At 40.1% G+C, this 288,358-nt stretch overlaps 1 protein-coding gene across 1 annotated transcript; it reads right to left on the reverse strand.

Moving 5' to 3' along the window:
- Window positions 1-12,734: 12,734 nt before the first annotated feature.
- LOC132080169 (protocadherin-9-like) lies at window positions 12,735-241,071 on the reverse strand. The gene is made up of 4 exons (XM_059483198.1): window positions 241,045-241,071; window positions 240,050-240,121; window positions 132,554-132,821; window positions 12,735-13,126 (listed from the first exon to the last, which is right to left on the reverse strand). The coding sequence occupies exons 1-4, from the start codon at window positions 241,069-241,071 to the stop codon at window positions 12,735-12,737; spliced, it is 759 nt and encodes a 252-aa protein (XP_059339181.1).
- Window positions 241,072-288,358: the final 47,287 nt, after the last annotated feature.

Genomic DNA, 288,358 nt, shown 5'->3' on the forward strand with positions numbered 1-288,358 from the left:
AGGAGCTGTTTTTAATTAATTGCCTGGGATCTCGTTGCTGCCTTGCCCTTGGTGCTGTCACTCCGTGGCTGGCAGTGCTGGCAGCCCAGCAGCGCTGCCTCTCTCCCGACAAGTGGTGGCATCTCCCCTGCTCTCTGCACAGCTGCTCAGGAGTGCCGGGCTGCAGCTGCAGTGAGGGAGGCGCAGCTGTGCTGCAAGGGAGCACAGCCCTGCCTGCCTCCCCTGGCACAGGCAACGCCTGCCCCAGCAGCTGCTCACAGGAATATTCCTGTAGCAGGCTGCTTACGGGTACAGAGTGCCAAAACCTACCCTGGTCCTTTTGCCTCTGCAAAGAAATAATAAATATCTATATTTTGTTTTGCGGAGAAAAGAAGAAACTTCGCAACTTTATAAAAGTTGTAAAGTTTGGTATGTTTATTTATGACGCGTGCTGGACGCAAGTTTCTTAATAAGGCATGCGTGCTTTTGGAGACTTCAGGTTTTTTTTTATTTCTTTTCTAAATGCATATGCATACAATTTTATAATAAATTCATACATATTCATTTTGTGTAACATTTAACACTAGTTTTTCTTTATTAAAGGAATTTCTAAGTCAGAGACAAATTAACTTTGTAGTCTTTTCTGTTTTTCTTTCTCTGTCTCTTTGCTGTCTCAGCATGCAAGTTTTTCTTTTAGCTTTAGTTTCACAAACTTTTTATTTCTCTTAGACACTTCACTTAATTCAGAATAGATCTTTACTCTGTCTCAATTTAAAAATATATATTCAAAAATCATATAGTTAATATATGCTGGGACAGGAATTTATTTATTTTTAAATAAAATTTAAATTTGTTTATTTTAAAATAAAAATATTTAAAAATAAAATTTTAAAAATATTTAAAAATAAAATTTTAAAATATTTAAAAATAAAATTTTAAAAATATATAAAATATAGGTAAAATATATAGAAATATCTATATTTTAAAATATAGATATTTATTATTATTAAAATATTATACTTTAACATAATATTTAAAGTGATTTAAAAAAGAATAAAAATCCCATTTCCCGTTATGAAAACGGGGAAGTTAATATGACTGGAAATTCTTTTTGTTACGTGGCGAATATTCTATTCACAATATTCAATTTGAGTACAAGTTGCACTCTTTGAGGGTCTTTGAATAATTCAGGTGCATTCATTTACTCTTGATTAGTGGATCAGCTTCTTCAAAAGGTAAGTATTTATTTTATTTTATGACATGTAGCATTAATAATGTATTACCTTTCTCACAAGCTGCTTTTAAAGGAAGCAATGAAAATTTGCAAGGAGACAAGAGTTCTGAGCAGATATTAAAGAACCATGGAGTCACTTAAGCTGTCATTTTGGAAATTGTTCCAGCTGCTGTTTCCCAGGGAGGAAAAACGCAATCTGGATAATGCAGAGGAGTGAATAACCTGGGCTGAGCAGATGAGGCAATGACAGAATTACAGAACTGCTTGCTGCACTAAATGACAGTGAGGCACTCAAATTCCCTGCTGTGGGATCTCAGCACCTCAGGATGGAGGTGCAGAGAGGCCGAGACCACCCTTGGGGGGCTCGGGAGTCCTGGAATGTTGCCAGAAGTGTCTGGTGGCTGGACTTTGATCCGACACAGGAGACGACGCCTGTATGAGGATGGGAGGAATTCACTGGGTGAATGGTGAAGGGATAAGTTAATTAGAGTGTAAAACACAGGGTTTAGGATTTTGGTACAGGGGGGTCTAAAGAAGTAAGATGGAGGAATTGGGGCGTGTCCTGTTCTTCTTCTTCTTCTTGGCCTCCATCTTCTGTGGTGGTGGTGGCACTTGGGGATTGGTTATTACTAAAAGTGCACCGGTTAATAAGGGTAGAAGGTATTGGGGAGAAATGATAAATATTGTACACGTAACTTCGGGTATAAAGATAAGTGACCGCCCCGGGGGCTCGCAGTGTGCCCATGGCTGACTTGCTGTGCAGACCTCTGTCGGGCTGAAAGAAAATCTTTTAGATAAACAATTAATAAACACCGAGACCGAGACAAGATCAGAAGTCTCTCCTCGTCCTTTGAAGCGCCGGGCTCTTCAAGGCCATCCCTGGGCCTTTCCAGGCCACCTAAACAGCACAGAAAACCTTACACCCTGCCTTGCCAGGGATGAGAGTCTCTTTGGAGAAAACCTTCAGCCATTCTTCTGCAGCAGCACAAGGAGTATCAAATACCCTTGGGAAACTGCAGTGGGAAAAGGCCAAATGAAATTACTGGGACAAGCAGCGATGTTAGTTATGGCAAATGAAAAATAAATCACGTCTGCAAAGTCTGAGGTCCTGAAAGCTTGCATTCAGAGGGGAGGAAAGCTCTGGCAGGGACAGCTGGGCAGTGTAACTTGACTATAAAAGTTATCACGTTAATATAAATTTTAATGCTAATTTCATTACATTATAGAATTCAACTCCTAAGACTTCATGGTAGGTTAGAAACCAGAATCTGCTTTGTTGACAGTTTCCCTATTGCCTTCATTTCCTTGAGCACTCAGCTTAACTGGCTTCTCTTAATTTCAGTTGTTGATAATTATATTAAAATTAGAAAGGCTCAATTACCTTTTCTATCCTAATTTCTAGCATCACATTAAAATTACTCTAGAATTCAAGCTCCCTTAAATAGAAATTGAGAGCTACATCTGTTTCCATTTTTGCTAAAATCATTTCATTTGTTGCTGAAATTGTGGTAGTTGCATGGAAAGGCCAGGAAGGAACAAACTGCCACAGTATTCAAAGATATTACCAAAAATTTATGATATTCTCCATCTTTTTTACCTCTGCTGCTTAAGGACAGAAGTGTGGGATGTAACACTGGTTTGTACAAATCACCTTTGTCAGTGTTATTTCAATACATGTAATTTCCCATAGTAACAATACTATTACAAATTAACACATTTCAGGAGTATAATGCAATTTTACTGCACAATTTTCTGCAATAAACACAGTTTCCTTTTTTTTAAAATTTAAATAAACAAGGTTACAGTAACCTTGATTAATTCAGCTCTTTTATTAAACAATATAGTTAAAATTTACTTATGTAAAACTTCTTAGAGTTATGCTGAACAACCAAAGCCTCTCTAGAGGGTCAGCATTCAATTGATCACTTAATTTTAAACTATGGTAACTGAAAGTTATGGAATGAATAGTCCCAAATTCAGCCTGTTTAAATTAGTGTTCATAAACTGAGCAAAAATTCCTGTGCAGAATAATCTGTGAGCCTTTAGTTATTACAGCTGCCACAGACTCCACTTAAGAAAATGCCAAATCAAGTTATAAAATCTGCATGAAATACAATATGAATATGGAACTTTATCAAGTACAGCACTTGCAGGTAAGAAGTGTAATGTAGCTGTATAAAAGAATAATCTTCCTACTCTGGATATGAACTTTCTGCACTAAAATCACAAGAAGTTCCTTGAATTTATATCTGTTTTTATGATATTTTCATGTCACACCTGGTCTGTGAAGGTAACTATGGCTGAGCAAATAAAGGATTGGGGAAAATTCCTTTAGAAGGTGAATAACTCACTGTAAGAAAATTTTGGGGTAGTTAAAAAGGTTTATGATACAAGGAGTAAAGTCGAGGGAAAATGATTTAGAGATATAAAAAAATACAGAGTGCACGTTTACTTTACTGTGCATATTTATGTCCAGCTGAGCTGAGAACCAGGTAAAGGCAACTCTGACATTATTTCCTTCATATCACACCCACACTTTTACTGTCTGTACATATTTCCCACCTTAAACTTGTTTCTCAGGTCTTTTATCCTTGAAGAATTGGCTACTAAAGATGTTTTTCAGACGAAAATCCTCACTGCATCTGGCACAAACTCCCCACCACTTGGTATTACTACAGCTGGAGTTACTTTAATTAAGTTTTTGCCAACTGCAGCCAAATATGACCTTATCTAATAGGTGTTCCTGGCAACCATGAGCTGAGATCCTTTCTGGGAAGCAGAAATTTGCCAAATCTGGCAGCAAATCCACGTGCTGCAGGATGTGAGACAACACGTTGGACAGGGCAGCTGCTCTGGAGCCACGGGCTTTGGCAGCTCATTCCTGGCCAGGTGGAGAACATGCAGGGTTGACACACTAAAAGAATAGAAGAAAAGGTTCTCATCAGGAGGCTGGCTAAGAGTAGAATAGCAAAGAATGATAACAAAGGCTTGTGTCTGGGGCAGAGAGTCTGAGCCAGCTGACTGTGATTGGCCATTAATTAGAAACAACCCCATGAGACCAATCCCAGATGCACCTGTTGCATCCCACAGCAGCAGATAACCATTGTTTGCATTTTGTTCCTGAGGCCTCCCAGCTTCTCAGGAGGAAAAATCCTAAGGAAAGGATTTTTCATAAAAGATGTCTGTGGCAGACTCATTAGTTTTAGCCATCTAAAAGGCAGACATCTTATTTTCCAGCCTCTCTCCTCTTATTTTACAGCTTCTCTGTTCTCTCAGGTGGACATGAGGAGGTTCTGAAATTCCCCAAATAAACAAATTACCCCTCCATGTTCCTTTTCCCCTTAGCTTAGAGATTCTTTAGACAATGAACTTGGACAAAAAAGCTCCCTAAAATTACAGATGATGTAGCAATCTTTGGCTATTGTGTCTAATTAAAAGTTCAAAAATTTTTCCTCCCAATATGTAATAGGCAAATGTGTATTTGTTTCTTTTTTTTGTTTGTATTCAGCCTGCTGGGTAGATTTCCTTTCATTGTAATTAGATTCAGGTACTCACATCAGCTGTTCTACATAGAGTAAACATTAAGATTCCTGAATTTTCATTACATCTCTTCTATTCAATGAATCATTTATATGCAAATTTACTCAAATTTTACAGCATAAATCTTCAATATTAGTGTTTTCTAGTCCTTTCTTTGAATTTTAGTGGCATATTTTGAGGGAATTTCAGACAAGCACTGCCAAAACAGTAATAGGCTTCAATAACTGCCTTTTGTAGACTGAAGTGACAGCTTTGAGGTTGGAAAATTTTATCTTTTCTTTAATATTCAGTAGTTTTACACTGACAAGAAACACATTTTTGAGTCAATAGGCTGAAATCTGATAAGAAGCATTTAAAAACCCAAGTAGATTGATTGTGTGCAATCATTGCAGGAGAGTGACTCCAGCTAACAAAAAGGCTCAATCTTCCCCTGCCTCACGGTGACAATTCTGCTTTATGGGGAAGGAGCTGTGCAGCACATTATCTGCAGCACATAAGCTGCAAATGTGACCCTTTAGATTCTTTTTTTTCCTGCCTTTAAAGCGCTTGTTTAGAATTTCACAGACTTGTTTTCTTTGCCAATTTCCCCGGCATCATTTTTACGAGTCAGCTCAGGCGGTTTTTACTTTTCAGATGTCAAGGCCCTGCATTGCATTTCCTACATTACCAGGCAGGCACGGTGCTAAATGTCTCTGCTGCAATTAAAACAAACAAACAAACAAACATCAGCTTGGATGTGCCAAGGCAGGAAGCTCTGACTCTGTGCACGCCTCCATAGGATGGAGAATATTTTTAGATTATGTGTAGTAACTAGCGTGGTACCCAGTGCTGACATTTGTCTCTCATTCAGAGATGAACTCTGAAAACAATGATAATTACATTTGGAGTGCTTACACTTATATGTATCTTTCTTTTTTTTTCATCAAATTTCAGTTTTTAAACCATTCTGGTCTCTCCACTTCCAATCACTTCAAAGCATTTGCTTTTGCACAGCAACAGCAAGAGTGCCTTTATATTTTCTAGAAATGAGCCTGTAAGATTTCCTGAGCCTTTTTAAAAAGGCCTCAAAGTATTCCAAGTAGGTCTCCTTTGTCATTACAGGTCTTGATTATATTGATTTTAACAGATATTTCTATGCACACCAAAAATTTTACATATCTATAAAATGTTAATGAATTAAATTAGCATTTCACTGCAGACAGCCCAGTGCATCTCAGTGTACCTGTTAGCTGGAAAAAATGTTCATTTTCTTGCTTTCCTGTGTCTTTTTTCCCCAAAAATATTCAAAGTATTCACCTTTCTTCCCATCTACTCACCCCTCTTATAATCACTTCATTTTTCAGACTGATTTTAACTTCCCTCTGTACACAGGAGCTTGATCTACACAGCAGAGAAGAAAAACTTCACATCTTTTCTAGAACAGAAATGTGGAAAGTTTAGACAAGATTTTGGGCACAGCCTTTTATCATGTCTGGTAACTAAACAACTCAAGCTAAGCACAGGTTAAAAGCAATTTCTCTTAGTTTAATCTCATTATGTTAATCAACTCTTTTACTACATGCATAACAGCTGTAGTGGCAATGAATAACTTCATTTCAGTACCTTATAAAATGTTCTTTTTTTCTTTGCACATCCTCCTCATCTGCTCTAGAACAACCACAGCTGGTGGCTTACAGCTATGGGTTAAAATCCAGCACAGAGCTCCCAGGCACCTCATTCATCTGTCTCTTGGATGGATGTGCTCAGTAACTTCCCTTTTATAAACACAGACTTAATCCCAGTGGAGAAAAGGAGTGAGAAATATTATATACTAGAAAATTTTAAAGTTTAGAATATAGTAATACATATAAAGATAGAAATTTTAAAACAGTAGTTAGTCCTTCTTCACCTTCTTCTTCATAGGTTGGAGTAGTATTGTATAATTAGACAAAAATGTCCACATTACGAGACATGAGTAATTAGTTATCAAGTTAAAAGTAAAAATAATTTAAGTTTCATTTCTTAATTAAATAGTTTTTCCTTAAAAGACCTTATAAAAATAGATAGGGAGCCATTTGTAGCTTATTGGTAGAATACTGTAAACTCACAGAAAGAGAGAAAAAGGTGGAGAGAAGAGGAGAAAAAGAGAAGCACCAATTCCATAGTGAAAAGCAGAATGCACGGAGGCACAGATTTTAATTTCTGCTCTGAATCAAATATGAAGACCAAGCTGTGACATCCTAAACACATCTACTGTTAGAGCTTTAGCTTTAAGCATTAAATTAGCACCAACAAAAGACATCTAAATCATGAAAATAATAAAAATAAAAGTGGAAATGCATTATTAGTGTCACTGCAGATATCAGACATGCCCTGTTTTCATACTGGAATAGGAATGCAAGGACCAGGACACAAAGGATACATCTTGGAGAAAGGCTTTTTTGGAAGCAGAGTCCACAAATACCTTCTTAAAATATGCCTTTCATGAGCACTCAAGGGAGGAGAGCTGTTTTCTGGCTCCTTTCCTCTTCTGATTTGTATGTGGCACTTCTGAGGAGGAGCAGACTCAGGCTCAGCCCTAGGGCCACACCTGGAAAAAACCGGGGAAAAGACAAAAATGCTAAAATTTCATATGGGCAGCACATCTCCAAAACTGCCCGCTGCTGGGAAACAAATGTTCTATCTTAAACAAATGTTCCACTTTAAACAAATCCATGTGCGTGCTCCAGCAAGACCTTACCTCAGCACCAATTACTTACCAGGAGTTGAAGCCCTTCCTACAGGCAAGAGATGTTTTTTGAGCACTTTGGTGAAAATATTGCAGTTTGTAGGGCTGGCCAGCAAATCCCTGGGATTCAGGAGTTTCCACCTTGCCAGAGCAGGGAGGACAGCAGGAAGATGAGAGCACAATTCTGCAATTCCCCTGCAGCTCTGCAGTGACAAAATTCTGCACTTCTTCAGGTGCTACACATTTCTGCCTTGCTCTGTTCTTGTTTGATCAGATCTCTGAAATTCCACACTTTCCTTGCCCCAAAATATTGCCAACTTCATCCAAACCAGGGAAACCCTTCATCTCCACACATTTTCATCCATTCTCTTAATTTGGAGGTTGAATATATTATCTAGACTAGCAACTGATGTGTCAGCAGTTATTGGCTCTAAGGGAATCTACACGTGCACAGTTCTGGTGCCAAAATAAATAATATTTTCCTGCTTGAAAGGGTCCTGCAGACATAAAAGCCATAACTGCATCAAAGAATAAGATATTACTGCCTTATTGTCAGGCCAGCAAGAGCTGCTCTTTAAATATGGACTAAAATAAGATAGAAAAATGCATAAAGTGTTGTTTCATTAGTTCCTCGTTTGATGGTTATTTCTTTATATCACATTCATGGTGAGAGGATAATCCCTTTAGCTCAACAACAACTCATTAACCATGTTGTCTCAATTAGAAATAGCTTCTTTTCTAACAAAGCAAAGACCATAAACACTCCTGCCTCCAGCTCATAATGATTTTCTATAAGTAAATGTATCAGAGGCATAGTGAAAAGGGGGAGCTTGGTACAAAGAGAAATGGCACAGAAATGGAAGATATTCCTGACCATATAAAGCTCAATTGCTGTACACATTGTGTGAATATTTTTATTGCTTACCAGAAGCCTTCTACTCAGGTGCTGAAGCAACTGCAAGCAGAGTTAAATTTTCTTGACTTTCTGACAGTTTGGGGATTCCTGGTAAAGGAACTTTGGAAAGTTCCCACTTGAAAATGGGAGAAAAGCATATCTGGGGGAATACTTTTAAAGAACTCATGTTTCAGAAACCCAAAGAGAACAGTTCAAAGGAGAAAACTGTTTTTGTGGATCTAGTTTATTAATAAGCATTGTAATTAACAAGACAACATGCTGTACAGAAACCTGAAATAGAACTACTGCAAATTGACTGGACTTCAAATGCTGCTGGACTGTAGTATATGGTGTCCAGCTGCATCATTTGTAGAGTGTGGTTAGGGCTGTTTCAATACACAGACATACACTGCTCACTCTCAGATCCTGTAGTATGCCACAGAGCAGGGAGATTTCCCAGAAATACAAACTCAAATATTTACAAGAAATCGTCAATCTCTTTCTTCACTAGGGATAACATAAGTTATACACAATTTTCCTATGTATACCAAATAAAATCTTTGCCTTCAACTTTACTTTGTGTCTGCACAAACCAATTCCTTCCCTTTTATTTACCCAGCTAAATCAGGGTAGTTAACTGCAGTGTGATCAATTAATTGCTTCTCATTGATTAAGGGTCGGTATTCAGCCTGCAAAAGGAAAACACGGGAAATCAAATAAAGCCAAGCTTAAATTTTCCAACTCTAAAACCTCAGCTTGACTCCAACAACCTTGAGCTAATCAAGCATTACCAGTGGAAATGTTCAGGCTCTGCCTTGGGCTGGCGTGCTGGGAGCAGGGGAATGGTGCTGGCTTTGTGTCCCCATGGATTGCAGCTTGCTCAGGGCACCACAGAGCCAAAATCCCTTTTCTGATGGAAATCCCACCAGATCCAGGCCCAGGGATGCCAAGGCTGGGCTCAGCACCACGGGGCTGATGCTGCTGGAGCTGCCATCCATGAAGCCCCAGGCCCCATTAGCACGGGCTCATTGCCATGCTAATTAGCTAAATTAGCATCCAGCCAGCTCCTCCCCCAGAGCAGGTGCTCTGCAGGCTCTGCCTGGCCAGGCACACTGCTCGATTATTTAGAGTTAAGTGACACTTCAGAATGCAGCACAGCTCAGGAAAACAAAGAAACAGCGTCTCTCGCTTCAAACTGTTTGACTCGGGTCTTTCTTTTAACATTTTTTTGTTGTTTGTTTGTTTTTTATTTTAGCACAGACTGCTTTACAAAATGGAAATAATCCTTTTTGCAATACTCAGGAGTGCAGCAAGCATGAGTTTGGAGGGGGAATAATCTAGGCTCGACTGTGTGACACATCACTTTGAAGGCAAAGGTTTTCCTTTATTGTTACACAGTATGGAACAAATCTAATCATGTAACTAGCATTGTACTGTATATTGTATATAGAATTGTTTTCTCCACAAATTCACACAAGTAAGATAAAATAAGTTAAATGACTAAAAAAGGAAAAAAAAATACACAAAAATATACAGTCTATGTACTAGATAAATTATTTATATATATGGCAAGATGTGTAATGAGTCTCTAGTAACATTGTTCCTCTGGATACTGACATGCTACTCAGAAAAGTTTATTTTTATATATTAGAGATATAAAAATGAGGGAACAGTTTATCTCCTGATAGAATGTGTATTTACAATTAATTGTTCTGTAACTTGTTGACTGAATTTTAAAATATCAAACACATTTCCATGGACATAATGTTTAATATTTATAATCAGACTCATTGTCACTAAGCTTTTTATTTTTTTATTGTTGTTTGGTTTGGGTGTTTCATTGGGTTTTTGTTTGGTCGTTTTCAGAGGAAGGGGCAAGGTTAAGTGCTCCTCTATCTTAGGGAAAAAAGCAAAATAACCCCAAATATTAAAATTAAGTTTGTTGTTTTTTTTCCCCTATCAATGAAAAAACCCCACTAATTCTGGGCTCTTCACCTTTTCTTATAAAAATCTTAAAATTTTAGAAATAAATTCCTTGCCAAGAAATTTCAGTTACAATTTTCATCCCCAAAAGAACAGTTGCAGGTGAAAAAACAAGAAAAAAAAAGAGTTTTCCAATGGAGCTGCCAATTCTGTAAATATTTGGTATAGCAGCATCTGTACTAAAAACTAAAAACCTCTGCTTGCAATAGCAGGAATTACTACCAGCATTATTCTAAATGTGCACAATTAGTGTGTTTGGTAAATCTGTGTAAACTCCAGATAAGCTCATTTTTTGCATATCCCTGAAAATAACTGCCGAATTCTCTCCTCCTGATGTCTCCAAAGCAAACAAAGGGCTTTGTATACATTAGGTATGAATTAATTTGTCAATTTTTTAATTGTCTCAGAACTGGAAATGAGATGTGTCAGTACCCAAAGGATTGTGATTTTTTTTTCCAGGATTTACATGCAACTGGAAGCCAGTGTGCCACATCATTTCTAAACATTATTGAAAACTATTAAAAAAAGAATAAAAGGAAAGCAAAGTACACCATTAGATAATCTGATGTCCACTAATTAAATCCTATCAGTAGGTTAAAAGTGAAGTTTTTCTTTTTTTATATTTTGCACATAAAATCTAAATGTGGTTTGAATAGATTTACAGTGGGGACAGCGATATATAAAGCTACTTATACCTGCTGGGCACATAAGAGAAGCTCTTTTAGCATTCATTGGAAACCCTCAACAACTTGAACTTCTGTAAATTTTACAAGCAGCTAATATTACAGCATTTTTACACACAGTTTTGTTTATAAATTACAGTTTTAAGTTACATTATGAAGCCTACATAGAGTTCTACCCATAGGAAATATTCACACACTGTTTTTCCCCTCCATACAGCTTCGATTGTCTCACTTAATGTAGCAATAAAACAAAAAAGTTATGCATTTTCTTAAAGGAAAAATTTCTTGGTATGTACATACTGCAAATGATGAAATGGCTAAAGACCAACAAAGTACTAGAAGGAAATACTAGAGAAAATATATATTTTTTTCATCTAAGAAAGGAAACTCCTTTTCATCCACTGTGGAATTTACCAAGAGAATATATTCTCCAGTACACAGAACACCGAAAAAAATCCTTCCTCTTTAAAGAGAATCACTTTGAGAATTTTTCAAATAATATGATTAGGCTTTGCTTATATTAATCCAACTTCCATTACCTAGTTCCTTCTTTCCTTGCTGAGCACTATCAGTCATTCTCTAACAACTAATCCACAATGACAAGTACTTCTCAATCTAACAGGTTTGTGATGAAGTAACTAATATGATAGTTAAACTTTCACTGGATACTTACAATAGGTGAACAGAGCTGTAAAAAAAGCCATACATATAACTATTAAATATTCTTTAAAACACCTGTAGCTTGCTGCCACGACATCACATCAGCCAAAAAAACTACCCCACTTCCTACTGTTTTCAGCAGTGCCCATGTAATTTTCAACTAACAGGAACAGTAGCCAAGCAAGCTCTGCAAGACAAAAAAAAAGACCAAAAAGAAAGAGAGGAATAGACTTATGGCTTAAAAAACATAATGAGTATAATATTGTTCCTTGAATTATTATAGAAAGGAAAATCTTGGAAATTAAAAAAAGTTGTTTGTTATTTGTTTCCATTTTTGATCTTGGATATCCTTTCATTGTCAGGTTGTTTATTTCACACAGAAAAGCCTAGTTGAGAGCTTTCTATTTCATCTATTGCATTCTTTCAGAGAATAAATACCTGTACATTGAGCCAATGAAAATTAAAATAAAAATCAGTTGTCACGTACATTCTCCTTCATAATTATATAAAAGATAAATTTTGGTGGGAAGATATACCATTCTTCTGAAAAATTAGATTTTAGGATCTTATTAATTCTATTATGTCAAGCAATCAAATGAGAAATTGCTCACTTGATCTCTAAAGCTAAGCAAATGGAAGATGAAATCTATGAATATGCTATAAATTATAACAACAAAGAAAAATTCGAGTAAGCTATTTTTAGACTGCAATATTCCCCAAACCGTACTAAGGAACTGCCTTCAAAGGGAGAAAGAATCGCTGGCAGATATTTGCACTACATGGCCCATGTAGGAAAATGAACAGGATTTTGTTCTTCTGATTGTTTCTGGGTTGTGGGTTCTCTTCCCCATTTCCTGGATTTCACCAAGAACTACAGTAAACACCTTTCAACCAGGTCCTAAGGATTTAGATTTTCTCTTTCAGCTTTAGGATTCTATATACACAAATATTCACAAGCCTAACGAGTTTGTACGCGCCCGAGGAGCGGCGCTAGGCCGTGACCATCCACAGTCACACTTAAAGCCTGAAATTGGGGATTCGTCACATCTGCGCTCACAGCTGGTGCTCATGCATGAACGTGGTGCTGCTGCCAGCCCCCGGCGCCGGGTGGGACGCGGCGAAGTTTGCCAGGGGGATGACCTTGACGGCGTCCTCGGCGGCGCAATGTCTTTCGCAGGTGTTGTAGAACTGGGGCCTGGGCCCTGCCTGGCCTTTGTCACTGTCGTCCTTTGGCAGGGGCCTCCCGAGAGTGTGGCGTCCCTCGGGCCTGGCGCCCCGGCCCCAGCCTGGCTGGAAGCCAAACGAGGGCAGGGAGGGGTTGGGCTGCTGGAACTGCGTCAGCGCCGGCGGCATCCAGCAGTTGTCGGAGTGGCCGAGGATGAGGCACTCCTGCGTGCAGTTCTCAGAGGCTTCGGCCAGAGCTTTCTGCAGGTTCACTTCGATGGCTGGGAGGGAGGAAAAACACAAGACGCTGTCAGGGGTGTGAGGGCACACACACGGAGGGAATCAAGGTCAGCAAAGCAATCCCCATCTTACAATGATGGCCACAGCTGGGGAGGAGGCCTCAACAAAGCAATTCTCATCCTACAATGATGGCAACAGTTGAGGAGGCCTCAACACAGCAATTCTCATCCTACAATGATGGCAACAGCTGAGGAGGCCTCAACAAAGCAATTCTCATCCTACAATGATGGCCACATTTTGGGAGGAAAAGGCCTCCTCAACAAAGCAATCCCCATCCTACAATGATGGCAACAGTTGAGGAGGAACCCTCAACAAAGTAATCCCCATCCTACAACAATAGGAATTCTATCCCATCCTCCCATTTTGAGAAGAAAGGCCTCCTCAGCAAAGCAATCCCCATCCTACAATGATGGCCATGGTTTGGGAGGAAAAGGCCTCCTCAACAAAGCAATTCCCATCCTAAAATTATGGCTCCATTTTGGGAGGAAAAGGCCTCCTCAACAAAGCAATTCCCATCCTAAAATTATGGCTCCATTTTGGGAGGAAAAGGCCTCCTCAACAAAGCAATCCCTGTCCTACAATGATGGCCATATTTTGGGAGGAAAAGGCCTCCAGGTGAAGAGCTTCAGTGAATGTTCAGATGTTGGGGCCCACGCTGTTGTCACAGTTACCACCATCATTAAATCTTTATAATACGACCTTGTACACTCGATTTTCTAGATCATACACCTGCTCAGGTTGGAAAACACTTCTCAGACCAGTGAGTTAAACTATTAACCAGCACCACCCCATTCACCACTAAAAAATCCCCAAGTGCCACATCCACCTGCTTTTTGACCACTCCCAGGATGGTGAATCCACCACCTCCCTGAGAAGCCTCTTCCAATGCTTTTTGATCCATTCAGTGAAGAAAATTTTCCTAATGTCCAAATTAAACCTCCTCTGGCACAACTTGACCACGTCCTCTGGACCAGTCACTTACCTAAAATAATATTTTTCACTCCTTGCAATTGTCATTTCTGTAATAAAGCTAAAAACTTTATAAAAATGTAATGCCATTACTTTAGATATTTGCATAGAACTACTTGAAAGAAAATAACTTTTTTAAAATATTCTCTTGAAACTGGATTTTTTTTATTGTTATTCTTTGCTGAAGGCAAAAAACCCCAAAACTGGGCACTGGCCAAGATGATCCATTGGCCTCAAAGAAGCACTCAAGAGTTATAAGAATGAAAGAGTGTAACAGCTATTTTAAAGAGAATTTATTTCTCCATGCATTCAATACTGGACACCTTGAAAAATCAAAGAGTACCAGCAAAAGAAGATGTAACCTCTATATTTGGCAAGTAATCAAAGCAGATTTCTTCAGTAGATGCAAGATTTGTGCCCTTGAAAAGGGATTATAGAAATTTTAATTTGTTCAAAGGCAAAGTAAACTACTAAATCTGAAAGATGTTCATATGTAATACATAAATATTCTTGATCTATTTCATTTAAATTGTGGCTTTAGCATGTAGGTAAATTAAAAATTAAAGCAATTAAATTTCTGCACATGATTCCTCAAAATAGTTTTAATATTGCAAGTGTTAATTTTATATTCTCTTCCTGTGTTAAATACACCAGAAGTACAGAAGAATATCTGATTGGGTATTTAATTCTGTTTTCTTTATAAAACTTCCCAGTGAATGATAAATACATATTTTTAATATCTGTCTTAATGAAAATAGCATTTAAAATCAGATTCTGGCTCATAAGCACTGGGGAAGGAATGCCACAAAAATTACTTATAGCAGTGAGAGTGCTGAGTAGGAGCCTCCCACCCTCTGAGCTTTATGTTTAAACAGATGCTGCATTTCTGTTTTAACAAATATTTTGCATGTTGGAGTCTGTGTAAAGCTGCAGAGCACAAACACTTATTTCCATGTTACATCTCAATACAAAGGAATTAAGCTTTTTTTCCTTCAGGCATTGAAATATATAATGCTGCTGTCCGAACCAGGATACATTTTTTAAAAAATCTACAATTTCTAAGAAGACAGCTGGTTGCTTGTTATAGCATGAATGCTCTATTCTTTGATTATTTCTCCTTCAGGATGCTGTATGTGTCAGCTAGAGGAGTGATTGTTTATAAATGTTATTTTGGTGTATTGCTGGCATTTCAACATGTCCTCAGTCATTTTGCCTAAGTATTTTTCAGTTTAATCCTGACAAAGCTTTGGCACCTTGCTGCTGCAATACTAATCCACTTTTGATGGGCAGTAGGAGACTTAAATATGGAAATAATTCAGTGGAGTCTATAGTTACTGCAAAAAAGAAAAGTTTCTAGTGGTAGATTAGTCTAATCTCTCTGTGTCCTACTATCTGCTATTAGAGACATAAATTTAAGTATATACAAGTCCTTTAAGCTCTTTAATTATCCAGGTTTGCTTCTATTCTGATGAAGGCAATCCACTGCAATCAGGTACAACCTTGACAAAGTGTGGAGTTATCCCCACTTTGTAGAGGAACTGAACTTTTTCTGCATTAATTAAAAAACCCTTAAAATGCTATAAATTCAGTTTATGTGAAACATACAATTATTTATTTGGAAATTATACTTATTTGTTTTAAGCTCTTCACAGCAAGTGGTTACAACCCTTCTACTGTCCCATTTTTCTCAAACTACAGGAAGAGAGTACACAAAGCTGAAACAGCAAAAGGAATCATTTGACAATAAAAATCTAACACTTAACATTGGCCAAGGCAACTGTGGAAGAAAAAAGGTCACAAATAAAACAGCCTCCACACCATTTCAAAGACCAGTACAGTAATTTTGTGCCACATGTTTTCAGACTACCTGGAGACTTGGAACACTTTGCCATGTTAAGAATAAGAGTATTCTTAGTTAGAGTCTTGCTTATTCTGTTAAGAAAGAGATATTTTAATCTGAGTTTTAGTTTATTAAAAAATAAAAAAATAAATTAAATAAACACAAGAAAGAAAATCCCAAAGCTTTGTAATAATCCTGGACACAATCCTAAAACATTAATTAAAATTATTTTGTTTTAATATGGGTTTTTTCTAATACAAAAGTCATTTGTATGCAGGATTGTTTAGAAGAAATATCTTTTGTAGAAGTCATAATCTTTCATTAATCTTGTTTCAATATTGTTGTCAGAGTATGCTTTCATCAGTGCTTATGGTTAATATCATGTAAAATATACAGTTCTACTTAACTTTGAAAAAAAAAAAAACCTTTTCTAAGTCAAACAAACAAACAACTTCCCACACCCACAAAGCAGTGACTCTTGGAAAATAACTCAAACTAGAGCAACCTGTAGGAAAATGAATATTCATGGGGCATGATCTAACTTTTGCCTGCTCTTCCAGGCCATGAAATAGCTCTCCTTTTTGTCAAACCCATTCTCTGTTTTCCTTCCATATCATTCCACGCCTGTGGGAGATGTGAAACTCACTGCTCAAGTGCTCATTTATCAGGAGCTCTGCAAATTGACCATGGCACCTTCTGGCTGCTGCTCTTTAAGCTTCCTTCTGTTTTGTTTCTTTGCAAGTGACAATCAAATATTCTCAAAGTTTCCCCCCCGTTCCAAAGCAGTAGCGCAGGTGATTATTCTGCATAGTCTGATAAGTAATCAGGGGAAGGAAACACCTCTGACACCTGCCTCTACCCATCAAGGAAGAGAAAGTTCCAGCTGTCTCTGAATATTTTCAGAAGAAATGATGGTTCTTGCAAGTGAAATTCAGTGTCTGGTACCATCTTCTCACACAAGACATGACAGGTTTATAAATGGAAATAGGAGTTTGCGTATTCCCCGCATATTATGAATAAAGAGTATATTCCATTGAACTCTTAGCAGTCTGACTAATTTCTTACTTCACTCAGTTATAAACCCTCAATTTTTGATATTCTTTCCATACTACATGGAGATTCTTCAAACATGACATGCAAATAATACAAAAGAGAATTTTTAATTCATATAATAGATCACACTCATGCACATGTGAGTTTACCACTTTGATTTGAACTCCACGTTGTTTTAGGAATGCTTTTTTTTTAATTGTCTGCAGATATAAGAACATTTTTAAAGAAAATGTCTGTCAGCTCTTAGGAAATGTTTAGATCAGAACTGTCAAATACAACTAAAAGCACAACAGTTAAAAGACTTTCTTCATTGTTCCACAGTCTCATCATTTATAATTCAAAACAATTTTCAAGAATATTTACCTTCACTCATGAAAATGTGGAATTTCAGCCTTGCCAGATAGCTATCCTTCAACACAAACAGATACAAAAAATACTTAAAAAAGGTTTGTTTGTTCATTTTGATCAGAGACTTCCTGTGGTTACAAGGTCTGAGTGGGATTTTAGAGGTACTAAATAAAAATATTAATTCTCCTCTTTGCTTTTTGGAGATCTCGACAGAGCTACTCTCCTTCTCAGTCTACAAAATGTGGGACAATTCTTTGGCATTTCCAGCTTAATATCATCTTCCAGCTTTAAGACTGTTTCTCCTGGAAAATTCACAAAGCAAGACAGGCTGTTGGTATGAGTCTGTTATCAGCAGCCTCAGAATGTTGAAAAGTTACAATTATGGAATCATTTTGTTTGGAAAATACCTGTAAAATCATTGAAGCACATACTTGGTGTACAGACAACACACTTTCTTTTCTACCCTTTCCCTCCAGCCTCAGAAGAGACATGTACTACTAAAAGAACATCAAGAGAGCTTTCTTCTCTCTGCCATCAAAGTCCTCACTTGGCCACAGAATCACAGGCTGGAAAGGACTTTTGGTCTAACCCTCTGCTCACATCTGCATATGTTGGTTGAAAAAGAAGAGAGCAGCTTTTCCAAAAGGCAAACTTTCAGAATTGTACAAATCCCTTAAAAGAAAACATCCAAATGTGCTGAAAGGAAGATGTGCTTCCCTAAGGAAGGACAATCCAGAGCATGAGCTCCTGGAGAACCCTTTAAAAATCTCCACCTTTACCCACATGTGTAGCTATGATCACAAGACATTGGTAAATTAATTCATTAACTAAGTACTCAGATTCATTAGAAGTTCAGAAACCACCAGACTGCACCATGCCAGTGCAGGTTGAGGGGCATTGAAACAGTGCCAAGAAAATTTCCAAACTAATTAAAAAAAAAAAAAAAAGAGAAAAACCTTAAACCACAGAATACAGAGTGCTTGAATCGTAAAGCCATGTAGCTGAAGCCTTAATGAAAAGCCAGTTTTGAATTTGACACATTTTGGATGCAAACCATCCAGTGTTACATTTAGAGCACTCTTGTTTCATAATAAAGCAAGCAACAATTAGCAAGCAATTAAGCAAATTGCCCATAATTATGCCATTGCTGAGCTATTTTTCATATTTTCACAACACAGCACATATATGAATACATGGCTTGCAGTGCCAGCACTGTTCTGTCAGCAGCCAGAAGCGCCTCTCGTTTGCTGAAGCGTTTCGCTTGAAGCAGCTCCCAGTGCAGCTCCAGCCCTCTCTGCTCAGCAGGAACCCCCAGAGTGATGGAGATGACAACCCCAACTCCTCCTCTCAGCCACTGGTTCCTAAGGAAGGGGTCAGGCTCCCCCAGCACGTTGTGCCCGTGTGTATTTACTAAATGTGGTAGTGAATCTAAGCAGGAACTCAAGCGTGGTGTGGGGAAATTATCGTCAGGAATTACCCTGGTGACCAAAAGTGGCCACTGGAGTAACATCAGTTAGAGGTCTCCACCATATGAGGAGAACAGAAATGTCATTAACAATAAAAAAGGGAGGGGGGAATAGTAGTTAGTGTAAACTGGGTTACTTTAATAAGGTCAGGAGGAAGAAGCTTGAATAGAGAAAACCTAAATGAGTGCTGCTATAATATACTCTAGCTTTTTGGTTTAATAATAAAATGCCTTTGGGAGGAGTTCCCTATGAATATTTTATTTCCTGTATACGTCTCAATAAATTAAAAACCTAAAAGAGTTACTTAAATTCTACCCTTGGAACCTTTTTATTCAAAGGACAAGTAGGACACACCACTCTGATTTTCAGCCGTGTGTAGAGAGTTTGCTTTGCTTGTGAGAAATCAGAGGAAGATTGATCCTCCAGATGTTCTGACTGAGGATGAGGGAAATCACATCTTTCTATGCTACCTAGACTTGCCAGATTGTGATGGGCAGCTTGCAAGAATCAGCTCTGCTTCCATTCCAGTGAACAGTTTATATCCTAACAGTCACAGTTTTAATTTGAATTTAATCAGAAAAAATACTTCTCATGAAATCCAAATGATGGGATGGGGTATGAGGATTTTGCACCTGAATTCAACAATCAAGCAAACATTGTTAAAGATGGCCAAGGAAAGTTGGTGAGAGAGAAAAGGGAGGAAAAGTGTCAGGGCAAGAGACTCAGCCTGTGGTAATTCCTGTCTCATTAACTACCCTTGTGAAGTGAATCTTTCCCTCACAAACAATAGCCCACAAATAAAGCACATTAATCTTTCATTTGGTTACCTCATTGCTATTCTGACTAGAACCTTAATCTTGTAATAATCATGGTCTAAAGGCAATGCCCCTGTAAAAAGTTCAGCTTCAATAATTACTGTTTTCCACAGAAAAAGATTTCACCCAAAAAGAAAAAAATAAAACAAACCAAAAGAAAAACATAACAAAGCCAAGCCCCAAACCTCCTGCAAACTCTTCTTTTCAGCCTAATGAACATGGGTGTGACAGAGCACATGGCAGTGACCCTTACTGCTCTAACAGTCCAATTGAATTCATCTTTTATGCCCATGTTTTGCTGATATTTATTGAAAAAAATATGGTCATTTACAAAGGCTGCATGTTTCTTGGCCTATAAAATCTATATTGAGTTTTCAATGAGAATTTTAACTATAACTAGTAAAGTATAATGACCATCTAAAATGGATAACCTAAAATCTAATATATTGATTACAATACTGGTTAATACAACGTGCTTTATTTAATATTTAATTAACTGCTTCCCATTTGTACTGAACCTTCTTAATTATTAATACATGGTTCATTATTTAACATGGAATATAAATTCAAATTCAAATCAATTAAACAAGGTGAAACTACATAGTGAGAAATGGTTTATACTCCAGCAATAACCTTCGACCTGGAAACATAGTAAAGAGTGAAATTTGCATTTTTTCCCCCATACCTGCAAAGATTATGCACTTTAAGTGATATATATTAAGCTCTGCTGCTGGTGTAAAATTCCTGTAATAAACACAACATCCTACAATAATGTGCTGAATAAAAAGGGACTTCTGCTGTCACTTTTCAGAGAATCTACACAGACTATAACACTATACCTAATTTTTCAGATTTAGGTTTCTAATAAAATTATGTGTGCCCATGAAGGAAAGGCAGCCTATTGATTTTACTGAAAGTCACTAAATATCCCAGAAGAGTGAGGATTCATAAAGAGAACTAAGAATCACTATGCAATCCACAGTAACTCACTTTGGTGTGGAAACAGAAGAAAATACATTTCCTAAGCTTAGGCTGCGTAATCAAAAAATCAGATGCATCAATCAAAATTCTGATACATCAGAACAAAGATCTGGGCTTGGAGATGGGATGAGTGTCAGAGAGAGACACAGGGAAGGGAATTTCTGGGTAGGACAGGGTCAGCAGCACTAACCCTTGATGAAGGATGCAGAGGAATATATCAATATTCCTTTATCCCAGCTCATCCCAGATTCCAACACCTGTGCCAAGGAGCAGAGTGGGGGCTCAGCAGAGCTCAGGGGCTGGGGATCAGCAGAAATTCCTGCTCAGTTCTGTTCACACACAGCAGCTCCTTCAAGAGAAAAACTCCTCAAAATCTGGGTTTACATTACACCCTCTGTACACCTCATTCTCTTGGTGCATCTCCATGCCAAATGGGGCTCTGCCTTCCTTTTTATTGACTTCACAGTAAAAACTAAGCAAAAGTTTGATGGAAAGTAGAATGCTAAAAAAATCTTTTAAATGAAGTAATTGAACAACTGTGGGGAATTGGTCACAGTTCAGACACTTAAATGAAACATTAATTTTCAAAAGGGAGTCATAAAATGCCCAAGTGCTCATTGAGCTAGTAAACAGATATCTCCTGTGGTAACTTAAGAGATAGCCAGTAAAAGTTGTTCTGAATTGTGTTTTCATCATCAGATATACACAAACAGAAATTTAAAGTCAAAGACCACTAGAGCAGCAACCAAAACACACCTACAACAGTCTAAAAATATTCTGTACCTTTTGTGGTGACTCCAATTGCATTTCAAGGGGAAAAAAACAAACAAACTATATTTCTTCATTAGAACATTAGCAAAACATTTTTTTACTATGAATACCCTATTTATTTTCAAATACTTTTAACATTTTTGCAATAATTACCTATGCTGATATCTAGGTAACACACTATGCTTTTTTGAGTGCTGATAGCCATCACATTTTATTGGACCATCAACACTACTAATTCATTACAGCTGAATATATAAATAAAGCTTGCTGAGGGTTTTTTGACAAAACAATTTTCCCATCAAAAATGCAGTTTCAAGATTCAAATGCTTTGTGACAGTGCTGATTCACATCACATTTGGGGTTATAAAGTGTGGTACCTGGTAGTTCCCATTTTCTCCATTCAATTCATTTTCACTGATTTCTTTAAAATATGAGGCTCCTTCATATTATGAAGAAATGGCATTATTGAATGGAAATGTTCTCATTTCCCCAAAGCTGTCCCTCAGATTTTACATTTCAAAATAAATATCAGTGCAGGTTATGATTGTGGGAAACAGCCCTGCTTATATTCCATGGTATCAGCAGCATGGCCTAACAACAATCACAGCTATGCCCTGTCACAGACATCTTTTATGAAAAATCCTTTCCTTAGGAGTTTTCCTCCTGAGAAGCTGGGAGGCCTCAGGAACAAAATGCAAACAATGGTTATCTGCTGCTGGGGGATGCAACAGGTGCATCTGGGATTGGTCTCAAGTGCTTGTTTCTAATTAATGGTCAGCCACAACCCAGCTGGCTCAGACTCTCTGTCCGAGCCACAAACTTTTGTTATCATTCCTTCTTTTTCTATTCTTAGCCAGCCTTCTGATGAAATCCTTTCTTCTATTCTTTTAGTATAGTTTTAATGTAATATTTATCATAAAATAATAAATCAAGCCTTGTGAAACATGGAGTCAGATCCTCGTCTTGTCCCTCATCCTGGGCCCCCTGTGAACACTGTCCCAGTTCCCCTTTCCTGAATTTCCTGCAACACCCTCTCCACCACAGACGGAGAATAAACCTTATGCTCCACCTCAAAACTTAAAAATCCCTAACTATGAGTGATGAGGATAAATATATCAGGGTAAGAGGCCACGGTTTTTAATCCCCTAAAGCAGCGCGCTGGCTCTGCTGTGTTTTTAGATCCCTCCATGACAACCAACAACCTTGAGGAAGGACAGACAGGCTGGAGGAGTGGAACTGCTCCGTTCCACCTCCCCAAGAGAACTCTCCTCCATATGGCTGCAGCTCAGGAGGGTTTTCCTCTTGGAGAGCCCTCTCCAGCACAGCTCCTTGATGGCTGCACAGCAGCCCCCATCCAATTTTTCACAGCAGTTTTCTGTCAAGGCCACTTTGTCAATCTGCCACCGAGTACCCTCAGTGGACCCACGGAGCTGCTCATCCCTTTGACAAAGGCTCCAAAAAGTGTGAGCACATGGAAAGGGCCATGTTTGATTAACAACCTTGTGATCGGCGTGAAAATGAAATTTGAAAGGTAATAATTACATTTGTAATTACTCAGGTCTAAATCTCTTATGTTTCCTACTCCCTGTATTTCTGGGCAGCTGGAGCAATGACTCATTAATAATAATAAAGTCATTTAACCCTGCAGGCACATTACAAGGAGAAAGATGTCATTTGTCACCAACACAAATAGAACAATCACTGAAGGATACAGCAAGACCACTATTTCATATTTATTGCAAATGATAAAAGGGACATTTTGCACTCATTCTCACCATGACATCCCAATCTGCTTTTTAATTATCAGCAAACATAAGGGGACAGCATACAACATATGAGGGCCTGCTAATAATGCATTGTCCTGCGGTGACATTTCCATAATCACTTTAAATCTGCCCTATACATATGTACTAGTTAAAGCTCTCAGCTCCTGAAATCATACCCCCTGGTAAGGCATGAATTATCCTCTGCAGACTGAGCACACAAAAACGGCCCTTCTGCAGACTTTGAGGGTCTGAGAGCTGACATGTGCCTTGCTATTACTTTAAGTGATAAGGTTTGGCATTCTGTTGCACTTACAGAATGGTCGAGCACAGTGTGACTTTAAAAATAAATGCAATTGTATTTTTAGGCCGAGAACTTTGCAGTTGTAAATCTCACTGGCAAGAGTTTACACAAGGACTTCTGCAAGTCATTTAATTTTCAAGTGCTTTTCAGCGTTGTTCTGTTCTTTGCTTGCTCAAGAACTCTTAGATGACACAAATGCCCTTTTTCATGGGGAACTCAAGTAAGTTACTCAGAATTTACTATATTTTTAAAAAGTGTTACTAATAATACTCCCTGTCTATGAAATAAACTTCTGAGGAAAAGACTATTCTTTCCCTATATGATTCTATCCAGAGACATTAAGCTGTGAGGAAAAATTCAGAGAAATGTCTCCTGTGGTATTACTATGAAAGCAAATGAAAGGAAGTTCCAGGTAAATAATCTGAGTTTCAACTCCATTAAGCTAGAGCTTCAATTTCTCCCTTGCTTTGCTCATGCATCAGCAGTTATCTAACCATCAGACATGTAAGAAGACCAGAGAACAAATTTAACAATGTGAAGTTATAAACTGTTACTGTGGGGGTCAGAAATGAGGTAAGCAAACCTCCTAAATCTGTTTGTATTTTCCCCAGGAATTACAACAATCTATAGAAAGACATGCTTTCAAAAACTTAAATAAGTAGTGTTAAGAAATAAGACACATCAGGAAAGAGTCAAGTGCACAGAGTAAAATTCATATTTTCACTGTTAAGATAGTGACAACACAGAAAAGCTTGTATGTGGAGTGAAATGTTTTGTCAAATCGAAAAATGGAAATAATATGAACACTACAATTTTCACATCAATTTGAGGTAAAATGTTTTGAATTATAGTCATTTTAATCTTGTTTTATAAAGAAAATGACTTCAAATGGGTGATAATTTAAAACAGCATAATCCAAACTTCATTGTGCTCCAGTCAGGCATTGGAGGGTGGCTCTGAGTGATTTGGAGCAATCTTTGCACATTAGCTCAGAGCCTCATTCCGAGCAGGCATTTGAACAAGAAAAAGGAAAATTTCAGATTCCTGAAATCCACAGTTTCCATCATTCACCTGAGAGTCCAAAATCACTGATTGAGATGGCTCCAAATTTCTAATTGGCCTTTTGTAGGCATTGTTGGCACCTCCAGAATATATATATGTATATATATATATATATTCTTCCAAGTAATTTCCAATTAAATCATAAAAATACTGGAATTTCAGCTAGAAGCATTACTAAATTTGTAAAGTTTTTTTTTTAAACAGATGATTCTATCAGCCCCTGAACAATTGACAAGTGATGGGAATAATTTAGGCCAGATCAACACTCAGCACAATTCTTTACAGAACATTTTCTCCTAGCATGGATAATTTTAAAAAGACATTGTTAGGAAACAGTGATAGCTGTGATTATTCTGGAAGATTTTAGTGTCAGTAAGATCAGCCAAGAGGGTGGAAGTGAGCAGTTGCTGACAGCATCTTGTCAGCCCATTGCAGCAGCTGTCAGGAAAGGTTTGTGCCTGCAACCATCAGGACTGCCTGAAAACAGGGTGGTATTATTATTATTATTATTATTATTATTATTATTATTATTATTATTATTATTATTATTATTATTATTATTATTTACTTGGAGCGTAAAAAGCATAAAACTGTGGAAGTATTAAGTTAAACTTCATGAGGTATCAAATTGTTCATGACATTAAACTTCATTACTTCAAAGATGGAAATATTTAAAGATGGAAAAATCAACACATTGGTTGATCTTTAAATTATGCTTTTATAAACTCAATGATATAAACACCTTCTTATAACCACACACTTTCTGTGTGTGTCTATGTGAGGATTCTGAGGAGAGATATAAATTTATTGACCTTCAAATTTCAGAGAGTAGGTGTCAAGTTTTGACTCAGCCCTCCTTACATTCATATTTTTATACATTGAACCATAGCTGTCTTTGCAAGAAATGTAATGTTCAGTCCTGTTTGATAAGCTTTGGCACGGATATGCCAAGGCTAATAAAAGCCTAACATATATTATTTAACAAGGTTAAAAACTAGCAATCAGACTTGTCAGGGAACTTGTCACCCCGTTCAGTGTATGAGCCTCAATCAGCCATTTCTCTGCTGCAGGACAGAGGCTCCCCTAGGATCAGACTGAAGAAAAATCAGTCCTTACAAAGTCACTCAACTCAGCATCCAGCTCTTTTGAAAGTCTGAGTTTCAAACCAGTTTTGAAATCCTGGTTGGGGCAGACACACATTGAAGGCAATTAAACAAATCCCACCAGTTCTTGCTGGGAGTGAAATCCTTGAACTAATATAATCCCTAGTTCATAAGAGCAAACCCACAAAATTCCACAATTTATGTTTATTTTTTTCTTAACTTCTACAGAAAGGATATTTGAGTCTGGGCTAGGTGCTGCTCTGGCAGATGCCATATAAAAAGCTGTCACCACTTCTGGCACAGATTTCTTTTTGAGAGGGTCCAAACCTGGATTTCTGAAGCTGATGTTCCCTGAGCTTCAGCAAACTGCATTTCACAAGCACCTTTCCTACAGTTCCTGTGGATGGCAGAGGAGCTGGAGCTCAGTCTGGGCTCCAAAGGGCTGCTTTAAATCTTTTAAGTTTTTTAATTAACCATAGGATATAAAAGGACCTAAATAAAAAGCTACCAGTCAATTGCTGACTAAGTGTTCACCAACCTGTTATTGAACCTATTTAATCTATTTATTCCTTAATTCACCCATAGTCTAGAGATGTCATTAATATGCTCAAAGTTAATTTATTATCCTCTATTGCTTCTATTCAAGCCCATGTTAACAGAATAAATTCATCACAAATGATCAGACTTGAAAAGGCAGATTTGGATTCTGACAGAGAATAATTTATCATGGCTGGGTAAAAGCCTCCCACTGCCTGGGCTGTTGGAATGCTGGGAGATGGGACTGGAATGGTGGCAGATGAAAATGGAATGATGGCAGAACTTCTGCAGAAAAGGACATGAAACTCTTGGGGGAGAAACAACAAACAAACAATAAACCCGACTCCAACTCCCCAAATAGGGAGGTTCTAACACTGAGTATTTTTCCCATTTTCACACTCACAGGTCCTTTTTCTTACCCTCTGTGCTGCCCTGAGGCAGAAATGATCATTAGGGCTCCAAACCTACTGTAATCATGGGGATAATGACAATAAATAGCAAATTAAATAAATTTAATTGAATTGCTGCAGCACTCAGTGAGGTTTGAGGTGATCTACTCCTTGGTTACACCACACTTGCTATGTGTCTGTACATCATCTGAATTACAGAAGCAACTGGATATAACAGCATTTATAATGTGTTAATTTCAGGGCTGTTACAATCGGAAAAATCAAACACATTTTGTAGTTTTAGGTCCATTATCCAGTGGAATTGGAAAGCACTGAGATGCTGTCGTGAGTGTGGCACCACTGTGATTGTAACAGGGGTTTGGAGATTTATTGTAAAGCCCAGAAACACTTGAAATGAACGATTGATCACAGCATCATAGTCAATGTTCTAACCATTATTATTTCAGCCAGTTATTGCTTTGTCCCCAGCCTCAGCACAGGGAGAATTCCCCCTCCTGGACACGGCCCCAGCTCTATCAGGCTGTGACTCCATTTATCCATCCTTTCATGGACTTGTCTCCTAACTCTGTACACACCAGAGCCCTCTCCCTGCTCCTGCTCCTGTTACACTGAGTAAATATGTCACTTCAGGCCTTGAATAGCCAAATTTCTCCCGGGAAAAAGAGGGGAAAAAAACAGTGAGTGCTCCAGACCTGTCCAGGAAATAAAAAACTCACTTGGCTCTGCCTAGATATCTTACAGAGGATCTTATATACTGATATAATAATAAATATTAGTCCTTAAGCTTGTGAATATGTAGCTTATCTGGATGGCTCCTTCAGAACATCCCAGTTCCCTTTCCCCCCTTTCTTTTATTCCAGAACCCAACTGAGTTGTGCTCCCAAATGGGCTGCTATCAATATTTGGGGTTTTTTCTGATTCAAATACTTTTTATTCTATGAATGCCTTGAATCTAAGGCCTTCAGTGAGGTGAATATACCAAGTGCCTGATCAGTAGCTGATGTCCCAGTGAGGAACCTCTGTCCTGAAAGGGATCCAGCATTTCCCAGGGAAGCACGGGAGAGTTAGAAGTGCAGACTCTGCAGTATTAACTCTGCTCCTTTGTGTAAATGTGTTTTGATGCAAACTTTAATTAAATCATCATATACTATTTTTCTCATAGCACCCTCGGGCCCAATTCAGAGAGTAAGTAGTTATTCAATATTTCTCTTTATCTACTCTAATCAGCATGTGGCCATACACCTTTTTAATTAATACTTTCAAAGCCTCATGTTGCATGCAGATTTATTCATTTCCTCATGTACTCTGTTGTTTTCACAGCACAATCAAAAGCTCCATGAACATGAACAATACCCCACCTGCATTATTTGCTTTATTGAGGCCATTTGCATCGGGGAAACTGAGGAATTAAAAAAACTGAGCAAAACTATACAGCCTCCATTATTTCATTATATCTGGGTGCCCAACTTGAGATAGCTTAGACCAGATTTTTACACTCTTGAACACTGGATATGATATGATATGATATGATGTGATATGATATGATGTGATATGATGTGATATGATATGATATGATATGATATGATATTATATTATATCATATTATATTATATTATATTATATTATATTATATTATATTATATTATATTATATTATATTATATTATATTATATTATATTATATTATATTATATCATTTTCAAAGCATACCTGTTGCAGAAGGGGATGATAGCCTTAGCACTCAAAGAAACCCAAACGACAAAACCTAATAGCAAAAATTCAGTTTTCTCCCTCCACCAGAGAGCTGTGTTGCCCATTTCAAAATGTACAGCAAAATATGGGAATATTAAAGAGCTGTCTTTCATTATCATTACTAAATCTAACCAAACAGAACATCAAAAAACCATGAATACACTTAAAATAGTCTTCCCATGATTAAGAGTTCATTATTTTAATAAACCGCTAAAAATCAGAGAATTTTATGTGCTTTGATGATTTCTTACGGTGCCAAAACTTTCCAAAAAATTTAGCACTAACTGTAATGCAATAAAACGTAACGATTCCATAAAATTTTACATGACAAACCAATTCTAGAAATTCCTCAAAAGCACTTCTCGGAATCAAACTTTAATTCATTTTTAAAACGGACTGGACTGTAGTTCCAACTGTTCCCACTGTAAAATCCCATTATTTTTATGTAAGTTAAAATAGATTGGCCCTGGTGCACCTCCATCAGTGTTGCTCAGAACTGTGCTGTTGTTACCCCTGGCTGATGTGTGGTTTGCTCTGTAGCCTTTTTTCCCTGTGTGTTCCTGCCTTGGGTTGTGCCCTTTTCTCCCTACAGACAGACAGACAGACAGACAGACAGACAGACAGACAGGCTCTACAGACAGGCTGCACCTTCCATTTCCTTTCCAAGTACAGAGAATGAAGAGAGGGGAAGGGCATTGGAACCCTGGTTGCTGAGAATTTGAGACTTTCTGTGCTGACCCCCAAGAGAACATTGCATTTGGCAACAAGGAGAACAGGACAAAAATCTGCTGTTGAGCTTGAATTTTTGGGTACTTTAAAGTGACATAATTGTTTAAAACTCTCACGAGTATATTCATCTTCATCAGAATGGCTTCATTCAACAATTCATCTTCAAGAATGGCTTTCCTAAATTGTAAATTACAAACAAATGTACCTGCTCCTCCTAAATGATGACTTTTGAAATATCTTGGCCACGTTACTCAAATTTCCCTGGACGAACTTGCACCCCTTTTCACAAGAAAGACCCTTCAGAGGAAGTAAGAAGCACATGAAAATGGGTTAGGGCTTGGCATTTCCTGAGAGCAGGGATTAGATCAATGCCATTATGGAGCAGAGTGTGTAAATGGGCTTGAGGACAGCTCCAAAGCAGGAGCAGGAGAGGGGGCGTCCAGCTCCCAACAAAAGAGCTTTGCACTTGGCCCCTGCACTTGTGACAGCTTGGAGAATAAGAGCTTTGAAGTGAATGGTCGTATTCTCATGTTCCAGAGAAAAAAGAGGGGGAAAAGAGCAGATATTAATATCTATCCTTTCATGAAAGAGAAAAGGGAAGAGGGGAAAGGCAGGTGCTCTCCAAAGGAGCTCTGGTCCATCAGGTTTTAATGCCAGACTTTTCATTACAAGGTTCCATCCTCACAGTAACAAGGTGCTGGGCCACCCCAGAAGGCAGCTCAGCAAGCTGCATTTTCTAATTTGGACTCCAAGTACCCACTAGAAAGGCCATTTGTCCAAAGATTTTTAGGTACAGTTACTTCAGAAGTTCCACAGCTCACAGTAAGCATCCTGAATGCAGGTTTCTCTCTCCAGCACAAAAAACCCAAAAAAACTCTCAGAAAACGTTCACAACTAAAACACAACTAAGTTAGAGCTTGTAACTTTTGCTGGTCCTGCCAACCTGCCTAAAATGGTAATTGAAAAATGAAAATAAGTATTACAATGATTGGCCAGAGCACACAGATTAGAGCACATATTAAAATCAAAGCTGGTAATTGCTGTATTCCAGTCAATTAATAGGGTGGTACAAAAAGCTCTTGAAAAAGAACACAAATATCCGATAGAGCTTAAGAGTACCAGTGACTGTGAAATGATGCACTAAAGGTAAATAAGCTGTTCCAATAATTACCTGTTAGAACATCCACTGGTCTGATAGCAGAGGGTGACAGTGACAATGTGACAATCCCATACTGCTCATTCTGGGATTCAGTGCTTTCTCCTCTGGCTTATATGGCAAATTCTCTCACTCACCAGACTTGCATTGTTCATCACAGATACTTATATTTTCTGACTTATTTTATGCACAGCTTATCATATTACCAAATACAGATGAAGGAAAACAAATGACTCTCTGAAGGGGCAGTACAGAAAAAAATTTGTACAAATTCAGATTTTTTTAAATAGCTATGATATTTTGAATGGAGTGTGTGAGCTCTCAAGAACACGTTACTTCTTGTAAATTATTGGTCCAGGGTTCTTTACTTTTTGAATAATATTTTCTTTTTTCATTTAAGTTGCTGTTTTATCTTTTCCAACAAAAAGAAATAAAGAAAGGAGCAAAAAAAGCCACAGGGGACCTAAAATATCATGAGGCAAAAAGTTTCAACAACCTCCTTTAAGCAATGACTTGATCTTCATGTTTTCTCCACTTCATAACAAAGCTGGATAATACATGCAGAAATGTTCATTAGATCCTCAAAAGACAACCTCTTATGAAGCTGATAATACTAAAATATTACCTTGCCAAATAGTTCACCATGACCATAACACCACATTAAATGCATTACATTGGCTTCTTATTGCCATGCTAAATGATCAATGGAAAATCACTGAACATGTTCTGTGGCTGGGGAAATAAATCTGCTCAGAGCACACTCTTGGTTTCCAGTCAGCCAAATCTGGAATCTGGCTGCCATCTGAAATATTAGGCAAAAAACAACAGTCATATTTATATTTCTATATATATTTATTTATAACAATTCAAACTACCCATGCTTTTCTAAAATTGGGTCAAAATCTCAAATCCTGAAACATATTTCAGTTCTGCTTCTGTACATGAATCCCAGTGACAGTTCCTGCCAATCACTGTGTGCATTTTCTGCCCTGAAACTTGGTGGATAAGCCACAAATTATACTGGAGAGGAAGAAACAGGTGACATGAAAATATCCCTTGAAGTCAGTGGTTTTAGTATGGCATGTGGGATTTTTTTTTTTTTTGTATAGAAAAATGAGATGATTAACAAAAAGTTGTCTTATTTATGTCAATTATCACTTTATCATAATTCTGAGAAGAGTAAGGATTGCTGGAGAGGCGCTGACAAGATGGAAGAAGAATGGATAAAGGATTAAAAATAAACCCAAGGGAAGTGATTGGGATATTTCCTTAGCTACAATTTACTGATATTTGTATGGAAAAAAAAAGAATGGACAAAGGAATTAAATTAAATCCATGGGAAGTGATTGGGATATTTCCTTAGCTACAATTTACTGATATTTTTATGAAAAATAAAAAGAAAATTCTTTTGCATTATGCAAAAGAATAATTTTTGAGTATTTAGGAGTCTATTTAAAGATAAGACTTTTCAGACTACTTTTCATAAACCCATCAGCACTGCTAAAGCACCATTTGAATTTCATTTTTACTTTTAAAAAAGACAAAATGTCATTTCACAAGGTGATTGATTACAGATACAAAACTATTAAGCTGTATGCAGAATGAAGAGATTTCAGGTCACACAATCTAATTGTCCAATTCACTGATTGCTTCTTCTTCTTTGCCTTTTCTCCCTGCTGCCTCTGCCCTCCTCTCCCCCTCCCAAGCCAGAGCAGGGCTGGGCCCTTCTGTTTAGTCAGCAGCCAATTACAGCTCCTCAGGAGCAGTTTTTCATCCCAAGGCAATTTGGTAATCTTACACTGATTAATTAAAGCCGGGTCTCCAAACAAACTGCTGGAGCTCCTGTATGCAGAGCTTGCATATCTAATCCAGATAACAGGATAAGCGACGTGACTGCCAAAGTTCACCCAGAAATGAAAACAAGAGCCCTGCGTTCATTCTGCCTTGTGCAGTCTCTGAACAAAGACCAAGTCGTACTTCTAGGTACAAAATCTAATCTGCATTTAAATAGAATTTCTCCAAATAATAAACAAAAGCCTGAAGCAACAGTTTTACAGCGAGTCTTGCTGCTATTGCGCAGTCTAATCCCTCTATCTGTGTCTGTAATCCCTTCTACCCTTGTATTTTAATTTCCTTGCCAGTTTATCAAGGCATCTTGGCAGAGTTCACACGTGCAGCAGCCACTCTGCACTGCCCCAACTTTCCTCAAAGCTGAGCCTAAAGCTGCTCAAGGAAACTCAGATTTATCCAAACAAGGGGAGGTTGTTTACCCCAAGAGAGAGGAGAAGGATGGCCAGTGGCAGCATGGAACTCCCCAAAAAAGAGGTTTAGGTTTAAAACACCAGCATGCCAAATGCTGGAGATTATTTTATTAAAATCTTCTGGCACAGAGAAGTTTTCAGATGCTACCTTGGTACTCAATATTTTATATTTTAAGGCATCAGATCTGATACTACCTGAAGCACCCACCTCTCCTACTGCTTTCCCTCAAAAGAACTCTATTTGAATATTTCAGTGTAGAAATTAAAAGGCATTCCCCACCCCACCAAAAAAAAAAGGGGGCTCTGTTCTAAATTTTAAAACAATGAAGGAACTCATTATTGAATGAAAAGATACCCCAGAGGAAAGGGCAGAAGGACAGAATTAGCATTCTAGATGAGATTTGCCAGATTCTCAGATATAAAGAAAGTTACTACCAGATGAGCAATGTCTAACTTAATTCAGGCAGCTCTGCTTTAATACAGGTCACTGCTAATTAGACAAATCCCCACTAGATTTGTCTACCTGATTCCCACTTCACTCCTGATGTTGACAGACCATCAGCACACCAGCCTGTAAAATATTTTCTCACTGCAAACCCAACAAATTTGACCTCTAACTCCATGGCATTATTAGATGTTGTTCTGAGCTGACTTGTTCTCCAAAGGGCCAAGGGGACCCGGCTGCCTTTGAACCAGCACAGTTCGCAGTCACAGGGATCATCTTGTTTACAGGACTCAACAATATAGATTTTCCCTTTTTTTCTTTTTTTTTCTGCTGAAAACAGAGTTATAACTCCCAATTTTTGAAAGCCATTTTTTGATTTGAAGAAAGAGAGATAAGTTAGGAGTCAGTTTTCCTCCAGACTGCAGCACTTATTCACATTCAAGGAGGAAAAACACCAATATTAAGGATTCTGTAAAAGAACATTATAAGCTCCTTTGGTAAGCAGGAAAAAAAAAAATCCCAAACCGATTATTTTCTCAAGGAAACATTCTCTTCATGAATCAAAGCTATGTGCCAATAAGTATTTCTTATTAAGTAGAAGACTCTTGTTCTTCAGGGTAGGAGATGGACACTGCATAAATTGAGTGTTAAACTGAATGAGAAAATGGTTGCAGGCAGACAAGAAATTGAATAAAAGGAATAAAAAAAATCAACAACCAACCTTTCCACTTCACAGCTAAAGACAGCAAGTTAAATTAGAAAAGGATATACAGTAATCTTTTATTATTGATGGATTAATAATATATTTATCAGAGACAAAATCAACTTTGCATCATTATAATGCCGTAGGGACAAAAACTGAGCAGCAAAAAATGAAATCCAAAGATCAAGCATGATGTCACACTTGGAGAACATTTTATAGAGCTGCATTCATGCTTTTTGCATCTTCAGGATTCATGTTTTGAGGCTTTTAATCTCAAGCTTCACAGGTAGAAGCCTCTTTTCAAAATGAAAGTCTTGCCAGATGGTCAGAAAACAGATCCTGATCAAATGGCACGGAAACAAAAGGGGAAAACTACAAACTAGAACTGAGAATCATCAACTTAGAAAAATTAGAAAATTGTGAGTACAAAAGCCTTTGGCCTACACATAAAAAAATTTGAAGTCCTCCACATTATAATCTCTTAGAAAAAAAAGTTTACCCACATAACAGCAAAGTTTCCTGTAGGTATTTTGCAATTTTTACTGGGAAAAAAATCCCAATATTACCAGTTTCTCCTTAAAGAGTCACACAATACAAATAAAGGCATTCATAAAGTCAATTAGAAGTCAAAAGTAAATAAGGGTTGAGGGGAAGTAATTAGACTGTGCAGGAGGGACGATTAATCCCTGAGAGTTCCCAGCACAGGCAAGGTGCTGATCTGGCATGTACAGTGGAGAATAGATCTAAAAACCCCCTAATTAGCTGGAATTAAGTGGTCACCTCCCTTAATCGGAAGGAAAAAGGGATGCAAACTTCAGGAGAAGAGGGAAAGTTTATGTTTAGGGCAAGGAGGCGGCTCCCTGTGCCTTTGGGCTTGGATTTCACCTGTCCCTGCTGGCGCACCCAGGCTGGCACACCCAGGCTGGCACACCCAGGCTGGCACACCCAGGCTGGCACACCCAGGGTGGCACATCCAGGGTGGCACATCCAGGCTGGCACATCCAGGCTGGCACATCCATTCTGGCACATCCAGGCTGGCACACCCAGGCTGGCACACCCAGGATGCCACATCCAGGGTGGCACATCCAGACTGGTAAATCCCAGGATGCCACATCCCAGGCTGGCACATCCATTCTGGCACATCCAGGCTGGCACACCCAGGCTGGCACATCCATTCTGGCACATCCAGGCTGGCACATCCAGGCTGGCACACCCAGGATGCCACATCCAGGGTGGCACATCCAGACTGGTAAATCCCAGGATGCCACATCCCAGGCTGGCACATCCCAGGCTGGCACATCCATTCTGGCACATCCAGGCTGGCACACCCAGGATGCCACATCCAGACTGGCACATCCAGGCTGGCACACCCAGGATGCCACATCCCAGGCTGGCACATCCAGGGTGGCACATCCAGACTGGTAAATCCCAGGCTGGCACACCCAGGCTGGCACATCCCAGGCTGGCACATCCAGGATGGCACATCCAGGGTGGCACATCCAGGCTGGCACATCCCAGGCTGGCACATCCAGGCTGGCACATCCATGCTGGCACACCCAGGATGCCACATCCCAGGCTGGCACACCCAGGCTGGCACACCCAGGATGCCACATCCAGGATGCCACATCCATACTGGCACACCCAGCAGGGAATGCCAGGGCTGGGGGCACTTCCAGCCCAGAAAGGGCAGAGCTGAGGATGAGGAGCTGGCTCTGCCCATCCGCTGCCATGAAATGAGCACCGACTCCCTCCAAACCACTCAGGTTCAGCCACACGGACAGGGTGGAAATCAAAATTTCTGATTTGGGACTGCTGGGCCAGTGGCCACACCAATAATTTGGTATTCTGTGAATTTCTGAGGAGAGCTGTTAGCAATGTTCCTTTATCCCTGGTGCAATTCAGTTTTACCTGGCATGACTGTGAGAGTGTCCTGGAGCAGGGAAAAGCTACAGCACCACCCCAGCACCATGCCCAAACGATTCCATCTCCTCATCAGCATTTATTTTTGGTGTGGAGAATTCACAACTTTGGCCTCACTCCAAAAAGGAAAAAAAAAAAAAAGACTTGATTTCTAAGGAACGCAGTTTAAAATGTACCACTCACCTTTGATCACTTTTTTTAAAATTCAGTTTGTTGTGAGCATAAATCAACTTTCCTGACAATCTTCCTGGTACACATGGGGGTGCCATGGCAACTATCACAGCCTCCAAAGCCTGTGCTCCTGAAACACACAGCTGGGTGATGAAAGGATTGCTATCTGCAAATCCACAGATCTGCAGTCACCCCTGAGCCATGGCGAAACACTATCAATAATTGTTGTATGGATTTTTATAGAGAGAATAGCAGCAATAACCACAGGAATTCAAATATTGCTTTTCCAGTTCAGCTCTATCAAGATATCCAGCCTTACAAGTCGCTTAAGAAACTGAGTAATTAATTACATTGCCTTCCATGTAGTGAGTAACTGCCAGGAAGCAGACTTAAAACTTGGATTCTGTTTTAATTTATTTTATTTATGGGCTCAAGCGAGGCTTTCAGGTAACTTAATACAAAATAAATTGGACTGTGAATGCTGAAAGAAAAGTAGATTTAAAACAGAGGTAGATTTAAGTAGAACAGGTACTTAAAACTAAAGAATTGCCTGGAAACAAAGCAACCACAAGCCAAGGGAAGAGAGCAGGAATATTCCATCCCTGATAGCCCACAGCTTGTGGTAGGTGGGATGAACCACGTGCTAAAATATCTCTTCATTCAAACTTTTTACACTCATCTCAGATCCTTTTAAAACCATCTGAATCCTCCAAAAACCCATACTTTAAAAGATTCTGCAATTAATATAAGTTTATTTTTAAAATTTACTTCTGGTTTAAGTCAGGTGAGAGGAAACACAGAACAAGTTCTGCTGAGAACTATTCTTGTTTTGCCTGAATTTGCTTTTTTCCCCTCCACCCAAAATAGTTTTAAAGCGTTCAAAACAATGAGATTTCCTCAGCTTTCTTACCATGGGCAGGGATTTATCTCTGGGCTACAGGATTGCAGAGGTATTATTCAGATCATAAAAAAAGAAGGCCAGAGCTTTGTAAACAATGGCAAAACAGCTCGACCATTTGATCCACACTTTTCTAATTGTCATCATTATAGGGCTTATTATGTTATTATACGCCATTCTTCCCAAAATATCCAGAAAAAAAAACACTTCAGCTTGCCCTTGAAATATTTTCATTTTAACAAAACTTAGGAGTTTCTGAACAATGCTTTGTATTCCATGGGGCTGCACATTTGCTGAGCAGCTGAAGCCCTGAAGGAGAATCCCTTGGCCATATATTCCCTTTATAAATCCCCAGCTGATGCAGTTTACAACACTCCCCTGAACTCCTGACTCTCATTTCCAACGCTCAGAAGGGAACTCATAGCCAGTGCCAGGCTCTTAGGAACACCAAAGGATATTTCTGTTTGATTGAGGCTCCTACTTTATTCTCCACATTTGAGCACAGAGAGCAGGAGTGGCTTTTTCTTCTTTTTCTCCTCAATATTGCCTTTTTTTTTGTTTTGTTTTCAGTGCAAGCTACTGGCATAAAATATTTAACTAGAAGTGGGAATCTATAGATTACATATGGAATAAATGGAAAGACTCAAAATTAATTCTCAAAGGGCTGGTAAAACTGCATCTGAACTCTCCAAAAGCACAGATCTGCTATGTATTCAAACACCACTGTGATTGCTGCTTTAAAAACCAGAGGAGTTCCCTAAACTTATCTTCTTCTGTTTGAAATTTTAAATTATTTTGCACGTGTTGCAGTTTACTTGTTTCACCCAGCTCACATAAACCCCAGGCACTGCCTGCCAATGCACATGTACAGTAAATCCACTGTGCACCCCCCTGCAAGCCAGGGACAATTAACAAGAAATAACTAAGGCAGCAGTGTTTTGTTATTGCAGGGCCAGACTCATGAAAATTATCAGGAATTTAATTAATGTTTTTGCTATCCTATGCATGACAACGGCCATTCATTAAAATATAATCAGCAGGAATACATGGGCACACGGTGGATCCCAATGATGGGAGGTGTGAGATGAGCCCTGAGCTCCTGTGATGCCTTTTTGGGGACTGCCTAAAGACAGAGGTCAGATAAAATTAAGAGAATAAAAAACAATTATGTTTATTGAATGGCCTTCAGGTATATTTGGGGCAGACAAAGCCACCCAGGGGCTACACCCAAAATGGACAACAGGTTTTCACACTTTTATAAGTTTGGTCCATTTCCATAGTGGGAATTAATGTTCCAATTACAGCCTCAGGTAATGAAGTCATTTACCCCAAATTTGCTCCCCCAAACTCACTTTTGTTTCCATCTCTCAGGCCTGAGGCCGTGAGGAGTCCTTGTTTCCCAGCCTGGAGAGGAATTGTTGTGTCTGCCCAAAATGGGAAATGCTTTCATTCAATAACACCTTATTATTTATTAAAAAGCATTTGGCTGTGTCAGAGTTTGCCAAATGTAATAATTAGGTGTCGTGCCCCCATAAAAATGTAAGCAATGCAACGGCCACTAATGGAGAAAGAATTGAAAGCTAAGTAAAAAAAATAATGAATCAATGGAACAGCCAGAGGTTCAACAGAGGAATCCCAATGTCTGCTCTAAATACACTTCTGGTGGAATTTGTCTAAGGTCTCAGATCACTTGTAGATGAGACTTTTGGTTTTCTGAATTGTAGATTGTGGACATTTGGCAAAGATCTGAGTCAGTGCTAATGGATCCTGCAGCACGAACAGCAAACCCCCGTGTTTGGCCTGAACTTTAAGACACTCGTTGCCATCTCCTTGCAGACATGACATTATGAAAACCCCTCACAAATTAGCTCACATAACAGAAAATAAAACTGAGTTTACCCTTTGGAAAGACAGAGTTCACGATCTTCAGGTGCTGGGAGTAGAAATTGGAGCTGAAAAGAGGCCAAATTGCTTTAACATTTAACCAATTTGGGTGACGCGGGCTGAAGTCCACGGTCACAATGAACTAAGTGAAATATAAAGGAAACTTAATTCTCCCATTTTGTTCCACTGAAAAATGGGTTTCTGGTAAAGCACAGTTAATCACAGTGAGGAAATGACATGTCATAGCCATGGCACAATTGTGACAGCGCCGCTGCTGCTAATTTATGAACTCTGGGACCGTTTGTGATCCTCTTCTTTGTACTAAATCAGAGGTTGGAGGCCAGAGTACTCCAGGTTTGTATGTGATTTTGCTTTGACAGGCACCTCATGCAGAATATCCTTATAAAATGAAGATATCTATTATCATTTTGGAAGTTTGGGAACAAAAACATTAGGATAATTGAACTACATATTATTGCATGCTAAAATGTGGTGGGGAGCCCTTTTGCTTTTTTTCTTTTTCTTTTCTGTTTCAAAAGTTTTTAGAAAGTGTCCTTCCTAGCAAAAAGCACACCAAGAAATACCACCTACATGACAAAGAATCATTTTTGATTGATCCAGGACACACTTTGCCCTAATAATGTTATTCTTTTACTTTCTAGGAAGCTGCTTAGTGAAGAGAGGAAAGGCACGCTTGAACAAAAAAGTTTCTTGCAAAGTTATTTCCCACAGATGAATCTGTGTAATGAAGACCTTTTTGCTACTTCATGTACTGGCTAATGAGAAAAAGACATCCCAGCTTTTAAATCCAATTGCACTTTAGGTGACCTACAGCTCTATTCATACAGAGGTAGAAGGGGAAAGGTAACAATTCCCACCTGACCCAAAATTTCAAGACAGTTATACATTTCAAAGTGTTTTTCTTCTGCAGGCTGAGTAGTATTTCTAAGAAAGTGAGCAATAAATGCATTTATGCTGATCTCTGCATTTCTTTCTGATGAAAATAAGTGCAGGAATACACATGGTCTATATGAGAATTCTGTGTTCTGGGAAGCACTGGATCCAAAAGGCTGAATTCCACATTTATTGACCAGGGTAAGTTCCCCACTTACTCTCCAAGCAGAACCACCCCATTTTCTGCTTGAAATAAACAAAACCCAGCCCTCAACCTGCTGACAAAAAATCACTCCAACAAAAGAGGTGTAGCAATGAGCACATAAAAATACCTCTGGCCTATAGCTAACATGCTGTGACTTAGACGATGTCTTAAAAAGGAAGAGGAAGAATAATCGTGTTTGTTGGAGATGTAACATAATTCTGAAGGAATTGAAATTGTTGCCTCTGTATGTGGTAGGCTTAAACAATATTTAAGCGGCCGTTATTCCACTTTGGAAATCTGTTCTGCTGTGTGTTCTGTTGAATTAGATCAAGAATAAATTTGGATGAAGATAAAGTGCCAGCTCCATCAGTGAGAGTGGAAGAGAGATCACACTCGAGTCAGAGGAATGAAAAGAATTATTAAATGAGGCCTACATGCTTTCTGTGAGACGTACGGCTGGAGGCTCTTTTATGTGAAATGACTTCAAAGCTACCTTGTGAGAGTACATTAAAAATAAAATAGCACCCAGAAAATATACAGGAGGGCAGAATTTTAACCCTGGAAGTTTCTGCTTTTCTTGCTAAATTACAGATAACACTCATCAGCTGCACTTAAGCCACTTCTCCTCCACGAGCTCGGCAGCGGCAGCCAGGAGTGTTGTGACAGTCCGGCTCTCTAAGTGGCACAGAGACAGCCTAGAGACAGCCTAGAAAAGTGACAGGGAGATTGTCTGAAAGGCACAACGATTGTAGGGACAAATCTCTACATGCAGCAGCCCCCTACCACCCACACTGTAATAAAGGTAACCCTTCAATGAACACCAGACACCAAACTGTGCTTTCTAATCTCTGCTGCTGGCTTTACAGAGTGATATTTGTGCATTTAAATGCTCCAGTGCCTCCTGTTGCTGCATCCAGGCTGTGTTACACGTGGGCATTGCTGGGAGAGAAGGTGCTCTGTCCTTGTTAAAGGACACAGCTGGTGTGCAAGCCTTGTTTTCATCCTGTCTGATTTTATCACGATGGCTGCACACTCAGGAAGCAAAAAAGAAAAAGTTCTGATGGGATCCCTTGCTGAGATTTTTCAGCCAAGATGCTGCATCTTTAGCAGACATTAATATTGATTTCATGCCAAACTATTTGCTCCACACCGTATCTGTGGTGGCTTAGGTGTTTCCTATCTTAGATGTCTCTTCACGAGTTGCTCTTTACAGAGCTATGACCTGCTCAGGGATGGATCTGGGGTCACTCTGGGTGAGGGGAGCCACCTTTCCTTTCCTTTCCTGCTCCCTCTTCCCTTTCCAGCCTCCCCTCCACGGTGCCCTTGGGGCTCCTTGGCTCTGTGCCCCTCTGATGGGCAGGGGAAGGTGCCTGGGGAAGGAGAGGGGACAGGGGCACCCCAGATCTGCTCTGTTTGCACTGCCGGGGCCTTGGGAGCCATGGCTCTGATGCCTTAGGATTGGAGCTTTTATTTTTTAAATTTATTTGTGATTCTGCAGCTCTTTAGTGTGTAACTCTGAACTCCATGTGCAGTGTGAGCTGCTGCTCTCCCATTTTGGGCAGACACAACCATTCCTCTCCAGGCTGGGCACCAAGGACACCTCACTGCCTCAGGCCCTGAGATGGGAACAAAAGTGAGCAGCAAACTTGGGGTCAATGATTTCATTATCTGAAGCTGTAATTGGAACATTAACCCCCAATATGCAAACGGACCAAACTTATAAAAGTGTGAAAAGCCATGACCTATTGTTCATTTTAGGTGTAGCCCCTTGGTGGCTTTGTCAGCCATAAATGCACCTGAAGGCTCTTGAATAAATAGAACTGCTTTTTATTCCCTTAATTGTGTCTGGCCCCTGTTTTTAGGTAGCCCCAAAAGGCATCAGCTCCCCTGTGTGCAGGGGGCACAGAGACACCTGAGCCTCCCCTCGGGGCTGGGCTGGAGGCTCCTGACAGGATCACACCCTGCTGAGCCTGTGCAAAACCGGGATTTACTGACAGCACTGATAAATTATTGCTCACCATCATCTACAGAGACAAACTCCAGCCTTCCAGAGTGAAGGCTTTGCTGTGCCTAACAGTTGGGAAACCCTTATATTTCATACTGACTTCTGCTGAAGTGGTGAAATAGAGATTTTGCTGGGTCAACAAATGCATAATACCATGCCTGTCCAGATTCCTTTTTTTTTTTTAGGCAGATGTTAACATCTGCTGATATACAGACAGGATAATTTTAAATTCATGAATTCTATAAAATTATATACATTATTTACTGATTTATATTTTTTAGGGAAAAAAAAAAGGTATTTCAGGATCCATTATTTATACCTTCTTCAGTGTTTCACTCAGCTATATATATGCCATGTATAAGTAAAGTGGGTACAGGTGGATTTATACAGGTAAATTTTTAGGAATTACAAAGCCTTGGTTATGGGTAAGATATTTTCAACAGCTCCTGCATGCTAAGTATGTTTTACTGACAAATGCACAGTCAGAGTGTTTATAAGTGAAACTGCAGTATCAACTAACACACTGACAGCTTCATTATTAGCATGACATTTTGGAGTCTATTTAGAATTCAAGCTCAGCTGAAATTAATAAAATATTTCACGTACTTACAAAGTGGCCTGAACTATCCTATCATGGCCACATTTAAAACTTTTGATGGACAATAAATTGTAAAGTTTCTTCAGTGAAAAAAAATAAATCTCTGTGTGCAATTACTTTACACAGATTTGTTACTTCATCTAAAAATGAAAGGTGAAGAGCGGTTAAAGCACAAGCAGCCTGAAATTTTTACAGTGACAATTCTGAATTTTCAGTGTCTGAGGCAATTCAAACTGAAAAGCAATTTTACTCCTACATTTACCTTCAAAAGGTATTTTACAATAGTAACTTTCAATTTGTAAGCCAATCTCAGCCCGTTATTGCTTATAGGGCACGGCAGCATTTTTGTTAACCCTTCGGTGCCATGAAGAATTGGTGACTATTGGATCTGAGGGGGGATGGCAGCATTGCTCATTTTGGAGAACCAAACCTGTGGAACAGCACCTGCCTAAATATTTTGCAGAGAAAAGGAGAGCAGGAAAAATTAAGAAGTTTTTCCTTCTGTGCTTTGGGTGCTGACATCAACTTGGGCAAGAGCTTCATGAAACAAAGATGGAAAAATATTTCCATGCATTGAGAAGAAATCTGGACCACCCCCTACCAATCCAAACTTTACCCATGTTCCTTACCAGCAGGAGAAAAACATAAGAAACTCTTTATTATTCTGCATTTTCCTCATCTGAATTCCATTTGTTAAAGACTGCACTTTTTTGGGCAGTGGTTTGTGAATTTTTGTGATTTTTTGTGAATTTTTCTCCCACCTCCTGATCTCCTACATGTAACAACCTCTGTGTTAAAAGACACCACATTTACAGAAATTAGGCTTCTGAACTCCTCCTAGATCTTCTGATGCATTTTTTTGGGTATCCATGTAAATCTGCACACTACATAAATACAGGAAATAAACCCCAAAATTAAGTTATTTACTCTTGAACTGTAATAAAACATCAAATTAGGCACCTGCAGTGTTTTTAGATCACTATTACTTATAATTTATTACTAACTATGGATTGGAGGGGAGTGGAGAGCACAGAAGAGCTGGAAGGGGAGGATTTACAAAACAATTCCATTTATCACTCTATTTTAAACTCCATGAACTTGAAGGAAATTTCCAAAAGAATTTTCTCCCTTACAAGTTAAATCCTTTTACTCCTCCTTCTGTTCCAGTGCTGTTAACAAAAAGCAGCTCATAAATCAAACTTTAATCAAGCTGAAAATCCCAGTTTTATTTCTTCACTTCCCTAGGGGGTCAGAGCATTTTGCAGAATCTTTTATTTTCTGAACTTCTCCTCTTCAGAACTTCTGTTTGCTGCTTGCTTTCTCCCCTAATAAAATTATTTTCATTTAGGATTACCACTCTCCTCTCCTCCCTGACATTGCACTTGCTTCTTCAGCCTCCTGTGATTGAAAGTATTTAAAGCCCTGCAACTTAATTGGAAGAAACATGATTGTAAGGGATTAGCAACCCCTCAATTCAATATACAAAATTATGTTTACACAGCCAAGGACAGATTAATCTGTTATTTCTCTAATTTTTTTTCTGGTGTTTTCCTGGCTTTTGACTTCAAATCTTTATAACCTAAGAGCACATTCAAGCAGGACAAGTGGTGGAAGCTCAGGACATGGTCAGTACCAGCTCACCCTGTGAATGGGGATTGTGCTGAATTCACTTCCAGTATTATTTATTGTGTACTATTCTTATTTATTTTCAATTCCATGCTCTCTATTTGGGGAAGTAACAGCCTGCTGTAAAGTTTAACTGACCCAGCTGATTTAACAAATCTTGAAACGACTCCTGGATTTATCTTGGAATGAAAAATGACTTTTTCCTTTTAATCTGCAGTTAACAAAACATTGATTTGGAACAAATAGGCACTGATTTAAAATTTGGACTAGATCATAAATTTTTTAACCCCCATTCTTTGTTACAATTTATAAATATATATAAAATGTTAGACCTGGGGCACTGCAGTCTCTTTGAGGTTTATTTAGGAGCCGAGCAGGGGCAGGAATGAATAAAACCAGCGAGCTGCCTTTGGATAGCACGATAAGAGGAACTCAACCAGGGTAAGCAAATGAAAGAACATTTCCTAGGAGACTGCCTTGTGAGATTTCCAGAATGACTAAGATTGTCTTTACGGTGATAAGCCAAGTTCCAGACTGCAGTTTAGTGAATCGCTTCCCAGGAATGAACAGAGTCACGCCGATGGCATTCAGCACAAATCAATGGTGAAGGACAGGAAAGCCCCCCAGCTAACACTTATCAAAATCTGCCTCTTGTGCTTCATCCTGTTACCCTGCTTGTTCTCTTTTATGGCATGATGGAGAGAGCTCTGAGCTGCCAGAGGTGAATAAAAGAGAAAACTTCTTCAAACAGTGAAACTTCCCAACTCAATCTGTGGTAAAGCCAGGCATTCCAGATACGGAATTTAATTTCTTTTAAACTTACTTCACTACTCAACAAAAAAGATAAAAGTCCTGGAAGAGAGTAAAGAGACAGTTTTACACAGGAGGCACCTTCCTTGTTTCTTTTAAACAAGGAGCTATTTTCCTCCAAAATAAAAGTTCTGAGTAAAGCAATCAAACTGATGTATCTGCAAAAACTTCCCTGAATCAAAGTGCCATTCCAAGTGGATGTTTTAACAGCACAAAATCCCAACACAAAGCTCAGGATTGGGTTTCCTGTAATGTGGAAGTGGAGGTGTCTGGGTGATAGGCAACTTTTGGGATGGAATGTTTTAAATGCTCTAACTGTATGGAGCATGCACACAAATATCAAAGCAGAATATAAGCAATCCATGTAAATTAGTGCTAAATTATAATGAAAGGCTGCTTGGCCTCTGCTCAGGGTTTAGCAGTGATGTATTGAAGGCTCCCTGCTATTCTGCTTCTAAAGGTCTGAAGTGTCCCCAGGCAGCTTCTGTGCTTTATTGATTATGATGAACAGTTTAATTTTTTTATTTTATTTTGCTGATTACTGCTTTTCTATTGACAATTAATATTTGGGGGCAATTTGAGCTACACTAACAGTAATAAACATTGATTGTCAAGCAATCCTTCAGTGTGCTGGGCCTTTGAAGTCCAGATCATCTTGCTTGGATAAGACAAGTGAAAACCCACAGCAAGGTCCCAGTCTCCAGAACTGATGCACCACAAGGTTCTGCTGCCTAAAAAATTTCTTTTGGTGCATAAAAGTCACTGCAATCAATTTGGATGAAAAGTCTTTACATTTGATTTAAGTAGGCTAAATTGCTGTGTTCAATCAGTAACACAAACAAGAAAATAAACAATACAGCCCCCCCTGAACTCATTACTCATGCATTTTCATTTTTTTTTTTTACTTTGTTTTTTGTCTCATTCTTCAAACAGACTTTCAGCGCAGCAACTTCAAGTGTGACAAATAAGGGATTAATTCTTTGAGGAAGTGCTGCTAATTCAGCATCGAACGTCACGAGTTTACCCTTCTCCAGAAGTTTCAGCTGCTTTATAAAATTCTGCTACGCCCTTAAAAATTAATTCCCGGAGCCATTGCCCACATGAGGAGCTGAATACCTCTGCTGGAAACGCTGAACACCTGGGTGGGTGCTGGATTTGGGTGCTCTGTGCAGGGCTGGGCTGCGTGCAGGAGGCTGCACAGCTCAGGGAGGGTTCAGGGGGCTGTGCAGGTGCTGCTCCCATCACTCACAGCTGGGAACAGGGATTTCCATGGGTGTGCCGTGCTCTGGAGCTGGGGGGGATCCTCTCATGTGTCCTTCACACGGCAGATGGCTCGTGAAATCTCTGTCATGCTTGGGGAGCTTTGGAAAGGCCTGGACAGATTTGTTGCCCGCTGCTTTAGCCACGGAATGAAGATATATGCCCACACCAAAAGCACCCAAAAACATCAATTGTAATAGCAATTGCTCATATATAATCTGGGTAATAATAATAATATAATCTGAGTTATATAATAATATGATCTGAGTTTGTCTGAAATTAAAGAAATAGTTGGTTTCAGTTAAATAATGAGGTTTGCTGTGGCATTAAGAAATTTTGCACTCAAATAACAAAACTGCGTCCGTGATCCTCTAAAACCTCGTTTTCCCACAGAAAATAAAACATAAAATGTAGCAACATGTATTTACAATCACAAGGAGTATTTCAAACACAGCTTTCCCCAATTCTTTATAGGCTGCACTGTGCACAAACAATTGGGATATCTGTAAGTACAGAAAGGTGAAACCAAAGTTTCTCAGCTGAGATCAAATCCTTGTAAATCCTGGGACCTCTCTGACATTTACTAATGTATTTTCTCATGGGCCATCAATCAGTTTGTAACTTTAAGCCATTTTTTTCTTTGTTATTATTGTACCAGAGTGGAACCTTGAGGCAACACTGTTTTAAATTGTTTACTTCTTCTTACCCTGCCTTTAGTTTCTTATCAAGTTTCTAATCCAAAGCAATAATTTAGCTGACAATTCATGACAACTCCTTTTCTATTAATCTCTCAGAGACTTTAATATTTTAATATTTCAAAGAATTATTTGAAAAAGGTGCAAGGTATCTGCTATTCAATCAACAAACAAGAAATCCTAAAGAAGCAGGATGGGGAAATATCCTAAGACAGAGGCCATGCAGGCATCATTTAGTTTTTTTTTTAGAATTCTTTCCTAAAAGAATTTTAGAAGGTTTTAGATTTTTTGAAACATTTTGCCAACATGTTTTGTCATTTTGAAATTATAATTTCCAGAATTTTGTAAAAACTTGATGCTGCAGCTGCCACCTTCTTCCTTCCACCATTTATTTAGATGCAAACATCTTTTGTTAACAGCTTGCTCGTGTTCATGTGTTCCTTCGAGATCTGTAAATTCTGTTCTTAAAGATTTTTTACACTCCTCTGACATGCTCTGGCACCTCCATTTTTGGCTCAGGTTCTAATGGCAGTGGAATAATGCGAGTAAATAATCAATTTTTCACCACCATATGATTCTCAACTCTGCTCTCTGCTTCCCAGTGTTCTGCCAGATTTGCTGATTCTTTTACAGCTTTCATATTTCTCATTAATCCAGCCCAGGATGTGTTTTCCACTGGTTTCTGGTACTCTCTCTTGTTGTTCCACTCTTTCTTACTTGGCTTGTACAATTTTTTTTTTTTACTTCAATAGGTGAAATTTCCATTTCCTCATGGAAAGAAACTTATTTCAGAACCTACTGCCAAGACCTTTGAACCAATTCAGAAAAAAAAAATTGCAGTGTTCCCTTTTTTTACCTTCTGATATTCCTCTTTTGCCAAGAAGGAAGGTCTAAGTAAAACATGCACATTTTACAGCCCCATCTAATAATGAAAATATTATGTTCACAGAACATTTAATAAAATACTCTGAATTTGAGTCTTTGCTGCAATTCATACCTGAACCTTCCACACCGAGTGGCTGCCAAGACCCACAAAGGGAAAGCTGAAGGGTGTAGATGCTGTGGTTGTGTTTTCACATTTGATTCATTGTCTGGCCCTCCCCAAGCCCTTTGAAAAGGCTCCAAAATGAGATTTTACACAACTAAACCACAGCTGCAACTGACTGGAAAATAGAGGGAAAGGTGGGTGCCCAGCTAATGGTCAGGAGGAGGCAGAGGAACAAAGCTGGCAGCACTAATGGCTTCTAAAGGTACTCAGAATTTCAGCCCAACATTGGGGTGTTTCTCTTGATGCCTTTGCAAGGTACTGGTCAAATAAGAACGTGATCTTTTAAATATTATGAATATTTTTCTAAAATGTAATACCCTTCAAGGTCCTTGAAGCCTTAGTAGGAGTTAGCATGCTGGCCATAGAAAATAATTCAAATTTGACTGCATCAATTATGTTAGCCAGCTAAGGATTTTAAAGTAGGTATCAATAGCCTGTTATTACACATATAAATAAGATACACTTATTAATCATACAATAATTCTGCTGAAGAAGTTCCTCTCCTGAGAACATGAAACATTTTGAAAGAGGATTTTTATCCACCGGTCCTACCATCACTACATAACATTAGCTATTCTCAATCACAGAGAGTCTAAATCACATTGAATAAACCCCACAAACTATTTCCATTAGTAATAACTTCTTCTCCCTATCCTGCCCCACACAATGGCAATGATCATCAGATTCAGCTCTTAAATAACCAAAATCCTGATACCACAGTTCTGTAAAAGTTTACTTTGAATTAAAATACTACAGAACCAGACAGTGTTATACACAATCTGCATTTCTCATTACTTTGTCTGACAAGAAGAAAAATAAATCTGAAACAAAACAACATTTAAAATGTTTTAAATATATATGTATGTATAAATAGTTTTTCTCTCATCAGTGACTTGTCTCCTCCTTGACCTTATTTTCCCAGAGAAGAGCTAGGATTTCTTTTTTAACTGTTTTGCCATACCAGATTTCTAAGAGCCACGTTCAGGAAATTGGGTTTGTGCATCATGGCAGGTCTGGCATGTGAGGAAATCTGCTACAGGCTGGATTTTCCCCCCTATGCCTGTCCAAAAATACACAGCACAATTTCCATCCCATCATTTCAGCTAAGAAGAAAATCTGACAATTTATTACAGTCCTCCTGTGCCAGATAATAGTCCAATTGATGGTATGTGACAGAGCAGCTTAACTTCAAGAGCCAGAGCTTCTTCATATAACTGCTGTCACTTTCGCTTTTCTCAACTTCACCTCAGCAACTGATTTTTCCTTGCTGCTGTTTTAATTTTGATATGTCTTGTTTCCTCAGGAGGTTGCCAAGAAAGTGAATAAAAAAGAGTCTGATGCAAAATAATCTGCATAAGGTGCCCCATCTCCCCTCTAATGCATCCTCAGATAAGAATGTGCAGATATTTGCCAGACATCTGATATAGAAAAACAAATGTCTATAAAGTATAAAAAACTTTTATTTTCCCTTGGAAAAGCGTCAACCTGCCTGCACATCTCCCCTGTAAAATCTGTTAATTAGTCCAGACCAAGGTCAGCTTGCTACTGCACCTAAATCTGCCTGTGCATGAGTTACTCTGCAGTCACAACCAAGATTTACAACAAAGAAATTTATCAGTGTAAATGAGGTGGAAATGATCAACAGAAGACCCAGAAGTTTTGAAACTTTTGGAGGAGATTGGTACAAGGTAAGCACTCCATTTCTGCACACTCTGTCCTGTCAGTTCAGGATTTTAGGAGTGTGCCCCATTGTTTAATTGATTTATAGCACTGAGATATCCCCATGTCAGAGGGATGGATCCCCGTGCCCAAAGACCATTGTTTAATGGATTTATAGCACTGAGATATCCCAATATCAGATGGATGGATCCCCATGCCCAAAGACCATTGTTTAATGGTTTTATAACACTGAGATATCCCAATATCAGATGGATGGTTCCCCATGCCCAAAGACCATTGTTTAATGCATTTATAACACTGATATATCCCAGTGTCAGAGGGATGGATCCCCATGCCCAAAGACCATTGTTTAATGGATTTATAGCACTGAGATATCCCAATATCAGATGGGTGTATCCCCGTGCCCAAAGACCATTGTTTAATGGTTTTATAACACTGAGATATCCCAATATCAGATGGATGTTTCCCCATGCCCAAAGACCATTGTTTAATGGTTTTATAACACTGAGATATCCCAATATCAGATGGATGGTTCCCCATGCCCAAAGACCATTGTTTAATGGTTTTATAGCACTGAGATATCCCAATATCAGATGGATGGTTCCCCATGCCCAAAGACCATTGTTTAATGGATTTATAGCACTGAGATATCCCAATATCAGATGGGTGTATCCCCGTGCCCAAAGACCATTGTTTAATTGATTTATAGCACTGAGATATCCCAATATCAGATGGATGGATCCCCGTGCCTAAAGACCATTGTTTAATGGTTTTATAACACTGAGATATCCCAATATCAGATGGATGGTTCCCCATGCCCAAAGACCATTGTTTAATGCATTTATAACACTGATATATCCCAGTGTCAGAGGGATGGATCCCCATGCCCAAAGACCATGGTTTAATGGATTTATAGCACTGAGATATCCCAATATCAGAGGGATGGATCCCCATGACCAAAGACCATTGTTTAATGGATTTATAACACTGATATATCCCAGTGTCAGAGGGATGGATCCCCATGCCCAAAGACCCTGAGCACTGTGGGGCTGGCAGAGACCAAGCAGGAGATTTCACTGCCCTGACTGGGAGCTCAGGAACTCTGTGAAATTGGAAATACCCTGAAAGTGACTGCTCTGCTCATCTCCTGTTCCTGTGGAATTCTCCACACACAGTGATTTAAATGCATGGTCACCAACACCCACAGGGTTTTCCCTCTGGTGAGAATTCCCCTTTTGGGATGCCTGCCTCAACTGTGAAAGGAATCAGTGAGAACAATGCAATTATGAGTAAAACAGAATTTTTAATTTACCTATTTGTAAAATAAATAGTGGCAATAGTAGAAATTAATTGTGGAATACCAAGCAGCTCAATCCTTTTCATATCAAAAATGAAGTTAACTGGAGATTCTGCAGATACTGAATGACTAAATCTGCACTATAAGTTAATGCACATACTTAGATTTGTATCATGTTTAAGATATTTACCCTCATAGGGACCCAAAAAGTAACATATAGTGGAACTGCACACATCAAATATTGGAGTATCTCAGATGCAAATAAAACAAAAGTTAATTAACCTCTTTTAAGGTTATACATGAACTTTTGTGATACTGAAATTAAGTTTTTTTGATTTTTTAATAGCACTTTGCTTTAAAAATTGTAAAGAACTTTTTTACAGCTTTATTTAAGAAACTTTTTAAGCAGAAAAAACCCCTACAATCCTTCACTGATGCTAGCTTTTCCCTCTGAAACAGTAGAACAGCCTGCAATTTGAATCTCATGTTACTGAATAATTTTGAAATCTATTATTACATTCAAGCCTTTAATGACAAAGCACTTTTGAAGAGATCCATGGACCATGCCACGTTCCCTGCATATTAGAAAGAAGTAACAAGAGCACTTCTTTGCAATACTTAAAAGTTCTTTTATTCTTTGTTTTTTTTTAGAACAAAAGAAAGGATTTTTCTTGTAGAATTATGTACTTCTTATAATGCTCCCTAGCTTCAGTTCTCCTCAACCCCAGGTGCATTTAAACAATCCAACTGTGATTTGCTAACACAAAATAAAGCCACGATCTGATTGTGCTTCAGAGATAGGGCTGGCATCCCCCCTTCCACTCCTATCTCTGCTCTGCCACTCCAAAATAGTCTGGGGCAGCTGCCAGGCCAGACAAAGCCAGGCAATGCTCAGCACCTATTCAGACTCTAGAAAAAAAAAAAAAATTAAAGTTGTACTTTCCAATTCTGTGTCTTTTATAACCACCCTCGATCAAAGGGGGGTTTAAATTATGTATTTATACACAACTTAAACAACATGGGAATAAAGCTTCACTGTTAAACATACAGAAGTGGGGATCATAATTCAATAGAGCCCTCATTAAATTAATGCATAATTTAATACAGTACAGAGATCAACAACAAAATTCAAAAGCACTGGTATTTTTATTAAATCTGAGCCCCTGAGTGTTTGGGAAGTAATATAAAATTAAAAGCTTTTTAACCTTAGCTCCTCTCCTAGTCACAATTATTTCACTGTTAGTCTGAGAATTCAATCCAAAAATCTGCTGAAAGTCAGTGGAAGTGCTTTGCTGAATTAAACAAAGAGAAAAGCACAAAACTTCCTGGATCAATTGAGTCACATTGCAATTTGTGTAAGGTTGAACCAGAGAAGAGCAGCTAATTCTGTCAGCAGGGTTCGCCCTTGGACCTTGCTCTGAGTTTCCACACATGCTAACTCATCTCCAAAATCCCTCTTGGACTGGAGACAAAAGATCTCCCACAGATGAAATCTGGGATTATTCCATGAGCAAACATGGCAGAGGATGCATCAGGCATCACTCCTCCCTGCTCAGCCTCTGAAATGGGCTTCCAGAACCACCCTCAAGCACCATCTGCATGCTTCACACACCCTACTGTCCTGCTATAAAAATACATCCACATTTCCCTCTGAATCTCTGGAAAGCAGTTACCAAATACCCACAGAAAAGGAATGTTTTGGGAGAACATCGGGTGAGTTGTGTCTCCTTGGGACAGCGGGCCTCAAAGCATCCCAAAGGACTCCTTGGCCACTCAGCTTTGTGTTTACTGCCTAGAGCCCTTAAAAACACTGGTTAAAACAAAAAAAATAAAAATCCAAAGCCTTGATTAAGGTTCTCTAATGAGAGCTGGAGAGGTCCCATGTGAGGCAAAGCAGGAAGGATTGGGGATTCTGCACTCATGGCGATGTGACCATTTATGGGACAACTGCTCAAGAAAGCCCAGCTGTGGGCTCAGAGGAATGAGGCTGGATTCTGCCCTGAACAGGCACAAGATCACGCCCACAACTGGATTAAAACAAAGAAACAACTTCTAAATAATCATAAAATAAATCACAAACCCCCTCAGTGTAGGCACAGCCACTGATGCACACACAAGACCACAGCTCAGTGGAATCTCTCATATGCAGCTAAGTGAACCAAGAATCAGCTTTTTCTACTCAATTCTTAAAATGTGAACCACTGACTTCATCATTCTCCTCTCCCCCATAAAAATTTTCTCTTGTCATCAATAATTGGAAGAGATACCTTTAGTAGGGCTGTAGTAGATACCTTTAGTAGATGCTGACACACCCAGGGTGTTCTGACATTAAAGGCAGTTTTAAAATGAGGTTCTGGTTCAACATCTCTTGATAGAGAATGTGTCCAAATATTTGTAGATCATCTTGCAGCTCTCTGGTTTCAAGGTAGGCTGTTCTTGTCTGCCATGTCCTGATCCATAATAACTCTGATCCATAATAACTCTGATCCAAACTTAACACTTCCCAAAAATCCAAAGTGTTTTTAATAAATTCAAGCAACCCATACTCCTTTAAGAGCTGACTTTTTGGGTTTAATTTTTCAAGTCAGCATTAAATAAACTAAATTTACACTGGAGGAGCTGTTTAAGCTCCAAATTCCGAGCCCTGAGCCAGGATGGCCACAGTTAGGATCTATTAACTCCCATACTGAATCACAGGGCTCCAAGGACTGGAGACTTCACACACCATATGTGCTGTGAAGGTGTCCTAAAAGAAGGGATTATGGAATGTTTTGAGTAAAAAGGAGTGTAAAAGAGAGTGTACAAGCATGTACTGTCAGTGTTTCCCCCGGTGAATTAAAATAAAATCTCACTTATAGTTCAGATAACACAATCCTATTGTTTCACTAATCTATTGTGCAATTCTTCAAGCATCCGCTAATTCAAGATAGCATTTTCACCAAAATTACTAGCCCAGTTTCCACCATTATCTACTTGTCAAAGGGGTGCTGACCTTCATTAACAATAATATTAACAATAATAGCAACTTTTTTGAATAGATGCAAAATGAGCATGCACTTGGGGAATAACTTCAGGCATCTCCTTATTCCTCCCTCAAACCTCCTCCAGTCTAAATAAGGGCACGTTCTGTGTAAGAGGGGGATAAAAAAGGTCCAAACTTTATTAGATTATAAAAAAAACCTTTGTAGATTTTCTGATTCCCTCCTGATTCCAGCAGCACAGGTTCCTCCAGCAGAGCTGAAGGCTCCTTAGCGTTGCCTTTGCTGTCACTGCTCCTGAGTGGGCGAAAATTTGTCACTAAACGTTGGCTGCTGCCTAAAGCTTGACGGGCAATCTCAGCACATCACAGCCCCCTGTCAGATCCTGGAGCAGCCCTCCATCTCCCAAGGCAGCCAGACGATCAAAAGTCTTCAAGACGACACATGTTCATCCTAGAACTCCTTGTCGAGGAGGAATGGCCAGCACAGATCAAAGCACTCATCCATCTAATCCCAAATCCTGTCTTCAGCAGTGATGTTTTAAGTAAAGAACCCAAACCTCTTCATTCAGGAGACAAATCTACGCTGTGAAAAGTGTCCTTCTCACTACGAGTGCCAAAAGACTGTTTATGCAAGGAAGCATAAAATCTGTAATCCTTTCAATACTCTGACATAATTTAAATACTAATCATTTCAAGTAGAGTGCTATTTTATTCTTATTAATGTTCAGATCAGGGTGCCATATGGCAATGAGTGATGCAGATTAATCATTAGTCCCAGGAAAAAAACAAGCTCTCTGTGCTGATTTTGAACTGGCCAGTTTTCCATTTCTCTGCTCTTCCTCCTTGAAGAGTTTAGAAAATACCCTGCCCACATCTCCCATGATCCCATGTCACAGCTTTACCACCTCCCAAAACCAAACCTTCCCCTTCCATTAGGAGATTTCAATGAACTAAAACAAAGACTGGGCTAGGGTGCTGAAAAATAAACTGGGGATTGTTTTATTGGGGTGTGTAATAGGCTAAAAGTCAGGTGAGAGTCAGCAGATTGCAGCTGGGAGATTATAGGGAGATAAGGTGAAAATATGGCAGGTGAGAAGTGGGAGAGCAGACCACCAGGTCCTACAGATGGGAACTACATCTGTCCCACACCTGGCATCCCCTCCAAGTCATTTCTTCCTTCTCTATGATTTTACTATTTGTTCTTTTCAGTCCTCCCCTGTCAGAAATTTCATCCTTTAATTTGTTCAGAGGGATTCTGAAATACTCAAATGCAGCATTAATGGGAAACATACAAGTGCAAATATGTGGATGAAAAAATTAGGCTTGAAGTGGTTTTGTGAGTGAGAGAAAAAGAAACTTAGAAAAGGTGAAAAGAACTGTAAAAGAAACTTAGAAAAGGTGAAAAGAAATGCAGGCAACTGACAGAGTTTTGGGGGTTTTTTTGCTTGTTTGGTTGGTCCTCTTTTGATTTTTTTAATGGGAGGAAGTTATATGATTGAAAGACAAAATTTCTAGTCACATCCTTGATTATCTACCTGTTTTGGGGTTTTTTTTGTGCAAGCCCTTTGGCATTACATGCAATGCTCCATTTCTGCACAGTGCCTGATACATCTTGGAGGCCATTATTAATAATAGATAATCCAGCTAGACTTGCAAATTATTTTTTTTCCATTTATTATACCTGCTCTGGCAAGCTTGGCAGACTAAAATATTCACTTAAATGATTCCTTGATTTACCAGAATGTAGCAGGTCAACATAGGCCAAAAACTTACATTCATATTTTAAACTGACCTCCCTAAACTAGGAAAGGTATTTAATTAAAACACCAAACCTCACTTTATTCCAGATAACTCATAAACATGCATTAGGAAGTTTATTCCTCACCCCCTGTTAGTGTGGGATTTTCTTCTTGGCTACTTTATGGCTCATTAAATTCCTGTTTTTCTCCTTGCTGGTGACAGGTGAGTTGGGCCATGCTGTAATTAAGGACAGTGTTAACAGCTGTACCAGAGACATATTTCAGTGAGGCTCAGTGGTGCTAAAACACCTGAATTAAGGTGTTCCATGAACTCAGTGGCTGCTACTCTTCAATAGATGGGACAAAGCAGACATCCAGCAGCTGCAATGTTACTGCTAGATAGCCAGTTGCTATCTATACTGCTGCTAGAGTGCCATTCAGCCAACGAATACTGGCCATTCTACATTTTAAATGGGAAAGTTATCATTCTTTATCATTCTTTAGTAAATCTTTAGGAGATTTACTCCTGAAACAGTACTGCACAAATTTGTACTCTAAATGGAGCCCTACAGATGAGAAATAAGTGTATATTTTTTCAGGTGTAGTTGTCAAACGTCCATAATGAAATTATTCTCTTTCTGTAGGAACACAAGAGAATGTCTGTGTATGTGTCAGAGAAGGGGCTATCCACTGGGAAAATACAGAGATGACAATCCTAAAATACAACCAAAAGGGCCAAAAACCCCCAGAAATTAGAAAAAAAGAGAGAAATTACAATCCAAATGTACTGTTAAACGCAGAGGAATTACTAAAAGAAAAAAACAAGGAACCTAAAAACACTAAGGTCAGGAGGGTTCTCATTACAAATCATTCATTAAATGGTCAATGTGAACCTTTTGTCTTAATGAAATAAAAAATGAAATAAATGAAATCTACGGAGATGCTTAGGGGTGAAAGTTTGCAATCACTCTTCATAACTATTTGTCAATTAAGTTCACAACAGATAAGAAAAAATGCATTGAACACAGCTGCTCTCAAGCAGTGTTTCCATTACAACCCACGCAGAGAAAATCCCGCTGCTTTACCCTCTTCCCCTTTAGAGTGTGACACTTTGCTGTGTTTGTAAATCATCTCAATAAAGAAAGAACACATTACTATAGTTTTGCTCTGCAAAAGTCACTGCAGAAAAAAATCTGACTACATATCATGTCAGTTTTTGCTTTGCAGACAGAAGTGATAGGTGCATTGCTTATACAAGGATCATGACAAGCACATCAAATAAACTTCATTTTTCATGGAGTAAACTGACAGTGACATTTCATATGGGGAACAGGGGACAGATTTTCAAATCTATGGAAATCTTTGACAGCTTAGATGCAAAAAACAGGCTAGGGTGCTGTAGACGTGTCAAGGAAGAATGAAATCAAACTTTTTCATAGACAATAGGAAAGATTTTACAATTTACATATTTATAGGCTTGTTCACTTACTCTATAGCAAAGGGAATAATCACTATATTTTCTCAAATCAATCAGTAATTCATTATATCTTCCACTCTGCTTTAAAAAGGAGTGTTGACTACCTTAGAAGTTCAGGTGAAAGATTTCTCATGTTTTGCCTTTAGAACTTCAAATAATAAATCCAATTAATTAAAGACAATCACCTTTAATTGAATAACAATTTATTTTCAGTTCTGTGGGGCAAAGAGAGGAGAGCTTTATAAAATCCATACAGGCAATTTCTGCAAGATGATATCAGTTTCTTTACCTCAGTCCCTGGAAAGTAATTGGAGTAATACACTGAACAAAGAGAAAGTTTAGATTTCCATTGCACTGTGTGGAAGCCAGATTACTCCAGAATCCTGAATACAAATTAATGCAAATAGTGCTGTTTCCCTATGGCACAACATTATTTGGGTGGTGTAAAGCAAAAAAGAAAGAAAATCAGCTTTTAATGGAAATGGAATTTGGAAGTGAAACAGTAATAGCAGTTTATGGATTTCAGAACTTCCTGTATGTTTTGCTTTATTAAGATTTTGAAAATTTTAATTTAAAAGGGTTCTATTTCTTCTGTTTTCAAAAATAAACTCTCTCTTGCACAAGGACTCGTGGCTGTCTTGTTTGTTCACAACCCAGGTGAAACAGCAAGACACCTCCCAAGGCATGAACAGCCCCTGTTCATCTGAATAGAATGTTAACATCCAAATGCAATTTTCACAGATTAAATATTAATAGGTGTATGGATAGTTTGCTCCAAACAAAAATTAGCTACTACTTTATTCTGTAAAGCTGCTAACTGAGGATACAGCACAGCCAGGGTCTCCAGGAGCTGGCAGCAGAAGATGGTGTGAGCAGTGGATATAAGCACTGACAGTGGGTGCTTATAAGAGATCACTATCAATAAAATAAACATGCTGAACGTTAAGAAAGATTTCACAGAATACCTCTGCACAGTTTGAGTTTAGCCCATTGCATGTGACAGCCCATTATCTTACAGTACCTTAGTCCTGTAATTATGTTAATTCCTGTAATGATAATGCCAATCAATATGGAAGATCTGCATATTGAAAAAACCCCAAGTATCCAGATCACACTCTATGTGTCATTCCAATATTTTATAAAATTTGCTTACACACAGACCCAGAGTTCAAGGCAGGAGAAATAATTCCTTATGATTAAATATATATGCAGGACTTGAATTGATTCTGTCATCATTCCAAAATTGCCAATGATGAAGTGGAAATTATTTCCCTACTCCATGCAGGGAATTCCACTTTAGACACTTGGACTGTTCTCATGAATCTGGGAATCAAAATGTTCCCTCCCCACACTCCCAGGCACACTGCAATATCTATTTTATTGTATTTGCATGTTGATGTCAGAGGCTTTTATTTTTTCCCCAAGGAAAGAAATTCAGATATAGTTTGAATTATTCAGAGAAACAAGTCAGAAAGGCAGCACTTGGTATAGTGCATAAAAACATGACTATTATAATTCCACCAAAAAAAAAAAAAAGCAATGCTTGAATTACTTCCTGTCTAAAATAAGCTTTGAACACGCAGAAATAAACTATCTTTTGTTGTTCAAGTCTTCTGTGATGATTTTCTCTTCCTCACAGAGAGAAGAAACCCAAAAGTCATCACTTTCCTGGTAAAGACATGGAGGTGGATGGTACAGGAGATGACACAGACCAAGTTCACCCACAGTTTTGGATATCAGACTGATAACTGGTTTTGTAGATAAAGGAGATGTGGTAGAACCAACCCATCTGCACCTTTACATAAAGTATTTGACGTGTATTGGAAACTACAAGTTAATCTGCAGAAAGTGGTAGTAAAAGAATTGCAAAAAGTGATAAAAAGCTGCTTAAATATTACAAAACAAACATTGCAAAAGGAAAAAAAATGAACAGGGGGGCAAGAGGCTTCTTCTCCAGTGCTAATGGCTTCCATAACAAAGGAGGTGCTGGTGGGAGGAAACTGAGAGCCACCAGCTCAAAGGGCACTGGGACACCAAACACGGAGAATGAGGTGACCTTGAGAAGGATGGCAAAATGAAATTGAACACTATTAAAATTGAAGTGTACTAATAACAGGGAATGGTAGCCCAGGGGGCAGTTCATGGGAGAAGTTACAAGATGAAAATATCTTTGGAATGCTAATTAACAGGATGACTGCATCCCCAAATTCTTCCACCCCAGCAACTTCCATTTCCTCCCACATGCTTCTTTTTAATGCCTCCATTTTCCCACCTCTTTTTCAGAGTATCCCCTTCTTCTTACAGTATATACATTTATAGAATTCCAGAGGGGTTTCTGACTGGGAGAGAATGGGTCTCCACAGAACCACCCCAGCTGCTCCTCTCTCTAAACAATCCCAGTTAAAATGATGATGAAAGATAAATGCATTTTCCTGTTCTATACAGTCATTTTTGGAATTTTTCTATAGATATCGGGGGGGATTCATGCTCTAATTCAATACAAGAGGGTCTTATCAAAGGGTTTGCACAATTCTTGTAAACAGCAATAAAAAAATGAACTTAGGTAGATATGGGTGTAGAAAATTACTAAAGCTGGCTGGTGAAAGTAAACTCTGCAACAAGCGGACTAAAGGATGCTTGCTCCTTTGCCTAACAAAATACATTGTTTTTTGAGTTTTTTAGATGAATCAGAAGAATAAAAATTAGCAAATTAAAAGAATAATGTTGGTACAAAACAAATGCCATGAATAAATTGGCACAAAAATTAGAAAACTTAAGAACCATTAAAGGAATTTGATAGCTCCAAGCAGTCATAAGAATCATTTTTAAGACAGAGCCTGACATAAAGGATATTATGTGATATGGTTGCCAGAAACAGAGGCTGATTTTGTTTACACAGAAGAGTTTTATGCTCATAACTCTGAATTTGGCAAACTGCTTGTGCCTAAAATACATGACACACTTTAATCACAGGCATCTTTCTTGGTATATAGGAGAACAGTCACATAAGACATTTACTTTAAAATATTTATATAAATATTATATAAAATATTTATATATTCAGGCAGGCTTTATCCAGAAAAAAAGCCACATTAGATCCTTACATCAATAATTTTACATAAAAAAACATTTGTGAGTTGAGTTGCTGTTGTTTTATGAAAGAAAATATGGCTATTATATATAAATACATATATATATATATATATGTGTGTGTGTGTGCAGGTTTTTGCACAAAACTGCATTTGAACAATGTGGATACTCGGAAAATAACCATAGACATTCTTTGGTCTTATTCTGCATCCAGCTCTGCAACCAACAGAACTATTTGTTATAAGTATGAACAAGAAAACTTCAGTGAGATATTAGCTGGTCTATTAATTGCACTGACACCACTTTGGAAAATAACCACAGACATTCTTTGGTCTTATTCTGCATCCAGCTTTGCAACCAAAAAAAAAACCTATTTGCTACAACTAGGAACACGAAAACTTCAGTGAGCTATTAGCTGTTCTATTAATTGCACTGACACCACTTATTCCAGGAGGGGCCAATTGTACCATTCCCACCGAAAAATTCCCTATTCCAATTGAAAATTCCCTCTTCCAACAAAACATAACCTTTATCGCAGCAGGGGTGGCTGGAAGTTCTGCAGAGAGGAGCGGGAGGAGGACACAGAGCTGCCCATCCCTGTCCCACCCAGCGAGCCCCCCATGCTCTACAGGGCCTTCAATGTGGGCTCTATTTCATCTCCAAGTTACAAAATAAACACAACAAAGCCTCTTGGGAATGCTGAAAGAAGATGTGATATGTGATGTAACCAATGCACACGGCCCTGAGATCCCAGGATGTGTTTGTTTCGCAAAGAGGCTTCTCCTGTGAGCACATTAATTCTGAGAATGGGTCTTACATTGCTGCAGATCAAACCAGAAAGAGACAAAAAAACTGAAGTTAAATATGTATGGCCCCAGAAAGAAAATATTTTATTTTAAACAAAGATTAGTTTTTAAGAAGATGGCTTCATGCTGTTCACGTATAGTTCAAGCCTTCCCTTATTATATAAAAATAAAAAATGTTGATTTCTTTGGATGGCTTGTCAGTGTGTGTCAGTTTAGGATGTTTATGATAAAATGTCAACACAAAGCTGCAGTATATCAGGCCCCTTGTGTTTTAGCCCATTTAGTGCTTATGGTTCTATCTCAGTAACTCTGTACATAAAAAAATGTATAACATTTTTCCCACTTGATAAGTCTACACTTAAGGGATCCTGGTGTATTGAAACAGTTATGCATGCCCTGCAGGTTACTTATTTCCTTTTTTCCCCCTCCTATTTCCAGATCCTCATTTATTTTTGTTTTTAACAGAATTTAAAATTAAGGTTTTTTAGAGCAGATAAAACAGCCAAGTGCTCACTGATGCTTTTAGGAAAATCCCTCTTTTGAATGCAAAAGCTGTTGCAGTTCCAGCAGATCACACAGGAAAGTCTAACAAGCTTCTGGAGAAGCACTGAGCTTTTTTTTTTTTTTATTATTATTATTCCAGTCAGTCAACTGACAACAGCTCCAACCCGGTTAGAAATCCTTTAAACTGCACTTCAGAAATCACCATCACAATTGCTACTAATTGGCAGTTTTGCTGGCAGGCTCAGGGAAAGAAAAGCAGCAGAGACTGAGGGGGCCATGGGGAGAGGGAGCCCCTCCTGCCCGTCAGGAACGCTGAGCAGAGCAGGGCTGAGCGTTCCTGAGGCTTCTGGAGAAAATAAAACACCTCATGCTCCATCCATACCTGTGGGTACAGAGCAGCATCCCCCTGGGCACAAAAGGTGCCACAGAGCCTGAGAATCATTTAGGAAAGATTGCTAAAATATGATTTTAAATGGTTACTCTTGAACCTTGCTGCTGCAGGTTGTCTTTTATTGCTTTTCTAGCTGACTGTGGGAAGGAAAACAATGCAGCCAGGGTGAAGGCAAGCCATGAGCTGCACAAATCTGAGCTGGGAGGGATTCAACCCCGGAATGATTTGTTTAAAAATTTAGAAGCCTTTGTCTGGGTCTCCATGAAACTCTTAAAATGTGCTGTGCTTTGATTGCAATCCATAGCCCAGCCCCAAGCCCAGCCTTCCTGGGTGCAAACCCATTCACACAGCTCCTGTGCTCTTCACTGAAAATGCAAAACCCATTTCCACAAACTGCTAATCCCAAGACTTTGTTTCATTCGTTTTTGATTCCTAATGGCACGTTAGGACCACAAAAACAGCATCCAGATTTTGTTAGGAGCTTTTTGTGAGCCATTTATCTTGAGAAAGAGCAGGCCTTGACTGGCGTTCAGGCAAAAGAATTTCCAGTGAGTGAAATCTGCAGAAAGGATGTAAATTACAGAAGCAATTGCTCTGCTGACTGTGTGATATAATGGATTTCCCACTGGGTGGCAATTAAAGGATTGTGGCATTCCTTTCTTGAAAAGCTCTGCTGCGAGACAGCCCAACACAGGGATGTAGGTGTGCACTGTGCTTGGAAGTCCCATCCCAGCTGGATACACACAATCTTCCCCATAACTGTGCGTTTGCTGGGGCTGTTGGGCTGCCTGGGCAGTTAAAGGGCACAAATCAAATCAACCAGTCCACCAAGCTCAAGGAACACCAAATAAATTATTGTACTTATTTCCCATATTAATGGACAAATCACATTTTCCCAATTTGAGAAGATTTTGTCCCTGCTGGAAGCTCTCAATGCCAGATGTGCAATAGCTGGAGGATATTCCTGCAGCAAGACCAAGAGCTGCACCCACTGCTCAGAATTCTTTACCATTTTCCCTAAAGGTGTCTTAGTGAGATTAAAGCCTGCAAAGTTCACCTTATGGTGAACAGGTGGAGAATTGGAGCTCCAGCTCCCCCTCAGTTCCTGCCTGTGAGCCCTGGAAAAATTCATCCTGAGGATCCAAAAAGCAGCTGGGTTTGTCAGAGGGCTGGCCCTGAGCTGGGTCACTGCACAGCAGAGGAAACATCTGGCACATCCCTCTCAGGAGCAGGAAAATGCAGCCTGCGATTTGGAATGTTCCTTGGATCCAGCTCACCTGGATGAAAATCCAAATTGCTTCACCATGGGGATAATGAATCAGTGAAAGGGAAAATCAGGTACCTAAGGCTCTGTTTCACCTACTGAAAAAAACTATTAAACCAGACCAACCTAAAATTTACTGTTAACGTAGATGTCAGAAGGGTTAAAAACAACAACAAAAAAAAGTAGTATCAAAACCCCACAACCAACCCAAAACCTCTTGGCATTTCTGGATAATTATGTAAAAATTGAACTCGTCTGACTATTAAAGGTTAATACGTTCTTGTCAATATACAATATATTTTGGGTAAATATTGTGAGATATGATGGTTTTGTGCTAGTCTAAGCCTGAAAAACTATTGTTTTTTAATATATTGGGGAAAAAAAAAATTAAACTGCTTATTTTTTCCTTACAGTTGCTGGCAGCAATAAATATGTTTTCTACTTACTGATTTATTTATTGTTCTGTCAAAATAAGAACATTTGAAGTATTTCCACACTAAATATATTCAACTTATCAAAAATCATGTACAGAATGAGAATTGTCAGAATAAAATTAGCAAGATTTTCTCTTAGTGCAAGTCATAACAAACAGAGCTTTGTATTTGGCACAATATAAATCTTGCTTTAAAATCAAAATTTAACCTTTAAATAAACTGCAGAAGAAAAAATTGGAATCCTGTTTTTCTGAAGAGGAATTTAGAAACAATATGTTGTTTTGCATATAATCTTAATTAATGGAAGTGACTGCGCAACCGTAATTACGAGACCCACATTTGATTGATACCTGATATTCAAGTGAAAAATGAGTAATCCTGTGTTTTTGGAAAAGGAAATGGTTTAATTTTTTTGTTCAGCATGTTAGTCAACAGCAGTAAGGACGTGCAGTATGAGAATTAACACCCACAAGGTTTTTTGTTTAAATAAATCTCTACACTTTCCACTGCCAAGTGGAAAACAGGAAATGAATTAATTACAAAATCTTAACAGAAATTTGCACCAAATTGAGCTCCTAAGGAAAAGTGACTTTAATCAGTCTTTTAGTTTGCTAGCAAAGACTTCTGCACATAAACTGGCCAAACTGAGAAATAATTAACAGAGGCAGGTGATTAAATGAGAGCAGTTTCCCTCTCTGGGAGTGATCAGTCAGCTCAGGAGAGCTGGGCTATACCTGATCTCCAGCACACCTGATTTTCATAAATGCCAGGTTACAAAATGCAGCTTTTCCTGTCTATCATCTGGAGTAAAAAGCAGTCCTAAATGCAGATTTAATTTTAGTTGCAGTTGCTGGTGGTTAATGGAACCTCTCACTGGTTTCCCAAATTCCTGCTGCACAGCCATGCCAGGTGGGCAAGAACCCAATATTGCTTGAAATGGTTAAAACCCCGGAATGGAAAACCCTGGATTTTCATTGTAGGGAATTCCTGAATCAGCTGAAGTTCAGATCATGTCACACCATCAGATGGACTCCAACCTGTGCAGGCAGCAGCCCTGATGCCAGATGGGTTTGGCAATAGTGCATAGAGCAGTAATACAAATTAGATGGAGAAATCTGACACTGAAATCTTTCTGTCTCCATGATTTGGTCCATTCTCCTCCTCCAATTAAACCAGCAGTGGAATGACTGGGGATGGTTAATTCTTGTTATCTCTAAAAAATGCTGTGTCCTTATCTCTTCCCTTATTTCACAGGTACAAGAACATTGCACTGACTCCATTTCAGCTCTGAATTATCGTGAAGCCATGAATTCCTGCCCATCATCCCCCCATGGTCTGAGTGACATCCTTCAATTTAAGACCCACACCCAGGGTAACACAGGAGTGGAAATCTCACTGGAATAACGAATCCTTCAGCTGGCAGAGTAACCCCATTTTTGGGAAATGAAGACGTTCTTACAGACACTTCAAGATGCATTTTAAGAAGGACAACACTGTACTTGAGTTGTATGCCTAATTTGCAGTGCAAAGATAAGAAATCAACTGCTTGTTCTCGACTCATATTTTCAATGAGCTTGTTATTTGCTCTGCTCAGTGTTTATGCAAGAAAAATTGCTCATTGAAAAGTAAAGTAGAAAAGAACAAAGAAAAAACATTTTTAGCTTAATTTTAATTTGTGCATGCTGGGCAAACAGCATGAATTTCCCCGTAAAAATTATGTTGAAATTGGAGCCATTGAGCTCGGGAGTGTTCAATCTCAGTTTTGCTTGTTTAACCAGTTCTTGTTTTCTGAGCAAGTGAATCTAATGCACCATGCTTGGGGATGTTTCTTACTGTATTTCATTACAGCTGCTGAGAATTTAAAGCAATTAGCTTTTCATGTTTTCCCTGTTTCTTTTTGTGTAGTGTTCCCTACCATGGGACTGCTCTTATTATCTTGTATGTTAAAGCTCATCAAATTTGTATCCTTGTTTGCCAGGCAGAAATTAGCTGTGAACTCTAGGAGCTGCTCTGGAGCTCTGCTCTGCACGTTCTGCCTGATTTCTGCAAATGCTACTGCTCAGGGACCAGCTCCTGGGTTCCTGCCTTGCCTCAGGGCGTCAGCAGATGTTCTCAGTTTTGGTAACTTCATGAATTTGGACACCAAACTCTGTGTCCTTGCTGCTGTCAAAGTTATCTGAAGGAGCTTCCACGCTCCAGAGCAGGACATGGGTTCTAACTAGTTACACCTCTGAAATGGTACAATATTAATTTTATTTTGCACTAATGGAGTGATATTTAAGCTTTGGATCAATCTATTCTCTGTCCCTGCCATCCCCATATTTTGTGACCTCTTTAGATAACAATTTAGATATAAGCTTACACAAAAATTACATGCAACTGTCAGAAACTGAGAGGGGCATTTAATGATCTTAAAACATTCTCCTAAATTCTTTAGCACCATTCCCAATCCTGTCTGTGGCATTCTGACATTGTGCACTTGGCATCACAGAACGCAAACAGAATATCTTCATCTCTGGATGGGAACAAGATAGCCTGCACAATCAGCATCATTTCACAGAGATAAATCTTGACAGACACTTCAGTAGTTCCCAGCATTGATGGTGATGAGCAGTAAGCTTGAACTTGAATGTCATTTTTGTTTTCTGCCACTTTCTGGATACACAAAAATATGTAGGCATTAAAACTAGCAGTTGATGAAAAAGTATGACTTTTCCAGTTGTAGGAATTTCCTATTTGACTCATGTTAAAGACATGAAAAGAGAAGCCTGAAAAATCTTTTCAGAATTCAAAACCCAATTTCTACCCTGCTCGATTTTTACTCCATCTCCAGCAGTTAACAATGAGCCAGCTCACTCCGGTGCTCTTTTTGTTACAGATGGTTTTTCTGTAGAAATGACCTGACTCTCCTCTAATCAGAATGTGCAGTAGACAAATGAAGCTGTGTAAGTGTAAGTACTTCTTCAAGGCTGCTGAATGCCAAAGGAATTTAATCTTTCTGCCATTTGTGTGAGCAGTCCTGGGCCGGATTTCCTGGCATTGGAAGTGTGGGGATGGCAAATTTTGGCCCTGCAGAGGCTGCCTGAGCCCTGATCCCTCCCAGCTCTCATAACCAGGGCAGTGCAGCCACCTCAGCTCCTGCCATTGTTCTACCAGTGATTTTTAGGAAATGGATTGAATTCTTCACACTCTTGAAGATTCAAACACCCCTCTTGAAAAAGTTGAGTATGGACATCCTTTACGTTTTATTTCACGTATCCTACATTTTATCCCACATATTACCCAAGTTTGAGGGCGGACTTAGGGTCCTTTTTTTCTTAAGACTGCCAGAAGGTTAAAACTTTAAAGCCCTTTTTTTGGTTTTTTTTTTTTTTTTTTTTGTGGAATACAGTGAGTGCTTTACATCTAAACCTCTGTTCTGACAGTAAGCTGAATCTGGTAATCTAACAGAGGCAAAAAGCAGTCTCAGCAGACATGCTCCAACCTTGTGTTCGACCATATTAAGAATTAATACTTAGTCTTGCCATACAACCCAGCTTTAATAAAGCCACCTAAATCCTCTTGGCTGCTGCTTTGACAGGGCAGCATCAATCGCAGCGCTCCACTTTTGTATTTGCTAATTCAATAGCAGCCAGACAAGGCTCTCAGAGCTGCCTTTATGGGATAATGAGGCTTTTTACATAGTTTCAGTTTTTGCCATGTTGACAGAAAAAAAAAAAAAGAAAAAAGAAAAAAAAAAGCATCTTTGAGAAGGATGGATTTTAAAAATATTTTCAGAATAAATGCTTCCTGCATATTAAATGCTTCTGATAGGAGCAGTTGTTTGAACTTTCTTTAGAACTATTTAGTGTATCCTCAGGAAAGGTAGGCTTGGGTTGTGCCTCCTTTTTGTATCTTCACTGGCCATTTTTGACAGAGGAGAAGCCTTAAAGTATCATCAGTTTAGAGTGAAGAGAAATCTAAGATTTCTAAAAGGCTTCTTGTGTCTCATATTCTTGCATTTTATATGATTTTCACATCTCTAAGACAATACTGCTACTTTTTGGCAGTCCCAATTACATTTTAATATTATAAAAGCATGAACCTACATATTTAGCTGAAGGTTTGTGCATCTGAGTGGAAATGCAGAAGATGGCTTGGTGCTGATCTGGTTAAACGTTGCCCCAGGAATTTGTCTCAAAAGCTCCTCTGCCTGCTGGCCTGCCCAGGCTCACTGGAAAGGAGCCCCACAGCTCCTCACTTGACTACCTTACCCTGTCTTTAATTATTAATTAGTTTGATTAAATAATTAGATCTGGTCAAACTATTTTTTTTCCCCCAAATACATTGGAAGTCTGTTTTTGTTTTTTCAAATCCTGACTCAAAGGGCCAAGAGCAAAATTCACACTGATCTGACAACGCCAAGATTATATTTATGATTGGGGAAGATAATTTACCAAATTTAACACTTTTAAGTAAGTTTTTTTTTCCCCCCCACCTTCAAGGGTCTACTCTGAGGCTGCTTCTTTAGATTCTTTGGAAGTTTTAGCACTGTTCCATCTTTATTTTTGTTCTCATTTATGAAGCTCTGTTCACTTCTTTTCCAGTGCATACTTAGTTATATTTGGATCTTGATTGGGAATTTTGACCTCTGAAGTATTTCAGCTTTAAAAATACCGGTAGTGATCAAAATAGTTCTGATTTGAAACTCATTAACATTTAATATTTAAAATCAAGAGTCTTTCAAGCCTGGCCTCAATCAGCAGTTCAGGGGCTATGGCAAAAGTGTAGATTTTGTTGGATTTATCCCTTAAATGAGTGCAAATACATCAGAATTTGCATTTTGTCCTGAATGCTGCAGCAAGTTCTGCCATGGTTATATGATACAGAAATATAGAATTTATGCAAATAATGGACAAAATAAGCCATGGTACTGGGATTTGCTTAATGAGCTGTTCTGGCTTAATCAGAAATGCTCACTAACAGGTAACACTGTCTCAGCAACACCACCTTTTGGTGTTTGAGTGCTTTTCTAGCATTCAGTGTTTTTAACATCAGAGCAGCTTCAGGTCCCACTGGCGTCCCCAGGGAAGTTCAGACCCAGCTTCCCCAGACTCTGCAGATTTCAGCTGTTTTGCTCACAGGGATGGTGACTTGCTTCCCCTCTGACTCTGTACTTTGACACTTAACACCTCCTAAATATTGTTATATATAGTTTTTTGATGAATCATCACTTCAGAGGCTTTACCTTTGTGACATTTCTGCAACTAGTTGATGTTTGGAACTGCACAGACAGCATTTATTAGGGAAAAAAAAAAAAAAAACAAAACAAAAAAAAAAAAAACCCAAAGATGAGTTAGGGACTCTAAAACACCAATGGAAATTGAGAGAGTAACGATCTAGAGCCTCCTGTCTCATTCTTGATTTTTTGCTCACCCTGCTGACACAGACCTTGTCTCTGTAACCTGATAATTTAGCCGTTTCAAGCTCTGCGTCTTTTGACATTTACTGAGGTCCTCAATTGATTTATCTCAGTTAAGTACATTTATACATTGACAGTTCTTAATCATTTTTTCTTATCTGCCCAGTCATGGCTGCACAACCCAATCTCTCTCAATCTTCCAAGAAAGGAATCACCACAAATCACAGCCCTTAGGTAATAAACCCCAAAACTTACTAAGAAAAACCTGATTCACTTGTTATTTTTTTTTTTTTAAGTTTTCCTCGCTTCTTGCCCAGTTTTGGAACCAACCTGAAGAGCCCCCTGAACAAATTTACTGTATAATAAAATTCAGCAGTGCTGCTAGCTCAATTTATGAGGTTAACTTGTGGGAAAACTTCCATAAACAGAATAATTTGACACTTTGCTCCTTAAGAGCCACCCTGCTTCTGGCTGCAGTCAGGGCTGACGGAGCTGAAGCTGTCAGGGAGTTTGTCTCCTCTAATACCCAGGTGAATGTCGATGTCTGTTCACATTAAAACACATTTCTCATGCAACACAGAGCTGCTCAAAATGCGAGTTTGTCCCCTGCTGCTGCTGCTGCTGCTGCTGCTGAGCCATCCCTTCACTTCACACACTTTTGCCCAGGGCCATGCTGGTTTCTATTCATAAAGGCTTCACATCAGGGTCCCACTGCTGCCTAATTGCAGCTGGGAACTCGAAAGAGCAGCACTGTGGCTTTTTCTAATGGGTTGTGCTTGGAAATTCCCATGCATAATATCCTGTGGCAGGATTTCAGATTCCTGTCACACGCCAGAACTCGAGTCAGCCATTCCTGCCGTAATTGTGTTAACAGCAAATTGCCTGTTGCCGGCTTCTTTTTGCCCAGTAACCATTTGTAAAGCTATCACAGAGTTTTCAAAGTAGAGGCATGACCATATTTTCACTAAATGTGGCTATATTTTTCCCTGCCCTGGTAGTACAGTGGGAATTGCCTTCCTCAGCCTCCTAATTGAGGGATTTAGTGACTCCTGCACCCAGCAGCACTGCAGGTCACAGGCAGGGTGGGTTTACAGTCTTGGAGAACATCCCTGACCTCTGAGTTCCTGTCATGGCAGCACATTGAGACAATTATCAGCATTTTTAACTCCATCACAGCGAGGTTTGTGACTTAGACATGAAAACAATCAGGCAGGGCTGAGTCCTGACATGAGAGCAACAACTCACAGAGCTCTGAGTGCTGGGCTGTGCACCCCAGAGAAGTCAGCAAAGCATTTCCCACTCCTGGTGCAGTGTCACAGACATCATTCATGAAAATCCTTGGGATTTTCCCTCCTGAGAAGCTGGGAGGCCTCAGGAACAAAATGCAAACAATGGTTATCTGCTGCTGTGGGATGCAATAGGTGCAGCTGGGATTGGTCTCATGGGGTTGTTTCTAATTAATGGCCAATCACAGTCAGCTGGCTCAGACTGTCTGTCCGAGCCACAAACCTTTGTTATCATTCCATTCCTTTTCTATTCTTAGCCAGCCTTCTGATGAAATCCTTTCTTCTATTCTTTTAGTATAATTTTAATATCATATATATAATAAAATAATAAATCAGCCTTGTGAACCATGGAGTCAAATCCTCATCTCTCCCCTCATCCTCAGACCCCTGTGAACACTGTCACAGGTGTAGGACAAAGAAACAATCAGTGTGAACTCTGCCATCATCCTTGCACCTGGTCCTGTTCCCAAAAAGGGTTCTGACAAGGTGAAACCCACTGTGACTGCTGCTAATTTCATCACGCGGCACTATTGCCTTGTTATCTACACCCATCTCCAAGCACAATGCGGCTGTGATTGTCCTTGTGTTACGCATCATCATTAAAGAAATTGAAAAATAGACTTTTTAAATACAAACATTGCACTCTGAACTTTGCTACTCAAGTGCTGGATGCACAAAATGACTGAAAAAAGCATAATATTGCTTTATGCCAGTCTAACTAGTGGCATAGTTTTGCTTTATAAACAGCAAATATGAGGAAAGGAATGGTGATAACATAAATTATCAAAAATATTTTATATTTTCTGTATTGTATTATCAACTCAATATCTGGTTAAACTAAATGAATTACTGCTAAGAGCTACAAGATTTTTTAATATCAATAAATGGAAGCTGTACCAGAATTGTCCCTTTTTAATGAGGTTAATATCATTAAATGAAAACCCCCTCATATAATAGGTAGACTTATTTGAGAATTTTACATTAAAATTATTTAAAGTTTAAAATTTAGACGATAAAAATAATGATTTTTATGTAATTCTAAAAGCACTCCCAAAAGTGCATGTGACAACAGAAGGCACATTTTTCATGTGCTGGAAAGCTTCTACTTAAAGAACTTATTTGTCTTCTGTCTCCAGCAACCTTTTACTTATGGCCAACAAGCTTTAGACACGTGATGTATAGCAGGAAAATCTAATACAATTAACATGCAGATATAATTCACTGAGAAAAAAAATTCTTGATAGATCTGGAGCACTTGAAGGTTATCTTGCTACACAATCACACATTAGAAATGCTAAACTGATTTTTTTTAAATTACAGTTTGCATTGTTCTTCTCTATTTGACTAGAAAATGTGTTTGTTCTCAGATTTCAATAGGGAAAAAGAACCACTTGTAATGCTGAGATTCATGTGTGACCCTCCTGATTCCTCTCTTTTAAAGTGAATGGGGGCTAGAAAATAAGATTTACTGATCAGCTGGTTGATACTATGGGGAACTCTATAGTGATTGTCACTGGGATGTGTAAATGAACATAACACAGTGCACTGAGGTTATGATAAAACATTGTTAATCACTCAGATGGAGCTGGCCTCACAGGAAAGTTAAGACAAAGGTAAAGCAACCAGAGCTGCTCCTTTAAATCTCCAATTGCCAGATTTATTGAATTGACAGCCTTATTCACTTGTGTGCTTATTTCCACATTTCAGTGCCTGACCCTGGGTGTGAATCTGTGCCCATCCTACACCACCACATCCACCTGGAGTGGGAATTGCCTTTATTTGATCAAGTCCAGAGCCTCACCACTGCAATCATGCACTTCTAAAAGGGGCCCTTATTGTTCAAATGAATCCCTTCCCTTTCTGCATTTTACCTGCTGAACTCAATATATATCAGCACATTCAGTCATTTCAAAGGAAGTAGTTCCCCATCAAAATGCAGGGTTAAGTGCGACCAATCAATATAAAATATACAGCAGGGATAGGGAAAAAAAGTTCAGGTCAGATACTTTGAGAGATATAAAATGTCACAGTTAATTTTTCACTCATCTAGACTGAAAAGAAACTGCTGAATTATCTATGAAAGTGAACTAACTTTGATACTTTGACATAAATGCTGCATAACATTATCCAAAAGAGCAGAGCCTCTCCATTATTCCATTATTTACTCACTCACATGCAATATTCGCTATCACAAACATAGATGTAGATGATATAGATATAGATATTTATATGTACAGAATCTCTGAGCCTCCCAAATGATAATATTATAGAACAGTGTTAATTTGGGGAAATAGAGAGGAAAATGTGTCCAGTGGAAGCAAAGTCTGTGTGTACAAAATGCTGCTCGGCTCTCTCTGCCAGGCCACCTCTGTAATGCTCCCACAAGTCATGCAAAACTGTTTCTGTGCCCAAAGTCTGGCCCACTGCAGAGCAAATCATTGTTTTCTACAATGCTAAACTTAATCAGCCAAATGAAATGAAATGAAATGAAATGAAATGAACTTCTGCCAGCAGCACTTCCTCTGAACTTTATTCGGCCGGCTCCGTTGCCAAATTGTTTTCCCAATCTTCAACTGTTCCAGTGACTGGTCTTTGAACAGCAAACAGCCCTCACTTGTTAAACTCCTTTGAAAGATTTTCTTTGGGTTTTGTTCCTCTCAAGTATTCACCTTCAGGCTTCTTGAAGCCAAATAAAAATAATTCCTGGCCCGTGGTGACGGCGACTCTCACACTGAACCTGCAAATGCTTTGGCAAATTCTCTGCCCATCAACTTTAAATCAGACATGTCCATCGCCTCAAAATACAAAAATCTGAACGCTGCCAACCATTTCTAATGGCCTGACAACCTTTTGCCATCCTAGACCCCACATCAGTGATATTTTCCCCTTTGTTTTTACTCAGACGTTTTCCTAACTTCTCCTGGTGGTAACTATGGTGACAGTGATGTGGATGAGGAATAAATCAAAATGTATCAGATAAGTCAGAGCCCCAGCAATGTACAGAGATTGTGTGGCTCATGCTACCTTAATTTGCATTTAATAATTAATTAATCACATTAGGATTTCTCATATAGAGACACAAAAATGCTGGGACCCAACTGGCAGCCACCAAGTTTCTGCAGCCTTGAAAATGAATTCAGGATTGAATTACACACACACACACATACAAAAAAAAGCATCAGTCATACTAAGCACCCATCTAGAAATTAAATGTCAAAGATAAATGCAAGAGAGGGGAAAAAATCAAATGAGAAAAAGTCAGTGTGCTTTCAGGAAGACACAGTCTGTTCTGAACAAAATTACCAAAGAAATGAGATATTTGCTGAATACCAAACACTTGCTCAGAATTTTCTTTTTTTCATATCATGACCACCTAAATGTCTGTAAAACACAATCTTTTTGTAAACTCTCAAAAAAAAAAAAAATATGACATCTTTCAGGGGAATTCAACTCAGGAAAAAAATCCCTACACTTCCATTTTACATCTTACAGATTTCACTATATTGATTGATTGATAAGGAAAACCTTAATCATTATCTGTATATGAATATGTACTTTTCCTTCTGTTTCTTGAGTGGATTTCTGCCCTCCATGCACATCTTGCAAACAACTGTCATTAGATAAGTGATCAAAAGGGCCACACTGAAAAATGCAAACTTCTATGTGGTTTTCCAAAATGCAGCAAATAGCCAGATTTATATGTGAAAAATTAAAAGCTAGCAAGCCCAGAGATGACAGATCTGAAGAAATGGCAAGGTAGAACCAGAACTCCAAGGAGGAGTTTTGAGGAAAAGTAAGGGCTCCTCTCTGTATCATTTATTCCAGTGGCTTACTTCAAGCTTTTTAAACTGCATCACTACTATTGACAATATCCAGAATTATCTCTGTGGGATATTCAAACTTCTGTGGGAAGGGGGAAACAACCACCATGAGCTGAGCACTGAGCAGGCCGAGAGAGCAGCTCTGGAGGGTCCTGCCAACCCCAGGAGCTCCCAGCTGCTCCTCTGGGTGATGTGGCACAGGCAAAGGAGCATCAGGGACAGCAAAGGAGCAGCAGGGACAGCAAAGGAGCAGCAGGGACAGCAAAGGAGCATCAGGGACAGCAAAGGAGCAGCAGGGACAGCAAAGGAGCAGCAGGGGCAGCAAAGGAGCAGCAGGGACAGCAAAGGAGCATCAGGGACAGCAAAGGAGCAGCAGGGACAGCAAAGGAGCAGCAGGGACAGCTGGCAGCTCCATGGGCTCAACCCCACTAAGGGAAGTGCCTGTGAGCATCTGCAGGGCTCCAGTGCAGAGCCTAAAGGCTGAACACCAGGCATCCTTGCAGTGGCATTTATCAGAGTTGTTTAACATTATTATTATTATTATTATTATTATTATTATTATTACTACTATCTTTACATCAATATATTATTATATGCTATTATTTTATTATTTTATAATTCATTGATTTTGATGATTTTATTTTATTATTTTTATTAATTTATTATTTATAATTTATTTTTATTTTTACTTTTATTTTTAATTTTATTATTATTTTTTATGGCTATTATTATTGCATCACCTGCTTGTGCTTTGGTGACCTGAGATCCCTGATCCCCTCCTCACAGAGCTGATGTGAGAAATGAAATTCTGCCTAAAATCTCCCAGACACATTCTATGGCTCAGCATCCACACACATTATCTTTGTTTGATGGAGTTTATCAGCTGTTAGGTCACTTCTCATTTATCTCTAATGTGAAGCTGTAAAACCTTGAAAAATTCACATCAAATTCAAGTTTGGGGACCTTAATCCCAGCTTGTGCTGGGTGCAGGGGTCAAGCCCCGCTTTTGTCAGCTCTTACATCAGAAGTGGAGAAGCACAAGCACAAAGTAATGAGAAATAAATAGTTATGGAGCCATGCCTATCCCTGAACAATTGTTTACTCCTGCTCCCCTCATTTCATTATGCACAAGCTGATGGCAGGATGAAGGGGCTGCTGCAATAAAATAACTTTCATGATCCCTTCCCCAATCTGCAAGTCTGAACAAGGTGAAGGCGTCATTGAGTGCTACACAGCAGCACCAGGGTGCCATGCTCTGCCTAGCCCCAGCCTCTCTTATTTACTCCAGGTGAGAATTAATGGCTGCTTCACACTTTATATGCCAGATTTGAACTTTTTGTTTCCCACAATTCTTTAATCTGCACTAAATTCCAGTATTTGAGCCTTTGGTGCCTCATTGGTTGGTCCCTCTGCATGGAGCTGTCACAGCTCCTTTTTGTTTCATACCTGAGAGAAAATTACTGCGATTCTCAATGCAGTTTTGATTTCTTGGAGGTACCTGAGGATCAAATGCAGATCAAATGCCTCGATCCAGCACAGCACTTTTTTTACATAGGGCAGAAAACCATCCTAACAAATGCACTTGGTGAAAAAGATTGGTAATTCCATTAATTTATTGGGAAAAAAAGCCCCAAACCGACAAAATTAAATATGTCTGACCTCATTTTGAGAAAGAGTAGGAAACACAAGAATATGCAATTTCCCTGAAACTTTAAGGAAACATTTATAGATCCCATACTACAAAGGTGAAGTTCAGATTGTTCTTACTTTTAGTAACAATTTAAGACAGAAAATAAATTTTCTACCTAATTAGCAGGAAATTTCCTGAGATAGCCATTAGGGGAAAAGGCCTATGAAAGCAGTACCATAATCAATTAGCAGGGATGCATTCTTAATTAAGTTCAAGCATTGGGAATGGTATATGGTGCAATGCTACTATTGAATTAATAATTTGTAAACAAGGCTGAGGGTAGAAACTACAGAGTACAATTCTTATGAAGAATCCACTCTAAAAGCAATTATATATTATATTTATTTTAAATTTGGTATTTTATGACCTTTAACCTAAACTAATTAAACTCAGTAATAAGATTAGAAAACACAGTGTCTGCCCACTATAGAAGCACTTAAAAAATTATCTTTGGTTCAGAAGTGACCAGCCAAAATCATTGACATGAGAGCATCACTAGAATGAAATATTTATTCAATTTCTGCTGAAGAAATGAAAGCAATTTTTAAATTATTTTGACCACATACAGGGAAGGAGTAGAAATATAAACATGTTTATTCTGCTGCTTCTTAAAGCACACAAAAATTCCAGCATTCCCTGACACCCCTGTGATGGGTCTACCTTCACCACAAGTACCCTTTTATTAACAAAAAAAACATTACTGGGACATTTTATTAAAGTTTCACCACTCTCAAAGCCTTTCTGCAGGAAAAATGTTGGAATCCTTAAGGTTAGAGGGTTTTTAGGAAGTGGTTAAAAAAGTATAGGCCTCAGACTGAAGTTTTGTTAGCATTGCAAATACAGCAGAAAAGTTTCCCATGCAAGCAGAAAAGTTTCCCAAGCAGTAGACGTGACAAACCACAATAGGTCTTTGAGGAATTGGCTTTAGGATGGCAACAAGTTTATTTAATGTATATCTTTAGAGGTTAGCATGAATAGAACTCTGTTCTTTGTCTCTTATGAACTAGTCTTTGTTTTAGCTACGATTACGTATGTTTTATAAGATTGGATGGAATGCTTGTCAATATGTGTTTTCTGTGTCTGATTGGCTGAATTCTAGTCTGAGATGATTTTATGTATTGCTGTACCAGCGCTGTTGGGGGAGACATTTTTTGGTGTGGATCAGTGAGCTGTCATGTCTCCATTTTGTATTTTGAGACTGATGTGCTGGAAATAAAAGCAAAAATCTCTTCACTGGTCTGGTTACCATGTTATCCATATTTGGATATTTTGCCGCGGCCTAGTGGGTTCCTTTTTTAAGGCGTGGGTTCCTGACACCATTGGACTTATACCTGCCCCGTCCCCCGCAGAAAAACACAATTTCTAATCTAAGAACCAGATTCTGTCTGGGGCTCTTTCCTGCAGGTACAGGAGAGCAGCCAAGAGCAGCAGTGACCTCCAGGCATTGTCTCCAACAGGATTGTGCCTCCGTCCCTGCTCTGCACAAAGCCCTGCACATCCCTGCCCTTTGCAGCTTGCAGGGATGTCAGTGGCACACAAAAGCACTTAATGCTTCCCTCATTCTGCTGGGAAGAGGAACAAGGTTTCTCTTGGCTTTCCTATATAAATAAAGATCAAGAATAAAATATTTACTTACAAAGAGCGTTGTGCTGCTTTTCCAGTGGCATTTCAATTTTCAGGCTGGGTGACCTTCAGAGGCTCTCTGCAACCTCTGTGTTTCTGTGGTTCCAGTATTTTATTTGCAATATTTCCTCCAATTTGGGGGAAGTTTAACATGCTGGCCATAAACTGTAACACCCTGATGGGAGAGAGGAGCTATGGAAAGCGGTGCTCACTGCTTAGTGTGCGAGCAGAAATGAAATCATATAAAGAATTTTCTACGTTTCTGACTGGTTTTTATTCATGTCATCTTGGAGAAGAGGGAAAATGAAATTTTAATGTTAGATTTGTAGCTATTATCACATATCCAATGACAGATATGTAGATGAGTTTTCATATTCTGAGGGCTGTTCAAGGAAGCCATTAGTCCATTCCACTTGCCTTTACTGGCACATCCTAAAATCAAAGGCTGGCTCCAGCCTTAGGGTTTATTTATATTGCAGTAGAACTGAAATTACTAAATAATCATACATTAATGTCTGCAGGGTCGTTATTTAGCCAAATCAAGGCATGAAAAATAAGATTCCCCAACTCTGCAACACCTTTGGCTGTCAGGAGCACAGAGTGTGACAAACACACCAGGAGTCAGCTGGAACCACAATTTGGGCCCACACCTCTCCTTGGCTCACCCCAAGCCTCCACATTTGCTGGGTGAGAAATTCCCAACATTGTTTCCTCTGTCTCTGAGAGGAAAAGCTCTTAAAATATGAATTGGTCTCCAGCTCTGTCAGCATGACAGAGCTCTGAGGCGTTTTCTGCATACAAATCCCTGGCTGTCATCACGTTTTGGCATAAAGCTGTTTGGGCGCCTGCTGTCCCAGCTCAGGCTGGGCTGTGTGTGACATGCAAACATCCTGTGCAAACACAATAAATCTGATGTGTCCAACCCCAGCTCTGCTTTGCATGCACAAAGGGTGGGAAATGTGACTCACCCTGGGAATCTGGGCTGGGGAACCTTGGTGATTCCTTCAAGCCCTGAGCAGGGACCACAGGAACACGGAGTATAAATAGCAGCAGAGATAATTTTCCCTGGGGTTTCATTATTAATCTTGGATTCCTTCATGTTAACCATGGATTAAGTGGGGGAAGAAAGAGACTACCCTGAGGCACCTGTAACTTCTGGATCAATGTTTTAGTTTAGCTACCAATGCAAACAAGAACGTGCATTTTCAGGAAAAAAGAACATAATTATCAATTCACTTATTTTTGGAAGCAGAGGCACCTTCAGCAGTAAATACTGAGCACTAGCTACAGCTCATTGCTGGATGCCTCATGGGGGATGCCAGAACAAGCAGATCCCAGGCTGGGTGCTTTTGGCAGGATCCTGCTGCTTTCCTCACTCAGCTCGTGAGGAGGCAGACTGGCAATTTGACAGGATTAGAACCTAATTTCATTTCAGCTTTTAGTCATCCATTCATTCTTTAGCATCTGATGAGCTGAAGAATGTGAAAAGTTACCAAAATAGCCCAAATACGTGGAGTATTTTTATTAATTTCAGCCTCAGAGCCATTGCTTTTCAGTGCACTCTGCATTCAGAAGTGTGTGCAGTAGTGGTCCTCACCAGTGAAGAAATGCATATTACATGTTAATTTGGAAGTCATTCATTCATATTCATGAAAAATTGCATACAAAATATTGGATGTACCCTAGCCAAAGGCATCTATCCACAGAATATGCCTTGTTAACTTTGCAAGGAAATGGGACCTGAAGATATTACCAGAGATGAAGCATCTGGTGATGGAGCCATTTTTCCAAACGCCTCTGATTGAACTGCACTGCTCCAGCAGGTATGCAGGAGTGCACGCTGAATGCATTCTCAAAGTGACCCTGTCAAGCTCAGAGTGACTGCATCTTCTCCCCCTGAACTTTTGATCAAATGCTCATGATTACTTGCTGATTTTGTCAGAAACTCCATCCAGGCATGAACACTGTAGCTGCTGCAGCAAGGTCGCGATATCACAAGTTTCCACCCCACAAAATAACCTGCCATTAAGAGCTCATTTTTGCCATTGGAATGCATCCACGGGTGTTTTCCTTTTTACCCACAGGTTAGCAGATGCTCTGGTTGCCAGTGAATGCTAAGAACCCATGGAAGTGCGAAGGAACATTCCCTATGCACAGCCTGGGGTGTGAAATGATCCAGGCAGCACATCCAGCTCTGGGACAGGGAGAGCTCCCATGCCCTGGTGGGGCTCAGTTTCTCACACCTCTAGCACTCTGAATATCCACTTCATCACTGCATTTATCCTACCAGAACACAAATTTAGGACAAAGCAACCCCCCGTATATTTTTACCTCCTGTGCTCATTGGTTTGTTGGGATGTATATACATTATATTAGCAGGGCATCTTATTCAAGGCTGATATTCCCTGTTAAACCTTCTTTTCAGATTGTTTTTTTGACTCTTTTCTATTGTTTTTGGAATAGGAGGAATGAGACAATTTAATTGTATTAAATAGACCTATGACAGTAGAGAGATATTTTTGAGACATCCCATATTTACTTCAATTGTTCCTTCTTAGAATCTTAAGGGCTTATTCTTACTCCACTTGCACACTTAAGTTTCTGTTTCCTTTCTCTTTGGAAAAAAGGAACAAAAGAAGTAAAACCAGACTTCTGTTTTATTCTAGTAGTGCTTCAAATTCATCAACAGAAGCTGCAAGAACAACTGGTCACTGCCTGCAAAATTTGCAGCAACTTCTAAATCAGAATACTGATAAATTAACTCTGAACAGATTTTAGGATGTTCCCCATAAAAATGTCAATAAATTTATTTCCTGGAAGAGGTTTGGTTTTGTTTTTCATAGTTTTTTTTTTTCCCCTAAAGCTGTAAATCCTCCCCTTCTGTTTCCTCACCACACTGCCCTAATCCATTACCTCATTCATTGCATTTTGTGAAGTGTAATTACCAAAGTGTAGCTGTTTCATAGAGGTATCAAGAAATAGATAATGTACTTTTCACAGAGCACTTTGTAGTCTAGAACTGTTTAAAACCAGCAGTAACAGCAAGAGGGGATGACAAAGAGTTCATTTCTCCACCTGAAGAGCCACACCACCACTGGCACCATAAACTTTTATGATCTTCAGTAGAAACTCGGCTTTACCTACTGAAGTACAGAACAAAACTGTTACTTGCATTATTTCCTAACTGCATGGTCCAGACTTTTTTGTCCTTAATGTGCCAAAACTATTGGCAGCTTCTGTTGAGTGCTGAAAGCCAGAATTTGCTCTTGAACCATCCCCCTCTAAGCTCAGTCACAGAGCTCTTGAGCTGCATTCCCTATTTCTCCACTGTAAGTCATAAGACCTCATATGAGAGAAAATGCAGAACCCTTGAATTAAAAAAAAATAAATAAAAAGACTGAAAGGAAACAACTTGTCGTCACATTTTCTATAAACTGCACTTTCCATCCTCTGTTACTGTTTGTTTCTTTTTTCTTTCCCTGAACTGAATATAATTCTGGCAGCCCTTTTTTGTCTGCAGTCTAAATAGGTCCTTTCTCCTTGACACAGGCAGTTGTACCTGGCAGAGCATTAGGGGGTAAATGCTTTTAATGAGGCTCCTTCACCTGTGCAGCATTTGAACTTTCTCCCCAGGGAGGAAGGAGTGGTGCACCCCACAGGGAGTATTTTGATTTACTATTGAGCCTCTTTTGCATAATAGAATACAGAAAGAGCAAAGTACTTATGCTGTTACTGAGATTTAATACTGCTTTTATGAAGAGTTCTGTGGCTATTTTAGGAGGAAGGCACAAAGGGTTTTTTTTAAAAATAGAACCAAAAATCATTAGGTAGTAAAGGCAGTGGCAGAATGCTTTGATCATTTCACGGAATCCCTCCCTCCTGAAGGGGCTGTGGATGAAGCACCTGGTGACAGAGTCTGAGGGCATTGCTGCAGGTTGGAAAGCGCTCAGTGTTTAGCTGGGCAGAGTCAGTAAACTCCTGACAGATGAGTTTCCTTGAGACAGCTTTCATGAAATGCTTAAGGAACCAGTTCTGCCCAAGCCACTGAGACATGAGGAATTATTTAATAAATGCTGAGCTTTCCTTAAAGTCTCCCTCCTTGGCCCCTCAGTCTCAGAGGAAAATACCTGCTTACAATTATTTACCCCATAACTTCACAATCCTGTCACATTTCCTTGTAGCCTGATTTCACTGCACCCCACAAACTGAGGGACAACTTTTGTGTATATTCTGATTATTACAGGTTGTCAGACCCATGTTACAAAGACATCTGTCATCACAGACCAGGTTTGACACCAGCATGAATCCTTGCCCAGCCTTGAGTGGAATGCCTGTTACTGAGTTAGAAATCTATTTTATGTAACAGAAGTGTTTGATGTACCAGAGGATGACACGGGTGACAACACCACTGATGGCACCAGCACAGAGTGTTGGAGCAGCTGCTCCTCAGCTCTGCAGAGTGCCCTGATGTGTCTGCAGCCAAGGACTTTCTCTGCCCCTCCCTGGCACATCCAGCCCCAGTTCCAGTGGCAAACTGAGCCCTGCTGCCCTGCCAGCCTCACTCTGCACCTTCCCCAGCATTGACTCTCCACGGGAAAAGCAGCTGAGCTCTAAATCACCTCTGGCTCATCACACACTGAGACTAACACAGAGCTTTGTTTCAAATCTCAGCTTACTCCTGTCACAACATGGCACTTGGGCTTGGAGGCTCTTCCAAGAGCTGTTCCCTTTTAATCCCTTGGCTGGGGTTGCTCCTGCCTCTGCTCCTCCAGATGTGTTCAAACTCTTTCTGTGGGATCCTTTAGCTGCATTTCCTGCCTCAGCTTACCACAGCTGTATCTATCTGATTCAGCTCCATATTGAATTTATTGCCCTATGGTAAATATAATCACACCGAACAAATTGAAATTTAATTCAACAACCAAGAATTTGTCTGAATGACAAACACCAAAACTGTTTCCTGGCAATGACAGGACTCACAGACCCTCCCTGTCAGGATTCAGAAGAGAACATGCTCTTGTCCAGATTTCTCCTATTACCAGCACAGCCTTTCTCACAATATCACACCAGACCTGAAGAACATTTTTAGGAGAAGTTTCCAGCAGTTGCCTTCCATGCTGGATTTGAGTTACAAGAGTCACAAATCTGCCAGAGATATAATTGTGAAAAAGTTTTATAACAACCAGAGTTTCAGGCAGAGTTAATGAGGAACAGCACTATCACATGGACTCACAAAATAGATATGAAACTATTTTCCATCCTATAATAATTTTTAATGCAGGACTTGCTAGAATAATTTCCTCATGCCATTATCAGAATAATAGGGCAAACATATCAGAATAAAAATAAATAGTTTGATAACACAGAATTGTAACCCCAAAAAAAAAAAAACAAAACTCTCTTTTTTTTCTTTTTAACTTAACATTTTCTCTTTTTCTGTAGCAATTGTTAAACACTCCAAAATTGTCACTTTAAGTTGTGTAGGGTTTTTTGGTAGGTAGGAACTGAATCTGGAGCATATGCCAAAGCACAGCAGGTTTTTGAATATTCACATAAGCTCAAGAAAAAATTTCTTTTGGTCACATTTTCCCTGCGCTTTTATTTTTGGCTGATTCTTGCCCATAAAAAGTTTCAAATTAAAGAGACACTTGTTTGACACATTGTCTGCAATAGTGCTTCTGAACACAGTGATTTGCTCAGTATTGACTTAAAGAGCAATTTATTCAATGAAAAGACTCTGAGGAAAACTAGGATGCTTCAGGAATAGCATGAAGTATTGACCTAATCCAAGCTTGCTTAGACAAACTGGCAATATCTAAATTGAAATAGTACGTCTGGAGGCAAGAAGAAAAAAACCTGGTGTCTCTACAATTTACATATCCTCCCAAGCAGCAGCATAAAATAAAGCCTGAGCTGCTGCTGCAGTGCAAACCTTCTGGCTGTGTGTAAATCTGCAAAAATCCAGGCAGCAGATCCTGGGCTGACACAGCCTTCAGAGAGAGGGATTTACAGCAGCACAGGAGCCAGCCCTGCTGGGGTTTTCTGGAAAGCTCTGGAAGCGCAGTTTGTGTGACCCCAGGATGGAATCACTGGGGCCAGGCTTGGGCTCACTGCCCCAAACCTCCACAGGCACAGAGGGAGCCACAGAGTGAAAGGCACTTCAAAAATGTGCTTTACTGTTGGGGAAGGTGAAACAGGAGAGCCTTATAAGTATGATTGCCTGGCAAAAGAGTTTGAGAATATGGAAACTATGAGAGAGATTGAAATGAAAGCAAGCTTTGAGATCCCTCAGTTACTGAGCAACTGGAAAAGAGTAAAGGTAATCCCCTTTTGATGAACAACACCCTCTGCTTGCAGACAGGCCCAAGGGTCAGAGCAGACCCTACAGCTTGGCAGAAGGGGCCCAAAGAGGAGTTTTTAGGGTTTAAAATGTAACACAGTGTGGTAATGTAATGATTCTTACAGGCTGTATGCAAATGCTATAGGATCTGTATGTTGTACTAGATTGGTTACTGAGAATCAGGATATTCAGCACAGAAGATGATTTATGGTATTGTGATGGGAACTTCACTCTCTCTCATCCTCTTTACCACGCTCTTGCCTTCTCTCCCTTTACTTCTCTCGGGCCTGCTCTGAGCTGTGGCTGCAGCTCCCAGCAGGGACCCAGGCCTTTGCAATAAACCACAAGTTCTAAGACCAGAAGAAGATTTATTGTATTGTAACGGGAACCTCGTCCTCTGATCCTCTCTTTTACTCTCCCATTCTCTCTTTACCACTCTCTTGCCTTCTCCCTCTTTACCTGTCTCTTCTCTCGGGCCTGTTCTGAGCTGTGGCTGCAGCTCCCAGCAGGGCCCTGCACTTGGCCCTCTGCAACAAACCCCAAATTCCAGGACCTGCCTTCAGAAATCTCTGTCACCATCCATCCCGACCATCCTACCCCCTGATGCTCCAACAGTTTGATTTACTGAATCACTGAATTCAGGGATTCAGTGATTCCTGAATTCCTGCCCAGCAAATCCCACCCCACCTTGCACATCCCCCTGTGCTCTGTGAAGGCTGCACATTGTTTTTTCATTACACCCTTTTCACCATGAGACATTGAAAATCTATTTGCCACCTGTATATAGTCTCTGTTTTGCCCCAAAACCAGCTCCACTCAGCGTTTCTCCAGTGAGTAGTTTTGAAGGAACAGAATGTAAAAAAAACCTCTGCTTACTGTGACTGCACTTGTAACAAACCAGTTTTTTCTTCATTGTTCTTGTTATTCTTCTAGATCACTGCAAATTTTTTTTTTCAGGCTTTTCTGCTTTCATTTCTAATTGAGTATTAGAATGTAATTGGTTTGTTTCTATTAAAAGCTAAAAAAATAAGTAAATTATTTACTGTTTTCTACCTAAGATCACATGGAAAACAGTATTTGAGATTGCAGATTCATGAGTTTAATCTTAGACTCTGTGTTAATATTATTGAATCATATATGAGCAACAATAATCAAGATTGTAGACATTATTATTTTATGTTTAAGGGCATTTTCATTGAAAAGTTGACTACTGTAATGCAATAATCCTACACTTTGGAGTGAGTTTTATGGGTCTAGCTTTATGAATTTGCATGGCAGAGCTGTTTTTCTTTTTCTAACTTTATCTAAAAAGTCTCATATGCTAATTCTCACTGCAGAGAATCTCTGATGAGCCCTGAATTTACTTATAAGTTTTACTCTCATTTATTACGGACTAACGTCAGAACACTTTTTCTCAATGTTCAAGAACAAAGTTTACTGTGCTCAAAGGCCAAAATCACATGGAAAAGTCCAAACAAAACCCAGACTATTTGGAATATGCGATGGCATAACTATCTAGAATATGTTTTTCCTGTAAACAACATTAATTTTAATAATATTTTCACACTAATATCTGGTGCAAAGTTAGTCAATCTTTCTTGATCTTTATTCTGGGTCATTCTGCTTACAAAACCCCCATGCAACAGCTTCTTCTAATCACACTGGTGGTTTCAACCAAAACTTTTACAGACTAGGTCAAATTACCAGCTGGATTTTCAGGAAATTCTTGTTTCAAACTCTCATCCTGAACCTGATCTCTCCTATTTTTGCCCATGTGGTGGAACATCATAAATTTTATAAGGAGATAATGTAGCGCTGTGAGTACTGGATAAAACACTCAGAGTTCCTCCAGGTAGGTTTGATTATTACCCCACACCTATCCCTAATTTACAATACTCTATGGGTTCTTTACTACTTGGAAATGATAACTAACTTTACACTTTTAGATAATATTCTAAAGTTGTTGATGTTAACACCTTGCTTAATTTTGGCCATTTTAGTTCTAGAAAGAATTTTGGTTGATGTTCTCAAATTTCCTTTCTCACCTCAACTTTACTGGCTTCTTTGGGTGAAGCAATAAAATTTCCTTATTAGTGTTATTACAAAAATAGGAGCCCTAATTACCAAATAAAAAAAATGCTCATAAAGAATAAAACACAGGCAAATGGAAGACAGATGCAGGTTCATTCCACAGTAGGATGAAATAAAACACATGAAGTGACAAGATCTCAAAAAAATCCCAAGCATGGATGACTTTTAAAGCATCTGATGGCTCAGGTAAGATGAGAATGGCTTCAAACTAAAAATGTGTGATTAAAAGTTTGGTAAAAAGAGTTTGAGTTGAGCTCAGGAGCTGGAGAGGGGTGAGACAGAGAAAGAGAGCTCCAGACAACCTTAATTAGAATATTGCATAAACCAACAGAAAACAAAGAACAGAAGCTGAGTTTTCAGGAGTTTGGTGATTTTAAAGGTTGAGAGGCTTAAGGCTTAATCATGTTTTTATTGTCAAGGGAAATGAAAGATAAAAACAGGGCAAGGCATATAAGGAAATGTGATGGGACAGGCAGAACAGGTAGCTGAGGAAGTAGATGAGAAACTTTTGTAATGAAGGATCCTTGTGATGGAGAAAGGATGTCAAACCAACAGGAAGGCGCAGATAAACACCTCATTTTGTCAGGTTTTTTTCCCAGAAGAAAGTGACAAGATATTATGCAGATTTTATGATATAAAAATAAACGGAAGCAAGGGAAAAATAAGAAGGAAGCACAGATTTGAGAGAATTTTAAAACAAATCCAAAAAATGTTGGGTGCCACAAGCAGGAAAAAGCTGATGGCAGCATTGAATAAGAAATCTGCAGAAAAGAAGAAACAACAATGTGCCTGAAAAGAAGAGTGTTCAATAAAATAGGAAAGAAAAGCTATTTTGGTGCAGAGAAGTTCTGTAGTAGGGCTGTAGATTAAATGAAAATGAGAACAAGGAAATAAGCAGCTCAAAAGAAATTGGCCATTAGCCTGTAAACTGAAGTATTATCCAGAATAAGTGCAGGACGTTGCAAGGAGGAAAACAAAGAACCGCGTGGAAATGCGCTGCTAATGGGAGAGCTGATTGAGGAGCAAATGTCAGGGAGTGGAGTGAGAGGGGGCAGAGAAGCTGTTTGCCATCATCCCACTCTGGGGAAGGAAACTGTGTGAAGAGAACAAACTTGCTCTCAAAAAAAAAAACAAAAACAAACCCAAACAGCTCTGATCCAGAACCTGAGCATGAAGCCAGGAGCTCTAAGGGTTTCCTTCTGTGTGTGCTCAGCAGGCACTCATTTAGGTCATGTCAGTACTGTGGAATGACCTGGGATTGGCATCACAAGTCACCCGTCCCCAAACCTCCCTGAAGGATGTAAATCCCATACAATTTACAGCCCATGCCTTGCTCTCTTTTCCATCAGAGCCCTCTCCCCTTGCAAGGAGGATCAGGGGAGCCAGGAGGGCTGAAATTCTTCCAGGAGCCTCACACAAAGGACAGAAGCATCTAGAAAGGGAAGAGACAGCTCTTCCTCACTGTTTTTAAAATAAACACACTGTTTATAAACACTGTTTTTAAACCAAACGCTCCTCACTGTTTTTAAAATAAACACTCAGTGTTTTTAAAATAAACCCAGCCATAACCAGAAGCCCCCAATGGGATATATCTGAACGTGTGCTAAGGAGTGTGACTCCGGGGATGGTGCTGTGACACAGGCAGCATAACATAAACATTAAAGAAGTCACATTAAAGAATTCATACATTAAAGGACTCATTTGTATGAATACAAGTGCTTGGAAGTCTAGAAAAATGTAAGATTGTTGATCTTTGGGATAATGCTTACAGTCTTTTGTCCTGCCCACGTGAGAATAGGAGTGTTTGGGACATTTTCTTCTTGCTGAGAAAAGTAAAAAGAATCCTGTAACACTCCTCAGGAAGTGTGTCTGGCCAGAAAAAGCAGAGTAACATATTCCAGAAGAAACATCTTAAGGAAGTTGTTCCCTGCTCTAATTCTGGAGAGAGATGCCAGAAGCTCTTCTGGTCCTCTGCATATCTTCATTAGAGACAGGCTGCTCCCAGGAATTTACCAACATGATGATACTCAAGAAGGTTAATTGGAATTAACTAAAATGTATGAACTTTGAAGTGGATTAATTACATTATCCCAAGTCCTTGTGTAGCTATTCTTATTTAAAATTAAAATGATCTTAATGTAGTTTATGTTATTTCACTCCTAAACGAACGATAAAATGAATTAAGATAATTTCAGAGCTCATTTGCATTAATTTTTCTGTGTACATGTGTGTAAACAAGCACTGAGATCCTAAAACTTAAAACCTCATTGAGTTTCATTAAGCTTATCAATAATGCATCAGAGCTGTGAGAGTGGATTGCAGACACAGCTCTTAATGATGACACCACAATACCCAGAGCCAGGGAGAGCAGAACTCTGCCAGCTCTGTAAAGTCTCCACATCCTTTGGAAACAGAAATTCCTTCAGCAGAAAAACTTCCTTATGTAATTGTATCAAAAAATGGGTCAGAGTAAATGGAATTTTACATTAAAATCCTGCTTCGCACATATTTCATCTTTGAAATAACAGCACCCTAAAACCAGAAGAAATTTGAAAAATCCTTCACCAGCCCCAATATTTGTTGGGATTATGATGCTTCTTTAAAAGACCAATGAGCACAAAACCCATGAGAAAACATAGAATTAATCAAACAAATTTTCCAGCAGTCGTGCTGGATGAAGGCTCATTATAGACGTTATTCAGCAAATGGGTGATGAAAAATGAGTAACTCCAAATAAAATGCTAGAAACAAGTCTGCAGCCAGTGTCATGGCCAGTTTCTCTCATGACTGGCAAAAAGCACAATTGCCTACCAGTTGTAATAAAGACAGCTCTACGTAGTACTTGTAAAGATATTTTTTTTTTCAGTGAAAATTTATTGCTGGTCTCTACCAAAACTGAGAAATGCAGCAAAAATATTTTCACCTGAGAGAATTCTTGGAATGTTTGTTGTGTGACAAAATATTCCAGTGAAAACAACAAGAGTCCATAATGATCCAATAGATAAATTAAATCTTGCTCAGTGAATAACACAGGAAAGGAGCTGTGCCCTCAGTGCCCAGAACCACTGTGCAATAATTAGGAGGCTTTTCACCAACAAAATAATTACAAATTGCATTTTATCTGCCTAGTGGCAGAATCTTACTAATTATGGATAAATAAATTGTCAGAGATGAGTTGTTTATTTAGTATGACTGCTAGACTGATTAAAAAAAAATTAAATATAAAGCTTTTGCTGTACTAATTTTTCCTGCGGAGAAGTTGGGACAAATGTGCTTTAAAGATGGGTTTTTTTCAGAATGGAATTCTCACTTCTATCTTGTGCAAGGACAAAACTTCCTGAATCTTATTATAAAGGAGGGATATAAAATACTGTAATGATATACATGAGGCAAATAACAGGAACCAGGAGAGGCATTTTCTGTTTCTAAACCTTAAACTGGCATCTTGTGTGACCTCAGGTATCTAAACATGTTCAGTTTCTCCAGCTTGTTTGTATATTTTATGATACATAAACCTAGAAGAGATTTAAGAGCATATAATTCAGCTGAATATTTTATTATTGCTAGGCTAGTTAGAACAAATATTTTGAAAGCTGCTCTGCTTAGCATTTGCTCTCAAAAAATGGGAGAATGCCTGAAAAGTAGATTTTTTCTGAAGAATGAACTTGTAAAAAACAGTGGATTAAAGAGTTGGATTAGAACAGTTGTACAAAGATCCAGAATGTAAAATTTTGCTTTAGCTCTTTCTGCTGTATTTCAAATCCTTTAACCACACACAATTTGTACTTTAATTTTGAACAACCACTCTCCTTCCTCGTCTCAGCCTGCTGCTCTGGCAGAGTATTTGCTGCTTTTTCCCCATAATCAGAGAATAAAAAACAACAGTTTTTGGCTATTGTTCTATTAAAGCAATTTTGTTAATGCTTTATTAAAGCAATAGTCCAGCTTGCTGCTGGCCCGAGTGCAATTTCAGAGCAGAGCAGAGCCTGGCTGGTGCTGCTGAGCAGGAAGGTCACAGGTAGCTTTGAACTGACACTCATCCTTTGTGTGCAAACACATTCTCTTTCATGTCCTCACCCTGCCTGCTTCACACTATCCAATGTGAATTCTTTGACACTTCTTAAAATGTTTTAAAGCCAACTTATTTAAAAATTGGAAAAGTCAACTCATTAAATAAAGTATTTGTAGTAGGAACCTTTTATCTTGCACTGAAGGCAATAACAAGTCTCTCTGAAAATTTTCAATAGACAACAAACAGGCTCTTTGAGTTTAGAGCTTTCTGAAGTGACTGATCCCGACTTTCTCAAAAAGGTATTTTCCATATGCACTAGATGTATGCAAACACTGAAAAAAGGGAAAACATTTTGAATTGCATTTACTAGAAGTCAGAATATTCAGAGTTGGAAGGGATCCACAAGGACTATAAAGCCCAAATTTAGGTGAATTCCCATATGTGGATTGACCCCTGGTGTTACTAACACCGTGCTCCAAACAACTGTAGAGACATCAGCAGTTCTAATAAATCCAGGAAACAAAGAATTACACTTATTAATACACTCTGCACAGAGAATGCTGGCAAAAATGGATTGTAATTGCTACTGTTGTCACTTATAATTATTTTTATTTATTGTGAGTTTAAAATAAAAACTTTAAAATTACAAATTATGGCATGCAGTTTCTGACGTGCTGTAGAAAAATTCAAGTTTGACCAGGCCTGGCAATCCTGTGTGAATGCATCCATTCCCTCACACACTGATTTCAGACAAAACACTGTTAAAAGTCCACAACACTGTGCCTTGTGTTTGCAGCCTGAAGCAGTAGTGCAGTTTGATGCAGTTTTTCACTATAAAAGCTTGGATGCAGAGTTTTTATTTAACACACAGTGATTGTTGGTTGGTGCGTCTTCATTAGTGTGTGAGTTGTTCAATTTATACTGCATGCTCTAACTCAGCTGTCAGGACAGACCTGTTCACCTCTTCATGGGAGAATTATTCATCTCCTTCTCACCATTTTGTAAATTCCTTACTGGGCCATCTGACTCTTTGATAATAATGAATCTACTTTCTAACAATGAATCTTCCAAGGCTTTTGAGGAGAAGCACATGATGGATAAGAACTGAAGGAATTAAAGTGCAGAGAAATTAAACTTGAGGTTTCTCCCAAAGTCTGGTGAGCAGTCTGGGCAATGAGGACCCAGCAGTTCAGAGCAGCTCCCAGCATTGCCAACAAAGCTTGTCAGAAAAATTGTGCAGGAAAGTTCCAGTTTGGAAGGTATCGATTTAACAAAAATTGGAGCACTCTGTGAAACACACAGTTTCACTGATGTAATTAGACCTGGTCTGGGTGTCATGTTTAATTAAAGAAATAATGGAAAATAAAATTGCAACCTGCTATCTATCCACCCTTATAAAAGATGACTTAAATCATCTTTATACCCAAATGCTATTAATCCTACTTGAGAATTGTTCAGTCTGCACCCTCCTCCCATTGATGGCTCATAGCTGCTGACACAACACTGCTGTTCAAGTTTGTCATTAGAAAAATCTCCACCTTGTAAAAATACTCAGCAATCAAGAACCACATAAATTAATCCAATGCTTTGCTAAACAAAAAGAAAAGCAAGTGCAGAATTGGTAATCAAATATTATTAGAATAATGAAAAAAATTGTGATCAGAGTGCACTCCTGCTCTCTGCTTGGCACAAAGTATATCCCACTTGAGCTCCTAAAAGAAAAGGAGTGGAAGAACATGGTTACACCAGGCAGGATTTAGTCTCACCAGAACTGAGGCCAGGCTTTCTGTCAGTTTTGGCTTTCTCATACTCCATTTTGTCTGCCACGCATGTGAAAATGCAATTCTGGTCATACCTCAGCAATAATTTCTATTTTTCTCCTTTCAGGGAAGAATGGCAGCTGCTCTGTCAGGAAGGGAGACACAAACCTGAGTCCCCCTGTGCTCACTCTGGGCCACGAGCAGGGCTTGCTGCAGATGCTCCACCCAGTTATCAGAAGGTCTGGGGAGCACAGTCCTTTTCTGGAACCAGAATTATTTCCCATTAAGCTGCCTAATGACCCTGGGATATTGGTGAGCCCCAACCATTTCTTAATAATGGATATTATGACTCATCCATCCATCCTGCCTTACTTCTCAATGCACCATTGAAAAGATAGGAAACCGTTTTACCAACACACCCTAATATATCATAGCAATTTAACTTCTAATAGATTTTATTATTGCTTTTAATTCTTTTTTCTTTCAAGGATATTGATTTTGAGAGTACACTATTCTTGCAATTAGATACAACTGTTTTTTCAGTATGTAATCATTTTTGCTTTGTAACTTTTGCAGGAGACAAACTGCCTTAATACAAGCCCTGATCCCTGTGAGTCATGTAGGGATGTTAAAACAACGAGGACATAAATATGATACACAAGTTAGTGAATACAAAACAACAGCCTACACTAAAGGAATGATTTTATTGTCTGACTTGTCAACGCAATAAAACCTGAAAATGCTACACCTGCAGCACCTGGAAAGCAGTCAGGGAAAGCAGCGTGAGGTGACACAAAATGCTCCTTTCCAAAGTTCTGTACCAGGAGCTGCAGCAGAAGCTCCAGTGCAGCCTCAGACCCCCATTCCTCAGCAAACACACCCTGCAGCCCCTGCACCAGCGTTCTGCAGAGAACATTTCATGGGCTGCCTCTCTCTGCAGGTTCCCATGAGCCCAGCCAGGTGCTCCATGAGGAGCTGGTGCTCTCCAGGAGCAGGAGCCTCTTTGTTCTATCAGCAGGACTTGTTTGAGCAGAGCACTGGGAGCTGCTTCTCCTCTATTAACAATTTTGCTGCTGTTCTGCACATGTTAAGCAGCTCCCCAAGTGATGCAGAAATGAAGCATTAAACCATAGCAAGAAACATCATTCTAGTATTATCACAAAAATTATATTTACTATTCACAGCATTGACAAATAAAGTGTTAAAAATCACATGGAATTTTGTCAGCACGTTTTTGCTCAATTTATGCTGATCACTATCCACTTTAAATTTCTGCTTTATTTTCCCAGTCTACGTCACCCAGTCACCCAGCACTTTTATTTTTGGTGCATTTAGAGCAAGAAATTGACATTTCCTTTAGATATCACCAGGGTGGTACCAGTTCTCTGTTCTATGATCTACATGAAAACACGGTCTTTGTTGTAATGGGGAGCTTGATTTGAGTACACAGAGAATTCCCCCCTTGGTGCCCTTCAAACTCTAACTTGAATTATCAATAGCAAATTCCTGCCAGAGAATGTAAAAAATTTAAGACAGCTTGTGTTTAGAGCCCCAGAGAAGATAAGAGTATTCTCTCATGATCCCATCAAAATGAAGCAGGACTTAAATGGCACAAAGATGTCGGGAACAATCTGGGGACCAAAACTGCCTTTTTCCAATACCTTCAATGTGCACATCAAGTCTGCAGCCAGAACTGCCTCAAAACCATTTGTAAGTAATAGCAGAAATCACCATAAAAACTTTCCTATCTTGAAGTGATCCTGGTGGTTTTTCTGTCTGTAACTATCTCAGTCTCAAAGAGCAATTCAAACCAACACAAACACCTTTGGAGCAATGCAGAAATGCAGAAATTCCTGTGCTCCAAACCCCCAGGAGCTGTCACTGTTCCTGCCTTAAAAACCAGTAAGGACAATTTCAGGAATTGCCCACTTGGTTTCTCTTTTTAGTCACAGAAACACACTGACATAATTTTTCTCCATGTACATCTTTTTTACTTCTAAGTGAAATTAGAGCTTGTGGTCTATGCAGCTTTTCAGGACCCCAAATGCACACTTTCTTTACTCAAGAAAAAAGAGCAAAAAACCAGCTCCTGCGTCAACACAGGTAACTGAAATATTTAAAACTATAAATCTGTCTGAGACCATTATTGATTTTACTGTGTGTGGAGCAGCTGAAGCATTAGACGGCAGCCATCCCTCGCCATAAACATCCCAAGGTTTCTCTGCAGCTCCAGCAAACCCAGAACTGTGCTGTTAACGCAGCAGATGATTCACTTTGGAGCCCTGGAGGCGTCCTTGATGCTTCCCCCTCTGCAGCTCAGCCCCAATGACAAGCAGAAGGGCAAGGCCACCAGGACTTATCACCATGTAATGCCATGTTAAGCACACACCTGAATGCTCATCTTGCTGGGGACTCAGCTCTGTAATTGCAGCTGCAAATCTGTCACATCTGGAAGCCTCTGGAACTTTTTTTGTGGCCTTATTAGATGTGAGAGGGCCCAGGCAGCTCAGTGGCACTGTGCTCATGAAAAGCAGCCCCAAACAACTTAACTGAGTGTGTCACCCACCTCACACTTATGGCTATCTTAATTCTAATTTAATAAGAAACAAAAAAACCCCCCAACCCACTCAAAGGTGTAATGGCCTTGTTTTATATCACACAATGCTCTGGGATTAGGAAATAATTATTATTCCTCTCTTAAAGTAAGCAGATTACCATGCTGCTAATTATTCTCAAAGGAATAGAAGAGATGAGAAAATAATCTAAAAATTTTCCTGATGGAACTTAACTCACGACTAGGCTTAATGGGCTCATTATAATTACCAACAACTTTTGCTTTGCTGGTTCCTGAAAGAATTGTGACTAGGATAACGCTTGGAGCTGACTTTCCACACACACAGGTTCTGTTGGCTGCCTATTGCACAAATAAGGATGGATATGTATAAAGAAATAAAGATGGGTATGTATATAGAAATAAAAATGGATATATATAAAATAAACATGGTATTTCAGAAAAAAATTTCATTAAAAAAAAATCATAGATTTAATGCCCCACTGAGGGAATTCTTTGCAGCTGGTGCTTCAGCAGCACAAAGCTTTGCATCTGCTATGCTGCCATCTAAAGGGTTTGGGAAAAGGGAGGAGAATCAGATTTTCCACGTGCTCTGTGGGAATTATGAACTAATTGGCATTTGATATCCAAATTCTAGGTTTTAATTAGAGAGGCACTCGAAACCTGAGGGATGTTGACTCAATGTATTGGACAGGATCACCACCAGCAGCAAAGGAAAACTTGTACTGTGAGAGATTCCCTGACATGGGAATGTCAGGAGTCAAATTATTTATGGACTGCAGGACAATTTACAGCTCAGAGAAATTAGCACAGAGAGCAGAGAGCTGTGCAAACAAGACCTTCAATGTACCCTTTCCCTGCTCTTTGGCTGAGCAAGCAGCCAAATCAAAGTCCTCTTTACTCATCCTCCTTAGGCTGCCTCCGCATCGACTTCAAAAGGAACTGGAGCCTGGCAATACAAATTAGTGAAGTACAAGATCATACTCACCAGGTGTGTTTAACCAAGAAATCTACAATGCCAATTAAAAAGCTTAATTAATAACGTTGTGATTTTTTGGTGGTTTATCACAGTTTTTTGTTTATTCGTTACTATCAGGTATTTTCATAATTTATTTCTATTTGTTGATACTACACTTTGTAAGTAAACAAACAAAAGTTATAAAATAATAGTTTAGGTCCTATTGATATTTTAATTTCACAAATAGAATATTGACATTTTTGTAGCTTATCTAGAATTATTCAATAATGGATCACAAAACAAAAAGTAGAAATGGTTAGAGAAGTGGTTTTCCAGTTTCTGTCCATGCACTTTGCTTTAGAATCTATTCTGTGTTTGTAAAGTGCTCCTAACATATGCTCACTCTGATGTTCACTTCTTGCCCACAAAAAATAGGTTTTTCCTCAAATTCTTGGTTTGCTAGATTATCCAGTCTGACATCAAAAAAACACAAAAAAACCCAACAAAAACCAAAGGAAGATGTAATAACTTCCAAAGCCATGTAAGTAATTAATACAGAAGAAAGCAATTAAATCAGAGCCTGGAATCAGACAATAACATTTGCAATTGATCCCAATTTCATGTTGAGAGTCACCACTCATGGCAATGGCTTGTGGCTACAGCACCAGCAATAAACATGAGGTGGTAACAGAAATGAAAAATAAAATGAAATAAAATGAAACAGATAAATTGAAATAAAATGAAACACATATAAGTAAATAAAAGAGCTTTTGTTAAAGAAGAAATATGAACTGAAGCAAAGGAAGGAACAGTAAATGAGGTGGAAAGTGCCTATTATCACATTATTTAAATTGTTTGTACAGCTCTGGAGAGTCACCAGAGTCATTTCAGTGTTTCAGTCCCAGCAGTGAGAGCACCCTGGTGACCACAGAAGGGGAATTCAGTTAAGGCCAAGCTCTGTCCAACATCCTCCTTCTGCTCAATTCCTCTCTGCCTGTTTTTCCAGTTTTACAGTTGAATATTATCACAATCCAGACATAAAACTTTGTGTAGATAAACTGAATAAATGTGATGAAGTGGTTGAATAATGTAGAGAAATAGGCTGAGAGGAAAACTGAGCAAGCCTTTTGTTGGAGAAGAATATTTTAACAATCAAACCACTGCATTATTAGAATAAAACACACTAATATGACATAACAAATATTTCTGTCTTCCTAAAATTCACTACCTCCATGGCTTGAAATTTGTCTTTCTAGAGATAGAAATTAAACATATCCATCTAGAAATAGCAGAAAAGTGCACCTAAAATTCAGATTGTATTAGCAAAGAGAAGAGGTGTTCCCAGCCCTTATGGACAGGACATGGAGCAGCAAATTCAGGAAATTTTGATGGTATTTTTACTCTTACTGTTACTTGGCCTGCAGCAAGGCCTTGGACAGCAAGTGTTAAAATACCATCAGAAAATCCTGAAAGCCATTTCAGGATTTCACCACAAAAAAACCTGAAAGCTGTTTCCCCACACATTCCAGAGCCAAGAGTGGGTGCTGACCCACAACAGCTTGAGCTCAGACCCCAAACCTCATCAGCTGCTTTCCGACTGTCAATTCTGCGCAGCCAAATTCCTGAGAATTAAAATATTTCACCAGGAACATCATAGGTAGTACAGGGCCAAAAATACTCTGCATTAACAGCAAAATATGCCAAAATTCACAATGATCATTTCATTCACACGTGGCTTCCATCCTGCAGCAGAAAGGAACTTTAAGTACACTGTAAGAATAGAATTGATTTCTGCCATACTGGTTGAGAGGTTTGTGTATGGAGGACAAGGGAATATGAAATAGTCAGGAGGATTCTGTGCTTGAAGAGTAATCACGGATGGCTTTAGTGCCCATCTCCAGTGCCACAGCAGGAACTGCCCAACTCCTTCCTCGGGAGTGAGCAGAACCAGTCAAAGCAGCCAAAAACAAAGTTTAATTTCTGCTTTCTGCTGCAGTCACTGGCGCTGCCAGGCACGGGGCTGGGTCCCTGCTGTGTGGCCTCCCTGAGAACAGACAGTTTGTTCCAAACAAAAATCATCCTTGGTCTTTTCCACTGGATTTAGAGGAGCTTTGGGGGTTTTTTCAAGCTGGAATTGTATTTACTCAAATTATGAAAAATGACAGCCATTTCATTGATTGCACAAAATTGTTTGTGAAAAACAAAGTTCCCTGAAAAGATTGAATACTTTGACATTTAAGGAAAAAAACATTTACCCCAAATAATTTCTAAATTTATCTTCATTATGCTTTCTGATTCAAAATTTTAATTTGAAAATGGTACAGCAAAATATGTGATTTTATCAGAAATTAGTGTTTTGATTTAACTTTACAGAGAAAAAAAAAATCCTGCCTATTTTAAGGCTCTTTTAGAATTTTTATTCATTATGAGCTATTTGAACACCTCAGATAATTTTTTTTGGCAGGTTTTAACTGAAATATAAAAATATGAGTTAATCTGGCAAATGAACAGCTCCTCAGAGTAGCTGACAGCACATGAATGAGGACTGATGCATGCTTCAGTTTGTACTATTAATTGAAAAGTAGGAATTGCAGGAGTTTTCAATACTGGGTTTGGTGAGGATAATTTTAAATGGATTCTTAATATATTAAAATGTGTCAAGCATGTAAAAAACAGAAATAACATTTCAGTACTTGTCTGCCATCAGTTCAGAGTAAAAAAACCCAATAAAATACTTTAGAACAAGAGCCAATTTGTAAGTTAAACTTCTTTGAACACAGCCAAGTTGCAAAGAATCACCTTATTTGTCTTCTGCAGAATCCAAGCAAACCTTGGTGAGTGGAAGCTCCGATTGCCAAGGCCAAACAAATCCTTCCAGACAACCACGTGCACCCCCTTGTACATGCACACATTTTGTCCATTTAAATCCACATTTGGAGGTCTTTTTCCACTGTAAATCCAGTGTTTATTTCACTGCATAAGAAGCAAAGCAACACTGGAGATTATCACACATCAGGAGAGCTGCAAGGGATCCAAAGTCAACAGAGCTCATTTGCCCAGGTTTTAGCAACATTCTACTTTGTGGCCAGCTGCTTTGTTCCTGTATTATTTTGTTTTGGAGGAATTTTCTCCTGCCTTCTTGCAGGCTTTTAAAACAAATGAGATATGCAAGACAAAAGTTTGGATACATTTACCCTAAAAACTGGGTCAAAAATAATTCTTTTAAGATTTTTTTTTTGTTGTTGTTAAGACCCTACATAAAAGCACAATGTGTTAACCAGGGCAAGGGGAAACGCAGATTGCCTTATTTTGTGTTAAATAAACTAAGCTGGTAGAGCAGCAACACACTGCAATTATTTATTAGGTGAAAAACATTGCCTGGTTGCAAAAAGAATGTACTTTAAATGATGTGAACTTTGTCAGAGGGAAGAAAACAGCCAAACTCAAAGATATGATGTTTCTGTTTATGTGAAGCTGATCACACTGATCTTAAAAATTTATTTCAAGTTCAAGATGGATTCCATATGAATTTCATACCTTCCTATTAAATAGTATAAAAAGATCAGTCTACATTCTTCTCAAAACACACTAAAAATTGCATCAAGGAATACAACTTGCATATGCTGGTCAGAAACTGAGAAAAGCTCATTTCAAACTTTTTGATAGATTCACAGCTATTTATATTAAAGGATGACTCCAAGGCATGAGCAAATAAAGAAACTCCAGCACATTTCTGGCACACCAGCTGTAAGCAGATGGGAGAGAATTAATTATCAAAAGGAGTTAAAAAGTGTAAGATGGATTTTTGTTCCTGCAAAGGAACATCACATAAATTACCAGGGCAACATGGGAAGATTTCTGGGCTAACATGAAGTTAAAATAGTGCAGCGTGTGGATAAAACCAGGCTGCCTCAGAGTTGCAAATGGTATTTTTGCAAGGTTTATGAGTAATCAGTGGAAGGATGTCGGTGAGTTCTGCTTGTCTCCAATTTCTTCTCAGCCTCTATGGATCAGTGCGCCTGAGCCTGTGTCTCCCTTGGGAGCTCATTACGCAGTAAATAAGGCTGGAAATTTGCAGGGGCCTGTGCACTTGCTGCACTTGTGGACACTGTTAATGTGCCGTGAGAACCCTCTGCAAAGTTCACTCTCCTTTTTCAAAAGTGGGCACAGAGGAGCCCCGGGAGGAATCAGGATGGATCACTGAAGGAAATGCGATTTCCCATCTGCATTTATTGCAGAAAGAACAGATCTGCACACCTCTGTGTGCCCGAGCACTGGGAAGTCACTCCCTACCCACCCTCAGGTGTCCAGCACCTGGATCCTCCTCCAGCACAGCTGCCAGACCATGGTCAGCCCTCACTTCACTGCAGACATCACAGCTCTGCCTCCTTGGTACAGAACCAGACCAATCAAAAAGCAAATCAAACCATAAATCACAGGAACTCCTGCCCTCAGAGCTGTGTTAAACACTGTGCTCTGTGCTTCAGAAAAGGCTGTGTGCCACCATCACATTTTTTGGAAAAATCCCTTCTCCAGGACTTCTTCTCCTGGGAAGCTGTGAAACCTCAGAGAAAAATGAAAACAATAATTATCTACTTGTTTCTCCTGTGTTTTGCTGCTTTGGAATGTGGTTGGAGATTGTTTATCCAACATGTGAATTGTTTTAACTTAATGACCAATCACAGTTAGGCTGTGCTGGGACACTGAAAGGTGTCACGAGTTTTTCATTAGTATCTTGTTAAGACTTCCTTAAGTATCCTTTCTCTATTCTTTAGTATAGTTTTAGTACAGCATTCTTTTAATAGAATATAATACCATAAAATAGTAACTTAGCCTTCTAAGAACATGGAGTCAGATTCATCATTTCCTTCCTGCCATGGGGGACCCTGAAAATACCACAAACTGCAGTGCCACAACTTGTGCATGATCTGAGCTGAGCATGAGCAGCAAGGCTGAGAAATGCACAGGCGGTTCAGGAGGTAAAACATGGCAGGGAAAGTTCTGCTGGAAACTCTTCCATGGGAACTGTTCCCATGTGTGCCAGGGGAGCTCCAGGCTGGACACGCAGAACAGTTTCCTCATGGAACAAAAGGCTTGTCCAGCACTGAAGGGGTTGAGTCCCCATCCTGGGGCTGTTCAAGCCATCCCTGGATGCTGGGATTCATCCTCCTGTCTGTCTGACAAGGTGGGCTTTGGCCACAGGTTGGACTCGGTGACTTTGGAGGTCTTTTCAACCTTAATGATTGGGAGATTCTGTAACTGTAAAGCCATGGAATCACAGAACAGTTTGGGGTAGAAGGGACCTTCAAGGGCCACCTGGCCCATGCCCATGGACATCTTCCAAGGCCAAGCTGTGAGAGCCCCACCCAACCTGGCCCTGAACATTTTCAGGGGTCCGTCCATCACCTGGGCAATCTGTGGTGCTTTACCACCACCATTGTAAAAACATTTTCCTTACATCTATAAAAACCAACCCTCTTCTAGCTTAAAGCCACACAGCTGAACTCTCTAAGTTCCAGTGGTGCTTGAAGCCCTCAGCAAAACATTTCATTTCTTTTCCAGCAGCAAGCTGAACATCTGCAAATGTCACACCTTAGAAGACTTCTGTGGTCTTATCTCAAAGCAAAAGCTCAAGCTACGAACCCAAAGATGATATTTATTAAAGTTAATTAAATTGGTTAAAAATTAAAATCAATTCTCACAAGCTAATATCTGCTTTTCTTCTGTTGCACTGAACAGAAAAGAAAAATTTTCTCAGTGTTCCCGTCAGAACTTCCTTAGGTATGCCATTTTACAGACCATAATAGCCTGGGTAAGTCTTTGCATTTTGCATTCCTTGTCCTTCTACAATTTCTTTTATTAAAGCATCAGCTTGCAAATGCATTATGAAATTCCATTTTCTGTGAAGAGGAAAAAAACCAAAAAACAAAGCAGCAGCAAGAGTTCCAGAAGCAACAGTGCTTCTATCATTTATGGCTGCAGAGAAAGAAAAAAAAACCAAACAAAAAAAAACCCAGAAAAGATAGCAAGATTCACACAACCAAATGGAATTTTTTCCAAAGACAGCCATCCTCAAAATACAATATTAATACAAAAAACCCTCCTGATTCTTTCCAGAGTGCCCTTCACTAAACTTGAGCACACGAGAATGACAGTGCTGACAGCACGTTCCTCCTCTACATCCATTGCAAGGGACCAAGTTGTGGAATCAGAGCCAGGAATCATTTTTACATTAATGCCTAGAAAAGTGGATTTTTCCAGGCTGTTAATGCTAAGGACTCAAGCTTATAGAGCAAAATAAAGAGCAGAAAAATGGAAAAAACCCCAAAGCAGTTCCAAGTCAGCACTACTCCATCTGTAGGACTTTATGGCTTCAATAGTGACACTCCACCTTAAATTAAAGGACTTTTTTCAATATTTCAGGGTGCTGTATCAGGCTGAAACCAGAAAATGATAAGCCTCTGCACAGTGAAATAGGTACACACACATCTACATGAGCTGAATTATTTGAGGATAATTCCACTCATCACATTATTTGTAGCATTTCTTAAAGCAAGATATGAATATATTCAGCTGAAGGCTTTCCAATACAATTTCCAAGGAGTTATGAGAATTGGATGTATTTTTTCCTTTTGTAATATACACTCCATCACTTCTCCAAAGCTACTGCCATTTCTGTAATGAATATTTCTGATTATTTATAGCAGAGTAAGGGTCAGGGAGCATTAGAAATTGGACTCCTGTGGAGCAGAGCTGCATCCCACAATCAAGGGCTAGCAGGCAAACTCCGAGACTTCCTTTTCTCGTGCTGTTTGTGACCTCAGCCCTGACCTGTCTGTAAATGGGAGAGGTGAACATCTCTGCCTGCAGCTCTGCCCAAGGTCCCTGACAACCAAATATCAGATAGCTGAACATGGCTGAGTGTGTCCAGCTACTGAGTCTGCCCTAAACCTCAATCCCTAACATCACATCAAACCTTCCATACTCCAGAAAACAGAATTATGAATTTAAGCCCTGAAATCACTAAGAATTACTCATTATTATTCCCAATATTGAGAAATCCAGATTTACAGTGGTCCCAGCTTTCTTTCCAGTCTAAACACTGACTGGAAAACTTCTAAATTTTTTGATTAAAAATCTCTTGGCAAAATTTGGAATCACTGCCAACTGCTCTCTGACCTACCCATTTTGGCACTTCCATAACCAGGAAAGGTTCTGTGTGTATGGATGTTTGGATGATAAACAGTTTTCCTGAGCATCATGCTTTGCAATTATTTGAATATTTCAAAATTAGTGAACGTGTTCTTATATATCTGCAAAAATCATAATTAATGCTACAAGCAAAGCACACAAGGAAAAGAAGAGGCTCAGAGGATGGGAATCTTTAGAGATTTATCAGAGTTATCAGATCTTGTGAGTTACAAAGTATCAGGAACTAAATCCATAAAAGACATGGGTTTTGCCCTGAGCAGTTTTAATGGGTTAAGAGACATCTCAGAGACAAAAGCAATTAGTGACTAAATTCAGGAATTGGTAACACCATCTTGATATGGAGCTGAAGATGCCAGGGGGTTCCATTTGAATCTTTTTGATGTTCTGAGTTTTAGTTAATGATAAATCCCTTTCTGCAGGAGTTCTGCATCTCACTGTACTCAGACAGCAAAATCCTGTTCTCTCCAAACATCCCCCACCCTTCATTCTAAGCATCATGGAGACTTGCTAAGATTCTGAAAGATAATTTTCAAAATGCTTATAATAAATATGACAGAAGATTATATCAATACTGTGTTAAGGTCCAGAGAATGAGCAGCCATAGAAAACTGTAAATATTTGTCCATTAATATGTATTTAAAATATTGAGAAGAAGTTTTGGAATGCAATTTTGTGCTAAAATCTTGCCTCATCATAGGTTAAGCCTACCCAGGTAGCTTTATTAGATTATAAAAAGCAGTCAGTTGTATTGAACAGAAGATAAACAGTGCAATATTTGTTCTTGGACTTTCCCATATTCCCTGAAAATTGATGACATTCTTAATGGTAGTTTAAAAATAGAAATGTATATATGTGTGCATGGAATATGTATTTTTATATTCCAAACCACTTTCTCTTAAAACATTTAATTAGTAAGAAAAAGTGGTGTAGAGCCATTTTTTCTATTTTGGGAGCCAGCAAAGCTGTTGCTACAGCTGAAATCAGCACTTCCAGCAAGATGGCAATTTACTATTGAAATATGGAGATAATTTATTTATTAAATCACAACGTGAGGAGAGTAAAATGCAATGAATGCAAGTCACCAGGAAGAGCAGGAACTCCATTCACCCCTCCTTGTATATGCAGATGTGTTTTTGTGTTTGTGTGCCTTGTCTCTCAAACTGCCCTGTAAATGGTGATCCAGGGGGAATCTGAAGGATCTTCTGGATCTTCCTATTCAGAAATAAATTCAGGATAGGAATCCACAGGGCCCAATCTCTGGCATGGCTTCCTCGAGGGAAGTTTTTCCTAAACTACAGGGCAGCAGCAGCAAGCACAGCTGTGGGAAGTGTGTCCATGTAGAGGAACCCACACACTGATAATTCTCTGTATGCTCCTTAATTGTGTGTATTTACCTAACTAAGCTGCTAAACCAGGAGTTTAGAATGAGGGATGGAGGGAACAGAAAATATTTGTGAAGACACCATGTCTGAAGACCTCATAAAAAGAGTTTGAAGAGACAAAATTTTCTTTTGCACAAAGAAAACACCAGCACCAGCCTCAGCCAAGCTTTTAAAATCATCTCTGCACATTGAAAGGCAAATAGCAGTTTTGTTTCTGTCTGTAAAAACCTAAATATAATAGAGTAAAAGGCAACCCAGTGTACTTCAGGGTGCTGTAGCAGCCTCCAGGGACTGTAATGAGAATCTTTGTAAAAAGGTTGGTGCCTGCAGTGATTACATCCTCTAGGCTGGTATGGGCACCTTTGAATATTCAATGGCTATTGTCTATTGGGCCATTCTTGCAAACAAGTTATTAATGAGTTATGACTGCAGGTGGATCAGGAAATGCCAGGCAGGACCTTGCTCTGCACGGGCTCTGCAGGTCCATCCACCAATGCCTTTCCACAGCACTGTCTTTAATGCTCAGATATACAAATATAATTCACCAAGCTATCATTTTTTTGTTAACTGCACTTTGCAGACAGTGCAGAGCAATTTGATGTCTCTCAAGGTGGATAATAGCATGAATAATTCATTAAGCTCACCGGAGTTAATGTTGTTGTACTCAAGGTTAAGTATTCCCCCATCCCCATATAAGGAATTACTTGATTGCTTACCCTAAAAATGAACTTTCTAAAGAGCCCCATTGTATAAATAATAGGATATGTCTGACTGCCATGATTTGTAAGCTGCTCCATCAAGGCACCAGCAAATAACTACATACTCAACAAGCTTACTTTGGTTTTTTTTTCAGATGTGTTACAATTCTTTATAACAAACACACCTGTTTAGTAAAAATATCCTGTCTATGAGGCAATTTTTACTCCTTCCTTTGAGAATGATGAAAGTGATTTTGTTTATTAAAGACTGTACTAAAAATAGAAAACAAAATCAAGGGACAATGTCCAGGTTGGCCACGAGCTTAATAAAGATTACTCAAACCACCAAGAGAAAAGCAATGTGCTCTTTAGTCAACATCACAAGTATGTTGTGATGTAGCACTCAGATTATCCTTGGACAAACTGGGGGCAGGGGGGCCCCTCTAAGAAAGGAGGCCATGGAATCAAGCCAGGTTGTTGGATGGTGGTGGATTTAATTAAAAGCAGCAGCCAGGCAGCTCCCCACGTTGAGCTGCAGCTCAGCAAACCCTCCCCGTGTCCTCTGCCTGTGAGTCCTTCTGCAGGGCAAGATCAGAAACTGCCAAGCAGAAAACATTTCCTGACAAGAGCAGCCTTCACCTCTCACCAATAACCTGCTGATCCGGCTCCTGTTGGGGCCAGGCAGGAACAAGGGCTGGGCCGAACCTCTCTGAGGGGCCTCAGCATCCTAAGGAGGCACCCTGGGCTCTCCAAGGGATAACTCCAAGGGATAATGCACTGCAGCTCACCTGAGAAATCCCCTTGCACAGGAATTCACTCCAGCGCTCATGGACAGCAGCCACCTCACACTTGCAGAGTGCTCAGGAGCTCCCAGGCACATGGTAAAAGATCATTTATGTTTGTGTTTAATTACCTGGCTGGCTACAGAGGCTTGTTCATGAAGAGACGATGAAACTCCTGCTGCAAGAAGAGTCTCGGTGCCCTACCCTGCAGCATGCTCAATCCCAGAGCAGGGATGTGACAGAACTTGATTGTTGCAATGCGACAATATTTTTATAGTTAGTGCAATAGTGTGCACCAGCCAGCCTGGTTCTAAGTTTGTTATTAAAACCTTAGGAATTCATCAAGGCTATTGAAACATAAATTGTGCTAAATTAAGAAAGAGGAGGCTGAGAAACTGAACACCAAGACCACGAGAGATGGAGAACAGAGGACTGTGAAACACCTGGACTGTAACAATCACACACTCTGAGAAATGCAGGCAGAAAACGAGTGAACAAGACAAAGGCACCAATCAAGAAGTGTGTACTTGTTAGTTTGTACAATCTATAAAAGTGTGTGTGATGTAAACCATAAACAGCTTCTGCTTGTTCATAGTGGTCAGTCGTACAGGAGTCCTGGATTTCCCAGTACTTGGGATTGCTGGCTGGGGGTTATGTACAAATAATGAGTGGGAGGGGACTGCTGGGGAACGTGCCTTGAGCTGTTGTATTTTCCATTATCAGCCTCATTCCATGATTATGACCATGGGAAGATGCCAGCAGCTCACATCTCAAACAGCAGACCCAGAACTTAATGTTACAACTCACTTTACAAGTTTTTTGACCAATCACAGAAAGCAAAAGCATATTGACAGTAGTTCTATTCAACCACTACAAGCAAGCACATGTACCTTTGGCTAAACAATGCTTGCTTATTTCAAATACAATACCTGCTTGTGAGGCTTAATGCACAGAGCTCCATTATTAAGCTTTAACCTTCCTAATATCTCTCTAAATAAACTTTTCTGCTTAGGGAGTTATTCTAGACAAGTGTTAATACACACACCATTGTTCTATTTGCCCTTACTTTTCTATTTCTTACACAAGTTTTCTGCTGACCAATCTCATGGCTGCTGCTTAGCTCCAATCCCAGTTCTGCTGTCTCTCAGGCCTGCCTTTTGCAGCTTTCTTAAAACCCTCTGATTTTAAGGATTGCCACAACCTGGCAGCACCTCTCAGTGTTTATCTCTTCATAATGCACTGAACATGGAAACAATGCAGAGTGTATTTCAGCTCCTCTGCATTCTGCCTGTACATTTTGAGGACAGACTCCAGGCACTGCTTCCTTAGTTCCTGCCACCACAGCAGCCCTGCCTGTTCAGCTGACTTCCACCTCTCTCATTTCTTGCTCCAGCAAATGATAACAAATTATTAATTTGTCTGCAGATGACATTTACTGCAGAAAGCAGAAAGCTACACCAAAGAGAATGGTGAGTACAATAGTTTAAACATGTCTAAGTGCCAGCTACCAGGCACTGTCATCATAAAACAAATTAGCAGGGTTTGTGCTCTGCTGATGAAATAATAGTGTGTGCTGTGAAACCTGTACTCACAGACCAGCCCTGAACTCCAAAGGAAGCCTCACTTAACAAGCCCAGGGAGCTGAAACACAACCAATCACCCCTTATCCATTATTCACATTTAACAAAGGGGAAATTTCTTGTGGGGAATTGCAGGCTGAGGGTATGATTTCCTAACATTAGCAAAGGCACAGGACACATGTCTAACTGTGGGTTTCACAGCATTCAGGTGAAAAACAAAAGTTATGTTAGAAATCGTTATTATGGGAGAAAGACAATGGCTTCTCTGAAAACTGTTAACCCACAAAGCCAAGAATTCTTCCTTTTCAAGGTGTGCATGCACAGATTTCCTTTTCTTTCTGACAAAACAGGCATGCAGCCTGAATATGATAGAAAGTTTGGAACACTGACTTGAAATTACAGATAACAACTGAAATTACAGGTTAACAACTCCAGCAAGCAGACTTGATCAGGCTACATGTTTGCCATTTGGAATCACAAAGTAATAACACAGATTAATTTAAATCCTTGTGTATGTACCCAACACACCAACAGTTGCAGGGACACAAAACCATTAGAAGACACAACAGGTTTGCATCTTCACTTCCTTTCAGGGACCTTACCCAGAATTTCTTACAGATAAAACTAATTACCCAAGTTTAATGACTGACAGCATTTCCTCGAGTGAGATGAATAAATATCTGTGGTGCCTGCACCATTTCTGGAGCAGTTTAATGAAGTAGAAGCAGAGAGGGTGCAGCATCACACAACCAGCCCTGGAGAAAACCTCGGGGTGCCTTCACGGGCAGGAGGTTCTCAATGCTGCAATGAACCCACACCAAAACCAAACCAGGCAAGCTGAGATTTCCAGACAGTGGCTGTGGATGCCTGGCAAGCCACGGAGCTCTGAGCTCCAATTCCCCATCACCTCCATGCCCACGCTGCACAGCAGATGATTTTGCCCTGCTGTGTCCATCCAACATTTGCTGTTGGACACCAACTTCAGGCCCATCACCACGGCCAAACCCCAGGAAATGTTCTCCACGGCTTTTCCAGAAAATTTCCAACTCACTGCAGCTGACTGGGCTTGATTACTTTTTTACTGACTTTTCATGAAATGCATTTTTCCACATATAAGTCTTACATATGCAACTTTTTCTTACAATTATTTTAGTCTCAGATGTTGGTGACAGCACACAGCAATCACACCAGGGAGTTCTTCAAGGCAGAGATGCTGTTGCTGGATTAATGTTTCAGAATAATGACAATAAGTGATGCCAAACAACAGATTGGCAAAATGAAAAATGTCAGCATAGCTTTGAAAAATACATGTGAAGAATTATTTCTTTATTCATTTCTATTCTTAGGACTACTCCTAGCTTTTATTTATGTTCTACTCTTGGAATTTCATGTTCAATCTTACTTCAAATCTCAATCTCTTCCATAATTTCATTTGAAAATGCAGTTATTGAGTGTACACTGGCAGGAATGTGGGGTGTTTATTGATAAATTAATATTAGCTTCTAAATAAAATGTGTCTTAAAAATATTTGCTTTTCATAGATGCTACTAAAATTCCACCTCTTTAATATGTCAACAACAGAAATTTAATAAAGCTCCTTAAAATTAAATAACTTTTTTTTTTCTATTATCTTCATATAAGCATCATTCAAAGTTGGCCAGTTAGGAAATAATATAATTAAAATTAACATTTATGATGAACACTTAAAAATATGAACACAAAGACAAGATTTGAGAAAAATGTCCATCTTGACCTCTCAAATTAATTTCTGAAAATCTCTGTCATCCACACAGCTTGACTGCCCTCCAATAAATAACTAGCTGACAATTCTCCGTTGATGCCACAGCACTTTTGTACTTTAGTTTTATCAGGTTTTGACTTGGCATTATCAGCTTTGATTATATTTTATGATATTCTACGAGTGTCTCATAAACCCAAATGAAAACGTATTAAACTCTCTCCAACTTCCTAAGCAAAACTTCCTCAAACAGCACCAAGGACGGAGCAACAACACGATTTTCTTTCTCACTTTACCCATCTTGAAAAAGAGTATTTTCCAGTACAACTTTCCAGGATTATTTTCCACTACAAATCCTAACACCTCTCTCTGTATTACAGGAAGACATATGGCTGAGTTGTTATAATAATTTATATGAAATTTATAATAAAGTAAAAAGAAAAAAACCAGCACTGAATTTCACAAAATGGGGAGAATTTTCATTTATCCTCTCATCATGTCCTTTTTTGCAGCTGTAGGTCAGATTTGAAGGACGTGGGCTGAATAAAGTCCTCAGAGATGCTGACAAGATGCCATCCTGCTCATTTTTGTAGTCTGCTTTATTTTCTGGAAAGAATAAATAATTTTGTGCTTCCTTGCCTAATCTGTCTGCAAACGATTTCATTGTCAAATTATGCAGGATTTATGAATATTTCTGATATGACAAGAGCACGCATTCTTTCCTTGCTGCTTTTTCCCTCTCTGGCAGGGCTGTCACAGCCTTGCCAGGTTTCAGGTGCTGCTCTTCAATTAACATGTGTGGCCCATTTATCATTTAACATTTGTTAAACTATTCTTGCTCTTTCTCTATTAGATCAATTGCCAGATAATACATATTTCCTTTTACTATTTTGAATGTCTCATTTTATCAATACCTCTCATATCTATCAACACCTTAATATTCCCTTTCATATAATAAAGATTATTTTCCACATCAAATAACCATCTTGTAGTTTGTGAGAGACAGGGTTAAATTTCCAATTCTCTCCAGATCAATAGTTATTCAACCAGTTTCATCCTGAAATAGTTTTATCTCTGGTTTTTCATACCTTCCCTCATTTGGTTTACAAGTACTTCCTAATCTCTGAGGAAAAACAAAACCGTCAGACAAAAAAAAAACAAACACCCAAAACTTTTCATAGTTTCAGAGGTAACAAATGAAAATGCAAAAAGCATAAAGAACAGAAAAAATCCCTTTCAGCTGCATGCATGAGAGATCCATATGGGAGCCACTGCACTGGCTGCACAACCCAGAGGAATAAAGGGAATTTCTGCAGTGATGACGTGTTATTCAAAAGCTCACCGTTTAGAATACTCTGCAGAGGTGCTGTGGAAGTTTTTCTCATTGAGGGTCTCTAATCTCAGCCTCCCTTTTCCCCCTAATTTCATGGATCTCACAGAAGCTCAAGGGGTGGCTTGGGAAATCATCCTTTTTCGGGGCCATTTGTGCTTTTTTGGGCTTTTTCAAAGTCAGACAACCCTGAGCTTGTTTTTGCCCAAAACACCAAAGTCTAGATATATAATGCAGATCTGCAAAATAATTATTTTTCAGGACCACTCAACCTCCATGTGTTCCTTAAAATATATCTACATAAACTTAAGCGTGTCTAGAAGAACTGATTTCAATTTCATCCATTAGGTTTAAACATTTTGAGAAGCTATTATACATTACTGAGTTGAATAAAGGCCAGCTAGAAGAGATGGAAAGATTTTGATTTTCTTATCTGGAATATGTCTGATATTCTCTGGCAGACAAGCACACTTGATCAAGGGTATTTCAACAAGAGTATTAAGATTTTTACAGGGAAAAATAAAACTCAATAGGTCCACACTCAAATGTCCTACACTGGGCTGGTAAGACAGCAGCTGAGTTTATAAATTAGAGAAAAATTTTACAAAACACCAAAACTTAAATTTTAACCTGGTATTTTTATCTTAATGTTGTTCCTGGTATTAATATTAGAATGTTGTTCCTTTTTTAACAAAATTTTCTACTTAAACCAGCGAAACAAACTTAATTTTTTGTGACTTTACACTTTCTACTTTGTGATATTTCCATTCTGCGCAAGTCCACTGCACAAATTAAACATGGTGGGGTTCAAAGATTTATCTCCAACACGAGCTTTTTAATTTTTTCATCAGTTGCTGAACTTGTTTCTGTTGTGCTGCAAGTGTAACTCTGCATGATCAGAGTGGCAGAGGAACAAGACATATGCATGAACGATATATAATGGATGTTTACAATATTCTCCTTTTCAGCTCTTCTATCTCGAGAGCAGCGCAGTCTCAAGTGAAAACGAGTGTCTTACAAGTGAAGTACTGAGATTCCATTTATTATTAAGCAACTTCTGCTCCAGCTTTTCAATCCTTTTATCAGACAAGTCTCATTGTTGCAATGCTTGATTGTTATTTTATGGCCGGACTTAAAAATAGAACAATTCAAATTTTTTTTTTGTCTTGTATTTTTAAATACAGCAGCACGAGTGGGGTTCTTTCCAGATGAAATTATTTATGTGGTGGCAGAGGTTGTTTGCCAGCATGATCAAAACCAAGGGGTGATGGATCCTGCCCTGCAGCCCCACACAGGAAAAATTACCTTAAATCCAATACAGTGAGGTGAGATTTGGGGTTGAGGTCACCCAGGCTGGTGTTTTCTCCCCTGTTTGAAAGGAGTCATGCAAAAAATCTCTGCTCCTGAGCTCCATCAATTTTTCATCAATTTTTCATCGTCACAGGTGTGGGCAGGGATGGCAGGAGCAGCAGCCACGTGGGACAGAGCCCAGCCACTCGGGGTGAGCAACCTCATTTATTAGGGAGAGAAAAGGGATTCCTGTGAAACAGATTCCAGATTGCTCATGAAAAACTTGTGTCACTTTTAGCCTTCCTTGTGGGCAGGGCTTGACAAGAACTAAAGAATCTGTTCCCTGAATGATGGAGGTTGTAAGTCTAAAACCCAAAGCCATTGTAACAGAAACGTCTCAAATGTTTTATCATAAAAAATAATATTATCTTGCTTACAGTTCTCTTCTGAGCTCTCCCTTCTCTCTACAAAACTAAATGGAAACTATAAAAGGAATAATCTGAAGAAAAATTAATCCAGTTCTTAGAAATTAAGCCCCAAATCAACAATTTGATTGATGAAAGACTGTTGGAAATCACCCCAGATCTAGGATGGTCACAGAGCTGCCAACATCTGGGGTCCTTAACAGTATCTGGTACAATAAAAGGAGGGAAAACTTTTAGCATGGTTTCTTCTCTGCAGCCTTTCTTCTGTCATAATAATTAAGGCAGAGACAATATTATGAGTACATTCTACCCATTTTAACCAGATTTACTGCAAAACAGTGTGTGCTATTCCATTAATGGAAATGAGATGTGCTCAGCTTTTGAGCTGCATCTCCACCTCCAAGTTCAGCAGAATTATTCACAGTAAATATTTTAATGGTTCTTACACAAAGCAGGGGGGAAGATAACAGAATTATAAAATGGTTTGGGTTTGAAGGGACCTTAAAGATAATTTATTTCCACTCCTATGCAATCAATGAGCAGGGACACCTTCCTCTGCCCCAGGCTGCTGCAAGCCCCAATGTCCAAAGTGGCCTTGGGCACTTCCAGGGATGCAGGGGCAGCCACAGGCCTGCCCACCCTTTTATCCTCAGATAAAAACTTACAGGACAACTTAATTTATTAAATTTATATTTATATATAATTCATATTTATGTTTCTATACTTATATATAATTTCAATACAATTCTATTTATATTTCTATACTATTTTATAGAATTTATATCTAGTATATATTCGTATATACGTATATATATACTAAATGTATATATACTATATATATACTATATGTGCTATATAGAGTATATATATAGTAATATGGTATTAGTATATAGTATATATATACTATATATAGTATACTATACTATATAATACTAATATAGCGTTATATTATATTATATAGTATTATATTATATAATAATATAATAATATAGTATAATATAGTATTATATAGTATTATATTAGTATTATATAGTATAGTATACTATATAATAGTACTATACTAATATAATATAGCATATATATACTATATATATAGTATAAATTCTAGTATAGAATTTATATCTAAACTAATCAGAACAGACTATGAAACTAAGCATTAAATATTTCATTGAATTTTGCTACAGATAAGGGGTTAGGAACACCTCAGCTTGAGGAAACACCCAGGTTAAAGTGCAATAATTACTTGGGAGAACTTCCAGGCAGTTCTGAGGATGGCCACAAAGGCAGAGGCTGCAGGTGTTGCCACCCCAGCCCCACTCAGAGCATCCAGAGCTCCTGGGCACAGACCTGGGCACTGCACAGTGGACACTCTGTACCCTCCTCAGCCTGACATTTCAGATAACTTCCCTGAATATTCACTCCATGCACTATGCAGAGTGCTATAATTATATTTTTATAGCTGCTGGATGGGCATGGGTCAGTGTTTCTGCAAGATTGCTTTTCCATTTGTACACAGGAAAATGTTGTCACGACTAGACTGTTAAAAATTGTTCAATTAAAAAAGATCTAGCAAAGAAAAATTGTTGGCTGAACATGTAAACAGGCGTTACACTTTAGTATAGTAGGGGCTGTTTAGAGAATTTATTAAAAAAAACGTGAAGGAATTAGGATTTCAGGTCAGTAAAAAAAGAAAGTATAAAACTACACTGAAATAGTTTCCTTTTTAAAATTTTTCTGACTGGATTTCAATCATCATTTCAAAGGAGTTCAGTGACTACATTCCTGCAAACAGCACCCACTTGTGTTTACCCCTTTTATGGCTGTTTATACTGGGAAAATTAAATCCCACAGAAGAAGCTGCCAGGTGACTCTGGTGTTTGCTCTGGCAGATGTTATCTGTGGACAAAGCTCTGCTTATCTCCAGGTCTCCTCTGCTCTTGGATTGCAATCGCATCTCCCTCGTCCTTGGGATCTCCTGCCTGCCACGACCTTCAGCTTGCTAAATATTCAGTGGGAAGTTTATGGACTTCCCTTTATGGACTTTCCCATAACCTTGATTAAAAGCCTATGGGGACCTGAATGCTGAAAAAAGCCCCTTGCTTGAAAAAAAAAGAAACCTGAGTTCACTGTGCTGATTTCTGTTTCACTAATGATATTTATAATCAGCAGTCACTGGCATGGAGTGGAGACCAGAGGAGATGATGATGATGAATCAAACTTATCTGGTTAATAATTATTGTGTCATCAGTACCTGATTTCACTAAGTGGGACTTTTGGGAGCAGTGCTGAGAGGGAGTGGAAAGCACATATAGGAAAAAAAAAAAATCAAAATAAAATATTTTATAAAAATATAAAATATTTTATAAAAATATAAAATATTTTATAAAAATATAAAATATTTTATAAACATTCCAAAATATTTTACAAAAATAAAATACTTTATAAAAATTAAAAAAAAAATCAAAGAAAACAGAGAAATACTCTTTACAGACCTGCAGATTGTTTATCTTTGACCCCTCTGAAGAGGAATCCTGTCACTACAGTGAAGATGGAGTTTCTGTGGGCTCAGGTTCCTCCATTCCCAAAGAATTGCTGCAGCCCTGCTCTGCCTGGAGCCTCCCAGAGCCTTGGATGTGTTTCCACACCTCAGGCATTCATTCTGGGTCCTCCACTTTTTTCCAGGGAAACATGCCAGAAAAACAAGCAGACAAGTAAATTGTCCAGGTGTTTTTCAGTATTTTTTCTGTCAGAGTGTTTTCTCTGAGTGTGTTAACACTCAGAGCCAGCTGAAAAGCAGCTCAGGGTGCTCAAGGAAATCTCTGAGTCACTGCTGAGCATCTTTCAAGTTTTTACACAGTACAGGAGGCTCCCACCCCCTCAATCATTTACTTTGTCATTGTCTCCTTTTCTATTCTTGGTCTTTGTTCATCTTTCAATAATGGACAGAGATCCTTTATTTTATAATTGTCAGGGTGATTAAAAACCCATCAGGTAATTTTGTGCCTAACTATTATATCCTTCCTGCTTTAGGCTTCAAAATAATTTGTTCTGAGTGATAGACCTATTTCTGATCAAGGCACACTAAATGGAAGATGTCAAATTTTATTGTGCCTTCACAACTATATCAGTGCAAGATGCAGTAATTTTCTTCATCAGCGTTTGGAAATTATCTCAATATGGGAGGAAAAGAGCATGAAAGACAAGCAATGTCAAGAATTTAAACTGTGCCTAAGCCTTAAGTAGAGCTGCTGCAGGGGATCCTATATTGCCCAACACAACCCTCAATCACACATCAAAATTTGCCACATGACACTCAGAGGGTTTTGTGGAGACAGAGTCATCTGTCTGCAGTCATCTTCATCACATCCCAAGTGCAGTGGGACAAAACCATTCAAACCAGCCTTGCACAATAAATCAGATATGCCATCATGTTTAACAATTCAATGTCTTTTTTTTTTTTTCATAAAAAACTATCAGTCAGTGTTTCACTTTTAACTCTTCCTCAAATATATAACAACAGAAGGATGAGCAAGATACAAATTCTAACTGTCCCAAGGCTCTTATTTCCAAGGAAATAAGAGAAATATTGCTAGCCTCAGGAAAAGCTCCCTCTTCATCATATTTGATTACCACAGATCACAGCCCTTGAAGAAATGATGATGAAAATGAAAACATATGTTTCTTTCATTATTACTGTCTTTTATTGAACTGTCCTTGAACTGAAGTGACTTTGTGTGCACTTGTGTTTGCTATATCCAATTCCAAAGATGTATATACAGATTACATTAAACTGTAATCATGCCTGCCTCTCTGAGTGGATTCCCCATGTGCTGCATTGATTGGGATCCCTGCATAAGATGCAAACCACTGGAGAGCTTTAAACAGCTATATTCTTTCTAAAGTACTCTTTAATTAATGTTGTCTGGAGCACTAATTATGAAAGCTTGTAAAGCCTAAAGCCTGGAAACACTTATGCACCTACTTAACTGTGCTCATTCAGGGTAGAGCCACTGCATCCCCTGCAAGTGCTCAGAGGAGATAATCGAAGTACAGAATGCAGTTCAAAGCTCTGCAGGGCTGTGTCCAGGCTGGCCCTGACAGCATTTTGCCCCCTGATTTTGCCAATTTTTTACCTTTCAGGGGCAGGTCTGGCTTTCCCCAGCAAAGCTCCCTGAGAGTGCCTTGGAGAAAACGTTGAATGAAGCAAGACAGAGCCATCAGTCAGAGGGAGATGAGATGCATGCATCTGCAGATACGTATGCTGAGATGCAAAAGTAATTTGTTCACATTATGGAGGCAGATAAATATGCAGAGATGTGCATATATGCAAGCAGATCTCCTCCACAGTGGAAAGTACTGACATTAGAATAAAAGCCAAATTACTGTTACTGTCAGTGGAAAACTCCTAAATCTTTTTTAAAATAGGATGCTCACATTTCTAATTCTTTGCCTTTAACATCAGAAACAATTTTTATTTTGCTATATAGATTCCTGTCTGTTTAACTAACAGAAAAAAAAAAAAGAAAAAAGAAAAAAAGAAGTTTTAACTGGATTACCAAACTTGCCATTTCTTAGTGGAAATAGAAGTTTTTGCTCAGGTAACTGTTCCTACAATTCCTACACCCCAGGCCAACAGAGGGATCACCAGATCCTGCAGGCAGAGAAGGGTGGCAGGAATTACAGCACACATCCACACACTCAGAGCTCGTTCTGCCTCCATTTATGCACTTAATTATCCCTGCAGTCCTCAGGAGCGGCGCTGCTCCTGACAGGACTGAGAACTCATTTTATACAAGGTGTGATTTCCTCGGGACAGCCTCCCCTGGAGCTGCCAGGTGTGGGGAGGAACTGTTTGCACCGTTTGAGGATTATTGAGCCTTTTCCCGTCTCACACAACACTGGTGCAGATTTGCAGTCCATTTCTGTAATGCAGGAGTGACTGGGGAACTGAGAGAATACAAATGAGACATTATCATTTGATCTACAGTATTTCCTTAAAATTCCAAATCTTGCTACAGGAGCTCTCATGCATGCTGAACACCATCATCATTAGATAATTACTCATTATAAATGAGCACAGGCTAAAGGCAGACATGCTGTTCAGCTTTCCAAGCACATGCAACTTTCAATGTTAAAATGAAAATATATTTCAAAACTTGGGGTTTTTTTTGATCAAAGGTGCTGAATTTACATACAGGTAGTTTGTTTTCCAGGTGACTGGGGAAAATGGGTCTCTGTATTATTCAGCCATTGGCAGAATCTCAGTGTTAAAGATTATTTCCAACTTAGATTTGAAACAAAGTTCTCCTTTTCTGCTGTACATTAAAGCTATTGGGGTGGCTGTACATTAAGAATGGTCTTTTATCTAGGTCTGTCATTGCTGAAAATCCAAGCACTCTCTTCAACCACCCAAAATGCCTTCATGTCCAATTTATTTGCATTTATTCATAGAAGATGCAATTTCTGAATATCACTTTATTTATTGCCCTTCATAGTAAAATTGGGCATAGCTGTGCTTACAGTGCTGCCCAGAGTTCCCTAATTTATGTCTTGGCTTTATAATTGCAGGCAGCAATTGTAGTGATTTATAGATTGATAGTTCTGGCTATTAACCACTCCACAGCTGCATTATATTTGCTGAAAGATTATTTTGGGGACTGATCCCAAATTGGCCAGACAGAGCCTGGGGAACTTCTGTCCCAGTATGGACCCCAAAGTTGAACTGGGAAAATGTCAATAGAGCAGGAGTACCCAAAACCCCCCTGGCACCAGGGCTCACTCACTGGTACATAGATTTTTAATAATTTTTAAGATCCTTGAGGGCAACAAGGACCCTGCTCAAAGGTAGAGCTAAGTTTGATTTCTTTTGGTAAAATAATATTACAAACCCATCATTCTGCTGCTGAATATGTGACCAAGCTGAAGCATAGGAAAGGAAAATGAGGATAAAATCTGTGCTGAGTGAACTGCTCTGTCCACAGCTTCAGAGCTCTTATTTTCCTCCTCAGAGCCATTCCTCTGTCTGCTCTATTTAATCAAAGCTGCAAATTGCCTTGTTCACTCAAGGTTGCTTGTATTTTTTTTTTTTTTTCCCAAACAAAGCAGCACAATCAATGCAACATTACTGGTGCAGTTTATATATCTTACACATGAAACCAGAATTATTTTCACATCAAACAAACCGGGTCTTCTAGCTTGAGATTCTCAAACAGTAATTTACAAATACATTTTACAGCTTCTTCTGGCACGAGCAGAAGTTACATAAATTACTGACACAAGGGGAGGGAACAGGCAAGATCCATCAAGGACTCCAGAGAAAGATGCCTTATTCCTACAAAACATGAAAGAAAAGTGGCACCTCACTTTTCAGCTGAACTTCTCTTCTGGAAAGTGAATATTTTTGGAATAGAACTAAAACACTGGGGTTTATCTCACTGATTTTACAGTTTTCTGTTTCAGAGCAGAATCTTAGCAGAAGCTCAGAGAAAACACTTAACATTCAAACATGTTCCAGCAATACCAATACTAGAGTAAGGAAAAAACCCAAAAAGCAAAAAACCACATTTGTCTTCAAAGGGATTTCGCTGAGAGAAAAATCTGCTTTATTTTTCTCTTTGTTACCATGGACATCTGAATAAAGATAGTATATTTTTACTGGAACCATCTTCCACTGCTGTGGGGAAAAAAAAAATAAAAACTGCCATCTGCCTTAAATATGTCCCTCTTCTAGCAAGAAGCTGCACTAGCCACAAAGACCATGATGATTTGAAACAGGTACATTTGGAGCAAACACCTGAGAAAGATCTTGTCTCTACAGAAATATTTTAACAATGGAAAACAAATATACCCTCATTATATATATATATACACACACACATATATATATATGTATGTATTAACATCAGATTTAAAAGCCTTTTTATGATGTGTCTTGAATATCTTGATGTAGTCACAGCTTCACTTTGGCAGAGTTTTTATTTTATTTATTATTTTTATTTCTTTCCTTTTTCTCTAATCTCTTTCTTCCCTTCTACCAGCTCAGATTGAATGAGAAATGCTATCTTTAACCTTGAGATCCCTGTTCTTGTCGGTTTGTATCATAATCTTATTATTTAGAAGCAAATCTTGCTATTTAACATCTCACCTCAGCATGGAAAGCGCTCATGGATTAGAGAATATTTCCTGGGGGGCAGAGGATGGAGGGAATGTGAATTAGGAATGCAGATGCCTGGCTGTGCCAGTCTCACAGAAAATAAATAAAAATATAAAATAAATCTCTGTGAGCCCCTGTTTACTCTTCTGTGCTTATTTGCAAATTGTGCATTACAGGTCAGGGACTGTTGAGTGCAGAACATCATTGCCACTTTCTCCCAGTGGCTGTAAATAGCAGGGTGCAGTTACAGCTTAAAGGAAAATCAATTTTCAAAGCATCAATGCAGCACAATTCTGTTCTGTATATCCCAGAGCCTCATCAGTGCTGCAGCTGGGAAGCTCTCCTGCATTCCAGGGGTGCAGGGCTGGTTCCTGAGCTCACCGAGTGGGTGAGCTGACACAGCTGCTGATCCTTGGCTAAAAAAAAAACCCAGAATTTTTCCTGATCCAGTGAAATGACAGAGAAATTAAAGATTGGCAATGCAGCCACAAAGGCCAAGGGAGATAAGATGTTTCTGAGCATGGAAAAGAAGAAAAACGTGAGCTGCTCAGGATACAGGAGCTCACCCTGGCACCTCCACTGGGAAATGGGGCAGTGCTGCAACATCACCCTGGGGAAAACTCCTGAAAACACCTACAAACACCTAAAAAACACCTAAAAATACCTACAAACACCTGAAAACACCTACAAACCATCTAAAAATACCTACAAACACCTGAAAACAACTACAAACACCTGAAAACACCTACAAACATCTACACACACCTGAAAACACCTACAAACACCTGAAAAACACCTAAAAATACCTACAAACACCTGAAAACACCTGAAAACACCTACAAACACCAAAAAAGACACCTAAAAATACCTACAAACACCTGAAAACACCTACAAACACCTGAAAACACCTACAAACACCTAAAAACCATCTAAAAATACCTACAAACACCTGAAAACACCTACAAACATCTACACACACCTGAAAACACCTACAAACACCTGAAAAATACCTACAAAAACCTAAATACACCTAAAAACACCTACAAACACCTGAAAACAACTAAAAACACCTACAAACACCTGAAAACACCTAAAAACACCTAAAAAACACCTAAAAACCTGCAAGCACCTGAAAACACCTACAAAAACCTACAAACACCTGAAAACACCTACAAAAAACCCAAAACCACGTTAAAACATGTAAAAACACCTACAAAAACCTACAAACACCAACAAACACCTAAAAACAGCTGAAAAAAAACTAAAAACACCTGGAAAAGTTTAAAAAACACCTGAAAACACCTAAAAATGCCTATAAAAACCTACAAACACCTGAAAACACCTAAAATCGCGTACAAAGATCTGCAAACACCTAAAAAAACCTACAAACACTTGAAAACACCTACAAAAATTTAAAACCGCCTGGAAACACCTAGAAAAACCCAAAAAAACCCCTGAAAACATCTACAAAAACCTACAAATACATGGTGGCAAGAGCATTTAGCAGCAGAGTCGCTGAGTGTCACCTGTCCCTGACACATCCTCAGGGAGCAGCAGGATGATGCTGCATTAAAAGCTGCACTGAAACTGCAGCATGGGGCACAGAGAAAGCTGCTGGGAGGGAAGGGAGAGCTCTGGCAGAGTTAAAAAATAAATTCCTTTTTCCCATGGTCATGAAACGAGGCTGAGCCAGCCCCATCCATTTCAGCCTTGTTAACCTTCTGTCTTGATGGAAATGAGCAGCCACAGTTCCTGCTAAATAAATTCTGTGAATTTTAGTGGATGAGGCATTCCTCTGTTCCTGTCAAAGAGTTGTGCTGCACAGCTGTTTTTTAACAAATCCCTATTTTCACTTGCTGACATTTGATTATCATTATGTGTATGAGGTTCTTCGGGCTGTGAAGCACGTTCTAACAAGAAATATTAATGTCCCCCCACATTTACCATCTTTTCCCCCCATTCAGCAAGAATAGGTGTCATACAAAGGAGAAAACATCTGCTTCCTGGTATTATGATTTCTCTTGAACTCTTTAGATGGGAGATACAGAGTTGATAGCAGAGGGTAGAGATGAATGTGCAAAGCAGAACTGTGTTCCTTTGTATCTGTGCTCCAAAGGGGAAACAAATCCTGAAACTCGGTATTATAGAAAGCATTAAAAAAGAATTATGAGGCAGATTTTGCACTTTTGAAATCTTTCTGTACTTTAGCAGATGTAAAATAAAAAAATAAAATAAAATGTAGGAGGAAGCATCTCGTCCTTTTTCCAAAAGTTAACATTTTTTAATTATAAATCCTTGAATGGAAAACTGCATAATTCAATATCCAAGCAGATTATTTAAGTGTTTACATGCTTTTAATCATACAAATCATGCTGTAATAATCTAAACTCCTAATTCTCACATGACCCTACACACAGACACAACAAATGTTATTCCATTCCCAGGACAGAGCAGCACAAGGAAAAGGATCTGCTTCATTTACAGAGGGACCCTTTTTTCTCAATACTCTGAATACATTCCAGGTTAGGGCAATCAGGGGGTGATGGAGAAAGATCCCTGTGATCTTCACAAAAAAGAGAAATGGGGAGCTAATTTTAGAGACAGAAGGATGAGAGGTCAGCCCCAGCAGAATCTGTAATCGGTGATGTTTGACCCTCTGTAAAAAAATGAGAATGTGTACAAAGAAAAGCTTTAATATCAGTTCTAATGAGATAAAAATAATTTTTGCCTTTATAGTTTTCAAAGTGCTTTCTCTCACTACTCCTATTTCTTTTCATTGCCACTGTTTTTCTTTATATGCACTACAACTAAGGAGGAGAGGCAAAGGTTGCCTTTCTATTCCTAAATAGTTCTTTGGTGTATGATTAGTGTGGGACAGGAATAAAGCCTTTCTTGGCAGAGAAAGGTTTGCTTTCTTTTAAAGTATTAGATGAGGGCCAGACTCTATAATATCTCACCCTATAGAGGACACATCTTCTGGGACACTGGGTTTGGAACATCACTCAGGTAAAAGAGCAACTATTGAAAGAGCATGATTGCTCTCGCTGGAGCTCCACAGACACAGGGTTATTTAGAATGAGAGGAACTGAAGTCCAGCAGGCCATAGAGCCATGCCTTTTCCTGGAAATAGCATTTTGGATGGATCAATTGGTGCTTCCTATGATGACATTATTATTATTATTATTAGTAGTAGTAGTAGTAGTAGTAGTAGTAGTAGTAGTATTTATTGCTATAAGGGCAGAACTTTAATTTGATGCCTCAAGGCTTTAGGCAGAGCTTTAGCCCCGTCAACAAGGATCACAACAGAGCTGTTTGGGACCAAGGCATGGCAGGGGCAGAGAGGATTCCAAAGGAGCCAGAAAAGCTGAGGGTTTATCCAGTTCTGCTCTACCTCACTCCTCCACATTCACACCAGCAGTGGGATTGACCCTGGGCAATCAGAAATCCCTGAGCTAACTGATTTGTACGGGTAAAATAAAAACAAGAGCTGACTTGCACATAGAAGAGCTGCTAGCATGCAATGTTTGTGGTACAGATCTGCTCCACTTGTGTTCTACAGGTATTTGTGATGGTTTTACTGCAACTGCACTGGGAGCAGAAAATCAGCCCCAATGTGCTCAGAGCCCACAAACACAGAGCCAAATTGTCTCTGTAATCCTGGGATTTCACCACCTAATTCCAACTGAAACACGGGAATGGATGTGTGCAAGCCGAGACAGCGCGAGGCCAGGCTGGCAACTGTGAGATGGGGACATGGGACTGGAGCTGCCTCTGAAAGCATTTAACACCAATTAGAATGTCACCTGAATTAATCAGAGCACTACTGACTCACACAGCACCGGAATAAAGCAGAATCCCTGCTAAACCCTGCCACTAACTAGGAACAGCAACATTATTTATGGGCGTTGAACACAAAGGTGAGAATCTCAACCTCTGGTGGAATATAAATCCAAAAGTATGATCATAAATATTTTGCCCAGGTCTCCTCAGCTCAAGGCAGGCAAATATATTTTATTTTGAGAATGGGTACATCACATCAGTGAGCTGCAGGGCTCACAAAGAGTGCCAGTGGCTGGAACAGCAGCAGGCACAGGGACACCAGCCCCTGTTCCTCTGGTGAGCAGCCTGCACAAGGCTTGCACAGCAACCAAAAATAAAAAATATCACAATGCCAATCATACAGCCTCAAAAAAAGACAGAAACAGCAGTTTATTAACAATATGCTGCTTTTCCAGATGGCTAAAAGTTATTTAAAGAGTAAAGGTAAAAACATCTCCCCTATTCAGGAATATATGGATACAAATGACCCTTTGGAACAATTCTAGTTGTTCCTAATGCGTGCTTCAAGATTGGATCAATCCTGTTTCCCTACCAAAAGTTAAATCAGATTAAAGGATGACCACATCTCTACACAAACACGAACAACAGTGACTGGGTTTATTGAGTTGATCAGCTTTGAGTCAGCAAATGCTGTGACTTGAAATGCACCATCACTTGGGAATCTGCTTTGTTCAACAAATACAATTTTTCTATTTAATTTCTAAGACAGACTGGTAGCTGCAGACAGTCTTTAAATATATTTCATTATATATATTTTTCATTAATCACAGTAGAAATCAAGTAATAAATTATGATGCTTCAAATCAAATTATAATTATGAAATTTTTCACATGGCTTAAATTATACAAAAGAGACAATTTTTTCCCCCCCATATTTCCATTTTTAAAACAGGAAGTCAACTCTAAAAAAATCTTAATATTTGATATTGCTAAAAGCTCCTCTTGCAGCGACTGATTAGCTTGATTTGGTAGAAAAAATAGAAATTGCATCATCTGTGTTTTTCTGCTCTCAGAAGAAGAAAGTAGAGAAAGTTTGAGACAAAGCAGAGAGACAGTCAGAGCTGAAAGAGTTTGGAAAACTGGAGGGAAGGAATTTGTTCTCTCTCCTTCTCTGCCCCACCAGCCTGCTCACCACAGCAATCTATTTTAAAACTTTCATAAACAGAACAAATAGGATTAGCCATTACCATGTCAGCTTAAGTGATAACATAAATTTATGTCACAGAACATCTGCCACTAAATCACTGTTTATAAATGTCAGATCTCATTTATTATTAAAAATGCCCCCACCAAAACAAATGCTTTAAAGGCTCCTCATTATTCCATGAGAAGTGAGTGAAGGTGGAGCTTCTCTTTCCAATCTCTTTAGAGAGTAACTCCTATTATAAACCTCAGTCAAGAATTTCATTCAGTTTAATTCACAAATATGTCAGCATTGCCTGAGTTACTCCATCCCACTGTGCAGTCCAGAAATTCCAGCATATTTTCCCCATTGATTTTCCTCATCAATCCCCATTGATTTCGCATGAAAGAATATGGTGCAGCTCAGAAAACTTGCTTTTACCTTCCTTTTCTTCAACGAGTAGATCAAGGTTTTATATTCTGGTATCAGCAATAAAATAGCTAAAATATACTTTAAAAATAATTTATAAAGAGTGCTCCTTATACACAGAAAGTATAAAATTTGAAAATTCAGTTCTGTGTTTATAGTGCTGTGTTTGACTGAGAGGCCAAGTGGGACAATCTTTTTGCTTTTGCATTTTTTAATTTAATTTGCTTTGTCCATCTTCCCCTCTTTGTGTCAGCTGCTTTAATAACTCTTAAGTCAGGTGCCCAGGGATCAAATTACCAAATCGTGGAATTATTTCTGAATATGCAATCTCTATCCTCTCAGGTACAAGTGAAAATCTGCTTGCAAAAGCCACTCATCTGTATCATTGCAAATTGACCTCTCCAGTCTGCCCTTTCAGCCACTCTGCAGGCACGAACAAATCCAGAATATCATCAGGCTTTTTTTTATAGGAGTTTCTCTTGGCTTGCTTCACTCCCCATAACTAATATTGTTTGAATAACTCGATAACTAAAATTATTTTTATCAAAAACGTATAACTTATAAAAGTATAATGAACATAATATAAGAACTATAATATATAACATTATAATTTTTATAATAGTTATAGAATTATATATAATATATAAAATGATTATAGTATAGTTATTATATATTATAATATTATATTATACATATTATATTATATTATAATATATATAATATATTATATATAATATATTATATATAATATATATTATAATATATAATAACTATACCATAATATAATAACTATAATAACTAACATTCTATTCTATATATTATATTATATTATATTATATTATATTATATTATATTATATTATATTATATTATATTATATTATATTATAGTATATTATAGTATATTATAGTATATTATCGTATATTATCGTATATTATCGTATATTATCGTATATTATCGTATATTATAGTATATATTATAATATTATAGTATATATTATAATATAATATGATAATATAACTATAGTATAACTATAATTTACTTTTATAAATAAAAATATTTTTAGAAACAAAGAGCTGAAACATCTGGAAAATCCACACAGCTTGCTGCCTCAGTGCCCTCAAACAGGTTCCAGGCAGACAGAACCTGCCCCCCTAAGGGAGACACACAATAAAACAGGAGTGGGGAGCTCATCCTGGTGGGGATCTCTCCCAGATTCCCAAGTTTTAAATCCCTCAGAGGTGTTTAAAGCCCTCAGAGGAGGCTCTGAGGCTCCCAGCTGTGATTCATGGCGCTCTCACTGGGCTGGCACTTCAGAGTGCTACAGAGCCCTGCCCAGCCTTTACATTCCCCCGCCTACGTGCAAGCTAATTTGATTAAAGGTGGAAGATCAATCAAACTCTATTGCCTCAGAAAGATTAATTACCTCGGCACTTTCTGACTTAATTATTAGTGCTCAGCCATGGGGTTAGAAAAGCCCAATGCAGCAGGAGTAAAGGGGCCCAATGGGCAGATGTGGGAGACTGGGAAGTGTTTTAGCCTGAGATTTGTTATCTTTAACTAATGACAGCTTCTTTCTTTTTTATTCAAGCTAGGCCTAAGTGTGTTTATAACTCAGCAGCAACCAAACTAAAATATTGCATCTCAACCTTTCTGGGGAAATAAAAAGTACAGAAGATGGGAAGGAAAAAAACCTGAAAGCATAGTTAAAAAATTCTATCTGTTTGCAGTCCAGTTTTTGGACAGGGAACAAGAAACTTCAGACTTTGTAGATTTACTTTTTCTTATGCCCCAGCATGAGGTCTGAAATCCAGCTGCCAGAGCATCTTATTGATGATGTTTAAAGAGTATATTTCAGCAACTGCAGAGTTTCTGATTATCAGACCAGTCAGCATGGCAGAGAACTCGGGCGTTTTTCCCAGGGACAATGAGCTCCCTGTCTGCAGCCCTGTGCTGACCCTTTCTTCTCCAGCAGGCAGAGGCACAGGATCCCTCCCCAGGCTGTCCCTGAGCTGCTGGCAGGGCTGGGGACAGCAGGGACAGCTCCTGTCACACCCTGGCTGGTGGTGGCACGGTGACACTGCCAGCCTGGTGGTGACCAGCCCTGTGTCCAGCTGGGGCCAATGGTGACATGGTCACCATCCCAGCCTGGTGGTGACCAGCCCTGTGTCCAGCTGGGGTCAGTGGTGGCATGGTCACCGTCCCAGCCTGGTGGTGACCAGCTCTGTGTCCAGCTGGAGCCCAGAGTAAACTGAGGCTCAGCAAACACTGAATTTCACCCCTGGATTTCACATCCCCAGCCTTGAAGAGTCACCTCCGGTGTGACACGCTGGGTTTGCTGCTCTCACAGAGAGAGAATTAATTTGCCCTCTCTCTCTCTCACAAGTTTATCCAGCTCCTGTTTACAGCCAGGTTGAATTATCATGCCCTCCTTCTGTATTTCCTCACTGGTCTCATCTGCAGCCCCAAATTTCCAGCCTTGTTTGGTTCACAGGCAGCACCAGCCCATTCCCTGGGACCAGCCCAGTGCTGCATTTTGGTTTCCCCTCCCTGCTGTGGTGTGAGAGCAGCCCCAGGCTCCAGGCAGCCTTTACCTTGCAGTCTGAACGAGCCAATATTAATTCCTTTCTCTGTATATGGGCATCCCATTCCCCTGTTATTAATAATATTTCTTCATGCCTGTTTCTCATGAGAATTCACCTCTCTTTAACGTGGGAAGCCAGCCCTATTCATAACAGGCCTGTTATGGTGTCAGCCACCTCCTGGGATTTTATTCTTTTCTTGTTTTTTTCCCTCTGCTAGGAGTAACCCAAGATTTCTTCACAGTCACATTAGGTATTGGTGATTTATAGTTTATCTTTGTAATACTCAGTTGGTTTTTTTTCTTTATGCCATTTTCAGCTGGTGATTTATATACTAGTTACATACAGCAGCTCCTATGAGAATGACTCTCAACTATTACATTTCATCCCACTGCTATTACTTCAAATCCTTAGCAAAATCCAATTCTCGTGTCATGCACACCTCCTCCCCTATTGTCAGTGATGCTTGGCTTTGAGCTACTGGAATATTTCATTGACACATTCCTCCTTTTTAATGCCAAACTCCTTAATGAAGATAATTGTGGAGATTTCTCCATTCTTGTATTATTCTACATCTTTTCGTTCTTAATTATTAATGCTCCACCCTATGTCATAATAACAGTTATTAGCCCTTAAATATATATATAGATTAGCTGTACATGTATTCCCCAGTGTTGAAAATACATATCATGGAAGTGAGATAACGGAGCTAATCTCATCCTACTCTAGGGAATCCCATGACACCATTTATTGCATTATAATTTTACATATATCACTTTCTTCTTTGTAAATGCTTTCCAGTAGTGGATCTTGACCAGAGATTTATTTTTTCTTGACACTTTGTGTGTCAGAATTACAGAAAAATAAGGAAAACACTATCAGTTTTGATATGCTGGGAGGAGGATTATCTCCTCTCATCCACACGAATGCACTGAACCTGCTCTGACTTTTAGTGCCATTATCATCATTCTCCATCAGCCTGCCTTTGTGCTCATCAACATCATCCTTATCAAATATTAAGTCAAGGTGAAAGTGTTCTTTTAATTTTGAGGAAGAAATATGTGCTGTCTTTAATCATGAGCAGATGTCTTGCTTGCTGCAAGCCTCCCTCTTACGTGGCTAAACTCCACAGATTGCACTCTCAATTCCTCCTGGGACTGATTCTCTGCACTCTGCTGATCACCCAAAGCCAGCAGAGCTTTGCCCCAGCTACTCCTCATTTCCCCATGTGCTGTCCCCAAGCTGTGCCTCGTGGGACAAATGGAACTGGGGAATCCATGGATTTAACATTTACCTTTCCCCTCCCCAGGGGTTGAACCCACAGGCATTCTGTCACCATGACATTTTCTGAAAAATCCTCTTTGCCCAGGATTTTCTTCCGAGAAGCTGAGAGGCCTCAGAAAATAATGAAAACAATAATTATCTCATTGCTTGGGAATGTGGTCTGGAGATTGTTTACCCACAGGTGCATCTTTGATTTGTTCCATGTGAATTGTTTTTAATTAATGACCAATCACAGCCAGCTGTGTCAGACTCTGAGGAGTCAGTCACGAGCTTTCATTATCATTCTTGTCAAGCCTGCTGATGTCTCCTTTCTCTTTCTCTATTATAGTCTTAGTATATAATTTCTTTTAATATAATACAATATCATTATATAATAAATCAGCCTCTGAGAACTTGGAGACAATTCTCATCTCTCACCTCGCCCTGGGGACCTCACAACACCACAGAATTCTTCAATCCAGTTCACCCAAACATCTCTCCAACAGTGTGAAGGTGTGACTGGGAGACAGAAATAATCAGCCACTAAATAACATCTGGCAGCACCAGCTTGGCATGGCCACAAGATTATGGTGTCTCCTGATTCCCCTCTTGCTCTACACTTGCTGATTTTCAATGCAACTTCCTTGGCTTATTAGTCACTAATTCATGCTAAATATTCTTCATGGAGACCCCCTCTCCTTAATACACCAGTTTGCTCCTATTTGAGACCCTGAAATCTCAGTGCGATTTGCATCATTAACTTCAATTTTCAGCTAGCTTTGTTTATACTTCCATTTTCTCCCTCCAAAATGATTGCTATTATTTAATTGCAGATTGCTTTCAGGTTTTCTGGCTTCCCCTGCACACTCCCTGTCCCCAAGCTGCAATCATTCCTCCTGCCTCTCCCCAATTTCTTGGCTGAACTAGTCATATTCTAGTTTTCCTCCAAACAAAAAGTAGAATGATTTTATTGTCTAGAGGAAGGAAAATGGATTCGATAAGGCCATAAAAACAGGTGAAGCATGAAAATTTGTCATTAATATCTTACACATGTATTAAATAACCCAACAGAACTGAGGTTTACGTGTACCTTTCAACCTCTTTGATCAACATCACTGCTTACAGCCACTGGGAGAGAATTTACCAGGGAAGTCCAGACACAGAGAATTTACTGGTCTTTGTCTATGCTTGAAGTGTTTTGTATTTAAACAGAGGAGAAAAATATGGTTTGGGTAAAATCCTTAGCATAGGGAGTTATTGGACCATCATTATTTGAGCAACTTATGAGGAGAAAATATCTGAATACCACGTACAAGAGTGCTGTTACTTAAGGATAAGGTTCTCTACAAACCTACATCCTTTTTTATTTTGCTATTTACTTAGTGTGACAGTTTATTGGCATCTCTTCCTTGTGATGCATCTACCACGTTGAACTTTACGTTTTTCTAAGGAGGGAACTAAAGTAGGAGAAGACAAATCATTTTAAATAGCCTATTTCTAATTTTAATTAGCACAGTCAATTAATTTTAAAGGTTTACGTATAAATTTCTCACAGTTTTCTAACCACTATAAACTTACAGTTATTTTTTCCCCTCCTTGCTTCAGACCTGTATTGGATGTGAATTTGTAAAGCTTCCTCTCACCAATATTTCTCAGGGTGCTTTTTTTCTTTATTTTATTTTGTTATGCTCATCTTTCCCAGTGTTTTGCAATAAATGCTTAGTTATTGCTGATAAATGGAAAGCTTCCAAATGCAACAATTTCCAGTATTAGAGAAACAAATAGCACTGAAGGACTGCAGTCAGGCAAAGCAAGAGGAAGAAAACACTTTTGAACATGGCCATGAGTGATGCCACAGCTGCCACCAGCTTTCATGGTTGGTTCTGGACATTCCTGACATCATTTCATCCCAAATTTCTCAACCTTGGCAGGCAAAGTTGAACTAAATCCCCTCCAGGTGACAAATCAGACACTGTTTCAGATTAAGAGAGGTCAGATACTAAAGATGTTGGGATGCAATGAGGGCCATGCTTGTTCTGCTGTATGAACTCAGATTACCTGACTGGATTTTCCGGTCTCTATTCACATTGTAGTCCATGAAGGAAGACAAGAAATGCTTTGACTGCATCAAGCCAAATTAGAATAAAGAAAAAAACACCAACCAAAAATCCAGCAGAAGATTGTAGAGGAAACCATCAATTCAGAGGTATTTTTACTGTTTCACTGTTGGCTAAATGTGTCCTGCATGCACAAATGAACCTCATGAACCTCAGGCTCATCAGATATTTTGGGTTTCTGTCATCTGCACCAAGTCACTTTGCAGCAGCACACTGGACACAAATATCCTGTGGGTCTTCCCATTTTTTCTCGTTTTTTGTTCTTGCCACTAGATGCTGCAATTAATATAATATATATTTATATATAAATATATATTCATTTTAATTTCTATTTATTTTTATTTCTATTTCTATTTATTTTTATTTTTATATTTATATATATTTATATTATATATAACATATATAACATATAAACATATAATATATAAAACTAATATATAATATGTAATATATAATATATAATATATAAATATATAATACATAAAATATATAATATAATAAATCACAAAAAAGGACCACAAAAGAAGCTTTCCCTGCTGTTACCATTGTGCTACTTCAATTAAACTGTTTCAATAAGACACAAGTTGGAAGGGAAGAAAAATCTTCACATAAAATAAACTCCAATTAAACTGTGACTTCAGGTTTAACACTGAACTGTCAGGTAATTAGACAGGTGATTAAACTTCCTTCAACTTCACACTTGGAAAGACATCTGATGCCTGCTTAGCCTGCTCACAGGGATGGGTGTCAGTGACATTCACATGGCAAAGCTGAGTTACTTGTAGAGCCACATTCTACAAGAGTCATGTTGCATATTTCTTCTGAAATTATAAAACAAAATAACAACAACCTGGGCACAAAAAGCACTGGCAAATCCCAAACCTGAGCCTCTTTGTAAATAGCACATGCCTGTTCTGGAACTCCTCTACACCAGCTCCTGTCCCATGCTCTCTGCAGGAAAGGCCCTGGACACTGATTTCATCTCATCATTCTCGCTCCAGTAAAATATAAATATCAGTTACAAGCAAAAAAAAAAAAGAACTGGAAATAAAGTTCAGACCATGAATATGCAAAGCAAAAGCAGCAAATAATATACAACTTGATATTTTCATTCCTTGGGGATATATGTGTAGCCCTTTAGAGCTCAACTCTGTGAAAAACCCAGTTTTGCTGCCTAGAATATTGTTAAGGGTATATTATTTATGCATCACATGCATAAACATAAAAGCAAATAATGATTGTTTCCAACACAAGATCAAAAAAGCTGATAGCTCTTGTCAGCTGTCTATCAACTTGGAAAACACAATATTCTGCCATTAATTCAGTAAACATATCACCTTACAAATTTTAAAGTTAAACTTAGGTAATAGTTTACAAATTAAAGAAAAAGAGGAGACACCTCACGTGTGCAAAAAGCCCCTGAGGCTCCAGTCCTGGGCAGCAAAGGCAAAGGCAGAGGTGATTTCCAAGAGCCAGGCTGAATGTGGCACAGCCAGCTCAGAGTGGCAGGGAATGCTCTCTGCTGGATGCTGGATTTGCCACTGCAGAGTGTAACTGCCTTCCACAGCCATTTCAAGTGCACAGCACTCACTAATTCATTCCTCCTGATACACTACAGCAGCTGAAATCCACCTTTTGGGCCAAGTTTTGCCCAGAACAGATGTATTTTCAAATCACTTATTAAGCCGCTAACAAGGCCTTGGAGGCTTGGAGACATTCAGGTGTCTCTTTATCAATGGCACGGTTCAATTTAATCCAGATAAGGAGCCTCTGGACAATTAACAGCTGACTAAAGTTCAGTGGAGTCGCCAACTGGCTATCACAGCTCAGCACAGCACAGAGAGCAGAGCCAGGGCCCACAGCTCCTGCTCCTGTTGATTTTCCTGTTTCTGACAGCACAAAGAGGCAGTGGCAATGGCAGAACATGACAAACTCTTCTGAGATTATTACTACACACCATTGCTGCTTTCAGAGGGCAAATCAAGAAACCCTTATTTCTGGGTATTGCAGTCTTTTCACAGAGCTGCTCATCACCCATGAGTTAAACTACAGCACACAGCAGTGTCAGAGAGGGAAACGTTAAAAAATGTGAATTCCCTCGGCGCAGTATTTATGACCATTAGGGCAGCAGCGTTAACCTCCTCAGAAAGCTGCTCTGTGCCCGGCACACCAGCTCCATAAAAACACCAGCCCATCCATAAACCCTTAACAGCTCCAAGTGTTTTATCCCCAACAGCCAGCCCGACCTCCCACTTCCAGAAGCAGAAGTGAGCGGTTAGCGCTTCTACAGCCGCGCTAAAACCAATGCTCACTTTTAATAATTACCCACAGGAGCAAAAAACCCTGTGACTGATTGATTGATTGGTTGATTGATTGATTGACTGATTGTGTTAGCATTCAAAAACACATAATCACATAAGTGATTATGTGCAGATGCTTTTTATTAAGAGCTCTGGGAATCAGGGGTACTTTCCACCCAAATCTGACTCCGACCATACATTCGAGATGATCGTGTTTTTATATTCTATCGTTATGTAACTTTCATGTTAATTATTAAACTTATATTGTTCTACTGTATGCATAGATCTCAGCCAAACATAACCCCCCTTAAATTTCCAACATAGTTTCTCATTATTCTTCTTATGATTATATAACAATTATATTAATTACTAAACAATCATCACATCTAACAAACATATCATTTATCACACTGCTTACGCGGGTGCAGCGATCCGAGAAAACACAAAGCCCAACATTTTCAGGGTCTACCTTTAACATTTCCCAGGGCCCCGTTATCAGTTGCAACGATGGCTGGGGTGAGCAGAGCTCGGCACTTACTGGACTCGGGGTCGGAGTTGCCGTCTCCCTCGGTGCGGCTGTTGGGCGACGCCTGCTCGTAGAACTCGTCCTGGGGGAAGCCCAGGGGCAGCGGGTGGGACGCGCTGGCCCCGCTCGAGGGCTCGTGGTCTCCGAGCCCGCTGTCACTGCAGCTCTCCTGGGAGCCGTCGGGCAGGTGGAAGGTGACGCGGCGCTGGGGCTGCAAGGAAGGAACAGAACGACAAACGGTTTCCACCACGGTCTGTCACTACGGGACACGAAAGAACGCAAGCTCACACCGCCGTTCTCAAGGTGAAGACAAAAGGGAAGTTTGTTTTCTGACTCCAACATTTATAGGTTTCCAAAAGTGATAGCAGATTGGAGGGTGACAGTGCCACCTCTCCAATGACACTGGTCAAACCAACAGTCTATCAACGTTCTCCTCCTCCATAAAGGACTGCAAAACAATGAGTTATTTACAAAAAGTGTGTGAAAAAGCTCACGACAAGAATGTCAACATCAGGAGGCTTAGGAAATCTTAAAAACCCAGGGTGACAACGGTCATAGCTCAAGGCGGCCAGTTTAGGCAATGTGTTGTTTTGGTTATCTGCCGGGGATGCGTTGCCCAGACTCGTGCACAATTTCAGCTTTCATGAGCTGCTTTCAAACCCGCTGCATCTGACAGCGCTGCTTGCTGCTGGTTTTTAAAAATGTAAGCCCTGATGCAAAATGAAAGACACTTCAAACTAAAGAGATTCTGTCAGACTTCACAAGTCTTTGGATACCTTTTGAATATTGACTTGGAGATTTCAATCACTTTTTGAGGCTCAATTTATTTCACCGCTGAGTTTTCTAGTTTTCAAAAAACATTTTCTTTCCCATTAAAAGCTGTTCCACACTTTTGGGCCTAAAAAATGTGACACATTTATAATGCTGTTGGATTCTTCTGAGGCAGAGAAAGAACAAACAACAACAAGTCTTCTGTATTGAAAACAATTTCAATGGATTTTGCACAGGCGTTAAGCTAATGAATGAAAGGCAGATTCCCCTGCTCTCCTTCAGATATTTCATTACAACTCCTTTGATTTTTGTTGTACCACAGACCTGTAACCAAAATGTAAAAGGCTGGAAGCTGGGAACCAGAGAGCTGAGGATGGAAAGCATCTCAGCCCCGACGTGGAAGGAAGGGCCAGATGAAACAAAGAACAAGACACAGGACAGAGTTTTCATTGCCTAAGTGACCCTGAATGATTTAGGAACTGAACAACTGAAATGTAAATCTCTCCCAGCATAAAAAGAAAATATGAACAAAAAAGAAGCAGCTCTCCTGCTCATTTTGATGTGTCTGATATCCATGTTTTGCAAACTTGAAACAGGAAGATTCAAAAAACCCCAGAAAACAAACTGTTCCAAATATTCTTAGGTTTCTGTTAAAATTCAAAATTCCATTTGAATTTCTGTTAAAAGTCAAAATTCCATTTGAAAGGCAACGCAAAACTTTCTGGATGCAGAACTGCTGGGATTAGCAAAATTGAAGACAAGACTTTTGACGCAATTATGCAAAAAAAGTATATAGTGTTTGTAACAGAGCAGATGTTGCCTGGGGTCCCTAGATATTTGGTTCCTATAGGGTGGCGGTGTTGAAGGCACTCAATTACACTGAGTTTTTGCTAATTACATTGAGTTTTCAGCTCCTCCACTTTTGCAAACCTCTTTTTGTCACAGTGACATTGTTCCACATGCCCGCAGACAGCTGCTGTGCAGCGTGTGCAGCCAGGAACCCGCAGCACCCACCTCAGCTGTGCCATCCCTGACAGATGAGAGTGACAGCCCTTCCTAGCAGCCACCAGCGAGGCACTCGGGGCTTTCCCAGAAAACCTGTCTGGGTGCCTCACCACCGCTAATGGAGAGCTCCTCTTCTGATGTGGAGCCTGCCTCTTTCTTGTTGCAAAATACATCACTCCTTCAGTCCCATCCATCACAGTCTGCTTATTCCCACTCATCTTCCTGGCATTTGGCACTTTGTTCTGCTTCAGAATAAACAGACCTTATTATTTCAATCTGTCAGGTGCTCCTGCTCTCTCTGGCTGTTTTCTCCATGCAGGAGCTTGCTCACAGCTCTGTGCTCTGCCCGAAACCCTGCACCCAGCCCAGCCAAGGTCCTGACAGCCCTGAGCAGGATCATTTCACACCTCCTGCCATGGCAGCACAGCACATTTGTGTCCTTGCCAACCATCATCATGCCCAGGTCCCATTTATTGATCCTCTCCTCCTTTTTGGTTATTGCCATCGATTGCTGCAGCCCGAGAGTGGCACTCTGCATTCATTGTTCTGCCATTCCCTTCTTCCGGATGATTTCATCCCTTGCCTTCCAGTCCTGCTTTCCTGTTTATCAAATTTGCAGATTTCAGACTCTCCCTCATTTGGCAGATCTTTGGGAAACATTGGAACAGATCAAGCCAAGGCACTGCAGCTGAGCTCTGAAGAGCTGAACACAGAACGGATCCCAGTTCCATGGGGTGGAAATGGGAGAAGAAAATCCCTCTGTGGATGCTGGGACAGCCTGGCAGCCAGCTGGGAAAGATTCAGGTGGTGAAAGGGGAACATCTGACACCCCCAAGTGCCCCCATTGCACTTTTGGGGCCCCCGGAATTGCTCACACAGAATTGCTCACCCAGGATTGCTGGGTGTGAAAATGCATGGAGTGTCTCTGCACAGCCCCAAAACCAGAGAAATTCCTGATGTGTCCTGCTGCACTGCACTCCAGCTGCCTCTCAGAGCCCCATCCACACCAGCAGGGTCAATCAGTGCTCTCCCCAAAGCCCAAAGAAGCGAAGTTTTGTTGAGCTGATCCAGTGAAATCATTCCTGCAATGTTCCTCATTCACTCCCTGCACTCAAAACTGCACCCAGCCTGCACAGATGTACAGCTGTGGCACGTGGAAAGGGAAAATGCTATTTTTTTTCATCTGAAATGAGTTTGGTATTCGCAGTATGAAAAAAAATCCACCTCCACTGCATGAGCTGTTTGTAAAAGCTGTATTTTGTGAGGTTTGCACTGCCTTTGTGTTGTGTTATATCCTCTCCTCTCCAAGCTACCACTGAATTTTAAGTACTCTTAAAACATTTTTAGCCCAAGTTTTAACATTAGCCACCAATGCTAGTTTTTGAAAATGACTGGGAACAAAATAGTCGTTGCTCTGTACAATTGATTATTGCTTTGTGCATCTGGGGTTCACTGAGTGTAAATAAAAGAACATTTATTTTCAGGGTTCATTGTCAAAATACAGCTGAAGCTTTAAACCAGCTGACAGTAGAGGAGACCAGAAAGTCATCAATGCTTTTTTAACAGCCTAGTCCAGTCAGAAAAAAAAAATCCCATACCCCAAAGCAAAATTAAAAATGTTTCTAACTAACCCTCACATTCAGTTAAAAATGGTAAATATTCAGCTGCATAAATTGAGATGCTATTCATGAGAAGGATCAGACCCATATGATTCAAAATCAACTGGCATAAGCTAAAGGCTCCTGATTTTAAATTTGATTGTGTCCCTGAGAGTGTCACACCTGATAACACTGATGACAGAGCACTTCCAGAAAAATTCATCAAGATGAAAATAAACCCATTCATTCCTCCACATGGCAGTGCTGCCATTTCCTTAATTCATGCAGGCATCAGACAACGATCTGGAACAAGTAATTCTTAATAAAATTTTGCCAAAAGCTGGGACTTATCTTCTGTCACAATTATTTTGGAAATTTCCTCCTTGAGGCATTTAAATTTCAATTTATAAGATTACAAAATATCCTCAGTCTCCAGCTGCTTTTCTATTTATCTCCGAAGGGAGCCAGCACCAATAGTAATGGAATAACAAGGATTATGGCTTGTTTTATTTATCTGGATGACAGTTGGTAGACTTTTTCAAAAAGAGAGAAATGCAAGCAAACCTATTATGTATTCTTGGAGGATTCTGATGTAGGAACTTGTAATACAGACAATTAAACTGATAGGGGACAATGAAGTGAAAATTTAAGGAAAAAAACGTGCAGCAGTTTAGAGTTTCTCTGCCACATTTAAAAATATTAAATTACTCTTTATTGGCATGAGAAAAGCATTTTGCTTGCAGAGATGTCACAGACCAGACGCAAATGCTGTCAGAGGTCTCAGATGGCATTCACTGCCTTTGGTAAAAGCTGAGTGTGTCTGGAGGGATCAAATTATCTCAGAAAACCGCAAACCTTTTACTCTCATTATTGAAATTTATATGAAGACTGATCACAGCCCCAAACTATTCTGTGTTCAATCTTTCACTACAATAATTAGACTGTGGCAGTGGGAATAATAAAAGATGAGTCTAAGTAAATAGCTTTGGATACACTGAAGGGATGATTTCTGGTATTATACACCAGGGGTTAGCCAATTTATAATCAAAAAGGAAAAAAAAGGTAATAGAAAAAGCAGCAGATATCAACTGAGGAACATTAAACTATTAACCTTATTATCTTCATTCATTGAAGCAAATTAATATCCATTTAAAAGGAGATCATAAAGAAAAAACATTACTTTTTAATTTATGCTGAATTAATTATTTTATTTAGATGATAATTCTGATTTAAAACAGACCTTATTTAGGAGATGCTGGGAGACAGTACAAAAGAACAGGACTACTTCAGCACCTCTCTCCACTATTAGCAGCCAGTAAATAAAGGAGTAGTCAAATAAATTTTTAATTTTCTCAGTCTCTTGTTTACTTCAAACGTTAGGAGGGCATGAAATACCTTAAATAACCAGAAAACAACTATCTTCAAGTGCAAGCAGAAAAGAAGATCCCTAATCAAACTACAATTTCCAGCTCCTACCTTTTTATCCTCAACTATCACCTTTTGTTCCAAAACAGCAATTTTTGTCGCAGAGGCTTTCATTGAGACAAACAGGACCCAGCAACTATCAGTGCAGAATTCTCAGAATAGCATTAAAACAAACAGCCTGAGAGGATCCAACCATAACCCCAGTGGGAAATATGTCTTTGTGTTGAAACTCTACAGAGACAAACCAGTATTTTCATTTTTCCTTTCCCCATACAGAGTAGAGCACAACAAATACAGCTCAAAGAGTTTCTCTAAACTCTTTCACAAGTCTGTATTTCCCACAAGTTTTGCAGCCTGGCACATTAAATCTAAGATCTTATTGCATTATTTTGATGGCTTTGTCATAGGCAAAGTATGTAACACAGATCATTATAATTTTTCACTCAAATTAAACTTCCCCATTTTTGCCAGCAGGGATCTGCATTTCTCTTGGATATCTACAAAGATGCCAAATTGCTCACCACTATCACACACAGATAGAAACACTTCATTAACAGCATATCACTGTTGCATTCACCTCTTCTAATTTAGCACTGATCTTTTATGAGTTATTTAGTGGCTCCTGCAGTGATCTTGCATAGGAGTGGGCTTGGGTTTTGGGTTTGAGTTTGGGTTTTGGGTTTGGGGTTTTGTTTTGTTGGGGTTTTTTCAAAAAGAAAAATGAAGGGTTCCGCTTTTGGGGGAAGGAAAGAAGAATTGTGCAAAGTGACAATCCCCAGCTGATTTCAGAAGTCCAAACCTAGCGGGCATTAAAATCAGGTTTTCCCTACCTCACATAAAAAGCACCACCCCCAGCTACTGCCAACACCAATAACCTGAATTATCATCTCACACAGGTGAACAAGGCCTTCTTTTCATTAACCAAGTTCAGGTGTTCCAGCCACTGCCCCAAATTTATTGCTTGCTCCCCTTTCAGCTCCTGATTGTCTACTTGTTTGTCAAATCAAACAGACCTGCTGTTTTCCCAATTTACCCTTTGAATTTTGGCAAGACTTTGCATTTTCAGCCCTTTAAAACTTCCAAAAGAAATCCAAGAGAATCCTTTTGACCTACTTGTTAGAAAGTTTGCTAGTCCTCCTAATTTAATCTCATTAACATTAGCGACTGGTATCTTACACCCTCACTAATTACTAAGGGAAAGTAGAGTATTTGGATGCCTTCTCAAGAAGAGGAATATTTGATAAATAATTTTGGTTTTTTCCTCACTGTGATTAAAAATCTAATATTCCACAGTAGTATAAGAGAAGTAAATAGTTTTAGGCTTTCATTTTTATTGATTTAAATAACCCCTCCCACTTTGTTCATTTATTTAGATGCAGGAAGCACAACCTATTAATTTCAAAAGGGCAAATAAAAGCTGGGTTGGCTGCCCAGACAAATAGAAATTCAACGTGGGTGATTCTCCCGGGCAGATTTGTACATTTTCAATGGAAGAATTACTCCCTCCACAGAAAACCAGCAGCACAGATGGTGCCCCTACACCTGCTCCAATGGAAACGACTTCAAATTGTCAGGCCCCAGGGCTGGGTTCTCTCACACAAAGCATTCTCTCAAGTGATGGGGAATGATCTTGCAGGGCTATCTCGTACCCCCAGCGCTCACCCACTCACGGCTGCCTTCCAGCAGTGACACCCTCAGGTCCCTGCGGGCTCCTCTCGCAGGCAGCCGGAGCTGCGCCGAGCTGATAAGGGAAATGTCAGATACTGCAGCTCCTGGCCACGGCAGGGGAGCTCTGCCAAACCCTTCCCATGCAGGCAGGGAGAGGAAAGGGGTTTGTAACCAACACTCGGCCTCAAGAAGCAAATTTTCCATTTTTTGCTGAAGGGGCTAAACCAACAGTGCCATCGTCCTCTCGCAGCGCTGAGGTCGTGGAACGAACCCATTCCCCAAATCATTGCTGAACAAACCCATTATGGACCTGGAGCTTCACAAATTTCTGATTAACGACTTCAAAGGGTATTTATTTCCAGACACTAATCCTCCTTGTACCAGAGTATCTCTCATAAGACTTTCCCCAGCAACATTTAGCAATTAAATTGTATTTTCTGGGCTTCTTGAAATAACAACAAAGACGTGAAACAAAAAGCAAATAAAACTGGAAATAACATTTAAAGCATGTCAAACATTTTATTTAGCTTTTGAAAGGCAGTTATTGTATGCTAGATGTCAAAATGATAGCTGAAAGCATGCTTTTTAAACTTTAATTCATCTAAGCCTTCAATTTGACGTGTGATTAAATTAAAATTACACATGAAAGTTGCACTATGGCTGTGCTGTTGCTAAGTTTGAAAAAGAGGAAAATACCAATTCTGATTTTTTTCTTTAATACATTTCTTCAATTTCCATCATCTTTGGTGTTATCATCTTGAATGCTTGATATCTGATAGGCAAAACCATTTTACAGTTAAAACAACACCATAATAAACAATAATACAGAAGCATTTCAGCAATATTTGACATCACTCCTGACTGCTGCCCCAACAGCATGAGACTTTCCAGCAGAAATATTGAATGGGTTTTATCAGAATTGTGAATTCTTTGTGTTAATATTGAAATGGAGGAGAATTTCTACTTTCATAAATGTACATGGGGCTCTAGCTCTAATTTGATTGTGCTAATTATACATTTCAGGTAAATAAATCTCATGTTTCTTCATGAGCAAGGCACGGACTCATGGAACCATAAATGTTCCAGTGAATTACTCACAGGCCTCCAGTGAGGTCCTTTTGTGTCGTAACCAAGGTTAAGCCTTAAATCCAACCCTGAGGAGGTCATTAGGGCTGGAGAGACCTGGCAGAAGCCTCAAGCACCTGATCCTATTTCCCTCTGCCTCTTTTTTTTCCCGTTCAGTTTTTCCTGTAAAGGTCAAATCCTTCTGAAGCAACACTGGCGTGTGCAACCCCAGGAGCTGAACCAGCGCTCACTTGAAGCAGCCTGGAAATGTGCTTTCATCATTTTGAGGCAGGAAATGGAGCTGTTCTTATTAATGCTTCCCAGAAAAAGGGAATTCTAGCTAATTTTGGTTCTTTGGCTTGCAAGCGTGCCAAAGTCAGAAGCAAAATAAGATTTGTGCAAGGATTGTTCTTAACTTCTCCAGTTCAGCTGCATTTCACCCTATAAAATAAAATAAAATCTTTCCTCCCAGTGTGGATGATTATAAAGCAGTTCATGTAATACAGACCAGCAGTAACTTTATGTTTGATTTGCACTCATGGAGCTGTTGAATTGACCTCATTCTATTGTGGTTAAAAAAACCCCAAACAAACACCAAAAAAGCCAAAAGGAGCCTTTTAAAATGAGTAACAAGGCAGCTCTTTGGCATGTCACTGTCCCACTCCATTTGTCATGACAGCACACCTTTATTATAACAGCATTTTATCTGTTAGAGCAGGAAATCTATAATGTTTGATATCAACTGTTTGATTAGCTGGAATGGGAATTGTTGAGAGATAAAATGCAAGGATAAAATGAATGTATTTCATGCAGCTGTCAACAAAAGCATTGTGCTCTTTCTGGAGAAGAGAAAGAATAGACAAAAAGTTTCCCCTTGCCCCAAATAGACTCTGAGGAAACTCAAGACCTTCTTAGGGAGCAGTGAAAGCATTCTCTATTCTGCTCTCTGTATCAGAGAGTTATCCTTGCAACAGACACCCTTGTGACCTTGAGAAAATATCTTTTAACCACCTTGATTACCCATCCTAAATTTTAAATTCACAGTGTGCTGGCCACCAAGGTCACCTCTCTTACTCAGCAATACCTATTCTACCTTTTGGTGAAATGGTTAAGGAAGAAGTAAGCGTTACCAAGAAAACTTGCTGGCATATATAAAATAAAGCTCTAGGCCAAAATTTGCAAGCAGTGAGGCAGTTCATGCTGCATTTGATTTGCACAAAGTGAATTCCAGCATTCTAGGATGGACACTTTTACCAGCAGGACACGTTCTAGTGGACTCCAGTAGTCCAGGAAAATTTCTCTGGATCAAGAAAGCTTCCACTAAAAGTTTTGTCCTGAAATTCCCTTTCCAATTGCAATCATCTTACGATTTTGCTCTCAATAAGAGAAGTCATTCCACTTACTGAAATAAAGGAATTTTTCACTGGTACACTTTGCATTCTATCAATCTTCTCTTATTGTAAATAGGAAAGATTCTGAGTGATAAATGCTATGGTGAACAATGCTTTGGTTTTGTTTTAAACATCTGAAAGATGTATTTGTCTCTCCAAGCTGTTTTAAGAAAAAGGGTTGTGTTTTATTTGATTAAAGTCAGAAATTTCCCATTTGCATCACTATTTTCACAGCTTATATTATCAGGATGATAATGAATAAGATTTAGCTGTTATTTACGGTAGCATACATGAAATATTCAACGTTACTAGAGTCTAACTACATGCTAATAATGCATTCTTAAATGGATGTCTGAAATATCTATTTGCAAATGGGAAGAATTTTGCAAATTCAAGTGCTGCATTGTATCCCTGAGCTCATCCCTCGCTCCTCCAGAGCGGTGTCTCTGCAATTGCCCTTTCAGATAATCAGAATATATAACTGCCTTCCACAATTCACCACTTGTGTCATTTCAGCAAAGCAAAATATAAAGCCATTAGCCTTCCCTTGTTCCTTAAATCTTCCCAGCTTATTTCCACATTCAGTGCAGCCATTCCTCAGCGCTGCTGGGATTGCTCACTCATCTCGGAGCAAAACACAGCGGCACAAATTGCTGAGGAGATGCAGCACGCGGTAGCTCGCAGGAAGGAACGATGCAGTTCTGGGTGAGAGACAGGGAGAGGATCCAGCTGAAGGCTGGGGAAGGTTTTTTGTGCTCACAGCCAGCCCAGAGCTGCTGTTTGAGCTGGGCAGGGACAGCTGTCCTTGTCCCATGTCACCTTGTCCCATGTCACCACCCAGACGCGGGGCTCGCGCTCTGCAGCCCCACTGAGAGCTCTGGACTGGGCTCTGTCGCTTCTGCCACCAGGACCTGGCACCTGGGCAGCTCCCCTGGCAAACAGGGCAAGGAACAGGAACCAAAAATCCTGGAAGAATTTGGTAACTGCAGCAGCCAAGAGAAAGGTGATAATGCAAAAATACACAAAGCACCAAGAGGAGGTGGGAGAGAAGTCCTAAAAGCGAGGATTGGGCATCTCTGGAAGCAGCTCCTCCCCATGGGGCTGCTGACTGCACAGCCCAGACACCCGAGCCCCTGGCACAGAGGATCTGCTTAAAACCAGCTTGGTCCCAAGACATTTACTGCATACACCCCAAAAGTGCACTGCTGTGTGAGTAGCACAACCCTCAGTCTGAGTCCCTGCACCCTTGGAAAGTTCCCAAGTGCCCCAAAGAGCTGAGGAAGCCCAGGGGCTGGGGAGGGAAGACCAAGAGCACTGCCAATGATGCTCCTGCAGCTCCCTGAGTGCTCTCAGAGCCACCCCTGGCTCCTCACCTCACACACACCAGGTTAACACCCCTACAATTGTTACTTCAGGACTATTCAAACTTCATGTACGGCTCGGTTAAATCAGAGGTGAATATTATTCTCCATAAAAACCACATTAAACTTGCAATAAATCTGAAGCACTTTTGCAAGGCTGACACCAAGGTCAGGATCAGGAAAGGCAACTGCTTTCCCTGCTTGATCCAGAAAGGCAGAAATCCCTGTAAATGCAGCCATGGAGGAGCAAATGCAAGGCTTTAGGTGTGCTCTGTGTTCCTACAGCTCAGGGGAAGGCAAATTGCTGTAGATGCTTGAGAACCAGGGAGGATTTTGGAATAAAGGAGTAGAAAAAGGCAATAACATTAATGAGGGCAAAGCTGGCACAAGTCATGTGGGTAACTATGGGCATGGGCACCTTCCTCACACAGCCACAAACCTGCACCCCTGCATCAACTACACTGCCCAAAACCCACGCTGAGTGCCCTGGCTGCTCACCCTGAAATCAGCATCATGCAGAAATCTTCCTGAGTGAAGAACTCCATTTAATTCTACTCTTTAAAATATTTCTTATTTTTGTTGGCATACAGCATCTGGGCTTTGCACACAACAAAATGCACCTCGCACATTTTTCAGGCAAGAATATGTAAATACAAACTTGCAGCATTAAGCTTGTGCTCTTTCTCCTACTGTTTTTAATTAATTTGACCTTTGGGCCTATTTTTGTCAATTCAGAAGGCATATTGCAATCAGAAAAAAAGCTATGGTGCAAATATTCCATTCTGCAAGTCACTTGCTAAACAAGTAAGCAATAGAGGAAAATCTATAGCACACAATTAGCATTATGCTTTCCAATTATTTTCTTTACTTCACAAAACTCATTAATAACTTTTAGTAGGTAAAATTGCAGCTAGGAACCCTCCTACACCTCAAGTGTATTATATTCTACCTTTGCCCAATAGAAATTCTTTTGATGTACTGGAAATCTTATTAATAGATTCACCAGAAAACAAGCATGTAAAGCTGGCAGAGGCAATTGCAAGAGGTAAAATGAATGTAAATGACAGATGAAAGCAAACTTCCACGCCGTTCAGATCAATACAAACAAAAGTGCTGCAGCAGCCACAGCACAGAGATGAAGGGAATTCATCAAACTTGTGTTTCAGATTATTTGTCCTGCTCTAAATGCACCCTCTGTGTTACCCAATTAATACCACATTAAGATTCACTCCCACAGGGGCTTTTTCCTTCTGGTGCTGAAGTTTCTCAGTGCACTCAGATCTGGGGGGAATGTAGAGGCAGCTTCTTGCTCCCAAAGATCGTCATTTGGAAAGTCTGTAATTGCAGCACTCAATAATTTCCCAAATACTTAAGCCAGAATTAATTATCCCTGCTATTATTGCAGGAGTATGGATCTTAGGCTGGGTATGATGAAGGGAATGTGTGATGGAACATTTTATTGTGCTCAGAGCATGCAGTGGGTGTGCAAGGCACTTAAACCATCAGAAGCAACCAGCTCCTCTCCTTCAATTACATCTCGGTGTGATCTGCAGAATCAGCTTTGCTCATTTCATGATCTTTGTTGTTCAATTATCAAACACACTCAGGACCCTTCTTTACACCAGAGACTAACCATAATTTTTTTAAGAATCCTATTTTGTTTAAAATCATACTGGTTCTTAGTGAAAAATTAGAAGAAAGCAATCACTTATTGTTGAACACCCTGTGTTTGAACAGAGTTTGAAATGCATTTTCGTTAGGAGTCAGAAATCAAGGCACGTCATGAACTTCAGCAATTCCCTTTAATGGAGTGAAATTTAGAGTTTTCTGGCAGTTTCATATAACGTTGAGGAATCAAAAATTTTGGTAGTTACTGTTATAGCTAATTGCCCAAGCTTCTTAAAAATGTCCTTATTCAGAAATGGGGGAATGCCAGAGGTGAGCCAGGAAGGGGAGGAAGAGCTGCACAATGGTTAGAGGTGCAGAAATACAAACTGTGATTTATTTTGAGTTCCACAGCAGAGAAGGCACACAACCATGGTATTTGCAATGGGGAAATCAGAACCACAAGGAGATGAAGCTCCAAACTCAGACCCTTGCACAGAACATAAACAAAAGGAACTTTGATCTCTTTGAGCACCCCATCAGCAGAACTGTGCAAAGTTCCTTATTAGTGAAGTACTCTCACACTTTCCAGGTAGGCATTAAGTATTTTCACATCCTGTGGGCTTTGCATTGCAGTAAATTTCATTCTCCCAGCAATACAAATGTACAACAACTGTCCCAGACTGACAACAGATGTTAGAAATGTGAAAAACAGCCTATAGCATCATAGTATTTTACACATGCACATCATTCTTTACTTGAATGGGCTTTAAAAATATGAACTCCATTTCAGAACAAAATGGAAAAGACAGTTGTTAAAACAACTCACAAAACAACAAACCAAAGCACAAATGGCTATGCCCTCTTGATTCTCACGACTGAGGGTTAGGCTGTGTCACTGGCAAAATCCAAAAGTGAAATCAGGAGTCCTGGGCAGAAGGGACACTCTTTGGCAAGTTGTAATCTCATCTCACATTCTCCATCTAGCATGCTTCCCCAGAGAAAAAGCTGTTCTCTCTCAAGATAGACCAAAGTAAATTATTTACACTTCAATAAACTATCACAGAGTGCCCCAAACTGGGAATGATCACAGAGATAATGCACATAAATACCAGCACATACAACATCACCTAAAACAGGACCAACCCTGAAAGAAAGTGGCTCAATCAAATGTTTTCTGAGTAATTTGGCTGATAGCAGTGAGTATCCAGCGAGGGGTAACAGAGCCCGTTTTGATGGAGCCAGATGGATTAAAAACCTCCATGAGAACATCACCCAACACTGAAGCTCTGTGAGCTACGTGATAGAACAATAATGATCTTATCTGCTCCAACCAGACTGAAATCCTGGTGGCTGCAGAAGATGTGTTCTGCAGTGCATTCCATCTGTGAGGAACAGACATCTTCATTAGTGAAAATCTTCAAATCAGAGCTGAGAAACCCGTGGCTAAGGAAGAGATGCCTTGACAAGCGAAGTTCCTGCTGAACTGCTCTGCAGGCCCACGAAGCTGAAGATTGAGCCATAACAATTATCTGCTCTGCCCTGTAAATGTGTCTTTTCCCTGCTCTGCAGCTGCACTGACAGCACTGCTCCCACCAGAGCCTGCCCCTCATTCCACAGGAGCAGCCTGAGCTCTGGGAGAGCCTGAAACCTGTCCTGTCCAACACCTTATCAGCTCTGCCACAGAGTGCAGCACTGTCATTAGAAGCATGGATGCTCCTGTCAGACAATCAATCTCGAATCTGCTCAGACTTTTAAAATGTTCCAAAGCAGCACCACCATTCCCTGGCAGGTGCCTTACCTGCATATGGGAACCTCCTTGCCCCACCTTACCCCACCCCTGCCTCCTCCAAAAAACTTTTGGGTGAAATGAGTGGTAAAAGCCCCAATAAAATCCAAATTCATAATCTAAAAAGGGTAACAGCCTGGAGTTACAAAAAACAGGACTACAGCTTGACTCCCAATAAACTGCCACTGGCAAAACCAGATCAGGGAAAAAGGGGAAATTATTTAAATTTTAAAGTCTCCCTGCACAAAGAAAACATTAGTAGAGAAGCCGTGATTTTCCTATATCAGTCCTGCAATTCAGCATTAACACAACTTGTATCAAATCAGGAAAACAGAGAGCACTCTATAGAGAATGACCAAAGCATTTTCCAAAAGAGCATTCAACAGTTTCCTCAGGAATGCTGTCACAGAAGCTCCATGAAGTTTTGTGACATTAAAAGAATGCTGAAATATTTTACTGCCATTTATTTATTTATAAAACCAGAGCAGCAGGGCTGTGCCCACCCCACATTTTCCCCAGTGATTTCTGCAGTGGCAGAGGCAGAAGGGAGAGGAACTCACCCAGCCTGGGGCAGGGATCTATAGGACAGGCAGGGAAGAGCCTAATGGGGGATCAAACAGAAAATCCCACATTCCCAGCACCAGCCTGGAGGCAATCAAACAGCAACACAGGCAAATCAATGCAAATCCACATCAGCCACCAGGCAGCACATCCTCCTGGAGAGGCTGGCTTTGTCCGAGCCTGCATCCCCGGCAGCTCCAGACACAAACACTCCCTCATGAGCAGCTGAACATTGAAAACAGCAGCCCTGAAGGAGGGAACAGCACATTTATCCCAGCGGATCCTACGTTTAGTTTGAATTACTGCACAGGTAACCAAACATTCTGCCTAATCTTTAACGCCAACCCGTGCAAAGCCATCTCTGAGCCCTTCCCGTCCCACAGCAACAGGCCAAGGGTCCTCGGTGCCTCATGGATAAGAGGAGGGTGGCAAAGAATTAATTCCCCTCCCAGCGCTTGCAGGAAGCTGCTGTGGAGTCCCCACTGCTGGGGATGATTTTCTCAACAGGCTCCTGAAAACCACATTAGCTCTCACACCAGCCTTTCTTCAATTATGTCATGTTCTTTTTCATCTCGCCACAAGCAGCACATGGATTAACCAAGTTCTTCAGCCACTTTAAAGCCTTTAAAGGACCAAAAGTAATCCCCCCAAGAGAGAAGACTGAACAAAACTAAGCAAAAAAGCCACAAAACAAACAAAGCAAAAAGAAAACTTAAACCAAACTCCTTTTTAATTTGCTTGTTTGTTTGTTCTGAGATAACTTCTGGGAATATTTAGTGATATCATAATTAAGTCCAAAACAGGATGCAGAATAAATCAGGCTAATCCCAGGCAGCTGAAAACATTGTGCCCTCAGACTTTTTACTGTTTTGTTCATCCAAAATAATTATATAATTAGATAGTTTGACTTCTAAAATATTTGAAGAAGACTCTTGATAATACCCATAAAAAAGAACAAGCTAATTTGGTTTTCTCATAGGTTCAGTGAATGAAGAATACTGAAACCTAATGTGATTTTGGACATATTTTCCATTGCAGTTGGTGGAGATCTCGAACATTAATGCAAATCAGCAAACAGATTTTTTTTTCCTTTTCTTTACATATAAGGGCTATTTGCGAAATGCTGAGCTGATTAAAAGTAACACAATAAAACTGAAAAGATCAAATTCTGCTGTTTAAGCTGAATGATCACCCCCTCCAGGCTGTTCCTGTCCCACAGGACAAGGCAGGGACACCCATGAAGGGACAATGAGCATCAACCTGGTCCCTTTGCCTTCCCTCAGGGAGTGCCCCTGAAATGGGAGACGCAACTGAAATTTCTCCTTGCCAAGGCAGTCCAAGGCAGATCTTCCCCCTCTCGGGTCAGTTCTGAAGCTCAGAAATCCAGCACAGCCCCTGCCACGTGCTGCCCCAGCTCCCACCTGCCCTCCAGGGGAGAGTGTTTGCAGAAAAAGCTGAGAGCAGATCAATGTGGAGAGGGGAGAGAGGGGCAGACAATTAACTCCAGCATGGAAAGTTGTGCAGTCAATGTCCCCTCGGTGCCAGCTCACACCTGACAAAGGGTTCCCACTGAGATGCCCCCACCAAAGGCAGAAAGTTCAATTTTTTGCAGTTTACAGCTTAAAGTGTAATGATTTGTGTCATCTCAGCCGGCTCAAAACTTGAGCCCAACAATCAATGGCAGTTTTCCCATCCAGGAAAATAAAGCAATGGACATCCAGGGCGGTTTGGGGTGGGTGGCTGTTTCTTTGCTTGGTTTGTGGGTTTGTTTTATTGGTTTTTAAAGTTTGTCAGAATGGAAATTCTGGAGGGCACTGAATTTCTAGGGAGCCCCAGGTTCCTTTGTTCACAACACCTGGGTTACACCTGGATGTATTTTTAAGTTGTTCCATCAAAGCCAAGTGTATTCCCTGGATTTTCCCAGGAGCAGAAAGGGGGTGAAAGAAGGTGAGTGCACACCCAGGATGACTGTAGGAACAACTAAACACCCAAACCATGTGTGGGTATTCACCTCTGAGCAATCAGATGATTTTTGTTAAGCAGAAAAAATTTAAAAAAGAGATTTAGACATGATTTTGGTTAAGGAGAAAAATTTTAAAAAAGAGATTTAGACATGAGGGTGTGGCACAACATAACCTCCATTTATACCCATAAACTGTTTATGTTCAACGAGACATTTATCCCCGCTGATTGGGTGACACTGGTCCATGCCTATGAATAAAATATCTGGTAGACATTCTATTTTTTAGATGTATTTCTACTGTGTTTACACTTTTGACATTCCTATATAATTTGCTTGTCAGAACCACAAAGCTCAGAGCAACAAAATCTGCCTGTGTGGAGGGAATTGCTGCAGGTTTTACCATATGAAATGAAAATTTAGGGATTAGTTGTGCAATATCTTCCTGCATTATTATACAAAGTCCTACTTTAAAAAAATTATCATATGGCAAAATTTCTTTATTTCAAAGCTTTTAAGGAAGAAATGAAGGAAAGAATGAGCTGCTTCTTAATACAAAGAGTAGCAAAATAATAATAATAATAAAATAATACTCAGAAGTTGCCCAAAGTAGTTCAGCTGCTTTTCACTCCTCAGCTATGCAAAGGTTGCTCACACTCTGATCCAGTCCCAAAATCAACGTGATGACCAGTATATTGGCCAGCCATGCATCTTAACAAATGAATCTTCATTAAGCAATCTCCTAACCCCTCCAAGAGCTGGTCTGGCACTCACAAGTGCTAACGAGAAGCCAGCAGCAATTCCATAAATAATAATTTGTGACTGAACTGCAACCTCTCCTTTGCATTCATTACTCATTGCAGGCTGTGACTCAAATCAGCCCGCTGTCAGCAGAAGACAACTCATTCCAGGCAGTGTTTAAATAGAAAATTTGCCTTGGTGCAGCCCCAGAAAGCAGACTCCAAAGTTAAGCAGGAACCTTCATGGCCTGACCTTTGGCAAAGCACACGGGTGACAAGCAGGGGACAAAGGCAGCTGGTGTCGCATCTCCAGGAGCACAGAAATAGCACCTGCTGATCCTCAGGAGCTACAGCCAGCTCAATAAGGAAAACAGGAATATTTTAGGGCCAGGCTGGCAGTTTAGCTCCAGAAAGGTCTGTAATTCACTTGGGTCTGAGGCTGCCGCCACGGGCCCTGCAGCCACAGCTGGGTTTTGTCTCCTGCTCTGCCCACATGTGCTCCTCGTTATTGCCTCAAATCTTGCTTTTACAGAATCACTGACCCATTCTAGAGAGCTTGGACAAACACATGAAAGCCTACAACTTCTGACAAAAGAAAGGAAAATGCCTCAGAAATATAGGGAGAATTATTATCATTATTATCTTCTCACTTCTCCCTTTTTTTTCTTTCTCCCCCAGTAAAAGCAAATAACCACAATCACAAAACCAAGGGACAACTGGACACAGTGCTCCAGATGTGGCCTCAGCAGGGCAGGGAACAGGGGGAGCATCTCACCCATGAGCTGCTGGCCACCTTCCTCCTCCTCCTCATGCATCCCAGGAGCTCCTCATCCTCCCTGGCTACCCAGGAGAATATTTCCAAAGGTGAAAATCAAACCAGAGAAGCCTGTGGCAGCACACAGTTTATGAAATGGGATACTGTGATTATTTAAATTGTACTTAAAACTATCAAATCAGCATTCCATTTATTTCCTTAGACTTGGGGGGCGAGTCCACTTAGCAGACTCTGGGATATTTAGCCTTTGGCACAGAGGGGAACACTTTCAAGCTTCTGCAGAGATGAATTCTATTATGTAGACACAGTGATCAAATTACATGTTTTGGTGTTGAAGCACATATGAGAGACTGCCCATAGACTCAGACTCATCAGGGAAACATTCCTGTATTCAATTTGATTAGCAATCAAGGAAGAGACAGAAAAAAATGGGTGCAGAAAATCACCCAGGGGGAGAGAGCACTGCTACACTTAATACCTGGAACTACTCACAAATGCTCATTGCAAATTCCTCAGAGTCCAGACTTCCCTCCTTGTGTGTTCTGTGCTCAACATCATCACCACACACAGGCCTGGGGCCTCTGCCCAAAAATGAACATTTAAGGATGCAGAGAAAGCACAAATACACATAAATTCATCTCTGTGATTCATTAGTAAGAATTAACCATTGTTCTTCAGCATCAGATCTCTCACTGCTGGGCACCTTTCAGGACCCATCCTCTTAAGGAAATTCCACAGGTAAGGAACATGAGCACAGCAAAACTGTAAAAACACCTGAACAGCTGAGAGAGGGGCAGATAAAAGAAAAACTGGCATTTATTAATTTTATCTGCATATAATTGGAATTATAAGTGCAAGCATCATTATAACCAGGCGAATAAAAATTCTTTAGCCCACTAAGACCTCAGTTAGACTAACAAAAATCCTTTGTTTTCACAGCAAGAGGATTTTGACTGCAAAATGCTGGAGGAGTCAAGCAACCACCTCTGTAATTTGGATGCTACAAACCAGCAGTGGCAGTGTACAAGAGCACGTTTGTGGAAGCACTTGGGAGAGATGCTTACTCACTTGAGTGACCTTGAAAACTGTCCCATTAAACCCCTGCCCACACCCTGCATCAGCTCTCCTTTTAGAAACTGGAACAGAGAAACTAAATTGGGGTAACTGGAAAAGAACAATATTGATCTCATCCCTTACAAAGGTAATTAATGTTGTTCCTCCTTCCTAAATATCTGGGTTTAGTATGTTTCCCAGATTAACTAAATTATGTAATTTAGGATGATTTAGAATGCATTTAGAAATATCTATTTAGCTTCAGAAAGAAAAGAAATTGTCGCAGAACGACAAGAGAACTTCAGCATCTCACCACAATGAACACTCCAGAACCATGTAAACACTATTAAAAAAAAAAAAAAGGAAAAAAATAATTAGCTCTACTGATGCTCATATAAATGTAATAAAATGTAATAAAATTTAATTAGTACAATAGGACCTTTGCCCCTGGTTAATTGTCCATCTCTCATTCTCAAAGGTGTGTTCCTATCATCTCTCTCAGAAGCACAACTGCTGCCTCAGAGCCAATTCTGCAGCAAATTTGTGTGTTCAGTGCTCAAAGCCCCTCCCAAATTTTCACAAGCAGCAATGAGAGTAAGGGAAGATGAGAGGCAGCCATGTACCCACGATGGAAATAAGATCTGAATTCTTAACAGGTATCTCAAAAGACTGGAAATTTTTCCTTCTCAAACTCCTTATGAATACTAATTTTGATAGCTAATACTCAGAACCTGTAGCAAACAGTTCACTCAAGTTATAATCACCCCTCCAGGTTGCTGCAAACCCAGTGTCTTGAAATCTAGCACCCATCAGAAAAAAATATAATTAGCTGTGATAAAAAGTGAGTTAGGCCCTTAATCAATAGCCTTTCAAGCTGTCAGGACAGACTGCAGCTAAAAGAGGTGGTGAAATTAATGAGCTGGAGAGTTCCACCACCAAAGCATTGCAGGAGCCAAGGGGAACCATCCCAACCTTTGGAATTCCAAGAGGGACCAGAGCAGAGCAATCCTGAGCATCTCCCTTTGTTCCTGCAGCCAGTCCACGGCTGTGGTGCCTGGGGTTTTCATTATTCACCTTCTCCACCACGGAAAAGAAGTTGAAAACCTACTTGAAAACTTAATTTTCTCTGTGAAGAGCGGCAGTGTTTGCAGAAAAGCAGCGGGAGGGTGCAGGGAGGACGACGGGGTGTCGCAGAAGGACGAGCAGAAATGCGCTGCTCTCCCAGTCAATACCCTCACACCACGTTTGCCACTCCAGCTCAGCAGGGCTCACACCTTCCCTGCAGCACTGAGAAATGGATTGGGATGTGACAGACAACTGTGCATGACACAGCTCCTAACCCTCAGCATGCGCTGATACCCAGCACAAGACAGTTATCTTTGCAAATCCACCGACTTCCTTACAGTGACCGTTTAGAAACAGCATGGAGAGATTATTTCTGAGCAAAAGTAAAAAGAAAATACATGTCACTGGACCTGTCATAGGCTATAATGAAAGGTGATAGAAAGCCGAAAAGCAGAAATATAATTGGACATCCATTCATGACCTATTATTTCTTTTAACAGCAACACAAACAATGGAGCATCATCAGAGATGGGGCTTTTCTGACATTGTGGCCACTTTCTCAGGACTAACCAGGACAGCTCTCTCCACATGTTCCCCTTTTATTCCCCACTTTTCACTAATTACCTTTATAAGAGGAAATGAATAGAAACTGAATCCCTGTAAATTTTCCCATAAATAGCAGGACTGAAATACAACAAAAAGGGATAACATCCCATCATGCCAGGACTGCACCCTAATAAGAACCAAATGCCTGGGGGGAAATTCAGTAATACTGTGAATGAAACATCTGCATCTCTTAACATGATATGAACACAAGTCTGTGTAACATCAGATCAAATCAGGATCAGCCTGGGAAGGAGCCACCACTGTGCCATCGCTTCCTTAATTCCTTCACTCAGAGGCAAACCCGAGTGCCAGCATTCTGGACAAGGCATTTCATTTCTCTGTGCAAAGAGAAGTGAGGATTCTGGATCAAACTTAATTCTGGCATGGGGTCTTTGGCTCTTTGCAGGTAAATTTTCCTGGCAGCACAAAACTTGGAGCATTTAGCTCAGTGGGCAGCCAGGCAGAGCTGGTAATGAGGAGAGCTGAGCATCCCAGCAGCTGCCATCAGACTGCAGGAAATCCGGCACAGGTGATTCAGGAGAGGGAATTCACAGCCATGAGAACTCGCGGATGAGCAGAGAGGGAGGGGAAATTTGTCAAGTGGACCTGTTTGTTAAGGCTGGCCCTGCCAGGGGTGCTCTGGAATGTTCTCCCCTCAATTCATGCCAAGGCACGGCCGGCCGCTTTTCAGCTCTTTGGTGTCTGCCTAATTTCACATTATTTACTGTGTGTGTGGGGGCGGTGGCAAAGCAACAAAGTGCCTTTAGGGGGATGGTGTGATGGGCGTGCAGGATGCCTGCAGGACCCAGCAGGGTCTGTCCTGCAGAAGGGCTCAGTCCTGAGATTCCCCTCTCACCATCCCAGACAGGGCTCCAGTGCCTCTACAGGAATTACACAGAATTCAGCCCACATCATTCTAATAAAGCACATTGAACAAAAGGGGACAGATTCTGGCAGGATAAAGCATTCTGAAAATATTTATACAAAACCTGAACCACACATATGCTCTGTTTCCGCACGACCTGATCCAAAGGTTTTCTGACCTCAGCCAGTTCTGATCAGGGGACAGAAACAACACAAACACATCCTAGGGACTGCTCATTACAAGTCAGGGATCCTCCTTTCCTTCTAGAGCAGTACTCTGATTCCTTTTCTTAAATTATGGCAGCAAATACTCTGTTAAAATGCTCTGGAGTAGAAAAACTACGCTTTTTTTTTTTTTTTTTTCAGCTACTTGGCATACAGCATAAGAAAGGAACAAAATTAGCTTGGAACATTCAGTTCAGCCTCAACATAATTGCCAGAATTTGTGGAATGTTATTTTGAAAAAAAAAGTTTTAGGTAATAGAAAATTTTTATTAAAAATTAAATGCATGAGATGGAGAAATTTATTGCTATTATTTTCTTTATTATATGTTACTGTGAGGGGTTTTAAATGCTTAAATTTAATGCTCCCTTAGAAGCAATTTACTTCCTGGAATTATTTCCAAAGACTTCATCAGAATGTTCCTTCCTGAAGAGAAATCAGTGTTATCCTCACTGAACCTGAAGCACAGCAACAACAGGGGACTTAAAATACCAGAGCCTGAACCAAGGCAGAAATCTTCCGGAGACTTCTACAAACCCAACTCCTTAACACAGCCCTGGACACACAGTAAAACCTTTCTGAAAACAATGCTATTTATGAATTCCGAAGTGTAATGTGATAATGAAGAGGAATGTCTTTCCTCTTCTCATCAGGAATGGGGTTTATCTAAGAGAAAATTATATTCCTGGGACTGTTCTCATTAGACACATTCTGAGAAAGGTGGTCACATATGTCTGGCCAAAATGTCCTGCAGTTAAGTCATACAATTTATTAATAGATCCAGGTAACCTATTTTATTTTTATTTTTTAATTAAAATGCAACAACTATATCCTCTGCCCAAATATAAACAACAGAAGACATAATTCAATCCATGCTAAATGTCATTCAAAAACCTCAGAGAATAACAGAGCCTCCCCTATAAGAAAGGCAATCCTAACACTAAGAAATCAAAAAATCACCAATTTACTTTCCAGTTTTTAGCTGAGCAGACTCCCACTGCAGTTCCAACTCACTGGAGCTCGTTAGCATCCCTGTTCAACAGGAAATTAATTTGAGCCATGACAACAGCACCTATAATGGCAATTTCAGTCACAGGGAAGTGTTGAATCCTGAGCAGACAATGCTCAGCACGAGGGGCATCAAAAGCATTCAGTGCATAACCTCACTCCAAGAGTCAGATAATTTGGCTTGGATGAGAAATGAACACTGGAAAACAAGACAAGATCTCCATTGTGGCTGAATTAAAAAGCACAATCAGAGCACTGGGAGCATTAATTTCTTCAGTGATTCAAATTCCTTATGGTCATGGGCCATCACATTCTGCAGGGGCATTACAGCCACAGAAGGGTTTTGCCACAAGCCACTGCACAAAGAGGCCACTGGATGCATCTAATGGCCAATAAACAACTCTGCTGCTGCTGCAATTAAAAAAAGGGGGAAAAAAAGGTAAAATAGTGTCCAAAAACATCAATCTGTGACGTATTGGAGGAAAATAAGGAAGAGATCACAGACATCAAGGCAAAAAGAGAATCTTGCCTCATGTCACTTTGGAGTGATGCTGATATGGATAGGGATGGGTGGAACCTGGATTTCCAAACTTTTTGACAAGTCAGACAGGTATCTGATCAGGAAAAGAGTTATCTGCACTAAATTCATGGCTGCTTCTTCAGTAATTAATGATTTATTAGACATTAAGTCACATGGAAGCATTTGGCAGTGCCAATCACCAGGCCAGTGATGATATGAATAAATTTGCACATGTAAAAGCCTCAGGGACATTGTGAAATGAGGGCAGGGGGACAATCAGAATCAACACAGAAAGGGAAACCTTTTCCCAGTAACACAAAGAAACAAGAGAGGGAGACACAAGCCCCTGCTGCAGGTTATGGTCATGGATGTAGAACCAACTTTCTTATAATTCATTTTCTTTTCTTGGTCATTCTTGTCACTGATCTGCCCAGATAAATTCTGACTTTGCTAGCTACCTGACTGTTAGAAAATCAGGAAATACTATGCCAAATGCAATCCAAATTACTCCTGTGTCCAGCATCAGCTGAAGAGAGCGCTCAAGTGCAGCGTTTTAGCATGACTTACAACTTAGCTAACTGAGCTAACAGCATTTATAGGAAAGAGCAAACGTACGAAAATCCTCCTAAATTACACCCATCCGAGGTCAATGATGCTTGAACTGTCTGAAATCTGAAACTTTCCCAGGCACTGTGGAAAACTACTGATGGTTTGTTTCAATAGTTGGGATGCCAGCGCACATCCTTGCGGAGTGGCAGCTGCAGGGGCAGCAGAGGATTCATGGCTGCGCTCCCAGGGGAGAGCCACTGATAAGGGCACGCACACAGCAGGAAATTTCCCGTGCGCCTGAGGCATCCAGCTGACTCATCACACTCTATTCTCTCTTACTGCAGGGGAAAATCCACCAAGAAATGTCCAGAGCAGTGAAATACACGGGATCTGCTCGATAAAACCAACAGCACTCCTGAGGCACAAGGTTCTCTCCAGCCTTGCACAAGACAGAAACTGTAGAGAGGGGACATTTTAAAGCCAATTAATGTAAGAATTTCAGTCTGGGAGCTGAATATTCAGCTTTCAGATACACCCTAAATGGATATTAGTTAAAGACTGACTGCTGTGTTTATATATATACATATATATATGTGTGTGTGTATACATATACATATACATATACATACATACCTATATATATATGTATATATATGTGTATATATATGTATATATATGCATATATATTATATGTATATACATATATATGTATATATATGCACATATATACATATGTATATGTCTATATATGTGTGTATATATATTATATGTATATACATATATATATACTTATAATAATACATGTATAAATTATCAGTGGACCCTCTTTAATATGAGTTTCACAATATTAGTAAAACTCTGGTATCCAAGTCTCTACTTTTAAAGACTGAGGATTGGGATAACCACACTAACACAGTAGCTTTGATAAATAAAAATTGATATATAAAAACTACAGTAGCTTTGATAAATAAAAACTGATATCGCACTTGGCTGAGATAGTCCCACATTCCAACACACAGTGGCAAAAAATAAATACAATTTTACAGGGGGTCCTGGTGAAAAAAATAAACAGTTTAGGGTGCTTTATTAAAATATTTTTGCTTCTCTGCAAATCTACAAACAAATCTGGTGGATATAGTTTGGAAAAAAATAAGCTATTATAAAAGAGCAAATTAAATGAAGAGAAAAATAGCATTTCTTGCCCTAGGCATGAAACAGTGCCCTTGAATTATGTGTTACAATCAATTCCAAAGCTTACACTATAGATAACATCTTTCAGTGATGTCTCATCAAGCAAATTAGATCTGACCAGTGAAATACTCTAAGCTAGCTGGAATTGATGAAAATATTAATGCACTTGCTTTAGTGAGCCCCCACTGGCCAAAGTATTAACTCCTTTAGAGACCAATCACTGCTCTAAACTCTGACCCACAGACAACAGAATTTAACAAAGTCTGGGGGGATTTACACTTAAGACAGAATAGAATTCTGCATTAATCAAGTGCTCTAATTAAAACTTGGAGTAGTAGAAAGTGGCTGCTCCTTATTAGACAACAGCATTTAAGGAAAAGAGAAGAATCCCAGCACAGACACGAGGCAGCTTTAGGCAGAGTGAAAACTCAATGGGCAGCTGCTCCTGGGCATCCCATAATTCTGCCAGCTAGCACACAGAAAATGTGCACAAACCTACAGGAGCCAGCTTCAAAAGTTTTACTTGAACATAGTTTTTAGGTAGAAATATTCTTTGTTTAAGAATAAAACCCTCACTATTGATGCCACTCCACCAGACTTACTAAGTAAGTTTTAATGAAAGAGCACTCAACAGATTGCAAATGAGAACAGAGGATCACAGAGCGGTTTGGGTTGGAAAGGGCTTTACAGATCATTTATTTCCAATCCTGTGCCATGGCAGGGACACTTCCACTGTCCCAAAGTGCTCCCAGCCCCATCCAGCCTGGCCTTGGGCACTGCCAGGGATCAGGGGCAGCCACAGCTGCTCTGGGCACCTGTGCCAGGGCTGCCCTCCCTCAAAATAAAGAATTTCTTCATGATATCTAATCTAAATATCAGAGATTCAAGCCCAGTTCCAGGATTTAAAATGTTTACCTTGCTTTATTTCCAGAATGAGGTGTTCAAAGCTCCACTCCCACATATATTTTTAGGAAACCCACCTGTCATGGTGAGGCAGATAGAATCAGCAAGTGACTGACACTAAAAAAATCAGGTCAGAAATTACTTGGGAACCTAAATCTTGTGATTTAATTTGTACACCTAATTTGATGTACCTGCTTTTATATACTCTGGCTTTCACTTAGAAGTCAGAGCTCCCACTGATCAATCACAGAAATATCACTGCTGCTCAACCAATTTGGGATGGCTTAATGGAGTACAAAGAGGGGTTTTGAACTAAGCTGTGCTTTGCCTAGGACATGCCTGTTGTGTCTCTGCCTTGCAAAAACAAGAGAGCATTAACAAGCATTAACATCTACCTGCAGAATGGAATAAGCCATATTTATATTACCCAAAGAATAACTTGACAAATAAAATGTTTGCAATTAATTTTTAACTTCAGTGACTCCAAACTAAACAAGTCATAAGTCCATGCTTCAGCCTGATTGAAAAAAAAAAAAATAAAAGGGACAACAAGTAATCTACAGCCTGTTTGAATAGGCATGAAACACTTTAATATTGATAATGGGATTTCTGTAAATGAAAAAAAAAAAAAGAAGAAGCAGCAATCCAAATAGCACCTCGCCTCCAGGTGAAGTTAAAGCAGTCCTATGCATAAAGTAAATTAAGTTACAGTGCATCAAAGACGCACAGAAAGAGCAGTTTGATTTCTGCTTTGCTTTGCTTTTCAGATTATTTCCCAGGGACCATTTCCCCCCAGATCAAAGGGTGGGAGCTGTGGGAGCACTGACGTGGAGAAATCTCCCTGCAGTTTTTGCAGCCCTGAGAGCCCCGTGCAGGCTCTGCCAGGCCAGAGCAGGGCACACTGCCCCAGCTGCTCCATCATCCATCCCCAGGCACAAAATCCTGCAGGGACCCCTGTGCTGCTGGGCCAGGATGCTGGAGAGGGGCAGCAGAACCAGGGGGGCTTTGCTTGGGCTCCGGAGATTTGGGCTGTCCTGAGGACTGAGCAGAAAACAACAAGGGACGGTTGGGTTTGTGCCACAGACATATTTTATGAAAAATCCTTTTGTTAGCGTCTTTTCTCCTGAGAAAACATTGTTTAAATTCAGAAATCAAAAGATTTCTGAATTTTAACAAAAATCTCTGTTTTGTTTAAATCCAGAAATCTTTTGATATAGTTCCATTTGGGCCCCAAAGTTCACGTCCAAACATTCCTTCTAGCCTTTTTTCATCATTTACATCCCGAGCAGGGCTCCCCAATTGCTTGTGCTGCAGCTGCCCCCGATCACAGCTGTGCCCCAGTGCAATTCCTGTGGCCCCGGAGCACAGCAGCAGCAGGGATTTGCTGCTGCAGTGATGGGGGTGACCACAGAGCTCCCCCCAGCTCAGGGCACTCAGGCAGAGCTGCTCCCTGTTCTAGGAGTGCTAATAGGGGAATAAACCCCAAACCTGGGGCTCCAGCATCCCTGGCTGGAGGGAGCTGTTCAATCAGCACTGCAGGAACACGTTGTGTGCCGTGCTGAAACACAGGATGACGTTTCAAAAAGCCTCAGTCCCAAATTCTGCACTGCATCTGTTTACAAGCACAGATGCCCAGGTCCTCACCTAAATGCAGATTAATAGCACGTGCATCTGCTGGAAAATGTGAACACAAAGGGCAGAGAGAGGGAAAAGAGAAAAGAATGATTTGTGGTGCCTGTTGTTTGTTTATGAGACTGGACTGGCTATGGGACAGGATGGTTTTCCTGTCCGTGATTATGCAAAATTAACTCCCATTCCTGCATTTTAGCATCCAAACTTTATTTTCTCTCCCTGGATATGTATTTTCCTGGATATCATTTTGCAGGAAACTTTGTACTATCTGCATTTGAAGACGGTTATTCTAATGCTGAATGAGAAAGTGACTCTGTTACATGGTACCAAGTAAAAAAATGGAAAAATTACTACAATGTGCTTTGAACTTTCAATACCAGCCTTGTGATGCTGCTCTATACATCAAATGCCTCAAAAATAGTCAGAATTTGCATTGGTCTCCCTAAAAATGAAAAATCAAATCCTAAAGACATGAGATACTCAGAGAAGCTAAACCTGCACTGCAATTCCATCTGACCCAGAGAAGCCAAAGTTCATCTATGGGATCCATCTGAGATCAGCACAAACAGGATTCAAAGCACAGCACACTGAGGGACTCAGACTGAGACACATTTATGGCCTGACCTGTCCAACATGCCAAGAAATGGCACTTTATCTGCAGTACCCACAGAAATCCCAGAAAAAGGTTTCCAAGATCAGTATTTAGGGGAAAAATCAGAAAAATGCATTTCAAAACAGTGTAATTTATACCAAATCAAATTATTCCTTCTGTAAATCAAGCTTTTAAAAGCATTTTGTGTGAACAAAATAGGTTAAAATGAAGGTATATGTCAATTAAGCTAAAATACTTGTTTGCTTTTCTAACTTAAAAAATAAGTTAATTTATACAATAAATCCTAAACACACTTCCACAACAAAAAGAGAAAACTTTTACCTCTTCTATTTCAGTGTTCTCAAAAGTTTAAAAAACACAATTTCTAAAACATTTATTCCATCTTGATATATCCCTCTGGGAAAAACTTGATACAAAGATACCAAATTTATTCCCTGAAATTTCCACATCATAGAGCTTGATCATATACAGTATATTCACCGTAGGTCCAGCATCCCCAAACCATCAAATCTGCAAACCTCCAAGGCACAGGCAGGGGCTGCTCAGCAATTTGGAAACATTCAGGGCCTCATGGATTTCCTGTAAAAGCTCAGATTCCTGCCCAGCACACCCAGAGCTGCTCCTCTCATTTACATTGGTTGTTTTTTTCCTGAAACACTATCAGGGGCTGCCATGTGTCAGACAATTATTCAGAGAGAAATAAATCTGGCCCACCCGTGGCAAAAAAAGGGCTCAGAATAATTGAAGGCTGTTTGTAAAGCACCCCACGACATGGCAGGACCTGGGAACACAAAACCCAGTTATTGGCATTAGCTAATTTTCATTTGAATGGCTGCAAATAAAATACAGGACCAGATACAAAAGGTCCTGTCCTGATGTTAACTTTTGGTTATGCAGAAATTTAAACAAAGCAAAAGCAAACAATCCTTCCCTATCTTTGGCTAAATTGTGGACCTGGATCAGAGGTGGCTACAAAGGAGAAATTGTCCCCACCCATGGTTGAGGTTGGAATGAGAGGATCTTCCATGTCCCTTCCATGATTCTGTATTAAATTGTCTTTACTCAAAACCCCTGAGGGGGCTACAGAGGGACTGAGACCTTCCAGTTCCAACTGTGCCATCCCAATTCCAGTTCCAACTGTGCCATCCCAATTCCAGTTCCAACTGTGCCATCCCAATTCCAGTTCCAACTGTGCCATCCCAATTCCAGTTATAACCTCTCCATCCCAATTCCAGTTATAACCTCTCCATCCCAATTCCAGTTCCAACCCGTCCATCCCAATTCCAGTTCCAACTGTGCCATCCCAATTCCAGTTCAAACCTCTCCATCCCAATTCCAGTTCCAACTGTGCCATCCCAATTCCAGTTCCAACCCATCCATCCCAATTCCAGTTCCAACCCGTCCATCCCAATTCCAGTTCCAACTGTGCCATCCCAATTCCATCTCCAGCCTGTGCCGTCCCCACATCAGACACTGCTTCTTCTTCTAGTAAATTCCCTGCAGTTGCTGAATTCTGGGAAAAATAGCAGATGGTTCAGAAGTAACCTCATGTGAAAAATGAACTTTTTGATAAATATTGCTAATATCTAGCATAGGGTTGATAGATATTCTCATTAACTCCAGTCAGACAGATTGGCAATAAAACCTTCCACGCTGCAGTCAGAAAAATGCAAAAGTGTCTTCATTTTTACCCTGACATTAAAAATCTGAGGAAAACAGGAGAAAAGAATCTGCAAGATAAAGGTTAAAGCCAATCTTGTAGGAGCCGAGATAATTTTAGGTTCTGAATTGCAGGAGTATCTGATTAGGCATTATTATTTCCTACAGTCTGCAGAACAATGGAACTATGATCACTGTAAATAAATATTTTGCTCTGCATGGTGGTTAAAAGCTGGAAATCAACTGCCAGGCTTACTTTTCCCCTCTGAATTGTGAAATGCTGTGTATGGGTTCAAAGCTCCTCACAATCAAAGGCAGAAACACGGAGATGACTGCCAAGTTCCTGTGCCTGTTACTAAGCAAATATTTTACGACAAAACAGAAAATAATCAAGGTGGTTGTAGGGAAGAAGGGAACATGTTTAATAACAAGGGGAAAGGATGGGATGGAAAGCATGTCAGAAAAGTCCCACGCCTCCAGACATTTGGGATTGTCGGTGGAAGCCTCTACAAGATTATCTGGCATGAAGCAAAAGCCAGGCATGTCTGGGTTCTTTATGGAGCTGATGGGATAAAGAGCACAGGGTGAGGGTGGGGAGATGCTGGATGCACAGCCCAGCCTGGCTCTGTGGGATTTTTATTGATGCTAAAATTAAATAGATCTGCCAATCAAAAAGTAGCATGCATTTCCCATTTCCATTGGAGATTCATAATATTCCCATTTCAAATAATATTCATAATATTTTGGTGTTTCTCCCAAAGAGCAATGACAGCTCTCCTCACCTCCTCTGCTTCCCAGCACAGTGATGGGCCATTTTCACTTTCCCACCCCCTACAGGAAATAAAGGATGAAAAAAGGCTAGAAAGAATGTTTGGACATGAACTTTGGGGCCCAAATGGAAGTATATCAAAAGATTTCTGAATTTAAATAAAACAGAGATTTTTCAGTGTGTCATGAGCCTTAGGAAAAAAAAAACCAAAACCAACAAATAATTCAAAAATACATGGATTTCAAATAATGACTCAATTATACATAATATTTTAAAGCTTTCAATTTCCAAACACTACACTAACAGCAAGAGCACCCATCCATTAGAGAGGCAGAATTAGAAACAAAATCAAAGCAAAAAAAAACCCCAAAAAACTAATAGCAATATTAACCTATGCAAGCTTTTCTTTTAAAATTTTAAACAAAAATCTTGGACATGAGGTGGATATAATCTCATCCAAGAATAGCTTTTACAATCCATCACATGCTTGCCTGTCACAGGTAAAATTTTAGGTAAGACAAATAGAATTTAACTACAACTAAACTTTCTCATGAGCTGAATGTTTAGCATACTTAAAACTGCAAAGTAACAGAGCAGAGCTGATATTATGAGAAGAGCACAAAATTCCAAAGTCGAATTCACTGGAAGGAAGAGGACAAGGAGAGGGTCCAATCTTTCCAATATTTCCCAGCTTGACAAACTGGGATGCAAAATTATTTGGGGGTTGAAAAGCGCTCAGTTAATGATGTTGAGAGTAAGAAATATATTTTTTTTGTTTGCTGTTTAAATGCTGTCTGAGCTTTTAATGAATATAAAATTATGAATATTGTTATTGTTTGCTTTCCCTTTATTTCAACATTCTGAAGCGTTTCTGGAGGAAATCTCCAAGCTGTAAGCAAACCTTTAATGGACATGTTAATACAAATTATACAGATGGGCAAACTAAGGATTTATTAGGAACTCCAACCGCTAAATTTCCTTTGAAGTGCTCAGATTCTGCTCATCCCCACTACAAACCCAGAGGTGAAGTGATAAATTTTGTAAATTGAAAACAGAGCCACACTAAGCCCGCAGTTATTTAAATGGTTGCTCCAGGGATTCAGGGCAGGAATTGATGAGTTTATGGAAGAAAGTTCTTGTCCTGGGGATCTCAGGGAATGGAGCCACACTCCAAATGCTGCAGCTGGGACACACCTTGGCCCTGCCAGTGACCAGCACAGCTGCCCAGAGCCATCCTTCCCTCAAACCCAACTGCTTCTTTTCAACACAAACCATTTCTGCTTTCAGTTTCTGTCACGGCTTTAACTCCACTATTATTTTGATTTCTCCTTGAGGCTCAGAATCACGTGCTTTGTGGGTTGTAAATAGCAAACATGAAAGAATAATTATTAATGCAATTATCAAACTTATCAAGAATGTCAAAAAAAAACCCAAAAAAACAAACAACAACTCTTCAATAAAACTTACTTTAGGAGATTAAAGCTTTCCAAGAGACCCAGAGACATTTACATGTTTTGATCTGGGAAGGAATGTAAAATCCCACTAATGACAGCAAATCACACCAGGTATGAACAACTCCTAACAGGGGAGTATTGGGAGGAAGCAAAATTCCAGAGTGGCAAAGAGAAGGAACTCCAGGAATCTGTGCCAGAACCCTGAAAGGTGCCTGTCTATATAAAATTGACTCTGCTGCAGTGACCACCTGTGCTCCACAGACGTGACCATCTCTGGGTTTGGCTCGTGGGGACCATGGGTTGATTTATGCCCTCTCTTTCTGTAAAAACCCTCCAAGGGTTTATGAGAATGCACGAAAAATCAGGCCAAACACTGAGTATGAGAAATGAAACGCAGGTACTGAAGGTAGAGGGAAAGGACTAAAAGGAGAATCAATCCTTAAAAGTAAAGGAACACGAAATGACCACAGGCAGAAGGATGAGCAAGGAGTGATGTGGAGGGACCATAGAAAAGCAGCAGAAATAGAAGGAAATTAAGGGGAAGGTGCAGGTGAAGAAAAATTGAAGAGAGTAACAGAACATAAACTAATTACTTATGTTTATTTTTCCTCGGATCTCAGCTGCCAAAACATTGCCTCCACTTGCTTTATTCTATCAAAGTCCAGAAGACATGTAATTAAATCCCTGCTTGACTAAATAACCCAAAATTCCTTCTTTTCAATTGGTTTGCCAACATACCTAATATTAACAAAGACATTGACTGATTGAAGTGTTTGGCCAGGTCATTATTCCTGATATTACAGTATTTTAAAAACTGCATCTAGAGTATAAAAAACTATTTACAAGCAATTAATGTCATATTTCACATTAAATATAGTATTAAATTAAACTGCATGAATATGCAATGAAATATAATTTTCTACCAGTTCTGTAATAGGTAATTTTAGTGAAAGAGTTATTTCAATCATTACTTATTAAATAATATTCACCAATTATTGTCAGAAATAACGTGAAAGCCTTAGCTGTTAAAAAGTGAATCTTTCTTTGAAGGATATTCCTTATGTAGAAGGGCACAGTGAGGAAGGATGTGGTTAATTAAAAACCCCTGCACATGCCCATAGACACAAAAAAATACACTTGTCTGCTAAAATGAGTTTAGTTTCTGGTAATATCAAAGCTTCCTTCAGGCATATTCACCTGCAGGTGGTTCAGTTTTGCCCAGTTTTACACCAGGCACCCATGTAATGTATACAACCACTCAAATGCACATTCACACCTTTAACCTCAAGGTTAAATCCTTAAATCCTGCACTTAAATCCTTTTTATTCTAAGGTGGGGAGAAGTAACAGCTCAGAACTCCACAGAGTAATGAAGTAAAAGCTGTTGCTCTTATTACTCTCATTAAACTATCATGACTGCCCACAATAATTTTTTCTCCCCATTTCCATATAGCCTGCGAAGTTTAAGAAGAACAGAATCTTTTTTATTTTGCCATTGAAGAAAAGCTTTCAAGAAATGCATTTTTGAAATAAATCATTAAGGTAAGCAAATACATGCTAGAAGTAGATTTGTAAGATAGAAGAGGAGAACAAAACAAAAGGCAATACAGAAATAAAGTTGCTCCTTCTAGAGAGATCAAAGGACTGATGAAGTCAAACTTGCTGTGGGTAATGTTTTCATTTCCCATGTCTCCCTTTGTGGCACTCTTGATAACTCTGAGCAATGATTTTTGAGCTCCTCTCTCTGTAAATTCAGCCAGGAAGCAAAGAGGACTTGCAAGAGTCACCCTGAGCAAAGCCCATGAAATGTTTTAATGCAGTAATTGAGCCTGAGCTCCTCTGTTCCTTCAGACTGCAGGTGCCTGGTACAAGGATTTGTCAGGAATGCAGAGGGGCTGAGTTTGGAGGAGAAAAGGAAAGAAAATGGGCAGCTGTGGAGAATCATGGTGTAATGATAGAAGAATCCCATCAGAAAATGACTCAGGATTCTGTTATCACAAGGTTTAAGGAGTGTAAACTTTGAGGTATGAGATAAAGTATGGATGTTTTGCTCCAACATGAATCTCCATCTGGGCTGTTCACTGACATTAAACAGACATTTCTATTTTACAGGAGACCATGACTGCCTGATAAGAGAGACATGACCTTTCCTTTCCCTCTCTCTTTCCCTCAACAAAAATGGTCTACTTCAAAATGTCATGGAAGTATAAGAACTTAATCTCAAATCTGTCACAGGACCAATAGATTCATTGCCAATGCATTCTTTTTTTTTTTTTTCCTTGCCTATTCTTAATGTGTGGTAAGCAGCAAGTCAGGCTTTGCTTTCCTAACCAACAATCAAAATAAATTCACCATCCATGACAATCCTTCCCTCACATGCATACAATAAACTGCTTGCTTTGAAGAACTATGTGAGATCATGTTTTGGATGAGGTGATTGAATCTGTAAAATTTTTTATTTTTTTTTTTTTTTTACTTTAGAACACATCAAAAATTTTATATGAATAATTAAATACTTTTCAGGAATGGTCCTGAAACCCTTCAAAATTTAGCAGAATCTCTAGTTTAAACTTCACAAGCAGGTGGGGCTGGAAGGTCTGAAAAATCACTGTCCACTCACCATCTCTCAATGAGAACCAGCATTTTGCTGAGGTCTTATTTATAGAGCAAAATGTAACTAATTACATCTGAATTTTCCAAGTGAATATTCTAGAAAGATACATCTCCTTTTTTTCATGATTTTTAAATACCTTTTTTCTCTTAGTATAGAAACAATTTAAATTCATTTTACAAAGCAAGTGAACATATAAAGAGCATAATAAAGAAGAGATAATTAATTTGATTTTCCAGTCAGCTTTTCTTTTTGCCAATGGTACTATTAAGGCAAGCAGAATTCTTCACTTCCATTTCCCCCAGTAAGTCTTGATTAAAATATAGCTACAATACACGTCTTTTAATTGACTTTGGGTGATGTAGAAATGTGGCATTATTACAGATATTAGCTGTTCAAGAGAGATCAATGGATTATCTAAAATGTTAGGGGCATGAGTTACAGTGAAGACTCAATCTCACAATGAGCTTGGTGTCCTCTGCTTCAACCCAGGTGGCCTTGCCTTCCATTGACTTTAAAAAAAAGCTGAAAAACCTCAGTACTTGGTCAAATTGCATCTCTAATGCACAGACCGCAGCCCAGCCCTGTGAGGTAGCAGTGAGTTCAAGGGCACAGCTGTTGAAGTTATTGTCATCATGGCAATTTTTTAACACCATTTTACTCAGTTCCTTGCAAAATCTGGTTTAATTACTAAATGTAAGTGCTTCGGTAAAGTCAGAAGACATTAAAAACAATATCATGTCATTTTTGACATAATTTAATAGCGTTAGAAATTCTGTTGGAATTTTGTTTCAGAAAACAAAAAGAAAAAACAACCCTTCACAGCTCAGGCTTGGAATCAAAGCTGTTAAAAACTGCTCTGACTTAGCAGAGCATGCAGTCACAGGACAAGGGAGAATGGCTTCAAATTGAAAGAAAACAATTTTAGGTCACATATCAAGAAGAAATTCTTTATTTTGGGGGTGGGCAGGCCCTGGCACAGGTGCCCAGAGCAGCTGTGGCTGCCCCTGCATCCCTGGCAGTGCCCAGGGCCAGGCTGGACACTGGGGTTTGGAGAAACCTGGGACAGTGGAAGTGCCCCTGCCATGGCAGGGGTGAAATAAAATGAGTTTTAAGGTCCCTTCCTGCCCAAATCATTCTGTGATTTTAGTGGGAGCAAAACACAAAGCCATGCAAAAGCCTTTAAGAGAAGAGTTCTGCACCTCAGCTCAACAAATCAGAAGGGACCAGCACTGAGATCTGAGTGCTGCAGCACATTACAAATTAACAGCTGCTAATTAGCAGGCTGTGGATGATTTGTATGCATTTCTGAAGGCTCCTGACACAATCCTGAGCAGGCTGCAGCGTGTCTGGAGGTTTGGACACGCAGCATTGCGATGGAGCTGCAGAGTGCATGGGGAAACCCAGGGGGAAGCATTATGAGGCAGTAAAACATTGTTATGCAGTGCAGAGCACCCAACTTTTTAAAAAGCCCAGCTTTATTTATGTGCTATCCTGCAAATTCAATTACAGGATTGAAAATTAGCTACAGGTTTTCTGCCTAAAAGTGCTTGTACTCATTTTAGTGGAGATTTCTTTCTGTCTCCATGCCTAAATTATTCCATTAAGCACAGGAACATGGTGACAATCTCCTGCAGCTGCAAATTCTGCTCGGTGCTCTCCTAATGTGGGCTGGCCAAATTAATCCAGCACGTAACTCATCTCGTCTGCAACACCAGTATTTCATTTAGCATTAACTTTATGGAGAAAAAGTCCAAGCAAGGAGAGGCAGCTCCCTGTGGAAAGGTGCCTGGGAGGGCTCAGCAGGCAGAGCTCAGCTGCAATGGGACCATGCAAGAGCATCAGCATTGCCTGGAAAGGCTCTGAAGGAACGCCCAGAGGCATTCTCTCTGAATAGTGTCACATATTTCCATTTAAAAGTTCAAAACCGGCATTTTTCACCGGTTTCTTCTTTCTCCTTCATGGTGTGCCTTGAAAACGGTCACAATTTCACCTCAACAGCAATGTAAAATTAGCAAGAGAGGAATTTTACAATTGCACTACTTGAAAAATCCACATTGGAACAACAAAATAAGGCAAACAATGAAGAGGATGAAATGTCTATTTTCTATAATTTGCAGGTGGACATTCGGAGCTAAATCGTCATATTTTGGGAAACCTCTGGCACATTTTTATAAATTACCAATATCCCATATTCTGTTAACAATATCTCAAACTCTGCAGCCAGTTTCCTCAACCAGATTTATCCACTTTCCCTGGTCTAACTCTCTGTGCCACCCCAGAAGAGATTTTGCTGCAAATACTTATTATTCAAAAAAATAAAAGCCCCAAACCAACAAGATAAACATGCTAACAGAGCTGTCATTGTATGTATTATAAACTAAGCTTGTAATGGGATTATTCTTTGGAAAATTTGTTAAAGAAATGAAGTTTGTGGTGCAGCAAGCTTAGAGAAAAAATAATGAATTCACAGATGTTCACCTTAATGAACAACAGATTGAGAATATATTATTAAATTCAAAAGGATAAGTTTGCATATGTTGTCAAAATTAGGTTTTGATCCTTACAAGCATTGTGCTAATGTGAACAATCAATTAATAATTGATTAAAGGCTTCCCCCAAATTGATCACTTTGGAATATTTTATTATTTATTTAATTTCTCCTGAGAACGCAATAGATCAATGCGTGAATAGGTTACTCCTGGACATGTTAATAACATTAATATATAGTATCCATCTCTGATGGAACAGTCCCATTAGGTGATGGAGAAGTTGTCATGTTGTTAAGGCTGAACACCACCAACCTTCCTGGCACAGGCATCCTCCTCCTGCAGGGTTTCCCCACCTTGCCTGGGTTTGGGCTGTGCTGCAGCAGCTCTAGGAATGAGATCTCAGCATGGGAGGATGGATTTGCATGGCAGCTGCTGCAGGAGCCACTTCAGGAGCCAAAGGGGGGAAGGCAGGGAGGGAACCATGGACAGCACAGAAGGAACCATGGACAGCACCATGGGATCCATGGACAGCACAGAGGGAACCATGGACAGCACAGAGGGAACCATGGACAGCTCCGTGGGAACCATGGACAGCACAGAGGGAACCATGGACAGCACCGAGGGAACCATGGACAGCACCATGGGAACCATGGACAGCACCGTGGGAACCATGGACAGCTCCGTGGGAACCATGGACAGCTCCGTGGGAACCATGGACAGCACCGTGGGAACCATGGACAGCACCGTGGGAACCATGGACAGCTCCCAGCCCTTCCACAAACCCCCGTGTCACAGACATCTTTTCATTAAAAATCCTTCCTTAGGATTTTTCCCTCCTGAGAAGCTGGGAGGCCTCAGGAACAAAATGCAAACAATGGTTATCTGCTGCTGGGGAATGCAACAGGTGCATCTGGGATTGGTCTCATGGGGTTGTTTCTAATTAATGGCCAATCACAGCAGAGCTGACTCAGACTCTCTGTCCAAGCCACAGACCTTTGTTGATTCATTCTTTTCTATTCTTAGCTAGCCCTCTGATGAAACCATTTCTCCTATTCCTTTTAGTATAGTTTTAATGTAATATATATATCATAAAATAATGAATCAAGCCTTCTGAAATATGGAGTCAAATTCTCATCTCTTCCATCATCCAAAGACCCCTTTGACCACTGTCACACCCCAGCCCTGGGAAAAGCATCCAGCCCAAAGGATTTCCATTCAGGAGATGAGAACAGTGTCACACAGAACTGCAGGTTGTGGTTTCTCATGGCAGGAACTAAAGCTCACTACAGATCTGTTCCTGCAGAGCTGCTCTGCACCGAGTGCTGGTACAATTTAAAATCAGGGCTGGGATAAAACCTCTGCCAAACAAGGGAAGAATTTTATCATTTCCACCACAGTGCACTGCAGTGTGGACTTTGGGCCAGTCCTTCATGCACTGCCACATCAAATTAACAGCAACAAACATCACGGAGCTTAACGAGCCCCCTGCGGATGGGAGAGACACTGCTGGATGCTGCCTGCTGACAGGGAAAATGCCTTGGACAGGAGAAACTTGTGTCATTGCAGTGCATTACAAAGCAAGCTGCACTTCGAAAGCTGTGAAAAGTCACAAGAAATCTTGCTTTGAAATGTTCTTCCACTACCCACTTCTGTTGGCAGCCACAATATGGAACATTCCTCATTTATTCCCAAGAGCTCAAGTCCCAGACTTGAGCAGGGAGAGTGGAGCAAAGCAAAAAGGGAAGAGCTGCTGGGGTCCCACTTAGTTTACAAATAGATGGACACCCTCCTCAACAAAGTAGAAGATAAAAATTCCAGACAAACCCCCCCTGCAGTGCTTCAGCATCTTTAAGTGACCAGCAGAGGCTTAAATCAAACTGCGAAATGGGAATGGGACAGTCAGGAATGGCTCTCCAGAGCCTCCTGCACAAACCCTCTCCTGGGGGAAGCTCCTCTGCACCCCCAGTCAGATCATCCAACACCTCTCTCTCAGTTTTTGTGTTCTTCACCAAATTTAGTCTGTGGAGAGATGTTTCAGGAGTGCCTGCAGCCCTCTGCAGCCTTTGCTGGGCAGGTGAACAACTCCATCACTGCAGCTCAGTGCAAATCACAAACCAGCACCCAAAGGGTTTAGTCCGATTCCAACTGGGCACATGGCTTCTTAAAAGCCCTTCTTCTAGGGCCATCTAAATTGGTTTTCTTTTTAATTTTTTTTTGGCAAAAAAAAAATGAAGTGAAATCAATTTCACACACACACACACTTGCAAATACATGGAATATACAAATAATATACTGGGTAGGAAGTGAGTGTCTCTTCAATGCAAACACAACCTGTCCCTACAGGAATGTTAGCAGAATGTAAACAGTATTTTGGGAGAAGTTACCTCACCACTGCTACCTCAATAGCTCTCAAAAGCTGTGAAAGGATGTTTGTGATCTATAGCAAGCTATAGCATAAAGTGAATTTATGACACCATAATACCAGCCAAAATCTCCCCACAAAATCAACACCACCTTGCCAGGATTTACGTAAGTAGCAGAGCTTATTTTCCAAGAAACATGAATTAATTTTTATATCTGTTCTCTTTCACTGAAGTTCCAGATTTTTCAAATGACAATATAAGCCTAAAATAATTCCCAGGTTTACATTAGATGAGCTGTTTTTGTTTTTTTTTTTTTGTTTTTTTGTTTTTTTTGTTTTTGTTTTTTTGTTTTTTTTTTATGCCAATCATTTGACTTGGACCAGTAGAGGCTCATCCAGAACATTTCACAAAGCCATTCCTCACATTTAAAAAAAAATAATAAAATCCAGGTAAAGGCATAATTTGACAAACCTTTCATATCTAAAATAATTTCAAACTCACAAAAAAAAAAAAAGTGCTTTCTTGTTCAGTTGCAGAATATTCTGAAACCTAGACAAGACAGACAAAGAGAAAATGAAATACTGTACTTTGAGAGGCTGATAACAGAGCTTGTAACAAAGCACTCTTTTCCACCTGGCTTTTGTAGACCCCAGAAAATACATTCAGCAAATTCAAATGCAGATGAGCTCAGGATGGAAAATGCCCAGCTACTCCTCAAGATTCAGCCAAAACAGGGCAGAGAAACCCTTCTCACTGCCTGCCTTTGGAAATGCTTCTGAAGAGCTGCAATCCGTACGGAAAGTGGTCATCAGAGACATTTGCTTAATAGCTTTATTAATTCTGTTTGTTTATTGAAAGCCCTTAACCAAATTGAATATTAATGTTATTTTCTGCAAGACATCCCAACAAGCCTAATCCTCAGATGTGCAGCAACTAATTAAAAAGTTGTGTGGATGAGAATTGGGTTACCCTTCACTTTGTCAGCAGACTTGCACACTGAAGCATGGATTTCCTGTACTTACTTAGACTGAAAGTGATTTAATTATGAAACAGTGCAAGTGCAGTGTAAATGCAATTTATTGAAATAAACGATGCAAATGGAGCCCTGAAAAGTGCAAATTTACAAATGACATAAATATAATATTTTACTGCAGAAGCAAATGTTTTTTTTTAAATACCATAAATCCAGCAGTGAAATGCTGAAGATCTGCTGTAAAACAAAGTAAAAGAAAATTAAAACTTTATAACAAGAGCAGATCTTTTCTACAGAATTGGTCACATTTGCCAGAGATGCTGCTCTCACACACTTATTCCCATTATCTCTGCTCATTCTGAAATTACTTTGAGGCATAAGAATAAGAAGAATAAGGATGATGAGTATTGAACAGCTGAGTCTAGACAATGGGCACGGGCTGCCCTTTGTCTTCTCCTGAGAAACCTTCTGAGATTGTGGTGCTGCACCTTTTTCTTTTTCTCTCTGAGAAATGGATGACTGAAGTCAGCAAATAATTTAGACAAAGCCCATCTTTCACAAGTCTAGGCAGAAGAATACTCCTCTGATGTTTTATTTTCTTTATAAGAATGGTTCTATTCATTTAATGCATTTAAATACATTAAAAAAAGAACTAAAATAAGAGAGTGCTTTCCTTTGCTCCCAAGAACTTCAAAAGAACCAAACTATTATATAACATCAAAATCAGACAATATTTTCTGGCTTAGAATTCTTGGTCTTTTTTTTCCTAAACCTGAAGAACAGATGAATTATGACTGTTCATACCACCATTTCTATAAATTAGTACTTCTTTGCCACCCAGAGTATCATCACTAGGGTCCAGAAATTAATATAGAGACGCAGAGACATGAAAGTGCTTGATGTGTTTGCCAAGACTAAAATTTGTTGCACACTCAACATCCCAGACTAGAAATGCAGTGTGCTTGCAAATACTGTTTTTCTTTTAAAAAATGACTGCTGGTATTCATAACCCTGGGAGACAGCTTTCACCTGCTAAGAAAGAATCTATATTTTTTTCAGAATAATTTAAGTAAAAGTAATTTTTTGAGGAAAAAACCCCAGTGCAGAGCAGAAATGGAAGACAAATTGTCTGCTAATAAAAACAACAACAAAAAAAAGAGTTTATTTCTCTTTTTTGAGATTAAAACCATGTAAACAACACAGATTTTTGACTTGGTAGGAAATATGGAGTAGATTCCCATATTGAACAGACTGTGAGTGAGGCAGCCTGACCTTGCCATTGTCCTGTTGGGCCTCAGTTTAACAGCAGAGCCTGAATCCCTGCTGGAGCAGTGCCTTGGTGCTGCTTGAGGAGGAATTTATCTCCTACAGCACCCCAGAAATGAACCCCCAATGCAGCAAGATGTCAGTGCAAGGATGCAATTAAAGTTCTACTAACTGCAAGAAAAATCTCCTTACTCAATCAAGCGTCTCTTGCCCTGACTTTTAAGACAAAGTGTGCAACCTGTCTGAGCCACAGGCAGGAGTTTGTCTGTGAACTCACAAGCACAAGGTTGGAAGCTGAAGCAAACCAACATTGTTTTTACATTTCCAGCTCTGTACTTCCTGCCACATCCCATTCAAAAGCAGAGTTCTCTTGTAAAATTCATATTTGAATTTTCTTCGCTGTTAAGGGATTTTTAGTACACTTGACAGCTTAACTGAGGCTGGGAACATCATAGGATCACAATGATTATATGGTCATTTTCCTCCACACAATCTCCTCACCAGTCTGTCAGTCCCACCAGGCTCTCTGGTACCATGGATATTCCACTGCCTGGGGGAATCCTCAGCTATTGCAGCACACCAAGGGCTGCCCAAGAGCTCTCTGAATTTCACCATCCTCTGGTCCAGAGCAGGCATTGCTTTCCCTCACAGCTGAGTGAGAGGCTGATTTGCACAGGCTTTTATAAGGAGTCAGACAATACAGTAAATTAAAGGACAAATAAACCAGATTAAAAGTCAGCCATAAATGTTCCTTTTTAAAACTGAAAAAAAACCCCAATCCTCCCTGTAAGTCTTGTTTTAAGGAGATGTCAAAAAAAACCAAAAAAACCCAACAATCATTTTGACTCAACTTCTTGCCATGCATGCTGAAAGTTATTTATGCCACCTGATCATTTGGGTTTATTTTTTTTTTTTTCCTTTTCCTCCTAAACTGAATAGAACTGAGCTGATGAGAGAGTGGGTTTGACTCTTCTGAATCAAAGGTATGATTAAAAATTAAAGCCAAGCTCCATTTTCCACATCTCCTGTACGTGTGACGTGTGACACACTTGAGCCTTTGTGTGTGCACAACCCAACATCAGCTCCATGAAATCTGTGAAAGCCTCGCAGCTCCAAGCCCTTGCCACAGATCTGCTCAGGTTTTGGGGAGCACAGAGAAGCGTGGCAGGAAATAAAAATAAAACAAAAATCCTTTCCAGGCCCTCTGGAGCCGGGTGCCCGCACCGTGGGCTGCTGTGCACTCAGCAAACTGCAGCAGCGCACATGAGAAATGAGAAATTTTGAGGGCAATTGAGCACAATGAATTTTCACAGTGGATCAACACAAAGTCATTTACAATGGGTATTTCTGAAGCACTGATACAATGAACACATTTATAGTGTTCAATGGCCCTAAAAAAATCACCTTTTCACCTGTGGCAAAGCTGCTGCTGAGAGTGACTGCTCAGATGTTGGGTTTTAATGTCCATTTATGTGCTGTGTCAAAAAAAATCCCCTAACAATCATTTTATGACTCAACTTCTTGCCATGCATGCTGAAAGTTATTTATGCCACCTGATAATTTGGGTTTGTTTTTTTTTCCTTTTCCTCCTAAATTGAATAGAACTGATATATCTATTTTGCATAGATATACATGTCAGCTCACACACATGCATACCTTCAGTGTAGCAATCAGCTTTTTTGGCATATTATGAAAAAAAAAAATCTAAAAATTCTATTGAAAGAAAAGCTTCACTAAGATTTAAAACCCTTCATGCTTTTTGACTCTTACTGGTTGCAAAGTAACTTCATGGTAAAGGCAAATCTCATGTCAGGAATGCAAAAAAAAAATATAAAGCTGGTGGGCTACAGAAATCTGGTTATCTTACAGAGCAGCAATAACATCCCCTCATCCTCTCCAGTTCCTCTCTTTCCTATAAAATGCTGAATTGAGGAGCTCACTGTGCCCAGCTCTGGTACAAGGGAGTTACTAAATTGTCTTTCAGCTTCATTCAGTTTTCCTGCTGGAGTTTATAGGAGGGTACACATACTCACTGATAGATTCTGATTTTTCTTTTGTGTTTTTATGCTTAATCTGGGTTGTTAAAAAGATCAGAGCTGTACTTTTACTGTTGAGCCACTCCAGCAGCCCCAGTAACTCTTTAGTCCATTCTGGGCATTTCAAGTGAGCCTGTGTTTGCATCAAAGCCTTGCCTTGGCCCATGGCTAGTTATTATATCTGCAGGCATGGCAGCTAACAACAGGCACCTCCATCCCAATTTATTCTGCACTGTCTCCATGCTTCCCTTCCCAGGGATTAAGCACCTTGAAGCACCATCTTGTTGCTATTTCAGTGCCCAATGCTGGTTATTTCTGAAATAACAATACATGCTTCAGTAATAACAAGTCATTTCCCCTTCCCCTGACTGACGAATGCATTTGCCACATTTTTCTCTCAGTGCTTCCCAGAGCAGTCAAATTAACCTTGTGCCTGTCTAACAGCCCGTTTCAGAGCTCTGTGCCCTCAGCACAAGCTGTCAAAGCAGTAAAATACAGCAGAACTGGGAGACTCCGAGCCACCACTTAGGGGTTGCACTCAATTCTGGCACTTGTCTGTTCTGCTCTTTGGAGGAAAGAACTCGCAGCTCTTCTCTTGCTCGGGGGCTCACACCCACCACAGGAGCCTCCCCTCACAGGTAAAGCACTGAAGAACACATTGTAGTGTCAATAAAGCTGTTCTGAGCAAAGGCAGAACAGTTTTATCCTTTGCTACTACACTGTGAGGCTGTGGATGATCATCATGTCATCATTTTAACAGCAGCGACTCCTCCTTCCCTTTTTGACTTCTCCTGCCATCAGAAGGCTGCTGATACATCAAGTACTACTGGCATGGGTGTGCGACACCAAAAGAAAATATCTGCTAAACTGGTAAGACACTTTCTAACTGAAGGAGCTGGAGTACCTTGACACCTGCAAGGTTCCAAGGCCGCTCCTCCCTTTATGACACCCATCTCTAGGTTAGCATTGCAGGTGGAGAGCTATTCACAAAACATCCTGTTTGTGTCTGGCATCTTTTGAGAAAGCATGGTGCTCCCAATGGTAGGAACAGTGGCAGAAAATAATCCTTTAGCGGCAACTAATTCTCTGCAGTAATTTCTGAGAGTGCTGGATCCAACCCTCTCCTATTAAAGAACTTTTTTTCCCCTTAGTAGAAGTTTTCAGATACTCTGACAAAATTCTGAGATCTGAACAATCTTTATGAGGGGGCTTCTGTTTGTTTTTTTTTTTTTTTTACTTTGTTTTCATTTTTATTTCTGTTTTGTTTCTTTTCCCTATCTTCTTAGACCCTGCATCCCCTCACAATAGCAAATATCTGGGTTTTTTGTACTAGTTTCTCTGCTTGAACAAACAGTAAAATGAATCCTCAAATACAAAGTCTTTCCTTTCTTTATCCCCTTAGTTACTTGTGTAGATGATGAATATATTTTTGATAAGGTTGATGCAATGAAAAAAAATTAGAGAGGACGAGAATAATAATTTTGACTGCAATTAATCTCTGGAACTCATCTAGTCCAACCCCTGCTCAGAGAACATCCACCTGGAAAATGCTGCCCTGAGCCAAGTCTAAATTTCTGCAAGTATGGAGATTCCAGAGGATTTCTGGGGCATTTTTTTCCAGTGGTAGGTGCTCATAGTGTCTCCATTTTCTCTGTGGCACCTCCAGACTGTGATGGGATCTTCCCTTCACCTCTTTTTCTCCAGGAGGGACAAACCCAAGTCCCAGCCTTTCCTCACAGGACAGGCACCAGCTCATGGTGGCCCCTGCCTGACTTTTTCCAGTTTATCTTGTTTATCTTGGAGCAGGGAGCCCAAGCCCAGACTCCAGGCAGGGGCTCACAAGAGCACAACAATCATTTCCTTGCACCTACAAAGTGCCTGCACTTGGCTAATGCAGCACTGGCTGTGTTTGGATTATTACATGTAAAGTGTTTTGCAATTGAAAATCTCTTTCCCATCTAAAGCATCCTCCAAGTCAAAGAAAAAAAAATAAAACATAAAAACAGAACTCTGCAAGTCCAAAAGATATTAAGGTCCCAGAGATCAAGCTTTGGAAATTTGTGCTGTGAAGGTTTTTGTGTCAGAGTGTCCTCCCAGGAGGGCTGACAGAATAAGAAAATATCTGAATATGACAGAACACACTGTACAACACTTCTCCCAGCTCAATCCAATCAGCAGCCAAGGACACAACCTCAATAAATTCTTAATAAGTTTACCAATCCTTACAGTACAGATACTCACAGACCATTAATATCTAGCTGCCAGGATATTGCATCTGCTAGTATATGAACTTGGTAGAGTCAAATAGAATTTCTTTTCTATATTCAACACAATCAGAAGCAGCAACTATTTCAGGTGCTGTCAAAAAATCAGAAAAATACAGATTAGTTAACTGTCAACATTTCAGCAACCCAGACTGTGCTTATTTTAATATTTAATTATTTTCTGGATCTATGTCAGAGATGCTCCTGTGAAACTGGTACCATCCTCTACTTTAAATTACTGCCCCGATTCTGAAGTTACAAATGCACTTTGTTGCAGTTGCCCAGCCGAAAAAATAAAGGCGAGTTCTGTAAATCCTCTCCCCATACAATGAGAATCTGGGGCAGACAAGCAGATCCTCCATCATCCCTGACAGGCAATAAATGTAATCGAAGGTATGGCTTGTGCTTCTCTGCAGAAACATCCCTTATTCCAAAAAGTGAATCACCAGAGAGAATGGAGTACAAAAGTGCCTTTGATCACCCTCAGGATGTTCTCTGTACTTCTCAACCACAGCACAAGAACTCCTTAATTGTCCACTATTGTCTTTTTTTATTTGTTCTGCTGTTTTCCTCTCAAGTGACTGAGTAATTTTTGCAATTGGATTGAAAAACTCGTGTTATCAGATAATGGCGACTTGAAAAGAATTGCTACAATTTCTGTGGTGTTTATAAAGGTAGTTTATAAGCAAATACAAACATCCATTCCTTGGCTGCTTCAGCACTTATATTTGCCTATTACTTGCTCAGGTGTTTCTGGTTTGATCTCCTTTTTAGTAGCTCTCCTAATAAACTGCTTTAAAGACTGCAATCCATAACTTCCTACAGTGAAATCGCATGAATAAATTAAATAGAAAATAAAGTTGTACTACATTATGGTAGAGTAAGGTTCCCTTTTTTCACAGCAAATGCAGTCAAACCACACTGGGCACCTAAAGCCAGCTGTGACTGTGTTTTCTGTTGCTGATTTGTCTCCAATATCTCAATAAAGTCCCAAAAACTTCAGCTACAAACTGCAGCAGCACAGGTTGTTACAGCGGACTGGGGTCCATGGAAAGCAAGTCAATTCCAGGAGAAAAAGCACAGCAACACTGCAGTTAGCAGCTTGCTCTATTTATGGGTTTAGCAGCACTCCTGCCCTGTTTCAGGGAGCAGAAATGGTGCCCACCTGTCCTTCTCCCTGGGTATTATGTGCTGCAGGCAGGGAAATGGGAAAGCTCAGAGAGGCAGCGACTCCCAGAGCCCAAACCATTTTTTATCCTGCTATAAAACCACAAGACAGCATAAAGGCAGTGCAATGCCAGCTAAACTGGTGTAGCTGACAGGTATATGCCCTGGAAATATGCTGGCAATTAGGAGCCTTGGCTAAAAGAAAGCAAACATCCACAAGTTTGATACCACCAGCCCTGCTCCTGCCCACACACAGCACAGGGCTGGCACACAGGGAGGAGGAAAGGAATCCTTGGTGGTTCCTCTCCAATCCAGCACTCAGCACTGCCAGAGAACAAATTCCTTCTGCTTCCAGGAGCTGGTCCTGAGCTGGGGCACCAAAGGAGGGGATTAGGAACTCTGGTAGCCAAGGCAGAACATGGACGAAGCTGAGTCTCTCAAAGGAGCTTTCATGAGAGAGGTGCCACACATGGGCAAAGAACTCAGCATCACCTGGCACCTCCTGCTGCTCTGCCAGCTCTGTCCCATAGAGAGGAGCAGCACAGCACTGATCTGCCCACAGCTGCAGAAACCTGGAGCTGCTGCTTCACGCTGTCCCCAGCATCTGCCCACAGAAGCTCTGATGCAGAACATTGAAAGACATTTCCAAAAATTCTTCCATTTTCCTTTTTTTTTTTTTTTTTTTTTTTTTTTCAGTAGACTGAATGGAGGAGTTTGGAGGCTTCCAAGGGCAGGAAAGCAGGTGATTCAGCCAGGACATGGGGGCACGCTGTACATTGTGAGGCTGAAGTTCTATTTCCTCCTCCAATTTGTCAAACAGAATTGTTATAAAGAGTTTACAGAACCAAGAAATGTCAGACAAAATACAGAAAAAAGCTTTGAAACCTTTTATGATAAAGCAAAATTAACAAGTATAGTTACAACAGCTGCATGAACAACTGTGTTTCCAAGGCAACAACTCACAATTCTTACAGCTATAAAAAATCCTGGGCACCACGGGGGAGTTGTGAAATTAGGGAGACTCCAGCTAAAATAGAATATAGAAAAATGGACTAAAGCAGGGAAAGCTGAAATTATGAAACTCACACTGCTTTTAACAGCTGCAGCCCGGGCACACCTTGGTGCTGGCTTGGAGGAGTGCTGGCCCTCAGGTGTGTCCCACCAGCGTCCCTTTGTCCCCCAGGTGCCACAGGAAAACAACCATTAGCCTCAAATTGGCAGAGCAATTACTGCCCCTTCTCCTGCAGGGTAATGGCACAAAGCTGTGCTGCTTGCTGGCCTGAGCAATGTGTGCCCTCCCAGCAGAGCTGTGCACTGGGATAAAATCAGAATCACCCCATGGGAAGGAGGCAGAAAGCTCAGGGCTTTTCTTTTAACACTATTGTCGTGCATATGTGACAAAAAAATGTTAAACCCCACCATTTGAAAAGCAACATTTTTTTCAAACAAACTCACAAACATAATTAATTCCTCAGAAACAACTTGAAGATTCACATGGATCTGTAAGCAGCACCTCTTAGGCACACTGGATTTTGTGTGGTGTGACTGGATGTGTGTGTGTGCAAACCAAAGAGATAAAAGCAAACTTCTGGAGTTAAAACCACATAATTACACCATGTATGGGCACTTGGTAAGGACTGCTAATTTAAAAAGCCCACAGGTGTCACAGACATCTTTTTATGAGAAATCCTTTCCTTAGGGTTTTTCCTCCTGAGAAGCTGGGAGGCCTCAGGAACAAAATGCAAACAATGGTTATCTGCTGCTGGGGGATGCAACAGGTGCATCTGGGATTGGTCTCATGTGGTCGTTTCTCATTAATGGCCAATCACAGTCAGCTGGCTCGGACAGAGTCCGAGACCCAAGCCTTTGTTATGATTCCTTTCTATTCTTAGCTTAGCCAGCCTTCTGATGAGAACCTTTTCTTGTATCCTTTTAGTAGATTTTTAATGTAACATATATCATAAAATAATAAATCAGCCCTCTGAAACATGGAGTCAGATCCTCATCTCTTCCCTCACCCTCAGACCCATGTGAACTCCATCACACACAGGCATCCATCTTTCCTCCAAAGCATTGGAGTTTGCAGTGTGAGGCTTAGGAAGGTCCAACATCCAGTTATGGAGCTGAACAGGTATTTCATTAGCAGCACTGGTAATTGGCTCCCAGATGGAAATGTCATGGGCAGGTGAACAGGCCCTGAGCAGCTCAGCCCTGGGATGCAGGAGTCTCCTCTGCAGGGTGTGAGTGCAGGGCAGTGGCGCTGGGATGGTTATTTCACATTCAGGGGGGAACAGAAATGCAATTTATTCAATCTCCTGACAGCCACCGGCCATGCTTCCCTGCCAGGGGTCAGCTCTGTGCCCAGCCCCTCCACAGAATCCCTAAGGCTGCAAAAGCCCTCCAAGACCAAGTCCAGACTGGTTAACCCAGCACTGCAGTGCTCACCACCAAACCCATTCCCAGGTGCCACAGCCACTCCTTTTCTGAGCACTTCCATGGATGTGATTCCAGCACAGCCTTGGGCAGCCTGCTCCAATGCTTGATCACCCTTCCAGTGAAGAATCTTGTCCTGATATCTGATTTTAACCTCCCCTGCCCTAACTCGAGGACATTTTGTCTCATCCTGTCAGTTAGGACAAGAGATCAACCCCACCTCACTGCAAACTCTTCCATTCTTCTCATCTGAATTCAAGATCCCAGCTCTCTCATGCCCTGCTGATAAATGAAGGATTACAAATCTTTGATTTTCATCATTTGCACTTTTTGCAGGTAGCGAAATTCCCAGTTAAATCCCTACAGCCCCTCCCGTTCACAGCTGTGGCTCGCAGACACCTCACAGTGTGATCCTGGAGCTCATCCCTCCTGCCTCAGTGACATTTCCTGCATGGTCCCGATCAAAGAATAGGTGACAGACTGTCTGTCCTGCTCCTATTCCCTTCTTTCATCAAGTGACTAAAAATAAGGGATAACTACAAACATCTCACAGACATTCCTGCAGAATTTTTACATCAAGATCTTTGTTAGTTTTTTTTTTCCTTTGATATTTACACGAATAAAACCAGATTTTGATTGGGAGGGAGCAGTCTCCAAAGAGAGTTTTAGACTGACTGTGGTCTCTCCCATAGCTGTTCTCTGCTCACATCCATTTCCACTCCAGCAGAGATATCTGAGGCACGGGGGCTGATTCAGGAGCTGTGGCAGTGGCAGAAGCCAGGCCAGTGCTCCCTGCCTGCTCCACACTCATATTTGGATGCTTAAAATCCTTCAGTGCTCCCCGCCTGCTCCATTCTCATATTTGGATGCTTAAAAGCCTCCAAAGGTACAGTCACTGCTGTATATTTTATACAGACTTACTCTGGAGCAAAGGACAATGTACATCCTCTGTAGAAAACAGCTAATTTTCACGAGCTAATGAAGTGACCAGTGAATTTTATTGCTTTGTGACATATTCATCACTTGTTTCTATTAAAATATTGAAGTTATTACACAGTATATCATAGCCCCTACAAATTCAGTGATACAAAACCTTATGAAGAGAAATTTGAATACAGACCTAATGGAATGTGTGAGTTTTTCATGGTCTTTGATGCACCATTTTCTTTCATGGTCTTTAAAAACCAGACCAAACTGTGGTTTGGAGGTTGAGTTTCTTCTCCAGCTCACAGTTGGGTCAGCCTTGCTGCATTTCCCCAAACCCAGAACTCAGTCTGGTGGTGAGGTAGCTGAAGCAATGATCCCACAGCCCCAGTGGCAGAGGGCTTGGTCCCATTCTTTACAGGGGATATTGTAATTTAAGAAAATCCAAATGGAATGTGCAGCCCCACTGACCCCCGGTGAAAACAGACTCTGCCTTTTGTGCTGAAGGTGTTGTTAGCAGCCCAATGCCAGGGGAAATATCAAGAGGCTCTTGGAGGATCAAAGCAACCTGTATATAGCCATGCTTTTGTCTTTGATGATATAGCCAATTGCTCTTTACTTGCTGAAATGCCTCTGCGTCTCCTATAGATTTTCCATACGTTATTTTTCAGCCTCTTCTACCAAGCAATGCAAAGCTTTCTTAGCACTGCAGTCAATAAATGAAAATATAAAAGTCTTTATTTACACAGCCAGACAGGGGCCCTAGTGCAGCCCTTGTAGGGCAATACATCACAGCTCTATGGCTTTCCTTAGGGTTTATTCTCTCTCTGACACAGCCACAAATGCATCTAAATCAAACCAAACACCTGGAGACTTTCCAGTCATATTTTCCTACCCTAAATGAGTCCCTCTGCCTGTCATACACCCAATCACACAGCAGCAAGGAACAGTTTCAAAGCAGTGGGGAGAAAATGAGGCAGCCACGCTCCCATTTGTGTGACACAACAATTTGTGCTGGCATTGGTTCTTCTGCATGTACAAAGGGGAAAAGAAAGAGCCCGTTTTTAATTCCCTGCATCCTTCAAGTGGAAGGAGCCCAACATTTTTCTGGATGAATAAATACAAGTAACAGTAACTACTCGCAAAATTTTTAGGATGGAATAGCCCTGAGCCTTTCCAGCAGTATCTGCACAGATTGACTCAGATTAGATGCTAAATCATTTTCACAATTCAGATGCTTGATATTTTATCTGTTTAATAGGTTCCCCATTTCTTTTCTCTTTACAACTGCAACAGCAATTACAATTGCCATGAATATTGATACACCATAAAAACAAGCCACTTTTGCCTCACACTGCTTTTATATACGTAATAGATATTTAGATACTACTGGTGGTGTGAATGATACATTTCACCAACATAAATGATAAGAGTGTGGACAAGAGCTGGCTAAAACCTCCAGCATAACCCCTCAGCAATAAGGACAGACTCCTCAGGTAAAAAAGACAGATGTGCATGAAAAAGAGAGATTACAGGGAGAAGATGATGAAAATTTGTTCTTTCAGCATCTTAAACTACTCCAAAGCTACTCTTGTACCCGATTTCTTTAAGAAAAGATTCAGACATACCCACAAGGGCAAACACCAGGAGATCCTTCACAGATACAAGGGCACTGCAATATTTTCAGCCCCACACCAGCTCTGAAGGCATTTCTCATCTGAGGCTGCTAAGAACAACTTGCAGCACAAGGACTGGGAGCCTTTGTTTTTTCACTCATTGCATACCTATTCATGTGCAGCTTTTGCTAATTTCTGCTAATAATTAGTGTTCTGAGATGCATTAGGGATGAAATCAGTTGGGATGTTTGATTTACGTCTGTTGTTCCAGGGTAATTAATACAGTCTAGCAGGTACACACTCTAAGAGAAAGAAAGAAAGAAAGAAAGAAAGAAAGAAAGAAAGAAAGAAAGAAAGAAAGAAAGAAAGAAAGAAAGAAAGAAAGAAAGAAAGAAAGAAAGAAAGAAAGAAAGAAAGAAAGAAAGAAAGAAAGAAAGAAAGAAAGAAAGAAAGAAAGAAAGAAAGAAAGAAAGAAAGAAAGAAAGAAAGAAAGAAAGAAAGAAAGAAAGAAAGAAAGAAAGAAAGAAAGAAAGAGAAAGAAAGAAAGAAAGAAAGAAAGAAAGAAAGAAAGAAAGAAAGAAAGAAAGAAAGAAAGAAAGAAAGAAAGAAAGAAAGAAAGAAAGAAAGAAAGAAAGAAAGAAAGAAAGAAAGAAAGAAAGAAAGAAAGAAAGAAAGAAAGAAAGAAATATTAAAAATAAGGAGGAATTTGAGTGAATTTAATGAGCCTGATGTGCCCCTTTGCACTAAAGGAAAGCTGAGTATCTTCTGAATTCCAACTCATGTCAACCAGTGATCTGACCTCCCCAGAGGAACACCAAATTGTGAGGCATGCTTTCATATGGAATATTTACAGCAGCATCCCAGGTCATTTCACAAGGGAAATGCACTTTAAAATATGATGTAACCTAATTCAACCTTCTCATTGCTACTGATAAATCATGCACCTAATTTATTTATTATGACTGGATATGAAGGCAGAAACCAAGAGCCTGATTTGCTCTACCACTCCATGCAAAATAAATGTTTGTTTTTTTTCTCTTTTTTCCCCACTTGTTTTGATTTTCTCAATGTTGAAATGTACCTGATCATATTACGAATGCAGGATCATTTTACAGAAAAATGATCATTTTACAGAAAAATATTTAAGTCATCAGACAAAGAGCAAAACATGAAGAGGGAAGAATATCAGATAAAGCATAAAGCAGATGCCCTTATAAACTCAGCAATAACAAAGAAAAAATACTTAAAAAAAACCAGCTAACAAATAACATAAAAATCAGAGAAGTGTTAATGGAAGCAGACAAGGAATACGTTTGTTTTTTCTCATTGTGGAGAAGGATGTCTATCACCATAAGGAAATGTCACCATCAGTCATGCAGGGTCACACGTAGAGAATGTGTGTCTCATAAAGCTCCATTCTAAGGTGCATCCATCAGAGGTTGTGGGGTTTTTAAAACTCAACCCCAAGCTCTGAGAGCAGCCTGGAACAGGGGTGATGCCTGTGCAGCTCAGCAGCCATTAACCTCACCATTGTACCTTTTGTCAAACGTGGAGGAGGAGCCATTCCTCTTCCACAAGTAGCATAATGATATCATCAGGTTTGCAGTGTTAAAATAAACACAAGGAAAGCCATTAAAAAAAAAAAAACAAACCACCCTAAACAAAACAAACCAAACTCATTTGCTGCCTCCATACAACAGTTTTAGAAGCTGTCTCAAGTGACTGATAGCTGTGAGCATCAGGATCCAACCCCCCAGAATATCTTTTATCCCTGTGACCATGGCTGTCCTCTATTACGATGACCTTCAGCACTGCTTTCATTTAATTGTATCTTTTAGATAATGATCATTCCGATGGCTGTCATGAGCAAACACATAAATTTGCTGCAAGCCTTTGTCTACTTTTCTGAAATTTTGCCAGCACTGCACCTCAAAGATTTCAATTTTCTTCCTGTCAGCAGCGCTTCTTTCTCATGATTCATATTTTGGCTGCTGCAAAAAATGTGCTTTTTACCAGTCGTGTCTTGTACAATTCAAGTTTCCAATTGTTTTACTTGGGAATTTTAAAACTCCCTATAAGTGATGTGTTTAACTGACAAGGAGCAGGAACTAGTAAATAGTGTAGAAGAGCTGAGGTTGAATCCTAAATAGCTGCATTTAGTGTCTCTCCAGCTGAATGACTGAGATGTTTTGCATCTCATTTTGATTAATGAAATCTAGATTTTTGACATATTCACAGAGAGCCCTCATTCTTTGCAATATTTTTGCTTCCAATTTGGTGGTTGTGGGAAGATGCTGTTTTCTTTTTACAGCTGAAATCTGTTCAAAGATCTAAAGGAATGCTAAATCACTTTCGCTATGTAAGGTCCTCCCTTAGCCCAATTTAATTCTCCTGCTGCACAAAGGAAAGGCTGCAAACTGAACAAATTCTTCTCTCATACCCTCCCACAACCCATTCACTTGCTGTCAGGGCAGACATAATTTGTGTTATCATAAATAATTCTTTAAAAAAAAAAAAAAAAAAAACACACCATCAACATGTCTACACACAGCTGAAAAAAGAGGAAATAACATTTTTAAGTAGGCACTGAAGAAATCTCCTGTTGGCCCTGCTATTCCATGTATCTTTCAACAATTTGATGGGGCAATATCGTGGTACATGAACCAACTATTTGCAATGGCTAAAGACAATTTCCTCTCATCAATCTATTGCAGCTTCCAGCCTATAAATCTTGTCACCTCCTGTGACTTCTGGACCATCTTGTCTTTGATACTTTGACCAAAGTGCAATTACTCTCTCCCTGCTGCATTCCCTCCCATTTGGGGCTGCTGCTGGTTAAGTATTCCACACAAATTCCACTTTTCTCAAGGTATTTCCTGTATTAGGAGTCCAAATCATCCCAGGAATAACAGCAGCCACAGCTCTTTGGGAGGTTTCAAAGCTACAGCTCAGTCAATGACAAATGCAATTGCTGAGTATTATGATTTTTGTAGCTGGACCCAACAAGGCCAATAAGATTTGCATGATGGTTTAAATTTCTGAATCTGTGCTGAAAATGTGTTTCCATAATCAAAACGAGTTTTTCTGAATACCTAACAGGGTTTACATCAGGCAGAGTTGTAACATTCATCTTCTAATTGTTTTGCAGACAAGAATAAAAAGTGGGAAAAAAAGTGCATTGGAACAAAATTCCTGGAAATATACCAAGAACTGCAGCAAAGCTGTCATTCATCTTTGCATCTACAAGGAGAGAAAAAAGTAAAGCTTTGAACCTCCTCCAGCCACCAAATGAATCTCATTGACAATCTCCCTGCATCCTCCACACAGCTCTCTGCAGCTCCCATCTCCACATGAACATTCCCTTGGTTATTTTCATTTCAGCTCTGCCTTGGCTCTGGGACTGCTCAGCTCAAAAGGCTGAACTTAAGTGTGGGAGGTTCTTTTTCAAAGAATTATGGCTACATCTTCTGCTTTTAAAAAAAAAGAACAAAATTCCCCAATCCAAACCTTATTAGGGCTCTGAATTACGCATAGGGGATGTTCCAAGGTGATGTTCCACCTGTATTTTCTCTCCACCAATCCCATTCTCAATTACAGGCAGCAGTACAATCCAGCTCCTTAACAGCTCTATAATTTGCATCTTCCAGTTGAAAATATTCCAAGTTCTGTTCCTTCAAGCACATAATTTCAAAGTTATGTTCTTCAGAAGAAAAACAATTTCACATCAGGTCCAAAATAGCTTCTGATAATCTCACGTAGCACATATTTACCTTCCTCTAGCACCAACCCAATTCTTCCCACAGCCAAACTGACTCTCCATTTCGAGACACAACTTCTCCACTGCTGATTCCTCTTCACTCTGTTATTGCCAGTAACATTGCTGTATAATTAAACCCTGCCTTGCGCACCGAGGTCTGGAAGCTCACTGCTAATTGCTGCATTATTAATTGCTAAGTCAACTGGTGGCAACGGGGAGCCCAACTGCTGTCTCTGGAGGGCCAAGGGGATTGTCAGAGAAGGAGCTGTTTATATCAGCAGCTCTGTTTTCCCTTTCTGGCTGTTTTGCTTCCCTGCAAACACTCCAGCAGCGATGGAGCACCCCAGGAATGGGCAGGGCGAGCTCAGAGAGCCGTGCTCTAATGAGATTGTGCCACCACATTCGCTCAGTAATGACTACTGAAGGCACAGAAGAATGCTGCAAGTATAATTATAGTGCCTGGCAGAGCAACAAATGAAGTGGGAGATGCCTCCAAACCCAGCAGGCTTGCAATATTTAGGATGCTCCACACAGATCCATGCATGTGCAGCATGACAAGTGATTGGCATGAGGTGATTTGTTCGGCCGAGCGGTGCCAGCGTGATCCTCACCCCCAGCCTTTTATTGATCCTTGAAACAAATATCCCCCTGTACTGGTTTCATTAGACAGGCTCTGTCTTGTTAATTACCGCTCTCTCAAATCTTTTGGTGTTTCATTAAAGGGAACAAATTGAAAGAATTAAATAAACAATCCATGTCAGCTGCCACCGTCCTAGTGGTCTTTAATTCCCCTGAATACCAATAAAGAAAGTTCTCCCCCCACCCCTTTATATTTATTTTTTTAGTATTATTTCTGACATCAAGTCACAACAAAGTGGTGTAATGCACCATCAGAATTTATCGAGTCAAGTTGGAAAATAGTCTGAAAGTCTTGGCTGACTACATCCCAAATCCTTTTGGACTTTAGGGAGGGGTCTCCTACCTTGCTTCTGATACAGAGTTTCACCAGCTTCTCTGCAATAGATCAAAAGGAGTTGTTTTCCCCTATTCACAGGAGAGACAGTGAAGGACTAAACAGCAGAAATAATTTGTATGGAGATTTCCAAAATGAGTCATATTAAATTGCACTGATAAAAAACATTTGAAAATTGCTTTTGCTGGGGGAAAAAAAATTACTTTTGTTCCTTTAAAAAGAAAATAGTCATTTTTTTCCTCCTGATAGGTAAAATTTGGAAATCTGAATAAAGGGAAAAATAATAATAAAAAAAAAAAACTTATTCTCTACACTAGATATAATTGATTTTGGAAGGCTGTACAACACTAGAAATTTGAATTAGGGAACATTATCTATAGTCAGGAACACCTAATAAAAACTCAAGATTCAAGATGATTAAGAACAGCCAGGGCACTTTTTTATTAATGAATCCTTTATTCTCTGTGTTCTCAGGCTTTTGGAAATGTCTACATCTCCCTGAGCATATTTAGCAGCTTTATCAGTATTAAGGTAATGATTCCCTCACCTCTTTTCTCTTTGCTGTCATCCAGTCTCTAACAGGTTCCCTTGCAATCTGCAGTGAGCCATTAAAAAAATGGAAAGCAGCAGAATTCAGAGGAAGCTGCTATTTTTCCCAATTTTCCTAAACCCAGAAACATCTGAAAATAATTCAGCTGCTACTTAAGCACCTTTTTCTCCTGTTCTATTCACTTCTTTACCAGCCTGCCTTCCCCAGGGCAGAAGCTTTGCTAGAGAAACCCCCAAGCCCCACAGAGCTAAGCTTCAATAAATAATGGACCAGGAGGAGATCTGCCCAAATTCCACTTTCTTTTTTCAACAAAACCACACTCAATGTCATATTTACACTAAAGTGAGAGACTGGAGTCTTAAGATGGAAACCAGGCAGATTTTTGCCATCTTGAAGCAGATCCCCACTGTCTTGAACCTGCACTTTTTGGGCTCGGGGACTTGGGGAGAGGCGCTGCTTTCCAGCAAACACCTGTCCATTTTCAAAAGGATAAAGCACAAACACAGGAATTACACCAATGAGCAGCTCTGTGAGCTGGAAACTGCAGGAATTAACAGCAATACAAACACACATGCAAATGAACTGGGGACCAGAGGAGCACAGCCACCAGGTGAGGCTGAAACCACTGAATCGTCACCTTCCCTTCCTCCTCTATCCTCCTATCCATCTCCTGCTCGTCTCTGTCTGAAAGGGCCCCATCAGCCTTTGTGTGGCAGTGATGGGGCTGCCAAAATGCGACAGCCTTATCTGCAGCCCAGCCCTGCAAATTGCCAAGCATTGATCCAGCAGCCCGGGCCAGCGGATCGCTGCACAGCTGCTTTGATTTCTTTTCTTCTGGGAAAAAAATGAACTTCTCTGCCAGCCAGCAGCTCCCATCCTGCCAGGGCTATTCCCCAGCCAAACAAAGGGCCTGGAAATTAGAATTTTGTTAGATGAATTAACAAGGCATCCCTTTCTCCTCACTTGAATTTTTTTTTTTTTTTTTTTTTTTTTTTTGCTGGGTTCTGGATGCTGGGTTGCATCCTGAAATGTGAGGGGAAAACAATACAATTGATTATTGTAATTTCTCTTCAGGCTTCATGTACGTAAATGTCTTCCAGGTACATTGCTGAGGGTTGCCAGATCCCCATAAACTTATATCCCAGCAGCTTTTCAAAGCATTCTTCCTCTATTATTGTTACAATCAGATTTCACAACCAAAAAAAAAAAAAAATTAGCTAGTTATACCCCACTGTGAGGAGGAATAATATTTTACTTAGATTTTTTTCTCCTGTAATGATGTTCCTTGTGGGATCATTTGAAAATCTCTATTTGCCTCTTGAAAAGGAAAGCACAAATGATAAAAAGGCAACTTCCCAGCTCTGGTTTTACACCTACATTCTATAGCTTGTGTACAGTCATGTCTCAGTCTGCAACAGCTTTGCAGAAATAATGTGTGTGCTCTGACACAGAGCAGGTTAAATATAACAAAGAAAAGTCAGGAATATCACTTTCTTGGCTAATTTATTCAAAATGGGGCTTTTCCTAGTTTCTCTCTTTCTAACTCTCATTTTACATCACCATTTCCTTTGCTAAGTATTTCTCAGTTTAGCTGAACTTCCTGCAGAGCTGTGCTTCCACGGGCTGTGTTTGCACCTCTGCAGATGCTTTCAGATCATTTTGTATTTTATTCTGAATTCCTGAAATACTTCCTGCAACTTTTGATGGGCTTTATTACCTCACTTTGTTAAGCCAGGCTATTTATCAACCCACAACACTGTGTTGCAAAATTACCCAAGTTGGGCCCTTTCTTCACAAACTGGGCTTTAAGTGCACCAGGACACCCAGCCCTCCTCTCCAGCTGCAAAAGATTTGTTGCTGCTTCACCCAAAATAAACCATTTCACACTGATGGCCATCTCCTGGCTCCAGGCAAGGCTCGATCTGTGTAGCCGGCTCCAAAACGCAGCATCAGAAAGGAGTTTGTGCCTCTCGTGGCATCAGAGGAAGATGTAAAGCATGCATGGTGGCAGCTGAGCTCCCCTGGGAAAACAGGGTTTGTCACACTTTATAACATTGTCCCCAGTGCTCTGGTGCCTCTGCTGAGCTTGGATGGGATAAATCAGAGGGGACACAGCAGAGCTCAGCTCCCGTTCACTGCCACCAGGGCAGCAAATACACTCTGCCAGCACTGAAGGATGCTGAAATGCTTTTTTTATTTTCCTGAGTCCTCTATGCAGGAATGATGCCTGTCCTTCTGGCAAAAAACCTATTTAGCACAGCTTTTAATTCCTCTTTTAGATGTTACTCATGCCTTCCCCTCTTTGAGTTCAAAGTCTCCACTATACTTGGAAAAATCCCACAGAAATACTAAGATGCTGTAACAATAAAAACCACTTGAACAATGAAAAGCCACACAGAAAAAGAATGAATTACTGAAAGATTAGTGCCATAATTACCAAACAGAAGTTAATTCCTACTTGTAACACAAAAAAATGCAAGAAAACAACTCCAGTTCCCTTCAGGAAGGAGCAGAAACTGTAAAATCTACTGCAATTGTAGGAGTTAAATTCCACATTCTGCTTGAATGCTCGATGGGAAAAACATCATCCACATCTAAATAAAGCACTTACGAAAGACTTAACTGCAAGTACACGAGGAGCTGAAATTAGACTGTCTAGTTAACCAAACTTCAGTGGACATTTAAGTGCTAACTTAGATTAACATAATTCTACTGATTTCTCATCTTGGTATGTTCTTCTGGATATTGGAGGAGCATCAGTTTGTAGTTCCATGGGAATTCAGAGCTTGGAATCGCTGCGCCACTTTTAATTTCTCATTAGGACTTTATTTACTGACTGCAGATGTGATGGGGTTTAGCTGCAGCCTGTGCTGGAGGGTCCCTGAATCACAGTAAATTACAATTACCAACAGTTGTCTTCCACTCTCTTTCCACTACTCCTTGCACTGGTTTCAATCTTGCCAAAACAATTTTAGCCAGGCAGAGAACTCTTCCCAAAAGAAGGCACTGAGTGACTGGGAGCAGTTTGCCAAGGGAAAAATTGGGAACCACTGGCAGAAAGGGAGAAGAGGCACAGAAACCAAGCCAGCATTTCACAAGCTGAGGGCCTGAGAGCCCATTGACAAAAGCAGGCAATCCAAATTAACAGCAAATTACATAAACAGATAAATGTGCAGTTGGGAATTCAAGGCTGTGTTCACCCACTGCCTGCTTCCAGGATTGCTGAAAGCCTGGGTCAGGCACTTCCAAAAAAATCACATATCACACACAGCATCCTGTGCTTCTCATTTATCTGCAAAGCCTTATTATGGCAATTATTAATAAAAAAACAACCCAAGACAATTAGAAAAATAAATTAAAATAATGGTAAGGGAGCTTCAGACATGAGTGATAATATCAATCTGTTACTTTGACACAAATAATTAGAAGAATTTTTCACTTTGTGTAACTTTTAATGATCTTATATTTAAGGAAAAAAAATATAACGAGACAGGGAAAGACAAAGAGCTATTAATCCATTAATATCACATGGTTTTCATTGTGCTCACTCCCAGTTTTTCCAGGAAGTTTTACCATAGAATGAGACAATTCTTCAGCACTGCCTACCAAGTAGTTTACACTCTGAAGCAGGGGGACCAAGAATCTTCACAAACAGTATCTTATGTACTTAATAATTCCATTTACCTGCTGTAAATTTCTAATCCTTGTCACTCCTAAGATATTTAATTGATTAGGGTAAATGCCACATTTTCTAATGGACTTTTCCCTTCAGATATTTGAGATATGAACAAAGTGCACTGATCAGAAACGAGCCAGGACCAGTTTTGTAAGAGCAGAACCTACAAATTCCAATCCTGTCCAGTTCCTTGGGAACAGAAATCAACCTGGACAAGCCCCAGCATTGAAAATGGCAAGAGACAGAGAGGACTCCAAGGTATCTGGTGTTTGTATATCTCTGTGGCAAAGCTGGTTCATCTTTAGCAACTAAAATGAGTTCATGCCCTGGTGACAACCACCTCTCCCAGAAATGTTCAGTCATGAACCTGAGAGCACCTGATAAAACAGCACCCACTGACTTTCACCACAGCAAAATCTTGTAAATAATTTATTGTCAAGGAGGAACAACACTGCACAACATGCTCACAGACAAACACTGAATTTTCACTGCAATTGCCACACTTTTGGTAGAGTTGAGCAAAGTCTGCTGTTATTCCCAGCACCATTTATTTGTACACAAAGCCCTGGATGGATCCAGTATTTAAATAACACTCAGCTCCAGACTTCTCTCTCCACATTGGGCACCTTTCAAATGTTGAGGGAGGGAGGGAAAAGGCAAGAAATAAACAGGGTTTGATTCAACTCAGCTCCAGGGAGATGTGGCATGCATCAATAATGGGGGGGCAAATTAATCTTAAAATTACTACTGGGTTTGACAGGGTAATACACACCTAAGATTTATTTCCATCTTTTCCTCTGCAGAGTACTGAGCTCTCAGTGTTTCTACCTATACTTACCCATGTGGCTGCATCTGTTCCCCTCCTGAGTAAAGTACAATGATTCCCTTTTAGCTAGAAAATTTCTCTGAGAGATTTTTGTTTGTTGATTTCCGCGAACAATCCCAAATGATTCGTGCAAGACAGAAAATGTTCCTTTTTTAAGAGGCCAGCATCAAGCACTTCTATCGGTGCTGCCTTCTCAGCTGCGCCTCAGGTTGCCATTTATGACAAATATCCAAATCCCTCTGATATTAGAGGAGAAAACCCTGCTGGGGTGAGCCCCAGCTCGACAAGCTTGAAACAGTGCAGGGATAATTTATGAGAAAGTAAAATGGCACAAAAGGTAGAGAGAGAGAAGGCTGGAGCGTGAAGGAAGAAAATCTTCACAACAGAACTCCAAAGTGTACACACAGGTATATTCTGTGCCCAAATCAAGCTGTCTCCTTGCACACCCATTATTATTTCAGAAAATGCATTATTCTGAACAGATACAAAGCCAGACAAATAGGAAAAAAATAATCTAGTTCTGTTATTAAGTTTATTCCTCTGAGAAATAGCGCTTTGCATTTTAGCAACTACTTTTGCCTTGATACTTAATGGTTTCATAAGTTATCATTAAATAATGGTAATTATTTGCCATAGCAACTATAACAATATGTAATTTATATCTAGTTTTGAGCTGTAGGGATGGGTCCATTTCATTAAGCACCCAGATAATGTACAGTGAATTTATCTGCACTTTCAACCAAACAAAGGAATGTGTTTGACAACAGGGTGAGGTGACCATTTGTCCTCATTTTCCAAACAACACTAAATCATCTGTTTTTCTCCAAATCAAAGTGCATTTTGTTATTGGTTATATTAAAGCAGATGAAAGTGTTTAGATCAGTAGGGAAATACAAAGTCAGTAATTTAGATGGTTACCATTTAGTTTAAAAACAGCAAAACCTCATGGTATTTTATAGAGAAATATTTAAAGGCACATGGTTAAAAAAATCTCCAGGGTTTTTCAGTGATGCTCACTATCCGGTAGAAAAACTTGTATTAATCCACTCATTTCACCACTAGTGGCAAAATTAGAAAACAAACAGGAAAAAAAACCCAAAACCCAAACAATGTAAATAAAGTAGTATTTAGTAAATAAAAGTAATAAATTTACTAACTTAATTTATTTTTAAACTAATTTAAATAATTTTTTTACTTTCGTAAATAAAACACAGTCCTGGCATATCAGTGAGATCATTTCCACTGAGCATCATATATGCCTGATTTTTCTCTCTGCCCCATAGAAGCCTTTCAAGAAAAAGGAAATCTGTTTTATGATAAATGGGCTGGAAAACCCTGATCCAGACAGGTTTTATTCCCCCAGTTACACAAATGTGAGGCTGTCACTGCTGGTGGGAGGAGCTGGACCCTGGTGCCAGAGCACATCATCTGCACAGAGCAAACCTGAGACCTCCACAAGAATTCCCTCCCAGAAAAAGGAACAAAACACCTGGAGGACATTGAAAAGGCTCTAGAAAAGGAAATTAAATCAAGAGGAAAGGGAAAGGGAAAGGGAAAGGGAAAGGGAAAGGGAAAGGGAAAGGGAAAGGGAAAGGGAAAGGAAAAGGGAAAGGGAAAGGGAAAGGGAAAGGGAAAGGGAAAGGGAAAGGGAAAGGGAAAGGGAAAGGGAAAGGAAAAGGAAAAGGAAAAGGAAAAGGAAAAGGAAAAGGAAAAGGGAAAGGAAAAGGGAAAGGAAAAGGAAAAGGAAAAGGAAAAGGAAAAGGAAAAGGGAAAGGAAAAGGAAAAGGAAAAGGAAAAGGAAAAGGAAAAGGAAAAGGAAAAGGAAAAGGAAAAGGAAAAGGAAACGGAAAAGGAAAAGGAAAAGGAAAAGGAAAAGGAAAAGGAAAAGGAAAAGGAAAAGGAAAAGGGAGGTAAAGGACTGGGAGAGGCAGGGAAATTTGACGGAGATGAATAAAGGGGTTGGAAAAAGGGAAAGCAAAAAAGCCAAAGAAACCCAGAAATTGAACTTTAGAGATACACCCAGGAAAGAGAGCAGAGTCCTGTGCCCATTTCATGGACTGGCAGCAAGAGATGAATCAGCAGCTGAAGGACAAGAAGGTGCAGCAGATTTACCAAGTGTCTGATCAATGACTCTGGCTCTCCATAAATTGTCCCTCAGTGCTGCTGGGGACAGACTCACTGGCATTGCAGGGAAACCAGAGTGCTCCTGGTAAATATTTACTTTTCCCACTGTGAGCCTGCACATGGCTCATTTGGTGTGAGCACAAGGAAGGAGTCACACTTTGCCAGCAGTGTGCAGCTCTGTGGCATGAGGAGCGTCTCTGGTGCCACATTCTGCAGCAGAGGTGAGGCCGTTGTACTTATGGTAGAAGTTTCAATTATTAAAAAATAAAAACAAACTAAAAAATAAAACAACAAAAGAAACCAAAACCAAATCCATCGCAAGAGTGGAAAGCCACTTTAAAGTGTTTGTGAAAATGCAAAGTGAAATATGAGATGAGTTTCAGTATTTATGAAGCTGTGCTGTCCTTACACATCCAGCATAAATCTATCAGTAAACCTACACCAAAAATATCTACACCAAAAATATCCTCTATGTGTACTCTACCACCTTCTCCAGCTTCATCTGAACCTTGCAGTCCAAGATGATGTACTGACATCCAAGAATTGAGCTGGGTATTGCACAAGTGTGGGACAATTTCTGTATTTCACTGGATGGCTTCAGTCACTCATCAGTTGGAACCCTTTTAGTCTGATCTTGATAAAAGCTACCTTTGATCTGCATAATACAACTAGCCAAGCTATTAAGGCCATCTGACACATCACAAATCAAGTGATGAGTTATCAAACAGCTCTCAAAAATATCCTTGAAAATGAGCATATTTATTAATGCCTTCCAGTGCACTGCTAACAGTTTTATTTTTGCATATCAATAGTTAACAAGCATTAATAGCAGCAGCATTTTCTGAAGTCATTAGATCAATCTGAAAGGAAACTTCTTCCTACAGAATCATACATTTCCACTAGACATGGTGGTGTAATGGAGTTAAATTATTTAAATGTAATTACAAACCCAAGCAAGGCACTGAAGCCATGTACCAATATTACAAACTGACGTGGCAACAATATATAATGCATTTCCAGCAGCGTGCTAGGAATGCTAACAACTCTTTTCTTGTCTGCTGAGGAGCTTTCAAAGCATCTGGGCCCAGAGAGTTTCCATTTTTTGATTCCTTTTTGTGATACTCCAACATGTTTCTTTTACAAACCCAGCCACAGTGTGCAAACCAAGTGACCAGGTTGGATTTGGAGCAACAAAATGAACAAAACCCACACCAATAGAAAGAAAAAAATAAAAAAAAAAAACAACAGCAAAACCTGCTGCAGAGGGAGATGGATGACAGCTGACTGACAGAATCACAGTTCTACACTCCCCAGCTCAGAAATAAATCAATTACATTTCACATACAAAAACAGTGTAATTGTTTGTGAAGTGAAACCATAATCCTAATGCATCCATTTGACTTCACAATTATATCCCATTATTATATCCCATTGAGTTATTATATCCCATTGAGAACATTTCTCCTCTCACTACACAGGTTAGGAAGTTGACAAAAAAACACATTTGAAGGGTGGTCAGAAAAAGAGAATGGAAAAGCAAAGGAAAGCCAGCAGGGTGAATTTCGGCAGTCAGCAGCTGCTAAGGTAAACTCTGGAGCTGAGGGCAAGTGGTAGAAGGCAAGGAAGAAGCTCTAATAAAGACGAGCACCAAGTGGAAAACACAGACTAAATAATAAATACTTGGAGCCTGCTGCCTGCATTGTAATCAAATTTCCCTTTGTTCCGAGTCTGAGGAATCAAATCAAATGCCACACACACGTGTCCCAACATGATTTTACTGCAGCCAAACTCTTTCAGCACCTCTCTCTGCCACTTCTGTTCGAGGGAAGCTTCAGGAACCATTACAGTCCCACACCAGCTGATTTCTTTTTGGTGTTTTCATTTGGCTATTGAACCCCCAAAGAAATATTTGAAAAAATAAAACCCCAAAAAAACAGTGGCTCCATTTTCTCCAGCGCTAAAAAACCCTCAATTTTTAATTTATAACAGCTCCTATTTAATATTTTTCTTAGATCTCTGCTGCTAGAGGGATGTGATTACATGACACTTGGAGATTTAAGAGATTGCAGAAGGATTTAGTACACGAATCTTAATCAAAGCTGTAAAGCAAATGCAGAAAAATCTTCCTAAAATATTCAATGCAAATGTTATTATTTTCAATCCAGTCTTATGATCCCCAAACAAATGAGGCTGGAAATGTTGGATAAGAAGTCCCTAACTTTGGGGAAAAAAAACCCAAAGCAAAAAAAAAAAAAAAAAAAAAAACCAAAAAAAAAAAAAAAAAAAAAACAAACAAAAAAAAAAAACACCAAAAAACCACCACAAAAAAAAAAAAAAAAAAAAAAAAAAAACCAAAACAAAACAACATAACCCAGAACAGGTAGGATTTATGGACTTATATTTTAAAGATTTCTGGCATCACAGAGGGAAGATGCTGTATGCTGCATGTAGCACAGACCTAACAGAAAGTTCCAAGGGAAACGCCTGAAAAGGGATCTGTCCCACCCCACCAAGGGAATAAAACAAAATATTCTGTCATTTTTTCTTTTGTGCTTTTCCAGGACAATGTAGCTCTTGAGGGATGTTTGGCCAAAGCAGAAAGTGATGCAGAAGTGTCTCTGGGGACATTTTCTGACATTTTCAGAGCAGCAGCTCCTGGTCAGCACCTTCCCTGTCCCTGCAGCACCTTCCTGCCCAGGCTGGAGCAGCAGAACAGAAGCAGCACTCTGCTCCCCAAGGTCAGGAATAAATCACAATGCATTTTCCCATGTTGTTTTATAGGTTAATAACCCACAGCTTCACGGAGCAGTCCAAAGGAAGCTGGGCAGCAAAGCCCTCCCCTTGTCAGGCTGTGCTGGTTTGATGCCTTCTCTTCCCAATGCCAGCAGATGTCATTGTCTCCTAATCTTGTTTTTTTTTTTTTTTTTCCCTCTCTTATCAGGAGTGATGCATTTAACTCAAAAGCTCTCATTCACAAGCAGAGAGAGCCACAAGTCATCCAGACGAATTTATCTTAGCTTGAAATGAGGGAAATTGGGCTGATTTGCCACTTCAGCTCTTTCCAGAGGATTCCAGCAAGTCTGAGCTCACTCTCTACCTGCACGCAGCACTCCCCTAAAGCTCCCCTCATTTGATTTTGATTTTAATTCTCTACCTTGTGCCTCCAGGCCCTCCCTGGCAGGGGAAGCAGCATTCCCGAAGGGGAGCAGCTCCTTTCCGAGCATCCCCAGCCATTGGCAGCTTTTCAAACATTGCCCTGCCTTGGAAAGAAGCTGCAAAATAAATGATCAGAGCATGGCAGCCCTTAGCAGAGTCTTCCTCGGGTGCTGGTAATGAAATCAAAGCGATTCAAGCCCAGGGGAGGTTGGGTTTGGGGGGTTTTTAATCTGCTCTGGGAAGGTGAGGGCTCTCCATGCACTTTGCAGATTCAATAAATGAGAATATGGGGCTGTGTAGGTTCTTGTTAGAAGAAGAAAAATGAAATGGAAATGGAAATAGTGGTCACAAACAGAGAAAGAGACTAAGTTTTCCTTCTGAAACAGGCAGTAAAATGGCGTTATTCACACATTGGTTCTGGCTTTGTCCTCCTATTCAGAGCATGGATTTTCACACACCAATTTTTAAACTATTTATACAGAACTCGGCTCACATAGGCAGTGCCTTTGATTTTCTTTTCATCATTAATATTTTCCTATTCCATTTACTGCAGGAGCATCAATGTTTGGTCTATTTCCCCATTTGAAATGCACTTCTACCCTCACTCATCTCCAAGGACAACATCCCAAAGCCACAGTGCTGAGGGTGCTACAGCAGAAGGTCAGTCCCCACCATTTCCCAGTAACAACACAGCTTTGACTGGAAGCCAAAAAGCTGGGAAACCTTGAATGGTGAGTCACATATACCTGCTTCACATGTAATTGTGTCATATTTAATACAAATAAACCTTCAGACTTCAATCACATTATGGGCTGCTCCTACCAAAAAATCTGTAACAAAAAACATTCTCTCCTGCAACTAATGAACATAGAAGAGCTTTGCTCATTATCACTCTACTCATTGCCGTCGTTTGAAGGACTTAATTAATACTGCAACATTCTGCTGCATTCCTGGGAGTTCACAATCCAGCAGTTGGTAAAGTTGGCTGCAGCAGGTGGAATTGATATTTTGGAAGTGGTTGTTAATAAATCACTCCAGAAAACACCTCCATGGAGAGCAAAACATAATGCTGTCAGTCTGTGCATGGAACTGGGGGATCTGGAGCTTCCCTTGGAGAATTAATGTTGGCATCATTTGATTCTGAATAAAACTGAACCCCAAAAGTCCAGGTTTAGTTTTGTTATTGAGATACTAAAGAAGGAATAAGGAATTCTAGATTTCATTTGAAATTTTCTCACTAAATTGATGGGGTTTTGAAATAGGTAAGAGCATTTAAAATCAGAAAATAAGGAGATTTCATAGTCACAGCATCATTGCAACGCTTCAGTGTGTGCTTCAGCTGTGTGGGGAAGCCATGAAGTTACTGAGCACCTCAAATTGCACTTTTTCCTAAAGTTTCTCATAAAATGGATTGGAAATGCTACAGATGGCTTTGGAAGACACGTGCCACAGGTGGCATTATAAAATTATTTACTGAGATCCCTGTTTCACTGTTTTTACAAGCTTCCACACAGAATATGTGTCTTAGATAAACTTAGGTAGAAGAGTCTACCAAAAAGCCCAACACAAAAGAACATAAAAGTAAGATCGGTGATAATTCCAGCCTGTATCCCAGTATGGACAAGAGTTCATGAAGTTAAATTATTCCATTTTCTTTTCATTATTTGGGAAAGCACTTATGGGTTCTTAACCTATTGCAATTACAGTGCAAGTAATTTTTATCTAATAAGTCATCCCCTCAATTTCTCTCCAGTGAAGTAGCAGTGCAATATAAGTGTTACATGATGAAGTGGATTTTATTTTTTTCAGTTTGAAATTTCTGTTGTAGTCCTTTCAAAAAGTGGTGTCTGATTCCCTCCACCCCACAACAGCAGCGCTGAAATAGGAATAGGCAGAGAAATTGCCCTGTGAAATTTGTTGCATGAACACATGTTTTTTTTAAATTTCTATTCTGATCCAATCAAGATTTTGGACAAGATTTCTTCTCCCCCTGTGAAGGCCTAGGAAGACCACAAATCCTGTAATAGTTCAGGAATTTTTCAGTACTTTTGTATTTGAGTCTTCCTCAGCTGCTCAGAGGACAATCAAACTCACTGAGAACCAGTCCACAAATAGTGCAAACACCTTTACATCAGAAACCAAACAGAATTAGTGCAATTATTCTTATCTATTCACCCATTTAGCCATTGATGTTTACAGACAGACTAAAATCTCAAGTCTATGTTAAATTCCTTTATAATGAGGTGCCTGAGGTGTGCAAAAATATTGAAATTAATTAAGAATAGTTATAACATTTCCCATGGGATTTCAGCAGTTTACAATTTAGAGAATAAAACCATTTTAGATGCAGTTAAATGTGAGGGTCCTCAGCTCTGACACTGCGGTTTTGAAAGCAAAAAAAGGCAACAACCTCTCACACCATCAATGGGCCTTGATACTGCACTCCACAAGCTCCCAAATTGTTTCCAGCACTTCAATATCTCTCACAGGGATTTCAAATTAAATGCAAAATACAGCCCCTGAAGTGGAAGGCTACTATTTTATCCAGATAAGCACCATGGGAGAGGTCTCTCCTTCCACAGCATTTTGGAGAAATTACAATGCATTAGCAACATGCAATCCAAAGGAAAAGTATAAAATTGATAGCCTAGAAAACATCCTGTGTAAAAATATCAAACTGTATTTGTAGAAAGAGAAGAGTTTCCATGTGAAACTGTGTCCTATAAACTTTGGGGTGAAGGTGAAGCTTCACCTGGAGAGAAACTGTTCTGTCAATAACGTGCTGGAGTTTGCTGCAGTCAGGGGAGCTCTGAGAAAGCAGCCCCAGTTTCCTGTCAATACAGCCCTGAGGTTTTTATAAGGACAAAAAACATCATTTGAAAGTCAAAGCTTTTGATTTGGGAAAAGACCATCAAAGACTCAGGAAGCAAATGCAGGTACAATTATTCTAAAATTTGCTCATGCATGTCAGTGTTGTCATATGTGTGTGCGTCTCCTTTTTCACAAAATGAAAAATGTCTCTAAAATGTCCCACTCGTGTCTCAGGGGCTTTTTCCTCTCCCTCATGATCTACATTCTCCAGAATGCTGCAATGTGACTTGATAAGCCCATCAGCAAATGGATTATAATGGATAGAAAGGGAAAATAATTTATATTTCATTATATGCTTTAAGGTACTCAACTGAAAGGCTTTTCAGGGAGTTGCTGTTCTTATTTCTCTAAATTTATACAAGTAAAAAAAAAAATATGGATAGATTAATTCTGTTTTCACTGGAAAGCCAGAACCTCCACATCAGCCAAGTTGCCAGGAGTTAACTTGCACTCAAAACAGAGAATCAGGCTGCAAACCTCAGACCCTGCACGTATCATTGCCTCTTGAAAGAATTACAGAAACACAGGGAGTGACATGAACAGAGCCCTAAAAAATGGATGACAACAAGACCAGCAGCAGGCTTTGTTCAGGGCTTGCAGCTGGGTTTTCCTTCCCTCTCCTGAGAGCCCAGGGATGGGGCAGCAGCTCCAGGATCCCCCTGCCCTGCACATTCAGGGATAATTTTCTCCCAGGAACAATTAATCCCAAAGAGCTCACACACACAGAGATGTGGGTTTGCCACAAAGGAAAACAATTTCCTGCTCTGCTTTCCAGCTAAGTGAAGAGTGGACAAGTGGGCAGATTTTATTGGAAATATGGGATAAACCTTGCTGCTCTGGAGCGTTTATTTCAGTGCCTCCTCACAACCATTCATCACAGCACAAGAGGTGCTAAAGCCATTGTGCTAGAAAATAATTTGATTCATGGCACTTGATATGGAGTCATCCCAACGTGACAAATCAAGCTTTAGGCACTGCATCAAGGGCTATAAATGGTGAAGGATGTGTCGGGAAGCGTGGATCCCACCTGGCTGGGCAGTAACTGAAGTGCCTTGATAAGGACGTGGTGTTCTGGGCAGGAGAGGAGTGTGTAAGTGAGGGACTCCACGCTTTTGACATCACTGCATCAACAGACTTCTTCATTTCAGGAGAGGCAGCTAAGGATCATCTCAGAGTGAGGATTGAGGAAAGCTGTTGGAAGCCACACATCCTGCTTGAGGTGATTGAGACTGGCCTTGAGCCTTTTCTCCTCTCTCCCTCAGAGAACTCCCTCCACCCAAGTTTAAACCAGACTCATTGAAGTAGTTCAATCATCCCAATTATTTGAAGCTTCCACTGCAGTTACAGAAGTTTCACTCCTTACTCTGGGTCACAACTCAATGTACAAACCCAATTTCTTCTCAGGTTCTTCCTCATCCCCTCCTATTCCTTTCCAGAAGCTCCAAAAGATTTTTAAAGGAAAACACTCTTTACAGGCCTCCGTTGTACCCATACCTGCCATCACCACGTTTGTCAGCAAGTGCTTGTGAGGGAAAATAAAAATATTTCTCTAAGATGCTGGGATTCAGTTGTTCTTGCAGAAAAGCTCAGCTGGCTCCATGATTCAAAAATATTTCTCTAAGATGCTGGGATCCAGTTCTTGCAGACAAAGCTCAGCTGGCTCTGTGAATCATTTCCTTGATGATGGCCATGCCCTGTCCTCAAGAACTATTTTCTGGATGGTCAAAACACTACAAGACACCCAGAGCTGAACACAGGCACTGAACCCATTTCATCATTTCAGCTCAGCACTCAGTTCAGACTCTAGCAGAGTCTTTCATACTCTCCCTTCTTTGATCCCCAGTATCCTCTAGCTGCTAACCTTGAAGGTAGCACAGAGATTAAATTCCCAGTGATACGCTTAAATAAGTTGCTGTTAGCAATGTGTTATCGTGTGACACTCCAGCCTATGAATCCTTTCTGTTGTCAATGACAGCTCAGTGATAAACTTCCCTCTCAGCCATAACACCCCCCTGATGCACCTTATTTTCCCATTTGCTTTTATGTTTAACAAAATGTCACACAGATACAAATAAATAGGAATATATTGCATCAAATATTCCTCACGGTAGCATTTTCTTAACAGACAATGACACAGACAGATAGATTTGTTTCTGTGGAAAATACAGGCAGATTTCAATGAACGGCCTTGTTCATCTCCAAGTGTAGATCCACAAAAAAAAAAACAAACTTCAGACCAAGGTCCCTTTTCTCCCTGTGTTTCCAGCTCTATAATAATGCATATATTCATATTCTAAAATATTTTTAAAAACCATTTTGACTGCTTTTCATTTTGAGCAGTTTGTTTTCCTCCTGCTCCTTCTGATCACAAAGGTTAAAGAACTGGGAGGTTTTTCTGAGCCTGGTATCCAGGACTTCACAACAAGCATGCAGAGGCTCTATTAATTATGGTAACTGCTGCAGAAAAGTGTGTTATGCTGCATCAGCATCGTGTAGCTGACCCAAAAAAAAAGCTGTTTGTTAAGCCATCTAAGCTCCATGTAAATTCCAGCAAGAAAAGCCTGTGTTGGACTACATTTAAGACACAAGTTTAAGCATATTTTTCTTCTCTCTGAAAACAAGTTTAAGGGGGAAAAAAAAGTTTATAAGCTCTTGGAAGCAACAAGAAGAATATCAATATTCAGTAGCTCATAAGACACATAGTACTGTGGGAAGCACTGCAATGAATGTGTGGAACCCCTGGCTCTTTTCTGTTAAGAATAATGGTGGGGATTCTTTAAAAAAAATAAAAGCAACCAAATCCAAAAATATCATCATTCTCCACCACCAAGAACAAGAAACTTCAACAATCAGGACAAGTTAGCTCAGGGTACAATAAATATTTTCTTGGGACCAATCCAGGAAGCCCACACAGGAGATTTTTAGGCAGCATAAAAGAAATTATTCATTTCAACTGGCAGTTTATTAAATTGGGTCAATCATGCCATTTATTGCTTACTGTTCCTCAACCCACACAGAGAATTTACTTGGTCATCTTCACGTTCAACACACCAACTCAGGCATGCCAGATATCTCCATTCACACAGAAAAACTCCCAGATTCCAGTGCCTTTAGCCAGATTCCTCCTTTGTGCACCCAGAAAAGTTTGTCCTTTGGGAACAACCCTGAAAAATCAGAGATTTTCCTGCCCCACTTCCACATGAATCTCAAGGCTGCTTAAGGAAGTTTGCTATGCCTCATTGGTCATGCTGTCCAGCCCCTGAGATCAAAGGGACAGCACACCTTCCCAAAGGTTTTAGGAATATGAGCCTATTACAGCATGGAAATGTTTAGGTATTACAGAGGGAAGTACAACAGAAAAACTCCTAACTAAATAAAGCAACTTCTAAATGAATCATTCATCAGGATTCATACTCTGATACCTTTTCCCAGAGACAGCCTTCCCTCTGGAATACCTACAGACACACAATTGCATGAAAAGACAGAGCTTTATAATTTCCAACAGCTCTTATTAAAAGCACTCATAGCACTAATAAACCTATTTCCTTTGTAATTTTAATACTTCCAAAGCACATCTATATTGCAATCCCCCATCTCTTGCTGCTGTGAGAGGAGGTGAGCAGCAGCAATGCTTTCCAGCTCCAGCTCCAGTTACTCCAGATCTTCCAATAGCTCAGAACTCTGAGGTTCAACACAGAGGGATCAAACAGCAAATTGAGTTTGGGGGCTCAGAGAAGCCTTGCCCACCTTCCTGATGCTCCTGCAGATCTTTTCACCTCCTGTATCTCAAAGCCCCCCCCTGCTGCCCATCTCTTGTGCACATCCCACCCATCTCTAAGCCCTTTTGACACATGGGACTGGAAGGAAGTCTCTGCTTTTCCTGGCCCTGAATATTTTCCAGCACCTTTAACTCACAGAACAGCAATGAGCCTCACTGCCCATGCTCTGCTCTGAGTGGAAAAAAAGATAAAAACAGCAAGGACACCTTGAACCTGTGTTTAAACACTAGAACTAGAGAAGAGGAACTAAACCTGTTTTACTAAAGAAGCAGCAGAGCCAGGAGCCAGACTAGGTTTTGGTTGATGGAAGCTCTCAGAATTGTAAGGAATCCTAGACACAGAAAAAAAAAAAAAAAAACCAAAACCAAAAACCCCTAAATCAGTCATCTTCTTTTAAGTAAATTACACACAGAGAATTCCCATTAAAAAGGCCAACCTCTCATTTCACCATTTCTCCTTTGTAACCAACTCTGATCCAGGTTCACAATTAAGCCAAAGATAAAGGGAAGGAGTGTTTGCCTTTGCTTTGTTTAAATTTCTCCATAACCAAAAGTTAACATCAGGACAGGACCTTTGGCAACTTAACATCCAGGACATAAGAGTAAGAACCTCAAACTCAGGCAAAAAAAATTGTTGCTACCCCTAGAATAACAAGAAATTATTTAAGGAAAATAAAGTATTTAATGGGCTGGAAGGACTGACAAGATTTGTTCATTTATTTGGCAGCAGTGCCCAGAGAGCAGCCAAAGGGGTGGCTGGGAGAAGAGAGGAATATTTTCCCTTTGCCACAGGTTCCAGCCCCTGAGCAGGACTGCAAACCACCCACATCTACCAAAACTCCTCTCACACAGCTGCAAACCTGGGAAAGGAAAAAATCCACCCCTATTTGATTTTACGTTAAAAGCCTGATTATGGGGACAAGACTACTCATGGCCAGTCCTCTGCCAGCTCTGGAAGCACTGGGACAAACTGACTGAACCCATCATTCTGCTCAGAAAGATCCCAGCTGCCTCAGAGATAAATAATTTGGGTTTGGTTGTTAGGATAGGGTAGGACATGGATTTATCTGTCTCTGGGGAGAGTGGGAGAAGATTTTCTATGTTATTTTAAAGTATCCCATTCATTGCCAGTGCACCACACTTCATATTTCATGTTTTGCTGTTCCCCACTTAATGTTGAGTTTGGAAGTGCAACATGAAACTTCCAATTTTTCTGTTACCAAACCTATGAGTGGGTGCAGGCAATTTGTGAGGACACTGATTATTGGCTCCTCTCTAACACCGCCTAAAAACCACATTACTAAATTAAAACCACTGCAAAACCTCTGAAGCTCTGACACAGCATTGGCCACAGAGAATTGTTCCCTTTGCTGCCTAACTGCAATAACCATGTCTCCAGAAATGAAATGGAATGATCTCACAGAGACAGGAATAATCTGCTTTTTGAACATGTATGTGCAACATTAGCTCTCACCAGGGATGAAATCCCATCCTTCCTGGGACGACTTGTTTCAAAAAGCTGCTGAAAGATTTGTGCATTCCAAAGAATTTACAGGAAGGTTATTTTGGGCTGGAAGTGGAGTGAAACATAGAAGCTGTGCAGATAAAAGTCATATGGAGGAGTGAAATTTATAGTGCCTAGTCAAGATCTAGAGTTTTCCAAATACAGCAGAAAATGTTTAAACATTAACAGGCAGACATGTGAAACAAATGGTGTTGGATAAAACCTCCCTTGACTGCAAGGATTTGAACAATTTCCAAATTGGGAACTGGAAATTGTTGAAACTCATCTAATCAGTTTGGAATTGCAGGTTCCAGTCCAGCAGAACACCCTCAGCAGCCCCTGGGTTTTGTCTTTGGAGTCAGAGTTTGCCTCGAGTCCAACATTTGGAATGTTTGGGAGGAGAGTGGTGCTCAGTATGAGCAAAGGCAAAATTCAAATGTCTCCATTTCACTGCTCAAGACAGGAAAGTTACTTCAACTGCATTAATGTCCAGGAGTGGCTGAATTAGCACCCTCTTTTTACAAAAAAACAAACAAACAAACAAACAAAAAACAAAACAAAAAAAAAACCAAAAAAAAAACCCAAAAAAAAACCCAAAAAAACCCCAAACAAACAAAAAAAACCCCAAAAAACTCACAGCACAATGTTCTATCAGTACTTTGCAATTTATATGACAGAATAAAATTAACCTAAAGGTTTGCTCTTTTCCTTAAGACAAGGGAATCTGCTGAGTCGGAATTAAGCCAGTGCAGCAACCTAAATACTGTGTAAATGAAAGGTTTTAACAGCATCAGGAACAAGATGCCTCTAAAAAATTTGATGTATCTGTCCTAGCTGAAACTTAAAGAAAAAACTGCAGGTCTCTGTTCTCTTACAGCAGGTAGATGCAGATACACAACACTTCAGCCTTTTGACTTGCCATTTTACAGAAAGGTTTAATGCTGAATTGCCTGCTGGAGCCCAGGCTCGGGACAACTGCATTTGAGGAAAGCTTTGGGGCTGCTGCTGTCAATGCAGTCACCTCCATGTAAAATGCATTCCAGCATTGTACACCTGCCAAGGTGTGCTGGAGACACGCATCCACTGCAACCGAAATTTCAACTATTTGATATGTCAGTGGAAACCAATATATAAATGTCTAATTCCATGGGGAAAAAAAAAAAAAGATCGCAATTATTTGGGGTTAATAATTATTCTAGAAAGTTCAGTATAGAGATCCCCCTGTAAAGTCAGCTTGCATTTCACCGGTCCGAACTACAAAGAGAAATATTGCTGTAGGATTAATATGTGACACCCAAATCCATAACATGCACCTGTGTGAGACGGCCTCGCAGCCCTTCATCAGGCAGAGAATTTGCATGCTGGCAATTGCCAGGGCAGGCAGGATGTAATGCCTGATGAGAGCTGACAGGCAGGGGATTAACGAGGACACAGACAAGCCATTCCACCCTGGGTTTTACCTGTGACTGACACAGGTAGAGGTGTTTAATGAATTATTCCAAGGAGATGAGCAGAGTGACAGAGTCCTGCACCTGTCTGCCGTCAGCTCAGGTGCTGTGTGATGAATCCTGGCACTGGGAGCAGCCTGGATGAATCCTGGGTGGAATTGCCTCGCTCACAGAGAGCGGGAATCAGCTCTGAGCAGGTGAAATGCAAACTGACTTTACAGGGGGATCTCCATGCTGAGCAGGGATGCAAACCCATCTACCAACAGGACTTTGCATTACATGGTTACACTTCTTTTTCAGGACATCGGGGAGACAATTAAGCAACTTGTTCAGGAGCCCAGAGCAATCCCCTGCCAAGGAGTCCCAGCACTCTGGCTTGTGGCATTTTGCTTTCCATGGAGCATCACCCTCTCATTCCTCTGGCTCTCTGTGTGCTCCACTGAATATTCAGCTTGTGATCCACGGGACTACAGTGGGGTTTAGTTTGCCTCTGGATCACAGATAAAATTTCTGAATAGAGCTTTGTGGCTTGGAGTGTTTAGTTTTCCTGTAACATCATTACTGAGTTAGCTACACACATCCTAGGACATCAATTCCAGATATCCTGCCAAAGATCAGATGAGATCCAAAGGACTGCATTCATTAGCTGCCAAAAAAATGCTGGGGGGAAGGCATAGAAAATTGCCTACATCTGTGATAGTGGGAAAAAGAAATACCACACAGTTGAATATGAAAATACAAGCAAATATTTACACGAGTTAAAAATGAGTGTGGCAAACCAGATTTTATTTTCAAAACACAAATAAACTTCTGAACGTTAGAGAGAGCAGATTTCTGAACAAAGTCTCATAAAAGCACCAAAGGAATATTTTCACTTGATATTTAGGTAACATTTTCATTTGCTTACTTTTGTACTTTGTTCTTGTCGCACTACTCCCAGGAAGAATGGAAGGTGCTTTTCTTGATTGTTCCATTGTAGTGCCTGAATACACCGTATTCTCTACAGATGGAGCTGTACATTAACAGAGCTGAGTTTGTACAAACAGCTCAATCAATGTAACACAGGGATTAATCATCACATGCCTGATTTCCCATAAATGCTGGGGAGAAAAACGGGGCCTTGCAAGGGGATCCTTTTCAGCCCTCACAGGAGTTATGTGTTTTTCAACCTCTTAAGATACTTTGGCCTTCAATTCAGTGGAAAACATTTAATCTTTTTACTGGTTGTTCCCCCACCTGAGCCTCCTGAAAGCAGCATGAGAGGAGCTGGGGCACTCACCTGCTCCTGGCATTGATTGCACTGGGGCTCACTGTGCACCTTGCACACACACACACTCCCCTTCACTCCAAAGATGTTTTATTTCCCACTCAAAATCACATTTCAGTGCTGTGCCTGCCTGTGCTGCTCCTCAGGAGCTGCAGCCTGCAGGGAGCTGTGCTGCACCAGAAATTGGGATTACACCCAAGGCTGGCCATTAAAGCCACGTGCATTAAGGTCCCTATCTCCCTGAGAAATTAATTACTCAAATTACACAAATTTAGTGGGTTTCCCTTCCATTCTGTGGATCTTTGCAGGGTTAATCTGAGACATGCAACTTCAATTCCCAATTCCAGGAATTGTGTTATTGTTGAAGCTCTACAGTGCCAATAAATGCAATCAAGGGGTCCAGCTCCATTGCCCATTGTTAACCAATGCAATCTTATATTTTTTAAACATCCTCCTGACTGGCCCTTCACAACACCCCTAATTCTTTCCACTCTCCCTCACACACAGTTACTTCCCCTTTTTTGTAGTAGACCAATAAATTTCCCACTTCAGAAAGAGTAAGGAACATGTACCTCTAAATCTGCTAACCTCTAAAAATCTGCACAGTCAAGCTCTGGCTTCCTATTTTACAAATCATCCTTGGCAATCCCAAGTAGCCACTTAGCAGAATAAAAGCATAACTATTACTTTTATAAATAGAAATGATGCATCCAGTCCTTTTTCCTCCATTAAAGTCATTTAACATAATGATGGAGGAAATAAAATTTCCCTTGTTTGGAGCATTGCATGCAACTTGCACTCTTGAAAAGTTTGCTTTCCTTGAACTATGGAACACCTGAAGGATTTGCCCTCTGATGACCACAAACTCTGTCCCAGCCTCTTGACTTGAGCCTTATAATTCCACCAGGAAAATATAATTCCACACAGACAAATAACTCAATCCTTTCTGTATTTTATTTGACAAAGACAACAGTATGTGCTTATTTGTGTGTTATTCATTGTTCTTGTTTGTGTGATATTCGTGGCTCTCTTCTCCAACGCCCCTGCTCTGAGAAAATTGAAACTTCTCTTAATTAAGAAAAGTTCATTAGTTCAACAGATTCATTAACCTTTGTTGGGAAATGAACACTGAGCACCAAATTAATCAGCATTCTGAAATCAAGTCACAATTTCTCTGTGTATTCCTTTTTAAAAATATATTTTGATAGAGATGTATGCAAACCCATCCTACATCATTTGGGGAATTCTTATTTCCTACTTTAATTCCCCAGTGGTCAGCTCTAACATCAAAACACATTTTCTTACCTCATTTAAACAAAAGACTAATTTGAGAAACCACCTGGGACTTCAAACCTGTTTTCAGACATTATTAATTCAGGAGTATTAGGCTGTGCCCTCCTCTGACTCCAGCAGTGCCCACTGAAGAAATGTTCTTTCCACCAAATTAGCCCAATTCCCACTGATGAACCCCTCCAGATCTGTGTGGTTCTTAATCACTTTCCACCAAATTAATTCATTTATTTTGAGCTCAGCTTTTACCTATCAGGTCTTTACCAAACAGCTTCATTTTCCTTTGCAGGGCAGAGCAGAGGCTGTGATGATGCCAGGCCCATTTTTCCCTGGTTCTTTCTGGCCATGGATAAATCCCAAAAAGCTGCATCACATTCAGATTTGAGGCTGCCCACCCATCCCTCAGGGCTCTGATTTATATTTGTTTCTAAAGACTCCACCAGATGTTAATAGTCACAGAATCACAGAATCACAGAATTTTCAAGACTGGAAGAGACCTATAAGATCATCTAGTCCAGCCGATGTTCTAACTGTTCAACTAGATCATGGCAGCAAGTGCCACATCCAGTCTTTTTTTAAATTCTTCAAGGGATGATGACTCCACCACCTCACTGGGTAAATGATTCCAGTTTCTGACCACTCTTTCTGTGAAGTATTTCCTTCTTACTTCTAACTTACATCTCGCTTGACGCAACTTGAGACTGTGTCCTCTTGTTCTATCCGTTGTCGCCCGGAGAAAGAGGCCGACCCCCAGCTCACTACAGCCACCCTTCAGGAAGTTGTAGAGAGCGATGAGGTCCTGACTGACCTTTTTGTTTTTTGGGGTTATTTTTGCCATTTCAACCTCATTGCTCAAAAAGACCTAAAAATCAGGTGACTTTGACTCCATTCAAATCTTACATTGGTATTTCATTTGATTTTTTTTTTCCTCCCAGTTCCATAGTTAAGGCTACAGAGCTTATACCAGTGTTTTACAATCTGTCACGAATGTGAAAAGTTGACTCTACTGCAAAACCTTTGTTCCCCATAAAAAATAAGGGCAGCAGCCTGTGGACCCGGGCAAGACAAGGCTAATGTAGGATCGATCAAGGCCTTTCAGTGCAGCATCGACACAGGTGCCCTTGCAGCAAAGGCCAAACCCATCACCATTTTATCACATTTGTTTCTGAGCCCCTCTCATTACATTCCAACTCCCAGTCACTAATTTTTGGCACAGCTAAACCAAGAATTAGCATCTCTGTAGCTCCCTTTATCACTGCGTGCTGCATTTTCATATAAGAGCATTTCAAAGTGGTGTTGCCAGCTGCATGCAGTTTCCAAACAGCACGGAATACATTATTGGTGGGAAAATAAAGTCAGATTGAAAACTGCTCACAAGATGAGTATCAAAGAGTTAGCACTTTAAAATACTTGTTTCACAGAAATCAGCACATTTATATCAGACAAAAGGAGCTTGGGAAAAATTTCTCATCTTCAATCACATGTAGCTTACATTGAATTTTCTGTTTCAAATGAGTTTCAGTCTGAAGAGTTTCTATAATCTTTAGCAAGATCCTAATTTCAGAAGAAACAGTAACTAATTTTTAACTAAGTGATAATTATAGCTGCACAAGAAATAATTGACAATTAATTGTATTATTTTTTTTAACTGTTGGTATTCAGAAACTGGTATTCAGAACTGTTGGTATTCAAACCTGCAAGAAACAGCACTGCATTCAATCCAAGCTGTCATTTATCCGTTACTGTTGGCTAAATTTTTTCCAGCATTTTACTAAATCTTGTCTGGTGAAACCTTGTTCCATTGCCTTAATTCCATCATCTCACCTATGCCATTAACTACTAGAAAGTAACTAGCAGTAGTAAAGCCAGTGAAAACTGCTATAGATAAGTAGAGAAGAAGGAACTTGGTGGGAAGATTTAATAGAAATACATGCTGCTTGTACCCATCTAAAAGCTGGAAACAATTCATGGAAATGCCACCCAGAAGCTTCAACCACCAATTCCTACCTCACCACATCTGTGAGAAATTCTGATGCGATGCAGAGAGATGTATTAATTTAAAATGTTGGGAGGTAGCTCACTGCTTTATATTGATTACTGGATTTATGTCACAAGGTTTGTCTGTCAAGTTTTAATTAGCATTAAATGTAAAATTGTGCCAGCATGGAGCACGACTCAAAGGCAGGATTCTATCAAACCAACCCCTCAAGACAAAACCGGCACACACACAGGTTCAAGGTGTGCTCAGGAGAAACCTGCTGCTTCAGAGGAGCAAAAAGAGGAACTGGCCAAAGAACAGTCAGAAAATCTCATCTCTACAGGCTGGAAATGGCTCTGTTGTCCCAAAATGGGAAATTGGTCACCTGTGCTGGTCACCTCCCCAGCACCAGTGACCCCAAATAAAGTCACCAGTGTGGCCACTGAACACAAATCTCACATCTCCCTCCTGCTGCCCCTTTTCCTTTGAATCTCCAGAGCAATCCAGGCAAACTTCATTCTTTCCTCCTCAGGGAAGTCGGGCTCCTATTGCATGTGCTCTCTTTTAATGGAAATACTGGCTATCATATCCCCAGAGAATCTTGAAATCTTGCAGTTAAATGGAAAGGATACACTTGACCATAGATCTCAGACTGATGGAGATACACTTCATGCAAGTAATATAAATAAAATATTAATTCTGAGGTAATGGGAAAAGTGCCTTACTAACTTTTCTTTCAATTTTAAAAAGCTTGAGATTTTCTTAGCTCAAGAGGAAAATTCCAGCAAGTTTTGAATTTTCATAAAAGAAGTAAGAGACTTTAAAAAAAAAAATCGTTCTTCTTTGGTCCTCAAAGGTATTTAGGCATTTACCTCTCTCCTAAAATTAGCAGTCACGCAATTCTGAAAATGCATGTGAAATATGGATCCTTACAATTTAAATGAGGACTGTGCACACCCTCCCCCAACTAGATGTAGAGCTTAAATTTTAAATAATCCAAATACGCTAAACTCATGAAACTCTAAACCAGTTCATGTGGATGACCAGGTGCACCCATCTCCATGCAAATTCTAATTACCAGTCAACATTTGGGGCTGTTGTGGGGAGACACACAATTTGTATTTGTGCTGCTATAGACCTGAAGCTGACTTCATTGAGGTGGGGCTGCGAGGCAGAATTGCAGCAGGCAGAGTTTAAACCAGGGTGTCCCACGTTTGCTGATAAACCACAGGTGCCCCACCAGCCCATTCAGAGCCAGGCACTGGGGCTGCAGTGCTCTGCCTGCTTGGAACAGCTCAGAATTAATTCACCTTGGCCTAAGGAGCTCCCTCACCTGTACTACGTGTTTACAACACTGGGTATGGGCTTAGGAAGGGGAAAGTTCATCCTCATCCTCACCCTCCCAGTGCTGTGCACTTGGCTTGATGGAGCCTCCAGTGAAGGGAAAGGGTAAGTGCAGCTTCATTACCCTGGTTACATTAAGGTAATATTTTATAAAACTGAGTTAATTGCTTGATATTCCTCAGTCTCTACAGTAAAAAATTAAAAAGAAAAAATTAAAAAAAAAAAATTAAAAAAACCAACAATGAAAAAGAAAAACCTATCAAATCAATGGTAAGTCATTTTAAACCACAGAATTCACCAGTCTGTATTGGGATGAGCTCCTCTGGCAGGATCAGAGCCACCCCACACAGCCTCCCTTGACCCCCAGATGTCCCTGCTGGCAAAAGGATCCCAACAATAAAGGAGCTGCCCCGGCTCCATCACCTTCATCTTATGGGAACCTCTGCAATGGGCACGGGGAAAGTGAAGGTCAACCAAAATACTTGAGAAAACTCCAATACTGGAGAGATTCTCACACCTAGCACAGGTCTGGGGCTCCCAGCTGCCAGTTATGACCAAATAAATAAAACCACTCTGTGTTGTAACAGTCTCCAGGTAAGCAATGACACTAATTGGGCAGGGGAGCTCCCCTCTGATGCTTGAATTGCAGCACACACTAAAAAAGAATGCTAATGAGATGCTAATGAGATGCTACATGTACCAGGCAATGCCACCTCAGGTACAGGGTAAAAAACACTGCAGAGTGGAACGAGTCACAAACACAATAAGAAAGAGATGCTGAGACATTTTTACCCTTCTACTCCTGAAATTACGTCCCCGTGCTATTTAAAGAATAACAATGACAATATTTTGCTCAATAGAGGATAGCACAGAGCAGCAAGGAAAAGATGGCAGAGGTTGGCAGTAAAGTCAAAATTTACAATCTGTAACATGGCCGTGTCTTGACATAAGAATTACTTTTATTGGAAATGTTATATATTCTCCAAAGATTGCACCTATATTGCAAAAAACCTCTAGCAAACATGAGGCAACTGCTGTGTTAGAGCAAAGAACCAGCAAAAAAAAAAATAAAATAAAAAAGAGCAAACATTTCTTACTAAAAATCCCTATGACAAAACATGGCATGCACACAGCTGTAGAGCTGATATTCTACACAAGGACACAGAACCTGCTTGCAAATACACCTTCCACCAAAAATTAAAACTAAAAAAATTAAAAGATTTCCTCCATTGGTATGCAGCCCTAGCTCAAGGTGAACTTGAAATCCTAAATTACAGCAAGTAAAAAGTGTCAACAAAATTTACTGAGAGAGCAAATTAAATAGGCTGGAACAATGAGAGAGGTCCAGAATCCAAAGTTAATCCAAGTGTAGGATGGGGGGATGCAAGAATGTCCCGCTTGTCCAAACAAAACCACCACACAACCAGGAATTATTGTCCTTCTGTCCTTTGCTAAAGACGTTTTAGGGACCTGAAGGGTTGCTGTAAATGGGCAGAGAAATTCCTGACATCATCTGTAAGAAAATGTTCATATCCGAATTTTCCCCCCATACTTGAAGGATTGCCTTTACTGAACTAAACTAAAACACCCAAAACTCTTTTTAGGGCACACGTTTTAAAGCAATATATTCTCACCAAAAAAAAGGTAAGACTTATCCATTTTCTGATTACCATAAATCTGTCGCAAATTGTATAACACATCTTTTTCCTGAACTGAGGAGCTTATGACTGGAAGACACAGTGAAAGAACAATCATACAGGACATAAAAGGATCTTATGCAAAGCTTTATGAATATTGGCAATTCCTAATATTCATCTCTATAGTAATTTTTACATAACTGCCCTTCCTTCATTGCAGATTCATTTTTACTGCATATTCATTTTTATCAATGTCAAGTGAAAATGAATATCCTCAACTGCTGCTAGAGGCGCTTCCTTTACCCCTCCACCCCTTTTCCTCTTCTTAAAATCCTTTTTTTTTTTTATTCTGCCTTTCCATTTTTGCACAACTTCAGGCCACAGCAGTTCTGTTCTGTAGCATATTTGGTGCTAATGAATCCCAGCCTTTCACGACCTGGGCAAAACAGGGAGTTGCAATGACACCTTTTTGCTACACTATATTTATTTGCCAGCAGGATCCCAAATGGAAATTCCTGCCACATCACTGCTGCTCTCAGTCCTTACAAGGAAGGGACAAACACAAAAAATTTCATTATTTATGGTACTCATGGAAGAAAGCACAAAAAGTCTTTTTCATGACCCAAAGAGTACTGGAAATTGGCTGCCCTGAGAATGCCAGTCTTAAATGCACACCAATAAAAACACAATTTGTATTGCATTCACTGCAATACACAGCATCCTCATCAAGGAAATTAATTCTGGAGTAATTCTGATGCATATGTGGAGCTGCAGGGTCCTTATTTGAGGGTGTAATATCACAGTGCTTTATTCTTTAGAGAGAATATATAAATATCTGTGTGACTGGGAAAGAAAGTAGGAAGAAAATTATGTTAGGAGAAGAAAGAAAACAGGTACAAAAAGAGCAAATAAACAGGTTTGTGGCTTTTAAAAATTTCTTTCCATGCTCTGATCTTCAATATGATCAATACAGCAAGATTTTAAGATCTGTGTAAATTTTAAGATTTCTGTTTTAAGATTTGTGTAAGTTTCCCACAATATTACATATTCTTTACATACCCAAATAAGTTGAAAGGGAGTATAAAAGCATTAAAAATAATCCCACTGCTGAGTATTAAACTGATGTAATACAAGCCCTTACTGAAAGAAAACAGTGTATGCCTGCTCATTTCTAACAAACTGGGATTGAATCAAAATACATCCAGACAAAAATTGCTTCCACACCACAGAAAATGAAAAAGAACATTTGCCTTAGCAAAGACAAAAGGTGGTAATTCAGTACCAAAGAGGAAGGTGGTGATTGTTTTCTATCCCAAAAGTGAGTGCCAGAGTTATTTCCTCCTTCATGCCAAAGTGCTTTCAACTTTAAAATAGACCAAAAATTGCCATATCTGTAAAAAAGCTTCAGATCCAAAATTTGTTTATTTTAATAAGTAAAATTACTTTTAATAAGTTTGTCTCCTAACTTTAGCCACTCAGCTCAGTACACTTCTTTCAGAACAAGGCTTAGCTGAGCTTTCTGCTCATGGGAAAGGCTCCTCCAAGGGCCAAGAACGTGAATATTTCAACATGGAACCACTTCTAAAATCACACACAATTTGTGGCTTAGAAGTTTTAATATAAAAACTTTTAAAATGTTGTCTTTGTTTTTAGCAGATCTCTTATAATCTTCCATTCAGAACCAAGGACTTTTGTAGAGATTTACCACAACAAGAGATTTTTTTTTTATGTTTCTGACAAGTTTCACTGTTCCTGAAAAAGAGTTTAAATAAACCTCTGGAAAATGTATACAGCTCCCTGAAATCTCATTTATACCAGCTTCCTTCTGATGTCAAATTATTATTCCAGTTGCCTTAGTTACATCATTTCAGTATCTCAGACATGGATACCTCCGCCTTATCTCCGCAGATAGAACTTAGAAAATTCATTATTTCTCTATGCATGGAGTCTTTATTTGCAGAATGTTGCTCACACACTGGTGACTTCATTTATTCCTGTACTCAGGGCAGATAAGAGAGGCAGTGGGCAGGAAGAATTCCTCTGGAAGGTTTGTACAGACCCTGCTCCCAGCAGCTGGGGATGCATTTGCTGTTCCCAGCCTGGCTGGACGCAGGGCTGGGGACAGTGTCACAAAGCTGCTTTTTGGTCACACAAAATCAGGCACAGCTCTCTCCCCTCATTTACCACTTAACCACACATCTGCTCAGAGGTCTCAATGAGCTGAGGCACACGGGGGGGAATTGCAGCCAGATGTTTTCCCTTGCACGAGTCCATGAACACACCGTGCCCTTCATTCCAGCACCTTCTGTTCCAGATGTGCAGCCCCATTTCACCAGGGACACCTGAGGGCAACCCAACCTTCCAGACTGGAGCAGACTCCACAAGTCAGGTGAAGTTTATTAGGAGTCTGAAACCATCTAAATGCCCAGGGAAGCCTGACTTTAAGGCATGGCATTGAGAGGTAAAGGATGGTGGAATACAGAGGCTCCTTCCTGCATTTGGAGGTAAAAGCTTGGTGGAATAGAGAGGCTCTTTCCTGCAGCCCCCTGGGACAAACACAGACAAACCCCTTCATCCTCCTCACACTCATTGTGATGCATCTTGAAATGATCGGATCTATTGTTAGAACAGGCCTTGTCAGCAGCTGGGACGCGGTAATTAATAGAAATTTCTCTTTAATTCCTTAGGATGGAGAAGCTAAAGCCACAGTTGAGCCCTGGACCCCAATTATTAGGTGATTAATGAAATTATAATTGCCACGCTTTCGCTCACATTCACCGCTAGGTTTACTATTAATCATTAGAGGCAGAGCACAAGACAAAGAAGACATTTCACAAGCATTGTGCTACAGACACATGGGAGAGCTCTATTTGGGTCAGGAAAATATTTTCTCCGCCAATCTGGAGCAAATGAGTGCCATTACCAACAAGTTAACAGTGCTGACAGCTCCAGTGAAGGTTCAGCTGCCTAACAGGAATCATTTCCTGCCTGAAAACAGCAACCCCCCCTGATCCAGCACTGCACACACACATTTGTTGGCCACCAAGGTGGGAGAAACAGTTTTTAGCATCCCTGCCAGTAAATGGAACAATCAATCAGCCCCAATAACAGGATTCCCTTCTGAGTTATAAGGATATTTATTTTAAAATCATGTGATACAGAAATCCCATAACTGAATTGTGTCTGTCTGTGGGCATGGACAGTCTTGGGTCATTGGACCCATCCTCTGACATCTGTATCTATTTCCCAAAGACAACCCAAAGTGGCCAACAGAGTTCCAGCTTCAGGAATTGAGTAATTCTTTTGTCTATAAAATATCCAGTTGAAAAAGAAAAAAGAACATAACCCAAGAGTTGAGTTAGAGCTGCTTTACCCCTGTAGCATTAATGTCAGGAAAGGTCAGAACCAAGATTTTTTTTTTCTTTTTTCCCTCCTCAACTGATCAGATTTTATGAAAGAATAATTACTTTTTCACAGATCAAAAAAAAAAAACTATGCAAGGGAAGGAAATTAAATGCAAGCGAAGAAAAAGGCCGAGCTTCTTTTGTCTCATTTGGCTTGAACAGCTCTTGAAAAATTTAAGGGCTCCACAGCCATTACCCCCATGAGAGACTGCAAGAGGAGAAGGATTTCCTTGGGGTCCCAGAAATTGGGCAGAGGAAGGGACAATTCTCCCTCATCCCCCACCTGCAGCCTCTGCTCTTCAACACCCCAATGCATTTGTGTTCTTGCAGCCACGCGGTGTAAAGTAAATGACTATTTACCTTGTACTGATCTGTATCAGCTGAAAAATCACTGTAATTTAGATCTCATTTGTTTATGTAATAAATGATTTGTTTATACTGAACTCGATGCTTTACTTCAGCTCCTTGAGGTTTCATTAAATCACAAAACACTTGTGAGACCAAGCCTAGGAAAGGCAGAAACAGCAAATCTGCCACGCAGCCCTGAATGCATTAACAACCAAAGCATGCAGCCACTCCACCGTGTTTACTGGCAGAAAGAAGTGATTTCTGTGATCAGCCACTCTTGAATATGTCTGAAACTCTGATTGCAGGTGCTTTTTTTAGTGCTGATTTAAGCAAACATTCCTCATCTGACATCCTGTGAGTTTTAAGCAGGAGGAGGGTGGGGACAGCGAGTTGCACAATGCTGAGTCCCAGTCTCTGGGGGAAAATAAAAGACCTCGCTAATCTCTGATGTAATTTATCTGAGCATATGCCAAAGTGCACTAAATTGTGTAAGGGGGGATAATAAATATCTCCAGTGCATGACAGAGAGGGAATGGAGAGCTGAGCAGTTCTATTGCTCTGTTCAATCAGAAGGTTGGGCCACTTAATGCCTGAGCCCAAGGCTGAGCATCAATCTTGGCAGTGCTGTGACATGGCAGGAATTTACAGAAACGAGCAGCATTGCCTGCAAACCAGTAAATGTCGTTATGTTTATAAATATTACTATTCTCATCATGAAATTGGCCATTAACAGCTTCCAATTAGGAGGCAGAGATAACAGACATAGCTGTAACTTGGGTTAAAGATTCAGCAGAGAGCCATGGCTGTTACAGATTTCTCTTACTGCAAATTAAAAAAAAAAAAAAAAAAAAAGAAAAAGAAAAAGCCTTACCACCCTTTCTTAATCTAAGAACTCTTTACTGGAGAATAGGAAGCTTTTAACTTTCTTTACCTGGAGTACTGCTAAAAACAAAAGAGGACTTGCTGGTTTGGTTTGGATTTTTTTTTTTTTTTTATTTTGATGTCCATAACAGAATTAAATCATCTGTTCTTCTTTCTCCCCAGTTCTTGTAACACTAATTCCACAATAAAATAGTACAGCATCACCCAAATGCTAGGGAAGATTGTAAAGCCATAATAAGGTTCAGATAATTCAGTGGTGAGATGACTTTTACTGCACTAATATTTAGTTAATACAACATCTTAATCAGTTACTTTCTAGGGAAGTTCCCAAATTTTCCTACTTGCTATTGGTGTTTAATGTTTTAATGAATACCTTACACAAGAGCCTCTCAGAGAGGTGCAAACAATCCCATCAAACTTTTCCAGTCATACACAGCATTCCTTGTTTCTCTCATGCACACACAATTTTACTCATGTTGTATTGTGAGGGAAATCCCACAGATATAATCACTAAAATGGAGTTTGCTCATCTGAACAAGAGTGTGGCTTTGCAGAGATTAATCCCAAATGTAAAAAAATCTGATCCTTTGTATGCTCCTCTCCGATTTCTTAGCAAAGTGAGAATTTCCTGACCCATTGGAGGTCTCAACACAAGAAATGTGAAATTACTGCTGAGCTCTGTTATTGCCCTGTCAGAGTCCAAATTGTGGGAGGTGCAGGTGGCAACAGAAATTTCACTTGGTAACCAGAGTGAAATAACTATCTTTTTCCATGCCACAGAATGATGAACTTAGAAAGAAGTCCAAATCCAATAACTTCTTGCATAGATTAACTCCAGCTTTCTAAATAATCCAGCACATATTAGAAAGGGTCACATTTCCAGTGGCTCAAACAGCCCCAGGAGGGAAACTACAGTGGTTGCCTTTGATCTATCGGCCTATATTAAACAGTGATGTGCTGGAGCATTGGGAAATGTCCTAATTTATTCCTGGAAAATACGTATGCATATTGTCAGATGGAACACTCTTTATGCTGCAGTGGTGTATTTTATGAGAATGATTTAAAAAAGTGAAAGGAAGCAGAGAAGTGTGTCATCCATCCAAAATTGAACAGGCTCCCTGGCTAAATGGCTGAGCAGCAATTTTGATTGAGATTCTTTGCATCAAGATATCCACTTCATTTTTGTCCCACAAAACACTCCTTTCTAAGCTCAAAAGCAAAGTAAAAAATGAGTGCATAAAAAAAAAAAAAAAAAAAAAAAGGCTAATTTCAGAGCACAGGTATTGCAAGGGGAAATCAGAGTGCCCAACACTTGCTGAGGTGTGTGCAAATACAGAAATGAGCAGAACAGGAGCTGCCCCTCCTGAGCCCCGCAGGCTCTTCCTGCAGTGCCCGGGTTTGGGAAGGTGCCACAAAAGCAAATTCATGGCACAGCCATGGTGAGAGCTTTGTGGGAGCTTCAGAGCCTGGTACCCGGGCATGCAGCTCCTCAAACCCCTCAATTTCAGAGTTCTGCCCCTGCACCAGAACTATTCCACCTGCACTGTCAGCTCCACACACATTTAGGAGTTTTTTTAACATGTGCTAGTTAAAAAGCAGCAGAAAACAAAAAGCCTCCTAAAACAGAAAAGAAATACAGCTCTGCTCTCAAACACTAGATCTGTCAGCCTTTTGCACTTTTTTTTTTTTTCCTCTCAAAGCAGAAATAGCAAATAGAGGGAAAAAAAAGAATTTTTCCTTTGCATTTTCTAAAATTGAATTTTTCCCCTCATATGCTCTCACTGCACCACAGGCTGGCAATGCTTTCTGAGAGGGGCAAATGTTGCACGTCCATTTCTAATCAGAAGAATTTAATAATATTCCATCAGTTTGCATTTATACTGTCAAATTTTTATATTTTTTTTTAGAAGAAATGTGAATACCCGTTGCTAGCCAGAGTAGCTGTGGACATGAATAGCAGCCTAACTGCCTCCTTCTGCAAAGAGAGCTCCCTCCTTGGTACAGCTGAAATCCTAATCAGAGTTCCCTCACAACACAGATATTGTAGGTGTGCTGTGCTAGTCATTGCTGTTATTATAAATGACATTTCAGGAATTGAAAAAATTGTAGCTTGTCAGTTGAGACCTGTAATCGTTTTCCATTCAGGAAAGGGCTTAACAGGGCTGCTGGTAAAAGGAGGAAAAATACATTCCCTTCTTGCTAATCTCAGAAAGACACAAGTGGTCTAAATGAACAATTATCTGAGACATTGAGGGAGATATCTAATAGCACTGCATTGGAGTGAGGGTTGGTGTGTTCTGACTGTCGCAGACATCTTTTCATTAAAAATTCTTTCTTTAGGATTTTTCCTCCTGAGAAGCTGGGAGGCCTCAGGAACAAAATGCAAACAATGGTTATCTGCTGCTGTGGGATGCAACAGGTGCATCTGGGATTGGTCTCATGGGGTTGTTTCTAATTCATGGCCAATCAGAGCCCAGTTAGCCTGGACTCTCTGTCCGAGACGCAAACCTTTATTATTCACTCCTTTCTATTCTTAGCTTAGCCAGCCTTCTGAGATGAAACATTTTCTTCTATTCTTTTTAGTATATTTTAATGTAATGTATATCATAAAATAATGAATCAGCCTTCTGAACATGGAGTCAACATTCTCGTCTCTTCCCTCACCTGAAAACCCCTGTGAACACTGTCACATTCTGATGGGAATTTAATTTAATTTAACTCCAAATCAGCCCCATCTGACCAGGATGCTGCAGCAGCTCCAGGGAGGGGAGCAGAGGTGGCCCTGCCCAAAATGTGCCCAGAGAGCCCCTGGTGCCACCTGCCCATGGCTGAGGGGTCAGGAAATGCCACCCTCAGGTGCCCACCCTAAAGCAGGCAGAGGCCACAAGATGAATCCACTCCAAAACATAAGCTGTGCAACCCAAGAGCAGTTCCTGAGCCTGGTGCTGCTACTGCAGTCCTCAATGGAAAGTCACTTTAATAGAACCCCTTACGATGCCTTCAAATTGCTCCCTAAAATGGAATAAATGAGACAGATGCTTTAAACTTTCAGATGTTTAACCATGTATTCCTACTGTGTATTTCTATTTCTACCCTGTATTTCTATTTCTACTGTGTACTTCATATAACGTGCTTGTTGCTGTCTGTGGCCATGAGAAGAGAACTTATGTTCACAATCTAAAGTACAAGTTACATTAGAACTCCTCAAAAAATCTAATAGCCTTTCTAGATGATAGCCTGTGTTAGAAATAAACAGCCAGGAACAGTTCATGGTACATGCAGATAACTGTGAGATAAGCAGTGAAAAAAGAGAAATTACATGATTTAATATTAAGCTGTTGTAGTGGCCTGCTGGGGAAGGAGGGAAAAAGTAATCACTGTTAAGCACAGACTTGAAACACCACCTTCAAAACAAACCAGAGGAACCTAAACCTCTCTTCCTAACAATATTAATAATCACCAAATATTATAATTTTGATGATAATTGCAATCTCAGCCATACAAATTAAGCAGAGCATCCCTTCTCTCCAAACTGCTGCAGCCCAGCCCTGCTGCCACAGGCAGTGGAAATCACAGTGCCCACTCGGTCAGAAAATCAGAGCTCCCCTTCCTGCCCAGCATCCCTTCGTCCTCTGGTGAGCATTGCAGAAAGGCTGGAGCACTGCAGGAAGAATGGCTGTGCAATAAAAGTGTAATTGAAATGGCTGCACTGCTGCCTCATTTCATTACTCACACTGGCCTCTGCTTGTTAAATTTTAAGATCTCTTGGGAAACCAGTGCATAATATAACAACACTCCACAGTGTCAAAACAACCCCTGCTATGATTTATCTCATGCATGACATCAAGGATCTATTTTAAAGTAAAGATTTTACCAGTGAAACAAGTCCTTAAACTTTTCCAGTTCCCTGAATTTAAAGAACAGAGACTAAAAATTGTGGGCAAATTTAAGGAGTTTCTAGAGTTCCAGTTGTCTTTGCCTGCCTGAAATGTTTTGAGTATCCTCACTCTTCTGCATCTCCAAAGTCATTATAAGAAGAAAATCTAATCTGGGTTTCTTGAACAACAATTACTACAAGAAAACAAAATTTCATCAAGCAGGCAACTAACAGAAGAAAAACAAACAAACAAAAAATCCAATTACAAACTTAGAAATTCTTTGGTTTAGAGTAATTTTAAAGTTCCATTCAACACACAGGGATTGTAAATCCTTTTGGGTGCCACACACCAACATTTCAGGGAGGGATATCTGGATACCAGCACAGCCCTGCTGCCATGGGCTGCTCTCTTGGATTTGCCTTTTGAACTTCAGCTTTACTAACAAGATCTGAAATTAATGGACTCTGAAAGGTAAAAAAGGTGCATTTCTGCACCTCCTTGCTAACTTCACCAGCAACTACAATTAAATTGGAAAACCCTTACAACCACAACTACCATTACAAAAATCCCTTCTGCCCCATGCAGGTAAGGTCACCACTGAATATTCTGCTTTATTTGTTTCCAAGGAAAACCAGGTGCACAACAGCAGTGCCATTTCTTCATCTGCCCTTAATTTCTCCATAAAATCTGCCACGGCCATGGCATGTTACCTGTAGGAAACGCCATAAAATTAATTTTGTCTGGGCTTAATTAGCAGTTTTATATTTAGCTCCTTCCAGTGCACAGAGGAGCCTTGGCTCCTCTGCAGCCATGCCCAGGAGTCACTAATAGGCCATATAACACAAATACAACATTTTGCTCTGTGCTGCTATGGATGGATTGATCATTTCCAGCGGGTTTTTATTCAGAGGCAATTTCTCCTTAGTGTCAGGAAACCGTGGCTAACTGAGGTAAACACCCTGCCAGAGGGACTTTCAGAAGAACACTGGAGTAATGATTTCAGCAAGTACTTTCTACACCCACCTGCCCTTGCCTTGTAAAAGCTGAGCCAAGGACCAGAAGAGCCTTAGAGGGGACCCAGAGCAGTTTCCCCAGGGGACCCCAGAGATGCTGCTTTGCCACCAGAGCAAATACCGAAGGCTCAGAATGGCCACGACACCCCAGCACTGCAGCTCAGAGCAAAAACAGCACAGGACACTAATTACAAGGGAGGTGAAACCATCCTTCTGAAAAATTCACCACCAGTCATGGTGTCGCCTTGATTTTTTTAAGATTTTCTAAGCTTTCTGATGTTTATATTCTTGTAACAAACTTGCTCACACAGTTTCTGTAAATGCCTCATTGTTTTGCATTCCTTTATGGAGGAGGAGAAATCTGATGGGCTGCTGGTTTGTCCAGCGTCATTGGAGAGGTGGCACTGTCACCCTCCAATCCACTGTCACTCTTGGAAATCTATAAATGTTGGAGTCAGAAAATAAATTTCTCTTTCTTACCTTGATAACAGCAAAATGTGTGCTCGTGTTGTTTCGTGTCCTACAGTGACATCAGGGTTAGACACCCCAGGGTTTTGCTCTTTGTTTCCCTGTTTCTCCCTGGCAGATGCAGTGAGTGAAGCCTCTGAGTGATGATTATTGCTCATCACCCAGCACCCCTGGCTCCATTCTAAAATTTATTCTAACATAAGTAGTGCAATTCCTAGGCACTGGCAACAGGACACGGGGCTGTCACAGTTAAATTTGGCCACCAGCTCCTTTTCACTCCCTCAGCCCGTGCTGATCCTCAGCCCCTGGGAAGAGGCAGAAGCCCCAAATAATCCAGGCCAGATCAATAACAAGGGGACAGGCCACTGGAGCCCTGGGTCTGCACGCTGTTAACACAACCTGTGTGTTCTGCCTCTTCTCTATAGAAATTTAAACAATTTAAACCTTACAGTCTAAAAGATATTGGGGAAGTAGAAATCAATGGAAGCTTTGTTATTTCAAGAAAGCAATTCCAAGGAGTCTGAAGCATTGTCTCCTCAGGACTTCGGTTTGCATTTTCATGCAATTGTGTTGCAAATTCTTTGGCTGGAGAAGAAAAAAAACTATGGAGAAGCTGAGTGGCCTTTCTGTGCACTGCTCCCTACAGAATGAAATTAATAAGTTACTTGACTTCCACTTTGCCTTAACATTATTGCTTGTTATTTAACTTAAAAAAAATAAATCAGATTTTTATTGTTACAGAACCTCAACCTGTTCTGAACTCTGCAGTTCTGTCAGAGGCATCGACTATAATGATCCAGATCTCAAGGTCAGAAATATAAAGAACTGAGTAAACCAGTAATTTCACACTGTGTAACAGTCTCTGAGAATACTGGCCCCTGACATATCATGCCATGAAGAAAAACAAGGAACTTTCATTTTTGATTTAAAGAGCCTAAGTTTACTCAAAGGTGTTTTTGCTATCCCCCAAAGTTTTAGAGCAGTATAACCAGCCTTTACAACTTGTCAGCATTTAATAGCCTACACCCCAATGATTGATTTTCTTCAATTGGCTTTTTTTCCCCCCCTCTCCAACCCATGTACTTAGCTTTTAGGTGCAGCAGGTTGACAAGGCATCAATCATGGCTAAACAGACTAATTCAGAAGCATTTATTTTCTGCAGCCCTTTTGGTTTGGTCTTCTGCTGCATTCTTTGTTCTGTATGTTCCTATGTGCCAACAGAGGTTTCTGCTACAGCGTCACAAGAAAAGCTGCTCTGTGCTCTTCCTTCTGCACTCCCTCCTTCCCACCCTGCCTTCCAAGGGAGTTTGGTTCATTTGGAAAAGGAAGATCACTGAGCAAAGACCTGTGTAAGTGTTTTGGTAGTTATGACAACATACTTAAGATATACCTGGCTCACTCCATTTAAAAATGTCATTTCTCAAGACAATACAAGAGTGAGACAGGAATTTTCCTGCCCAAAAAATTGGTAGAGTTTAACAGACACCGATTTAAGCCCTGCTCTCCAATAATTCTGATATCTGAGTGCAAGTCATGTGCACTTTGTGAAATGTACAGTGTCAGACGCATCCTGGGGTTTCTAAAGCAAGGAGATATCTCTGAAAAAAATGGTAGAAATGTCTGTTAAGGTTTTTCAGTGAAAACCGATCCCTGAAGACCTGAGGTATGCTTCCAATAGGGCTGAATTAATTCAGCAAAACATACAGTATGATTTACCTGCAGTCCCTTAAACTAATATAGAGGTCTCAGGGCCTCAGAAACCTGAGGATGAACTTAAAAATAGAAAGTAATAATTCTGTGGTCTAATCTGAGCTTCATCTCTCTCAGATTGTGGAGACAGAGTCAGAGCCTGCATAGGAACAGCTCAGAAGAGGCAGGAGGAGGGAAATCCTCCAATGGCATCACAATTATCTTTATTTTATCAAGTTGCTGTAAAAGGAACATCTTTATTCCTCAGGAAAACAACACTAGACAATGCTTTTAAGATGTTTCCTAATGCTTAAGCCCCACCTCCTCTCTAGGAAGATAATTAAGAGCTGTCTTTCATCTCGCTGCTGTTTGGTGAGGATAGGAGTGGTACACAAATGACTTGAGAAGCTGCTGAGTTAAATCACTCCTGTTTGCAAAAAACTAAAATCTGCCAGAGTAAAGCAGCACTAATGGATTTGTAGCCGACAGAATAAATACCACTTGCAAGTAAAATAATATTTGTGGAATATGTGAGGAAAAACTTTCTTACATAAAGGAAAAGGCTCCTTCAATTACTGCCCACCTTGCAGCTCCCTTGGGAATTTCCCAGCCCCTTCTATCAGCTCTCTCTAGGCGGTTCTATCACGTGCCTTTATTCTTTATAAATATTGTTTTATCTTCTAACTGAAGGAAAAAAAATCCTTTTTTCCCCCTCAATCAGGATGAGTGCTACAAAAGCACTTGATATTGAAGCTGCCTGCACAGAGCCCTGGGCACGGCTGGCTTATTTCACAATGGCCACTAAGAGAAATTCATTCCTTGCAAGGGGAAAACAGCATTTTTCCATTAAGTGAACTCCTGTATAATACAGCAGCATATCTCTGCTTCTTAGAGTCCCCACAACTCTTGCTATCCTTGTTTCCAACTGAGTTGTTTACTTTCTCTCAAATGCTCAGCTTGGCAGAGCTTGTGAACAGCCTGCCACGCTGCTGAGCACAGAGCCACAAATATGAAAGGGAGAAGCGATTCTGAAGGAAGCACATCTGAAAGGAGGGAGATAAAATAGTGATGGCACGATTATTTTTATTTTATCAAGTTGCTGTAAAGCTGCCAAGCCCAGAAGCTGGGCACTTTAGCTGTGCTCTGAAAAGAGAAAGCCAGGAAAGATCTTCCCTCTCACTGCTGCTCCTCACCAAAAAGTAAAAAAGTTCAGATGTTTCCATCTCAACAACACTTGTGAGTTCTGAAATAGAAAGAATGGAACAGATCATAAAGAATCCTCACTTTCACTTGAATAGGCAGAGATCTGTGCGATGGGCACAGGTATGGAAGCAGCTAAAGGAAAAACAATTGGAATTGAAAAGAGCCAAGAGCTTTGTTCTCACTGAGTGCCTCATGCACCCCCTCCCCTGCTGCTCAACAGGAAACCAAATCTGCACAGAAAAAACACCAGAATCCACTGTGATGGCAAAGATTTCATGGATCTCGGACTTGCTGAGCACAGAGATCTTCTCCAACCTAGCAGATTCTGTGAAATGATCCCTAAAATAAAACTTGGGGGGGAGGAAATTTTAACGTGTACATGACAGAGGATCACTGTAAAAATCAGGTTTTCTCATAGGGAGATAACTATAGGAATTCAGAGAATAAAATATAAAATATTACCAGATAACTGAAAATGTCCCCACAGTGCAAAATTCTTTGGTAATAAGTAATTTATTAATCTGGTAATAGCACTTCAGATTAGGACATTGCCCTGAAAACCTTTAACTTAAAAGAAGCACCAAGAACTCATCTTGTCCATGGCAATGCCTGACTGTGGGCACCCTGGCAGGGGAAGTTTCCACAAATGGTGACAACCTGAGGATTTATAGGAGTCTTAGATGAAGAGTGCAGAGGAATTTAGAATAAAATCTTGAGGGAGAGCAGCAGCACAAAGAGAGGGCCTGACAAATAAAACAAAGTGCAATTTCTGCCTCTGTTGGTAGTTTACACCATCTGTACTGCAGATATATAGTGAAATTCAGGGCATTACAAAGCGCTGTGGAAATTTATGGATTTTCAAACAAAGCAGTAGAATATGCATCTTTCCAGGGATGATGAATTCTACAGCAAACACCAACCACTGTCAGGCTGTTTGCAACATTAATTCCTTTCTGAGTCTGGGAAATTTCTAGTATCTGTTAGAGCTGGGAAAACAGCACAGTGCACAACAATTAATTGTGGTTTTTGGGAAGGCATTTAAAAACAAAGCCAAAATGGAAAGTTTTGCTGGTCATTTTCCAAACTACAGATGCTGATCTGCAGCACCAACACCTACTGGCTGGAGCCTGGCATCCTTTTCTAATTGCATTTCCCCTGATTTAGCTTCATCAACAACTCAATTAGAACCAGTTTGTATAATTCCAGCAAAAAACAGTTTGCATTTAACAGCATGGAAGAAGGAGCCCTCCAAATGGAGAAGTTCATCCATAGAAAGGATGATGCACGCTGAAAACCTCCCTTCCTTCTTCAAGGCAGAGTTAGCTACCAACCAAAACCATTTCATTTCCTAAGAAAAGACAAATACTGAATTATGAAAATCTGTTTTCAGCTTATTTTGGGTTAGCCCATAGAGTCTGCTGTTCATCTGTGTCCTTCAGCTCCAAGCAGGCAGGATGGAGGCTGGAAATGCCATTTCAGAGGCAATGGAGTCCAGGCCACCATCTCTTTGTGACTCCCTGCAATTCACCTCCAACTGTGGCACAAACTTGTGCTGCTGGACAGTGACAGAGGGACAGCAGTGGCTGGGACTCCTACGGCCTGAAACATCAACTACTGCTTTAGAGAATGATTTTATAGATACGAAATTCATAGGTATGAATTTATAGATTTGAAATGGGACAACACAAAGGAAAAAGGAGATCTGGAGCAAGATCTCATTTGTTGAGCTAATTATGAGAGGCCACACCTGTGTCCCTGGATGAAGATGAGGGGACACAGGTAGGGGAGCCTTGTGGCCAGGCTGGATTCTGACATTCCCAGCTCAGCATCTCAATCTGCAGTCAAAAGCTGTCAGAGAAGGAAAAGGCCCCACAACACAGTTTATTCTTCACTATTTCTCTGTTTTGAAATCCCTTCTAGGTGAAGAAAACCAATAAGATCTTAGCAAGGAGCCCCAGTGAGCTCATGAGGTCCGAGGAGTGAGAAATGTCCATTTTAAAGGGCAGTACTGCCCTAAACAGACCCAATATGGGCACCCTGAGTGGCACAGCAGCACCTGCACCCTCTGGGAGTGCCCCTGTCTCCTTGCAGGAGCTAAAACCCACTGCAAGTGCTGACTCTGGTAATCTCCCCTCGTTATTAGTTGGATTCTTTCTCAAAGGCAGATGGAGGGAGCAGTGGTGTTAATCTCATTTGGGATTGAATGAGTCCAAAATACCCATTACCTTACAGGCACTGGGGCACCAAGCAGGAGTGTGTCTGCTTTATGTGCAGCAATTTTCAGCCAAAAAATTAATCAGACCATAAAATATCCTTCAAGAAAAACAATGATTTTGCAGATGAGGAGCTGCCTCAGAGGGTGAGCAACCTGGCAACCCAGAGCCAACATCCCCACTAAGACACAAAACAATAATCATAGAACTTAATGGACTGGTGAAATCCCACATTTCAGTTAACTAAATTCAAGCAAGATCTCTTTTCAACACTGAAGAGGTGTGAGAGAGAGTTTGGTTGTGCATTGGGAGCTTTAACAGCATTTATGAATAATTTGTCCCCACCACTGGGTTTCAGCCTCCATCCTTTGTGAGAAAGAGTGAAATATTCAGTGTTAAAAGAATCCCAGCTGGACTGAACCTCTGCAGGTGAAGAGCTCACAGGGCACTCAGTGCCTCCTCCTGACATTGCCTGGGACAAGATTTTATGGCTCCGTTTGCTGTCCAGAATGAAAAGTTTGTGTCACTAATTCATCAGGAATTAAGAAATAATGTTCTTACTAAACATTGGAAAAGTTTACTTTAAAAAAAGCCAAACAACGAACCAAAAACACCATCATCAGGAAAGGATGGTTACAAGTTTCCTACAAACAGCGTGGGAAGGAAAACATCAGGAGATCAACTAAGAGTAAAACCCCAAAACTTCCAAAAGCTTTCCCTCAAACACACTCCATGCTAAGATCTGCATGGAAGCCAATACCATTTTTAAGATTTAAGGCACAACAGCAGAGGGATTTTGTTATGTTCATGCTTTCCAAGGGCTTTTCAAGCCTCTCCTGTCCCTCCCAGCTGCACAAATCCCTGCTCTGGTGGGGCAGTGAAGGGGGTGGATCTGTCCTGAGCACAGCTCCTGCCTCCCCTTGCAGTGACAGCCAGGTGGGCACCACAAAAGGGACGCCTCCATCAATCCCAGCTCCTCTGTTTTTCCAATTTGCAGAGTTATGCAAGCTGAGCATGGCTCACAGCACTAAGTTACAGTCCAGTGGCACTAAATGGTTTTGATATTTGGAGTTTTCTCCTAAATAACAGGGATGTCTCTGCTCCCTCGCCAAAAGGTGAAGGAAAAGGAAAACCATTCTGAGCATCCCCATGGATAAGTGAGCACCTCACAGAGCTCACCTACATCCTCTGTTAGCAGGCCCAGGTGATTTACCCAGACTCTGACCGGGCTTTGTGCATCTCCAAAGATGAAGGAGGAGCTGCCTACCTGCCCTTTTTAAACACTGCTTCACTGCTGAGTGCCCAGCTCAGTGTGAGGAGGAGGATAAGTACCCTGGCTGCTCTGAGCAGCCCAGCTCCCTCCTGCAGCCCCAGATAAGGCACTGGCAGCTTTTTGGGGTTCCCTGTTTGCACTGGGGTTACCCTGTTTGCCCTGGGCTGGGAGCCAGGTGATGCTCTACAGTGTCGCAGACATCTATTTGTGAAAATCTTCTCATGAAAATCTTTTCTTAGGATTTTTTCCCTTCTGAGGAGCTGAGGCCTCGGGAACAAAATGCAAACAATGGTTATCTGCTGCTGTGGAGTGCAACAGGTGCATCTGGGATTGGTCTCGGGTGGATGTTTGGTTTTAGTGACCACTCACGGCAGAGCTGCTGCTCTCTCTCTGTCCGAGCCACAGACCTTTGTTAAGCATTCCATTCTATTCTTACCTAGCCTCCTGAGAGAAACCTTTCCTTCTATTCTTCTTAGTTAGGTACAATGTAATAGATATATCCTAAACTAATAAATCAGCCTTCTGAACACTGAGTCAACATTCTCGTCTCTTCCCTCATCCAAGAACCCCTGTGAACACTGTCACACTACAGCTGAGCTCCCTGCTTTTCCTACCAGCCCTCTCCTCTCTGCCCCTCTGAGTCTGTAACAGCAGCCCTGACGTGTCAGAAGCAAGAGGAAAGAAAAGATTTAACAGTGAGAGCCAAAGGAATTAGGCAGACGACGTCACAGACAGAAAGGGAAGAGACGTTGAACAAGGCAAATGACTCAGAAAGGATTTAAATACCTCAAGGAGGACCTGGAGCCTTTGCTACAGGCTGATTTCCCCGTGAGCAGTTGGGATGTTTGGGCTGTGGGAGCGCAGGGAGCAGTGTGACAGCACATCCAGCCCCATGAGCTCAGTGGGAACTGTCTGGGGAGCCCTCCCTGCTTTTAATTAGCTCAGGAGAGAACTCTACGTTGGCCCAAATTGAGAGGCTTTATATCATGGAATCACAACCCAGTCTGGAAAACAGACAGCTAAACTTAAATGAAATGGGAATTATATTCTGCTTTTGTAATAGTCTCCCCTGCTGAAATCAATAGTAAATTCAGTGCTCACAGCTCTGAGAGCTGCTTCCTTTTGTCCTTATTTTCTCTGAGTGACTTTTCAGCTACACAGAGACTAACCTCCACTGCCATGCACTATGGCAAATCAGGATCTTGAAAAAATGATTTTACACATAGTAAAGTCTGTCTGAAAGCTGCCAGGTTAATACAAATAGAGTTCTGCCTGTGGCCAGGTAGCCTCAGCATCCCTGCTCCGCTGCGGAGTAAGTCTTGATTTAATTAGAATTAAGATTTTATTTGCAAACATCTTGTAATTACTTTTTTTATTTTACAGTTGAATACTCCCAGTGGCCTACTACAGGCTGATATACTGGTTTATATGTGGCAAGTTGGTGGTGTTCTATTCCACATTAACTGGAACCAGGGGAAGCTATCAATAGACAAGAATTTGTTAATGCCCCTTTCCACTCCATAAACTGCCTTTTCAGAGTCACCTTCCAGAACTGTGCCCTGATTTCTGGATGCATTATTTGTTCAGGATGTCAGGGATAATTAGTGCATTTTCTTTTCTCTTCAGTTTCTCAATAAAATGTTATTTTGTTCCTGCAGATACTCAAATCACATCAGGACAACTCTCTGCTTCCATTGGCTTCAAGCTTGGGAGGCCTCCATTACAAGAGATCAAGCACCAGGTTTTAAGACTGCTCAAAAATAGTTCAGAAATTTATATAGGCAATCCTAATTTCATTTTTAATCCCCATATCTTCTGCGCTGATCTGGTCTTTTTTTACTTGTTTAGGTTTTTTATAATTTTACCAAGGGTTTGTGTTAGCACTCAGGATTAAAACTGAAGCTCCATTACATAAGAAATATATTCAAGGAATATTTGAATTTACTAAGGCACCAAACAAACTAGGAATATTTTGAGCACACAGATTCTAAATACTGAATATAACCTGGGTGTGAATAGACTGTATAAATCTGTTTAGGTAGATAGTTTCTATTGAAGACACCAAACCAGGATAAAAGCTTTGTTTTCATTCTGACTTTGACTGGTTTTGAGTCCTAAAGGCTCAAGCTGTGACTTAAGCAAACAGAGCACACCAGGACTCCATGAACAATAATTCAATACTCATGAACTGTGGGAACAAAATATGCATTGAATTCTTATTAATTGCTTCTCTTCAGATATTTAACTACAGTTGCTAATATTTGTTCCTAATTTAAAACACTCTTTTTATAATTAAGAAAAAACAACAAACAACCTATTTTAATTTTGAATATTTTCAAAGCCAAGATCAAACCACAGGCCATATTGCAATATATCTCACTTGTCAATAAAGTGAGCGCCTAAATAAGTACCTTCAAGCATATTTATCAGAAGCAGAGCAGCAAACGTGGTTGGATTATATTTATTACTGGCATCTTTTTGCCTGTGAGCAGGAGCTGAGGGGAACAAGGTGAATTGCCAGCTCTCCTAATAAGACATCTCTGTCAGAAGGTCCAGAAATGCTCAGGGGAGAGCCTGGCTGCAGATTAGGGCTCCAAGGCAATGAAAAGAACACAAAGTGCTGCACATGGCTGTGCCTGCATCGCTGGGCATTTGGAGGCAACCAGAATTACATGACTTGATTTACTCTACAAAAACTGATTAGTAAAACCCCCTGTGGATTTCCTAACTATACTATGGAGGGATATAAGATTAGTGTAGCAATTCCCATCATCAAACGTATTTACTGCTAAAATATTGGATTAGTGATGTTGTATCCACTATTCTAAGATTATAAAGTGATTCTTTAAAATTGAGCAAAAAAAAAAAAAACTAACCCTACACTCTATCATTTGTAATTAGATTTGAGCGAGTGGCTTTGCCTTTCCAGAAAAAGCAATTTTGCTAAAAAAAAAAAAAAGAAAAAAAAAAAGGACTGTGTTCTGCACACAAATAAAGAGAAAATGAAACTATAGATTCAGAAGAATCCTCTTTTTGAGACGCAAATGGCTGGATTTGGGTGGATCTTGTTGTGATGCCCAGTGCTGTGGAATACCCCACCTCTCCAGCAGGTGGTAATGAAGCCTTGTTGGTGTGAGATGTGGTTTATTTGAACACACATCATTTATTGGACATCATCATCCTCAGATGTTCACCACCCCTGAGAGCTCTGAGGGCCATCACTGTCTCAGGTTCCACTGACAGTGAGCAGTGAAGGAGGAAAAGCATGAGAAGAGGGGATAAATTAACATGCTCATTAATGTAATTATGCTACATTTGGCCAGGAAGATTAATGCAGCTATATCCTGACTTTTTAGCCATTATCTTCAGTGACTAAAAGCACTTGGAGTTCTTACAATTAATAAACAAAAAAAGCTGCAGCACTACCATCACCTTCTCACATTTTATCCTGTTGAACACCTCTAGGCACCACTTGAATGCAGTATTTCAGAAACACACATTATAGACAGTGATGTAGGAGTCACCAAAAAGAAATTAAATCAGAAATATTCTGCAACGGAAGAGTGGGAGTTTTGTTGTACCTGTCATGCTGGCAAACCTCGCTGTTTGCCACTACTGCAGTTTAAACTTGAGCATTGTTCCTTTTCAAGAAGAAAATGGTAAATCCCTGTTGTCTCTTTCTAGAATCATCTTCCCAGTAACGACAGAATTCTGGAGGCTTTAGGGCTGGAGAAGACCTGGTGATCCCACATCTCCCTGGGCTGCCTAATTCCAGTTTTCAGTGAAGAATTTTTCCTTTTTTGCCATCTCATCTAAACCTTGGCAAACCTTGAGGCCATTTCCTCTCATCCAGGCAGTTGTTTCCCGAGACCAATCCCACCTTGCCAAAGGCTGGGAGAAACAATTTGTTTCTGGTTCAGAACCATGGTGACCAACATTATTTCATGTCACTGCCACACAAAATTCAGCAGCAGCAACCTCAGAAATTTAAACAATCACAGATTACTTTGATTTTAAATTGTTCTGCCTATAATGGACTGTAAATTTAGAGGCTACAAATACATAATCTTAACCACAGCAGCTCTGAACAGCCTTGACAGGGTTTATCAGCTAAATGTTTAATCAGGCAAAGCAGCAAAAAACACAACCACAGGAATACATGGTATTTAGCATTTAAATAAAGCTTGTAAACCAATGACAAGTCTATTTGGGCAACTACTCCCACACGTGTTCCTTATCTGCAAAGGTCTTGTCCCAAATTTATCGGAACAAGTCTCTCGTACTTTATTTTCCAGGCAGGAACATCAGTTTCCATTCACTGAGCTCACACAAAAAAGATGCAGAAAACTACAAGTTAAAAGCCACGGCCATGAAAAAAGCATTCCCACAACGTCAATGTCATTCTGCTCTGTGAACTTAATCAAGCACAGCCAAAACCCCTAAAAATCACAATTGTAAAACCAAGAACAAAAGCCCCACCACACAGAAGGAGAAACGAGCCTGACGAAGCACCGCAGCTCTTTTCTTGTCTAATTGCAGAGCTGTTTCAAAATTCCCAGCAAAACCTGGCTGCTTCCAGGATCCAACCTTGAGCAAATAAGGCGAGCAGGAGCCAGGGCAGCACAAACCCCAAATCCTCGTTTGCCCAGCCTGTAAGCTCTGTGTGAAATTGCCCTGCTGCTCATGGGCACCAGCTTCTCCCTGCTGCTGGCAGGGCCCAGATGTGGCTCCTTCTGCCTCGCTGCCCCTTGGCCCCGCACACAGACCCTGCTCTGGGGCTGCTCCATTCCCTCTCTGCTGGCAGAGCTCGTCCCACAGCAGCCCGAGCACACCAAATGATTTTCTATTGTTGTTATTAAATAGGCACAAGTAGCGAGACTCTCCCTTGTGTGTGGTTTGGGGGGACTCAAACTCCCGTGGAAGTTACACCTTTTTGTACTGAGGAATTGGCTTTGCTCTGGTTCATTCCAGCAGCTTTTAAATACATTTCTCCTCCTTTTAGAGCTGGGAACCATTTGCTTTATGAGCACCATTTGGATCATTTGCCTGTTGCTCATAAAATAGACAAAGCTTTTATCCATGCCATGAATTTTTACTCACTTTTTACAAAATACCTAAGGAGGGATTTGCAGTGGCCAGAATTACATCCATGAAAGAATTATCAACTAATTCAATTTTCTGCTACAATAATGGCTCCAGCAGTTTTTGATTTTGTTGATTACATTTCTTCTCTCCAAGAAACAAGAAAAGAATGTTAGCATTAGTTTCTTTGTATGTATTTGTTTTAGAAAACAGACTATCTTTTAAAATGAAAAATAAATAGGAATGATGAAAATATTTTGTGAATTTTTACCTTTGTGGTTATTAATTAAATGCAGATTTCGATAGCAATCGAACAACACGGTGATGGTCTGTTGTTGTTCCAGCAAGAACGAGGATTCCCATCAACACTGGGACAGTGCAACAGAATATTTCCTCGGCAGGACTGCTGGCAACAAGTCACACAAAGCACCAAGGAGAAGTGGCTGCAAAATTCACCTGTGTCACCCACGTTCACACACCAGCGCGTGTGACAATCGTAAATGCGTAAACGACAATCGTAAATGCGTAAACGACAATCACAGCATCAAGCTGCTTCAACAGCTCCTCTCTCAACTCGGAGGCCAAAATGCTCTCCAAGAAGCCAAACACAGCCCCAACCCAAGCTCCTGGTGAGGAAATGCTGCAGGAGAGGAACAGGAGGAGCCATCAATGCTCCATCCCTGCAGGTTGTCCCAGCACATGAAGGGTTAATGCCTGCTGCTAGCTGAGGAGCACTGCAAGCCCCGCAGGACTGCACATAAACATCATTGATTGCAGACTCAGGTCGATGGGGTTTAATTGCTGTGATTAGCAGCTGCCTGCATGGAGGGTTTGGGGGGTTTGGCCATGCAGGGCTGGGAGCAGCACACCCTGAACTGGGACAAGGGGAAATCCTTGGGGAGCAGCAGCTCAGGGACTGCCCTGCAGCACGAGGCTTGCAGGTTTACGGACAGAAATCTCCTCTGTGCATGCACAAACATGAACAGCACGCAGCTGGGTTTATCAGCTGAGAGTTTCTATATTTTAGCCAGCTCTACAGACTGTCCTGTGGAGCCTGCACAGCCAGCGCTGCACCTGCTAAGGGGAAATGCACTCAGGCGTGAGCAGAGCTGTGAGGGCTTTCTCACTTCTGCTTCTCAATCCCTGCACTGTATTTGCCACAAGCTTTGGGAGCAGAACCTCTGGAAAAAAACTTAACTTCCAGGGTTTCACATCTCACCGCTTCTTTCCTTCCCTCACATCACCTCTGAAGCCACATGTGCAGTACAGTGATACGCAGGGAATAAACAGCAAAAAGGGCTCTGAAATCCTCCACATAAAACATTTACAATAAACATTTTTTCAAGTAACTACGAACACCAAAATATTCATACCCATTCTGCGTTAAGAAAGATTGCATATTTATATCCATGTTTCTTTATTACTTTTTGCATGGTTAATTATTGTTTCATTCTCGGTTAAGTCCTCATGAAGCAAAAGGCTGATGTCTCAAACCTCCCTCCCAAAATAACAAACATTCACCATTTCATTTCTATACCAGATGCTCACAGTTTATTGGCACACCAATAAAACCATCAAAGTAATTTTGTTTTGTCAAGTTCTGCAATTTTTTTTAAGCACAAGTTGAAGGCAAGATAAGGCTGGCATTCCTCCCTTAAAAAGAACTTAAAGGGGACCACCAGTAGTCTGGGCAGCCAAAAACCAAAACAAACCATTTTGACATGTGATAGAAGAACCACAGAACAACTTTTTGCAACTTTTTTTGCAGATTATGTCCATAAATACTTATAGAAACCAGCACTACAGACAAGAAGTGATCAGAAAAGTTGTTCCAGCCTACCTGTGGCTGAGTCCAGGGCTCCAAGGTAGTTTCTTTCAAAGGAGTTTGTGGCCTTCCCACTTCTTTCGTGTGCTTTTGGGAGAGAAAAAGATGTCAGTGATATGTTCAGTCAGCATTCAGCATTAATATCCCTTGAGGGAATAAAACAGGTACAAATTCCATACAATAATGTATCAATGCATCAATGCACATATTTGGTGTAGGCTGTAAGTAACTTTTTATTTTTCCACCAGCTAAATAACTTTATAGAGTTGCTGTATCTTTGAAGGTGTGGGGGTATACACCTTCATCTGTGCATACAGGTAAAAAATTCAGCTGAAAATATGAAATTATTTGCCACCAGAGTAAGGCTCAGAAGCAGAAATTCAGAGGGAACTCAACTCTGGTTTCTCCCCTGTTTTCTGCCCAGGCTGTGTTATACTCACTGTAACTTCAATAGATGAATCCAAAAAGGAATTTATGGGAAACACTTTTTAAGGCTGAATTATTTGGATGTGGAGCCATATTTTCAGGTGAGAGCCCTTGTCTTTCCTTAATCCTCAGAGCAGGAGCCAGGAGACAGAGCAGTTAAAGGTTTTCTGTCTCCTTGGCTTCCCACCACTTGGAATGTTCTACGAACAACCACCCCAAACCAAAAGTCATTTAATATAATAAATTAAAATGGTCTTCAAAGACTCTGATCCTTCACACTTCCTTTTTTTACAATACCAAAACATCCTGCAATTCTTTATTAACATCTAATTACTGCAATAATAAATGCATTGGTAGATTTTGGTCACTGGGCCTGAGCATTGAGCAGGATGTTGGCACCTTTTAATTTTCTCCATATGTGCTTCCAGTGAGGGAATTTCTCACACTGTTGTGAAGGATACAAGTCTCTCATTTTCTTTCTCCCTAAATTTTTCTTCTGTCATAAAACAGAAACAAGACTAAAGAAAATATCTTCTGCTGAAATACTTTTAAGCAGCACCAAGGTTTTCCTCCTCCTAAAATACATCTCTAATGACAATCCCTTTGACCATATCTAATACAAATATCACATTATCCAGGTCCCACTAAATGCCCTTGGAGACTGCAAAGACTGACAAAAAAAAAGGAGGTGCCATTGAATTTTTTGTCTTTTACACCAATATATAGCTGCTTAAAAGGAAGCATTGTTTTTTAAACACAGAATTTGGGGGCAACTTCAGTTTGCATGGAGCATTCACAGGGCTTCTTTCAAAAAACCACCTTATTAAATGGCAATTGTGTTTTGGCAGCTTGGATTGCCTGTAATGATAGATTACAAACAATAATTTCTCCCATTTTTTGTTATTTTGTATTTTGGGGTAGCAATGGAATATGATTCATTCTTGAAATAGAACAATAAGTGCATTTCAAAAGTAAAAAGAAATAACCACAGATTCAGTGAATGCTAAAAAGAGTTAAAATGAATGCATCTGGGAAGGGAAGGTTGTGTTTTTCATGTGTTCAAAAGCAAATGTAGTCTACCTTATAATCTTGCTTTAATCACCAGCCATCAAAGGGACCCAAACACACAATGAAAATTATTAAACATATCAATTGTGATGCTAAAGATACCATAATAATTCCACATGGGCCAGCCTGCCAGGAACTGATGTTAAAAATCACATTATTTCTTGAGAAATAATTCTCCTCGGCATTTCACACCAGTTTTTTATACAACATTTGTCCACTCAGAGGGCAAAGAGGAAAATGAATAAACAAGTGATTATGCAAGAAAAAGAGATGTAAAAGTACATTTCGGTGAAACAGCACTTGAAGTGTTTGGCTAACACTGGAAACAATGTTCTCAATCTTAGACACGGCTTAATGAAAACTCAAAGAACTTAAGGCTGAATTTTATTTAGACTGGCCCCATTTACTTCCTAAAGATCCCCATTCCCCCTGCCCTGCACCTGAAGAGACCCCAAAGATAAAATATCAGGAAATAGGGACAGCACACAGGAAGAGTGAAAATAGTGCAGATTCCAGGGCAACTGCTGCTCCTGGAGGGAAAGAAGGTAAAACCAAGCAGCAGCTCCTTTACCCCTGCAGGCTTTCCTCACACAGGAAGCACCTTTGTGGCTCTCACTCCAATTTCCAGTGCTGCTCCACAGCCAGCTCTGGTTTGCCAAGGAGAACCAGGAGGGGATTTGTGGGATCACTTTTCCCAAAGGTGTGAGCCCACAGGGGCTGCTGGCACCCACCCAGTGCCTGCACCTGTGACAAGAGGCAATTCCTGCCCCTCTCCAGGTGTGCTACCTGCTACAACAGCAGCTACACCTGGAGAACAGAGCTTGCTCACCCTGCCTGAGATACACACACCTTGCTAACGGATCACACCAGCAGCACTTAGCCACAAGCTCTCTTTCCTCTGTGTTAAAGAAGCAAAGTGGTAATGAGAGAGTCCTTACAGGAGCCTCTTCCTTCCAGCACAGATAAAGAAGCTCTGACTAAAAGTGGGGAGTTTTTGGAAGCCTTTACCCCCTTGTTTAGCTTGGAGCATCTTCCTACAGCCTTCTGCAGCTCCCAAACGCCCTGAAGAAACAACAGACTGTGCCCACAGTCTTTTATGTTCCCTCCTCTTCCTCAATTTGGCGTTTTAGTTCCACAAAAGGAAGAGAGCTGTGCTTGTGATGAGATCAAAGATGGAATTGGACTGGATCAAAGACGGAAGATCTCAACCTGGACATGATGCTGCGATTCCAGCAGCGCCAGTAGAGCTCCCCCAGCCCTTGCACACACACCGATTAAAATTTTTCTAGCAATCAAGCTTGACTGGTGAGATAAATGAGGTTCTTTCCATGTTGGAAGAGCCACCTGAACCTCTGTAAGAGCCACTGAACCTCTGCAAGGGCCAGGTGCTGTTCCACCAGCACAGGGGGTACCTTGGACAGCTCCTCCTGCTCCTCCCTCTCCTCCTGAGCCTTCCCCCTCTGCTGCAGCCCAGGGAGGCACATCCTGCCCTAAATCATCACCTGGCACTGTGTCACTGCTGGGGCACAGCTACTGCGCAAGGCACAGACAAAGGAACCACGTAAAACCGTGCTGGCTGTAAAGGTTTCCTTCATCTCAGAATTATTTCCTTTTGTCCACCAAGAAATGCAATAATTCCAGCTGCAACCCAAGCCTGTATACCTACATAAACTCAAATTTTCAGGTGTTTTCAATAGGAACAAAGTTTTGGTTTGCTGTGCCATCATACAGCCAGTCCCATCACTTGACCACCTAGAAATTATCCTGATCAGTGTTGTTACCAATCAATAAAGTCCAGAATAATAACCAGGTCATAAAAGACTGCTCACAAAATATTTTGCTGATATTTTGGATTTTTTGTCTGGTTGTAACAGCAAAATAAAGCTTTAATATTTAATCAAAGCAGTTAAGTATTTTTTTAAGGGAAAAATGAAATTCATCATGAATATTTCCTGTTGTTTATTAGGAACCATAAGTTAAGAAACATATAATTACTTATGACAACTTGACAGGTAATATCCAGGCTTCCAAAGCCTACCAGAGAAAATTAATTGTAAAACAGATTTTAAAGGTTATGAAAGTGTTTTAAGTCAGATATCATTTCTGTCTTGAATAGAATGATGGATCTGGGTATTTCAGAGTGATCCTCACTCTGAAACATGAGGGGAGATCTTCAGTGCATCTGAGACAACTGAAACTGATTAGGTTTTATTCTAATACTAAATACTGGATTGGTTCAGCTGGATAGATGTTACTTCTGTTCCATCATCCTTCTCTATCAACAAATTTTTGCTTTTCTTCAAAGCACACCTTGACTTGGAATTGAGAAGAAAAAATAAGAAGTTACAACACAACAACTTTGGTTCATCTATTCTGATTTCTGGAAAAGCCCTACAATTACATAGGCAGATACTACCACCGGTAATTCTAGTGATTATTGATTACTGTGAGTAGCAAAAGCAGACTGAAATTCCAAGGTAAAACCATGCATTTTTCTCTGGTGCCTTAGGAAACTGCTGTGGCAGCATTAAAATTGTCTGACTCCAAGTGTCCCACTCCTGCACTTTACAGCAAAGGAAAAAAAAAAACCAAACAACACATTATGAAACAAGCTTTCAAGCTGAAAAGTTCTATGGCTTGAAGTAAAATTTGGGAAACAAACAGTAAATAATTTGCTAGGTTGTATACCAGCTGTGTTACATTATCATAATATAGTTGGGATTGCAAAGGTTTATCTGTTTGGGGCAACTTCAGTCTGCCAAAATCCACATTTTTAGACAGGAAATGCACTCTTCATTCTCTTCATTATTTTTCTGTTGCACACTTTAATTAGGAAATCAGGTACACCGATTTTACTGTCCAGGCAGAGTGTCTTTGCACTGAGACAGAAGAACCCTGTAAGCTGAGGAGGGGATTATCTCTATTAACAATGCCTCCCCCTTGCCTCTAAGTTGATTTCAGGTAATTGGATTCCTTCAGCCTCTCAAGGTCCTCCAAAAGAAAGGTGAACAGAAGGATTAATTTTAGTGACAATAGTATAAGTCAATGAAACCGATTGCTAAAACAAATTATATTATTCTGAGTTTCCAAGGTTCATATATTTCTATATAAAGAAAGCCACACCAGCTGAAATGCAGATGTCCTTAAGGATTCCTATAGGAAGGTTTCTGCTTTGGGTTCAAGAAACAAAGGTCTGCATTTTGCCAGAGGACAGAAACACAAATAAATATACAGTTAAGAATCCTTTTGTGAAGAGATCAGTGAGGAACACAAGTCTCGACCCCTGAAATGTAACTTAGGAGCTTTCCAGAGTAAGCAGCAACCTGGAATCACCTCTGACAGCTTCCTCTCTGTTTTGCTTTGCTGTCCCAGCTGCAGCTCCCTCTCTGGAAGCACCAAAATGCCTGTGACATGGCTCTGCATCCTCCCAGCCATTCCTTGGGCTCAAAAGCCACAATTTCAGCCAGCAGCTCTCCAATGGTGCTGCCAACAGGCAGCTTCTGCCTTGCAAGCAGCTCCTGGGAGATGCAATAAATCCCCCAGGGCACACCCAGCATTAGGAGATGATTCCAGGGGTGCAGCACACCCACAGCTGTTCTGCTGTTCCTGCAGGGAAATCAGCCCTTGGCTCATTTATTTCCCTCTTTTGTCCCAAAAGAGAGGGCAGGACAGGGGATGGAGGATAAGGGCAGGGTGTGGGCGTGGGGTGCGGCGCACCAGGGATGCTCAGGGGTTTAACAAAGCCTGACACGAGATTTGCCAGATGGTTCTGTGCCGGATTGTAAAACTTTAAACTAATCTTCATTTAAGAGTTTTAAGGGCTGTATCCCTCTTATAAAGCCTCTTGCTCTTTTGCCTGGTTGATTCTGGTAAATTATAGATCAGACTTTAGAAAACTGCTTCCATGAGCAGCGGCTCCTTAAATCTCAGCTAAACTGAGCAAGAAGATTACATGTTATTATGATGTAGCACAGCAGGATTTCTGTACAGCAAACATAATGATGTAGAGAAGGATAAAACTATCATTCTGCACAAGGAGGTCATCCACACAAGAACAATGCTCTCTACACAGCAGCCAAATCCATCCCTACATGGTGAATCTTCACTGGGAAAATGCTTTTTCTTAACGGTTCTGTAAAGAAACCCAACCATAAGCAAAAGAACCTGAATCTGCGCTTCAGGATTCAGCCATCAAGCATTGTGCCACAAAGGAGATGTCATTAGGGAGAAATTATTCTAAATACTACTAGAAAAAGTATCTATTTCAAGGGCAATTTTAGGGTAAATGCATCTTGTTGGTTTTATGCAAGGAGAAAGGATTTCCTGTGAATCCCAAGGGATATGTCAGATAGGGGATATAGCATTAAAAATTAAAATGCTCACTAATCTTACAAGCACATATATATACTTTTAATTGTAAATCAAACCCAGTTCACATGGAACAGCACAGAGTTACTACATTGGTGTAGAAATTATTTCCACCTGCTATGTGTATTTGCCATCTTGCTCAGTATCTTCCCTACCAAAATTCTAAGAGAAAGAATTGCAGATTTCAGACACCAGATGATGACAGAGTCAAAGTGGGAACAACAGAGAGTAAATCCACGTGTTCAGTAACCAGCAGCAGCAAAACTGCAAAAAATCAAGAGACTGAGACCACCAAATCTGCAAGTTGATACAGTAATTTGATACTAAAATTGTGGCTTATCAATTTTCTTGAACAGGTGATGCAAATGCTTAAGTCTATTCAGCTCCAAGGCAGCATCCTATTGAAACTGCTCTGATTTTCTTTTCCTCTACACAATGCTGATTGCAGTGGAGTAATGTCAAATGACCTCCTTCTTCCTTTTTTTTTTTTTTTCTCCAATTGAAACATTGCTTTCTGCACAGGAAAGCTTTTGACTTAAAAGCAAACAGGTGAGATATTCACAGCCCTGGTCTTTTTCAGAATGTCATGCACAGGAATTATACAGACTTATCCTAAAGTTTCCTGTAAGAACAGCAGCAATTTGAAATGCCTAAGAAAAGTGCCTGTGAGGATATACTGGTGAAGACTGTTGCACAACTGATTTTATTACATTTAAATTACAAACAGAAACTGTTATCCTTCTGTTTTATCTTGCACATCATTGCTTATAAACTTAAGCAAGTTTTTCAGATTTCAAATATAATAAAGAAATTCCTAATGAACAGTTGAATAATTTCTGATATAAGAACAGAGGATTTGCCACAAATTCAGATAATCCTAAAGGAAAAAAAAAAAACAACCAAAAAACCTTCAAATTTCACAAACACTGAGCTTTTTTTAGTTCATATATGTAAAAATCTTAGGGTAATAGGTGATAAAATATGCTTACACTATATGTTCTGGCTTGAAAGTATTTACACATATAAAACTAATGTGACATTAGATGCTGAGGTATTCCTGCTTCAAGTAAAAGCGGGGAAAAAAGTACATAATATCTAACAGCTTGTTTTACTTGTCTGAGCTCTACTTAGCTTTTAAAGAAGGAATAGAAATGTACACAAATCCGTTTTGTAGCTCGGATATAAAGCATTGTGTTAAAAATGTAATACACGGTAGCAAAACTAAAATTTTATATTCCTGCATATCTCCTGCAGAGTTGTTAAAATTCACATTTCTTGTTATATCCTGTCATAAAAATAGTTTCTCTTTCTGTAGGTTATTCAGGAAAACAGCAGAGCCCCTGTCTGGATCCACCTTGTCCAAATATGGGGTTTTTTTTAGGGCTTGTCATTTTCCTTCTCTATGGCATGACTAAGTTATACTTTACAGAAATCCAGCTTCTCCTAAAGAACATTTGCAATTTAAATTGCTCTTTCTCTCTGAACATTAAGTCTGAATTGGATAAGGTTGTTAAAACCTAAGGCTTCCTGTTTTTTTTTACTAATCAAGAAAACCAAAATTACATTATCAGAGCCAGCCAGGAGTAGCAAGGTTGCTGGAGAAAGGCCTGAAAGGGAATCTCACACAGTGATTACAGCCAGGGCAGAATGGCTGACCAACCTCTACACTCTGAGCTTTGAAGTGTGGCAGAACTAAGGAAAATGTGCCACCTTAAATTAGATTTTTCCAGAAAGTTGATAAATAGGCTTACTCATAAAGAGCAGCAAGACTAATCTGCAATTCTCCTGACATTAGACAACATGATCTATAGAAGCCTTGTTGGATCATCAGTTCTTTTCATTTGATGTCATCCTATTTATATTCCTTATCCCCAGCTGTGACTATTCGTCTTATAAAGTATGTTTGATTTTTCTAGTACATATTGTAGCTCTGAGGAGATGAGGTAAAATAAAAAAGTCAGACTGTTCTTCAGGTGGCAGGAGTGTGTCCAGAACAGGCACTCAGACCATAAATAATCCCCCAAGAGATAAAGAAATACGTTGGGAAATGCTTTTATTGTTCCTTATTGTGACTTGGAGTAAATTATTCAGCCTCTACCCTGAGCTGTGGCACAGAACTCAGAGTGGATGCAAAGAATGTGGTTTGTAAAGGAGGGAGGAGCAGGGGGAGGCAGGTGGGAGTCCCTGGAGGGGTCAGAGGGGCTCCAGCTGCCCCAGGACACGTCTGTGCAAGGAGGATCCGTCGCCCACATAAGCCAAGAATGTCTGTGGGCTGGAGCAGCACAGCTCAGGACAAATTTATAGCTCTTTTGATACTTGACAGGTGGTCAGGATAGAGCCCAAAATCCCCATATTTTTCCAGTAAAATCCATAAAAATTTGTATTGTACCAGCAAGAACCTGGTGCCTGTCAGCCTCACTGCTGCTTCTTCCCTTCCCTTGGACAGCTCTGCACAGCCTCCCATCAAGAGGAGCAACACAAACATTCCCTTTTTCTTACTGGGAAAGGGCCACCACAGATGCCCACAAAGCCCCTTCACATTTCCCCCAGCACTCCTGAGTTGTGCCAAACCCATCCTCACTCTTTGTTAGAAATCCCTTCTGAAGTTACAGGAGAAATTCTGCCTTGATGTCACAGGCTTTGCTGCAGTTTGCTGTCAGGAGAATAGTCACTCTATTTCAAGAAGAATCATACATTTATAACCATTGTTTTTTTTCAGCTAAACATAAATAGTAACATTACAAAATTATTTCTCTGTTTGACCTATATAATAATAGTCTGCTGTGCTGCCTTTCAGGAAGGAGGGAACATAAAATTCATCGGAGGCTGCACTGAGTAAAGAGATTTTGGAAGCCCTGACAGACTGGGGCCAAGGCCCACCAGTGCCACAATTTCCTGGCTCCTGAGTGCTCCATAATGTGGCAGATTTGTGTCCCTGGGGCATGGAGGCAGGACAGGAGTGCACATCAGGCTCAGCATCTCTCTCAGTGTGAGGCTCTGCTCTTTGGAGGATTTCCAGTCCCATTCAGGGATATTCAGGGCAGTTCCTATAACACAGATGTGTTATCTTTATATTTTAGATAGCATTACAAGGCTCCTTGGCCCAGATATTGGGTTGGCTTTAAATGTTAAATATTAAATTTCAGTGTTAAATATTTAATACAAGATCTACCTCTGTTTCCTCTGTGATCTTGTCCCTGCTCAGAGCAGGGTCAGGCAGCAGAGGCAGAGGTCACCTGCTCCCTGTGGCCAGCAGATGAAGCCATACAATGAACTCACAAAACCAAAGCTCACTTTAAATCCCCTCTTGTTTGCTCTGCAGCAAAAAAACATATCCTAAGAAATCAAGGAAAACAATTTCAATATTTTCACTGTTGTTTTTTTACACAGAGCTCTTAAAAGTTCTAAGGAAAACGGTATTTTGTTTATTAGGGGCAATTGCTTCCATTCTTCCAGATGACAAATTCCAGGAACAATTTGAGCTTTTAGAAATGGTTAATGAGATAAAAATCATTAAGGCATCATTCTGATGTGAAGGGTTTGCTTGTCTCACATGAGAGCTCTGCAGATAAATCTGGAATATTTGAGAGCCCAAACCACAGAATGTGGCCATCACTGGATTTCCAAACTGTTTACACTGAACTCTTACTGGTCTGAGATTAAGCACACATTCAGTGCAATAACATATGGCAGTGAAATCAGGCATAGTAACTCCTTTTATTAAGTGAAATACTTTTATAAAGGTGCGTTACTCTGTCCAGATGTAACAGACTGGGAATAATTCCACTTATAAAGGTTGCTTGCATTATCTTCTCTAATACCTCTGATGTATGTATTTCATAAAACAAACATTCTGTTATCTCTGGATTATTGCACTAAATCTGCTCACGTAAATTCTTCAGGAATTCTTATTAAGGAATATGAAACACTTCCACAATTTACATGACAGTGACCCTTAAACCTTGTCAGATTATGCTCTGTTTTTTTATTATTCCAGTTCCTACAACTGGTTAATTACTCACTGAACTGAAAGACCTGAAATTGCATCAGGTGGCTTTTCTAGCAACAACACTGGTTCAAAGATCAATGAAGAAAAAAACCAAAAAAACTAGCAAATAAAAAAACAAACCAAAACCCCAAAGCACCAAACTCCGCAAAATAACCCAAAATATCCTGGGTCTGTGCTCTTTATTTTTACAGACTATCTGATCTTTTAGATTCAAGTACAGCTTTGTATTTTGTGTGAATTGCAACATAATCACTGAGAGAAATCAAACAAAACATATTGAAACAACCTAAGTAAGGATTTGTCCCACAATCCTTTAAGGATTCTCCTCATTTCTGCTACAAGGTAAATAAAGATAAAGCACCTTTATTACAAGGATGTAAAGATGTTATGATAGATCTCTACATATAAAAAAGTCTCGGCATTCAAAGGTAAAAATAATATTTTCCTTTTCTTTTTTACTCTTGCAGGCTTATCTCAAAGGGAGCAGTTGGGAAGAAAGAAGAGGCCGTGTAACACGTGCCGACTGAACCAAATGGAATTTTCCAGGCAGTGCAGATAGGCTGGCTGTGCTCTCTGGAGCTGAGAGCTGCTCAGTATGAGTGAAGTGGAACTCAAAACCTGAACATCATCAACTTTTCATGTCCTTGAGCATCCCCGTGTCCAGCTCTGGCACAAATAACCCTCAGCACGATTCCCAGCGGCCAGCCCAGGATCCTGTGCTGACAACAGCCCACAGCACACCTTGTTTCTTGAGCAAACAAAGAGTTGGAATAAAAAGCAAAATGAGGAGAAGGAAAATGTCACTGCTGCTCAGTCAGTGGGTGCTCAGAGACACCGCTGATTAATGTGTTAACTGGGGAGCCCAAAAAGACAAACCTTTTGAATCGGGGAATGAAAAGACATTTGTTTGTAGACAAACACTGATTATACCAGGGAAATTTAACCACTGCAAATATAAAAATCACAGCTGAAATAATTAATAAAAGCGGCAAATGACATGACAAAGGAAATGACATGAAAGGGTTCCCTCAAAACCCCCTGCTCATGACACACAGCAAAATGAGCGAGTGTCACGCGACTGATGTGAGACAAAAGATCAACAGCAGTGGAGGAAGACTTGAGGAAAGCTGGAGATCAAATAAAAAACGCAAAACTATTTTCTGTGTTAAATATGTATGATAAACATCGACTGCAAGACAGCAGACCTAATCCTGCCTTGTCCTGAATCCCGAGTGAAAAATTTTACATAACCTTGCATCTCTCTTCCATGGGAGTTCTTAGGGAAATATTTTATATCAGTGAAATTTTATTTTCTTTTTAAACAATCTTAGCAAGGCCCGAAGCAGTAAATAGAAGATAGAAGAGTTTCATGTTATATTTCTATTCCTAACACTCAAAGAACCACATTACGGATTCAATTGTCTCTCTCCTTGTACCCAACTCATCACACAGAGAATACAGATTCATCTTTCCTAGACAAAATAACAATACAGAATTCATATTTCAACTTCCTTTCAGATTGTCTGTAAATATATGACATTATATAAATATATTATCACATTATTTTAAAAAATTAGATAAAAGGCTACTGTGGAAGTAATTTTTCCACTTCTCTACTTACACTTTTTTTCCTACATTTACCTCTCACTTTAAAGAAATTGTCTAATGTAGAGATTTCATTGATATTCACTTTAGGGTAACCAGTTGATTTCAGCAAAAATTGGTGTGGAAGAATCTTATCATAAAAGATTAAATGGATCTAAAGGAAATTGCACTGCTCAAGCAAAGCCTTAAATTGTTATCTCCTTATAAAAGTTTAGTATGATATCTCAACCAGAAATCAGACCAGCATTTACAAATGGTAACATTTCCTTCCTAGAAACCCATTTGAATTTGATTTTTTCCTCTCCCTGACTTTCTCAGTCCTCATGATGCTATCTCTAGTTTATAAAACCTCTTCAAGCAATGTTCTGCCAACAAGAGGCATCTTTAATTTACCTCTACCATAAATTCCCAACCACAAGAGTAGAGTCCTTGCTGCTTCAGATCTGCATTTAATTCCACATCCCTTCCTTTCATTTCACAAATGCCCACCTCTATCTCCATCATTTCACTTTGGGGCATCATTTAACTCAGTCCTCCCTAGCCAGGAGTCCTCTCAGACCCTCCCACAAACTTCTGGCTTCAGTAAATTGATTTGCTGTCTCCTCCAGCTATCCTCCACAGCAAATCAATCCTTTGACTCCCGCAACTTTTCTGAAGCCTCACCTCTTTGCCTGCGAGAGGAAAGCTGTAGCCACCCTTTGTTTGCATTTCTCCGTGGCCATGAAGGGGGATTGACTGAGGATTAAGCATTTGCCATCACAGCTGGGTTCAGACAGAGCCAACTGACCCCTCAGCCCTCCCAGTCCCGCTGCCATCCCTCCCCATCAGGGCTGGAGCACGGCTGGAACACTGAGACTTTGCTGTCACACACACAGAGAAGTTCCTCAAACCCTCTCACACAGACCAGCACCCACCACAGTGAGCAATTTTCTGAGGAAACGCCTTTCCATCTCACACTTTGGGAAACTTCTCTCAATTTGCTCCATTTGCCTCACTATTAGAGTACAACTGAAAAAAAAAAAACCTCATTAAAAGAACCCACCTAGGACTTGATCTCAACTGACTAATGGCTAGAATCAGCCATGCAAAAATGCAGCTAAAAAGCTCTGTTTTTAAAGAGAGCAGTTTCTGTAACTCAGCTATCCAGACCATAATTAAGACTGAGCTGCTCAGACTTCTTGGAGCAAGTCCATAACTCCAAATGAGATGGTTTTGTATTCTGGAAAGTTCACCACATCATCAGGTAAATTGGAAAGACAGGAAGACAATGGATACAGATACAGTAAATGTAGCTCTCCTACAGAAATATCAGAATAAATGGTGTTGTTCATCTTGGAAGAAAATAAAAAGCAGAGGATCCATGTACTGACACCCAGGTCTATTTATCATTTACTGGACCTACAAAGTGGCTGCTCACAAAGTTCTAGCTGAAGAAGTGGAGGGATAAAATTAAAATAATATGTTGTTTTTTTCAGGATTAATCTTGTGCACTGTTGGTTGGAGTGCTGAGAACATCAGAGATTTCAAAACATGGCATTAAAGAGCAACAATATTCAGAGCTATAATAATTACGACAAAATAGACATGATCTCCAGAGAGCAGTGCAGAACCTTATTTTCCAGCACCTTTAAGCTATTCAGGGCTGTGGGAGTGAGATCTTTATAAGTGATAATTCCACCCTATGGCACTCCCAACACATTTTTCATAAACAACTCACATTTGCCCGTGTTAGTTCTCGTGTACTTTGCAGTTTTAGCAACGCAGCGTTCCTTGTTTGTGCAGATTTGCATTTGTCCACGCTCAGGATGGGAGCTGGCAGAGCCTGGCTCATCTCCAGGGCTCCTGTGACAAATGTCACCCTGTGTGTGTCCCAGTGACCGAATTTCACAAACTCTGGGTTCGTGGCTCTCTGGGTGCACCCCTTCATTCTCATCACAGCCCACACTGGGCTGTGGAGCACAGCAAAACCTGTGCAGCCACTGAATCATTCAACAGTTGCCATTCCAGTAATTTACACATGGAAAACTGTTTCACCAATAATACAAAGAGTTAAAGGAGGAAACCACCAGGAAGGAGCAGGAGCTGTGTTGTCCTGTACTTGTGATGGTCAGCTTTCAACTCCACATGTTAAATCAATAAAATTACCTTGACTCACAAAGAAATCAACTACAAGTTTCACGAGAGGAAGCTCTAAGTTGCAAGAGTTTTAACATGAAGTAATAAAAAGGAAAAGAAGTACTTCAGAGAACTTAAGAGAAAGACAAAATTAAATGTGCTGGGGTGCTAAGGTCAGCTCCCTAATGCACAGCACACATTCACTAGTGCAAAATGCTTTTACAGTTTCCTGAGGCTCAGCGTGCTCTTTGCTGCTTTTATATGTCAACAGGTTCATCCTAGCGTGCCCTCAGCATTCAGAAATCACCCCCTTCATTATCAGCCAGAGCTGTGTGAATAAACCAGAGGAGTTAACCACACACACCCTGTGCCTGAATAAACCAGAGGAGTTAACCACACACACCCCATTACTGAATAAACCAGAGGAGTTAACCACACACACCCTGTGCCTGGATAAACCAGAGAAGTTAACCACACACACCCCATTACTGAATAAACCAGAGATGTTAACCACACACACCCCGTGCCTGGATAAACCAGAGATGTTAACCACACACACCCCGTGCCTGGCACAGCACACACTCCTCAGTCTGAAACGTGAATTCCTGAGGTGGGCACAGGGGCCAAGCTTGGCACAGAGATAATCTCCCTGAGACGTGAAAGAACTCTGCTGACCCCAGCCTTGCGACCCCAGTGCTAAAAGTCACTGCCAGGATCTCCATCAGAATCACTGACTGCTCCATAACTCAGAGCAATCCGCACTGCAGGGCTGCTGTCACTGCAGGACACGAAGCAACACGAGCACACACACCACTGCTCTCAAGGTGAAGAAAAGTGAAGTTTATTTTCTGACTCCCAACATTTATAGATTTCCAAAAGTGACAGCTGATTGGGGGGTGACAGTGCCACCTCTCCAATGACACTGGACAGACCAACAGCCCATCAAATTCTCCTCCTCCATAAAAGAACGCAAAACAATAAGTTACTTACAGAAATTGTGTGAGAAAGTTCATTACAAGAATGTAAACATCAGAAGGCTTAGAAAAGCTTAAAAAAATCAGGGTGACAGGCTGCAGCTAAAGACTCAACCCTGGAGCATGTCCTGCTGGCTGCCCTCCACACAGACGCAGGGAAAACCACAATTCAGGGGTTTATAACCCACCAACACCCCCCAGCCCCTGCTGCTGGGGATAAACTCAAGCTGACCATGTGTTTCCAGTTTAAGCTCTCCTCTTTCCTACAAGGCAGGACTTTGTGAGAGGACAGACCCAGCTCTAGGTGATGTTCATTATCGGCATTTCCAGATGAGATGTGAGCTCGAGATCATGGTCATTATTCTCATTTCCAGATAAAATCTCTGGAAATTCAGAGGAATCTCCAGCACAGCAGATCCATGGCTGCATCCCTTCCTCCCTGTCTAACCCTGCTGCCATTCACAGCTTGTACACACACACACACACACTCAGTGACCTGTTCAGCTTTCCCTGATGTAAATGTGATTATTCAGTTGAAGCCACCCATGAAAAGAGAGTCACGTGTGAAGAAAAGTATCTCCTGGAATCTGATTTTTAAACCCTTTTATTAAGGCTTTACAAGGCAGTCTTTCTTTGTGAGATTCCTACCAATTTAAAACAATGAAATCCCTCACCTGTAAATATTCCTTTTTTTTTCCCCCTCTTTTTTTTCCTCAGAAACCCCAGAACACAGGCCCATTTGTATGGAACTTGCACTGTGGTATTTGGCAGCATGACAACCCCATTTTATACAAGTTGTCACCAGGAGACTTGTTCTGGCCAGAATAAATTCACTCACCACAAACGGGTACGAGCAGGAATGTCCCACCAGCAGGAAATGGTTTTGTCTATACTCAGTGACAACTGTGGCCACAGAGTAAGAACGCTTCCAACTCCACTGAAATTCTTTGAAATTCCCCAGCCTGCTGTTCTGTTTGTGTTGGAATAAACCCAAACCCCTCAGCCCAGATCTGCTTTCCCAAGGCACTCTCAAAGCTCATCTTTTGTGCCCAATATCTTTATGAAGCACAAAACACCCAGAGATGTCTGTGCTGCTGTTTATTTATATTATGGCAGGTGGTACTGGGTGCCAGCACACCATAAAATATTAATTTTTAAAAGACTACGGTTTATTTTTTTCCGCTACAGGGTATCACACAGCCTGGTTATCAATTTGAGTATTTTATCAATCATTATAGTTTTAGTGTATGAATAAACTCAGTACTTATAATTAACATCTATCCTTTTTTACTCTATACTTTTATATATACATATTTATATTTACATATATATATGTGCAGCAGCCTGGATAACAAAGAGTGCAGTATCTCCAAGTTAATAAGTAAAGGAATGTACTGCAGTCCTTAATTGTACAAAACCATATTAATTTATTTAAATTATGCATATATTGAAAATTTCAACATCTTAAAGTGTATAGCTCCAAAAGTTTTTTGAGGTTTTGTTTTTTGATTTTTTTTTTTTTAATTAAGCAACCTTCTCCAGTCTCTCAAAAGTTTTAAATGCCATAGGTACAACATAATTGCAGAACTACAAAGAGGCTTTATGACTGACACGACACTAATGGTCCTTGTGGGTGTATCTTTCTTTTAAGAAAGAATGAAAACTTTGTTTTCTGGTTTTTGTCAGAGATTGCTTGTTGTGGGTTACTTATTTTAAAAGTCTCTTTCTCACAGCTTCTCTTTCTCTTTTTGAAGCTGCAGAACTTGATGAGCACCACAGAGAAAGGACAGCGAGTAGGCCCTCTACTGAACTCCAATGATTAAATTACTAAACCAAACCTCCTTGCAGCGAGAGCTGAAGTTCAGAGGTTTATTTCATTTCTCTCACTCTCCAATTCCTTTAGTTATCTATTACCAGCCAATCTGGATTACCAGCATCAATAAAAATTGGTTTGTGCCATTAGGCAGGGGTCAGCCTCTTGAAGGGACTCTGCATCTAATCCTATGGACTAGCAGTGACAGCTGTGTAAAACACTTCACACGCACACGTTAGAGCTCCAGCTTGGAGCCTGTGCTGCAATGATCACCCTGGGGAATGGCTCTGCAGGCTGTGGCCCCTGGAGAACAGCAGGCTGGGATCCACTCACAACTCCTGCCTGGCCCCTGAGGGGACGTGCCAGCCCAAACCTGAGACTGGCACCGTCCAACAGGGCACGAATGCCTGGGGATAAAGCAGGGGCTCACTCACAGCCCCTCACCCTTCCTTCCACAAGGGACCCACCAGGAATTCCCTCCCTTCCTCCCTAAGCCCCTTTCGGGGCCGAAGACGCCAGATTTCACCTCCCTTGTGCCACAGCCATCCAAAGCCCTGCAGAGGAGAGCTCCCAGCACAGCTGGATCATAGAGCAGCACAGCTGGATCACAGAGCAGCCATCTCCTGGGTTCTCAGATCCAGTAACCACTGAGAAACTTCCAAACCCTCCTAGTGAGAACAGCGCTAAGCAATTACGGAGCTAATTCAACATTTTTACTCTGAAGTCTTTCAAGAATGCCTGAAAACCCTCAGAAAACACTGCTGGTGCCCGCCAGCATAAATGGCTCCAGTAAATACATTTTAGAAGCTGAAAGAGAAAGATCTGGATTTCTCTTTTGTCTGGAAAGCTTTGTCTTATGTCCTCTTCCCCCTCCCCTGCTGATGCCTTCAAAACACAAAGACTCCAGAGACAGATCTGTGGAAGCCACACGAGGTTGGTTTCCTTACAGGTCTGCTTTTATGTGAAATATCATTTTTTCTCTCTGCTGTTTGCTTTTTTTTTTTACTTGCTTAGCCACTGAGCTAATTCATCCTTACAGACAAATAGTGCCCACCTTCACTTTCAACCCAAAATGCTTTGTTTGGAAAAATTGCAGAAAGCTCAAAATTAGGGCAATGTACACCCATGTGCATCACCATTTTAATTTAAGTAGGCTGTTAAGTAGAGGAAGGCAGCAATCTTTTCACTTCATTTCTCCCAACAGATGCTAATAAGAGAAAGATATGAGCATTTTAAACTTGAGAGGTCAACAGGTTCTCTAAAGGCAAAGCAGAGACATTTCTATTCCTGTTTTTATTCAAGTATCACTGTGGGAAAAGGCAAGTGCTGCCTCACACATGATATATCCATCACATAATGCCTGATACCACAAGCATTAGCCCCACTCTGAGTTTTGTTATTTCTTCAAGGAAAAGAAAAATCTCTCAGCAAGTTCTGTGCAGGGTATTTCATGTGAGCTTTACTTGCATACACTCTATCCTCAACTGGAGGCTCAGCCAGAGTGAAAGATGACATCTGAAATATTAACTGTCCACTCCTAAACCAGAAAATTTCCATCTACCTACTGATTTACTTATTTTATCTGGCTTGAATTATTGTTTTTTGCTATTGGTTTGGTTATTTTTTTAGGATTAAATATGCTTGACAATATGTTATAGCTCTTTCAAATGCAACTAAGTAATTAATTCTTCAAAGCACAAAAACTACAGCGATATCAATTAATCAAACCATTCTCACCCTGCATAAGCATTATTATCCTGTGTGTGTTTTTATCTTTGGTTTTGGAAAAAAAAAAAAAAAGAAATTAAGTGAATTTTTCAAAGTGGTAGGATGAGAAACTCATGGAAACAGACTTAACACCTGCTAACACCAAAACATTTAATCTAGCACTCCAGGAATGTTCTAGACTTCTAACCCTCCTGAACAATATAATGTGCATGGCTTATTCCAGACATCAATATTTCAACAAGTGTTGATTTAATCCACTTAAACAGACACAGCCAGATACTGCAATGGAGCATAAGGTGCAGCCCTGGTGTTGATGTCCAGGAATTATTTTAGTCAGCCAGGAATTTCCAGAGCTGAATTTGTGTTTTAGAATTTGTGTCTTTGATTAAATTCCCGAAGAGACATATCTGAAAACGCTTGGAGTAATAAGGCAAATTCAGACTGTAGAAAGTTCCAGTCACAATGGTTATATGAATTTTTTATGCCAGTTCTAGAGACAGCAAAGACTACAGCAAATGGCAAATGCTTATGCTATAGCTCCACTTCTGTAGCTCTAATTTGTGCCACAGATCTTGCAAACTGCTCATTCAATAGCAAACACACATATTTAACAATAGCAACCCTACTCATTTGACACAGAGAACTTTTCAGCCCGTTAAAGATTACCCAATTTCACTAAAGCAGTAAGAAGAGAGACAAAAACTTCCTGAACTCAAAGCACAAAACATGAACTGCAATAGAAAGAAGCAAATGGGGTGGTGCTGAGGAAATGTCAGGAGTTACTCAACTTGGGAGTATCAATCCAATCAGAAAAAAAGTAGTTAAAACATCTTCAGAAAAAAATTCACTCTAAATTAAAAATTAACAAAGTGTCTGATATATTTATGAAGAGATATTTAAGCTTAGAAGAATATTTTCCACTCTGTTGAAGACCTCTTGCATAGCATACACAGTCTCATAATGGTCAACTGTGGTGGTGGTCAGAGGGGTCTGAGGATGAGATGAGGATCTGACTCCATGTTTCAGAAGGCTTCATTTATTATTTTATTATATATATTACATTAAAACTATACTAAAAGAAGAGAAGAAAGGATTTCATCAGAAGGCTGGCTAAGCTAAGAATAGAAAAGCAAAGAATGATAACAAAGGCTTGCGTCAGACAGAGTCCGAGCCAGCTGACTGTGATTGGCCATTAATTAGAAACAACCCCATGAGACCAATCCCAGCTGCACCTGTTGCATCCCACAGCAGCAGATAACCATTGTTTGCATTTTGTTCCTGAGGCCTCCCAGCTTCTCAGGAGGAAAAACCCTAAGGAAAGGATTTCTCATAAAAAGATGTCTGTGACAGTCAACTTCTATTTTAGAGATGCTTTTAACAGTAAGTTACCAAATCTTCCAAGACTTCCACAGTTTTTGTGGGTTTGTTTTTATATTTGATTTTTCAACAGGAGACTTCCCAAATTACCAATGTGATACTAATTTGTCACGACAAGTAAAAAAAAAAAAAATAAAGGCTCTGCAGCATAAAAAAATATAAATAAAGGTTCTGCAGATGGAAGGAACAGCAAGACATCTTCTGCTGAGAACCAAGAAGTGCAGGAGGCACAGCTCACCAGTGCCCGGCTGCTGCAGCTCCTGTGGAAGGTGCTCTCCCCCCAGTGGAGCAGGTGACCCCTTTGTCTCCCTGACTCCTCACAACCTGCATGTTCCTCACACCAGGCACAGCTCCCAGGCTCCAATTGAGCCTGAAAGTTAATGTTCCTGTAAATCACCAACTGCCAAACTGCACCGTTTACCTTGGGACTCTTGGCTGAACGTTAGCATGGGGGGGATTTACCAATCTTTATTTCTTTATGGGGTTTTCCTAGTTATTTATTGGCTTTTTTAAATAGCTCCTTAAAGTGCATAAAAATTATAAATAGAAAAAAAAAAGGCACAGCATTAAGAGTCTATTGTGGAATAACTGTCTGACATTCTGACAGAGTAATTGTCTGGAATGCAGTAAACATGAGAGGAAGCAGCCACTGCTCTGCCCCAGCCCAGTTAAAGACAGACATAGCTCAGAACCCACACTGAAATACCAGGTCATTCATGTCTCTAATGCTGTTAAGTTTCAGTGAGCAGAGTATTTGAAATGAACTGGACTGGAAGAGACAAAGTTTAAAGCACAGCACCAACCCAGAGAAGGCTGAAAGCCCAGAGGAGCCTGGAGCCTGTGCAGAGGATGGAGCACAGGGGATGCTGGTGACAGCACAGGTGGCTTTGCTCTGTTATCTTTGAGTTTCACTCCAAATTCAGTTTGGTCCCAGTTGACCAAAACCACCCTTCACTGAAGCACACGTGTCCTCCTGAAACCTTAATTTTATTTTACCTGAGAACAAACCCAGTTTGATGCTCCCAAGCCATTTCACAAAATGCAAGAGAGCACAGGAATTAAAGAAAATTTGATCTGAACTAAAATGCAGACACCCCCTCAGCATCCTCCTGGCAAATCCAGGATCACTTTCCAAGTACTCAGTAAGGCTACACAAAACTGTCAAGAGGCAGCTTGCTTTATCCTGCCCAATATCTCCCAAGAGTTTTTGCAATTTCAGATCAGTTAAAATCATTTGCTGCTGTTTTGTAATTAGTGGTTTTAGTTAAGCAATCCTGGGGAGAGAACAAGGAGACAGAGCAGTCCCAGGCTGGGTGCATTTGATAAACAGCATGCTGACAGGATGCCATGCACGAGGAGCCTGTCCAGACCACAGGGGGTAGAAACACTTGCAGATAGTTAGGAGAAAAGAAAAATCTGCCTCACATCAATTGCCAGGAGAAAAATAAATTTTTACTAAAACGAGCTCCTTGAATTATCCACTTTGCTGTCTTCTTTAAATTAGCAGAGGACCCCTATGGCACTACAAAGCTATAAAAATCCCTTCAGCAATGGTTATTGGCATTGTCACTTCATCCTCAGGCTTATTATGGGTCATATTTCTACCTAGATTGCAAGATTACAGTAATGTCTGAGGCCAGCAAGGATTAGTAAAAACAACACAAATAATGCAGTGTGCAGCTGAATCCAGGCTGTTTGAGGGAAGGGAAGGCAGGTTTGGGAAGTGACAGGGAACTGATTACTTTAATGCTCATAATAATAAGACCTGCCAAGAGAATAAGGAATGGAGTCATCAGCTCTCTACCAGTGGTGGCATTGCTGGTTGTCATTCACAAAATTAATTTCCTCTTCTGGCAGGTGAGAATTCCTTTCTGCAGAGATGCTGAAGGCAATGGGGCCTGGCCAAGAAGATCTTCTGATCCTTAAAGGCTTCTGCTGTTTGCTAAAGTTCCTTTTCAGCTTTGTTTATCATTTTTTGGGTTCTGGCTTTTCAGAGCAAGGGATAGAAATGAGACAGAAAGCATCACCCAGCAAGTTGCCAGCCTGTATATAATAACCTAAAGGAAATATCCAGTTCTTCTTTAAGCATTTAACCAGTCCTGAAAGACCTACTTATCAAGCTGAATTGCTTTAGGCATCTTCCTGTAAATCACAAAGAAAAAGTATTTTTTTGTTTCTAGAAATGCAGCTTCTATGGCAATGAGTAGAAATGTCAGCAAACAAACACCTCCCACTCTGCTCCTCTTTCTGCATTGCCTGCTTTATGAATAAAATTCTTGCTGAGCAATATTAGCCCAAAATAAAGTGATTAATTATTAACACATCACCTCTAATCCCTAACTCTAGCAGCCCACCAGTTCTGGGGAAAACTGTTTCTATCTCCATGATTTTCTGCTCTCCTCTTTGTAGCACACACTGAAATATTTTCTGATCTCAGTCTGGAACAATCAATCCCAATAAAATCATTCATATTGATCTGGATTTACTATTTTGCATTATCAGGGTGTACATCAAATTACCAGCCTGCAAAGAATTAGACCAGACCAAAGAGTTTTGACCTACAAAAAAACCAAAGCACTTGTATCAAAAAGATTTGCTTATATTAATTTGTGACTTTTTTTAAAAAGTATAATTCATTTTTGTTTCACTGCAAAAGAAGATTTAGTTTTAAAACACAATTTTCAGTCTCTCTCTGTGGTAGCCTACACATTCAGGTACTTATGAGAATTAAATTTAGGTTATTCAGGAAACATTAATTACTTTTCTGTGAAATATCCCCTACAGAATTCTATCAGAAGAACTTTATTCAGCAGCCACTTGTGAGTATTTTCAAAGTAAACTTTTCATGGCTTAGTGCTGATAAGGTCTATCTAAACAAGGCCAACATGACACACACAGCTCCCTCAGGGATGTCACTGCTATTTGGGCAAAAACACCCTCAGTTTATAATAAATCACCCACAAACCCCATCAGATTATTACAGAAGTCACCAGGACCTTCCCAACAAATAAAACCCCAGCAGCAGCTCCCAGCACAAGGCACATCAGTTCAGCTGTGTTTCAGCAGCATGGGAATGTTTGATTTAGCTCAAAATCTCCCAAATCAATGCCTGAACTCCATAAATTAATGAGGGTTTTGTTTCCAAACATTCATCTGGGTTTTCTACATCTCCACTGTTACTTTACACTTCACAGCTCTTCCTTACTGAGCTCACTTCACATTTGAAACCATTTCCAGACACAATTTGATCAGATTGGCTTCAAACCAAGGAGAAAGAGTTTGTCAGTGGCCACAACAGGCCCTAATTTATGTACCCAGTTAAATTAATGAGGAAGAGATTTACTCCCCTTTCTTGTTCCTACATTTGGGTGGCTCTGAAGAACCCAAGATGCTTTCAGTAGGAGGGTGCTTACAGATCACTTGACTTTGAGAAGAATATTTTTCACACACTGAAAGACAGTTCCTCTCCATTTTCACACACAATTTTGGACTATGATTTAATAGTGATGTTAGAAAAACAAATTTTGTTGTTAGAATTGTCAATCAAGCTTTTCTCCAGTGTTCCCTATCAGTGTAGTTTGAAAGCCAACCAAGCCTTTTATGTGTCAGCAAGACAACCAAAAGCACCAGTTAAGGGGTATTTGGTATTTTAAGACAGGAGGAAAAATTTTAAGCAAGAACAGCAAAATTATCAAAATCTCTGAATTATTCTGGTCCTCTACTTAGGCAGTGCGCATGTATATTGACAAATAATTGCAAGATTGAAGAGAACTGTGATGGTTTTATCTTAGGCAAGGAAGCAATCTGAAACAAAACCTTAGAGGGAGGAAAAATAGAAAAATAACCAACAACAATAAAACCCAAACAGAAGTGGTGTCTTCAGTTTTCTCTAAGTTGACTGAGACATTTTGAGCATTCAAAGCATTTATGAAGTGTTCATGAAGCGGAACAGAAGCTACACAAGCAAACATAAATCTGCTATATCATTTAACAACCTTGGGAGAGTAAAATCAGTTGTTCAGCTTGAATCCCTTCAGGTACAATATTTGAAAAAGCCCAAGAGCAGTACAAACAAAAGTAAATAGGGCTAGTTCCTTGTAGCCCTGCTAAAATAGTGAAGATATATCATTGTGCTCTTAATGAGTATTGAAGAGGAAAATTTCCCAGTTTAATTTGTTAAATAATGGTTTTTGGTGGACAACATTTACCAGCTGTGCCTGTGGGATTTTTTTGTCCCTTTTCCTTCATCACAGGGCTCATGGTCAATGAACACTCCTCAACAACCTGCACAGAGACATCACTGGTGGCTTCCTCACTTTTGGACATTCCCGACTTCCCCTGGTTGCAAACAGATTCACTGATCTACTCCACCTCCAAAAGGAATGGGACTGCTGAAGGTTTCAGAAATAAATCTTTACAACAGTTGAGTTTGAAGGAAAAAAAAGATTAATAATTTGTTTTCACCAAGAATATCAGTGATTTTAACACTAGAGATGCTGGAAAAGCAAAAATGCACAAAATACAGTAAAATAAATTCTACACTGACCATAGTGGCTGTGGTGCTAAAATAAAAAATCTCCCTCCCACCAAGCTGGTCGCCTGGAAAACTCTGATTCAGGATTTTTCTTTATTCAAGTTTACAAACCTGGTGCCCCCTTTCTGGCTTAAAGAGCCTCCCTCCTACTCACAAAATCCCTGTAGGAAATCACTGGCAGATAATGAAACACAACCTCTGCAGAACTATTTCCTTCCCTGAGAACAGTCAGTTCACCCCAATAGAGCAGGAACTCACTAAATCCAACATTCCCTGAACTGCCCAGCCCTGGTGCTCTCGGGACCAGGATTTCCTGCCTGGAAACAGATAAATGAAGCACTGAAAGAGCTCTAGAGTTTGTCCCTTAATTTCTGACATTATTAAGTTGGCAATTTAATAGATGTCGTTAGCACTCAATGCCAATGGAGGATTCTGCTGAGGAAACGAAGAGGAAAACACAACAACCCTTGAAAAGGGGGAATTTAAGGAACATTTGCACCCTGCTTTGGATCATTTGCATTCCTGACCCAGAAATTAAGTTTTCTAAATAACATGTACAATGATTGAGGACAGTTTGGTGCTGGGAATCTGAGGCCAGGGACACACGTTCACCTTGCAGCATAGAGAACACGAACAGGCAGAGCGAAACTGAGGCTTTGCTTATTTATGGTGAGTGCAAAGGCACAAAAACCACAGGGAAAAAAATAAAATCCACATCACAAGGTAAATACATAATTTGACATTCTCTTAAAAATTGTGTGGAGAAACATCAGGAAACCTGGGTAGCCTGGAAAACTCAACTGGCTACACCTTGAGAAAGGATGTCCCAAGGTTTCCCTGCCATGCAGGCTGCACAGCCACCCCCAGGGCTCCCCAGAATAAATCTGGGTGGGGAGGTCTGGAAGGGACTAAAACAGGGCCAAGATTCAGGTGTAGGCAATGGGAGCTGCTCCTGTGCGAGCTCCTGCCGCATTGCCATGGGTGTCCTGAGGCAGCTTGGGCATGGAAACCTCACCTGGGGACCCCGCTCAGGACAGGAGATGGAGCCCGGCCCTGCTGGGGCTGTGTCTGCTGGAGGACTAGGTCCCATTTTATATTAAACATGAGTGACTGCAGCAAGGGCAAAATAAAAATACATTTGCTCAAGAAAGTAGGATTTGTCATAACAAAGGGATTTGTCAAGCCATTAAAACCAGAAACCTCCTGACCTTCCAGTCAGCTACAGAAGGGGGACATTCTGTTTCTGAGCTATGCAAATGGCAGCACAAAACCCAAGAATTTCTTATTATCCTTTTCCATATGCATAAACCACACATTCCCATTTTAAAATTACATTACACTGTGGCCTTCTAACTCTGAGCGACTGTTGCTAGCTAAGTTTCATCACTTAATATGTAGCACCTGCACTTGGCATAATAAAATTAAGCATTCCCTTGGAAATCAGATAGCTGGGATGTTTTTGTTTCTTTTTCAGACAAGGAGAAGACTTACCTCCACATTAGTACCTTTGATGTTGACTTTTCATCAGTAATAGAGAACCTGGTTTAAAAATTAAAAACCCAAACATCAAAATGCATTAAAAAGCTGTTAGAACTGTGCAGTGAAGCAACAGAACAAAGCCAACAGATCCAAAAGCTGCTTCTGCTCTTTAGGATCTGATTAAAAACACCCAACTTGTTGGGGAGGGAAAGCAAAGTAATCTCCATGAACTTTCTGCCAGTGTAGCCAAAGCTGGCTATTATCAAAGAAACAAATTCCTGCATTCAGACACAAGCTCAGCTTCTTAGCTCTAATTAAAGCTCCCTTCAGAAGGCTATCCTATGCTAGGTGCCAATTAAAGGGAAAACTCCCTTGTTTGGAGTTATCCAAATATTTCCAAGCCCTGGGTGGCCTGCCTGGTACAGGAAAAGGAGAAGGAGAAGGTTGTTGTGGAATGCTGGAGGAACAGCAAGGGCTCTGGCAAGCCAAGCCTCACAAAGCTTGCCCTGAAATGGAATAATTTCAGAAACTCACTGCAAATTTGAGCATCTAGCCTGGAAAAGGATTTACTGTCAGGAAATTGAGGGATGCTCACAGGTACTTTTTCAGCTCTCCTCAGGCCAGCACCTCTGACCAGTCATTCGGAATGCTGTTAAATACAGTGTGTATATATGGGAAACCAATCCTTTACTTCACCTTCTTTTGCTTTGCCAAAATACACAAATGCCAGCTGTGATCATTACATGAGTGGCACTTTTAAAACTTAATATTTATTATATTGTCAGGAGAGATGGCAACAAAGAGAAAGGAACTGGCAAGAGAGACCAGAGAGATTTGAGCCACGTCTTAAGTAGGCTCAGCACCAAGGTGAGTCCTTGGACATGCAGAGAAATCAGAATTTGTGTTAAAATTGTTGGGCATGGACAAACTCCCTTCCTACCTCATCCTACTGGCAACTGACTCCTGAAGGAAAACAATTGAACAACAAACCCACAGTTCTTGAGGAAGTGAACCACACAAGAAAGCAGCCAGAAACCCAGTGGGGAAAATGCAGAGTGACACTTGAGATAGGAGAGATGCACAGAAAATGCTCAGAAAGAATGGGGGCAAAAAACCCCAAAGGCTTTGCTAACCCAGTGAGCATTTCAAGCACGGCTGCAGCGTGCCCTGTTTAAGGTACTGAGAACATTTAACAAGCTCATTCCAAGCTCATTCCTGCAGTGAGGAAATGAATGACAGCAAAAACACAGCAGCTCCAGCAGGACACAGTGAGAGAGCAGCAAAAGGGACAATGTCTGTCCTTCTGCAAGGCATCAACAGAGCCCGCAGGCATTTGGGGTCTCAGTGAGGTACAGAGAGCACAAACCAGGCTGCTCTCCCCCTTCCCACCCTAACAGGGTTATTGCCCCCATAGTAACAGGGTTATTAATCTGTAAATGCTTCCCTGCCATCACCAGGGATGCTCCTGTCCCTGCCAGCCTGGAGGGCACAGAGGCAGGAGGGGACGAAGAGGAGAATTTGCAATTCTTGAATTCTCTCCATTTTCCTCTGCCCTGGCAGCTCCAGGTCCCACTCCCTCCTCCAGCACACATCCCTGGTGTTCCTGGGTTGCTTTTCACCCTCGACAGCCTCATACCAACAAAGCGATTTTGTGATCCCAGCACGGTTATGAATCACTTCACACGTTTCTGGGGTGAAACACAAACTGTTTGACATGGCAGAGCAAGTTACATAATTGTTCACAAAATGGAAGCAAGGAGGCTGTGGCTAATTAAAAGTGCATGGGGAATCTACTGTAAGCAGAAGGTATTGCAATTATCCTGTTTCAATGCAAATGTACCCAGTAATGAGAACAGAAAATAAAAGTTTCTGCCCCTTCCCTTCTGGGACACACAGGTGAGGATGGAAACACTTCTGATGATATTACACAAGTAAACCCAAACTCAAAAGCAAACCATGACCCTGTCAGAATTCATACTATAGAAGTCTCAGGTGTCTGGCTTTTAAATGGAAAAACACAATCCAAATTTTAACTTCAGCATCTTATTGCATTAAATGCACATGTGCCAGGATCTTCTGGGTATAGCACAGTAAGAAACAGCTGCAAAAAGCCAAACTAAGAAATAATCACAAAACAATCAAAAACTTGGCTTAAAATGCATTATATTATTTACATATTATTTACTTCACATCCTTGAGAAGGCATGCATGTGGTTAAATAAGCAGAAACTCAGCATTAAAAGTTATATTCTGAGTTTTGTTATTTTGTAGTACAGAAGTGCAACTTTTTTTTTTTTTCCCCACATTACCTAGATATAATTGCATGGAATTTAATCAAATTTCAGTGAAAAAATGCTGTTATTTCACAGCTTATCAGCCCCACAAGTGCAAAGGGATGTTTAGCAAGGGCCAGCCTTTCTGACTCAGTACTTGACCTGTTTTCTTCTCCTGGACCTGGCAGGACCTTTGGGAGGTCTCCTGAGACCAACTCTGCCCCTGCAGCATCACCGAAGAGCTGACTTTAGGTTTGTCCAAACAACATGGAAGGATAAATACAAATCTAAATACAGGATATAAAAATCCCCAACAACAACAAAACAAATGGTTGTAGATAAATCAGGCTCAAGAGAATCTGCTGAGTGATTCCAGCAGCTTAATGTGAGCATAGAGAAATCCCCACCAAGTTTAAACACATTCCCAGAGAAATCCTGCCTCGTGTGAAGCTGTGGTTCTTTACTCACCATCTGAAATATCACAAACTCCATTTATCAAACCACAGCCTAACCTTGTCAATGTTTAATTTGTGTTTGATTTGAGTGGTTTTTATATACATGTCACCTCCTGCAATGTGACTGAAGCACACAGAGACAAACCTGGGAGGAAATGAAGGAAGATTTATCCAAAAATTCAAATCACACTGACTTGCAAAAACCGGGGGAGGAAGAAGTTAAAAACCAAGCAAATAAATGTACTTATACTACCAAAAATCTATATATATTATCTATAATCCATTTAATTAGAAAGCAAATCCCTCTCCCATACACCTCTACGCCAGCACAAGCACAACTTTGCTGTGATAAGGGATTAAACCAGAAGGAGGGATAAGAAAGAGCAATATCTCCAACACTACAAATCATGTTCTTAGGAGTTCTCCAAGTGCCTGTCAGGGAACCCTGAGGGTGGTTTGGCTTTCATGCAGCTTCACTGCAGCTTTTCCTGCAATGTCTGCAGCTGTATGAACCTTATGTGAAGCCTGTGGGCAAGGGGACAGACATGGCTGACCTGGGATGTGCTCTTTAAAATGACAAAATAAATACATTAAATATTTAAGAAAATCAGAAAAAACCCTGAAATTCTGTTATCGAGCCTGCTGATAGCTGGATGCAGCATCTTTATTTAAATCCCAACAATGTGTTTTGGGCATGCCAGAAAGACCAAAGTTTATCAATGGTCCAGTGTTTCTATGGAATGAATTGCCAGTCTTTGGACTATTGGGTTTTGTTTTTTTTTTTCTTTTTAGTTTAAAGGTCAGGTGAAAGTTTAGAAGCCAAGCCTGCATGCAAACACGCAAGCAGAGCAGGGAAGAATGTTTCAGGCTATACAGGTCTGAAAGAAAGTCCAACTTAATTTGCAATAATCTACTTGACAAAACAAGACAAAGTAAGAAGAGGAAGAAGGGAGATTTGTGCGTCTTTTGTGGTTATATCAAACACTCTGAAGAACACAACATCACACTGAGGTTAATTGGAAAAAAGGAAATTATTCTAAAAATTTCAAATCAATGGAAGAAAAAAAACAACTTCTATCTATTTAAATTAAGCCCTCCAGACCAGATGAAAGCAAGGGATGAAAAGCGCATTGTTTGATAAGGTCACTTATTTGCAAGACAGGTGATCACTATTCATTAAAAAGAAAAGGGAAAACAAGAAAAAGGGCAGAAGTAAGAGTTGTGTAATTCACTAGCACAGAGGCAGTGACAGCTTTAACCAGCTTTTATTGAAATGTTTCCTCTGCCTTTCCCTCAGCAGCAAACGAAACAATCTGGTAACAAACTCTAACGAGCCTAACAAGCAAACCCAACCTTTGACAACTGCTCTGCAGACCCCGACCTGCTGCAGGTCAAGGAAATTTCAGTATTTTCTCTTCTGGATGATCTCCTATTTAATGAACAGCTGCCTTTGAAAAGCCCAGAATTTGCCAAGAATTGCCATGCCTTGGGTTCTGAAGCGCTCCAGCCTCATCTGAAAATGTTTCTGCGTAAATCAGCAGCGCTACCAGAACTCCTGGGCTCGTTCATTTTCTCACTGCAGCTCAGGCCCATTTCTCACCAATTAACCTCAAACTGGCCAGGCACTCTGGGGTGAGCTGAGCACTTCTGTTCTGTCTCCTCCTCAGACAAACCTTCCAGACTCGTTAGGGAAGGGAAAAACTCCACTTGATTAGTGAAATAGGTCAGGAAAAGTCTGGGAAAAGGATTGCCAAGGATAAAGCAGAGGAGAGGGAGGAAAAAAAAGAACAAAATAAAATTGAATAAAGAGCTGAGATCTGGCAAGACTTCCCTGATGTTTGAAACTCATTTAAGAACTGTTTCAAGCAGGTATCTACTTTTACATTTCCATGATGAGAAACTTAGCATGTTATGCTGAAATGGGCAGGAAATTCCATCAACAAAAACATTGACAACACAAGGTTCTGAAAACAAGGAATAACAATAAAAACATCTTTTCCATGATCCCTAACCACAGTGGTTGAGATCAGAAAAAGAAAATTGAAATCCCTCTGTTGTATTTGTGTTAGCACAAATCTGGTTCCATAGATGCTGAGTCAATGGATTAAAACTAAACTAGTTAAGTATACAAGGATTTAATCCTTCAAGATTTTAATGGTCCACAAAACCATTCCTCATTTAAAGAAATACCTATAAAAGGCAACAAAAGCATCCCATCATTTCATTAGGAAGAATTTCTTGTTTTCCCACGGCCCCAAAAAGATGAATTCTCTCTCTCATGCCAACACAGGAGAGCCATTAAACTACAAGAAAGATTAGCATCACTCTCCTGAGATAGACAGCCTCATCACAACCAATTTGTCACAATGATAGCCTAATTAAATGCATTATTCTTCTGCAGCAAAGAAGCGAACACTTGACATGTTTGAGTTAGACATACAAGTCTTCCTCTCTTCTTCAATCCATACCTTTCTGTGTAATGGCAGCCCCACAGGGAACACTCTGGGCCTTCATTTACAGAGAAATCAGCGCATGGAAGAGTCCTTTTTACTTTAGAAAATACCATTTTCTGCAATGGTTGGATGAATAAAGCCCATGTGTTCACAAGGATCACGCTCCGGGGTAAACACTGAAGTTAGCTTTGGCTGGTGCCTTCAATCAAAACATTTCTGTTACTCTACATCAAGCAAAATGAAAGCACCAGTGCCTCAAGGAAAATGTAGGGTAAAGACCTGAGATGTCACACTGAGCTGGAAGGCAGGAGCAGCTAGCTGGCTATTGTCTTCAGTAAATACAAGGTCAAATTGCCCATTTTTCCTCAAAGTTATGAGAGGGACAGTGCTTTTTCTAATACCAATATAATACCATAAATCAGGCACTAAATCAGGGAAATTTTGCCTGTTTTTCTGGGATAACTTAGTTTCAAGTTGGTGAAACTTCTGTGTGATGTTGCAGCAAACCAACAGAAAATATGGATGAGTTCTTCTACAGGGAAGCCCAAATCCAAGAGAAGATGAGGAGCTGATCTCCCAAAACTGGTCAATGTTTTTTAAAGAAAAAATCATCATACATTTTGCTACTGCTCACACAACAATCACATGAACAACAGAGAAGCAGCAACCCAACTTGATTTGAACTTCTATATACACCAAGATTTTCAGTTCTTGTGCTCATTTCACCAGACTTGTTCGATTTTATGTGACAAAAGATTACAAGGTGATGTGTGCTTTAGAGCACCAGCAAAACTGTGCCAGCTTGGGGAGACTGCCAATGAAAAATAGATTTACTAGGCATAAAAAAGTATTTCAGGAATTCATTAGATGAACCATCCTCACACAACATCAAGCAGCAAAGACTTCTGCAGGTAGAACCCAAAACTCCATCAACAGTAACAAATCAATAAATGTTTTCTTGACGGCTTTATCCTAGGAGATGCTGCATGATTTTTCCCTTCAAGCCCAGGAAGAAACCAATCCTGCAGTTAAATGGAAATCCCCATGGTGACCACCCCATTTGTAACTGTGGGAATCACAAAGCTGTTGGTTGCTCTGGGTTCAGAGTGCTCAGCACCTGCTGGATGGAGCCCTATGGATCTATTTCTCCAGAACAGCTGAGATCCTTCAACATTGCAGGCTTAACCAGTTTGGAAAAAAATATAGCATGCCAAGACAATGAGGGAGAGGTAAAAAAAAAAAAAAAAAAAAGCACTTTTCTATTTTCGACCTGGCTCCAAAACTCTACACACAGGCCCAAATCTGCTCAAGCTATATGCTCATTTGCCAAATCACACACTAAAAATAAAAAAAAACCCTGAAATTACATTTTAGAGTCTGGGCTAAAACACAAAGGAAAATCCCACCAGCCAACCATGCCTTTTTTCACAGAAGAGTCTATAGAAACGTCCATGTAAGTGAATTATCCCTCAGCACACTATACTTGTGCCATCTGCCTGCCAAGCCAGTGCCCCATCAGCATTTAACTCATTATTGTGTCAGTTCCAGGAGAAATAAAGAGATTTTCTTACTCTGTCTAAGCCAGATCCCATTCTTTAGCAATTTAAAGACTCAGACTTTTCACTCCAAACATGGGTACAGCTTTTTACTACAGACACAACACAAAAAAGAACAGGCACCTCTGTGTTTCATGATCTTCCTTGCATATGCCTTAAAAACTACACCAGGGCTTCTAAGGAAAAGTTTCCACACGCTACTTCACCATCTTTAAAAAATATTTTGTAACAAATAAATTCTACAGTGCATCCAGCTTTAGAAGGGCAGAACCTCAATAAGCCTCATGTGTGAGGAGCTTAACCTGGGTTAATGGCTAAGGAAAACTTTCCAGCATGAATTCCTGGGTAAAACTGGGAGCTGGAGTGGAAAACCACGGCCAGATCAGAAGGGAGGTGGCAGAGCAGTGGGCACCTCCATGACCCAATAGCACAAGTTATAAAACATCTGTTTTCCGTGATGGGATTACGTTACTTGAATTACAGAGCATCACTCACTGGTTTAGACATGTAGGGTTGAGCAGCTTCACAAGGAGGAAAAGGAAAATGATCAATGTTTTCCCTGAGCATCCCCCCAGCAGCAGCAGAGCTCGTGTGCATTTTCTGTATCTGCCCATCAGAGATTTGTGCAGATTTAGATGGAGGCAGTGAATGATCCGTGTTAATCTGAGGGAGGGCTCACAGCACTGCCTGCTCCTGGGCCCACAAACATTGTTATAGTCAGCACACTCTGACACACTGCAATGCCTAAATAATGATTAAATATTGCTGATATTCAATATGCATTACAACTAAAAGCATGGCCATACCTTTACAGTTTTTCTTCTTTGCTGATTCTTTCTTTAGGTTACAGTGAAAAAGGCAATTTTAAGCTACATTCTTCTCTGTCACTCTAGATTTAACTTAATTTATCACTGTAGCACTTCACAAACAGAAATGCTGAAACGCTGACAATTTTGAATTTAGTATTTTAATTAACTTCATTTATTTTTATTTAAATTGTTACCTCTTATATTTATTTAAAACTTTATTTAAGATTTTCTGGAGCCAATGTAAGTAGGCAAGGAAGCTTAATTAAAAACTCAAGAAAAAGCCCAATCCCTAAAAACAAGAAAAAACTACCAAAAAAACCAAGAGCCACTCAAGTTGGAGCTATATCAGGACAGAAACATGAAACTTTCTCCTCCTTGAAAATTCTAATTAATGCCTGACCACATCGGGTAAATTGAATATAGGTTCCTAAATTCCATGCTGGCTTATTTTAGCCACTCTTTCTTTGTTTTCAAGCAATTGTTTTATTCTATTAGAAACTTATGGAAAAGAGCAATGGCACAGTGTTTTCCTTAATTCTTAATCACAAATTTCCAATGGTTTCCTGGGCACGTAGAGATCAACACCTGGATGTGGCACCCAGATTTTAACTGACCTGGGCTTAATCTTGGAAGAGTTTTCCAGCCTTAATAATTCTACCCCAATGATTCCAGGTCACACCTTACATTGTGAAAGATCAAAGAGCTTTAACCAGGGGTGTCATTTCATTAAGATCATCTCAGGTGCCACGCTGGGCTGGGTCAGCAGCTCTGCAGCAATTCCGTCCATCACAGGCTCACCAAAACACGGAGAGAATTCTTACAGCACCCACGCATCCCATGTGAGCAGGGGTGCAAGCACAGCTCCCACAAGCTCAGCCCCTGAAGAATGAGGTGTAAAAAACATTTTTGTTTGATAGAACACACCCGAATTGCTTTGGGGCGCTAATAAGGTGTAGAAAACATTTTACCTTGGTAGAATACACCCGATTTGGGTTGGGACTCTTTCTGTTCATGCAGATTTACTGGGGGTCTTTCAGTGCCCCAAAAACTGAAAAACTCAAGTTCTCCAACTCTCCCAAGAGCCACTGACTGTGTCTGTCAGTGGTAAATAAAATTATTGGCTAACAGAGCCACTTAAACCCAGGCCAGAGCACACTGAGGGATATTTCAGGGGCTTCATTTGCTCTCTCTCTCTCTACTAGAAAAAGAAGTATTCTTTAGCGTGAGCAGCATTATTCCCTCAATTAAAAACATTCCTGTCTGCAGCAGACATGGCACATTAAGAAAGGTTAAAGCCAAAAGGACCCCATTTTGCTCGATTACAGCAGCATTAATTGATGTGTTTAATCAAAGAGATGCTTCTTGGCAATAGCATAAAGCTTCTCTTCTCCAGGGATGGTCCCAACCTCGCTGGCAGCCTGGAGGATTTTAAATAAACACAAAACAATAGCAGGAAGTGCAGTCGGAGCCCTGACTTTGTGCAATTCCGAGAGTGGAAATTCCTACAGCTCCTCTTTTCCCCTTACACATCCCATTCATCTTCCCTTAGCAAGAGGCAAATCAGTAAGAACTACATTGACAGTAATTATAAAATCACAAATGTGTTCAAAGCTCACCAATAGGAGAGAAACACTATTTACATGGTTATGTTAAATCAGATTTTCAAATATTGTTCACAATCTAATGCTTGTCCTACTGGATTTAAAAAAAAAAAAAAAGAAATGAGAGAGATGCACACAAGAACAAGTTTTGGCCAAATCTCATCCTCTGCTTTCATTTCCTCTTACAGCAAGCTTATGTCTTGAGTTATTTCTGCCAAGTACTTTTTGGAAATTGAAGTTTGTGTACTTGCAATGGCTATTTCTAAACTAATCCATCACTCCCCAGCAAATAAATGAAGAGTGATGATAAATAAAAAGATGCCTTATGCAATATGAGCACGCATCACCATTTTTATTAGTGGCTTCTAATAAATCTCTTTTAAACACTATGTGCTGACCAGAGGGAAAACAAAACAAAACAAACCCCTAAACACTTCATGGTCTTTGGCAGTGACTCACCAACCATAATTGCTAAAATCTGAACTTCCTGCTCCCCCCATTCATGTGAGTTTAAATGGACTAGAGCATTTGGGGAATTAGATATAAATAAGTCTGAGAGTATTTCTGAAGAGAATGGTAGAATGCAGAGCAAAGCATTTCATTGCAAATAAGAAGTGAAGTTGATGGAGCAACAATTCCCATCATTATCTTGTGAATTCCCCAAGATGTTACTGCAGTCACACTGAAATGCAGCCACTGATATTCTAATTACACAAACTTCTGGAGGCTGAAGTTCCTAGAAGGGACTGAAATTTTCAGACCATACAGTTCTTAAGAAAGAAATTCTGGTTCCTGAGCCATAAGTAGAAATTTATGTAGATAGAAAAGATATATAAACTTATATAAATAGAAATGTATATTGATGAAATAGCCAATAACAACAAAGCGGAGCAGATCACCACAAACCAAACTCTATTAAGAAATCACCCTGGGATGCCAGTGCAATGCATTCTCCATGTAGCCCCAAATAACCCCTCACAGTTGTTAGGAACTCATATTTTGGGTTTTCGTCTTTATTTCTTTTTTTTCTGGCAAGCTCTCTGCTCTTTCCGTTTCCTTTTAAGCTTCAAATCTCCCTCTCTTTCACAAGTGTGTAAATTCCTGCTTGGAACTTGCACATGTCTCCATGCCAGGGGCCACAGAGGAAATACTCCCACACATCCCTCATCTTTTCCAGCATTATTTCTGGAAGGACAGATGGGCTCACAGGTATCGTATCATGGAGTGAGCCCTGGAGTAGGGGGTAGAACTGAGGGAATTTTCTTTTTTAGAAATATCCATATGATCACATGAGATGCAACTCCAAGAGCTGTCTGCAGGCAGCAAATACACAGAGAGATAAATTTAGATTTCTGTGTGCTCAGAAGACCTCGATACAGGGCAGTTTAGATGCAGCCACTAAAAAGAACTTCCCTTTAAATTGCCTCTCATGTTAGGCTACTTCTGCAAGAGATGGATTAGAAATTCAGAATAGAAATATCTGATATTTTATTCCTTACAGCAAGGTGTTTCTTTAATTAGGTATCATCATTTTTTAGGAGAAGAGATACAATATTGTTTCCAACAATTTCCAACAATGTTAAACATAAGCAGCAGAAACAAAAAAAAGGATTTTTCCATTAGCAACAGTCTTGCAGCATTGCCTAACTCCTTTATCTGACACACAACACACAATTAGGTTCCATCTGAGATGAGAAACGTTCTCATTACATAAAATTTCATACTGTTATCACATAACTTCAGACTCCACAGCAGCAATTTTATGCCCTGTGAACATGTAATTCTGATCCTAAAATAATGCAAAAAATTTCCCTCAGGAGGTCCTGCCTTGGACTAAACCATCTCCCTTGCAGCTCTGACTGTGGTGTGATTCTGGGAGTCCCAGCACTCACAACACCTCAGAGGGCTGCATGTTCCTCACAGCATCTTGCCTTTTTTTTGGATAAAATCTCTCTGGCACCCACTCATAACTGACCTAAGGATGACTCCTGCACTGCTGGGACAAAGCACAGCTCTGGTAGGAGCAGGCTGGTGCCTCTTCTTGAGGAGGGAGGGACGTGGGTTTGCATCCTTTGGCTGTCACCCTGCCTTGGGGCTTGTCAGGCTGACAACTCCAGCCCTTCAGGAGCTCTGAGCTCCTGAGAACCTTCTCAACAGCTCCTCGAGGAGTTCCTCAGCTCCAGCAATGCCCCAGGCAGTGTTCCCCCACCCAGCAGAGCCTTCTGCATCCCAAATCAGCACAGCAACGCTGCGGGAGCCTGGCTCCCTCCTACCCCATATGGGTTGGAAGGGATGGGGAGAGAGGGAAGGGCTGCCACTGCTGCTGGCTCCACATGGCCCAGCTGGCCCTGGCTCGGGCTGTTTGCTGGGAATCCCTTGCCAGAGTTCCCCTTTTCAGAAGCTCAGAGTGCACCAGCACTGGCACACAGCTGCCAGCCTGGTTTCCCAGCACAGCTCCACCAAACCCCTCGGCTGCTAACGGGGACTCATTCTCTGCAGCTAATTGTCTGCTGCTTTCCAGCCTTGCTCTGCTCTCTAACTAATTATAAACTCCCATGCTTTGTGTGAGCTGTAAAATCCCTTCCAGAACTTCAGTGACTTGTGCCAGAGCACTCGAAGGAGGATGCAGGAACCAGAAGAGCCCCAAATACTGAAGAGCTTCACTTCACACGGCTCCTACACGGGGACACAGTCCTTGGGAGTCAGCATGATTTCATCACAAAACAGGCAAGGCTGACAACGCTGTGCCACTGGGCATTTAATTCCTTTTAAAAAACACTTTTAAATTTTTTTTTATACCTCAAGTTTTGCAAAAGAACAAAGAAAATTAGCTAAAGCTGTTTATAAATTCACTATCAACTCCTAAGATGAAGTTAGTTAGGGTATTAGAAATTAGCCTCTTTTAGCCACTTAAATACAAGTTTCAGGAGTTGTTACCATCACACTAAACATGAATTCTTAGTTCAATTACTCCTGTGTTCTCGTTAACTGAATAATTTGCCAACACGAGTCAAATTCAGAGTTTCAATCCTTTGCTCCTAGAGGCACTAAAACAGATCAGAAACTGAAAATATGGCAAATATGGCCCAATGGCCTGCCTATGATGCAGCATTTCACTAAGAGAAAATATTTGAGATGTCATGGACAAAACCTAAAAATCACTCCATGCAGCAAGAGGTAACTATCCAGACAATGAGACTTTTAGAACTTTATTCAGTCTGACACGAGTCTACCAGCAGATGTGGGGTTGGAAACACTCACAAGAAGCCACTTCCCGATATTTTTCTGCTGCAGCACTCCCCGGATAAAGTGGATTTGGTTGTGCCACTAACAAGTCTCAGCTCTGCAGAAGCTCTCCTGCCACAGCTGCTGATCCGAGTCCAGGGGTGGGCAATGGAGCAGTGCTCACTGTGCTGAGAAACCCCAAGGGAGTTCAGCATCCCCAGCTGATGATGAGACCAACGAGGCAGGGTCAGCCTCCGGGGCAGACAGAAGCACCAATTTACACCAATTTAGCCTTTCCATACGAGCCCTGCTCCTTGTTTCTCTCAGGCTTTAAAGAGAGATGAAAGCTGGGGGTCAATGATCTCACTGAGAAAGTCCCAAGGCTCACGAGAGACACAGCACAGGAGCAGAGGAATAAAACAGGGACTGATGAAGATCCAACTAAAATGTCTGTTACCTGAAATTCATTCTTTCAACAGGAAGCAAATCATCTTTTCTTCAAGCATTTCATTAATCCTCTGGGCAAAGGCACACACAAATATTGCTATTTTTAATAGCAGACACTGATGAAGAAATTTCCTCTGTTCTCACAGTATTTTTATTTTTCTTCCACTGTCCATTATTAATCATTCCTCTTCTGATTGCTTCTTTCATAAGGAGCAAACTTTCAGACAGGGCAAGCTCCTCCATTCCAACATTTTGGTTTCTGGTTTTTGATACCAATTCCAGCATGTCAAGGCTTGTTTATTTAAATTTGTGCCACCAATGACTGAATGAATTACGGCTATTTAATTTCCCTTTACTACAAGCCTTGTCCTTCACCCTACTAAAGAATAAATTTCTATGTTGAATTTGATTTGCTTTAAAAAATACACATTAAGTGTACAGAGGGAGGAGCCCTGATTTAAGGACAGATTTTGAGGGCATCATACTTTTTAGTAAGAGTCCAAGGGCAGCATCACTGCTCACTATGGAGTCTAAATTTCAGATGAACCTCTGAGCCTAACCCACAAACTGAAAAGGGGCAGGACAAATATACAGAACTTCTGGGAATGAAAATTATCAGCATGGCTACAGGAAGAATTTTAAAGAAAAAAACAAGTAACACACTGCACCAGGAATACCTAGGCTTGCTTTGTTATCAGGAATCAATGTTATTTTTCAGCGAGACACCTGTATCTGCAACGCAAGCCTGAAATTATCTTTATCAGCCAGTTACCACACGAATCACAGCTAAAGTTATTTCTGCAGGCCCACGAGAGCAGCAGGAATTATTTCAGCTCAGCAGGCTGGCTGAATGCACCCACCAAGGTAAAACAACCCATTGACAGCCAGAACCAGACGCTGCTGCTGTGCAGGGAACATCTGCATCGCTGCGGACCAGGGGGACCTCTGGCACCCAAAGGGAATAAACCCAGCTCCTCCAGCAGGGCTCAGGATGACTCTGAACTGATATTGGGAACCGAAACCATTATTCCTCTTACAGTACCTGGGTTTGATTTCTGTTCCCCTGCTGGAACACAAATTGCTCGCTTCAGAGGACTCTCCTTACTGCTGGGTGAAAGTCGGAACGTTCTGGATTTAACTGGGGTTTTGTTGAATTCATAAACACGGTGCATCGTGAATGAATCCTCCTCCAATAAATGTTAGAGAGACCTTACAAAATATTTTTCCTTGATAAGCAAGTCATTTATGAGGGATTGATTAATTTCTAAATTGTTATGAAATCATCTTTGCAAGTATTTTCATTATTCGTTGGGGAGTAGAATTTTGACATCCTTGGCCACAGACTTACTTGGTCAGTGATTTGTGGTCATTAGAATTAAAGAGTTTTACCAAGTTTTAAAATATTTGTAATTACCCTAGAAAACCTCAAAGACTGTATTTCACTTCACAAATTTAACCTACACTCTGCTTAACTTCTTGTACAAATCAATGAAATAATCAAATTTACAGTTAGAAAGACTTTAGAATCTATAAATAATGCAGCGTTACAGAGCACAAAACACCAAAATCCCATTTAGAATCAAAGTTCATCTTTGAAAGCTTTTAAATTCTTTTTCAGTCTTGTAATAAACACCAAATTATTATCTATTAAACACATGATGCATATCTGGTTTTTGTCTACATAATTAGGTGTATATATCTATTTATGATCTATACAATAACACTATCTAAATGTGGCTTGAGTATCTGATCTATTGAAACTGTCATAAAAATGCAAAGTATTAATATTCCCATTAACAAAGTAGAGACTTGAGGCAAAGAGAAAATTGAAATATTTGTTTATGCTAAAAAAGATGCCACATAATAAAGTTTAGGCCAGGTCTTTTAAGTTCTAGTCCAGAACTAACTGTTCTTGCTAAAAGCGTAGCAAAAAAAAAAAAAAAATATTTTAAAATTTATTTTACTAAGGTCAAAGCAAATGCTTATTCTGCTTAAAGTATTCAAATATGTGCATGCTGAACCAATCAATTATAAAGAACAGTCACTTTTTTAAAAAGAAATACTGATGTAATAGGTATACTCAGGAAAAAAACCCACATCTGTAAGAACAAAAAAGGAGATGGATATAAGAGAAAACTCATCCATTGGGAATGCAGCACTAATCAGGCCTAAGAAAATAAAAAATACTGAAAATATCCTTTTGCATAAGTTTGGTGAGAACTATAAATAAATATGGCCCAAGTGATGAAGAGTAAAAGCTTTGGAAGAGACACTCAAATTTAATTTGTGTGGCTTTGATGAGAAATTTATCAGCAGAGAAGGTATTAATTCCATCCCACTCTAGAGGCATTTGTTCCTGAGCTGCCAGATAAAGGTGGAATTCAGACACAAATATGGTTTTGATGGTTCATTTTCTATTGGTATTTCTCTCTGAAAAATATCCTTGTGTGCTGGGGGAAGGCAGCTGACTCCAGCAGTTTGATCAAAGAGATAATTAAAAGGAAATTAATCTTTAAAGTGTTTCAAAGCCAGCTCGGATAGTTTGCATATTTGTGCTGTGGAACGTCACAGAGCCCAAACCTGTGGGGAGGACCTGTCCCAGCTGGGTTTGGAGGGGCAGGTGACAGAGCTGGGCTGGCCAGGGCTCACAGAGAGGGCAGGTCTTGCTCCAGCTCCCGATTTCACTTTAACATGAGCAGCTTTGCCCCAATTCCAATCAATTATTGCTCAATCGCTGCTAGCGATGCCCCAAACCCCATTCCTGCGGGAGGGCGGTCACAGCCTGAGCTGCTCTCGGGTGATTGTGCACCCACACAGCTGTACCTGCACACTAAAAAATCACAATTCTGTGATTGGGCCCCTCTTCAGAACACGCAGTTTTCATTTACTTTGATTATTGTAAATCTTCAATCAAATTAGCTGAACGCATGAGCTTGCTCCATTTTTGGTAGCCCACAGCTGAAGGACAAACTGGGGAATCTATTCCTTCTCTTACTGCCATAAAGAGTCAGAAATTCCTTCTCTTAATTTTATATAGGGCCAGAACCGGGTGTTCCACCCCAGCTCTCCCACTTTGGGTCCACCTTACACCAGCACGTCACCCTTTTATATAATTAATAATATTAATGCAGCAGTTCTGCTTGCAAGTGAAGAGAGGAAATATTTTCTCTGGCCACTTTTGCAGACATTGTGACATTCAGATTTGTAATCTGCTAAAAGAGGGACAGATAAAATGCCCAGCAGTGATTCCAACAGGAAGGAGCTTCTGCACAATGTCAACTATAAACACATTTATTTCAAGCTGCTATAAACATATGTTCTTAGTTTAGTTTAATAATAAAAACCCCTACACTCTAAACTGAAAGAAAAAAACCCCAAAACTTCATAAGTAAAGATGCAGAAAATGGAATTAAACCTGAAATTAGCTTACTAATCAGTTGAATAAAAAAAAACAATTTAAAACACTTGCAGTTTTAGAATTATTTAAAACACAGGTACCAAGAATAGCTGGGTTCTGATATGCCCTGACTGAAAATTCATGTAATTTACTGTTTGAAAGTACTTAGGGAAAGTAAAAATCTTTCAGAAGATATTAACCTTCCTAAAATAAGTTTTATAGAACGGGTTACTTGAGGTCTCAAGTAAACAAATAACAAAAATATGATTCTTCAGCAAGTTCTTTTGAGCCTCCAAATCAATCAACACTTGGCAGCATTTCTCAGCTGTTCCTATGAAAAGCCATGTACAGATTGCAGAAGCATCAGTTGCTCTGATAAATCTCACTATGCTAATGAGGTTGATTATTTTCTCTCTACAGATGAGAGGAATATTGGCATATAGGCAGTAAACTGTTATTAGCACATTCCCAATAACTGTTTTTATTTTCTGACTCATCGGCCCAGGCCCATCTATAAATCTCACAGGATTTATGGACCTAAGGAAATCAGCACCTCCCTCTTGCCAAGTGCTCTGCTGAAGTAGACCTAGATTCTCTATAAAGCAAAGATTCCATAAAGATTTGACTTTTCTTCCTTCTGACTTTGTATTTGCACCTTCAGATAGAATACAATAAACCTGCAATTAATCTATTTAAAAAAAAACACAATGCATTTTTTGTGGCCAACTAAATTCAAGCCAGTTATTAGATTTAAAAAAAAAAATCTAAATAAATGGGTTGATAGTTAGACCCACATGGTCTAACTGAGAAGGCTGAATTTCGTACATAACAAAGCTCTGGTTTGTCAAGAAAAAAAAACTACGCATGACAAAGGCTGAGGCAGTTGTTTAATTAAATCCAGACCTCCCATTTGTGCTACCCATGCTCATTTATCCATGCTCAGTTTAGAAGTGTGCCAAGAATGAAGATGGGAAACACAGGTGACCAAGAGGTCAAGCTCAGTGGCATCTACTACAACAGAATTGCTTTTAGCCTCACCATAAATCAAACAGGAAAAGTAGCTAAACAAATTGTATCTGCAAAGCTGAAATAGTCCAACAGGAAGACAACAGAGCAGTGAGTTAATCTTTCACCCTAAAATAACTGAATTACATGAATTGGTGCTATTATCCTATGTTATAACATGCTTTAGCACATGTAGGGCAATGAACATTAGGCAGAAGTAGGAACTCCATGATATTACAATATATGATGCTGGGGAGTGCAAAGGAGCAAGGCTGGAACAAATGAAACTTGGGGATAAAATATTTCAATGCTAGAGGAATAAAAAATAATACTGTAGGCAAATTCAGTCACTATTTAACCCTTGGGCAAAAAAATTAAAAGCTCCGTGGGTTAGATGGAAATTTAACTCCTGAAAGTCTGGACAATGAGGATTGTTATTTGTGCAAACGCTAATTACAGAACCATTTAGAAATGTATATTCAAGTTCCCCACCACAGTGAGCCAATTAAACCATAGCAGCAAAGTTTCTCCAGAGCCCACCAAGCACACCTCTTGCAGTGGAGCCTCTGCCTGCTGGAGAACAAATTCATGCTACAAACCCTGCTGGAACAGAGACACAGCCCAGACACACAATGGGTGTGAGAGCCCCCAGTTTGCACTGCAAGGCCACCAGTAAAGGGGTCCCAAAATCCACCAGAGCATGGGGACAGCTCACAGCAACTCCCCACAGTGACGCAGCAGGAGCATCCTTACCTGTCCCAGACTGCTCACTCCTGGCACTCCCCCCCACAGCAGGCAGCCCTTTTATCACAATCCCTTTATCACATCCACCAGGAGCATCCTTACCTCACCCCATTCCTGGCACTCCCCCCTACAGCAGGCAGCCCCTTTATCAGCCCTCTTATCACAGCTGCCCCTCCTGCCCACCCCACACCTCACATCAGCAACGCACCAGCACCCAGTCAGAGAAATTAAATATTGGGGATCCACTGTTGTCATCTTATTGCAAAACTTCCCATACCTTCTTGGTGACTTCTCATGGCTATCTCCTCACAGCACTGACTCCTTCCTCACAGCACAACCATCCAACCCTCTCACCCAGCTACCCCACTCTTTTCTAGCACTCTTCTTCTTATTGGACACAGCTGTGGCCTGTTAAGGACAGGGCTGTTCCTAATCTTTGGTGATTGGCACAGCTGCAACTCCTCAGGTGTGATTACCTTCTGCAGTATCTTTATTTTCTTACATTCTACCCCTGCACAGGCAGCCACCTGCCGTGAGTTGTCAGTGCTGGGTCCCTCTGGGTGATCCAGGATGGCAGAACAGATCAGATTTAGACAGGAAGGGAAGGGGAGATCCAAAGGACCCCAGGGACTTCAAACCCGCTTTTTAGGGCTCAGATAAATCACCAAGCTGCAGCTGAAGGTCCAGACTAACGATGGTGAAGATTAATGGCTCTGTTCTCATGGCTGCTCTGGACAAATCTCAGGTGCCAAATGCGCATTATTGGTTTCTCTATTTGCTAAAAGAAGCAGTTTCCACACTTACATTTTTCCCATGGTTTTCTGTTTTGCTGTTGGCCAAGGTGACTTTACCCATGCTCTAAAGGAGCATTAGCTTCATCAAGAATTACAGACTCTGGCTTGTCTCACAGAGCCACTAGAGAGGTTCTGCACACCCAGAAATCATCATCTCACTGCTGATTGTCCCACTTCTAGAGTGTCTGAACAGCAGAATGGAAGGTATCTAACAGCCAAAAGACGTGTAGGAACTCAAGGGGGAAAGGACCAAATTGGGAAGCAAACAACAATCAAGACACCAAATTTCCTGATCTGATACAACATAAGTTCTTCTGTCAAATATATACACACATGTAGTGTCTTCTAAATTCTGGCAATATTGTTTTACACAAAATCTTTAAATTTGTGCGAATCTTTATATAAAGATTTTATACAAAATCTTTATTTTGTGCAAATGATAGCTGATACTATATTTCAGTACATATTTTTATTTATACCCCAGTTCCACTTATCTGCGAGATCTTCATCTTGTTAAATTTATCAAAAATAGCTTCAACATCACCAGTGTGCAGGAAAAAGACCCCGAAATTGGAGTTTACTGCTTGGCCTACCCCAGGATTCCTAAGCTCCTGCAATTCTAGGTATCCAAGCATCACCTGGAACAGCCAAGCTGTGTCTGACACAGCATGGTAAGGAGGGATTCAAAACTGTCAGAGATGCTGAACAATTAAAGCTTTAGCAGTTAGTCTTGGAAAGGGCTCTTTTTGATGTTCCTTGCCTGTCTTATAGGCAAATTACCTTTGATAATCTGGATGCCTGGCTCAGAACATTATAAAATCAAAGTTAGTTCCCAATACATCAAACTTTAATTTAGACAGAAATGCCTCCCTCAGAGCTGAAATGCTCTTAGTACATGGGCAGCCTTAATCTTGCATGTTCCCCTGATTCAAAATAATATTTCATCATTACCCTGTGCAGAGAGTTAAAAATAAATGCTGACAATTATAATTATGTACAAGTGAAGATAAAAGCAGGCTCCATCAGACTCTGTTACAGCAGAAACATTCCACCCATTTGGGCCAGTTTGCTTTCTGCAGCTGGAAAGGTGAACAGAGGGAAAGGTGAAAAGGTAACACGGAAAAGATGTTCAGGAACAAGCTGCAAAGCTTTTGAAAGCTTTCACCTGTGGGTTCTCATGAAGTAAAGGAAATATGCTGCAAAACCAGGCTTTTATTGTTCCTTCTCTGAGGAAGAGGGGGCAGAAGTTTTATTAACATTGAAACAGCCTAAATGTGTTATATTATAGCTCAATAAGTTTTATTAACACTGAAACACAGCATATATGTGTTATAATATAAACTAATAAGTTTTATTAACATTGAAACACAACCTATATATGTTATAGTATGCGTTATATTATAACCTAATAAGTTTTATTAACATTGAAACACAACCTATATGTGTTATGTGTTATATTATGACCTAATAGCTTTTATTAACATTGAAACACAGCCTAATTATGCTACAGCAGAAATATGCACTCCATATTGTACATATTCAATTATCTTTAATGGATATATACCCTTATGGAGAGAGAGGAAGAGGTAATTGCAGACAGACCTGGCAATGGAAGACAAGAAATGACTTATGGCTTGAGAACCAATCCAACTGAAGGTGAAATAGATACCTGGGCAGCCAGAAGGATGCTGCTTCAAAATATTGTCTTGTTTTTGGTAAAAAACCTTCCATGCTGGGTTTTTAAATTGACTTTTGGTTTAAAAGAAGCAGAAATCCCTCAGCCTCTTGCCATGGGAGGGTGAGGAGGCTCGCTAGAGCCTGGCTGTTTATGCTAATGGGAGAGTAACTCAATTTACTTGAGTACTGATCAATGCTAAACAATCAGAGGAGTTCATGTATTATGTATTTCAGAAGAACCTGTGCTTTTTAGTGGAATGTCACAAGGTTAAACTACTGGTAGACACCGTTTCCCTTGAGCCCAATTTCTGCTACAGTGCTTCCTATCCACATAATGAAGAAACAACAGCAAAATAAAGCATTGTTTGGAGCACATAATGAACTGCTCTCATAAACTGCAGCCTTCAAAAGCCATTCCATTTTCCATGTGATGCAGCAGGCAATTCTCAGGCCTCCATTTGCTGGCTGCAGGGGCAGTGTGCCCTGCTTTCCAGCCTGTCTCAGGAGTTATTGACGGAACAATTGCCACGGCTGGCACTGCTGATAGCGGTGCATTAGCAGCTGGGAGAGTTTGGTACAGACTTCCTGGCAGGTGCGCTGAGAAACCTTCCTCTGCTCATCATCCTGCACGGTTACTCGAGGAAATATCCCAAATAAATAACTTTCAACTTATCTCCTCTTCCTGCCATTGACTGTTTGCTGTGGTTCATTTGATTCTCTTGCACGAAATTGCGCTGCAAATTCCAGACACTTGTTTTTGGTTCACAGCTTTTCACAGGAAAGCTTTGTTTGATTTTTAAATCAAGTGAGAGCATTTTGAATTCATAACTGAAAGACAAAATACTCCTGCATTCCTTGCACCATTCTGCTGATGGGCACCTGTAAGGGCTGTTATTCTCAGACAATAAGTAAAATTTTATACGCAGTAACAAAAATTATACTTACATTCAATCAGTAATAACAGAGATGATTTGTTTCTTTTTTGTTACCATGCACATGGAGGATCTCACACCCCTTGAAACTAAAAAACTGCTAATAGTTGTATTTCAACGCCTTTTTTCTTTGTTTTTGACCTGGAATCAGTCACAAATACAATATGGAATAAGCTGCCCAAAGTTTAATGAAATCACCATTCCTGGAAATAATAAAAAACAGCAGGAAAAGGCTCTGTTCAGACTCCAAAAGCAGGAAAAAGAGAACATGTAAAAGTCAAAAGGTGTGCCAAGCTTTGATTGGGTTCTGGGCAAGAAGACATTCAGACATCTTCCATGTCCTACGTCATTCCACAGTTCTTTCATAATTAGCAAAATTACCCCCAGTATCCACACCCAATCCTACACTGCATAGAGCAAAATGAATGGAGAACAGGGAAAATTGTGGAGCAGCTCTGATGGGGAGAATTCACTCAGAAAATTCCACATGCTAACAATGGCCTTTAGAACTGAGAGAGCTGGAGAAGGGATGATACCATGGAACACTTATTGAAATGTTCAGAGGCATTAATGCCACTATTTATACATCAGCATATATTGCAAAGGTTACTTAACATCTCCTTAGATTAGTATGTTGTTCGGGATGAAATTAAAATTTATGACTGGAATTTTGAATAATTTATAGCTATCACAGACTGGGCTGCTTGAGAGTTCCTATTCAGTGGAATGAATACACACATCTAGATCAAATACATAATATATAGATACGGAATTAATTGCACACAGAAAGAAAGGCAACAAAGAGAGGCTGATAAAAAGGAGAAGTGGGTGCGTGTTTTGCTGAACGTAGACAGAGAGCATTGCAAGAAATGGGTGACAGAGGAAGAAGACCGAGATGATCACAAGGTACACCATCAGGAGTCTATTCAGAAGTGCACAAGAATGGAAATCCAAAGGAGGAACAACAGGAAAACCTGAGGAGGCACTGAAGGGCAGGAGGAGGGCCCTGTCCTGACAGAGAGCAGCCAAGATCTGCCTCCAGTCATGGAACACACTCGGAGCCTCCCTGACACTCTCTGCCCCTTAAACTGCAGCTGGAAGTCCCTATTTTAACTAATCTGGTGGAATTCAGGATTACTCATTATCTTTAGGGATCATTAATTAAAAGCCTATTAGAAATCACTGTGACGTTGGCGTGCCAGGGTCAGCTTTCAAGGTAAATTTTATCTCACACAAAGAAAAGAGAGAAGTTTTAAAAGTCAATTTTCAAGATAAAGTGCAAAAGCCTTTGGGACAAGCAGGATCATCTGCTATGCACTTTAACATTAACATATCCTTTAGGTGTTTTAGGAATTATATATAATTATATATTTTTACTAATAAGCATTAGCTTAAATTAGCAACCGCACTCCTGGTTTTGTTTGTCAGTAGTGATTTGTGTTGGAAACTCACAAACTCAG

The sequence above is a fragment of the Ammospiza nelsoni genome, chromosome 15 (genome assembly GCF_027579445.1).
Source record: "Ammospiza nelsoni isolate bAmmNel1 chromosome 15, bAmmNel1.pri, whole genome shotgun sequence".
Classification (NCBI taxonomy): Eukaryota; Metazoa; Chordata; class Aves; order Passeriformes; family Passerellidae; genus Ammospiza; species Ammospiza nelsoni.

Coding starts and splice junctions, on each gene's coding strand:
- LOC132080169 (XM_059483198.1), bottom strand. CDS start 241,071: ATGGTCAAAGGGATTGTCATTAGAGAT. Junction 240,122..241,044: donor AAGGGATTGTCATTAGAGAT/GTATTTTAGGAG, acceptor CTCTCCCAAAAG/CACACGAAAGAAGTGGGAAG. Junction 132,822..240,049: donor AGCCCTGGACTCAGCCACAG/GTAGGCTGGAAC, acceptor CCTTCCTTGCAG/CCCCAGCGCCGCGTCACCTT.